This window comes from Antedon bifida, chromosome 8, assembly GCF_963402885.1.
Source record: "Antedon bifida chromosome 8, ecAntBifi1.1, whole genome shotgun sequence".
Taxonomy (NCBI): domain Eukaryota; kingdom Metazoa; phylum Echinodermata; class Crinoidea; order Comatulida; family Antedonidae; genus Antedon; species Antedon bifida.
The window spans coordinates 10,765,738-11,019,269 of record NC_136233.1 but is presented as its reverse complement, the minus strand read 5'-3'; the positions used below and the strand labels follow the sequence as shown (position 1 = coordinate 11,019,269).

General features: G+C 33.2%; 12 protein-coding genes and 1 pseudogene across 24 annotated transcripts; 6 read left to right on the top strand and 7 right to left on the bottom strand.

Annotated features, from left to right (window-relative positions):
- Positions 1-3,775: 3,775 nt before the first annotated feature.
- Positions 3,776-10,803, top strand: LOC144851176 (retinoblastoma-binding protein 5-like). The gene is made up of 14 exons (XM_078708745.1): positions 3,776-3,891; positions 4,344-4,369; positions 4,523-4,695; positions 5,094-5,234; positions 5,384-5,471; positions 5,860-5,931; positions 6,445-6,554; positions 6,999-7,171; positions 7,929-8,101; positions 8,480-8,597; positions 8,873-8,942; positions 9,187-9,286; positions 9,821-9,935; positions 10,457-10,803. Exons 1-14 carry the CDS (start codon positions 3,873-3,875, stop codon positions 10,618-10,620), a joined length of 1,542 nt encoding a protein of 513 aa, XP_078564871.1. The 5' UTR covers positions 3,776-3,872; the 3' UTR covers positions 10,621-10,803.
- Positions 10,768-16,752, bottom strand: LOC144851177 (out at first protein-like). Of its 2 annotated transcripts, XR_013614155.1 has the most exons (5): positions 16,535-16,752; positions 15,924-16,058; positions 15,135-15,312; positions 11,248-13,201; positions 10,768-11,176 (listed from the first exon to the last, which is right to left on the bottom strand). XR_013614155.1 is itself a non-coding variant. In XM_078708746.1 (4 exons), the coding sequence occupies exons 1-4, from the start codon at positions 16,730-16,732 to the stop codon at positions 12,921-12,923; spliced, it is 792 nt and encodes a 263-aa protein (XP_078564872.1). In that variant the 5' UTR covers positions 16,733-16,752; the 3' UTR covers positions 10,768-12,920. The 2 variants fall into 2 exon arrangements, 1 of the variants encoding a protein (XP_078564872.1); XM_078708746.1 differs by having other exon boundaries at positions 10,768-13,201.
- Positions 16,753-18,067: 1,315 nt separating this feature from the next.
- Positions 18,068-19,882, bottom strand: LOC144850331 (uncharacterized). The gene is made up of 2 exons (XM_078707591.1): positions 19,143-19,882; positions 18,068-18,915 (listed from the first exon to the last, which is right to left on the bottom strand). Exons 1-2 carry the CDS (start codon positions 19,848-19,850, stop codon positions 18,118-18,120), a joined length of 1,506 nt encoding a protein of 501 aa, XP_078563717.1. The 5' UTR covers positions 19,851-19,882; the 3' UTR covers positions 18,068-18,117.
- A 1,702-nt stretch (positions 19,883-21,584) lies between these two features.
- Positions 21,585-39,979, top strand: LOC144849644 (omega-amidase NIT2-like). 2 transcript variants are annotated; one of them, XM_078706629.1, is made up of 10 exons: positions 21,585-21,676; positions 23,337-23,455; positions 23,891-24,011; positions 28,934-29,022; positions 31,455-31,548; positions 32,518-32,592; positions 35,717-35,795; positions 36,392-36,490; positions 36,933-38,198; positions 39,476-39,979. In XM_078706629.1, exons 1-9 carry the CDS (start codon positions 21,640-21,642, stop codon positions 37,078-37,080), a joined length of 861 nt encoding a protein of 286 aa, XP_078562755.1. In that variant the 5' UTR covers positions 21,585-21,639; the 3' UTR covers positions 37,081-38,198; positions 39,476-39,979. The 2 variants fall into 2 exon arrangements, with proteins under 2 accessions (XP_078562755.1, XP_078562754.1); XM_078706628.1 differs by lacking the exon at positions 21,585-21,676 and adding an exon at positions 21,690-22,647.
- Positions 39,980-40,764: 785 nt separating this feature from the next.
- LOC144849737 (uncharacterized) lies at positions 40,765-45,207 on the top strand. The gene is made up of 9 exons (XM_078706765.1): positions 40,765-40,913; positions 41,686-41,792; positions 42,083-42,253; positions 42,539-42,650; positions 43,054-43,217; positions 43,324-43,462; positions 43,949-44,069; positions 44,499-44,636; positions 44,958-45,207. The coding sequence occupies exons 1-9, from the start codon at positions 40,827-40,829 to the stop codon at positions 45,092-45,094; spliced, it is 1,176 nt and encodes a 391-aa protein (XP_078562891.1). The 5' UTR covers positions 40,765-40,826; the 3' UTR covers positions 45,095-45,207.
- Positions 45,208-54,356: 9,149 nt separating this feature from the next.
- On the bottom strand, positions 54,357-55,229 carry LOC144850967 (uncharacterized). Its single transcript, XM_078708488.1, has one exon. It carries the CDS (start codon positions 55,227-55,229, stop codon positions 54,357-54,359), a length of 873 nt encoding a protein of 290 aa, XP_078564614.1.
- Positions 55,230-58,897: 3,668 nt separating this feature from the next.
- LOC144850421 (uncharacterized) lies at positions 58,898-59,771 on the bottom strand (annotated as a pseudogene).
- Positions 59,772-64,414: 4,643 nt separating this feature from the next.
- Positions 64,415-88,962, bottom strand: LOC144850420 (uncharacterized). The gene is made up of 16 exons (XM_078707696.1): positions 87,870-88,962; positions 75,337-75,499; positions 73,078-73,202; positions 72,688-72,885; positions 72,143-72,294; positions 70,575-70,643; positions 70,141-70,255; positions 68,930-69,605; positions 68,281-68,470; positions 67,720-67,921; positions 67,179-67,390; positions 66,529-66,751; positions 65,940-66,125; positions 65,429-65,581; positions 64,841-65,044; positions 64,415-64,603 (listed from the first exon to the last, which is right to left on the bottom strand). Exons 1-16 carry the CDS (start codon positions 88,960-88,962, stop codon positions 64,545-64,547), a joined length of 4,020 nt encoding a protein of 1,339 aa, XP_078563822.1. The 3' UTR covers positions 64,415-64,544.
- A 12,574-nt stretch (positions 88,963-101,536) lies between these two features.
- Positions 101,537-102,926, bottom strand: LOC144850419 (uncharacterized). Its single transcript, XM_078707695.1, has 3 exons — positions 102,467-102,926; positions 101,825-101,929; positions 101,537-101,667 (listed from the first exon to the last, which is right to left on the bottom strand). Exons 1-3 carry the CDS (start codon positions 102,924-102,926, stop codon positions 101,633-101,635), a joined length of 600 nt encoding a protein of 199 aa, XP_078563821.1. The 3' UTR covers positions 101,537-101,632.
- Positions 102,927-117,359: 14,433 nt separating this feature from the next.
- On the top strand, positions 117,360-126,623 carry LOC144850146 (uncharacterized). Of its 2 annotated transcripts, XM_078707360.1 has the most exons (14): positions 117,360-117,491; positions 118,858-119,363; positions 119,658-119,869; positions 120,264-120,435; positions 120,591-120,700; positions 120,842-120,958; positions 121,204-121,482; positions 121,981-122,164; positions 122,479-122,604; positions 122,873-122,979; positions 123,223-123,819; positions 124,310-124,382; positions 124,662-124,733; positions 125,097-126,623. In XM_078707360.1, exons 2-14 carry the CDS (start codon positions 118,874-118,876, stop codon positions 125,321-125,323), a joined length of 2,766 nt encoding a protein of 921 aa, XP_078563486.1. In that variant the 5' UTR covers positions 117,360-117,491; positions 118,858-118,873; the 3' UTR covers positions 125,324-126,623. The 2 variants fall into 2 exon arrangements, with proteins under 2 accessions (XP_078563486.1, XP_078563487.1); XM_078707361.1 differs by lacking the exon at positions 123,223-123,819.
- Positions 126,624-147,768: 21,145 nt separating this feature from the next.
- On the top strand, positions 147,769-234,895 carry LOC144850606 (roundabout homolog 2-like). Of its 2 annotated transcripts, none has more exons than XM_078707931.1 (25): positions 147,769-147,923; positions 179,582-179,703; positions 185,218-185,398; positions 202,475-202,659; positions 203,971-204,061; positions 205,214-205,352; positions 207,632-207,759; positions 209,217-209,341; positions 209,998-210,157; positions 213,567-213,723; positions 220,368-220,495; positions 222,050-222,244; positions 222,703-222,855; positions 223,546-223,673; positions 226,231-226,447; positions 226,838-226,959; positions 227,083-227,305; positions 228,250-228,579; positions 229,114-229,278; positions 229,749-229,880; positions 230,002-230,134; positions 230,588-230,904; positions 231,057-231,683; positions 231,803-231,871; positions 232,226-234,895. In XM_078707931.1, exons 1-25 carry the CDS (start codon positions 147,851-147,853, stop codon positions 232,393-232,395), a joined length of 4,470 nt encoding a protein of 1,489 aa, XP_078564057.1. In that variant the 5' UTR covers positions 147,769-147,850; the 3' UTR covers positions 232,396-234,895. The 2 variants fall into 2 exon arrangements, with proteins under 2 accessions (XP_078564057.1, XP_078564055.1); XM_078707929.1 differs by having other exon boundaries at positions 228,232-228,579.
- Positions 234,896-235,596: 701 nt separating this feature from the next.
- On the bottom strand, positions 235,597-237,564 carry LOC144850609 (small nuclear ribonucleoprotein-associated protein B-like). Its single transcript, XM_078707934.1, has 3 exons — positions 237,431-237,564; positions 236,622-237,057; positions 235,597-236,507 (listed from the first exon to the last, which is right to left on the bottom strand). The coding sequence occupies exons 1-3, from the start codon at positions 237,431-237,433 to the stop codon at positions 236,353-236,355; spliced, it is 594 nt and encodes a 197-aa protein (XP_078564060.1). The 5' UTR covers positions 237,434-237,564; the 3' UTR covers positions 235,597-236,352.
- A 95-nt stretch (positions 237,565-237,659) lies between these two features.
- Positions 237,660-246,652, top strand: LOC144850607 (negative elongation factor D-like). Of its 9 annotated transcripts, none has more exons than XR_013614093.1 (17): positions 237,660-237,785; positions 238,454-238,746; positions 239,386-239,605; positions 240,211-240,318; positions 240,952-241,104; positions 241,485-241,612; positions 242,015-242,138; positions 242,310-242,489; positions 242,949-243,085; positions 243,565-243,775; positions 244,130-244,270; positions 244,382-244,511; positions 244,765-245,032; positions 245,066-245,192; positions 245,421-245,615; positions 245,648-245,812; positions 245,936-246,652. XR_013614093.1 is itself a non-coding variant. In XM_078707933.1 (14 exons), exons 1-13 carry the CDS (start codon positions 237,756-237,758, stop codon positions 244,803-244,805), a joined length of 1,896 nt encoding a protein of 631 aa, XP_078564059.1. In that variant the 5' UTR covers positions 237,660-237,755; the 3' UTR covers positions 244,806-244,853; positions 245,931-246,652. The 9 variants fall into 9 exon arrangements, 2 of the variants coding, with proteins under 2 accessions (XP_078564059.1, XP_078564058.1); XR_013614092.1 differs by having other exon boundaries at positions 245,648-245,845; XR_013614090.1 differs by having other exon boundaries at positions 245,648-246,652.
- The last annotated feature ends 6,880 nt before the right edge of the window (positions 246,653-253,532 follow it).

The following is a 253,532-nucleotide window of genomic DNA, read 5'->3' as shown; positions in this document are numbered from 1 at the left end:
AGTACTACCTATAAATTAAAAACATAATCATTTTATATTAGCTTTGGTCATTAAAAAGAAGTATGACGATATTAGAAGACACATTTTTTCAAACACATGTACAGTATTTTAAAGACCGATTAACGTACATTTCATAGATACTTTGTCAGAATATTGAATTTAAGAACCGTTTGAATTCAATTCAACCTACCTGATGATTATCCTTCGTTGCTGGATACAGACGATCAGATGCCAAACATTGAACATGGTTTTTAAGTTTTCCATCCATTATCTGGATTTCAATTGACATGGATTTTATCCAGTGTTCCGAAGTCTTGAAGTCTTGTTGGTTCAGGTGATTGCTACATATTGATGATTGATCGTAAGAGGTCAGTGAAGTGAGGCCTGGGCTAGACTGACTTGAGCAATATCCATTGGTAGTAAGGATGTTACTGTCCCTTCCATCTGGTGTGTATCCAATTGCCGGTACATTATTGATAACGTCCAGGAAGCACCATTTCCTTATCCAGTTAAGAGCTACCATTGAGTGAGGCTCTCGGTTTCTACGTCCAAAGATGCGTCCATCCAGAATGAGGAGATCTCTTGCAAATCCACTTATTATGCCATTGTCAATGTCAAATGGCAATTCTTGATTTTCATATGCGATAGCTGATGTTTGAGGTAATGTCATGATAGCAATTCCATATATGATTTGAATAATTGTGATTCTTAAGGCAGGTGGAACTTTCATCCAGGCTTGAAACGAAGTATGAGAATCATGTGCCGTATTGTCATCATCGTTCAAATTATGGAAACAGCACATGACATATTTTTTAAAGAAGCCTGAAATGGCTGTCCGACTGAAAACAGATTAAACAAATATTTATTATTTCTTCATTACATTTTGTGGTTGGGGTGTCCTCGGATATTCATTCATTCTTCGTGGTACTTTTTTCTGGTGAAAAAGAAATAACTTACCTGTTCTTAAAACATTTGCTTGGTTTCCATGATTTAAAGAGGGTTTTCCACGACCTTCCAGGCATTTCTGAAACAAAAAGGACACATGGTCATTTTAGTAGGTTCATGTTACCGAGGGACTGGCACGGTCCTCTTTTTATCAGCGTTAGAAGCAAACAAGATGTATTACAATATGCGCCATATACAAATAGATACCCTATAAATAATATATTTTATTTTACATATTACTTACCTCAGGAGGTCTAGGTCTATGTAGAAAAATAATTGTATTCAATCTAAAATAATACAAACAGAAAAAAAAATAGAAATGAGAGAATTTCGTGTTCCTAGCCAGTGTACCGAAGTGTGTTTTACTTTGTAGTAGTAGGTGTCTTAATAAGCTTTAAATTGATTATATCAAATTACAAAACAATTTAAATATACCTAATTTTATTTTTAAGAATTAAAAACTTTAATAATCTAAATAAATAAGCAGAAACTCACTGAGCTTTGTAGATTGTGTGTTCACTATTGGAAATTCATCCAAGTTATGTTTTGTTTAGTTGTCATGCAGTTCCTCTTGTAACTATGTTACCGTGACGCACGCGTCCGTGCGCATGGAAGTGTGCGCGAAGAAACGGAAGTGCGTGGCGTATTTGTATAGCAACAAACGTTGATGGCGTGTGTTAAGCTCTACACATTCTCTATCAAACTTTTATGTGACAACAAAAATATGAAGTGTCCATGGACACGATAATGTATGGACACAATGATGTCATAACATAAATACTATATTTGGGCACATCATACTGTCAATAATGATAGTGTAGACAGAGCTTTAGACAGGCCCAGAGCCATTCTTTTAAATTATGCCTCTCGGACATAGGTTATAATGGGAATAAAATGTATACTGTGTATACTAGAAACTTTTTCTAGTGCAGGCCTAGGTCTTCCTGTTTTTGTTCAGCAATCCTACCAAAAGACACATTATTATCTAAAGTTTTCGTAGTAGGCCCCTATATCGCGCTATAATTATTCGTAAATCTTGAACGGAAAAAAGTTAGTCGGCCTGCTCAGAGCATCGTGTCGTGTTCGTAGCACGCTGACAGTACAGCCAACGATGACATTCATGTTGAATTCTTGAATTTTATTTGTTTTAGATAAAAATGTACTCAATTCATTTCATACGCTTACTCTTCAACAAATTTTATTTTAAATATCTGTATAGAAATACAATTATGTTGATAATATTTATGTATTTTAGATATTTTAGTTTTTAGTCGCGTGCAAACGCGACTCTACAGCTCACTATGTCTGTTGGTTGGTCGGTCGGTCGGTTGGTCGGTCGGTAAACACTAACTCAAATTTGAGCACACTGCATGCAGCCATGTACATGGCCTTGTTCTCTATTGAAATTGGAGAAATTTAATTTAAAAAGTATACATAATAGTAAGAGTAGGCATAGGTAACACATTTTACGGGCCTGTCGCTCACTAGGCATTCTTAAATTTCAAGTTTGTTATTTTTGTGTTGGTTTTTTAATTGTATTGTTCAATGTTTGAATAAATGAATGAACACGGCAGAATTTTTAAGATAGAAGAAATTGAAAACATGAAAGAGTCTGTATCTGTAAAGGTTGCAACTTGTAAAGGAGGTTGAAAATGAATATTACATTTTATCCCAGTCAATAATTTGATCTCATGGCGATTTCAGTTTTTTTATGTTTTTGTATGTGATTTTTTACTATGCGCCAAAATGGGTCCACTGGAGCACAAACTATTAACACACCACCAAAAGGTATTTCTTAGCGACTTTATTTCAATTTAATATCACTGTTCTCCACTCATGCCAATTTGGGTCCACTTGAGCACAATGTTTCACAAATTAAAAATGATTATTATTTCACCTTGAAAAAAAAATGAATAATAAAATAATATTAAACAATATTTCAAGCTAAGTTTTCAATAAATATTCCATGCATACTTAAAAAACGAAAAAATATTAAAATGTATTGACTTTATTTCAATGTTATATCACTGTGCTCCACTGGTGCTAAATTGGGCTACTTGAGTACAGTGTATTAACATACGAAAAGATATTAAAATGTAGTGACTTATTTCTATTTTATATCACTGTGCTCCCCTGGCTCCAAATTGGTTCTACGTGAGCACAGTGTATTAACGTAACATACGAAAAGATATTAAAATGTAGTGACTTTTTTATATTTTATATCACTGTGCTCACTGGCACCGAATTGGTTCCACGTGAGTACAGTGTATTAACATACGAAAAGATAATAAAATTCAGTGACTTTATTTCTATTTTATATCACTGTGCTCACTGGCACCGAATTAGTTCCACTTGAGCACAGTGTATTAACATACGAAAAGATATTAAAATTCGGTGACTTATATTTCCATTTCATTTTACTGTGCTCACTGGTGCCAATTGGGTCCACTTGAGCACAATGTAACGAAAAGATATTAAAATTCAGTTACGGTTTCTATTTTATATCATTGTGCTCCCCTGGTGCCAAATTGGGTCCACTTGAGCACAGTGTATTAACATACGAAAATATATTAAAATTAGTGACTTATTTCTTATATCACTGTGCTACACCGGTGCTAAATTTGGTACACAGGAGCACAGTGTATTAACCTACGAAACTATTTTATAACACTGTGCTACACCGGTGCTAAATTTGGTCCACTTGACCAGTTACCGGTAGTACTATTTCTATTTCGGAAGTAAATAAAAAGGCATACATGGCGCTCCGTAGAAGTAGAGAATGCTCGGTCGTCGCGAAATGACGCTCTGAATATACCACCTCTGTGCGCATGCGCTCTCTCTGTCTTTTGTTTTTGGCGTACCGGCCGCCGTGTGTTTTTGTTTTGAACGTTGTATTTAAATTAAATGTTATTTTACTTACTTAGAAAATGAATTTAGAACTGTTGGGTAAGTACACATTACGTTGACTAACATAAAAATGTGTATAGAATTTTGTTTAAGATTCTAAACTGGTTAGGCCTAGCTAGGCTAGCCTAGGCTAGGCCTAGGCCCTCCTATTGTATAGGCCTATGCCCAACTTTAGTATTTACTGAACTGTCAACTGTTCGCGGACTGGCCGTGCTCCCCCAGCCCAGCAGCAGGCAGTTGTGAGCCGAGGTTCAGTCACATACCTACTATAGAGGCGTAGGACTAGACTTTTTTGTTGCTAAAATGTCAACCATTAGCAACATATTAATACCAACTAATACACTACTAGGCCTAGCCTAGTAAGCCCACGTTTGAATGAACAGTGTTGTTGCTAGGCCCTAGGCTAGCTAGGCCTACCTATTTATTTATGTGTGTCTTATCTTAATTAGGCTAAACATTTATAATAAGATGTTTTGTTTCTTTTGTCATAGAGTCATTTGGTCAAAATTATCCTGAGGTAAGTAGAAAAATGAAGAAAGACTTTTGTTTATAGTTAAAAAATATTGCAACATTCTTTCTTGTTACTGTTTTTAGTGTTAGTGAAAAAAAATTACAATGAAGTACTGTAATTGCACGTTTTTAACCTGCACACTTTTACATGTATTTGTAGGAAAGTGATGGCACCCTGGACTGTATCAGTATTGCACTAACATGTTGCTTCAACAAGAGAGGGAGCCTTCTTGCTGTTGGTTGTAACGATGGCAGGATCGTAATCTGGGATTTTTTGACCAGGGGAATTTGTAAGATCATCAGTGCTCATGTCCATCCTGTATGTTCACTGAGGCAAGTGTCACTACATTGAAAGTATATACCCTTTTTTCACACCTGAAAAAAATAACAACTTGATAACAAGTTGTAACCAGGTTTGTGAAGACAAATTTGTGGAAATTTCAAAGGGCCCTTTGTGAAATCTCGGAAGAAAACACACAGATGAGAAGACTGTTTTTGTTCTGTGTGTGTATTGCCCAGGTATTAAAATGACCAATCATAGGAATCAAATAGTGCTTTCTCCCAAGATTTCTCACAGTTCGCTGTGTTAGTACACTCACAGCCACTGATCATACCTGGGCCCTTTGAGACCAGTCTTTAGGTGACCCAGTATAAATAAATAATAAAAATAATAACAGTGTCCAATATATATATACAAATTGATTACATTTTGTGTTTGTTTATTCTTTCAGTTGGAGTCGAAATGGTCACAAACTGTTGAGTGCATCTACTGACAACATGGTCTCAATATGGGATGTTCTGTCTGGTGACTGTGATTACCGCTTCAGGTTTCCTTCTCCAGTTTTGAAGGTTATGTTTAATCCACGAAAAAGGTACGAAAATTTAACCACTTTCCGTATGACTACGCTAGTAACAAAATAAGTATAATTTATGCAGAATCACATACAGTACATCTATCTGCCAATTATAATTGGGCTAATTTGCATAAAATTAGTGCCACTTTATTTTGTTGTTACTGTAGAGATCAGATGCTTGTTTGTCCTATGAAGCACACCCCAGTGGTGCTTAGCACTGATGGCACACATTCAGATATACAACTAGAAGAAGACGTAAGTTTAACAGAATAAACATTGACAATGGTTTGGCAGTGAAGAGGCTTCTTGGTACAGAAGCACCTGCCCATACTACAAACCTAATCCTTGGCTTAAGTTAATTCATCTTGCCTGCACAACAATTTTACTTGTAACTTTTATATTGTTTTGTTATTCTTTATTTGTATGGTATGGCTCTCTAAATTCCTAAAATAGAAATTATATCCTAAAGCTCTGTCTACACTATCAAAATGTATGTGAAAACAAATGTGATGGGCCCATATACGGACATGATGATGTCATATCACTACCATATTTGATAGTGTAGATAGAACTTGGAAATGTGTTAATTAAAACTATTGATTAATTCATATTTATGTAGTAAACAAATATATTGTCTTTGCAGTCTGATCTAAATATTGTTGCAACATTCGACCGCAGAGGAAGTCATATTTATTCGGGCAACGCCAAAGGAAAGGTAACAAGATTTAACCAGTTATAATAGGTCTCCTTATTGACTTGTTATATACTAACCAGTTATAATAGGTCTCCTTATTACCTGGTTTATATACTAACCAGTTATAATAGGTCTCCTTATTGACTTGTTATATACTAACCAGTTAAAATAGGTCTCCTTATTAACTGGTTTATATACTAACCAGTTATAATAGGTCTCCATATTGACTTGTTATATACTAACCAGTTATAATAGGTCTTCATATTAACTGGTTTATATACTAACCAGTTATAATAGGTCTCCTTATTAACTGGTTTATATACTAACCCGTTATAATAGGTCTCTATATTGACTTGTTATATACTAACCAGTTATAATAGGTCTCCTTATTAACTGGTTTATATACTAACCAGTTATAATAGGTCTCCTTATTACCTGGTTTATGTACATAGTAAGTCTCCTTAGTTATATAGTTATAGTCTCCTAGTTATATACTGAATTTGTAACAATTGTATTTTTATCTTGAAACTAAAGGTCATAGTTGTGAACACAAAAACACTGAAAGTTGATGCAAGTTTCAAAGTTAGTACAGGTTCCAGCAATACAACAGCAATCAAATCTATTGAATTTGCAAGAAGAGGAGAGTAAGTAAACATACAGAAGGCAGTTTGGGAATCCTTTGTATACGTATGAGTAAAACTTACGTACTACACTGTGTAGCTTGACTTCAATACCATACATGATACTCGTTTTTGATGCGTTTTGACGTGCGGATTACAATTTACACGTTTAAGATTTATTCGTTGAAAATTAAGTTGTTAAAGGTGGCACAGATCACATTTTACCAGTAACATTTGGCGTAAAGCTCTGTTTACACTATCACACATTAAGTGACAAACAAATGTGATGTGCCCATATACATAATGATGTCATATCACAACCATATTTGGGCACATTACACTTGCTTGTCAAACTAGTTTGATAGTGTAGACAGATAGGAAACCCATTCATGTTCAAGTGGTTATGTTTTATTTTATATCCGCATTATTAAAAATAAAGTAACTCTATTTTCTTCTCCCTTGTGTCAGTTGTTTCCTAGTAAATACTGCTGACCGTGTGATCCGAGTTTACGAAAGTCGGGAAGTATTAGCATGTGGCAAAGATGGTGAGCCAGAACCAATTCAAAAACTCCAGGATCTGGTAAATAGGACAGCATGGAAGAAATGCTGTTTCTCAGGGGATGGAGAATACATTGTTGCAGGTACAGTATGCAGCAACATATAGGAAGAATAACAGTTTTACATGCTTGGCTGCATATTATAGGTTCAAATTCTGACATAGGCATAGACTAGTACTAGAGTATTTTTAGGGATCGTGTCAAAATCATGTTACTGCAGTAACTCAAGTTTTTACTGCAGCTGCTGTAACCCTGCAGGTCATGGGTTCAAATTCTGACATAAGCATAGACTATTACTAGAGTTCTGTTAGGGATCATGTCAAAGTTATGTTACTGCAGTAACTACATTTTTACTGCAGCTGCTGTAGACCTGCAGGTCATGGGTTCAAATTCTGACATATGCATAGACTAGTACTAGAGTATTGTTAGGCTTCATATCAAAAGTATGTTACTGCAGTAACAAAATGATTTTAGTTTTTGCAATAGATACAATGAAGCAGTTTATGAAGCATTCATGCAATAAACAGTGTGTATACGTTTATCCAAAAAAAGGTTGCTAAATAATTGCATAAACCGGTTTTAAAGTGTAAACAAAATGTAGTACTGTACTGCAGTAACGTCAGTAGAATAATTTTGACATGGTTCCTTAGGCAAATGCTTTCCTGAATTTGTATTGCCATGTATTATTGTCTTTGGTGAGTCCAATGTACATAAATGCACGATTTTACTTTAAAAAGAGTATTTTCTCCCTGCCTGCTGACAATGAATGGAGCTGCATTGTTACTGGAATCCTCAGTAACTGGAGGAATGTTAAATTGACATAAGTCTTATTCATATGAAGGTTCTGCCAGACAGCATGCTCTTTACATATGGGAGAAGAAATATGGTAACTTAGTCAAGATTCTTCATGGCACCAGAGGTGAACTGCTATTGGACGTTGTGTGGCATCCTGTTCGACCAATCATTGCATCTGTTTCTAGTGGCGTTGTGTCACTATGGGCACAGAATCAAGTAGTATGTATTGCTCTTTTACCGATCTCTTTTAGACTGAATTTATATTTAAAAAAACTTTTTTTTTTATAGGCCCGTTTACGTTAGGACAATAACAATGATGAATAGATTATAATTGTATATTTAAATCCAAAGGCAAATTACTGAATAAATGACAATGCTGTGGGTATCATTGACTGGATCTCAATGGAGATACAAATAAAATAAGCAAAGAAAGAATTTGCAGAGCTTTCTGGCAACTCTAACCCTTCCTCAGTGCAATGTATATTTATCTATTTATCATGGGTAGTGTGAACAGGCCTTAATTCGGTAACATCACACACTAGCTTAAAACCTAGTTAGTTAACAGATGCATTTTTATTCAATAACTGTTTTTGCCAGGAAAATTGGAGTGCATATGCTCCCGACTTTAAAGAACTCGATGAGAATGTTGAGTATGAAGAACGTGAGAGTGAGTTTGATATTGAAGATGAAGACAAGTCTGTAGAAGATGCTGTTGGTAAGATGAGGCAACATTCTTTGAAGCTCTGTTTACACTATCAAAGTAGTTGGACAAAAAAAGTGTGAAGTGCCCAAATATGGACATGATAATGTCCTATATCACTACCATATTTGGGCACACTTTTTTTGCCAATCTAGTTTGATAGTGCAGACAGAGCTTTAGAGATACTTACATTTATTTATTATTCATACACAATTTTGAATTTTAGATTGGGTACAGTTGTTCAAATAAAATGCAAATTCTATTTCCACATTTTTGCTTTTTTTTGGTAGATGCTCGTCAACTGGAGGATGAGGAAGTTGATGTTGTTTCTGTGGATGCAATTGCAGCCTTCATGAGCAGGTAAAGTCATCAGGCTATCAGATAGATTTTGTTGTTTTTGATGATTTTTGATGTTACATAAAACCCAGGGGCTCCCCAGAGCATGTGCAGTCCAATGCAACTATCACTTAAAAGTGCTAAACCAGGAGCCTTTGCTCACTGTGTTATGCCACTGCACTCTCTCCTCCCACCCCATCTCGCAATAATAATAAATAACAAATGTATTTATTAATAATTATTGTGCAATGTTAATCAAATATTGTAGTGACGAGGAAGATGAAGATGGTAGTGCATTGCTGTTTTTACCAGTTGCGCCGGAGATAGAAGAACCTGAGGAACCAAGCTGGGCACCGGCAACAGACCCTGTAAGTAAACAATGTATCTTACCATGAGCCCCACCAGAGTAAGGAAGGTGGCTACAAGTTTAATCTTGTACCCCTTCCACATCAACTAGCAAACAGTGCTTTGAAACACTGGGATGTCAACTCAGGATTTGTAGTTGTGAATGGTAAAAATCAAAATCCGGAGTTCAAAACACACACAGCTGAATGTTCTGTGCTGGGTGGAGATACGCCGGAAACTCCAGGATGTTGGGTCAAAGGGTTATCCTCACACGATCAATCATTGCTTTATAGTTCATTTTAAATAAATTTGTACAAAACATATAGTAGTATAAATAAAATAATAGTATAAATAAAATATGACTCCTTATTAAAATAAGTTAAAACAATAAAAATATTATTAATTGAAATGATTCTAATTATCATCGAAATGCAGGTAGGTAGATGGGAATGGCGTTTCCCTGCAGTTTCTTAGGAGTTCCTCCAGAGTATCACTGCAGCGCTTGTTGTGAAAGGGGTATTGTTGTGTATAATTAATTAATAATTATTGAATTTTAGACTGATGAACCCCTGGCTGAAAAGCGTGCAGCTACAGGAGAATCAACAAGTCCATCACCCAAAAAGAAGAAACTCAAAGCTGTTGAAGTAGATTTGAAAAATGCACCATCGGACGGTAAATCAAATACTGTTTTATTTTTTATAAATTTATTCCAAAATATACACAACTATACAACTTAAATAACATAATATCTGGGCTTAAAAACTACTTTGTACTATGCAATATAAAATAGGTTGTCTTATCTTGCATCCACTCACTTCAAACATAATTTACATTGTACAGTATATAAATCAAAATAAAGGATTATTTACATAAAAAAAATGGTACTATTACATTAATTCTGCGATTCAATGATATGTCCTCATCATTACTTATGACTTATTTAACACATTAATTTACAATGTAAAAACAGATAAATATATACATGGTAATTCTGAATCAGAAAGCGCCTAATGTTGTGAAACATCTAAGCGCTGTACCTATTATTACCCCGGTCATTTTTGGATCAAACATGTATGGAAACATACTCCCATAATGCAGCTAGTAATCAACGCAAAGTTGTGTATTGACTGTAACAGGTATATAGCTATATATATTTTCTGATCTTAAACAAAACATTGTAATTTTTTCCCCAGAAATCCACCCTCTTGCACTGAGTAAAGGTGGCGAGGGCAAGATGAAGAAAAAGACTACAAATATTTCAAAGTCAAAAGTGAGTTCTCGATCAAAGGATGGAGTGTCTAAACACAGAAACATAAAACAGTCGTCTAAAAATAGATCATCAGATGCCCAGGATTGAAATGTTAATTTATAATGTTGTTGTGCATAATTTAAAGCTTGATTCCCAGCACAACCCAAGAGGGTTGACCAATCAAAAGCGACAGTGGATGATTCATTTGTAATATGATAATATGCAGGCAAACGTGGCCTCATGTTTATAGCCAGCCAAACCTACCAACTCTGTCAAGTGCTTGTATTGATTTTTTGTTAAAGAATATTTATAAGACAATTTAAAAAATAGTGATATCCTAAGGTAAAATTTGATACTTTCACCATGAGGAAAAATGAATAAGTTTGTAATATAAACTAAAGTGATGGTAGTTCTTTTTAATACAAAACTAAAGTATACTAAAAGAAATGGAGGGAGGAAGGGATGAAGATAGAATACAATGGGGTCTTAGGGTTTGTCTTCATCATCATTTTTAGAATCTTAAAGGCCCATTTATACTAGGACACGTAACTAGATAAATATGTATTTTTCGTATATAAAACAAAAGATATTAGAAAATGTATCATGTTGATATAAAGTTTGCGGTACACCACATGTATTAGTTCTGAAAAGAACTGTTGAGTTTCTCGACGTTTCGATCAATCGAAACGTCGAGAAACTCAACAGTTCTTTTCAGAACTAATACACGTGGTGTACCGCAAACTTTATATCAACATTCGATTTCGCCATGCAAACCTTCAAACAATATAAAATGTATCATCCTAGAACTACAGGATAACCAGTTATGCTGCCTTTGATGAATTAATATTTTCACACGTCCAATCAAATGGAAATCATGATTAGCAGGGTCTTATGCTAATCTTCACCCGGTATTATCAAGAACATGCTAACATAATAATGTTATTGTGATATTTAATTTTACGTTCAAGCATTTTTTAATATAAAATATCAAAATGCTGTTATGTAGTTGTTGACGCGTTGTGACGAATGAAAAATGTAACAATCATTTAACTTATTTTTAACTTGTTTCTGGTAAGAAAAATATAAAGTTAAATTAAGCATCTTAATAACATGTACTTGACATCATTTTATATCATAAATCATTTAGGCGATACCGAGTCCTACCTGGCGATACCGAGCATACTAGGCAAAGATTAGCATGACCGATAGCAAGAGCAGTAATATTGTGATGATACAATTCTATTGTTATTATATTATAACAATAATATTATATTGTCATGTCATTTGATTGACTTTTACAAATACCTTTGTTTTTCCAAAGAGAGCATAAATAGTTATCCTATAGTTTTAGAATTAATAACTTTTCTAATATTGTTGTATTGTGTGTAGCAGTATTACTGCTACAATACACAGTATTTAGTTTAAATGTAGCATATTTTGAATATTAAAACATGTACAGTTGTATCAGTATGTTTTATATTGTCTTGTAGTAATGCACCAACCCTGATAATCCTTTAGAGGCTGTGACTATGGATTTAAAATGTAATCTATATATAACACCTAAATAATAACCTGGATTTATATAGCGCCTAATGAAACCTCTAAGCGCTGAACATTATTACCCCAGTCATTTTTTTGGATCAAACACGTATGGAAACATACTCCCATAATGCAGCTAGTAATCGGTGCAAAGTTTTGTCTTGATGTAAACGGGTTCCCATATACACCTGGGTGGAGAGAGGGAAACATAAGTAAAGTATCTTGCCTAAGGATACAAACAATGTGGCGAGAGTTGGATTCGAACCCCCAACACACTGCGCCACACAGCCGTACTAAAATAGATTCCTGTCATCTGATTGGATGAAAAAATGCCCTATCAATCACTGAACATATTGCGGTGAATTCCAAATCTTTACCGGATGAAACCAGGACAGCGAAAAACCTTAATGACAGCATAACAGCAATGTTGTGCGCATGCTCCAGCACAAGTCCGGTGAATTGCACAACCTCACAATTTTGCTCTGTCATGAGTGACACGAAAATACTTTATGATGCAGACTTAGAAAATACCAAAAACAAATCAAAATATGCAGTCCTATATATAGAGGTAAATACCTTCTTTAGAAAACAACAAATTAGGTATCCTAGCCTATCATTCAATCTGAATGAAATGACTAGAATCAATTTAGATGTTATATAAAACAAATATTGAATGTCTTTATATTTGTGCTATGGTACAAATAATTTCATTCGCTGAAAGATGAAAGTCATATTTTCATTTTTCACCTCTTGAAATTACTTATACCATCGCACTCATAAACATTCATTATTTGTATATTATATTAGCTACTGTATTGGTAATTCACCTCGTATAAAAACAATGTATAAAATAAATTGTGTTATTAGTATTACGATCGGCCGCCCCACAGACAGAAATGCCTGTCTTGAACTTGATATGTAAAATGATGACATTTACTGCATGTCTTGATTCCACACCGATAATTTATAATCTTTCCTGCAGGATCCCTTCCATGGCAGTACTTCAATCCGCACGGATACCAGCCGATGCAAACATCTAATGCACAGGCACACGGCACAGATGATTTGCTTACTTGGGAACATTTTGATATTTTTTCTGTGTTCAGTCTATGTGCAAAATTCATAAGTCCTTGATATGTTACATTGCTTCCTGAAATACAATAACAACTATGTGTAATCATAGCAATAATGGAACACATCAGCAGAGGTCCCAATTATGGAAAAATGAAATATCTAATATAGGATAAGTAAGTAAGTAATCAGCACAAAGTTGTGTCTTGACTTTACCAGGTACCCATTTGTACACCTGGGTGGAGAGGCAAACGTAAGTAAAGTGTCTTGCCTAAGGATACAAAAGCAATGCAACGACCATTGGATTCAAACTCATGATTAGTAGTCCATACAACGTCACCACGCCACACGCTCTTTTGGGGATTTTATAAGCATGAAAACATATCACATATAAACAGTGCTATTATTAAAATATTAGCATCTTTAGCAATGGTTATGTGAAACGTGACATGCTGATGTTCCATAGACGCATTTTTCTCCATCCATAGAAGACCTAGCAGTTAACTTTCCCAATACCAGCTATATTTGGGCTGGCCAAATAAAGTTTGGAATCGGAATGTGTTTTTAATTGTATTAAGGACAACTGGGACCTTTTAGTCCTTGGGAAGGTTTCTATGGCCCTGTTTCTGCTGCCAAGAAAATACCGTATTTTATACGGTATTTTTTGAATACCGTATTTATACCATATTTTGTTGGCAGCAGAAACTGCGCTCATAAAAAAAATACCGTATTTTGTATACCGTATTTTCCCCACAAAATTTGTGGATAAAATACGGTATTTACAAATTTATACCATATTTTTTGTACCCTTTTCTGCTGCCAATAAAAAATACCGTATTTTGTTTGACCTACGACATGAGGTCAACATCGTCTTTTTATTTTCTGTTGCTGTTAGCTGTATAGATATATTCGGCGAAAATGTGGAGTGAAAGACGTCACAGTATTTACTATATAAATCTGTGTGGGGAAGGAGGGTGTGGGGAAGGAGGGGGAGGGGAAGCTAAATGTCCGGCCAACTAAAAGGTAATAAAAGGGACAACCACATTTATAAAGACATTTCTAAAAAAATAAAGCAGGAGTACGGAATAGACTTGTCTCCAAAGCACGTAAACTCAAAGCTAAGAGCCTGCGAAAGCAGTACAACATTGCAAAAGACAATAACTCGGGGAGGAACGAATTTAGTTGTCCCCATTACGATGTTTTCTGTGCTCTCACAACATCTCTATCACTAGGGCTAGCCTGTTGAAAGTGAGTAAAACTTCCTTTATTGCGACTTTTAATTATCGACCAAATTAAAATGAATGGCAATTTGGGTAAAAAGGATGAAATTTAACACGACCACCCAAGAAGTATTGTTAGCAGAAACGGGGTACTAAAAAATACGGTATAAAAAATACCGTATTTTATACCGTATTTTTATACCGTATTTTGAGCAGTTGCAGCAGAAACAGGCCCTATGTATTGGACGATGTGATGAAAATGTGATGTACCCATACATGGACAGGATGATGTCATATCACTATCACATGTGGGCATATCACCACCATTTGGGCACATCACACTTTTTGTCAGTTTGATAGTGTAGACAGAGCTTTAAAGGTAAATTGATGTACTATCTGGATGATTGATTGTATGAGAGAGGGAGATCACTGGAACATAGGGAACTCCTCGTTCATCAGGGACTTGGGAGATCGCTGCATCTGGCCCACCAGTACAGTGAGAGCCAAGGGGTGTGGTATCATCTTCATTCCACTTAAGAGAAATGCCCTTTTAAAAAATGAGAAAAACAACTAAGCTTTGTCTACACTGTCAAACTTTATATGTGATGTGCCCTATATATGGACATGATGATGTCATATCACTACCATATTTGGGAATATCACTACCATGTTTGGGCATATCACCACCATATTTGGGCACATCACATTTTCTTTGTCAAACTAGCTTGACAGTATAGACAGAGCTTTACAGACATTGCCAATATTTTTCTACAACTACAATTTTTCACTAACCTTTTGACCATCCTTTGATGTCTAATACACTAGTAAAAGTAGTAGTTTTTGCTTCAGCGCACATTGTTTCAATATGCTTGCTGAACTGACTCGACTTTTTCGGGTCAATTGCTAAATTCATAGTGTGGTCTTCGATTCCTAAATCTTCTTCTGGTGTTCGAATTGTACCCGGATTTTTCTAAAAAGAAAAAACACATTTGGTAGTCATTGAAAAAAAAGTTTGATAAGGAAACTAATTTTAAAAATCCAATAAATTAGTATAGTTTAAGCCCAAACAACATTTTTCTTCCCTATGCCTTTTTCACGAAATGAAAGACATCCTCGATCGATGACAAACAATGCTGTTAAGGTAAGCGTAACCAACCTACATCACTGTATAATTAAAACAAATTTGAAAAATCGTTTTAATTGCCTAAAATCCAACGAAAAAGATATGTATAAAACACAGTGTATAAGCATAGGCACCGCGATAACAAGTTATGGACAGTGTGCCTATGTTTTAATACTGTGTCTTTTTCTGTTAGATTTAGGCGATGAAAAAAAATTTTCTAATTTGTGTTAATCATTCAGTAATATAAGCCAATCTTTTAAAAACATTTTACAGTAATTTTTTTTTCTTAGGAAATACAATTTTTTAATTAACATGGTGTACTGAAATCCCCTGAAAATGTTTTTATGTTACTGTTATTTCTGTTTCAAGAAGATGTCTTCTGTCATGAAAAAGGCATATTCTTTCTCCATCTAAATATATACAGTATCCAAGAAGTAAACATGTGTAGGCCTACCAACCTGCCGGAGTTTAGACATTGAATCAGATGAGATGAAGTCATTTCTATTGAATTTACTGACAAAGCAAACCACCTGATAGCGTCCTTCATCTCGTTCTTGTTCACCTAATACAATTAAACGCTGTATTTTTGTTTCCTGAAATGCAGTTAATAAAAAAGTACAGTACATTTAGTATGAACTTTTAAATTATTCTTTAAATTTAATACATTTAAATTTACACTGGCTTAAAAGACATTCATAATTGAGCAAACTGTGAAATAATGAAATAACAATAGGCTAGGCCTACTTCGTATTTGTTTAAGATTAAATACCAATAATTATTCGTATGATATTATTATGATGGAAAATGTATTGCTTTTAATTTATTTATGCCTAGGCCTAGGCCCTAGCTAGGCCTAGTTTTTTTAAACATTTATTAATTAAGGCCTAACTAAGTAATATGCATATATTTAATATTTAATAGGCCTAGATAAAATTATTAAATTGTAAAATTCTAACAACTTCAATATAAAGGTACAGTACTGGGTTTTGTCTAGCCTAGCTAGGCCCCTAAATAACAGCCTAGGCAGCCTACATCCTGTTCCTCACAGCGGCAAAAGTGCGTTACCCACCGTCTGAAAATCAATCAGAATCGAAACAAGTGTTCCGTCTAGCCTCTGGAAACTTAATCTCACTACATCATTCGGAATATCTGCTTGAATATTTTCTTGTATTAAATCTCCACCTTTATTTTTAACATTAACAACTAGTTGACTCGTCACAAGTGATGTTAACGATAATATAGAGGCGAAGCGTAAAAACAACGCCATTTTTTGTTTATGTCCTCACTTATTTTTAGATTTTCGCGAAAAGAAAGTGGCTGGCTATCGGCACGTTCGTCATTCGTGTGTGTAATTCATCAATTTCTATCGGCACGGTCAACCGTATTTCCACGGAAATCATGAATTTTGTTTCCAATTAATTCCTCATTATAATGATAATAATAATAATAGTGAAACTCGTGTTTTTTCGTGTTCAGTGTTTGCATGGACCGTCCATGAAAATGAGTTTTTTTTAAATTATTTTAAATGAGTACTCAAAGTGGGCATGAAAGTGGGTGAAAGTTTCAATAAAAAAGTGATCGATGAGAAGAAGACAAAGGAAAAAGAGCGTCCATCGTCTCATAACCTTTAACATCTTTATGACGGTGTGGTGACGATGTACACACATAGGGGCAGCTGATCTTTGATTTTTTTTGTGGGGTGAGTGTGGTGAGGAGGCGAAAATGTGAGAAGGCAGTGAAAAGAAGACAATTACAATAATCGAGCCTTGTTTAAATAACAGCATGAACACAAATCTGAACTTGGGTTGTCAAAAAAATGTATTTCGAAGATAGTATTGAACGATTTTGCTAAATGTTAGTAAAACATATATCAGTGTTGATCTAATATCGGCTCGGTTCGGTTCGGTTAAGTTACGAACTGAGGATGCAGATTGGAGCTTGAGTGATGAAAGCTGCTTTGGAAAAGAATTAAATTTGAAGTGAAAAATTCAAATTAGGCCTACATGACATCCACGATTCAATTTCATGAAAACAGTTTCGAAGTTTATCAGAAACACAAAGTTGATTAGGCTAGATGGATTGATAGGAAGATTGGTTGTCGTCATATCAGCATTATTATAGAATTGGATCATGACTGTGAACGAGTGATATTTGCGACAGGGGAAATATACAAAGAAAATAAGAGAGGCCAGAGAACAGAACCTCACAGAACACACCACAATTTAAGAAATATGGAGTGGAAAATTAATTATTTATATACTGTGTATAAATGATTAGATCAGAAATGTATGATGAAACCCATTTAAGAACATGTGCCAGAAAAACCGAAATTGTTTGAAAGTCGTTCAAGAAGAACATTTTTACCAATCGTATCAAATCGAGGACGAAGGAGTATCAATAAAAAATGAAAATTTAAAAGTTTGTTTAATGTATGTCCAGTTTTGTAGGCAGATTGATAAACTTCAGTAAGATTTGTTGAAGTAGTGATCAGTGATTAGTCATTAATTTGTGAGAATCGTATAGCGTTGTTATCATTACCAAACTATATCAAATAATAATTTATAAACTTTCAGTTAAAATATTATAATGTATTTATTTGTATAAACGTGACTATACACAGCATAATGAATATATTATTATCAATAAACAATATTAATTTTGATTCTTTGTGAAATTAAAAAATTCGTATTCAATGTTATCAATTAAGTCTTCGATGGCTGGTCTTTGGCCTGGTCTGGAATGAAGGCAGGGTCCGCTGATATCCATTAGCGGCATTAATGCTTTGTTGGCGGCAATTCCTTCAATTATGACACCAAAACTGTAGATGTCTGAGGAAAAGGTCGGTGGTGTGTTGATGTTGTACAGCTCTGGTGCATGTTCCGGGTGATCTTGCATTAGGTCGAAGACATCAGCTTTGTCGGTATTGTTTAATTGGAAAAAATCAAACGGTGCTTCTGCGGTGCAAACTGAGCCAAAGTCGACAATTTTTGCGGAGATACGAGGACCCTTGTTGTAAAGGAGAATATTACGGCTTGCCAGGTCATTGTGAATCAAACTATTCTTCTGTAGTATCTCGATTCCTTCTGCGATGTCCAAAATAATGTGAAAACAATCAATCGTGGTCATATGTGGTGAACCACTTGCCAAAGCTTTCATCAGTGATGTTGATTTGAATGATGTTGAGTCGCCAACAAATTCCATAACAATGGCCCATTGTGTGTCTGATGTAACTGCTTCACAAACGCCATAAACCCGTGGAAACACGTCACTCTCCTGAGACAGAACCATCATTATTCTAGCCTCAAATAACACTGTCAGCTTGTCGATGAACCGATTGAATTTGCCCGATTGATTGGTTGTTGTGATAGCCTTAACAGCCACGAGTTCGCCATTAGAAACTTCAAAACGATGAAGTAAAACTTTTCCATATGTACCAGTGCCAAGTACTACCTATATAATGCAAAAATATAACATTATATCAAGGTATAGGCCCGTAATGTCGATATATTACAGTATTTTCTGTGGTATTATGTCCGTCCCAGTCTAAAAAATAGTACCAGTTAACAGTAGGCCTACCAGTCCAACGGCTCGAAAAGATTTCTCCGGACAGTAGGTTATACCATGGATTAATACGGTTATACATTACAATGTCAGACTTTAAATTCAATTCAACCTACCTGATGTTTATCATTCGTTGCTGGATACAGAAGATCAGATTCAAACCATTTAACATTATTCGGAAGCTTTTCATCCATTACCTTGATTTCGATAGTCATGCATTTCATCCAGTGTTCTGAAGCTGATGAAATCTTAAAGTCAGCAGGCTGTACATCGTTGTTATCTTTGTTCGTGCTATTAAATCTTGGTGGTTGATAATAAGAGGTCAGTGGAGAGAGGTTTAGGCTAGAAAGACTCGAGCAATATCCATTGGTAGTAAGGATGTTACTGTCACTTCTATCTGGTGTGTATCCAATTGCCGGTACATTGTTGATAACGTCCAGGAAGCACCATTTTCTGATCCAGTTAAGAGCTATCATTGAGTCAGGCTCGCCGTTTCTACGTCCAAAGATGCGTCCATCCAGAATGAGGAGATCTCTTGCAAAGCCACTTATTATGCCGTTGTCAATGTCAAATGGCAATTCTTGATTTTCATATGCGATGGCCGATGTTTGAGGTAGTGTGATGATGGCAAGTCCATATATAATTCGAATAATTATAATTCGTAGGGCAGGTGAAACATTTAACCAGGCTTTAGATGTTTGATAATCATTATTTTCCGTTTTCTCATCATCGTTGGAATTTTGAAAGCACATGAAATATTTTCTACAGAAGCCTGAAATGGCTGTCCGGCTGAAAATAAATATTATAAACATGTAAAACTTCATTTATTCACTTTCTTCACCTACTGCTTTTTGTATATTATTAGCAACTTTATACTGATAGGCCTACAATGTATAATTACCTATTTTTAAAGCAATTTCTGGTTGCTTTCCAACCTTTTAAAATGTTCTTCCACCTTCTAGGCATTCTGAAGAAATAAGATATAAATATGTGTGAATTCAGATAAGCAACTGAATATTTATTTTAAATATAATAAGTATTATAACGTCTCATGACATTGTGATCATGTATGTTACTCCTCATGGTAAATCAGAATCAAATGATGTGAACTTCATAATAACTATCTATCTTGTATTTTTATAATATTGCCCAACTTGTACAACATTAATAGTGAGACAACCCGTTCATATGTTAGATGTATTTCTTACCTCTCTGCTGCAGAGGTAGTAGAAAAACAATTGTTTTATTATATCCAATGAAAGTATTCAATCTGAAATATAAAACATAACATAGATACATACTATATTAAACAATATTCTCATGATTTACTTTATTAAGTAGGCCTATAACAGAATCCGTGAGTCCGTTTTATGTCAATAGCCTATAATCTACGGGTCATAATCTTCGCCATGCACAAAAATAAATATTCATTTATCCATAAGAGCGCCAACAACATGTCGTGTTTTTCTTAGGGGCCTAAGCAATTTGTAGCAGGGTAGTAATGTGATTTTTTTTCTATAAATTTATAGCTAAACATAATTCATTAACATCAAGTAAAATACCTAATTGTTTAATAATTAATTTTAATGTAAAAGTCCGAATTAAGTATTTCTAACTTATAGAAACTTACTGAGCTTTGTAGATAGCGTGTGAATTCTTCAAAATCTATCCAAGTTTTGTTTTGTTTAGTTGTCGGGGAGCTCCTCTCGTTACCATCGTCTCGTCGTAACACACGCGCGCGTGTGGAAATATGCGCGCAAGAAACGGAAGTGCGTGTTGGATTCATTTAGCAACCAACGTTGATGGCGTAGTTATTTAATTCTTTTTTTATGGCCGGATGATAGACACAATTACCAGTCAATTTTTTTATAGACTACAATAACCTTTACTTGGAGAATGACACTTTTTCAAAGAACAATAAGAAAAACAAAACTTATAAAAACGACAATAAATAATACAAATAATGAAAATGTATTTGAACATACACTTTTGTAAATAAAAAGGAATTAACAATTAATTAAAATGAACTAGGTCAAATTATGTACAGATTAAAAACGAACACAAAACAACAAAAAAATGACATGGCGTCGATATCAATAAAGATTATCTATTTTTCCATAACGTTTTACATAATAATTTACACAATTTTGTTTATTTATGAAACAATAATAATTAATATAATTGATAGTTTTTTAGTATATGTTATGTTAATAATTTGATTAGGGTTTATCTTCCTTTCTTTCCCATTACGTTTCTGTATTAAATCATTTTTTGTTACTTTTGTATTTTATATGTCACTATTTTATCATGGAGGTAAAAAATAAATCTAACCTCCATGATTTTATATTGTTATTTTGAAAGATTCACCTTTGTGTTGTAAGTGTACCACCGATCTAAATGTGTAAATCCAAATAAATAAATACTAATTTCTTATATAGAAGAATATTTCATCCAAAAATCTATTGAAAAAGTTTTTTTTTCATCACAATTTAAATTATTATAATTAGGCCGTTCAAATAAATATTAATGAACTCCGCCTATTTTTGTCAGCCAATGAGCCAATGGCCTCACTTGCAGGACTATTTTGTGACGGTATCGACTTGTGCTTAGGTCATGATGGCTGCAGCTATTGCTTCTTCCCAATCAGCGGGTAAGTGACGAATGACACATTTGTTCATCTATTTAATATGATTATTGACAAATTGAATCAGTTGTTGTGTTGCTGCATCTGATTTAGCCGAAGCTCCGTCAAATAATAAAAGTTGCAGAATGTGTTATCGATGAACTTTTCTCAGGCTTATGAATGATGACTCTGTGTTATTCTTAGCACTGTCCCGCGGTCTTCAGTTGGTGGTGGTAGGCCTACAACAGATGATAAGCCTAAACGATTAGCCTAGCCGGGAAATTTGTTTCAACGCAACTGAAAAACTAAAATAGGTTCACGTTTTTGCAATTTGATGTGTTTTTAATGACCCTGGAATGGATATTACGTTTCCTGTTTATTGATTATTGACAACTTTTTTTTGTTAAAAAGATCAATACTATTGATTTGTATTGATTATTGTATGTATGGTGCAAGTTCATGATTTATTATACTGTATGTTGTTTATAGATAGTAAGGTTTGTATAAACTAAAATTAGAATTTCCAATCTCAGGAGGCCAAACGTTAATACAGTAGGTGCCACATATTTCAGTGTTATTTGGGATGATGTTGCAGATTTTGGACAATATAGTTATTTACATCAAGCTGGCTTGACTACAACTTATTAGAGCATAACAACTTTTAATTTGGATCTTACATTCTCAATATGCTGACATCGGGAAAACTAACAACATAATTTGATCATTTATGTACTTATTATGATAACCGACTATGGAAAATATTTTTTGTGGAAAATCCTAATATTTATTTTTGTTTGAATGTTCAATAATGTTTTGTCTTGACGGAGTCTGCTCCTCCGGGGGAAAGAGTAGCGGCGTGTTAGCAAAAGCTAAAAACTTGAAGTACAATAACATAATGAAGCAAAGTTGGAGTCAGCAAGCGCTGTTAGCAGGTAGATGTCCCCAGAACGAACACTCACAAATGCAAGTTTCAAGGGATAGCCATATACCATGTACATGTACGATATTACAAATTAATTATTTAATGCATTGGTAATCATTCAACAAAACCTCATCTGAATGCTTAGTGTCAGATAAATTTTCACAGTGATACATTGGGGTGGGGTGGTGGGCATATGATGACTAGGGTCACACGCTCACCTTCCCCCTGGCAGCTAAATGCTCTCTTGGTGCTTTCCCTGTACAGGGTGGGTGAAGGAGGTATGTGGGGTCCTCAACCTTTGTTTATCTTTCAATGGGAGAAATGGCTCCATCTGCTTTCTCATACTCTTGGGAAACAAGCAAACCATTTTTTCAGTGTTACAGAACTAGATTGTTGCATGTTTACTGAAAATAACTTATTTGGTGCTAATTTCATATGTTTGCATTTATTCGCTCATGAGTAATGTGGTGGATCTAGAATTCTCACATAGATTTGGATCCACCACTTACGCAACCTAGAATTTGAAGACAAACACCATCTCAACTGTACCCCTGTGTTTATTAATATTATTTCTTGGCCAACCAGTTTACAAACAGCAGTGTGCTCTTCTTAGTGAAAAAAAAATAAATAAATAAACATCTAGTACATTCATTACTTCACTGTAAAGTTAAACAACTTTGAGAATACTGTAACAAATTGTGATAATCATTAACTATTAATTTTTTAAAATACTGTATAATGATTTTTTTAAATTTTCTATTTTAGTGTTCCGACTGGGTCTGATTCAGTTGGCTGTTACGGCAAACAAAGCAGATAATGTTAAGAACGCTGTGTCTCGTATTGCTGATGCTGCAAAAAACGGTGCCAAAATAGTAGCACTACCAGTAAGTTTCCACATCATTGAATTTTAAAATAAATCAATAATTAAACTCTACTTAGGTCAGATACAAAATAAATTTCTGAATAAAATGCAGGGGAAGTTTTTTTATTTTTGTTTTTATTATAAGTACTATATTTTTTTTTAAATACTATTTTTTTAAATAAACTGACACCACTCTATAAAACATAAAGAAATGAGTCATTACATACAATACATTTTCAACTTTAAGTACCTGTTCAGACTCCGAATTTTGAGCGAAGTGAAGTGTATTTTTGCTTTTGACCAAACAACAGTGAGCATGAACGTCCTCGCTTGACACCGGATAACCGAATTCATGCTTGACATGAAAGCTTGCTTAATGCTCGCGAAGAGAGCCAGGACTGAATATAGCTGCGATGTGAAAGTAGCTTGAATGTGTTACGTGTGTTTTTTTTTAAAGGAATGTTTTAATTGCCCATATGGTACCAGCTACTTCGCAGATTATGCTGAGAGAATTCCAGGGGATACTAGCCGAGCACTTGCAAATGCAGCCAAAGAAAACAAAGTATATTTAGTTGGAGGTAAGTGATGATTCATTATTATTATTATTGATATCATCGTCTTATTGACATCATCATTGACATCATCATTATTATTGACATTATCATCATTGACATCATCATCATTGTCATCATCATTGACATCATCATTGACATCATCATTCATTGACATCATCATCATCATTGACATCATCATCATTATTAAAAATATAATCATCATCATTGACATCATCATCATAATGACATCATCATCATTGTCATCATCATCATTATTGACATCATCATTATTGACATCATAATCATCATCATTATCATCACCATCATCATCTTATACAGTTTGCTTTGACTCTGGAAGCTGGAAACTGCCTCTGTTCTTTTGTTTGTGATTTTAAGTTATTTAAGGATAATCTTGAACAAAAGTGGTTTCTTGCTTCTGCGACCCCAAATGTAAACGTATAAAAATAATTAAATGAATAAACACTGCAAATATATCCAAAATACATTGATTAGCCAAATGCAAAACTAACTTTCTACTAGAATATTAAACAACTCTAAATGAGACTTTATAATCAAAATTCTGCATTAGTGTTTAGCTTTTTATTTCTTTTTTAACGCACTGTATTTATTCGATCATTTTACTAATCTCATATTCTAGCTCATAAAAGCTATATACAGTCCAACCTCGCATAACGAAGATAATTAATGAGGTTTTTTCAGTGTGTTCTCAATTCAGAAAGCCTCTTAATTTTCAGAATATCCTATAGAATTTTTTATTTTGTACACCTGGTTTAATGTAATGACAACATGTTATATTTTCATTTAGAAATTTATAAGAAGGAATATTAACTGTCTCCACTCACCAAAACTTAACCAGTGAAACTAAATATGTGAACATTAGGTAAATTATTCATTGCAAAACTAACATTGTTGATGGAACTACATGGTCGATTACCAAATGAAAATATATGCAATCGATTTTATTCCTGATAAATATTTGATACTACAGATATTAGTTTCACTCAATTAGATTTTTAACCTGCGGACTTGATATTATTACGCTTGGTTTGAATGCGGAAACGTTTCAGTAGTTTCTGATAGCACTTATGGGTGCTGACATTCACTGTTATCAGGATCAAGTTAAAATTAATGGAAAAAAATATATTATATGCAAGTCACCATACATAGCACAGCTGAGTAGAACCCTTATTAAAGGGGCACCTTCGGGACCAAAACAATGGTCTTCTTAATAAGGATGCCTATGAATAGGGTTGGTCATAGGCCTATTATTACAGTATAACCCCTTGAATGTTTCAGAGAAAAGTGTAGAGGTTTGAAAAGCTTTTGTCAGTCTGTGGGTGTTCAAACAAATGGATGCAAGCATTTTTAATGAACAATAAACCCATGTTTTATTATAAATTTTTTAAAAACATTGGTAGTTCCATTGTTTGTTTATCCCATCTACAATCCTTTGACAACTACCCTTTAACATTTCTGCCACCCAATGGACCAAGAGGGTAAGTTGTCAGCCATAGCCTGAATTTCAATTCCCAGCAGAGATTGTCATCTTTTATATTTATAATTATATTTAAAGCATCTTTGCCTCGTCTGTTTTTAACCTTTGCTAAGAAGACCTTGCATTGAGGATAGTTGGTTGTCCTTAAAGTAATTATCCTAGAAACATACTACTGTATACTATATTGATCAGCACCGGGATTGTGACACTTGACCTTAATGTTGTAAAGAAATTTAACCACCAAACCCCAGTGCCATACCATACTGTACTTCATTGGCCTATTCAACAGAAGCATCTTGCTCTTTCATCAAATATGATGCATATCACATTTGTAATGAGGCCTCATATTTACAATGCACCATTTTCATATTAAAAATAAATTACCTATTTATCTACTAAACTATATATAATTAAAGCAAAACAAGAACGTTTAATATACATCATTAAAACAGGATTTTAAATCCGTAAATTGTGTTGTTCTATTTGTTGACCCAATTATAATAATTGCAACAAAGTTATATTAAACCTAGTTGCATAAAAAAAAACTAGACCTTTGTGACATAACCTCTTAACAGGTTATGCTAGGTATGTTGCGGATCACCTCTTGCAGAGTACAACACAGGGAGCTTGACATCTTATTAGTAGCATGCTAATGAGATGAGAAATCTAAAAATATTGTTGCCGTTATAAGTGGAAGATATCTTTCAACGTATATACATTTGGGAGAGAATATTTGCTTTCAGCAAGCTGTACACACACACAATAAAAACAAAATTTAATTAGAACGTACTTTACAATACATACATACTGCCTGTACACTGATGATCAATATAGGATTGTTGTTTCCCCTGAGGCTGTTAATTCCCCCTGGACCGTTGTTTCTTATTTTGTTGTTGTTCCTCCTAGAGCTGTTGTTCCTCCTGAAACTGCTGTTCTCTCTGGGCTGTTGTTCCCGTGGGTTGCTGTTCCAGCTGAGTTGCTATTACCCCTGGGGTGCTGTTCTCCCTGAGTTGTTGTCCCCCCCCCACCCTGGGATGTTGTTCCCCATTGAAACGTATCTTTCAACAAGATGGTTTTGAGATGGAATAGCAATCTATCGGAAGTATAGATACACATTATTTAAACAGAAGTTCAACTTTATTTTTGCACTAATAGATTAAGATTGTCCTTCCTTACTCCTTTAAACGTACTTTCAGGTGTTGACAAAAGTAGTACATAATAAACATAAAGTCGGGCCAACTTTATATACATAATTTTAAAGGTTTTCTTCCCTTTAAAATAATTAAATCGTTCAGCTACACTCTGTGTTTAAATCATATTCATTTCCAGTATTTTTAATGTTTTTGTGCTGTAATTTTCTTGTCTATGTTAGATGAACTTAATCTATATTGCTGAAATAATTATCATTTTACAGTTAACCAGCTCTTTTGTAAAAAATATGAGTACAGTATTATTTCGTTTGTTTTCGATTTAGTGTATCTTAATACGTTTCATAGAATCTTTCATAAAATGTCTATTAATGAACAATTTTGAATGTCCAATATATTTAAATTGTTTAAACTAATTGAAAAAATGTTTTTCATCATGTATTTCATTAATTGTATACTGTGAATTTGAGGATACAAACAATCATTTTCAGAATTGTAATAGATAGATTCAATGAATAATTAGAACGGTGTCACATTGATTTTTACAATTTCAACAAAATACATTAATTTCTGATTCAAACTATATTTTTTTGCAGCAATAACAATTCTGCCATATAATTTATTATACAATATTAATTGAAAACACGAAATACAATAAAATATTCACTAAACAAAAATTGAAATATCAATTTTAATTGCAGATGCTTGCTAATTGAGTTAATAGCTATATCAAAGGTTTTTAGAACGGTGTCAAATACATTGACTTTGTCGAATATCAAACGCAATTTAAATCTTAATTCTGGTTATAGTACATAGGCTTTGAACAGCTGGGAGGTAGATGGAGAGATACTGTCAATAAATCCATAAATGTAGGCTTGTATAGCACCATGCATTAGTTGTATACAAATCAATCAACAATTAACGCTGTTTATCATTAATTTCTCAAAAGTAGTGATTTATGACAAATAGAAAAAAAGACTAAATTTACCTTTGATTTTAGAAAGCATGTCAAATGATTTAACAATAAACCAATAAGCAATAATAAGCCTATGTACTCAATATTTGTTTTTATCGACTCACAAAGTAAGGCATACAATAATAGACAGTTTTCCTATTATTATTTCAAGTTTTACACATAAAGGATAGAGCTAACCTGATGTTTAATTACTAATGATGTATTGTCTCCCAAAACATAAAAAATGAAGATTAATATAAAAATTAAACTATGATCAGTCATTGGAAAAAAATGTTTTCACTTATAAAAAGACAAAATAAATGGTTAAAATGAACTAAAAACCCATTGGCAGTCAATTGACTATTTAAAAAATTACAGTTTTCATGTAATACTTTTTTTCCAATTAAATGTTTTGTCAAAGTGATTACTATTACACTATTTGGTATGATCATGGGCAAAAATATATTTAAATGTATACTTTGCTAAAAGAAAATATATAAAATAAAGAAATTTTAATCAAGATAATCATAGCTCTCAAACATTGTCATGGGATTTAAAATAGATTTAGTAATTAAGCTACTACATTATTGCAATATATTAATTCCTAAAAACCTAATAAAAATTCAATCAAAAGATATTGAATTCCTACATAACATGTCAAGAAATCAAACTGCTTATCAAAATAAATAGCTTTTACTGATTAATGCATAAACTTTGCCATTAACTTCCTAAAAAATCATTTCTGTGAAATAAAGTATAGATCACTTGCCACTTTATTAGAAATTATCTACAGTGTAGACTTGAAAAAAAAAATTACTGACTGCATTATTAAAGATATATATTTCCCACTGAAAAAAACAAACTTATTTGTTGAATATGCCATTTCAATAATGTCACATAATTGTTTTTCACTTTGACCAAAATTGAATAAAAAAATTAATTATTCACCTGAAAAAAAAAAAAAAAAATAGCCAATGGGTTTTTGGTTAAATTTAACCATTTATTTTGTAATTTTGTAAGTGTAACATTATTTTTTCGGAGTGTGTTTGTCTGCGAATGTAATGTAAACTTGTTTAAACTATAAAGTCTGATTTTATCATCATTTTTCATGTTTTTGGTGGACAATACATCTTTAATCCTTGCGTTATGTCCTAGTGGGAACCAAGCTATAATGGAGTCTCCCCAATGTTCATACTGTAGTTGTATGAGAGGTGTACTCTTTGGATAGAAAGAGAAATTTATTATTTTATACCCCTGATATTAAAAAGAGATGAGATTTTGTAGTGAATACGCCAACATTTATTACTGACTTTATTATATTATACAGGTTCGATACCAGAAAGAGAAAATGGCAAATTATATAACACATGTACTGTATTTAGTCCAGAAGGTAGCCTAATTGGAAAGTATCGTAAGGTGAGTTTTGACATTGTATATTTTCTAAATTGCAGATAATAGATTTATACATATTTCCTTTCATAGAGGGAATCACACTAGACAAACTTCAGAACAAAATAAAAGTTTTTGCACAAAGTAGGGAAATAATAATACTACCAAATAGTCACTTGAAGGCAAATTTATAGATTAATACAAGGATTTTATGGGATTTTAACCTACACCTTTTTTTGTCTTTTGTGGGATCATCCTATTTTTATTTTCATTAAATCATCCTTTTTTTCAAAAAAATACATTAATTTATATACAAAAAGGTTGTCACAGAAATGACATAATCAAAAAAGTTTCAAAATAAAAATGGTTACTGTAATACACATCTTTTGAATTAGAACTTTTTACAATTTAAACAATAGATATTTCTTTACAAAAAAACGTTGCTCGACTCATTGACAGTTTTAATTATTGTTCTTCCTTCATTAAATGAAGCTTTTATTGATATTCTATTTAATAAATTAAGAAACAGTGATTTATTATCAATCATTTTTCAATCAGTAAACATTTTGAGTAAAATAGCCTGAAATGTTGTTTATAGTTCGTGTAATGTGCATGGGCCATTCAACGGAAAATCTCATGACTAAAGTGCATTATCAGCAGATGCTTTATAGACTCTCCTCTCCGAGACGTGATTTGTGGGGTGCACATGCCCAGTCCGAGTTTACAAATTCCCATTTGTTTCAGCCTTCGTAAGTAATATCCTCCGCGATACTGTTTTTGTGATTATTCCGTCCTCTGGACTATATAACCGCCTAAAGGCACGGTGCGAAAACAATCATAATTTACACAAGAGAAAAATAAAAAGAAAAAAAAAATTTCTTCAAAGACTACCATGTGATAGTTAGAAAATGGGAAGAATAGACAATAAATGATGTGTTTGTAAAATGTTAAAAGATAGTCTTTTAAAACCTACCTATGCAAAATGTTAAAAGATAGTCTGATAATAAAAATGGACAGAGTGTATTTGTGCTGACTGCTGCTGTAAATGCAAATAAACTGTTGCTCCTGAGGAAGATGTGTATGTGAACTACATTGTGAATATAGGCAATGTCATCTTAATAGCTATATACAACTGTGTGAATATTAATGGCTATATTCACACTAATTATTGTTTAATTACAATGAAAGGTGATAACCGCTGCACTTGTGGTTATTGGTTGATATTTGTTCCCTGTGGGTTAAAACGTTAAGAAACCAGAACACACGCAATGTAGAGGTTATTACCGAAGGGAAGTAAGATCCAGCGAGAATAATTGCTTAGAATTAATTTGAATTGACGAGTGGAGGTAAAATAAACCTGTTTCATGCTGGATATAATCTTCCACTATTTTCAAATTATTTGTATTTTTATCTCATTTTTTATTGTGGTGTACTGTAATTATTTTTTCATCATTTTTTTTATTTTGTAGTTTTGTATTTTATTATATCTTTGGACAATTAAGACAAATTTCAAACACTGTTAATAAGTTAAATTGAATAATTTGGGGTTAGTTTAGGCATTAGCCCATCCTTCCTACTCCTATGTCCATAATATCTCTGTCTACACTATCAAACTTTATGTGACTAAAAAAATTGATGTGCCTATATGAACACGATAATGTCATATCACTACCATATTTGGACACATCACACTTTTGGTCAATAGTTTGATAGTGTAGACAGAGCTTTAGAAGAAAGTAAAAATGGTTGTAGAAGAGACTTTAATGTAAAAGGTTTTTACTTGAGCGTTGCACATTATTTTCTTCCTATGCATAGCCACATGCTATTGAATATTTTCTAGGTTTATGTCATGTTAACAGAAGCCTCTGGGGTTTATATACTTATTCCAAAGGTAGTTAATGATTATTATGACAAAGGAAATCAAAGAAATGCAATCTAACATTGTTGTAATCCTATATGAACAATATTGTTTTATTACACTATAAATGCTGCGTATGGAATAAGGGACTCTTGTGTTAAAATTAAGTTTGGCCAAAAATAAAGGGCTATGTTGTTGTAACAGAACAGGCCCAACAATATAGAGTAGGTAGGTAATAAGAAAAAGAATAAAAGAAATATTGAACTGCTGTAATAATTTTTTAATCATTCTTTTCAAGTATGTTAAATGGTCTTTTTTTTATTCTTTTTAATCTAGATTTGTTTTTCTTTAAAATAAATAAAAATGTGTAGGGTATGGCATGTTTTATGAAAAAATGAACCCTTTTGTAAAAATCCTAGCTACGGGCTTGCATAAACTGTTATTTCTTGCATTGACTGACTCAAACTTCTACATAGACACAACCTAATATCATATGTTGTTGTTGCATTCAAAACATATAGTTAACTGCAATAGAATAATTTAGATATGATAGTACATACATTTGATTTATAGTATGTTTCGCGATTTCTGTTTATTTCAGATGCATCTGTTTGACATCAATGTTCCCGGTAGAATAACATTTAAAGAATCTGAGGTACTTTCAGCTGGAAATAACTTTTTAACATTTGATACACGTAAGTTTTACAGGAGTTTTTTTCTGAATTCAAAACAGTTGTTAGTTTTTTTTTTGACCTAACATCATATTCCTTCTTATAGGCTATGTGATATTTAGGTATGCACACAGTGTTAAAACAAATGTATGATTTGTAATAAGAATATATTAATAGATTTTAATAGCTCAGTCATAAACCATTAAATGAATGTTAAAGGCAAAATAAAACATTATAGCGTATTAAAAAATAATCATTAAACTGAGTCAGCACTTTAAAGCTCTTGTGCTTATTGTGTTGTGATATTATTTTGAAAAGCGCTATGCATATGTCTTTATAAACATCTTCAATATTTTAAATTATTTAACAATACTGTATTATTTATATAAATACTGTATTATTTATATAAATAATGAATGTTTATGAGTTGAATGGTGAGAATATTTCAGAAATTTCAGAATGACTGCTATTTAGTTAAATAGAGGATTCAATCTTTCAAGAAATGACTTAATTCCATTCATTCAACCCATTTCCAACAGACTGTTAATCAATTGTATGTTATTTAAAGTCTGGCTGTTGCTAATAGTATAAAGGAATATATTACAAACATTTCAATAGCAAACCATTAAAGATGTTTTTAAACTCACATTCCCTTGTCCTTCGGGTGATACGTTGAGCCTTTTGTCTTGTGGACATAGATGCATAAAAAAAGTAAATTCTTCAATTTCATTGCTTTTCCATAATTCTTATTGGTGGTCCCCCTACTCTTTTCGATAGATGTACTATGTTTTGTTTATGCACACTCAGTTTATTTGAGAAGACTTGTTTTACCATAAGAACTATGGTAGACAAGTGAACAACAGTAATGCTGATATTGACTGTGGGATATGATACCCCTGTCTTCTACTCAGTCAATCAACTTGTTTGACAATAAATAGCAATTTTTTCTTTCCATAATTACTGTATAAAAACATGAATTTTATGTGATTTCAGCTTTTTGCAGGGTTGGTGTTGGTATATGTTATGATATGCGATTTGCAGAGATGGCTCAAATATATTGCAAAGAGGGTAAAGTTTAACATATTTATTAATGCTTTTTAAAACACAATAAACTATTTTAGTTACTGCAGTAACTATATTTCATTACTGAACAAAATATTTTAGCTCAACGTAAAAAAACAGTGGATGTATAAAATGCCAAACTAAATCTTGCTGAATAACAAGTAAACAAAATGTAGTTACTGCAGTAACTAAATGAAGTAGAATAATTTTCATATATTTATAATTTGTCATCTCACCAACAAACACATTACATTTATAATTCCAGAGTACACCTTTAAAACAGGTTTTAGCTCATTTTTATCATTTTTTGTATTTAAGTAGATAAGCAATTGTAGATACTGTAGAAGTAAAATATGCAAAATTAGCAAAGAAAGGTAAACGACCTATAAGCTTTCACTGAACCGCAAACGAAGCACTTACCTATAGGAGCCGCATCCATATCGCAGCGATTCTAGCCTATGGGTAAAACGTTAATGGAATAAACACACACAAGGGTTTAAATATACATACTGCAGGTCTGTGTATACACAGATTGGACTTATATAGATCTTCTATTTTTAACTGTGCCTTGTACAAGGTGTTATAGCATAGTTAAGTGCATTATTTTAGAGTTTTAAGATTTAAATTATTGGTTTTAAATGTATACCGTAATTACAGCTTTAAAATTATGTTACAGTATTCCTGGTGTGGCTTTTTATTATTATTACTATATTTAAATATCTGCCATTTACACAATATATTTCAATAAAATGATGAGACTTTAAAGTTTTTTTTCTTCATTATAAAATATACATTGTTTTACATTTGCAGTAAAGGAAAATCATTATGGCTAATCATTAAATTTTGGTCAGAAGGACTCATGTTTAATTCAAAATAATTTTATCATAATGTCACCTGAAAGAGACAGGAAAAAATGTTATAATTTAAAAAAGAAGTATGGTATTGTAAATTAATTATAATATTCTATTGAAGTATGCATATTGTCCACCATACTGCGTGCGACTACAAATAATGGTTGGCTGAAAATTGGAATAATTCAATAAACATGATTTGTAATTGGAGAAATTTAAATTTGTGAACAGTCTTTTGGTATAAAATGTTCCTGCAGTGAAAACACTGTACAAACACTCCAATAATGTAACTATTATATTTTGTTTCAATGTGGAAGTTTATGAGTTCATTACATAAACTGTGTATATGAATACCAATTTATACAGACGATAGGTAAGCAGTAAACGGAAAACAAAAATATAGAATTTCTTATGACCATTTACACAAAACATGTGGACAGGGGCCGAGCGTATTCGCTCAGGATAGATATTGATTCTACATCGGACAAGCTTGGGTTTTCAGTTTACCGTTACCACTTGTCTGTGTCTAATTAATTAATTAATACGAGTCAACAAAATTTAGTTACTGCAGTAACTGCAGGCAAATCATTTTGACATGGTCCCTTTGCCATACTACTTGTTTAGTTGAGTTGTCGATTTTTCTGTTCACATTATGTTCTGTTCCAATCCTGCATTATGCTGGAATTTTTCTCTTAATGTTTACACCTTGAGACTCATTAGAGTATGTTAAACATGCACTGTAGCTCCTATCAAAATTACTGATATTAAATTTACAAAATTGTGCACTATTTCAATCTTTTTTTATCTTTGGGCCATTCAGCCATGTATTTATTCTCATACAATAATACAATAAATAAGTAATAGGCCTACAGAATTATGCTTGCACTGAGGAAAGAGTGTTATCTGAAAGCTCTGCAATTACTTTCTGGCTCTTTTATACTTTATCATTTTGATTTAGCATTTTATTTTTTTTACCTCCATTGGGATCCAGCCACAACATTGTCATTTGTAATTTGCCTTTATTTTTTTTTTATATTAAAACAAAATTATACGTTACATATACATTTTTGTAACTTTTTAATTTAATTTTAATTAATTGCCTAACAAGCAATGTATAAAATGGATAGGTCTTGAACCAATGCCTTGCACATACATGTCAGATTCCTTACCATTACGCCATATTGCTAGGCACACATTTGTCAGTTTTCTTACATTTACAGTACTCAAGAATACAGACAAGTGTAAACAAAATGCCAAAATGTATGCTTTTATCAAATCTGTCTATCTGAATATCCTAAGGAGGATGTGTGATATTCAACCCTTAATTAATTAAAAGCTTCGGGTCATTAATGTTATTAGACAATTAAACTTAATGAAGCAAGGTAAATTCAATGCATTATATTACTGACTGTTACAAGTAACTTATTTCCCGGGGGTTTGCATCAACTTAAAAGGTCAACATAGTTCATATCCTTCAATGTTTGATAACATTTTAGAATGTGCATAAATATAACAATTAGGCACAATACAATATAGTACAATATAATACAAGTAGTAAGTACAATAATAACCAGCTGAACAACTGTATGTAAATGTGGAAATTAATTAGCATTTAAATGAATAAAATAAGCAGAAAACGTAATCAATCAAATAGCAAGTGTATGAAAGTTTGTTTGTTAAGAGATGAAGGTTTTTCTTTAAGTTTAACTGCAGAATCTGCAGAATCCAGAAGGGTAAAGCATTCGGCACTATCAAGGTCCTTATTATCCATTATTAAGATAAGAACTGTCGGCTGATTACTGTTGTACTGATGATGAGAAATGGTTCTTGAGACAAGTTATTGTTTGGATTCCAATAAAATGCCTTGTTATATTTATGCTTATCCATAAATTTGGTGGTATTATACATGATTTTAGAATGTCTGCTGCACCTTCACTACACTGAACTAAGCCAAACTTAAAATTGGCATTCATTCATTCATTCATAATAACATTTATTTCTTAACTTTAAAAGTAAACAAAATAACAATTTAAATATAAATAATTAAAAGGCAAACCCCAGAAAGTAATAACATTTGGAGGTCTCCCTCCAAAAAAACTTGTGACGGGTAACCAGTTAAGAAGTTGTAGTCATATTGAAGTTTGAACAAACAGAAACAAAATAAGACACACAAATAAGTAAAACAAACAGGAAGAGGCAGAAAAGTAATTGAATTTATTTTATTGAATTTTATGAAAAATCTTTATGCGGATTGATGTTGTGTGTTTGTTTATCTTTAGGCTGTGGTCTACTACTTTTCCCAGGTGCTTTCAACATGACTACGGGTCCAGCTCATTGGGAGCTGTTACAGAAGGCAAGGTAACGTTTAAAACAACTATAAAATATAGAAATGGGACCTTAGTTTTCGGTTTAAACAATGATTCGGCTTGGATTCATTTAAGAAACTATACTTGAGCAGTATTCACTTAAAAAGAAAAAACTATATTTCACTATGAAAAGAAAGTCAAAAGCCGAGATCGCACTGGACTTAATTTTGTCAACAGCTAAATGCTGGCTAAAAAATCCAATCCGAACATGCATGATTTTTAACATCACAGTTAGATTTTGGTAAAAGTGAAATTATCCAAGTGCAAACTTAAATTTTCCGATGACATGGGAAGTTACTATTTTTCAAGTACAGTGCGAACAAGGCTTAATTGTATTTCAGTGTGAGCACAGTAAACCACTCTAAATCTGCCTATTAGCCTGCTATAAAAATATACATATTTTCATTAAAAATCAATTTTTACTAATGGTCATTTTAAAATAAATTGTATATTTAAATTTCACAATACTCATTTAGAACACATGATGCTGTAAATATTGATTGCTTTTTGTAAAAATAAACTGGTTTTCACCATACAAAAGAAAATTATATGAATAAATGTTACCATTCACTTTAATTTTTTAATCAGGGCGCTTGATAACCAGTTGTACGTTTCTGCAATCTCTCCAGCTCGGGATGAGAGTGCTTCCTATGTGGCATGGGGGCACAGTACAATCGTTAATCCTTGGTCAGTATTGGTTATTTTTTAAATTTTGGTTATCGTCAATTGGTTAGAAAATGAATTTTTCAAAGGGTGGAATTTTCGGGTTCCAATTAAAAATACATTTTTTTCTATCACTATCTCTATCTCCCTCTTCTATCTTCTGCTTCTTTTCTTTGGAAAGATACTTTAATTGTACAGTAGATGAAATTACATTACTTTTTTGCAAGATAGCTAAATACAGTAGTAGACGTTCTTACCTTGTTTCCAAATTTTTAAATATGTTCTGGGTTCCTGTGCAGCCTACCTCAAGCTTTTGCTTTCAATGATTTTCCCCCCTTAATTTACTGTTATGTTGAGACATTTTTATTGAGAAAAAGAAAAAAAACTTTAATAAATTTCTTTTCTCTACATTTTCTAATTGCATCCTTAACTTGATTATCAACAATTTGTTTTTCTTTGGTTTTAGGGGTGAGGTAGTTGCCAAAGCTGGACACATGGAAGACATAATTTACGCTGACCTGGATATCCGATATCTGGAAGATGTTCGACAACAAGTACCAGTCCAGTTCCAGAAGCGTACAGACGTTTATAATTTAAGTAGCGCTATTGAATGATTCATCAGCTTGCTACTTAAACATTTTAGTATAATATTGAATTTATATATACCTTAAGCTGCAATTATTGCTGGATGGATTTTTTAATTTGGATGTAAACTTTCAGGATTGATGCTATATATATTATTATGTAAAAAATTACTATCGTCTGCAATTGTGATGTAATAGAGTTGATAGCTTCACTCATCACAAACGCTGAACGTGTTGCGATAGCGCACTTAACAAGACTTCTCCAATCGGAGCAATTATTTTGCCAAAGTGTGCATATACTTATTTTTCTTTTCGATTACCATTACAGAAAATATACATTTTTTATTTCATATTTTTGTTTTTTGCTTCTTCCTACTCTACAGTACAGTAGATTCACTCCATTGGACACTGTCTTCCATTAACAGATTTTGTTTCAAATAAATGTGTATTGAAAGAGTACAAAACATAACGAAGAAGACCTTTAGATATCAATGGTGCTGATTGTAGAATGGCTAACAAAAAATCTACTGTACCTTCATAATGTGTGACAAGTTCTCACCAGGCACCATGTGTGTGAATAAGATATCATTGGTGCTGATATTGTAAAATGGGCAACAAACAATCTGCTGTACCTTCACAGTCTGAGACAAGTTTTCACCAAACACCATGTGTATACGAAGAAGATATCATTGGTGCTGATATTGTAGAATGGCCAACAAACAATCTGCTATACCTTCATAATGTGCGACAAGTTTTCACCAAACACCATGTGTATACGAAGAAGATATCATTGGTGCTGATATTGTAGAATGGCCAACAAATAATCTGCTGTACCTTCACAGTCTTGGACAAGTTCTCACCAAACACCATGTGTATACGAAGAAGATATCATTGGTGCTGATATTGTAGAATGGCCAACAAACAATCTGCTGTACCTTCACAGTCTTGGACAAGTTCTCGCCAAACACACCATGTGTATACGAAGAAGATATCATTGGTGCTGATATTGTAGAATGGCCAACAAACAATCTGCTGTACCTTCACAGTCTTGGACAAGTTCTCACCAAACACCATGTGCATACGAAGAAGATATCATTGGTGATGATATTGTAGAATGGCCAACAAACAATCTGCTGTACCTTGGACAAGTTTTCACCAAAAACCATGTTTGTGAATAAGATATCATTGGTGATGATATTGTAAAATGGGCAACAAACTATCTAATTGGTTATCCGCACTTGGCGGATAACCCCTTGTTATTGTCACGATCTTTTTTTTTTTCTTCTATGTTATTCTTCTTTCTTTCCCGGAATTTTGTTGGCAGCGTATCTCTAATTCTGGTCAACATAAGATTGGATAACTTTGTCATAAGAGTGACCTGTAGCTGTAGATGTGCAAGAAATTTCGTTATTTGACGTTAGAGTCGCGCAGCGTAAGTTACGCGCGAATTTATGAATTTCAATGATTGATCATAGATTATAAACCAAAAGTAATTTTGTATTGTCACTTTGTGAAAATTTAAGTCATATCAAGGGCAAACTTTCTATGGATTAAAAATGGCATGTTTCACAAAAAGTTACGCGCGCACGCGCATTTAAAATTTCAAAATGCGCAAAATTAATTTCTAATCAACTTTCTACGCTGATCATGACATTTTGAGCATGTAAAAAATTCCCACGCGCGCCCGCATTTTTACGTGCGTTGTGCGCACGTAACACTAAAAATATATTTTTTTGCGTGATTTATGTTTTTCCAGCCTTTTCTAGTAATTTTACCAACTTTCTAAACAATTTCGACTTAAAATCACGTCATACGAGCACGTCGAATTGGATAATTTGCGCGCGTTTTTGATGAAAAAGTTTAAAAATTCGTCAAAATTATGCCTTTTTTTAAACAGTCATAGATTCTAAACTACATGATGAACTTTTATTTTTTTTACATATTCTGGAAGTTAATGAGTTGTAGATATCGGATCATGAATCAATGGGTAACCGGACATTGTGACGTCATCGTATGGCCACTCGAATATAAAATATTGGATTTTTGTCTCTTTCGTCATAGCTCATCACATTTAATAGAGCGCATCTCCACTTATACGTATTCCATTTCCCCCCATTTTTTATATTGTCTAGGTCAATCAATTATCTTTAGCATGATTTATCATTTTTAAGATTTTTAAGACGTCATCATGGGCAAAAGCGTCAATAACTTTGGACACTTATTTTCACCTATTCTGCACTGTATGTAGTACGTATACAGTATATAGTATATACTGTATTACTTAGACGTGACACAAAATAGAGAGCGCACTAACAATTTTTCAATGGCATAATAGTTTTTCTGTGCGCAATATTCTAACGTATGGCGTGGCGGATAACCCGAATTCGTCAAAGTGACGAGTTCAAATCTAGTGTTACCTTTGTAGTCTTGGACAAGTTCTCACTAGGCACACGTGTGTGTGTGCATGTGAAGAAGATATTGCTTCAGATTTTACAATGACCAGTTTAATAATATTATATTCAATATTTCAATTTACTTTTGTTTACAGTTGTTAAATATCAATGATGGACAAGATTATGTTATTGCAAAACTCTTTTAAATTGGCAAAGAAATATATTTAATACAGTTTATAAACTATACAGTTTCTCACAAACATAAGCATGTATTTATTTAAACTGTGATTTTGTTTATTTAAAATATTTATTAATAACCAGTAAAATGGTATGATAATGATGGCATGCAAAGTGTCTGGTAGCTAACATATCTAATATGTAGTCTTTAGATTTTTGCTAGCCATGAAATGTTGTCTTGGAAGAATGTGAAGGTAGGCAACTTTGATTCAATACGGTAATTGATCATTTACATTTTGTTTTTTGGGACTATATATATAATAATAATAAAGAGTTGAATTGTCTCAACTGAGTTATTACTGACGTGTAATGTGATATTGTTGTTGCTTTTTCCATAGGTTTGAAAGAAAGTACAGTGTTAAAAACAGTATTGATAGAAGTAAAAATAAGGATTTTTTTCAAGCATACAGAATCCGAACACTTTCCGAAAATTCGGCAACCATGTATTCATAAGGATAATTCCATTCAATCATGTAAAAGTTTGCCCAGCTATGAAGAAGATGGTACGCATTTATACCTGTATGCCATCGACTGCTCATAGTTTAAAATACGATGATCAAGCAGGATATTGAGAAGATGTGTTGCCCCAGTCATGCTTTCTCTAGTCGCATGCAAACTCAACTTTTAATTGAATCATTTTAAATTAAAATGTATGTGGTTTTTACTGTACATCTTAGAGGGATGAAGTCTAGATTGATGCTTTAAGTCTAAATTAATAGATTTTTTTAGGTATTTTATTGTCATTTTATATTATGCATTTTATCAAAACAAAACAACAAAAGGCAGCTGGTTTAATCTGCTTTTGAAACTGATCAATGACAATTATGATTAGCAAGAGGCCTATAACATTTTATGTTTCTCGGAACACAAATGTTTTTACTTAGGCTTTGTAACTTAATTACCTTATTTTCTGAAAGTGTAGAAGGAAAGCACCACGTGGACAATACAACACAAACACTACAGTATTTAAATTATTATACTGTACTGTAATGAAAACATGTGCTTGAAGTTGATTGGTTGTTGCGGTGTCATCGTTAAAAATTTCCAACATCGATGATGTCATATCTATTTATAGCGCAAGACTCGACTAACTCAAAACAACAACACATCTTACTTCCTACACACTTGTTCATATCATCAGCAAAAATGAAGTATAAAACCGTACCTGAGGGCCGCCAAGCTATAGTTATTGACAATTTAGGTAAAGCAGAGCTTGTAGTAGGACCACAAAGGGTTAGTTTACTTTTAATAAAGTTAATTTATGTTTTATTGTAAAATATTCAGAGATTTTCAGACGCCGCTAGAGGCTAGGGCTTCTTCTATCTGGAATCTAGTAGGCCCCTCCCATGTAGCCTAGGCCTAGCTATAGTCTAGCCGGATAGGCTTGATACTTTCACAATGTGGGCCTAGCCTACACTACATCATATCTAACGAGAAAACGTATGGTGCAATAGCCTACTAACTAAGCTAGAGTCTATTGCCCAAAATACTTCAGCAGTGAAGAGGAATACTAAAATAGTAATATTAATATAGGCCTAGTAATTAATATTTTAATTAATGATTCTGTACTGAAGAAATAAGACATGTATGTAATGTAGGCCTATACATTGTTTTGTATATATTTTCCTGACTTTTCAATACATTGCAGTGCCAGCCTTATGTTTACGGAATGTAGAATTCCTTTTTATGAATTGTTAAGAAAATATGGGCTGATGGGTAGACTACTGTAAATAAATGCAAGCGAAAATGTTTTAGTCTCAACGATTATAAGCAACGTCTTGGTTAAGTCGAAGAGGCTCTCCAGGTGGAATGCCATCCTGAGATGAGTAGTAGTAATTTGTCTTGTTTATTTTCTTTCATTTATATGTAATTTTTACTTTCTATGGACCAGAGATTCCGAAATAAAAGATTGAATGAATACAAAATGTATCTCAGGCAGTTTAAATAAAAAATGATATTATTATTATTAAATATTGTTTCATTTTTGTGTCTTTTTTATGAACAGGTTTTTTTGTACAAGAAACGTCTAACTTTTTTGAGACATTACACGGCTACGCAAAAAGAGTATCTGGTGATCCATGACAAAGATGGACTGGTTAAACATAAACCTGGGTAAGCAACATTAAATTCTCATATTTTTGTTGTAATAAAATTGTATGCAATTTACTCATGTATGACTGGTAAACAACTGATTACGCTTTTCACAAGCTAAATTTATTTTTGTTCAAATGTTCAGATTTTTTTTCTATGATGTCTTGTATCTTGTACATTGAATTGAGTCTGCTACTGATGAGCACATTTCTACAATATTTACATTATGTAGTATAATTTACAAGGCTAAAACTATTGACCAATCAGGACATTTTTAGAATAACATCTGCAATTTTTTTTTCTCACAACAGACCCTGTCAAGTATTCTTAAACCCATACCTCCATAATGATATATCTGTGAGAAATGCAGTCATATTGGACGCTACACAGCTGCTTGTTGTATACAAAAAAGCAAAGGACAATGTTGTCACAAGAAGACTGGTGAAAGGCCCCCTAGTGTTCATACCAGAAGCAGAGGAGTGGTAAGTAACTAAACAAAACACAAATATTGAAAAAGCTCTCTGGTCAATGGAGAGGTCACTGGCTAAACATCAAGCCCCAGAGCATAAGCAGCTCCAGAGCATAAGCAGCTCTGATGCAACTAGTGTTGTCTTCTGTGCCACTACAAACATGAACACTTCCCTTCAATACTAACTTATAAGTTGTAATTTATGTGTTCACATCAATGGCCCTGATAATCTGATAACCCAGTGGCCTACATTGATTTCTACCATCTGCTCAACTCTTTGAAATTTCTGAAACTTTAGGCTGCATGAGTTTACCTGGCATGGACCATCAGATACTGACAGGACAAAAATCGTAGCATACCAACGCAAGTTCACTAAACTGACAATCATTCCAGAGAATATGTACTACAATGTACGTAAAAGTAATATATTAAATTATAGTATGTATAGGCAATAAAAAAATTGCCCATTGATAATAAAGAATATACAATAATTGTAATATGAGAAAATAAGAGAGAATAGAACTACTGTAGTAGGCTTGATATATGGAGAACTGGAACTTTTATGGTGGTACTGTAGGTTAAAAGTATGACTGGATCTTTTCACCATCAGTGTAATAGAATGACTATCAGTGTAATAGAATGGATCATCACGAGTGAGATAACTGAATCTTTTCCCAACCACCATAATTTATCTTTTACTTCATTTACTCTACCAAATCTATACTATGTACATGAAATCTTATTTATATTACCGATGATGATCTGTAGTATCTCGAGTATAGTCCCACCGATATAATATATTTTATTTTCTAGGTAACTGATGTGAGGACTAAGGATGACACAACTTTGACCTTGAAGGTCATGATATTTTACGAGTTAAAAGATCCTGTTACCATGCTTACGTTGACCCATGACCCAATCGCAGACATCATCAATGCTTTATGTGCTGACATGGTAGCTTTTGCTTCCAACCTTACGTAAGCATAAAGCAATTTTTCATTTATAAGCAAATTTATTCATGCAAGATGAGCATTCCTCCAGAGCTCATTCGTTGCCCATTTTTTACATTTTTTTTTTCTTCAGTTACACAGCTTTTCTTGGACAGAGCAGTGATTTAAGCTGTCTTAAATGCTACCCACAGCTTGTTCAAAGGGCTGAACGAATTGGCTTTGAAATCAATAAAGTTGTGTACCGAGGGTACCAGGCTAGCTCACAGCTGCAGGTACAGTAATCAAATTTTCAGTACTACTGAACGTCCGTAATTACACTAGAGATTCTGCCTAACTACAGACATATGGGAAAAATATAAATACTACGGAAATTCATACAATTTACGCAAAAGTATGATTTGGCCTAAAAGTATGGTCACCAGCCTGCCTCCACGTTATCTAATATTAGATAAAATACAGTTTAAAAACTATTGTCAACAAAACAAATCTTTTTTTCTTTTACTTGAGAGAATTTGTACAGTACAGTTTTAGTGTATATACAGTTATACACATTTGTGCACGTATCCTTTCAGTAGGCATAGCGTATCAAAATGACCAGAATTGTACTAGAAAGGTTTTCATTGTAAAGCTCTTCTATGGTGGGTAACCACTCTGACCCTAAATGTCCTAGTTAATTATAAACGGATGTTCTAAACTGTTTGAAAACTTCCAACCTGGTGGTAATTTGGCTAAATAGAAATTAATTTCTTGTTCGTTAGAATATGCAAGACAATGCCATCAAATCACGAACACAGCTGAGACTGAGCACAGAGGTTGAGGAACGCGAGCAGAGACTGAATCAGTTCAAACTTCAACGGGATGAATCAAGAACCAAATTAAGTAAGAACTTTAAGAGCATTTAATGCTCAGTAATATTCCAGAGTAAATGAAGATTGTACATTGTTTATTCTTTACCAATGCTACTGTATTAGCCTACATTAGAAAAGTTTATATATACAGTATATTATATAAAATCTCAATTTTGTCTCAAGTACTCACTGATAAAGGCCTAGTGTTGCCCGAAAGCTCTTCTAATTTTTCTGGCTGTTTTACTTTATTGTTTTGATTTAGCATTTGGCTTATTTACCTTCGCCAAGGAACTATATGTAGTCAATCGTGTGTCTGTTTGTCTGTCTGATTTCTCAAAACTGTACTGTAGAACCTGGTATAATAATCAGTTAAATCTGTATATTGTATATACTTTACTATAATCTTTATCCTTTGAAATAATGGCCGTCATTCACCACTATTTTTGTTTTGCCTCTACAGAGCATGAAATGCAGGTATCCAATCACCAACATGCTCAAGCTCTAGACAGAATGACACAAGAACACGACCTGCAACTAGCTAGCCTAGATCATCAGCATAATGTGGAAATTACCCAGCTGGACATGCAAACTCAACTAGGTATTGTAATAATTCATGTCAATATGTTTGTTTCTCATATAGTACCCAGAAAGTGAAGTTACTGTTGTTTTTTTACCATTTTGCACTTGGTTTCAAAAACTGCTTGGGTCTAGTAGTTCCTGGGCCTAGTGTAGGCCTACAGTACCAACCAATTGAATGTGGCCATCTTCCTGGTGTGCAGATTATTGTATGTTCTTGCAGATATATTATCTAAACTCTTCATTACTTATACATATATTTCTTGTAAATTGGGGTATGTACTGAAAATGTTTTAGAAAAAATGTTTTTCTTTTAACTGCATTGTTTACTTCATTGTTTTAGATCTTGAAGAAGCAAGGAACAAAGCGGAAGAAGACTATCTCAGGGAACTCAGTAAAATGAATGTGGACATGACTAAGTATTTGGTGAATATGCATTACTCAGAGGTCAACAAGCAGGTTGAAGTGGTTGGCGTGTAAACACATGCTTAGATGAGAATCGCAATCCGAGGTCATACATAAATGCAATTAGGAACTAGAAAGCCACTCTGGGAGTGCATACCTCCGCCTACTGTAAAATTCTACATAAGATGTCTTCAGGAAAAAATATATATATATATTTGTGTGTTTCTTAATGCTGTTTGTGATTTAGGCTAATTTCACTACAAGCATGTGTATGCGAGTTTGGTGTAATGGTTATGTAACAAGCCTTTCAATTAACAATAGCTTCAGTTGACTAACAATAAAACAGCAACGCGAAAATCAAACGAGTGAATTTGAAAAGAAATAGGTTTTTTAAACTACTCTCATAAAGAAGGTGCACATTAAATCAAATTATGTTTTAAAATTACAAATCACCAATTATAACTCTTGCCTCTTGTACAAAAATGAAGTTTTTTGGGCAAGTTGTTCTCGAGAAAATGCAATTTCAGTTTACTTGTTACTTTAAGACTGCTCGCCGGCTTTTGAAAAATTCTGTCCTATCTTTTAACACTAGCAGGTCTGAAAAGTATACTAAAAAGTGGTTCAGAATTGGGACCATGGTCCCAAATGGTCCCAACATTTAATGGAATGGTCCTTGACCACATATCTATCTGTATATTCATTTTGGTAAAGATCTTGTAATTACTTTTTGAGTAATCCTGCTAACAAACAGACAAACAAATAGACAGACAGACAAACAAACACACGCGATCGATTACATATACCTCCTTGGCGGAGGTAAACGATTACATATACCTCCTTGGCGGAGGTAAATTACATGGTTGTAGGAGTTACAAAATAAACCATAGTCATAGTGTAATCCACAAAGGCTTGTTTATACTACAGACAGATTAAAACCACAGTTAATCGCTGAAAGAAAGATGATAACTGTGTAAACACATGGTTAGCTGACAGAAATAGATAGCAAGGTCAACAAAAAGGCATCTAGTCTATTCATGTTCATACTAAGCAGAAGAGATCTTTAGCTATTCTTACTGTTCTACTCCGCATTCTTTACTTTACACAGTATGTATGTTGAGAATATTACACTTCAAAGTTTAATTCATATACCATTTTGATTATGTATTTTACACGATCACATTTCAGTCTCAAAGATGCCTACTGAATTTAAATGTAAATTTGAAAATCACATTCACATAAAAAAAAGGTACACAAACATTTCAGATGAATATGGCTCAGTAAAAGGCAAACAATGATATAATAAACAAGAGATTGATTTAAATACCATATTTCCTTGCCAACATAAATCATTCTATAAACAAAGAATATATTTTAAATAAAAACTCCCAATTGATTCCAATCAAATACCGGTTTAAAAAAAAAATTTACGTAGAGCAATTTTTAGCTACAACGCAATATTTTTATAAAACCGGTTTCAAAGAAACCCATTATTTTGTGATTTTTTAATAGAAACTGGTCCATAGGCCAGTTCCGTTAGTCCAGTTCCCTATGTCAAACAAGGACATATACATGGCTGCAGTTGTGTGCTCAAATTTGAGTTAGTGTTTACCGACCGACATGGTGAGCTGCAGAGTCGCGTTTTGCACACGACTAAAAAGTGCCCGCGTGTGCTAATATAAAAGGGAAGTGTAAACATTGCGTTTTATGATTTGAAGCATGCTGTATGTTGTCAAATTTCTAAAATTCATCTTTGACCTATGACCTCAATTTTATTATTTCTGTGTATTTGATTTTTATCATTGTGTGACCAGAAATGCATGTGGCACATTTTTTGCCACCCTTTGGAACACCTCAATGAGAACACAAAAAGCGTTTGGGATCCGATTAAATATTGACCTACTACCCAGGGCATGTATGTATCTCCGTAACTACTGGTCGTAGACATTTAAATTAGGTCTTAAATTGTTCGAAAATCAGGGTCAAGGGTTATATGAACAAACACAAATAGGTACTTGTATCAAGTCGATTTTAGTCTCAAAATGTTGAGAAGGCATGCATTCATATTCAGTCTAATGGGACATTTTAGTGAAAAATGATCAGAAATACCATTTCTTACCTTTGACCCATATACCAGGGCCTTTATATCTATGTAAGTACTGGTCGTAGAAACTTAAATTTGGTATTAAATTGTTGGAAATATACATATTTACATTAATTCTAACAGAAAATGTGGTGAAAAGATGATCAGAAATACTATTAATTACTAATGTTTCAAACAAAAAACATACCTCTACACAACTTATTCTTATATAAATGTTATGCAATAACTGATGCTTTAAATGGTTTCATTATAGGAATTACAACAAATCCTTTACTGTTCGTAATTGTACTTTTGCTTATAATATTGCTAGAAAATTTTGTTGACCCCTGAGGACGATCAAACATTGATAGAAACGTCGAACTCAACAGTTCTTTTCAGAATTCTAGAAGTAACTTTTACCTTATTTATCCGAATAAACGCACCGGACATTTATTGTCCAGAGGGGTGTTTAGGGGGAGGGGTGTTAATTCGGTGGAGGCGTTTATTTTTTGTTTTGGTGTAATAAGGTAACATGTATAATCAAATAAATACACCCTAGATATAAAAAAAATACTACACAATTAATATCGTAATAAGAATAACTGGAAGAAACCTCCTTCATCCGGTTGCAAGTACAATCATGATATTGAAAAGGTATCGGAGACAACCATAGACCAATTCATTCTCATCATCCTGTATGACACTGTCAGTGTTGTATAATATGTTTGAATGTCGCCGACAAATTATACATATACACGTCTGTTCCCAGAGTACATAATAAAACAATATATATTTCTGGAGATTTATTATCATTATCAATACCACTAGAAACTTATATTTTTTAGTAAGTACTAAGTGCATTGACAATAAAAGCATCAGAAGTGTATTTTAAAATGTTATAGATCATGATAAAATCATACTACAACACACTAAAGTACACAATGGTGTTTTCAGGAAAGCTGGACATATTGTATAATAGTAATGAAACTATATGTATTGGCATATGCAAAAGACAGTGTTGATTGTTGACAAATTGTAGTCAAACAAACAGATGATAGAATGAAGATTCATAACAATTGTGTAATCGTGTCTCATATAGTGTCTCGGGATAATGATGTGTCATTGTTTTATATCATTATACTGGCACCTGGAGAGTCATTAAATGGAGCCTGTGACAGTGTCACTTTTATTCTAAAGACAGAAACATTTTGTTACAAAGGCATAAAGAGGAAAATGCATCATTAATCAGTGAGAAACGAATTATATATCATTATTAAAATTAGAGTATTTATTCAAATAAACACCCACTTTGAATACGCTCACCCCTCCCTTCGATTTAAACGCCCCGCCACATGCATATACACAACAAGGCCATATATATGGCTGCAGTCGCGTGCTCAAATTTGAGTTAGTGTTTATCGACCGACCAACATAGTGAGCTGTAGAGTTGCGTTGCACGCGACTAAAAATTGTATCACAACACATTTCAATGACTACCATAATCTACAATTTACCAAGCATTTTGTATCACCTTTTGATATTAATTGTGCTGTATTTTTTATATATCTGCTGTAGGTAGTATTTATTTGATTATACATGTTACCATATTACACCAACAAAACAAAAAAATAAATGTTCCCCTAAAAAACCTTCTGAACAATAAATGCCTGGGGCGTTTATTAGGATGAATTCGGTAAGTTACTTCTAGCATTCTAAAAAGAATTCTGTTGGGCTTGACGTTTCTATCAAAAATGTTTGATCGTCCTCAGAGGTCAACAATATTTTCTAGCGTTATTATAAGCAAAAGTACAATTACAAACAGTAAACGATTTGTTTTAAATCCTATAATGAAACAATTTAAAGCATAAGTTATTGCATAACATTACTGTCTAGGGACAAGTTGTAGAGATATGTTTTTTGTTTGAAACAATAACATTAGTAATTAATAGTACTTCTGGTCATCTTTTAACCAAATGTTCTATTAGAATGAAGGTAAATATGTATATTTTGAACTATTTGATACCAAATTTAAGTTTCTACGACCAGTACTTACAGAGATATGAAGATGCCCTGGTATGTGGGTCAGAAAGGGCATTTCTGATCATTTTTGACTAAAATGCCCCATTAGGCTGAACATGAATGCATACCTTCTGAACATTTCGAGACCAACATTGACTTGCTGCGACCAGTGGTTGCCGAGATACAAGTACCTATTTATATTTGTTCATATAACCCTTGACCCTGACCCTTTGAACTGTTGTAACATTTTTCAAAATGTGTAACAAATAACAAAATGTATATTTCGAACAATTTAAGACCAAATTCAAGTGTCTACGACCAGTATTTACGGAGATACATACATGCCCTGGGTTGTGGGTCAAAGGTCAGAAATGGCATTTCCGGTCATTTTTGACTAAAATGTCCCATTAGACTGAATATAAATGTATACCTTCTGAATTTGAGACCAAAATTACCTTTCTGTGACCAGTGGTTGTCAAAGTTGGTGTTTGGTATAATATAGCCTTTCACCCTGACCTTTCGCCACAATTTCAAAATGTGTAACCAAGCCAAAATTGATTGTTTGACCATCCTAAATCAATATCAGAAGTCAAATTTTCTGGACCTCAAAGTGCATACGTACGAAATTTGATCTAGCTACTAGAGTATCTAGGTTATGCCAAGATCTTTGTGAACAGGAACAGTATCAAGGACATGATTAGAAATATGGTACCGGTTTATCGGTATAAGGTATTCCGGCAAATTGACTGATGAAGTATAGATTCAGGATTCTAGCAGATCAGAATCAATAATAAAAGACTTCCATTCGATTCCTGTTTCCTGTAAACTTTCTCGAGTTCCGGAGATCTGAACCCTTTTCTACATGTTATGCTACCATCTTCCAGTCTGTTCATATTGGAATATATATATTTAATAGAAATACATACTTTTTCTGGTCTACGAATTAAAAATACATGCCGATAATAAGGCATATCTAATCGTTTGGTAGGTCTACATGCATAAGGAATATCTTTCACAAAATATAAAAACACTTTTTTTGTCTGGATATTCTGCCTCCAGTATGATCATCTATCTTGTCTAGGCCTATTATAAAATTATTTTTCACACTTCTTATAATCATGTTGTACAGTACCTTACAATTTGTCTCTTTCATTTTATTTGTTATACATTTTTTCCAATTTGAAGGAATTGCATTTATAATTGAAGTAATCGGTATGTCCATTCTGTTGCTTTGAAAGAGGTGGCCAATTAAATTATCTGTGTGTTATTCATATTTATTATTAGTGGTGAAAGGGTCAAGATGGTTAGGTCTATGCCTATAGAGAATACTGTTTGACAATGAGATGCATAGTATGGTTTTGGCTTGGACACATTCACCATCATTTTTTAATAATTATTATAATAAACTGAATAACACACCGTTTAAACGGAAATTGTATTAGAAACATTTTATAAATAAATTTAAAATTCATAAATGTCATTAAAACAAAATGAAGATACCCAAGTTTATTTGAGAATTTTTACGCGATTTAATCCAGTGCGTAGAATACTTCGCTTGAATAAACGTCAATAGTGTAAGAGATTTGTATTTGTAGTTAACCTTTCACAATGTGCAATACAACAATCCTATTATTCCCTATTACTTTTAAATTTAAAAAGCAGTAGATTATAGCTTAAATAAATATTTGTTTAAAGAAGGCATTTTATTTTATCGACGTCTCCCTGTATGTATGAGTGAGCATACTATTCATATTTCATTTGAGGTACAATATGTCTGTTTTGATAGCCCCCGGGTCACTGGTCACTGGTCAACTACATTGTAATTGTATTGCTGATATAAAACAAGCTATCAGCTGCTCTGAAAGTGCATGAATTGTTTAGGGTGAAATAAAAGTAAACAATGACTAAAAGCAAGTGTTTTTCGGGAAAGAGTTGAACTCAGAAATTGTAAATCAAGCGTTGACTATAATTTAGATGGCCGTATTTCAAGGAATGTTTTTCAAAATAAAAAAAAAGACGGTCATCAAGACAGCGTGAAACCTAAAAAGGAACCCTGGTTTAGTACTTTTAAAACGTAGACGAAAATTGGAAATTGTTCTGTGTTTTGCCATTTATTATTATAATGAACGCCGTACGTGTGAAAACCTGGGCATTTTAATCCATGTATTATCTTACCGCTTGCGTAAGCCACATCCCAAAATAGTTTACATACTACCGTCAAAGTACAGTACAGCGGTCATTTTTGTAAGTTGTACCCGAGACAACAATACACACTACACTTGTTTTCAAGCCACGCGTTATTTGACTGAATAGCAATTAAATAGCAAAATACTGTGCTATTTCAATCTGTCCAAAATGACACAAAAGCCTCCTTAAATTGTCCCTTTTCCATTATTTTTTTAATTAACTTAAAATTTGTTTTTCAAATTGTGTGGGCCCTATTATATTTGAATTTTAATCAAATTTTGAATTCTTTAAGTTGTTTTTTTTATATTGTAGATCGTGAAGGGAAGTGTGTAAGGCATTTAATATTAAAACAAGCACCTTTTTCCGCCATGTACGTGCAAACGCTGACTTGCGCGAAACGCCCTGTTGTGACCCTTTTACTCAAAATAGGCCTATGGGGAAAATTCCACCCTTTAATAGGCTAGTATAAGTACCTCAGTTTTCATATTTAAAATATCAATTTTTAATACATTTATTTAACGTGAGAGTGCCATTTCCGACCATCTAGAGGTGTTAAATTTTCAAAATCGCCTCAACTCAGCCCCATCCATGGTGGGGCTGAGTTTGTGTCGAATCTCTACAGTTGCGCCCCCCCCCCCCCTTTCACAAATTCCTGGATCCGCCCCTGTGATGACCCCAAATTGAATGCTTAGGCAAAAACTGATATGTATCACAGGACATCCAAAATGGTACGTCGTGTTGCCAAAGCAATTCACGGTGGGTTGTTTTTCTCAATAGTTGCAGACGAATTCACGGGTGTACGGTATCCAATAAAAAAAAAGCATCTTACAATGAAGATCTGAAACCCTAGGAGGAGTTTCTAGGCTTTTTATGAAAACCCCAATATCAAGGCTAATACAATAACAGCTGATATCAAATAACAGCTGCTTCAAAGACAGACTTACAAGAATGAGCCAGTTTACGAACATTATAGGGGAAATGCTACGACTCGGGTGCCCTAATAGTAGTAGGATATATAAAGGGAGTGGCGGTACATATGGCGTCAGAGCAACCAAATGCACATTTTACTCATTGGTATTAGTCATGCTTTGAGTTTGGCATTGAAAGATTTGACAAAGGGTTCAAACTTATCATCAGATGCCATGGATATACTTAAGAAATCAAATTCTCTCCTAAACGAGAAGGCGGGGGAAATTAAAGCCAACATCAACAATAGAAGCACACGGGATGAGAGTTCTGTGACCAACACGGTGGACAGTTTGCGAAAATAGTTTCAGTAGAATTTTATAATTGTGAAGCACTTTAAGCCCGCATAATTGGAGTCAAATGGAATTGTTCAGCTACGTGTTTGCTCTTTACGTAGGTGAACAGCTGTATGGTCTGAAATATACATTAAGACGCACTTCACATTTTAGAATAGAATTAAGTTATCAAAGATATCTCCAAACAGATAAAAATGCCAATAATATAATTGAAGCTATTGTTAAAAGGCCTGAAAGCTTGAGGGAATTAGAACTGACAGTAATCCCAAACTTCATAGAAAGCGTCATGCACCCAAAACAAAAACATGAAATGAACCTCGTTGTATAGCATACAGAAATATGGAAGGGCTGCTAGTTAAAAGAATTAAAGGCCATATCAGAGCAAATTGCATTCATGGAAGATAATTACTGTTATTCGGATATTAATAAATAACTTCTTAACGTTTTCCGTCTTCCGACATTACGCTTTCCACAATTTGTTTCCATTTTTGTCTGTTTATGACAGGATGGTTTGTTATTGTGTTAGTGTCTACATGTCCGGCTAAAATCACAGATACCTTTTTAAAATAAATTATTCCCAGGGGACTGCTTGTTTCATTTCATTTATTTCGTCAGAAAAGAACAAATACATAAAACAAAAGAAAAGAAAGTTTAAAGTCTAAATGAATGGTTAACCAAAAAGCGAAATGAATTACTGTCAACAAGTGGCTCATCAAAAAATGAAAAGAGGTATACAATTATAATTAAAATACATTAAATTCCTTAACAATTTAAACTCAATGAAATAGTTAAACATCTAAATATATCTTAAGCTATTATAATATATGTTTTATAGAAAACATTAACATCTAGAAATATATAGGCAAATTTATATTTGATGTTACATTTCTTTGTTTTGTTGGGTTTTTCTACAGTATATGATTGTTTTTCATTTTATTGTGAACGCTACCATCAAGCAAAATCAAAGAATTAAACAAAAATTCAAAAGTTCTACATAGAAAATTATACCATATCTTAGAATATACTACTAATTCTGATATCAAGGTAAATCTATGCATTGCCTTCAGTCGTGGCGCCAGCGTAGGAGAGAGATCCCCACCCTATCAACCCGCCCCCCACCCAACCACCACCTCGTCGAGAAGGCTTGATCATGTTTGTCAGGGATGAACTTATGATACTTCTTTTTGAAAAAAAAAAATACTTTACTGAGTGTGCCCAATTAGTGATTTTCATCTTTAAAAGTGACTAAAACTACCCTTAAACTGTATATCATCGGACTTTCTGGAGCCCCAGGTCTCTGTCAGTTAAACCGCCACGACTGATTTTTTACAGCTACGACAAATAAGTTTGCCTAACCTATATACTTTAACAGCCAAGCTAAAAATGCACCGGTCTTTATCTGTTCTTTAATTATTTCTAATATTGTAAAATCATACAAACAACAATGGTAATTGACCATCAAGGTGCTTGACCATCAGCTGAGTAAGAATAAAGAAAAGCTACATATTGATTGATGTGGAAATAGTGGAGACTGGACATAGAGAAAGAGGTTCCTCAATTTTTAGAAGAATACATTTTAATTTGTTACAAAGGGTAATATATCAACATATTAACTTATGTGTCCATCCGAATAGTGGTATATAGGTCCCTTTTATTGACAATATGATTAATTATACTGTATTTTTCAAGTTACTTACTTCTTATTATCTGATTAGCAAATTACTTATCCATCACCCAATTATTTCTTATTCTGTATATGATAATAGTAATATCAATGTGGTAATTCGTCTCAGTTGGTTTTGGCTCGCAGTTCGTACATTTTTCTATAGAAAGGAAGGCTGAAATCTATACATTCTTGTACGTCTTCAGGTATCTCCGATATTAGAGGAACAGGTGCAGGTTTTTGAAAGTGTGTGCTAGAATATGTATTCTTATGCCATCCTCCAAGATCAGCCCACTTTATAATTTCTTCTGAAGATTTCCAGCATTTTCGGACTTGCTTTCCTCCCTCCCACTTTAACAATTGATCAGTATAACTTATGCCGGCAAATTGACAAAACTGACGAAGTATACATTCAGGATTTTCTAGCAGATCATCAGCATCCATAATAAAAGGCTTTGCTTCGATTCCCGTTTTTATCAGATGGTCATACAACAGCAAACTTTCTCGGAATGCGTAAAGATTCGGAAAGCCATCTGACCCGTTTCCGATATTTAGTCTCCCGTCTTCCAGTCTATTCATCTTTACATGTGCATCCTTTATAGAACTGAAAACTCTTTCTGGCCTGCGAATTATAAATGCATGTCGATAGCCCTTTGGTAGCATATCTAGTTGTTTGATAATTGCATGAGACATATCTTTTACAAAAACAACTTTTTTGCCAGGATATTCTGCTTCCAATATGTTTTCTTTAATATATTGATAACAGCAAACTTCGGAATCCCATGTCTCCTCGCAATATGTAGCTAAATCGCTTGTTGTTTCGTTTAAGTTCCTCTGTACTCTTGAGGTAATCGTACGCTCATTATCAGGGCCTACAAGTAAGGCACTGATATAAGGCTGGTTGATAATTTGTACATCTTCTAGATTGCTCATAGAAACAGCAAACGTAGTAGAGACACTACGAGGAACGGCCCAAAGACAAATACGAACTTGAGACATTCTGTTTTACACAACAGATAAAGTAAATCAATAAAAAACGGTAATAAATTTTTTAATGGTTAATTCTATCTTAATAAATAGTCTTCTGTATATAATATCAACACTTGTAATAGTTTTATTCAGAGTAAACTAAACTAAATTCCAACGTATTACCCCGGATGTCATATTCCAGAGGGCACTATTAATTATCGTTACACCGATGCTTGTCCAGTTTCCGCAGTGTAAGAGACCATCATTGCAGCCGGCGCACATTTGTAAAGACTTTCACATTTAATATATGTGACAAGATATCCTCGATAACTTGGAGTGGATAGTGTCATAATCGTATTTCCCATTGGATTTGTGCACAATAGTATTCTGAACATCAATATACTGGTTTGCAATGTTATGATTGTGATGGCTGGGTTATAATTAGTTTTATGTTGTCTCATGCCATCACCATACTTCAGAATTTCTTTGCCTCTTTCCCACTTTAATAGTTGATCAGTATTTACAAAACTGACGTAGTAAGAATCGGAAAGCCGTTTGAGCCGTTTCCGGTTCTAAAGCCTACCGTCTTCCAGTCTAGTCATCCAAGAATGTGAATCCTTCATAGACGTGAATACTTTTTCAGGCCTGCGAATTAAAAATTGGTAGCATATCTAGTTGCTTGGTGATTGCATGAGACATATCTTTTACAAACTCCACTTTGTTGTTTTGGATATTCTGCCTTCAGTATGTTTTCTTTCATGTATTTGTATGAACAGTCTTTGGAGTTCCATCTTCTTTCATAAGTCATGGCTGATTGATAATCTGTACATCTTCTAGATTGCTCATAGAAACCGTTAACGCAGTAGAGACATTAGGGAGGTTTCGCAACCTACGAATACGATTACGAAAACGGATACGTCACGCACACGTATTCGTTTTCGTAAGCCAGTAAAAATCTGTTTCGCATGGCAACGAAATATTGAGAGCGCCGTCTAAAATATGACTGCGGTAAATTTGAGCGAAGCGCGGGTACGTGTTGCCTGGTGCTTGGCTGCCTAGGCCTAGCGTATCATCAAAGCGAGTGAGGACTTTAAAAACTGCTATTTATCAAAATTGACCTAGCATTTTAGTAAATTACTTTAGTAAATTACTTTCAATAAATCTATAATTATATTATAATCATGAATCGTTCCTGATTCAAATGTAAAATGTGCAAAATAGATCATCAAAAACTATACTCGTTTTGTAGTTACGAATATGACTGGTGATATTCGTCAACACGAATACGCTTTACGAATATGAAATGGGGATCAGCTCAAAAGTTTCACAAATGTGTGACGTATCCGTTTTCGTTATCGTATTCGTAAGGTTGCGAAACCTCCCTACTACGTGGAACGGCCCAAAGACAAATACTTGAGACATCGTAGGCCTAAAGGAATAAAAACTTGCGCGTTTCAAGGTCATGCGCGTGAAATCACGCGGTAAAAATTAAAAAAGCTTGAAATTAAGTTTTGATCAATTTAGAGCATGAATTAGGCCATTTGCGCATTTTAAAAAATTACTGCGCAAAAGCACGTTTTTGCACACGCTGTACTTAAAAAGCGTGAAAATACAATTTGTTGTACAAATCGCATTCTACTCACCATCCTTAGTACATTCACCAAATTTGAGTCCGTTCCGACTTAAAATAACGCTATACGAGCAGGTTAAAAATGACAAAATGCGCACATTAATTGCATAAAAGTGCTAAAAATTGTGAAAAATAAGGCATTTTTAAAATGAAAATAATTCTTCAGAATGCACGATGACCCCCAATTTGTTTAACTTATTCTGGAAGCCATTGAGTTGTAGATATGAATTTATGTACACATTTGACGTACAAAATGTTGTGATGTCATCAAATAGCCACTTGAATTTAAAAATTAGGTTTTTTTCTCTTTCGTCATATTTTATCACATTCAATAGAACGCATCTCTGTTATTTTGGGCACGATTTTCGCTCAAATTTTAGTATGTGATTGCTCAATTAATCGACTTTCTCATGAATTGCCACTATTTTTATTTTGATGACGTCATCACGCTTAAAAACTTGAATAACGTAGGTCGTGTAATTTAACCTTCGCCGTAAATTTGAATATCTTACAGCTCTTCAGAATTAATGGTTACCTTGATGATTATAATTTATTATGAAAGCTGATGAAATGTAGATATGAATTCATATAAAAATCAAGCCTATCGGATGTTGTGATGTTAACATATGGCCAGTTGAAGTTAGTTTTTCGTCAAAGTTATACACATTTCAAAGAGCGCGCACAGCGCTTCTACGTGCCAAATTCCCTTCCAATTCTTATATTTATTTGCTCAATTCATTATCTTTCGAAATTGTCATCTTCGAGTTTATTTTGATAATTCCATCATACCAAAAAATTTGAACATGATGTGTGTCCCGTAATTTCACCTATGCTACACTGTATATAGATATACAGTATGTACTGTACATATTGTATATGGCATACAATAGGCACAACTCAGCATTATAAGCGTATAATAGGATGGCATACATACATATTTTCCGATCGTATGTTAACGTACCTGCATGTTTAAAAAAAAATTAATTTCAGTAAAATGATAAAAATAATCACCTATAATTCGTCCAAACATAATAAATCCGTATCTTCAATCTGGTGTTTTTGTGACTACAAACACATCCTTATGTTTTAAAAAATGATATAAAATATATTCAAATAATATTTATAATGATATACTGGTTATATTTAAATAAGATTAATGATAATAAACGCTTTTGCACTTTATACGAAGAGCTGAACACAAATTGCTCCACGATTACGTCGTCTAAAAAGGTTAGATAGTACAGGTATTCAGTTTTAATATAATATCTGTAAACGGATGCTTTATTGATTCAATTGGAAATGTATTATTATTTTTTTTTAGGTAAGGAGAAAGAACAGTACATACTATACAAATAATATAAAAAAACTATTACAAATATAAATATATTCTGAAAAGAATACAAAATTAATAGATAAGTTTTTTTTTAAATTCTTTTACGTAATAGTCATTTTTATAATTGAAACATTACCACTAGAATTCATTCGTTATATCATAGCTTACTTACATCCGTAGTTTTTTAAAGCTACATAATTTCACCAATATTCATTAAAAAAGACAATAACCATTAGTCGTAAAATAAACACACAAAACATAAAATTGTAACTTCATTGAAGGAATGATTTACCTGTCTTATAAATAAGTTAGCAGTATAAGGAATAATTTTAATTTTTCTGAATTCACAAAATGATAATAAGCACTCAGAAACTAAGGGAAGTACTTAACAAAATATTGCCACAGAGGTCGCATATTGATATTTCGGCCCAAGAATGCAAATCTTTCTTTTTAGTCGCGTGCAATCGCGACTCTACAGCTTACTATGTCGGTCGGTCGGTTGGTCGGTTGGTCGGTCGGTCGGTAAACACTCAAATTTGAGCACGCGACTGTAGCCATGTATATGGCCTTGTTTTTATTTGTGAAGTTATTTTCTTGAATTTCATGTTGTGTAAAAAACAAAGCTACTATACTTAGCAAAATTCTATTTTGCCAAGTAATAATCAATTAATCAATTAAGTTATCAGGAAAGTCAAAAACTTGATTTGACCTATTACAACAATGTGATAATTCGTTTCATTTGATTTTAGCCCGCAATTCATACAGTTTTGTATAGAAAGGAAGGCTAAAATCAACACACTGTTGTACATCTTCGGAAATATTCGATTTTGGAGGTAAAGGGGAAGGCGTTTGGAAGTGTGTGCTAGAATATGTATTCGTATGCCATCCTCCAAGATCACTCCACTTTAGAATTTCTACAGAAGACTTCCAGTGTGTTCGTACTTGTTTGCCTCCCTCCCACTCTAATAATTTATCAGTATAATTTATACCGGCAAATTGACAAAACTGACGAAGTATACATTCAGGATTTTCTAGCAGATCATCAGCATCAATAATGAACGGATTCGATTCGATTCCTCTTTTTATCAGATGCTCATACAACAACAAACTTTCTCGAAATGCGTGAAGAGGCGTAAACATATCTGAACTGTTTTCGATATCTAGCCTACCTTCTTCTATGTTCATCCTAGAATGTGCATCTTTCATAGATACGAATACTCTTTCTGGCTTGCGAATTAAAAATGCATGTCGATAGTCTTTTGGTAGCATATCTAATTTTTTAGTAACTGCAAAACAGATATCTTTTACAAAAACCACTTTTTTATCTGGATATTCTGCCTCCAGTATAATTATTTTCTTTAATATAGTTATAAGAACAGACATGTGATTCCCATGTTTCATCACAATTAGTAGATAAATCGCATGTTGTCTCTTCTATGTTCCTTTCCACTCTTGTGACAATCGGCCATTTACTGTCAGGACCTACAAGGAAAGCACTGAGATATGGCTGGTTGATAACTTGTACATCTTCTAGATTGCTCATAGCAACCGCAAAAGCAGTAGATACACTACGTGGAACAGCCCAAAGACAAATACGTACTTGAGACATCGTAGGCCTATAAATACGATCTGAAATGAAGTGTTGTAATCAAATGTCAAATTAAATATTTTAAAACACTCCTTTCAGTTGTAATAAATTGATGAAAAAAAACAATAATAATAGGGAAAACAGAGAAATCAGTTTAAGAATTGTCCAAAACCTCATTTAAGTTTATTACAATTGTATATTGTGACATTGGATCATTCCATGCCAAATTAACTGGTTAACATTAATGATGGTACGGGTTACGAACCGGATTTTGTCATTTTGTAATAAACACCAATAATTGGTTGAATTAACGGAAATATGAATAGGCGCATAATGAAGGTACCGCTACAATAACAAACTTTCTCGGAATGCGTAATAATTCAGAAAGCTATCTGACCCGTTTCTGATATTTAGTCTACCGTCTTCCAGTCTATTCACCCTTACATGTGCATTCTTTATTGAACTGAAAACTCTCTCTGGCCTGCGAATTATAAATGATTGTCGATAGCCCTTTGGTAGCATATCTAGTTGTTTGATAATTGCATGAGACATATTTCTTCTTTAATATATTTAGAGAAACAGGGTTCTGAATCTCATGTCTCCTCACAATATATAGCTAAATCGCCTGTTGTTTCTTTTAAGTTCTTTTATTAATAATAATATCCTGGATTTATAATAGCGCCTAATGTTGTGAAACCTCCAAGCGCTGAACATTATTACCCCAATATTTTTTGGGCGCAAAGTTGTGTCTTGATCTAACCGGGTTCCCATTTATACACATGGGTTGAGAGGCAAACGTAAGTAAAGTATCTTGCCTAAGGATACAAGCAATCCGTTGAGAGTTGGATTCGAACCTCGATCTCACGATCAGTAGTCTAACGTCAAACACACTGCGCCACACTGCGTACGCTCATTAGTAGGGACTATAAGTAAGGTACTGATATACGACTGGTTGATAATTTGTTCTAGATAGCCTATACATATAGTAAATGCTAAAATGGATGGCCCAAAGGCAAATACTTACTTGAGGCATTGTATACGATCTGAACATAAATGAATGAATCTATATAAAATGTAAATTTAAATAAATGCAAACATCACCCGTCAACTTACCTTCAAAATGATGAACTCATAGACTGGGACTGAGATGTGAATGCTGAAATTACTATCTGTGCTATTAGCTTACTGAATGATACTGTGAAATTTGCATTAATGTTAATTAGTAAAGCACAATAATTGGTCGGTGAATGACAGACGTAGATCGGCTATTTTTTTTATTTCACAAACTAATCAAAAAAGATCATTAGGCCTAACATAAATTATATCTTCAATCGGTGTTTGACTGATGATTGCAAACACACATTTCTCTCTTGTTCTCTGAAATATATGATTCCATTTTAATAATGTTTAATTTATTTGTATATTATAGAAAAAGTTATACACAAACTGCTTCACTATTTTCGTACTTTAAATATCTTAAACGGTATTCAGTTTCATTTTCTAAAATATCTGAAACAAGTAAGCCATAATATAAATGATAATTCTTTAAATCGGGTAATGGTATCCATAGAAACAATAGATCAATATTTGTAAGGTATATCAGAATAATATAAAATCAGTTAATGAGTTTAACCCATCTATTGAGTATCAGTAGGTCTACTAACACGTACGAGTGCCAGTTGTGCCTCAGTTAAATAACTCTCCAACAATGGAAAATACATATTAATGTATTTACTTGACGATACCTAAAATGTGTTAGCCCTACCCGCAAAAGTATACACCATTACATTTTAGGATTATACCCAAAGGAACATACAATTATACAATATTTTTATGGACGATGTTTGAATTCAAATTGTTAACGATTGTTAATCATATGTCTTATAAATAAGTGAGCAATATAAGGAATAGTTTTAATTTTTCTGAATTCATGTTAATAGATTTTAGCCATTACATAATAGATAATACAATATTCAATTTTGTAATACATTTTAATTTCATGGAAACCACCATAATCAATACCAATTCATTATAAATTCGTATTGTATGTGCAATATTAATTAGTCCAATTTTTAAATATATATATATATATATATTAAACATCACAGGCAAAGAACATTAATTCCGGTGATATACTGAAATTTAATTAATTAATTTGGAACGATAAAGATGAAGAAATCTGTGAGAATGAGAAAAAGTCGCCCCAACCAAGACTCGAACTCGGACCGTCTGCTTGGTATGCAGCTGTCCTAACCATTAGACCACTGGGCCTTTCATGGTATTGTTCAAACTCGATTGGATAGTGTAAGTGCCAAATCCAAGCTAGGTATACTGTGCTTGTGTTCACTGAAGGGTGTCAAGTGGACAGGTGACCAACCATATGGGTTATGCTAATGAGGGCATAGCTTGCTTGGGCTGTGGCTGGCAGTTGGATAGTTAGGCTTGTTGGGTAAGGAGACCTAGCAAGCACAAAAGGCTTATTTAGAAGCCTAAGCTGGCCTAGCATATAGAAGTGGTAGATGTACCAAGGCTTACTTAGAAGCCTATAGAAGAGGTAGATGTACCAAGGCTTACTTAGAAGCCTAAAGCTTTAATACAGTAGTAATTGATATAGTGTATAGCTGCTGCACATGTTATCCAGGCATATCTTTGGTAAGCAATTGAGACTTATCTTATTATTATTATAGTTGTAATTATTTTAAACCAAGAATTATTTATATTGTATTGTTTTATCTAGGCCTATGACTTATTTAGATACTTATGTAAGGTCTATTATTATTATTATTGTATAGAATTATTTATGTTGTACTGTATGATAGATACCGTATATATTATTTTGTAATCATTATTTATCTGTTATAGTAAATCGGATCAATTCGGAGAACAATTAAATTCCGCATTTGCAAGAAACTTGCATAGATAGCGACTCTTTAACATTCTCGGCGTGGTACGGCGGAACAGCACTAGTCCCTCAATTGTACGCACGCGCACCAGAGATCAAATTGATACGCCCTCATCTATTTAATCACAAAGGGAAGTACTTGACAAAATATTGCCACAGAGGCAGCATATTGATAATTCGGCACAGGTTAAAAGAATGCAAATCTTGACAAAATTCTATTTTGCCAAGTAATAATCAATCAATTAATTTTTAAAGTTTAAAACTTGATTTGGCCTATTACAAGGTAAGACGATAATGTCTGATTCAACAATGTGATAATTCGTTTCATTTGATTTTAGCTCGCAATTCATACACTTTTGTATAGAAAGGAAGGCTAAAATCAACACACTGTTGTGCATCAACACCAGGAAGGCGTTTGAAAGTTTGTGCTAGGAGAAAATGTATTCGTATGCCATCCTCCATGATCACTCCAATTTCGAATTTCTACGGAGGACTTCCATTTTTTTCGTATTTCCTTGCCTCTTTCTCACTTTAACAGTTTATTAGTATAACTTAAGTATAGAATCCGGATTTTCTAGCAAATCATCAGCATCATTGGTCAAATTATTTGCATTGCATTGTACAAACAGAACATGCATATTGATTGTCAGGAAAATCGATATATCGGTGACGTCATAAAAGCTTATTATAATTTTAAGCTCTGTCAACACTATCAAACTAGTTTTACAACAAATTGTGATGTCCCCAAATTATTATAGTAGTGATATGCTCAATCATTTTAGTGATATGAGATCATCATGTCCATATTTGGGCACATCACTTTTTTTGCCACATAAAGTTTGATAGTGTAGGGCGAAAATATGAAATAACACGCCCTCTGTCGCTCTCTCTGCATTTTGCAAAGCAATATTTTTATAACGTTATCTTACATAAACAGCTTCATTTTTTATAGCCATGTCAGTTTTTTGTTAAAGAACACAATATGTACTCACATGACTGTATTATATATATATAATATGAAAATACGCCTACAATTTTCGACAACTTTATTTGAGCGTTAAATTACGTTTACATTGTGATTAAGATACCGTTGAAATAAACAATTTAAGTTACCTAGTTACAGTGGAGTGCATAATCAATAATAATCTTCTTCAATTCAATACACCATTTTACAATTAGCAATAATAAAATATGTATTTAAACACAGTAACTTTTTATGTTTTCGTGAACTCAAATTCGATGATTTAGAAGATGACCTAGGCCGTAGCACGTTAGGTCAAAAAACAAGCGACCGTCCTCCATATGTTTCTAATATGAGAACTACTGTAGTGACCTTACTAAAATATAGGATGTGCACTTTAATAGGCCTGTAGTTTAATCCGCCCAAATGTGTTGTTGACGTTACTCAATAACAGACAAGTTGCAATATTACTATTTTAAATACATTTTTAGGATTTAAAATTCGAATTATTAAATTTCATTATACGTAAGATAAATAACAATAGCTGTACTGTAATTACAGTAATAATAAATATTAGGTATGTACAAAATCTAGCTACAAATATAAATATTCCTAATTGATATAATTCTTATTATTTTTACGTAGCGCCACCTGTGGCCCTGCATTTTGATTTTTCAAGAGCATTAAACAATTATTTACTCATGTGAAAACAAAATTGAATTTTGAATAATTTATCGCAATACTTTCTGATACGCAATGCAAATACCAAACATATTACAATTAAAACAATTAAATATAAATCGAAAATGTAAATTTCAAAGTTACATTTTCGATAGAATTTAAAAACCACAATAAGACGGAAATCTATATTGCATAATATTTGCGAAAGTTGAATAATGACTTTAGAATCGGGCCGCTGAAATGTCATGATTTAGCAGCAGTCTTTTTTCATTTTCAAAACTCCATTATACTTCAGGCCACTGTCATCATCTGTTGAAAAGATAGAAATGTGTTAAATAAGCACAGTAGCATAAAACCTAATCATCATTATCACAAAAATATATTCTTGCTAGTTGATTTGATGATTTCAAACACTGAAGCAAAGACAGGTAGCTCAAATTTGACCAATCACAAGCGACAGTTCAGATGAGGCGTCGCTTGTGATTGGTCAAATTACGTACATGACCATGAGACCTTAGTGGAAGCTAAATAATTATATAAACTCACACAGCCAGTTGTCTTCACTAGTTCCAGCCGTCTTGAAGTCCGGCAAACTTTTTGTCAAAGAGTCCCAGGCGTCTTTACTGATAAACTCCCACGTTGCACCATGATCTTTACTGCGCATGTAACTGCGCATGTCCATGTGAATGCCATAGATAATTCCTGTGAGCTGGTCAGATCCAATGACATTGTGTAGGTTCATTGGTAGAGCTATAGAAACATATTTATATTTGTATACATTATTATAATGATAATAGTAGGGAAGTATTTTTCATTGACATAAGAAAAATATTAATATATGCAATGTTCTGTTTATGTGCCTTTTTTTTAAATCGAAAGTAGGAAAAAATAAAAGGCCGAGCCATTCATTGATAGTTGTCTGCAAATCTAAAAATCTCAGGGAGAAAGTGTCAGTGTTAGGCCTATTAGATTTCGATTTATCAAGTTAGAGATTCCTCTTGCTGTCCATATCGATGTGTATGATGACCCGTGGCAGTTAGGCTCTACGTATGGAAGTTCTAAGTGTTTTGATATATTAGCCAGCCTCAGTGCTATTCTTTAAGGGACATTATGAAACAATCCTCATTGTTTTACCTTTCCAGCGTACATCTGGTGGATTATCTTGTACATAGCAGGACGGAACAACCTTGTCTGATAGACGTCTAACTGAAGGGTTACAAGCAAAAATGACGTCGTTATCCGGATCGTCCAACTTCTTAGTTATGACAAAACCCCGGTCATAATAATCTGTCGAAATCATTAAAATAATTCGATAGTATTGCGTGAAAAATTTCTTAAGTGTTGATTCTTCGACAAATTGCTAAAAGTCACACGGATAAAAACCAAACCATGTTAAATAGGAACGAGTCGTGCTCGGGGATTTTTGGTAAAAGTGCGTCGATAACATTTACTAGTTTCTTTTGAGGTTTTAAGATATATTAGTTTAACTAATTTAGATATGTTTTAACATTAGTCATTACTGAAACATGTATTGTAGATTGAAAAGTATTATAATATATTTAAGCTCTTAGAGTTTTCTAATGATGCGACGGAACTTCTTGTTATATATTAGCAATACCGTCAAGACTCTTTATTTCAAACTTACCTGGAACTGGGCATTTACTAGGATCACTGACACACACAGTATGTTTCCCGTTTTCACACTTATGAGCACCAGCCACGCAACCATCGCACTGTCTAGATCCCCCATCATAATGGCAGACGCCTGTCTGAGATTCGGTCCATTTGCTGTACCTCATCACAGCTTCTTTTGCATATCTTAGTACTGTTTCTGAAGAAAAAAAGTACTATAACAATGGACAACGTTACTTATTTTGCTGAAACCGTCTTCCTAATAGACAATTTGTGCGTCTCTTTATTAAAAAATTGCAGTTGTAACTCATTTTAGAGTGTTATTGTGGCGATCAAGTCTATGATAGTATGTAGTCATTATCGAACAACCAAGTGCCCAATCACAACGCAACCATTTGTCCGTGGTCAAAGTTTAAAACATTATTGCATTTATCCGATAATTATCCGATTTAAATGAGATAATTATCGGTTAATTTTTCTGGAGCGGAATCAGTTAAACGCATGAACTTATATCGGTTAATTATCGGTTAAGTTTATCGGTTAATTTTTGATTGCAGAAACACGGTCTTGTGCAGTACGTAAGAACCATGGATTTAGCGTACCGTATTCAATATCTAACGTATGATACTCGCAGATAGCTGGCAGGATAGCGGTGCAGTCCATTATGTCCCAGTCACCAAGATCAGTACTGACATCCCTTGTATCGTAGATATATACAAAAGCGGCAGCTCCACAGTCTTCAGTCGCACTTGTTCCGGGTCTGTTTGGTAGCCATTTTGTAAAAGACGCTAATGACCCGTTTGTCCACTTGAAAGTATCAGTACCCTAGAACATATACATTATTATAATTGAAAAGTCATAAGAAGTATAATAAACGGCATGATCATGTGATTAATTATAGACTTGCCCTATCGAAGTTACGTCCCCTTTCTCGTTAAGTTCATTCAGTTCATGGTTAGTTCATTAAGGTGATTTGATTTGATTTATTTCGAAATATCCATATATATATATAAATATACAATACAATTTGATAAAACAAGAGACGGCAAGAAAACAAATAAACTTACAAATAGACAAAAGAAATGGATATAACAAGGATAACACAAAAAGTTTAAAATTAATTAAACTTATTTCCATTGTGGTCCTTTGAATAAGTAATCAAGCTACCAAACACACAAAATACATAATAAATATAAAAATAAACATTACATATTTATTTTAGATTGACACGGGGTCTCTGAGCCATACTCACCCCAACATCTTTCAGCCCAATCCAGTATTTGTATGGCGAGAGTGGTGGAACGAAGCCTCGAAGAAATTGCTGTTCAAACGTATCTTCAATCATGACTAATTGCGCATTGTCTGCTTCACAGGCCGCCTTTGCTGCATCCCAAGTTTCTAGCGTGTCGTTGAACACTTTGTAACACGTTTCTTTGTAAGGCGTGTAACCAGACCGACATAAATCTAGAGGTACAGTGTAAGAGTTATAGAATAATTACAATCAGCCCATTTATGTTTGTAAGAATCATAGACACACTCTTTATTTCAACGTAATAATATCGATCACATGTAAACTTGTATCAACGAGTTGGTTTGGTCGAGGAAGTCATCGTTATGATACACATGTGATCCTGTATCTACAACTTCTCTATGTCACAGGACAAATTGTCGATACTTTACCGATATTACAATCATAATAAACATAATTCAGATTTGATAAGAATGCCTAATGTTGTGAAAGAAACATTGTCAATGTTTTGGTCGTCTTATTAAACGCACTATCGTAAACTTACCACCATCAACATCTGGTCTGTCCGAATACTTAAATTGAAACTGTTTTGTGGAACCAAGAACTTTAGCGCTAGTAGCAGTTGAGAACCACAACAAATCAGCCACGCCAACAAAGTGACGAGTGCCCGGAGCAGTTTTTCCGTTTTTGTCGATTCCTAGGCGTACACGGAAAGTTGGTTTTGCGGCAATCTGAATGGTTCCAAGCTGTGAAATACATGAGAAATGTTACTACTATTGTCTTTGATTTCATTTAGAAAACCTCTGTCCACTTATATCATAAGTCATTATCATTAAACAGAGAAAGAGAAACACACAACCCATCAAAATAAAGGCTGTAATAACTGTAAACCTTTTAAATAATAACAAATCTGAGAGTGAAGAGTGAACAATCGCACCCAGCCAAGATCTAATTTGTTATCCTGATGCAGACAGACGTTACACTTTATTAATATAGGTAGACACCTGAAGTACTAAGTAAAAAGTACTCTTCCAAACAATATTAACCAAGCTGACCGTGGGCCCTACACATAATTGAATCTGGTTGATTGTAGAGAATAACTTACATTAAATCGAACAGGAGATGGTCCAGACATGTTTGGGTTTACCGCTGGTGGCTGGAACAGCTCTGTGTATTCTGATTCAAGGTTAACATATCGCACATTTTTCGACGTCATTATTGTGAAAGTTACATCTACTGCTTTTCCCGTTGAATCGTCATCGTGCCAAATACTAATCAGTAGTATTACATCATCACTGGAAATAACAAACAACAAATACTATTATCGAAATAAAATTAGAGTGGTACCACAATCACAATATCCCAATACTTATAGGACGTCACGAGTGATTATGTGACCATAATGTCGCGAACCAAACCTCAAATGCCGCGACCCAAATGTCAAATGCCGCAAACCAAATGTCAAACGCTTAATTTAAAAATCGCAAAACATGAACAATGATTGCCAACGATCAAATTAAATAATGCATATCACAATGGTAGACACCATGGGCGTGCTGAACGCATGCGCAAAATCGGTTCAAAATCTATTACAACCGTTACTGTACTGTGGTATCAATAAGAGGTGTATAATTTCTGATAGTTTTCGCTAGTGTCAACCTGGAACCATTGTAATTTATCTTATTTCATTCATACAATTCTAAAATAATAAGAACAATTATTCTTACATTGCTTGTATCCGATACTAAACTTACCCTTTATAAAAGGAATTAGTTTCGTATGTTATTTTGAACGACATCTTAGGCTTCGGGACTTCATTAATCAGCGTATAAACTGGTACTTCTCCAACCCAAATGTGAGCTCCGTCGCCAATCTGCATTCCTAGTCCTAACCAGTGCTCTGATCCATTGACCACCGCGTCTGTATCGTCTAGGACAATTTCAACTTCTAACGCCAAAATGTTATTGGAAGCATCTGGGTCGTTCACTTCAATAAATCCGTCGAACTGTGTTACCGACCAGTCTTTAAGGATGCCGAAATCATCATCGTTAGCAATGTACTGCGTCTGAGGAGCGTAGTAGCAGAACTCAGTCGAATATGTACAGGATAATGAGTCACTGACATACGAAACGGACACTGAGTTAATGCTCCACTGCTCACTTGTCTTGTTAGTCGTGAAGTTGTATGGTAGTGTGACTTCAATTGTAGGATCAGCGGTACCTTTTGGAAACTCAACAATAAGGTTCATATGTACCTTTTGACCAACCATAACATAAACATTACCATCTGCAGACTGCTCAGTGATGTTCAACACGAAATGCGGTAGTTTACTGAAAACTGCGTCGGTAGTTCCCTCTGCCGTGACTAAACCGGTGTCATTGATTTCAACAATAATAGTTACACGTAAAATAGCTCCAGGTTTGACATTCGCTAAAATAAATTTATTTAGAAAACAAAACGTTAAAAAAACCTCTTCAAAAATATGTAGTTGGTTAATAATAATGAAATTAATGTAATAAGGGAAGTTTAAATAAAACTGAGCGTTTATTTCGTTGCGTTAGCAACAATCTATATTAATGCTATTAAATTGGTCGCGTAAGTTTACGTATCTCATCCGAACCGGACATTTGGCACACTAATGGGTAAAAAGGAACAGGAAGGAATACTTCAAAAAAATCAAATGGCCGTAAACATTTCTGAATGTTATTCTTGACAATTTGTTTTGTTGTTTAAATTATTTGTCAGAGTAACTTTTATCCGAGAAGAGTGCGCTTTTATTATACTTACTCATCCCATGCGAATTAGTATATAACCACACATTAAGGCAGAAAAATACCGTGCGAATCACGGGTTACTGCTAGTGATACGGTAATATCTGCACTTAAATGGTGGCGACACCAATTTTTGAGTAGAGCGTCAACATTTATTTTGGTTTATTGAAGTAAAAAAACGATTTCATTAATACCATTAACAGTAGAAGTGATGGTCCCTTCAAATTGAATGTCAGATAAAAAGTAATCATTATTACTAAAAGACAACGTAATTTCCGATGCGGAGACCCGGATGACCGTGAAGTCGCCCTGAAAAATACAATGAATCCGTAGCAACATCTGATAGAAAATCTCACTTAAAAACAAAACATAGTAGATCGGTCAAATCGAGAAGAAACTCAGCAATCTTAAGCGGTAATGTAAATAGAATCTCTGAGATTAAATTCGGATGTTCTGCTTAATTTTTTATTATATTATATAATTATAGAGTAAAGACCTATATCTATGGTTTCACATACCATTACATTAAGTTATATTTTTACTGCTAAAATCACACGTCAAACTTATTTGGTTTTGATCACAACATTATCAATACCGTATATTAGGAAAATATAAAACAGAACCATACCGTCATGGTTGAGTCGGTGTTTCCGTTTCCTGTTAAAGTCCATATAAAAGAATCTGCAGAAAAGTCGAACTGAAAAAGATGTTACTATAATTACCACCCGATTATCGGTGCTGTATCTATATACTGTACTATGCTGAATCGGGTAATAATTACACTCAACCGGTATTTAGTACATTGTGTTCCGCGTGTGTTATTTCTCGGATAAACTAACGTATACGTATATTTATCCATGTCGACATACGACACATAAATTCGTAGCTTGTTTCAAATGGCCACATTAATTTTACGTCCGTCGGTAGGACAGACATGTAATCCATTGTTCGCAGTAGGCTTACGGTGGATTTTATAATCTGGCCAACATTTGTTTAGGGTCTTTATATTCGTTTTTTTGTTGATGTTTTTAAGAACTCAGTGTCACTGATGAAATATGATATAGAAATGTATTTCCAACAATTGTAATTGTTAATTTCAATTCAAAAATTTCAAAGGTATAGTTAAAGTGTAAAATGCAATCCATACAAAACGCATAGAAAATCCAAATCACGCGCGGAATTACCGTCTCGCTCCTACACGTACACATGTGACGTCGCGAATTTCACCCAGTATGCGACTACGAAGTTTTCCCATTCTACTTATTCTATAATAAACTCTTTATACCCTTGATATGAATTCTCAGCTGAGAATCATCGACGCACAGGTCAACAAATGTGCAAGTTTTGAAACGCTAATAATTGTTATTTCCGATGATGTATACAAGTATTGCATGGATACGGTACCACCAAAAAAACAACGAAGGCAAATGTTAGGCAATTCTGATCGAAATAGGATCGCTTATATTTTTTTATACATATTCACATTTGGGTATTGTGTATGTAATGTATTGAATTATGAAAGTTGTGTATATAGGCCTATGGTGTTTTTTTAAAACTGAAATCAAACTTATTAAAGATGTGTTTACCCCCCAAACAAATGAAAAATGAAGATTTATGCAATTTATAGCCTTCCTGTATTTTTAATGTAGGTTAATCACCAAATTGTTCAGGGGGACAATTTAATACATCTTTAAATATCTTTATTATCTTTATTACCATAAATTGTTTACCATTGTTAAATTACTTAGAACAATGAATTTTTAATTGCAGAATTTGATTTTTATATTTATTTTGTGTGTGTGTTACCACTGCGTCGGTCTTGTTTTTGGTACCATGAAATATGATATAAATAAATAAAAAAAAAACAACAACGAAGTGAAAACATTACGGCCAAATAATCATCCTTGATATAGCGCATTATGCTGAAAGCCTCAATGCGCTTTACATTGACAGACAAATTTAGAAAATTAAACATTCAAAAGGTGGGTTTTGAGGAGAGATTTGAAGACACTGGTGGAAGTTGCCTGATGGCAACACATTCCTAAGAGAAACGGATGTAGAAGAAAAAGAACGACTTAAATTGAGAATAACCAAAAATAGAAAAAAAAAGATTAAATATAGACATTTGATATATAAATTAATGGCATGGTCAGAAACACTGTATATACAAAGTTTAGTATGTATTTTAGTTATTACCTCCATATTCTCAGCTTTAAGAGTGACTTTAAAGCCTGTTTCTGATGTCAACCCAGTAGTTTTCACCAAGAAGTCCGTCTTCACTTCATCTCCAATTCCGTAGTAGATTGTCGAATCTGCTACGTTTGCGCTCGCATCCATGATGGCAGGAGCTGAAAGTATACGTTGCCGGTATCAATAAACAATAAAAATAAAAATAAGAATTATTATACAAATAATTAATGTTTATTCGTTGACTGCACTATTTAACGAGGCACAATTGACCAATAAAGTTGCAAGTATACAATCAGATGTATTATGTATCTATACGATGGTCTGCTATCAGATTATTTAATTATTTGTAATCAATTACATTTTATAGCGTTTTTTAAAAAGTGAAATGGCTCATCTAATATTAATTATTTTGGTTTTTTTTTTTGCTGGAAAGTGTGCCATTTGCATCTATAACTACAATTTGAGTTAGCAATTTCATTTGAATATTAAAAGAGAATATTTACTTTTTAAAATATATAAGCCTCTTGGTTTATTAAGTCGACTATCGTTACTCTGTCGTGATGATACTCCAGTTGTTATATCAAATCGATATATACCACCATGATAACCTGTCCAGTACAGATAGTTTCCATAAATATCAATTTTATACAAGTCATTCAGCCCAGTTATAATCGTTCTTCTGTTAGTTCCGTCAAGGTGAGCTTCCTCAAGTAACTTACTCCTAAAATCACCCCAATACATCTTTCCATCTAGAGAATAGTTAAAAACACATGTAGGTAAAGTAAGCAACGTTAGGTAAAATCATGTTGTTTATAGTAAGCGACTTTATGTTCAGGCATCAATAATCAGCATTAGAAATAGTTACTAATAGTCTACATATAATCACATACGGTACTACTATTATATAACTTACATGCATTCATGGTCATACAGTAACTTACCGGGAACTGCTAAAACAAGTCCGGTTACGCCTGATACACTTGTCACCAAGTCGGTCCTTGTACTCAAGTCATTTAACTTCGCTCGCTCTATCCTATGTTTTTCTTTATCAGTCCAGTACAGGTATCTAAGTATAAGTATAATCTATGTTACTACATTAACGTTCTGTTACAAGTAGTTCACATCCCTTCCACGGAAACAAAAGTATATTGAAAATTACTGAAGCAGATTAGTTATTAATGATTTACGAATATGTGAAAAGAAATGTTAATAAATCTGTATTATTGCCTTTATTGAGTGGTATTAATGCACTATTATTATTACGTTTTTGCTTACCAATCAAAAGGAAGAATCAAAAGAATGGAAATGAGAAGTTCATAGTTGATCCAATGTGAAAAGAGGTTTACTGTGTATAGAAGGTGGCACTACCCGTTAGATATGTACGTTCCATCCAGATTTATTACTAATTTAGATTATGATACAGTACAAGTGGTTCAATAGAGTGTTATATCTGTATCACATGTGACACCTGTATAAGCCTGCCCTAACTTTAACCATAACATAGTACATGCGCCATGTGAAACATGTAACAATGTATTTGTCTATACTGGACAGATTGTACGATACGGTACAGAGAATCGGGTGTAAATGAAAAGTATAGAAACTTACAAAACTGCTTAAGTTGAGAATGAAATTCAATTCATTGAATGTTTTAAACGAAAAGGCAATTATTCTTTTTTTAAACATTCTTATTAATTTTTAACGAATTTAATTGTACTAGAGGGTGAGCTCGCTTCGCTCGCTCCCCCTCTAGGAAGTGTAGACGATGGTTCTCGGAATGATAATGTTCTTCTTTTACGTTTTCTGTCGGTTACCATTATTGAAAATGCTTGACATTCGTAAAACTAAACTATTCTGTTTCACAGTGTCTTAGATGATTAATAACATTTTAAAGTATAGTCTTTATTATTTGGTAGGGCCCTTATAGACTCGAGGGAGGGGCTTATTCGAGGGATATATGTTAAATTGTTTAGTTTTAATAATATGGTAACATTTATAATCAAATGAAATCCTCTATCTAATAGATATGAAAAGTGGTAAACAAGAATAACAAATGCTTGGTAAATTGTAGCTAACAGTGCGATGAATTCTACTACAAATAGTATAATTGTGTTATTATAAATGTGGATGGGATGGACGTTTATTAGATAGTTGGGTTGGCGGGGGAGTGGGGGAGAGGTGGTGATTATTATTCAAAGTGATGTTTTATTGGAGAGGCGTTTATTCAAATAAATATCATCCTAAGTATTAATACATTATTTAATTTAAACATCTTTTGAAACTAACTGCCGTGACAGAGTGGGCCATTTCGGCCCAAGAAAGAAGACATTACGGCTTGCAACATGGGCAGACATCTCGGTCCTAACAGGACACAGATAGCCTACAGTTATTCCTGCCAGCTTACTTAATAAAACTCAGCTATCGGGATTTCACTCGATTAATGTCTTATCATCAAATCTCCCTATGTAATTTTATAATACTATTCCCCACAATATATTCCGATTCTTTATGGCGTATATTTAATTTGATCTTTATTAATTTGCAGTATAATTTTTATTTTTTAACTACTGTACCTTTCACACGCGCGGTCCGTTCCTAAAATAAACAAAAAACTAAAATGGCTATGACTAATGGCCAACTTAAGCTCCAGTCCTACTATAGTATCTGTTTTTTTCTTCCGTCTTCCAAAGGGACACTGTATTGATTGATGGAAAGTGCCTGTTTCCAGTCACCTTTAGGGTCAAATCTATTATTTTAACTGCTCCCTTGTGTATAAAAGAGAGAAAATAGTTGAAACCAAGTTGCTGCAAGGTGAGCTTATCATAAACCCGGAAATAACTTGACCGCCAAGAATTGAAATTGAGTAGAAAATCTACTGTTGAAATCATAAATGTTGTTAAAAAACTCTTTATAATATCTTGCTAAGATAGAAATATGGAAAAATAGCGTCGAACTGCACATTAATGTTATCAAATCTACGTTTCGCGGTACATCTGAGATAGATAAGGTAGGTATCCAAGGCGGAGATTTGTACCGAAGTTTTTGCATTGTGCTCGCCTATGTCAGAATTAACCATAATTTATATATAGATGGTTTAGATGCATTAATAATATACAGAATACCCGAAATGTGATAAAATATTTTATCTCCTTTGGGTGAGTGAAAAAGCAAGATATATGTACGTTAAGAGAGTGACATACCCGTTAGCTGTATCTATCTCAATCGCATGTGGATCGTCTAATCCTGTGTCAAAAAGAATTGTTCTGTTTGTTCCATTCAGATTGATTACTTCAATTCGGTCTTCGCCACCATCTATCCAATAAAGTTTTTTTCCAGCTCCATCAACGGCTAAACCATGCACAGCTTAAAATAATGACAATTAAACAATTACTGCAATCTCAACATAAGAAATTTACTTTACTCGAGCTGTTCAACCGGTTTTTATCTTTAAAAACAATTACCGTAGAATGCGAAGCATCCTCGTATTATTGTGTGATGGTATTTTTCAAGATGGACATCCATTAGACAGTGTATACCACGATCGGAAAACACCTCTATTTGGGGCAAATCGTTGAACCTAAATTCGTTTTAATTGTCAATAACTAATTATCTAACTCAATTTAATGAGTAAACAGGGTTACTGTACATCAGGTGGTTAAAATCAGTACCGAATGTATGAACCAACTTTATATACCATCGAGTAAACATTCTAGAAGTAAGGCGCGATTTACCGAATTTTTCCCTTACGTAAATTTATATATAGATTAAGAATATCTTTTGCAGATTTTGGTAAAAATAAGTTGTAGAGGGATCCCTTAGATATAGTCAGTGGCATTGCCAGAGATAGCTTGGGTTTAACATTGATCTTATTGCAGTCAAGTAGTACTTTCGTGGCAATTTGTTTACAAAAGAATTAGATAATGTCTTTATTTTTACAGAACATGATATATTGATTGTATTGCATGTTGTTTTTAATAGTTACTTTTACTATTTAGTTGTAGGCCTAATTGAATTCGTTGTTACGTTTATTTCTGTAGGTTTTATTATTAATTATGTTCGGTGTTTTGATTTCTAGTGTTTATTGATTGTTTTATTCCCTTTATTATCCCAGGTTTTTTAGTTCTTGTATGCAGAAGAAATGACAAAAGAAAGATTTTTGTTTGCGAAAGCGGGAACTAAAAGATTGGCCTATATAACTTATAAATATGCTGTAAAATGATTTAACTTCAGCTACGCCTTTGGACTATAGGCGCTATCTTTCCTAACCTCAAATCTGTTATCAACGCTTACTGAAATCAGACGAATTGATAAATGGTTGCTTATTTATAACATCACTTTTGCAAATAGAGGTAAAACGTAAATTTCTTAACGACATTATTTTTCTTTAGTATCCTCAAACGTTTATTTATGATGATTAAACAACGTTTAGTTTAACAACGTTTGGTTCAACCTTGAAATAACTCTGAAGAGTTGGTCTATTTGGGCTATGTAAATCTAACGAAATTATAAACTTGCTACCAAATAATTAGGCATATTCTTAAACAATAAATAAACATTAACAAAAAAATACATTTCTTTCGCATACAATTTGATTTAAAAGTATAAAAAATATCATGATGCTTATTTTCCCTAATTTATATAAAAATGAATAGAATATTACTAGAATTTGATCCCAAAGACAAAAACACTTCATGTTGGTTAGTGACAAGTGAAACCCGTTCAATGGTGTCCTTGCTGATATCAGACCAATACAATGTTGATGTGCTGGTATCATAATCGACAGCGCATGGTTTGGTTAATCCGACATTATGAATAACTGGTTCAAAAATTAAACTTATGCTGTCACTGGAACTAATGTTGGTCATATATATTCCAGGAGGATCCAGGTTGACTACAAACATAACATCACCTGTATTATTAAAATATTTAAAAAAATGTTTACTTGTATATAACACCTAAATAAACAATAAGTATAACAAAATTAAACATTAACGCCCTAATTATTATTCTATTTAACATTAATTAATTAATTAAACATTAATTATTGGGATACAATTCTTTACTGATTCATAAATAAACGCATGAACAAATCAAATACAATACCTATGCAAAAAAAACCGATTTTTCAAAGTTCTAGAGGACTAACGCTGCTTCAAAAGGTGACTTACAGGTACGTACTGAAAGGAGTGTTTCCGTCGTTCTTTTAGTTTTTTTGAGACACATTTATATTATGTATTACCAACTGTTTTAAAAGAGTATTTCAATATTAGTTCATCATTAATTCCATAGAATTTAAGTTTTAAAAATATATTCTATCGTATTTGTTTTATATTCAATGTTGTAAAGAGTTAAACAAAGTTAAGTATAATATATGCTTATATTTTAAAAATTAAAGGCCTCTGAATACTACTAGTTGGCTTGAGGATTCAGCTAGAAGGGTTACCCTCTCTAAATAAAGTGGAAATAAGTCAATAAAAAAGACAAAATCAATTATTAAAATTAAAATTATTAAAAGCATTCACTCCACATTTGCAATAACAGGTTTCTTACAAGCATTGTTCAGTCCCACTATCGCAATATTAAAATAATTGTTGCCTTAAAGTGGAGCTCCACCCAGAAAATTGCTATTTTTCATACATTTCAACTATTCTTTAAAAATATCATCCCTCATACTTATATTATATATACATATTTTTTTGAAAATTTTTTCAATGAGTATGATTTTCTTGAAAATCACGCCTTTTTGCGTCTTGGGGGGATACCTTTGTAATTTCCTATTCTTTTACATGCAAAAGGGGGTATATTTGAATATTCCTATAAAAAAAAAAAGTAAAATGTTTTTATATGTAATTTTATGTTATTGCGTATACATTGCGCAATTTCGCGTAAATAGACACTTCCCCCGTTGGGTCCAATTGGGTTTTTTTTATTTTGCTAGGGAGTATGATCACGTGACATTTCTCACGACATTTTTCACACTGCAGCTGGCGATCTGTTATTGTCGCGATGTTATTTTTGACGGGCGAAAAGTATATTAAAACATTCTGGATGTGACCCTATCATGTTTCACAGTGTAATAAGTGATTATGAGATTATTACTAAAATGTCAAATTTAACGAGATTTGATGAGAAAGACGTGGATATATATTCAATAAAGCTAGGCCTAGGCCTACTAGAATCTAGGTATGTAACGATGCTGCTTGGCCTCTAGCTAGGCTGCCTGATAGCCTTACAGCAGTGAAGTTTGTTCTGGCACCCAATCTCGGCCTACCCATGGGCCATGATAGGGTGCCTGAATAGTTGCTTTTCAGTCAGACCTAAGCTTCCACATCCGTTACTATTCTTTACTATTCTGAGCAATACCAGTCTTGTTTTGTAGAGAATTTTGTGTTGCACAATTCTTAATGTGCGAGAAAACCCAGGAACGATAAATGGGACGAAACGACCAAGCATTTTCGAACCCATGACTAACAGTCCTACCTAGACATGAATTCAAGGCTAGCTAGCTAGGCTGAGCAGACGATTTAGCTAGGCCTAGCTTAAAATTAATAAGCAATTTGATTAAGATTATTATGCTGTTGTTGTACAGTGCAAATCATGATGTTACAATACATGTAAATTATGCTGACATTTTTATCGGAAATATTACTTGGGCCTAAACAAATCGTATTAATTGCCTCCCTGGTATAAAATTGATTCATCATTTTCCAACACATAATTTACCAAAGGGGAGACACCGGCGACTAAAACGCGTCAGTCGCTAAGTGTATTGTAAACTAATAACCCCTAAGTTACTGAAAAAGTGTAATGTAGTAAAAAACACTATTTTCTGACCGATTTTTTAGAAATTAGTTTTTGGAAAATATTGCCCTATCTTCCCTGTTTTTTGTATGTAATCACTTTCAATTAAACATACTTAAACATAATATAAGCTGAGAAAGTCTGAGTGTAGCTCCACTTTAAGTGTCTTTCACACCTGAAAGACACTTTTCCAGGTACAGTAGGCCTGGCACCTGTCTACTACTAGCCTATAGCCTAGTTAAGGCCTAGCCTACTTGCCTACTAGCTAGGTCTATAGCCTAGCCTACCTGAAAGCTCTAAATAGGGCTAGCTAGGCCAAATAATAATGTACATCAACATGCAGTTGGTCATCATATTGATGTCATCATCACCATCACCACCACCATCACTGGACCTAGGCTAGGCCTAGCTATCAGGCCTATAGGCCTAATACTATATGCCTAGTAGGTTAGGCCTAGTTAGTAATTGATCGCGTTTGTTTGTTAGCAGGATTACTCAAAAAGTAATTACAAGATCTTTACCAAAATGAAAATACAGATAGATATGTGGTCAAGGACCATTCCAATTCTGGACCACTTTTTAGTATGATTTTCATACCTGCTAGTGTTAAAAGATAGAACAGAATTTTCAAAAGCCGGCGAGTAGTCTTAAAGTAACAAGTATATTGAAATTGAATTTTCTCGATAACTACTTGTCCAAAAAAACTAATTAATTAAATTCACCCGTTTGTTTTTGGCGTTGCTGTTCTATTGTTAGTCAACTGATACTATTGTTAGGCTGGTTACATAACCATTACACCAAATTCGCATACACATGCTTGTAGTGAAATTAGCCTAAATCACACACAGCATTTCCCGGAGAAATCTTATGTAAGAGAATTTTACAGTAGACGGAGGTATGCACTCAGTGCCTTTCTTGTTTACTCATGTAACGCCAGTTACCGACGAACAAAGTTTTTCTCTCAATGATTTTTTTTATTTTTGGGGTTAAATTGAAAAAAATTATATTTTTCTAAGTACAGTACTGCATTTTTAGTGGATGTTTAAGAAAGATTAATTAATTGTGTAAACAAATTGTCTATATAATTAGACTTTTTCTGTTAGAGCAAATAGGGATGTGCATAGTGTGAACTATTTGACCGTTCTGGACCTTTCCTGAAAAAAATCAGCTTGTTACCAGACATTTGCGGGTCAAACTCTAATGCTCTTGGACTATATCCCAAGTCGGGGACAACTGTCGGCGATACAGCGTAGCGATTTAATGGAAACCAGGCTTCGACGTGCCAATATTTTTACTCGATATGCGTACATGTGGTTGATTGTATAATGCTTTAGGAAAAAATAATTAATACCATATCTAGTTACCGATATATTTGATTCATTTACAGTCACCAATGTACGAACGAATAACAAGAACCACAAGGAAAATAGAAATGTTAATGTGTAAATACATTTTGAAAAAATGTTTAGTAATGTTAACAAACTAAATTCCGGAAAATGTTTTTTTAAAATAATAACGAAGTAATTCATATTGAATTCCTAAAATACACAGTAGCTTACTTGAAGAGCATAAACATCCAAGTTTCTTTCTCAATGTAGAAGCAGTTACCTTTACATTGACAGCATTGGTAAATACTAAAATAATATTAATAACATACCTTTACTTAAATGTAGAAAGGTGGAAACAAAAAAACAGAGGAATTTCCAACAGGCCATTTTTTGAAACAATCTAACTTCACTGTCTGTTAATAAACAATATTCAATTACGTCGTCAAAAACGAATATGCTGTATATCAAACGGTCGCAATATTATAACTAACGCTATTGTTATGACGTCATTTGTTTTTCACTTTGCGCATTGCGCGTACGATGGGTAGGCTGAGCAAAATCTATATTTAATGGTATCGTGTGAGATATTATGCAGTTTTTATCATCTATATTGTTATTTTTAACCCTTAGGGTGAGTTTGAATTATAGTCAACAATTATTATGTTGTGCCGGGAGTCTGCGTGTGCGGTCTTTTTGTTATTGCACCTTTTGAATTATATATATTGTTTGTTAAAGCAGTTTCATATCTCTTGGCATCGCTCGTTATCATGCCGTTTGATTCGAGTTGGCGTACGTGGTCTACTTCATTCTACTATTATAGAGTGGGTAGCTAAAAACTGGTTGAACAGCTCGGGTACAGCCTCATAATGTTGAAGAGGCCGATTTTCTTTAAAAAAAATGTTTTGATAGATTTAATATACGTTTATACAAATTTATTGATTTGCGATAAATGGAACATTTCAATCTCTCTTCCACAAGCGTCTATTCCCTCAGGCGTCGTAATAACACAAAGGCAAGTTAAGTACACTCATAACAGAAATTCGATCCATTTTTTTTCAATCTGTGCTGCAGAGGTTGGATATAGATATTTTTGCAGTTAAACCACCACCCACACAACCGTCCTCCCCTCAATGACATGAGTAGCGTTGTAATACCCGTAGTGGTTAGGAATACAGTACGAAGGACCACATGCTCTAAACGCGGAACTTTGGTGGGTAGTAACCAACTTAAGTATGAATTGGCTCTAAGAAACAATTGAAAACCATTAGGTCTACTAATTAAATTGAGTTAAATAATTATTTATTGACGATTAAAGCGAATTTACAATTTGCCTCGAATAGAGGTGTTTTTCACAAATTGTTATGTAAACACATATACAAATAAACTTTATTACTGACAGTTGCTTCTCAACGTTTGTATTAATTAATACTGTAATTACAAAAAAATATAAACGTCGTAGTGGTGTAACGTTTCATGTACACTATTTCAATCGACTATGACGATGACAGTTTTAACAAAGTATTAAATCGCAATGTTTTACTGTATTTAGTGGTATATTATGAAAACACGAAATTAATATTTCATTACTGAATGGATAAATAATATATTTAAAAATTGCACCCATTCTCTTCCCCATCCCTTAACCATAATGTTACATACAAAACACAAATTAAGTTTGTTTAAATTTGACTCAAACAATTGGTCTCATTTTGTGACAAGTTTTTCTTTCGGAAGTAATTCCCAGTGTGCTAATTTTAGTTGAGTACATAAATCAACGTGTCTATTTATTCGTTCCTGTAAACGACATTTGAAATGCTTTTTCATAAATGAGTGAATAAACATATACGTCATATTTATTTTTTCATCCATTGACGAGGTTGTAATACTAACTTCAGTAACTATTACAGTACGTATTTGTTATACGACACAAAACAAGTGTATCTGATAGGTACGTACATTTATTCGAAAAAATAAGTCTAGATAGATCCTCATGACAGAAATTCGATCCAGTTTTGTTCACACACATTTTTCCAGGAATTTTAACACCGCAACCGATGGCTAGCCCTAAATATTTAGCAAACTGTTTGATAATCCCTAGCTTAATAGACTTAGTAGACTACAATTTAATTTGTTACTAAATAAGAGCTAGCGTCTCCGATCGCCGAATGTCTTTCTGTATTTATTTAGTGTGGTTCTTATACTGTATAAATACAATCAACTTTATTACTGCGATTCCATCACCACCACCCCATGCCGCCTAATCTCCGTAGTTAACTTTCCATTTCTCCTCAATTTCTTGAGTCCACATCAATTAACTGTTCTTTATGGTATCCAGTATTCGTTATTACCTTTATTTCCGAATACCCCAATTAAGGGGACACTTCCTTTTTTGTTTAGTGTCCCAAAAATGTCCCCGTGGGTTCTATTGTATTCGAGCTAGATGGTATCACGAGCGAAGCGAGCGTACCATCTAGGGGTCTATTTTCGATAATAATGATAATAATCTAGTTTCTATACACTAATAATTCTATAATCTAATGATCTAAGATCTAGTTTATATAATTTTTCTTGAAATATGAAGAAAATAACGACATGATTTTAACAAAAACACTAATTTACCTCCGCCAAGAAGGTATATAATTATAATCGATCGCGTTTGTCTGTTTGTCTGTTTGTTTGTTAGCAGGATTACTCAAAACATAATTACAAGATATTTACCAAAATACAGATAGATATGTGGTCAAGAACCACTCCATTAAATTTTGGAGGCAATCCGGACCACGGTCCCAATTCTGGACCAGTTTTAAATATTATTTTCAGACCTGCTAGTGTTAAAAGATAGGACAGGATTTTCAAAAAGTCGGCGAGCAGTCTTAAAGTATACTGAAATTGCATTTTCTCGATAACTACTTGTCCACAAGAGCCAAGAGTTACTATTTGTGATTTGTAATTTTAAAACATAATTTGATTTAATTTACAGATTTTTTAATACGAGTAGTTTTAAAAAACCTATTTCTTTAAAATTCACCCGTTTGTTTTTGGCGTTGCTGCTCTATTGTTAGTCAACTAATACTATTGTTAGTTGAAAGGCTGGTTACATAACCATTGCACCAAATTCGCATACACATGCTTCTATATATAAATTATGGTTAATTCTGACATCGGCGAGCACAATGTAAAAACTTCGGTACAAATCTCTGCCTTGGATACCTACCTGATCTACCTCAGATGTACCGTGAAATGTAAATTTGATAAGATTAGTTTTCACTATTACGATATTGTTCCATATTTCTATCTTAGGAAGATATTATAAAGAGTTTTTTAACAAAATTTATGATTTCAACAGTAGATTTTCAACTCAATTTCAATTCTTCGCGGTCAAAGTCATTTCCGGGTTCACCTTGCAACAACCTGGTTTCAACTATTTTCTCTCTTTTATACACAAGAGAGCAGTTAAAATAAATGATAGACCTAAAGGTGACTGGAAACAGGCACTTTCCATCAAACAATACAGTGTCCCTTTGGAAGACAAAAAAACCGAAAGTAGGACTGGAGCTTAAGTTGGCCATTGGTGGCTATATATAGCCATTTCATTTTTTTGTTTATTTTAGGAACGGACCGCGCGTGTGAAGGTACAGTAGTTAAAAAATAAAAATTATACTGCAAATTAATAAAAATTAAATTAAATATACGCCATAAAGAATCTGAATATATTGTATTATAAAATTACATAGGGAGATTTGATGATAAGACATTTTGTTTAAAATCGAGTGAAATCCCGGTAGCCGAGTTTTATTGAGTAAGCTGGCAGGAATAACTGTAGGCTATCTGTGTCCCGTTAGGACCGAGATGTCTGCCCATGTTGCAAGCCGTAATGTCTTCTTTCTTGGGCCGAAACGGCCCACTCTGTCACGGTAGTTAGTTTCAAAAGATGTTTAAATTAAATAATGTTTTAATTATTAGGATGGTATTTATTTGAATAAACGCCTCTCCAATAAAACTTCACTTTGAATAATAATCAAAAAATAATGCTCTTGGACTACTGTATATCCCAAGTCGGAAACAACTGTCGGCGAAACCCTTTACATTGACAGCATTGGTAAATACTAAAATAATATTAATAACATACCTTTACTTAAATGTAGAAAGGTAGAAACAAAAAAACAGACGATTTTTCAACAGGCCATTTTAGGAAACAATCTAACTTCACTGTCTGTTAATAAACAATGTTCAATTACGTCGTCAAAAACGAGTATGCTGTATATCAAACGGTCGCAATATTACAATAGGTGTGGTGAATTTTGTCCAAGATGGGGAAATTTCTGTCCAGAATGGGGAAATATTTTGTCAAGAATAAGGACAAAAGCGATAGGTGGCGCTATAGTCGTGTCCAAGATGGGGAAGCTGTCCAATATAGAGAAATCCGATTTGTCCAAAATGGGGAAATTTCTGTCCAAGATGGGGAAGTGGTGGCGCTATATCGTGTCCAAAATGGGGAAATTTCTGTCCAGGATGGGGAAGTGGTGGCGCTATATCGTGTCCAAAATGGGGAAATTTCTGTCCAGGATGGGGAAGTGGTGGCGCTATATCGTGTCCAAAATGGGGAAATTTCTGTCCAGGATGGGCTTATGCTGTGTTAAAAATTAGGCAAGCTGTCCAATATAGAGAAATCCGATTTGTCCAAAATGGGGAAATTTCTGTCCAGAATGGGGAAATTTCTGTCCAGAATGGGGAAGTGCTGTGTCCAAGATGGGGAAGCTGTCCAATATAGAGAAATCCGATTTGTCCAAAATAAAGAAATTTCTGTCCAGAATGGGGAAATACTGTGTCTAAAATAGGGAAGCTGTACAATATAGAGAAGGCAAAACATTAAAAAAACATAAGAAACTTTTTTTTGTTTTAAAATCTTTAATAAAGTTCAAACTTCTAATCTGAAAACATTACAAAATGTACATAATAATAACATTTATAAATACATTTGAAGTGGAAAAGTGTTCTATTAATTAAATAATTAACACCGTTATCAGCTATTTTTAAGTATAATAAACATTTAGTAAGGGATGTGGTTCCAATTTACTTCTAAAGTAAATTTTCACTGAATCTATACATTTATCTTACGTTAAAAACTACAGTATATTATATTAAATTTCAACCATAAAAACCACAACAGAAAGTAGTACCGGCACCGCCATTATTATACCACATCAAGAAAGAGTACATGATATTTATTAATATAATCAATACAGGTTGTCACTTCTTTTTTTTTTTTTATCATCTTTAATTTCTTTTTCTTTCCTTCTCTATCTCTACCTTTTTATCTTTTTTTAACCTTTTTTTCGACCACAGACCACGAGTATTAATCTATCGTCCCACAGGTAAAATTCAGGCTCAAAATAGGCTCTTATCCCCTTAAAATAATTACGGTACTCAGCCTGGAAATATTTTGTACAGGTTGGTAAATATGTGACACCTTTATCAGCTATTTTTAAGTATAATGAACATTTAGTGAGTGAAATGGTTCCAATTTACCTCTAAAGTAAATTTTCACTGATTCTATACATTTTTATCTAACGTTAAAAACTACAGTATATTATATTAAATTTCAACCATAAAAACCACAACAGAAAGTAGTACCGGCACCGCCATCATTATACCACATCAAGAAAGAGTACAGGATATTTATTAATATAATTAATACAGGTTGTCGCTTCTTTTCCTTCTTTTTATCCTTTTTTTTCTTTTTTTCTTTATTTGTTTTTTTTTTTTTTACCACAGACCGCGGGTATTAATCTACCGTCACATGCAGTAATTCCACATGGAATTTCGACCACATGATGGAATCCTTGAGTTATTATAGTAACTCAATGGTTTAAAATCAAACGTACACGCCGAATCATTAATTTCCAGCTATAAACAAAGTGATATCATTGACAAATCGTGCAATATTTGGCCTAATTTTTCTCATTTTACAATAGTATACGAGTGTTTGCATATTAGTAACATAGTATTAATTAGTGCTTTAATTGCGTTATTTCCTACTCCAAATAGGCATAGTTTAGGGCTAATAATTATGTTGATATTAAAATATGATTACAGCCAGTGCTTCGCATTTTCTGTAAGGTTTATCGTGCTCAATTAGATTTATTTTTTGGTTAAATTTCTCTCAAAAACTTTCTATACAAATGTTATTAGTGAGCAACTATTCTATTAATGTGTATTCCTTTAAATTTACCAGGGAGTGAATTGCTATGCTGATTTATTATGTCTACTTATGTTAATCGTTAAAAACTACAGTATATTATATTAAATTCCAACCATAAAAACCACAAAAGAAAGTAGTACCACATCAAGAAAGAGTAGGCCTACAGGATATTTATTAATATAATTAATACAGATTGTCGCTTCTTTTCCTTTTTTTTATCCTTTTTATTTTTTTTTTTTACCACAGACCGCGGGTATTAATCTACAGTCACATGCAGTAATTCCACATAGAATTTCGACCACATGATGGAATCCTTGAGTTATTATAGTAACTCAATGGTTTAAAATCAAACGTACACACCGAATCATTAATTTACAGCTATAAACAAAGTGATATCATTGACAAATCGTGTGTCTGCATATTAGTAACATAGTATTAATTAGTGCTTTAATTGCGTTATTTCCTACTCCAAATAGGCATAGTTTAGGGCTAATAATTATGTTGATATTAAAATAATTATGATTACAGCCAGTGCTTCGCATTTTCTGTAAGGTTTATCATGCTTAATTAGATTTATTTTTTTGTAGTACCACATCAAGAAAGAGTAGGCCTACAGGATATTTATTAATATAATTAATACAGATTGTTGCTTCTTTTCCTTCTTTTTATCCTTTTTTTTTTCTTTTTTTCTTTATTTGTTTTTTATTTGTTTTTTTTTGTTTTTTTTTTTACCACAGACCGCGGGTATTAATCTACAGTCACATGCAGTAATTCCACATAGAATTTCGACCACATGATGGAATCCTTGAGTTATTATAGTAACTCAATGGTTTAAAATCAAACGTACACGCCGAATCATTAATTTCCAGCTATAAACAAAGTGATATCATTGACAAATCGTGTGTCTGCATATTAGTAACATAGTATTAATTAGTGCTTTAATTGCGTTATTTCGTACTCCAAATAGGCATAGTTTAGGGCTAATAATTATGTTGATATTAAAATATGATTACAGCCAGTGCTTCGCATTTTCTGTAAGGTTTATCATGCTCAATTAGATTTATTTTTTTGGTTAAATTTCTCTCAAAAACGTTGTGTCAATACAAATGTTATTAGTGAGCAACTATTCTGTCAATGTGTATTCCTTTAAATTTACCAGGGAGTGAATTGCTGTGCTGATTTATTATGGCTACTGATGTTCTTCCCATTTTCATGAAAACTTTCCCATGCTGCCGGTCATCTCTAATTCCATCAAGAAAAATTTTCATATGGATCATTTCATGAGCCATAGTATTAAACAATTCACTCGTCGAATCTGCAGCATTTTTACTATTAATATTTATTATTGATGAGGAACCAATTTTATTCTTATGCAATTGAAGTGTTTCTCCGTAAACATTACCTAAAGGTACAAGAAACACATGATCCTCGGCCTTGGGTAACTTTCCCAAGTATACAATAGTATTTATGTAGTTGTAGAGCGAATGTATGTCCTTAACCATCTGTTGGTCTTGCTTGTGGGTCTCTCTTCTTGCTTCGGTTCGTAACCGCTCTTGTTGATCATATATTTTCTTTTTATGAGTACATCTTTCGCACATGGCATTTGTTATGCATTTCTTATGATAAGGCTTGTGGCATGTAGAGCAGTTGATGACTTCTGGAGTGATGGGTGTGTTGCAGCAGTTTGTCAGAGGTATTGCGGACATCCTTGATGCAGGGGCATTGTGGCAGTTATCCTTTTCTAAATATCCACGCAAATCTCCCTTCTCAAATGCTTCAACAAGCTTTCGCCTAACAACCCTCTCGTCTTCTTCAAATCGTAGTGTTGATGGATCTTTTCCTGCACACAGTGCAGCAGCAAATGCAATACAAAAATGGCCACAAGTGTTACTTGCATAAGGTTGTTGCTGTACACCATGTACGTGAAAATTCATGTTAGAAACGCTAGGTTCCATCAACTTGCATGCTACCTGAGTCAATTCTAATGGGTAATTTCTTGGATTCAATGTCTGTAAACTATCGTACACATCGACGTTACTATTGGTAAGTTGTTGGTACCAATGCTTGTCTGATATTGTAATCCAGTGCGAGTTTCTCAGGTTTATAAATTGAACATATTGTGTAGTCTTGACAAAATTGTGCATTTGCTGTTGATAGATGGTGTCTTGTAATCCTCGTGTTTCTGGATAGTTTCTCTTTAGAATTATGTTGGCGGCATTTATAATCCTATCATCTACCTCATTATGTCTCTCTTCTACAAGCTTGTTATGGTGTAACCTTAGTTGGTATTCCTCCAGCCACCAGTCATTGGGTTCATCAGTCGTTTGTACTACAACATTTGACTTAGGCGTTGAAATAATCAGTCTTCCAAGACTATCTTTCGTTGTTTTCAGACCGAACGACTTGTTAATGTACTTAATATGGTTGCCATTTAATTTATTATTTCGACGGTGTACTAAGGATTTTACCATAAATAAATGATTCGCTATTGACATTTCATTTAAAAAATGCTTGGACTTATTTAATTCGGAATAAAATTGTTCTGCAACTTGTTCTTCAATTGTGGTACAAAATTAATCTTCCGCAAAATTTCAGTTTCACTATTTGTGTTAGCTTCATGAAATCGGTCGAAAAGCGCGTACGTGCTGCTTTGTCCAGTTACAGGATGCCCGGTTTCCGACGTCGCACGAAGCCCATTAAGCCATGGCATGTCCATTAATAAAGTATTAGCTTTTGCACACCGAATATTCTCCTCTGTAGAATCAGCTACTCTTCCTTCGAACGGAAAAAACATTGGCTCTGTTTGACCATCATAATGCAAATTGTTACCAAATTTTGCAACAATGTGTGCCATGTCCACAATTATTATATTTGGCTTATGTTTCATCGACATGATTATGTCTGTGTAATCTCGAGGCGATTCTGCTCGTAGGACAAACTTAATTCCGTAGACTACTCCATGGGGACAATGTGATGTTAATATTCCCCCGGAACACCCCCAGATTTTCTTCATTATTTTATTGAAATTATTATGGTTCTTGGCTAAAGCCTCCCTTATACTACAAATAATGTCCAGCTTACTTCCTTTTGATGCAAGATTGATAGTTTTAGCTATTTTCTTGACTTCCTTAACAGTAGATTGGTGGAGCATCTCAAAAAGTCTCTCCTCACTCATATGTCTGCAGTCAGCAGTCAAGTTACCGTCTTCTGAAACTTTCCTGAATTCTGTGTTGTAAATTAAATTGTCTTTTCTTGTATGCTCACCGATAAACGGAGACCATTCGTTCAGACCAGCCGTTATTGGAAAAGGATTTACTGCTGACTGATGCATGAGGCCTCTAGATAGTATATGCAAACTAACTCGTTCATAAAATTCTATGCAATCTACTTTTTCTTTACATTCATGAGGCTTGCCAAGTTCAGACAAAGCTGTCCTAAAATGAACCTTTCTGTTCACATCCATGATCATTATTGTGGGATGGTAACCACATATATTGCAATGCATATCTTCATTGATGTTTGATTGAGCTTCAAATGCTAAATAAGCATTCAACACCAATGTTTGATCAATGTCTATGCCCGATGTTTCGCATATCTGCTTAACAATGCTACCAGTAGCTATGTGATGATCCACGCCTGACCTAAGCCATAGGCAAACATCAAATCCAATACAAAATGAATCATTATAGTTATAAATACCAACTTCATAATCCTTGTAATGGTAAGTCATTGAACATTTTGGGCACTTTTTGTGATACACTAATATATCGTGCAAGCCATTCATTGAAAGGAGCCTTCCAGTTCGATATGCTTTTTGAGGTAGACCTAAATTAACATTGCATTTCTGACATACTTTTTCTGACGGAACGACCTCTGTAGGCCACATTCCGGTTTTTGGAATAAACTCCTTGATCTGCAATGGGATTCGTTTATGGTTGAAAATGTATATAGCTTCGTCTTTAGCCTGATCCGTGACCGTTTTGCTATTATTGTCAGTTTGTTGTGTTTGTTCGGTTTCATTTGATTTTATGATTGCATCTTGTGATAAACGCCAAAGGCACATGCCTTTATGCACACATGGAACTTTGCGTTTGCAGCATTTGCAGTCAATTGCTTTCGTTTTAGCATCATATGTACACACTACCCGTTCAAGCTGTGCATAATAATGACTTTCGCCCTCAAAGACCGACAGATGCTGGTAACGTCCATCACTAAAGTAGGCTACAGGTGGTGTGTAATGGTATTTTGCCAAATCATTTAAGGCCTTACATTTTTCAATTGTACTAGATGACAATGCTTTAAATGACCCTGAAACGGATAAATTTTCCAGAAAAATCTCGTCTAATGGAGTGAACGAACTATATACCGCCCGTGAAGCTTCTTGTAGATGTTGGCATTCAAAAACAGGCAAGCCGCTTGCTCCTGCAACATCCATGATAACACGACAATCTGTTAATTCACAAAAAGAAAACCTTGGATTTGGACCTATATTGGTTTTCTGTACATGACAGGGGTATGCAACACCACCATGTGAGCTCCTTCTAACAAGGAATATTCCTTTATTTACATCTATACAGATTCCTGTAACTTTGTTGGTTTTAGGTTTTTTGTTTTTTCCATATTCCATCTCATGTTTTCGCTTTGAAGAGGGATCTTCACTTGAACCATTGCATGTGTTATTGTCTTCCTTCCCTTCTTGTTCATCAGTAGCTGTTTCATTTATTTTGATGTTACTATCTGCATTTTCTTTGATGTTCGTTTGATTGTTTCCTTTATCAACATTGGTTTCACAGAAATCATGATTTTTACTTTCATTACATTCAAATCTATGAGCATCACGTAGGTGTTTCAGCATCCTGTCTCTTCTACACATTATTTTATTACACTCTGGGCAATGGTAGTGATACCTATCAGTGTCTGTTTGGGGCTCATGTGGAAGTTTACATGCTATTATCATGAGAATGCCATAATTAATTCCATGATTTAAATGTTTTGTTTTTATATGTCTTTTTAACTTTGATTTAAACCTCCAATTGTTTAGCACACAGTAATGGCATGAATGACTATCTGCTATCTCATTAATTATCCTATCTGTATCTATTAACTTTATGGAAAATGCCATGGTGGTTATACAATTAAAATTAACAATAGAGTAGAAATCAATCAATGATTACAGTAGCCTATTCAATACAAACATTACACTACAAAATGTACCGGTACTGACAAGTGTTCCTCTTGCAAAACTTTATCAGTGGCCCTAAGAATAACAAATAACCAATCAAAAGCACCTGTTAATAAAAAAAAAACCAATGAAAATGATGTAGGCTACTTATTCTAATAAAGTTACATAGAATTGTAATAAAATGAAAACATTTTACTAGGATATGGTGATTGTTTTTTTATTTCAAAGTAAAATACTCAAATTCACGTTTCTAGTTCAATAATTAAATTAATAGGTTATAATTTTTTTTTAAATGTCACCAACCAAATATACAGTACACTCATCTTGACCAACTTAATTTACGACCCTTACATATGCAGATCGGAATATTATATCACTCTTAGATATGATAAATAATTACTGTATGTGATTTTAAACAAACTATTCTTGAAAAGACCTAATAATAAACAGTAAACAACATGTAGTTACCATTAGTACTTCGAAAATCTTATTTGGTTAATAATAGCTTTGAAAACAAGTAAAAGCCAACATAAATAACAATCACTATTTGTAGTTGAATGACCGATGACAACAGTGTTCCGTTCTTTTTGCAAAATTGCATCAAAATCACTTCAATGAAAAGCAACCAAACCTAATACAAAAAAAATGATATAAAGTATGGAATTTCCCAAATTGTATTGCAAAAGATAGGACATAGCACTTATTTTCACTACTTTTAGGCCCTGTTCTCCCCATTAAAGAGAAGGGGAATAGCTCCACCCACCCCCTCTATTTCAAAATACTGGAGTCACCACTGGCCTAACTAGGCCCGGTACCTGATGATTAATTAGTTTGCATACTTTCAGTATGTCTGATATGCGGGAGAAAATTGCAGACTTGCTATGATCAAGCCACGTGCATAGTGGAGTAACGACTAGGCCATTAAGGGCCTAGTAATTAGAGCAGCATTTTTCTTTAATTTGTATACATCATACATGATTATTATTATTGATTTATATGGTTCAACATACCTTGATGTGCAGACTCGGTAGTAGGCCTACTCTACCATACGCCTTAAATATTAATTGAATGCTTCCATAACTGAGACATTCCCTATATATTGGATAGTCTCTATATGCGGGACAGATTTTCGACACGATGTAGCGCTATTCTTGACAAAAACTTTCCCCGTTTTGAACATTTCTGAATTTCTCTACATATTTGACAGTTTCTTTTTTATACAATTCGGAAAAATCGAATTTATTAGGCCTTGGATACTGTAGTTTCTCTAATTTGGACACAGCACTTCTCTATTCTGGAAAAATTTGTCAAAATTATATTTTTCTGCTAAAAGTTTCTCTATTTTAGATAACCTTTCCCCACTTTGGACAAATCGGATTTCTATATATTGGACAGTTTCTCTATTTTGGAAACAGCCCTTCTCTATTCTGGACACAATTTCCCCATTTTGGACAAATCGGATTTCTCTATATTGGACAGCTCTATTTTGGACACAGCACTTCCCCATCCTGGACAGAAATTTCCCCATTTTGGACAAATCGGATTTACCTATATTGGACAGCTTCCTTATTTTGGACACAGCACTTCCCCATCCTGGACAGAATTCCCCATTTTGGACAAATCGGATTTCTCTATATTGGACAGCTTCCCTATTTTAGACACAGTATTTCCCCATTCTGGACAGAAATTTCCCCATTTTGGACAAATCGGATTTCTCTATATTGGACAGCTTGCCTAATTTTTAACACAGCATAAGCCCATCCTGGACAGAAATATCCCCATTTTGGACACGATATAGCGCCACCACTTCCCCATCCTGGACAGAAATTTCCCCATTTTGGACACGATATAGCGCCACCACTTCCCCATCCTGGACAGAAATTTCCCCATTTTGGACACGATATAGCGCCACCACTTCCCCATCTTGGACAGAAATTTCCCCATTTTGGACAAATCGGATTTCTCTATATTGGACAGCTTCCCCATATTGGACACGATTATAGCGCCACCTATCGCTTTTGTCCTTATTCTGGACAAAATATTTCCCCATTCTGGACAGAAATTTCCCCATCTTGGACAAAATTCACCAACCCGTCTCCAATATTATAACTAATGCTATTGTTATGACGTCATTTGTTTTTCACTTTGCGGATTGCGCGTACGATGGGCAGGCTGAGCAAAATCTATATTTAATGGTATCGTGTGAGATATTATGCAGTTTTTATCATCTATATTGTTATTTGGAACCCTTAGGGTGAGTTTGAATTATAGTCAACAATTATTATGTTGTGCCGGGAGTCTGCGTGTGCGGTCTTTGTTCAATTACGTCTTAAAAAATGAATATGCTGTATATCAAACGGTCGCAATATTATAACTAACGCTATTGTTATGACGTCATTTGTATTTCACTTTGCGCATTGCGCATACGATGGGCAGGCTGAGCAAAATCTATATTTAATGGTATCGTGTGAGATATTATGCAGTTTTTATCATCTATATTGTTATTTGGAACCCTTAGGGTGAGTTTGAATTATAGTCAACAATTATTATGTAGTGCCGGGAGTCTGCGTGTGCGGTCTTTTTGTTGTTGCACCTTTTGAATTATATATATTGTTTGTTAAAGCAGTTTCATATCTCTAGGCATCGCTCGTTATCATGCCGTTTGATTCGAGTCGGCGTACGTGGTCTACTTCTTTCTACTTTATAGAGGGGTTAGCTAAAAACTGGTTGAACAGCTCGAGTACAGCCTCATAATGTTGAAGATAGGCCGATTTTCTTTTTTAAAAAATACTGTTTTGATAGATTTAATATACGTTTATACAAAGTTTATAACATTCTAATCTCTCTTCCACAAGCGTCTAACACAAAGGCAAGTTAAGTACACTCAAAACAGAAATTCAATTCATTTTTTTTTTCAATCTGTGCTGCAGAGGTTGGATAGAGATATTTTTAAAAACACATAATGGGCTAGCGTTTTCAGTCGCCGAACAGATCAACATACTTGGCCAATTTTCAATTTGGCCAAGTAACAAACACACGCGATCGATTACATATACCTCCTTGGCGGAGGTAAATAAGAGCTAGCGTTTCCGATCGCCGAATGTCTTACTGTATTTATTTAGTGTGGTTCTTATACTGTATAAATACAATCAACTTTATTAGGGGACACTTCTGGTTTTTTTAAGCGTGGTTCCCACTAGCGACGCAACGCAAGGACGTAACGCAACGTAAGTGATTTGACCAATCACAAGCCATGGATTATTCGAAAAGTGGCTTGTCGAGAACTATCAGGGGTCTTGTTTCTATAATTTAATAATCTAGTTTCTATACACTAATAATTCTATAATCTAATGATCTAAGATCTAGTTTCTATAATTTTTCTTAAAATATGAAAAAAATAATGACATGATTTAAACAAAAACACTAATTTACCTCCGCCAAGGAGGTATATGTAATCGATCGCGTTTGTTTACCTCCGCCAAGGAGGTATGTAATTGATCGCGTTTGTCTGTTTGTTTGTTAGCTGGATGACTCAAAAAGTAATTACAAGATCTTTACCAAAATGAAAATACAGATAGATATGTGGTCAAGGACCACTCCATTAGATTTTGGAGGCAATCCAGACCACGGTATCAATTCTGGATCATTTTCAGACCTACTAGTGTTAAAGATAGGAGAGAATTTTCAAAAAGCCAGCGAGCAGTCTTAAAGTAACAAGTAGCCTATACTGAAATTTCATTTTCTCGATAACTACACAAAACATTTTTCTACAAGAGGCAAGAGTTACAATTTGTGATTTGTTATTTTAAAACATAATTATTTGGATTTAATTTACAGGTTTTTTAATACGAGTAGTTTTAAAAAACCTATTTCTTTTAAAATTCACCCGTTTATTTTTGGCATTGCTGTTCTATTGTTAGTCAACTGATAGTATTGTTAGTTGAAAGGCTGGTTACATAAACATTGTAGTGACTATGCGATAACTGTTTGGGGAAATACCTCTGAGCAAAACAAGAATATCTTGAAGCGTCTTCATAGAAGAGCGGCTCGCATTGTTACCCAAAATTTTGATTTTGTTGACGTGAGGGGTGATGAAATAATTCAGGATCTTTCCTGGAAAACATTTGAAGAGAGAAGAGATTTTTATCTAGCTAGTCTAATGTTTAAATGTATCCACGGCCTTGCGCCAACCAGATTGACAAATGAAATTGTACTAATTGGGAATGTACACACCAATTCAACGCGTGGAGTAGACAACTTAAAGACACCTTCCCTACAATTTGTGACGTTTTGTGAAAATAATACATATATATTACTTTAAAAACATTAAGGATACAAATTGGGGAAAACCCGGTATTTTCGCTGAAAAGTTAGAAGTCATTCCATTTGTTTTGGCCTCACGATCGATCGAAAAGTGGGCGAATTACAGAAGAAAAACAGAAATATCAATCCGCGCGCAATGCATTTTGGGGCCGCTATAATTATTAGAATCGACTTATTTTTCACATTTTTAACCATTTAAAGACGAAAAAAGTTATCGCAATAGGACCATATAGTATTGTTTTTAAATTAAATATAGTTTGTGATCTTAAAATAGATCTAAAAAACGTAGGGAAGGTGTCTTTAAATGTCGTTATACCTCATTATACCCGTAGCAAAATGGATTCGTCTTTTAAAGTTGCAGGCGGAAAAATATGGAATGACTTGACAGTAGATATAAAACATTCACCCACGATTATGTCCTTTAAAGCTAGATACAGATCTCACTTCTTTTCATAACATTTAACTTCCAGTTTATATTTTTTGTTGCTATTATTATTAATTGTAATTGTATAAGATATAAAATTGTATCGTTTTTGTTGACAGGACCACAATGCAAAACAAGTTTATTTTTACTTGATTGTGTATTATCCTGTATAAATATGTTGTTAAATAAATAAATAAATAAATAAATAAATAAACCATTACACCAAATTCGCATACACATGCTTGTAGTGAAATTAGCCTAAATCACACACAGCATTTCCCGGAGAAATCTTATGTAGGAGAATGTTACAGTAGACGGAGGTATACATCACGCTCAGAGTGGCTTCCTTGTTTACTTATGTAACGTCAGTTACCGACGAACACAGTTTTTCTCTCAATGAATGTTTTATTTTTGGGGTTAAATTGAAAAAAATTATATTTACAGTACTGCATTTTTAGTGGATGTTTAAGAAAGATTAATTAATTGTGTAAACAAATTGTCTATATAATTAGACTTTTTCTGTTAGAGCAAATAGGGATGTGCATAGTGTGAACTATTTGACCGTTCTGGACCTTTCCTGAAAAAAAATCAGCTTGTTACCAGACATTTGCGGGTCAAACTCTAATGCTCTTGGACTATATCCCAAGTCGGGGACAACTGTCGGCGATACAGTGTAACGATTTAATGGAAACCAGGCTTCGACGTGCCAATATTTTTACTCGATATGCGTACATGTGGTTGATTGTATAATGCTTTAGGAAAAAATAATTAATACTATATCTAGTTACCGATATATTTGATTTATTTACAGTCACCAATGTGTGAACGAATAACAAGAACCACAAGAAAAATAGAAATTTTAATGTGTAAATAAATTACTAAAAATGTTTAGTAATGTTAACAAACTAAATTCCGTTCTGTTATCTAAAATTTACTAAGCATTTGTTATTCTTTTTTACCACTTTTCATATCTATTAGAGGATTTTATTATTTGATTATAAATGTTACCATATTATTAAAACTAAAAAAATTAAACATATCCCTCGATTATGCACCTCCCTCAAATGAACTCCTCATCCCCACCTCTGCCCTACAAAACAACAAACACTATACTTTAAACTGTTATTAATCATCTAAGACACTGTTAAACAGAGTAGGTTTAGTTTTACGAATGTCAAGCATTTTCAATAATGGTAACCGACAGAAAACGTACAAGGAGAAAGTCCTTCTAAAACCTTTTTACCGAGTCATTATCATTCCGAGAACCATCGTGTTTCAAGAGGAGAAAACATTAAAGATATAAAGCAAGTCATCGATGGACCAGAGTTTCTACGATCCCCACCGATATCTTGGCATAAAACTAATTTTCAAGTAGCTCCTGAAGATGGAGAACTGAAGAAATTTCAAAATAAAAGCTATCCCTGAATTTCAAAGAATACTTGACCCCACCAAGTTTTCTAGTTGGCCAAAACTTAATATGGTCACAGTTTTGTCCTTGAAGCAGTTACCAAAGAACCAAGAAGGAAGTTTTGAATCATTGGGGATACCACCATCTCAAAAACAGTTGTACGGCAATGCACTATTTGTAGAAGACACAAAGGGAAGCCAATAGAGCAGAAGATCGCTGACCTAACCGACGTCCGAGTAAATTCATGCTCACCGCCATTTAGTTCCACACTCGTCGACTATCTGGGCCCAGTTAACGTAAAAACAGAACAAAAATACCACCACAAAAGGATATTGTGCAGTTTTTACATGTGCCGTCACTAGAGCTGTACACTTAACCTGTGTCCAAGATCTTACTACCCAAGCGTTTCTACAAGCAATCGAACGATTTATAAGCATCAGAGGACGTCATCTTTGTTGGTGAGTGACATTGGCACATGTTTCGTAGGAGCTGACATTACAATAAATGAGTTGAATCTGAGACTAGAGGAGCCAATGTTAAAATGTCCAGTGGAATTTTTGACCACCCGGTGGAAGTCATCACCGCCAAGGAGCTGTTGAGCGTATGGTTCAGGAGGTAAAGAAAGGCATGAGGCAGTTGGTGAATGGGAGACGGTGTTCTGTCAGATATCTGGTCTTATCAATAGTCGACCTTTGACTGCCAAGTCAGCATCGCCCCTGGATCATCCGCCGTTGACTCCTAATCATTTTCTGATTGGAAAAGGTGATTTATAGTGTCCGGATGTAGCGTGTGAAGAATTCCATGGAAATTTGAGAAAACGGAGAGAAATTTGTAACTCTATGGTGAATGTTTTCTGGCACCGATGGATGGAGTGTGTCCATCAGCTCTCACCAAGACTTAAATGGCAGAAATTAACGGAGAATGTGATATAAGGCGACAAAGTGCTCGTCATTGGTGAGGACAAGAAATGTAGTAGTTGGAAAAGGGCAGAAGTCAGTAAAGTTTATCCAGGGAAAGAAGATGATCTTGTTAGGATTGTTGACATAAGGTTTGCAGATTGTACCAATGCTAAGAAACCAGTTACTAAGTTGATCATGCTAATGAAGAGTGCCGAACGTTCAGACATGTAGTGATATGTGAATCAGATGAAGTTACTTGACCACTGTGATTGCATGTTTTTTGACATTTGATGATTTAGACTTATTGTTACTAGTTCCGTCACTTTTTAAGGGGGCTGAGATGTCATGACGTCATTTGTTGCGTTGCGCGTACGAAAGGGAGGCTGACCGAAAAAAAGCAGCGTGGCAGTGCATGAATGTCATGACTGGAACTAAAAGCAAAAATACAGTGAACTTACCTCGTCAAATCGAAGCGGACATTTTTGTAAATGAACTAAATGAACACTTTGCACGTTTCGAGAAAAATTCTCCACCGACATGTGTTCCAGTTGTACCGGAGGAATTATGATACAGTCACATGATGTAATGAAACAGTTCAGTAAAGTAAAAGTGAACAAAGCTGGCCCTGATAATATCAGTGGTAAAATATTGAAATCATGTGCTCGTGAACTTGCTGAACCTTTTAGCAATTTGTTTCAATTATCACTCGATAGCCATTATGTTCTAAAAAATTGGAAAGCTGCAAATATAACCCCTGTACCGAAATTAACACATGCAAAGGTCCTAAATGATTATCGTCCCGTAGCCCTCACATCATTAGTGATCAAATGTCTGGAAAAGATAGTTTCTAAAATAATCATGTCTCCCCTTATTCTAAATGAGATTGATCCATTCCGATTCGCTTATCAACCGAATACACAGATAGTTTGCGATGTTATGCTCGTGTCACCTCTGCGGATTTTTTATCAGCTTTTAACACTCTTGATACAGCGACTCTTAAGAACAAGCTTCTTAAGTTGGGAGTCAACCCTTTTATAGTCCTTTGGGTTGAAAGTTTTTAAAGGTCCGTACTCAGAGAGTGAATGTATGTGACTATGTTTCAAAAGTAATTACTACCAATACTGGAACCACGTAAGGATGTGTACTTAGCCAGTTGCTTTATATCATGTATACAATTGACTGTAAGTCCAGTACAAATAATGTTTGAAATATGCAGATTATACTGCCATTGTTGGCTTGGTAAAGGATAGAAATTCTGAAATATTTTATCACGAAGAAGTAAATGCTTTCTCTGAATGGTGTAAGGAAAAGCCTAATTTTGAATGAAACGAAAACTAGAGAGATGATATCTGATTTCAGGAAAAATTGTCTACCTATTGAAATCGTAAATAATTACAAATATCTAGGTATTACCATTGACAATGAATTAAATTGGGCTGAACAATGTAAAAATAATATACGGAAAGGAAATATGCGACTGTTCTTTCTTAGGAAACTAAATAAATGTGGAGTGGACAAGTAAATATTAAAATGTTTTTACTCATCAGTGGTTGAAAGTGCCATCGCTTTCTGCTGTGTAGTATGGTATGGAAAATGTAAAGAAGAAGATAAAACTTCTATCCAAAGCATCGTGAAAAAATGTGGACTAATGACAGAAATGAATTATTCGCTGAAGGAAATATGTCATAAATGTATGAAATCTAAAACCACTAATATTCAGAAAGACGCAAAACACCCGTTATATAGTAATTATCATAAAATGTGCTCCGAGAGAAATGATCTGTATAGATCTATTAGATGTATAACCGACAGATATAAAAGATCCTTTGTTCTTGACTCGATCAGGTTGTATAACGCTGAATAATCTTAATTGAAATCAATTAAGCATAGTAAAGTCAGCATTTTTTGCCAGTTTTTTTTTTGCATATTTTAGGTAATTATTGGAACTAGTATAAAGTTTATAGTATTGTTGATGTTCTTATATGTTGCTTTTAAAATATTGTATCCCTGTGTTATTTTATGTCTGTTTTTAAATATTGATTGCTTTAAAATAATATATCTCAAGTATTTTTAGTCGCGTGGACGCGACTCTATAGTTCACTATGTCGGTCGGTCGGTCTGTCGGTCTGTCGGTCTGTCGGTCTGTCGGTCTGTCTGTCGATCCGGTATCACTATGCGTTTAAGCACGCGACTTATGGCTGTTGACTTTATATAGTAATACTTTTATTAACATTTTAGAATTTAATGTTGAAAATGTACTCATACTATTTCCATTATAAATTGGCAAATAAAATTAAATCTAAGAATCTAAGAATTCTATTTTCCTCATGAAATTTAAACTTAAAAATAAAAAAAATCCCCATCCGACCATTTTAATAGTATATTGGTATAGGCCCATACAATTATCTATTTAATTATCAATTATATTTGTTTTCCTATAATTAAGCTAATACATGTAAAAATCCACCATATTAAGATATTACTTTTAGTTATTCATAGGCCTATATATATCTTATTACTCCATGCTTTCATATTAATAGTTAAATAACGGTTTTACTTTTTATCATCCAAAATAAACATTTGCTGTGAAAATCCGGAAATTTTGTGTGACGTCAGCTATTATTAGTCTCATTTCGCCAGACTATATTTTCGTGTATTTGAGAAAATTCCCTAGGCTAGCGTGTAAAAAAAATCGCGTCCTGGTGCATTATAGGCCACCCAATAAAATCTCTATTAATTTACTTAACAGCTAATTATAGAATGCAACATTTCTTTCATTTGCCTAGTGTGGTTTAAAATTTAATTCATGTCTTATGAAGCGCTTTACAATAAAAAAACAAAGTATCAATCCATTTTCCAGTAGAGCATTTTAAATCATATAAATATTAGAATAGACTTAAAATCAAATGGTTTGATTGATGAACTTGAGTTATGGTGACAGAGCACATTCACAGTATCCAACAACTGAAAATAAAACATTGATTATTTCATAAATGAAACTTAATTTATATTAAGCATGGCCATTTACACATAGACGCTAATATAGATTATTATACTACACTTTCAATTAAAGAAGTCAACTAAATTAGCCAGCATGTCAATAACAAAGAATTTTAATTACCTCTCTTACAAGTCGGGCCAAGGAAGCCATGAGGACATTGGCATGCACTAGAGTCGTCTGTATCAACACATGTACCGCCATTTAAGCATCCATAACCGCATCCACCTACAATTTACCGCCGTACAATTTTAATTTTGAAATATCTATAATTGTTAATTTACAATGTATATAAAGTGATAATATGCTAACAATTATTACAGTGAAAATTGCAAAATCACAATTATAATTATATCTCCACAACCGCCGCCTTCGTGAAACAAAATCGAGGGCTCATAAAAGTCATATTTTATCTCGTTTGTTTGATACATTTTTCATAACCACGCATATGACTTACGCTTATAATTGTTTTAAGCGTTTCATAAAATTCCCATGGATGCGCAAATTTTGAGTAGGATGAACGATCGATTGCTTGATGAAATTTTCTCGACAAGTTTCCATGCAAATTGATTAATTAATTAGAAATAAAAAATAAACTCTGGTTAATAAGTTACGATTCTCACTGCTTTCGTTCATTAAACTACTTAAGGAAAACTGATGAAAATGATAAACATCTTCAAATTTTGATTCGAAAGAACGTTAGACAATTATAAGAATACTACAGAAAGTAAGGATTTCATTAAGAATCATTGATGAATCATGTACCTTGTGGACCGATAACATCTGCTTTGATGGAGTATCTTCGGAAATCAGATCTCTCAGTGACAATTACATCACCAACCAAGCCTGTATTGCCAGCAAGCCATCTGACAAGGGTAGATCCTCCTTGACTATATGTTAATACGGGGGGATCTCCATTTGCCCATCCAATCACATCCCCTGCCTCAACTTCAATGCGCTCGTATATAGGTACTGTATAAGTAACTTCTGTTGCAGATGCTGGAGCTGGTATATCATTTACACCAACGATTCTGTATTGCGTATCATCTATCTGTCTGAATACTATAGCTCGAAATCCATTTATATTTCTGCTTCTGTATGTCCAGCTCGTAATCTGACCACTACAGGTAAAAGATGTATCTGGTGATACCATTGTCCAACCATGAAAACTGTCAACATTACTGTAATCAAGTATTGGCCAACCTGTACTGCAATTGGCAGGCATGTTACCTGTAATAATAAATCATAATAATAACAAATGACTGGCTATCATAAGTAATAATCGCGACACGATGATGATATCCTCGATTATTGGGTTTAATAATATTTGGAAAAACACACTCGCAATGACTCGCAATTAACTCTAAATGCCTATCTACACTATCAAACTAGTTTGACAAAAAAAGTGTGATGTGCCCAAATATGGTAGTGATATACCCAAGTATGGTAGTAGTAGTAGTATGGCATCATCATGTCCATATATGGGCACATCACATTTTTTTGTCACATAAAGTTTGATAGTGTAGACAGGGCTTTAGCAAAACAGTGACCCTGTAGACATCTCATCACCTATTCTTCACATTTTAAAGACAAATAACAGCGTAAGTAGTTTCCTCGTGTATTTCAAATCAATTTTCGATATCCAGGTTTGCTCTTTGACATCTATCTGACAAGTAGGTTTGTCTTCAGTTTATAAATGATAACATTTATCATAAATTATTGAAAACATTGTCAAATGGTCAGATCAAGGACAATAATACCAGAATTTGCTTGGATTCTTACACAGTTCAAGATATTGACGAACTTTAATATTAACATAATGTTTTACTAAAAATGCACCACATAAGTAGAGGGGGGATAGCAGTCATACTGACCAAAGTTGGAGCAAATCGGAGTTGTGTACAAACAGTAACGTTTTAAAATGTTGCCAGAAACAAGGAAGACGATTCTTACACGTAATCCTTGAGTTTGAATGCCATACTAAAATTCGTATGAAAACTACAAATAACATTATAGATATTAACTCTGTGTATACAGTGGCTATAATGATTCTTACTTTCTATACCATTGAGTAAAATTCTAGAAGTTATGCAGGAAATTTACCCTTCAGTAAATGTATTATTATAGATTATAAGACACTAGATATTATTGACCAAAACAAAGTGCGATATACTGTATATTACAAAGACCGGCGATTATTACAAACGTGTAGGAAGGAACAAAGTAAGTATATAATCAAATGAAAACAATCCGACAAACTACAAAACATTTCACACAACTGCATTTGATACAATACTCTAAAAAACTATTGCAGACTATCCCCACAATGCAATTAAACCCCGGACGCGACCAGTTCTGCTTTAGTAATAATAATAATTCGCCTAAAATGTAATGTTGTTTTTCTGATTGTCATATACAACATTAATGCTCGGATTGTTTATAGTCGAAACTGATCCTGAAATATGGTATTTTTGTGAATCAAGATATTGTAAAGTATGGGGAGATATGGAGAGAGCGTCATACATTATGAAAGAATTATGAAAGTTGTAAAACAGCTTAATTATTGTTTAAACTATAGATTTAATTAACCACAATAATATATAAAATATATAACATTTATCACTGACTCACCTGGAATAGCAGTAGTCATTAGTAGGCATTTGCAATTTGCCCAAAGGCAGCTGAAAACTAATACAACAAACAATAACTTGTCCATGATGTTTTCAAGTTTATAATTTTATATGCAATGTTTTCGTCGTGTTTGTTGAGGTAATAAAAACCTACTACAAACATGGATAGCTATATAGTTGTAGTTACAAAGTATCCGTAAAGAGAACACTGTTGAAATATATATGATGGACGCCTATGCATCAATTCACATAAACAATTCCTCGATGACCACACAATTTCTCAACGCGTATTCGAGAAACCAAATTTTACTTTAACATGACCCTGTTTTGTATCAAAGTTACAATCCTTGAGTCGGTATTAACCAGACAATGTAGGTTTCAGGTTGAATAAAATTGACAATATATTTAAAAAGTTAGATAACAGCAGTAGCTCGTTCGTCATATACAATCAAAATTCTGAGCTTAAACAACCTGTATGCCAGAATCACTGGATTCAGTTTAAACTTATTTTAAAAGATATGAACACTCTCTTAGAAGATCCTGCTCTTGAATAAAATACTGAAAATGAGGGCGTATCAATGTGATCTCTGGTGCGCGCGCGTGTCCCTCGAATCTCGGTTGGGGCAACTATTTCTCATTCACACAGATTTCCTCATCGTATCGTTTCAAATTAATTAATACATTTTCAGTTTATCACCGGGCGGTTTAGATTTAATGTGTTTGCCTGTTGTGTTTATAGATGAGGGCGTATCAATTTGATCTCTAGTGCGCGTGCGTACAATTGTGGGACTAGTGCTGTTCCGCCGTACCACGCCGAGAATGTTAAAGAGTCGCTATCCAATCGAGTTTGAACTATACCCAGTGGTCTAATGGTTAGGACAACTGCATATCAAGCAGACGGTCCGAGTTCGAGTCTCGTTTGGGGCTTTTTCTCATTCTCACCTCATCTTTATCGTTTCAAATTAATTCATTAAATTTCAGTATATCACCGGGTGGTTTAGAATTAATGTTCTTTGCCCATATATATTATATGGGTTAGGGTTAGGTTATATATAGTAAGAGTAACCAAACTTTCTTTTGTCGCTCTATTTGACATTGTGGTCTATTGCAATAACTCTGAAATTTGCAATCGAGTGACCAGCTAAATTAACATTTTCGGCTACAGGTTAATCAAGCTTTAATGTTTTGGTAGCTGATTTGTGTTGTGTCATTCTAATACAGAGCGTATTAGTTTATTAATTGAATGTCTTATCCGAAAAATGCGGCCAGTTTGGTTACTATTAAATTTTTCAGTAGAGCCAACCAATAAAAAGTTGTGCAATATTTGCCGCAAAGGTGACTGCCAAATTTTGGCTGTCATGAGAGTTAATTTCACTCTTAAATGTGTATCTTACTAATATATCACGAAGGTTGGGAGGTCTACGAAATGCAATAATGGGTGGTTCCGGAAAAACAGTTCTAAGACGTTCTCAATAATATGTTTTTCAATAATAGCTCGTAATGAAGGCAACCGAGGGTGTGACCAATGGCTGAATGATGGTCGAATTTGGCTGACGTGGTTTGTACGTCAGTGTCTGACCACGAGGAATATCTTTTGCTTTCTTTCAGTTTCAATGTATTCCTTCTTGTAATTTCTATTCCGGAGATGTCCGGTTAGTTCTTCTGTACGATTCTGAAAATCTAAATCTGAAGAACAGATACGTCTGATACGTAATGCTTGACTGTACGGTATGTTTTTGGTACAGTGTCGGGGATGTGTCTGTGGGTTTACGGAATAGGTCAGTTTTGAGTGTACCATTTTCTATGGTCAACGCTACTAGTGGATTTAGTAGCTGTAAGTTTGATAGTTGGGTGGACTGAATTAATATTCAGAAGAAATGAATCCAGATTATCTTCACCATGTGTCCAGATCATGAAGATGTCGTCAATGTATCTAAACCAAACAAGTGGTTTATTAGGTTGGAGGGGCATAAAATTGGCCTCAGATTGTCCCATAAATAAATTTGCAAAAGATAGAGCCATTTTTGTGCCCATCGCTGTGCCATGAATTTGGAGGTAATGGCCAATAATAAAATTGTTTTTGGTTAAATCAACATGAACAGTTCTCGTAAATGAGCTCTTAGTAGGCGTTTTTGCTGGAATTTGTTTGTAATTTAAAATGCATGCGTCGGCTCCTTCTTTGTGAGGGATATTAGTATACAACGATGAAACATCTAAGGTAGAACAGAATTATTAGGTAAATATTGAATTTAGTTAATTTTGCGGATAAAGTCCGTGGAGTCCTGAATATATGAAGTCGCATATGGTCTAAGTAAATCATCCACATATCCGCAATTTCCGGGGTGGGATCTGTTGCAAGTTTACGATAATGAAGAGGATTATTTAGCTGTCTTAAGACTCCTCTTCCTAAAATTTGATGTCCATAGAGACAGTGGCAGAACCCTTAGTAGCGGGTTTAATGACGATTTCATTACGCTGACGCAATTTTGCAATGGCCTGCCTCTCTTGTTTCGACAGATTGTTACGTTGATCAAAGATATGCTTTATATCTACTATACTGAAGGCTAAAGTATTCACTCAATTCAACCATACGCTGGATAACTTTATCCTGTACGTTTCCCGAGACAGTAGCCCCAAGTGACCACTCAAAAATGGTGTTATTCATGTCAAGAGCCACACGGCTAATTCCTTTTGCATTGTAACTGTCACACGTTTTAGCCTTGCTATGCCTAGGATTGTTTGGCCGTTTGTTGACATAATTAAAAATACAGTAGGTGCGTTTATAAAATCCATATAAATAATAATATTTAATATCATTATTAAAAACCAAATGTTACTGTTTTAATCAATGTGAATCAAATGTGGGCCTTGATAGGTCTACCTTTTATTTGATTCAAATGACAGGAATCTATTTAGATGTTTTTATAAAACAAATAATGAATGTTTTATATTCGTTTATTGGTACAAAATAATGGCATTAGGTGAATAATGAAAGGTTATACATTAATTATTTGTATACTACAGTATTATATTTAAACTTATTTGATTTAACTTTACAATCAATTATATTAATAATGAATGCATTTTATGTTAAAGGCCAAAACTCGAATAGCGAAAGCTGATTATTTTGGTCGGTCGGTACACACTAAATGTCGGTACACACTAACTCAAATTCATATTTTTTTCATCTTTGGGATATTCGAACATACTGACGACAGCAACTTTATCCTGTAAGTTGCTCCAGACAGTAGCCCAAAAATGTAGTATAAGTTATCAGCATCACATCAAATATAACGTATCCTGGCTCTTATTCTCCTGTCAATAGTTAGTGGTAGCAAAGGCCCTTCGAGGCACATAGTGACCATCCCACATTCAGCGGATGCGGATTCTGAGGATGTGCTCATATGAGGAATAACTAAAGCAAGTCCGTTTAGTAAAAGCACTATCTTTGTTAGGCCTATGCATGTTAAACCTGGGCACTGACTGACTCAAGATCAGTACTTATGAGTAATGATTTTATATCATAATTGGCGTATGCTACGTCGATGAAAATATATTCCAGTATTCTGTGGTATTAAAGTAATAGGTTTAAAGAAAAACGCTATTATACGTTGACCATAAAAAGGATATTTTTGCATGGTAAACAATCGAGCGAGCTCGGAGGTCAGGACGTCCAAAGGCATGGTTTAAATGGGATAAAAATATTAATTTGACATAGAGTATATCATCTAACGGAATACCGGCTTACTATGCGATCCATCATTGCATTTTCGTTATATTTTGCCAAGAAAAGATGTTTACCGTGCCTCATTTAATGCTCCAAATCCTTAAATCTGGTATATTGATATAAAATATCCCTTTAATCGGCTTCTTATATACTGATAGGTATAGTTGAAATAACCAGAACGTATGTTAAAACGAGTGCTTTTGTTCAACAGGATACTCGGCCGTACCCTATGTAACTGAGTTGTTGGTGGGACAATGTTACCTTTTATGACTTCTAATACTCTGTTTGGAAGTATGTACAGAAATTAGTAATCCTTTCGACTAATCGCATTGAGAAACAATGCCGTTTTAAAACACACCAGTTTACAGCTGTAAGTATAGACATGTCAAGGAGAATCCGTATTGTTAAAATCATGAATACTGTAAGGTTAATATAATATAAAGTGTAACTAATTAGAAAATATTACAAAAACATATTTTATTATTATTAGGCCGAATCGCCATTAATAGTATTACACTAGGTCGAGACATTCAAAATACTTAAGAACAATACAAAATTATTTACTCATGTGAAAACAAAATTGAATTTTGAATAATTTATCGCAATACAGTACTTTCTGTTTGTATTCATTGTCTTCATTGCTGCCGGGTCCTATCCTGTACATTTTCCCCGGGGACACCAAATAGCAGGGGTCAAAAAATGGATTTAATCATGTGAAAAGCAACACGGATAAAAGTTGTTGGAAATCGTCCACATATGTGTATACAATGTTAAAACAGCAATGACAACAACTTTATCCTGTAAGTTGCCCGAGACAGTAGCCCCAAGTGATCACTCAAAAATTGGTGTTATTCATGTCAAGAGCCACACGGCTAATTCCTTTGGCATTGTAACTGTCACAAATTGGGGTGCACTGTTGAAGTATGTACTGTATGACGTTACAATGTTCTACATTATTATTATCATTATGTGCAATGTATAGTAAATAAACATTTGAACAGACGAAGATATAAAAGTGGGTCGAACCTATAACATAAGACAAAAAAAAAGGATTGCCATAAGAAAAGAATGCGTCGTGCCATGCACACACTGAATGCCTCTTGACCGAGACTCTGAACTTGTTCAATATATAATATATTTGATATATTAATATGTATGGTTACCTTTCTTATTGTATCATCGAGATACGTGTAGGCCTACACCAAAATTATGGTCTCTGCTAGGCCTATAATGTTCACATATTTTCTGTAAATTTATTTTTTGGTCGGAATCATTTGGTTTCTCATGATTGATCGAAAGATTCCATTTCACTGGATAACGAATTGTTTTGTTAAATCGTTTTTTTCCTTTTAGCTTGTTAAGTGGTATTTTGTTTGTGTTGTCTTTTTGTTGTCTATAATTTACCTTGAAACGCCCTTGCGTGTAAGAAACTTAACTAACCTATAATCTAGATATTGTTCCCGTAATAAATAATTCATTGGGTGATCTTATCCATCCGGGTTATAAAATCAATACCGGTAAATCCTTCATAATTCGAAGCTTGATGTATTTTGCCCAGGATGATATGACTAAGTTATCCGCGTAGTTTATTTACGGCTAATGTACTAATAAATACAATTTAAAGTCTTGCATACTCTAACAGGGCCAAACGATTTGAAATTAGACCAAATGACCCACCGGTAAACTAAAAGTAAAAACGTTGCTAGAACATGATTAGTATTTTATTTTGAAATACGTTTAAGATTAATAACGCATATTATATAACACCTAAATAAATTCATGTCATTTGATCGTTTAATAGTACTTTTTAAACATTTTTGTGTACGAGAAAAAAAACGTTTCGCGGATGAAAAAAAATCTAGTGTACAAATTACTATGAAATACAACAGCGCCACCTGTTGTCTTGCCTGTTTTCCTTGTAACCAATATGCAGCAGCAGATTTTTGTGTACGATTTGGAGATGTGTACTAATTTCATTCAAAAAGGCATTTAAAATAGCTTTAGATCGTTTTTTGATTAATTAATGGGCATCCCGCCTACAAGACGTAGAATTGTTGGACAAACAACATAATTAGCCTATAATAGGTCCAGTTGCCTGTCGAAGTTGTGAAAACAAAATTGAATTTTGAATAATTTATCGCAATACAGTACTTTCTGTAGACTTGCCCCAAGTTTGTATTCATTGTCTTTTTTTTTATTTATTTGTTTTTATTTCGATTTTTGTCTGAAAATATCCAAGCACAAGTAGTATAGGGTTCTGCGGTGTGACGTCACAACGATAGATGGCGCTGTTGATAAACACTATAGATCTGTGTTTCTATCAAATTATGTATCTTAGCTTGATTTTTTTTAAACTTAAACCGTGTTGAAGAATAAATAGATTTTTAAAAACAAATATTTAGTGATCTTTTCAAATTTTAGTTTCTTTTTATTGAAAATTATTAATTTTTAAAATGACTACTTCGTTAAGCCTATTCCAAACCATTGGTGACAATAGAGTCACTCAGGCCTAAAGGGGTCGGGAAACACTTCATTTCATTTCATTTATTCCACATTTGTTTAGTCATCAATTACATCATAATTGCAATACAAATGATAACAAGAATCCTGAATAAAAAAGCCAGTCTGTGGTTCTTTTATGGCCAGCCTGTGGTCCGTGGGCTCTAGACATTTGGCCAGCCTGTGATCCCGAGGGCGATAGCATGAAACACACGGCCAGTCTGTGGTTCTTCTTTTGGCCAGCCTGTGGTCCGAGGGCGCTAGACATATCTGCCAGCCCGTGGTCCCGAGGGCGCTAGAGATATCTTTTCCATGCTTTTCTAAAGTGAAAGCTTACGTTAGAACATTATAATATGTTAATTCGACGTTTATTACAATTGTTTGCCTATATTCTTAATAATTGATTGTTCATTCTTCTAGAGTAAAAGCTAACGTAGAACATTTTATGTCAATTCGATGTTTATTACAATGGTTTGCATATATTCTTATAATTGATTATTCATTCTTCTAGAGTAAAAGCTAACTTTAGAGCATATGTCAATTCAACATTTATTACAATGATTTGCATATATTCTTAGTAATTGATTGTTCATTCTTCTAGAGTAAAAGCTAACTTAAACTACAAAGAAGGAAAATAAAGTTTAAAATGAATTAATAAATTGTGTTTGTGTTCTTGGCTGCTGTATCATATACCACGTTAGATTTACTTCAAAATAATTGCTTGTTTGTAGGTGTTGTTCCGTTTAAACTACAAACTGGCTGCTTACATCTCTAACTAATAACAAAAGATGACGATTCAAATATTACATTTTTAATGATAATTAATATGTAAAAACAAAACGTCAATAAAACTGAACTGAAGTAATTACTAATAAATGTTTATAGGGGATATTTTTATGATTTTAGATTGCTGGTTCTTAACCAAGCCGATTTTAATATATATATGTTTATTAACACAGTTTTATTTCGCCCGGCGATGCCATCCAAAATTGGCATCAGTTTATGGACTGATTATTTTTTATAAATAACTATTAGTATCAATGTTTCAATAACAATTGTCAATCGTAATTAGCTTTTATAGGCCTATAAGAATGATTTTAATGCTATATTTCTAGCGCCCTCGGGACCAAAGGCTGGCCAAAAGTCTAGCGCCCTCGGACCACAGGCTGGCCAAACAATTCATACTCTCTTCCTTACTGTGTTGATATACTATTTTCAAGAAAGTAAAGATGTAGTATGATGCATGTACTGACGAAATTGAGGAAACTTGGCGTTCACACGACGCGCCACGCGTCTTTCATTCAAGTAAAAAGAAAATTCTGCGCACGAGAGTAACATATTAAACTATGAGCTGATAGAAATAAGATATATTTACCACCAGATGGACGCTGGAAAGGTAAAACAATGAGGATTGTTTTCATAATGTCCCTCAAAGAATAGCACTGAACTGAGGCTGGCTGATATATCAAACACTTAGAACTTCCATACTTATCGATATGGACAGCAAGAAGAATCTCTCTCTCTCTCTCTTGATAAATCGATAAGTAATAGGCCTAACACTGACACTTTCTCCCGGAGATTTTTGGATTTGCAGACAACTATCAATGAATGGTTAGGCATAGGGCCTACATTTCTTTTGTGAAAACATCCTTCTTTGAATGCTTAGCGCCCACACAACAATGTCTTTCTCTTTTTCTCACTTTCGATTTTTAAAAAAGAATTTTTTTTAAGGCACATTGCGTAGGCCTATATTAATATTTTTCGTATGTCAAAATGAAAAATATATCCCTATGTTATTATCATTATAATATGTATAAAAATATAAATATTGTTCAATACCTCTACCAAGGAACCTACACAATGTCATTGGATCTGACCAACTCACAGGACTTATCTATGGCATTCACATGGACATGCGCAGTTACATGCGCACTAAGGATCATGGTGCAACGTGGGAGTTTATCAGTAAAGACGTATGGGACTCTTTGACAAAAAGTTTGCCAGACTTCATGACGGCTGGAACTAGTGAAGACAACTGGCTGTATGAGTTTATATCATTATTTAGCTCCCACTAAGGTCTCACGGTCATGTACGTCTAATGCGAGTAATTTGACCAATCACAAGCGACGCCTCATCTGAACTGTCGCTTATGATTGGTCAAACTTGAGCTTCAGTGTTTAAAAACTGAAATAATTACACTACACTACAGTGTATTGTATTTAAGTGCCACAATCTTAAATGTTAACTAGAATTTAATTCGTCACTTTGACGAATTATAGGTGATCATTTTTATCATTTTACTGAAATTAATTTTTTTTTAAACATGCACGTACGTTAACATACGATCGGAAAATGTTGATGTATGCCATCCTATTATATGCTTATAGTGCTGAGTTGTGCCTATATGCCATATACAATATGTACAGTATATACTGTATATCTATATACAGTGTAGCATAGGTGAAATTACGGGACACACATGTTCTAATGTTTTGGCATGATGACGTTATCAAACTAAACTTTAAGATGACAATTTCGAAAGATAATTAATTGAGCAAAAAAATATAAGATTTGGAAAAAAATTTGGCACGTAGAAGCGCTGTGCGCGCTCTTTGAATTGTGTATAACTTTGACGAAAAATATGAAAAAACTACTTTTTCACTTCAACTGGCCATATGTTAACGTCACAACATCCGATAGGCTTAATTTTTATATGAATTAATATCTACATTTCATCAGCTTTCATAATAAATTATAATCATCAAGGTAACCTTCAATTCTGAAGAGCTGTAAGATATTCAAATTTACTGCGAAGGTGAAATTACACGGCCTACGTTATTCAAGTTTTTACGCGTGATGACGCCATTAAAATGAAGATAGTGTCAACTCATGATAAAGATAATTAATTAAGCAAGCACATACTGAAAGTTGTGCGAAATTCGAGCACACATAACCAAGATGCGCTCTGTTGAATGTGATAATCTACACAAAAAGATAACAAATCCTAATTTTTAAATTCAAGTGGCCATTTGATGACGTCAAAACATTTTGTACGTAAAATGTGTACATGAATTCATATCTACAACTCAATGGCTTCCAGAATAAGTTAAAAAAATCGGGGGTCATCTTGCATTCTGAAGAATTATTTTCATTTTAAAAAAGACCTATTTTTCACCATTTTCAGAACTTTTGTAAAATAAATGTGCGCATTTTGTCATTTTTAACGTGCTCGTATAGCGTTATTTTAAGTCGGAACTGACTCAAATTTGGTGAATGTACTAAGGATGGTGAGTAGAATGGGATTTGTAAAAAAAATTCATATTTTTTACGCTTTTTAAGTATCGCGCGCGCAAAAACGCATTTTTGCGCAGTAATTTTTTGAAACACGCAAATGGCCTAATTCATGCTCTAAATTGATCAAAACTTAATTTTGAGGGTTTTAAATTTTTAACGCGCGATATCACGCGCATGAACCTACGTGCGCGTGCGTTTTTATTTGCTAATATTTTTACCCTTGATCTGAAGTTTACGTGTAGTGAATTTCATTAATATGTGATAATGAATTATGGAGATATGATTGATAATGTGATTTCGCAAAATGGCGTATAAATGTCGTCACGGATGAGTGATCACGCTGGAAAGCTTATTAGGATTAAGTTGTATTATTTGAAAGATATTCTGAAATTTTTGTAATCATTGACATTAAACTTTTTTAGATAATTGTTACACAAAATAGTGTACAGAAACAATAAAAAGAAAAAAAATAAAACTAGACATGTAACTCGTCACTTTGACGAGTTTGGTTTTCCGCCGCGCAAGTGGTGCAACATGAACGTGTAACGACGTACCTTACCGTACCGAACATTAAGGGGATAGGTTGAGGACAAAAGGAAGTGTCCACGTTGGCATTATGACCTGAACTGAAGAATATGATATGTTTTTATTGCTGAATTCTATTATTTTGATTCATATATAGTATACACAGTATAATCTGTATCTATATCACATACAGTGTAGAATAGGTGAAATTACGGGACCCGCTATTTATTGCAATTTTTAACATGGCGACGGCATCAAAATGAAATACAAAGATAGCAATTTCGGAAGGATATTATCTCAGCAACAACATATTAACGTGCAAAAGAAATTTGAATACGTGAAATATTGATGCGCGCTCTTTTAAATGCAATGAATTATGACGCAAAAGATGAAAATACGACTTTTTTCATTTAACTGGCCATATGATGACGTCACAACATCCGATTGGCAAAATTTTCACATAGTTTCGTATCTACAATCCAATAGCTTCCAGAAAACGTTGTAATCGTGATTATCAAATTTTATTCTTACGAGCTATAACAGATTAAAATTTACTGTAAAGATGAAATTAATGCCACACGTAATTTAAATTTTTAGGAATGATGACGTCAAAAAAATTAAAATATTTATAATTCATGCGAAAGACAGTTGATTGACCTAGACAATATCAAAATTTGGGTGAAAATGGAAAACGGATAAGTGGAGATGCGCTCTATTCAATGTGGTAAGCTATGACGAAAGATACAAAAATCCTAAATTTTATATTAGCGTGGCCATACGATGACGTCACAATGTCCGGTTAGCCATATTAATACCTGATACGATATCTACAACTCATTAACTTCCAGAAAATGTCATCCACAAAAAGTTGACCGTCTAGTTTAGAAATTACGACTGTTTAAAAAAAGGTATATTTTAAACGAATTTTTTAACCTTTTCATAAAAAACGCGCGCAAATTGTCCAATTCGACGTGCTCGTATGACGTATCTTTAAGTCGAAATTGTTTAAAATTTGGTAAAATTACTAGAAAAGGCTGGAAAAACATAAATCACGCGAAAAAAATACGTTTTCAATGCTACGTGCGCACCGCACACGTAAAAATGTGCGCACGCGTGGGAATTTTTGACATGCTTAAAACGACATGAAACGCGTAGAAAGTTGATTATAAATTAATTTTGCGCATTTTGAAATTTTAAATGCGCGTGCGCGCGTAACTTTGTGTAAAACACGCAATTTTTTTCCCACAGAAATTTAGCGCATAATATAAATTAAACTTTTGCAAAGTTTCAAGTTGAAATGTTATTTGGTTGTCGAGCTATGTTAAATACGAGAAAATCGTTAAATCGCGCGTACGTCACGTTGCGCAATTGTAAGCATCATGAAAAGCTTCGCTTGACGACGTTACATAAATGTCAAAATGTCAACATAGTTAAAAAAATGTTATGTTTGCAAGTTTTAGAGAAAAGCGTTACACAAAAATCATACAGAAAGAAAGAAGATGAAAAAAAAGATGATGTTGATGATGATGATTTCGTACAATCACAAGAGGTTTTCCTGCAACTTCGTTGCGGAAAACCAAAAAATAAAAAAAATAAAAAAAATAATAATAAAGATTTTATACAATAACAATAGGTGATCATTTTATTCTAAATGATCACCTAAAAATTGGCTGACCATTGAATAGAACGAAATAACCAGTTCTACGTCATACGAAATCAACTAATCAAGTGGCAAGAATATACTTTTGTGATAATGATGATTAGGTTTATGCTACTGTGCTTATTAACACATTTCAACATCTTTTCAACAGATGACAGTGGCCTGAAGAATAATGGAGTTTTGAAAATGAAAAAAAGACTGCTGCTAAATCATGACATTTCAGCTACCCAATGCCAGCCAGGTCTTTTTTTCTGTAGCAGCCCCGACGTTTTGATATAGTCATTCAAATATTCTGGAGGGCAGAGCATTCGTTTAGACAATGGCTGCATTTTCAGTTACAACGTGTACCTGTACCGGTTTTTTTTATCATCAGGCCAACTTGAAAGTCATCTGTTGAGCCGTGAAATGCGCAAAAAGTCACATTTGTGCAAACAACCACATTTGTGTAAACATGCCATCCTCAAATATGAATCTTTAAAAATTTATAATAATAATGTGAGTGAGTGGCCGAGCGGTTAAGACAGTGGAACCGTAATCACGTAGCCATAACATCGGCAGGGGTTCGAGGCTCACTCACTCCATGGTTCTGGTGGTAGAACGAGTCTTCTCGGATAAGGACTATAAACCGTAGGTCCAGTGTACACAACTTGCTCGTGTGCACTTTAAAGAACCTAGTACATCTTTCGAGACGAGTAGGGGGTTACCCCGGTGTATTAGTACATCACAGCCACTGTTTCTCTCTCTCTGATTTTATTTCCTTTTTTCCTTCTTTCATTGTTGGCTTTCTGTATATTTTTATATATATATATATATTTATTTTTTTTTATCTTTGTTAATTTTGTGTTTTTGTAGTTTATTTATTTGTTTGTTTGAGGGTCCCTAATGATCAGCTGATGCTGGATGGACCACCCTCATAAAATATTGTTGAAATAAAATAAAATAAAATAAAATCACCAACTGGGCCCTCTGGGAGATCAGTCTTTGACTGAAGAGGTCACCCAGTATAAAGATAAAACAAACAAATCCACTAATGTGACTTTTTGCACATTTCATGGCTCAACATTGTCTATCTCAACATATTAAATCAAATCAATTTTATACTGGCACTTACAACATCTGATGGGTTCTAGCATGAAGGGGTTTCCTCCATTTTTCAAGTAGTAGGCATGCATGCAATCTACCGAGAGTATCATGTTTATTTACCGTGCTACGTCACGCATGTGTGGTTTACGACAAGAATAAGGCTCCAACAATGCGAATAAACAAAAGTCACAGTTCACTACACCCATAGTTTATGAAATGTAAGTGTACCACAACCACCATATTTAACAGGAAAGGAAATGCTTAGCCTATAATATTCCTGCATCTTATGTCGTTAAATTCGTTCAATTGAAGAAAGTATCGAGAACTACAGGAAGTTCCACAGAGCTGATGCCTATCTATCACCTTACTAAAGTAAGTAATAATATTTGCTATAATGTTTGTCTATTAGGCCTATATAAATAATGATTGTTATTATAAATTATGTGTAAAGTTTATCTGAATTCAATTATCTGGTATATTAGGGTTTTTAAAACAGTATGTAAAGGGAAGTGACATGTTTGGATTCTTAGAGCTGAGAGTTTGGCATTTGGAAACGTATATATTAGGATTAAGGAACATTCGTCAAGTTCGTAGTTAAACCAAGGTTACCCTTAGTTAAAAAAGATCAGTAGTTTTAGTTTAACAATATCATAATAGGCCAATCTACTCAACATGATCCGCTCAACAATCGGAAAGTATTTATTAGTATAACAATAGTCGTTTAAAATGTCATTGAGCCATAAACCAACGAGGCCTACGGTTACTCAAATTCATACCAAACTGTCTTTCCCACATTTTACCGTGTGTAAGTGAATAGTGCCAGTGAATCTTGCGATCAGCCTACTCTGAAATTCTGGTCTTTGTTTAGATGCAGCATTTAATTAAATTTAAAACAAGGCCATATACATGGCTGCAGTCGCGTGCTCAAATTTGAGTTAGTGTTTACCGACCGACCGACAGACAGACCGACCGACTAACCGACCGATATAGTGAGCTGTAGAGTTGCGTCTGCACGCGACTAAAAATGTTAAATTATAATAAGTGGCCAAAGAGCGTTCCATTGAATTTTAGAATATGAAATGATAGCTGGTGTACTATTACTGCACCTCCCTATCTTTATGTTATCTGTCATTTGATCATATATTTGACGTCTTCATTCATCATTGTTTATTTATTACCGTTTTTCTTTAGAATATTATTATAATTATTTTAATCTATCTAGCATATATATTTATATACTATACCGTTAAATAAATAAAACAGTCATTGATTATTAAATATCTGAATAATGAGTTCATTTACCTTTGATCTTAAAAGTCGAATGTATAACCATGATGAACTTTACCAGCTGCCCAATAAGGATAACCTATAAACGCTCTACTTAGGATCTAATAAACCACAGGAAGTGCTCATTGTATAATGATGAAGTTCATTATTGTTATCGCGCGGTAAATGCAAATGATCTTTGCCGTCTGGCGTTAATGTATTTGTGAAGTGCATTTTACACAGTAACCAAAGAATGTTTAGCTTCAAAAAAAAGATGTCATAATGAACAGACCGTTATATCCTCCAACGAAGTATAATCAGTTCAGTTAATTCAATTATTTACCATACTGTAGTAACTCTCTTGCATATTTTAAGATTGTTATCTTTTCCTGTATTGGGGTCAACATGCATTTACTGTTGGACAAATACAACGGAATATGAACTACAAATTATGATTTATGTTTTATTTTAGGATTGTCTAATGAAGAATGTTCAACAAGGGAAAGTATGCCTACGATAGAGTTCAATTGGAAGAAGTTAGTTCAGAGGAAGAATACAGACCAGCCTCACCAGTTGTGAGGAGTCCACCTCATCCGTTTCCAGAAAGAAAAAAGCATGCCGTTAGAACACAGCAACCACCGATGCGATGCTGCTGTCTAAATGAACTATGTGTAAAATGTCTTTACTTATTTGTCGTCGGGCTTGTAATGCTGGCTGGATTTCTTATAATATTAAACATAATCAAACATAATTCTTCATCAGGAGGAAACTCAAATGTTGGAAGTCATAGAAAGCCAGTTATTCAAGTTCTAAATGACACCAACTCTGGTATATCATCTGATTTTCCGGTTTGCTCAAAATTAGAGGTACATCAAGTATGGGTTCAGAATTTTCCACAGCTTCTTACAGAAACTGCAGTGCGTTTGGTAGATGTAAACGAAGACGGCATATTAGATGCTATACTTGGTTTTGCAACAGGTGAGATCTCTGACATTAGAAAAAAAATATATGAACGAATCCACGATTCAAATATAAAACAACTATTGTGTCAAAAAATGTTTGATATAAACGTCATGAAGTTCGTTTGAAACGACACTATAAAAATATTCGCAATGCAATTCGAATGGTAAAATATCGAGTATACTGCGTCTCGATGTTTCATTTAATATTAAATTGTACTCGAATGTTACAGGCGTGTTGTCTTGTTCGAGGCTAAGTAACAGTACTATCTTTCTTATTCAGTATAGTATAAATTAACTTATCTTCTCTTAGGTGCCGGTAGTCCGTTTGCTGATCCAGACCTCGTATGTAGAATCTATTTTGACGGGCAAGTACCCTGTTTTGGTGGAGTGCTTGCATTAGATGGTATCACAGGAAATGAGATTTGGCGACACTGGTCTGAGCAAGAGGTATTTGCTCTGAATTGTAACGCTGACATCACTGGAGATGGTGTCTCTGACTGTGTATGTTCAGGTAGAATGGGGGTAAGTGGTTTGAAATTGAGTTCCCTTCTAAAAAGTAGCTAGTGATTGGGAAATGATTCGTGTTTCTATACGCATTTTCACAACAATTTGGCCAAAGTAGTAAAATGGCTTATCACTATTCAAAACATTCCAAGCCAAAATACTTCTTCAGACTTTAGGAGGAATTGGCAATATATAGTTTTATTATGTTGCGATTATGATTAATTAGATTAGGGCTACTTACTGTAGTCTACAAATGTTGAGTGTTTCTATAAAACCATGACAAATAGTATCAACGATACTTATTGGACAAAGAAAGTTGATAGTCAGATTAATTCACGATATTGAATGAATAAACCAAAATATGTGGTACTCAAGCATATTTATACAAAGTGTTTAAATATAAATCTTATAGATGTTTGAATTAATAAGCGGTAGTGACGGAGTGAGATTATGGATTTTCGACAATCATGCATCTAAGGTGTCTATCAGTAACTTCTATACAGCACAGTTCCTCCACGACATCGATGGTGATGATGTTCAAGACATCCTAACAGTGCATGGAGGTGATCCGTTAAGGAAACCAGGTAAAAGGCAGGAATCATGCAAACCAATAATTAGGCCTACTATTGTAGAAGATGTAAACTCTGAAAACCGGATAATTAACACTGGTGTAGTCTCTTAGAAAATGACACGGGAGCATTATATGTATTTTACATATTTGCAACATTTTACATTTTAGGTGCTAATGTCACTTATGCTGGGCGAGTAATGCTGTTTAGTGGTGCGACTGGTCAGCTCATCACGTGGTCTAAGGTTCCTGATGGAATGGAATCGTATTATTCACCTCAGGTGTGTTTGAAATAATGCTTATTATTTGTTTAGGCATATCTATTGTTGTTATTAGTTTTGCTCTTGGCCAAGTAGGCCCTGTTACTTAATTATCACGAATCATTCTAACACGTACGTACTGTTCTTTTTCTAATTTCCCAGGTTTATTACAACAGTCAGGGGGAAGAAGTTATACTCTTTGGGACAGGTGGTGAAACACATGGAGGTTCACTTTGGATAATCAAACTGCAAGACGTTATTAACGGCAAGATACAAGAGGTAGCTGGATTTTTATAGACTGGCTATATTTTATGTGTTAAAAACGACCCACACATTACCTTAGATAGTTAGAGAAAATGAGTGAATATGCAAAGCTGTTTGTAAACGTTACGCCCTAGGATGAATTCACTCTTTTTCAGAGTACAATGGCAGGCAGTGGTACTAAACTAATGAACGTCATGACGAGCCTTATCAATGAGTTTATGTATTTAATATTAACCTAACTGCTGGTTCTTTTCAATTAGGCAAGGTGCTTGTACAAGGATGTCTATAAGGGCGTCATGACTCCGCCTGTCTTGCTTGATATAACAGGTGACAGTGTACTGGATATAGTTATTGCAACTTTTAATTCAACCGTCTTGGCTATAAACGGTGATAATTATGAAATGATATGGAACTTTTCTATGCCAATGTCAGAAACGTATGCAACTCCTGCACCGGCATTCTTCAACGATGACGATGTTCCAGATTTTTTAGTAATATTCAATCATGGGCCAACATTTCCAGTTTACTATTACTCAGAGGTAAGTTCATCTTAATTCATCTAAGTTCAAAATTAGAAATCTATCTATCGTCTTTTTTCATCGTGCGCATTCGTTTAAGTTTGGTTTGTCATTTTTGTCAAAGTCATCAGACGCAATTCCGTCGATTATCGGTTCAGGCAGGGAAGAGTGACTGGTTCAGGTGTTGGGGATGATTAACAATCGTCTCGAGAAAATGTACCGGTAGGGAACAACGACGAAACAATTACGCAAATCGAAATTTGCCTACTTATTCGTTATATCATGGATCTTTAGTACTTTAAAATTTATTGTAATTAAATATATTAATCTTATTGTAGGCCTAATTATATTTGTTCTAGATTACTGAGTTGTATGTCCGGGTTAACCGCCATATCAACCCATTCACCACTGCCTATTCTTTGACATATTGTGATGATAATTACTGTAGATAAACTACAGATAGCTCCATACATTATTATAATGATTGGTATCATTTGTTTTTCTAAATTATTTTTCTAGGTTACTGTGTTGGATGGCAAAACAGGTGAACCTCTAATTCAACCATTTATCCGTCATTCGGGAAGTATTCAGAGTTCTCCACTCACAGTTAGCATTGAAGGAACAGGGCAGGATATGTTTCTATATTTCGCCTCCGATTGCCTCAATCATGAAGGAAAAAGTACTAAATTCTCATTCACTAAATGTAAGTACATTATTGTCTTTAGCCTAAATATAGTATCTCGAAAACTTTATTTTTTTTGTTGTAAAATGGTATGGCGAATTCTGAATATAGGGAAATAAGCAATAAGCTGTTAAGTTATTGTGCCAATCCTTGGAATTCTGTGTGAATTTTAGACTGAAAAGTATTTCATAAATGTCCCTGTTTTAAGATAAGGGAATACGATGTTAGAAGGGGCAGGTTCCTTTCCACCCCGCATCCCAACAAGTACCCTAACCACTCGGCAGCCCAAATCCATATATATTGTATCAGTTACAAGTTCTTTCTTTACACTGTAGCTACGTTCCAGTCATCAAAAAGTAGGGCGGATTTTTGCAAAGTTCGTTTCAACACTAGTTCATATTCACGTCTCTATGCAATGAGCTATTCGACCGGCAGCCCTGGTTCTATCGTGTATAACTCTTGTAAGTTGTATTTGTTTTATAAAATGCAGTAGGCTTTATAAATAGAATTGTTTATTTTGTCACATGAAAATAAGGTCGAAATAGATGACTTTCGTTCGAATGTGCTTTTTATATATTTGATAGATCGCCAACCAACTATAGGTTGTTGTGACCAATCCAGTAAAAGAAATCTCTTGAAAATCACAATTTTACCAAATTAAAACATCACCACCGTATAACAAACAGCAATTAAAAATATATAACAAATCCAACATTTATTTTTTTTTAGTGATTCATACTTCTGATGAGTACACACACAGCGTTAATACAAGTATATTAGCTGATAAGTTTCTCAAAGAGTTTCCTGGTACAGCAGAATATGTGATCAATAGACGGGTAAAATAAAAATAATCATACATTCTTTATAGGCATAGATTAACATGTTATGGTCTTGTCTATGTTTCTACATTTGCATTCGATGTATCATTTTGCTGATGCGTGTCATAACAATCTGTACCTGGTAATCGCGTGTTGCACGCATTAACCGTGTGCCACATGCGATGCAACGGTATGTTATCAATTAACAACAGTAGTAAAGAATATACTCCTAATTTGTATCATTCGTTTATTTTGTGACAGAGACAAGAACACCAAAAGAAACCTACAAAGTATAAAGAGACGAAGAACCATGGGCATAGAGGTCACCAGTTTGTGGACTACATTCCAACTACTACATCACATCTCAGACCCACAGAATCTGGAGTCGGTGACGCGTCATCACTTTCAAAAACAGAGAAAACCCGACATATGTTTGTTGCATACCCCAGTGATGATTCATATCTCGGCAACTTTTTATATAATAAAGAACACGCGTCAGATGGTTTAGATTCTTATAACGAAATTACTCAAAAAGCCAAAGAATTAGACAAACATACACAAATTCAGGAATCAAATAAGCAATCAAAACATTCAAAGAAACACAAATTGTTGCAATTAGTTGAAGAAATGATGCAAGATTCTGGGGTTTCTAACCCTGGCATTGAGAATTTCATAACGCCAGATAACCTCGATGGCAATGATTATGGAAATCGAGGAAAGCGACATGCAGGCCCTCACGATTCTGGTGGTCTTCAACGCTTAATCGCAACAGGTACATTGGTTCCACGCCTTCATCGTGGTAGTGATGGCATTGATTTGATATTTCCAGTTTACTGGTTCTATCCATCAGAAACGGAGGTAGTCTTATGCTTTCGATTAGTAAGGCATTGGGTCGTAGCATACGCTCATTGCATTATGATATAGTTGTTAAATACACATGTTTCCAATAATATAGTTTACAATTTTTATAAATGAAATATTTTTGCACAAAGCAACTTTAAATGATAAAAAAATAAGAGTTCTTTATTTAGAATTGAAAAATTAATTACATACAAAACATAGCTTTTTATTATACATTGTTGATTGTTGATTACGTTTATCTATTTCCAACAACATGTTGTAACATAATAAAGTACATATTTTCTTGTCAACAAAGTGTAGGAAAAGGAGGAAACAAGAAGTTGAAAACTTAGGTCATCTCCCCCTTAAATCATACTGTGTACAATTAAGTTATGACGTTCAAGGCAATATAGATATAATAAAGTTCAGAAAAGAACAATATTTGCCTATGACATAAAGGTACTGATACATTTAACTATAATATTACGTTTGCCTTGGTTTATTTCAGATTCTAACTGAAGACGAACAGAACTGTGTAGATCGCAAAATGGAGGTAGAAGGTGATAGAATGAACATTGATAGTAAGTATTCCTTTTAATGTTAACTCATTCCTGAATCTTTAGTAGTTTTAAATACGGGTACTAAAGATGCATTAAAGATGTATTGTCCCCCTAAAAAAAAATAATTATTAAAAAAAAATTGTTGTTGAATATGCTATTTTAATGTCACATATAATTGTTATCCACTTTGACCAAAAATGTAATCGAAACAAAAGTTTTACCCGAAAAAATGAATTTAAAGCAAAGATGACATTAATCAATTTAGTTTCTCTGAACTGCCTTTCTTCTTTTGTTTTCTAGGTAAATATTATGGGATGGATCACGACGCATATGAGCAAGTTGTAGAAGACGAATGCAAAGGAAATAATTCTGGTAATTATATCAATGCTTTAAAAATAATTTCAATAATGATTTTGTGTGTGAAAATATTTTATATTATCGACATTCTCAAAATGTTAATTTCTGAATGATTTCCAACTTGCTCATGTCTTTTATCAGCTTCCTCCTTCCACAACATTCAGGTTGTCGTCAAATATGAACTGTACTAATCGAGCCGATTGTAAACGAAATATAAAAGAAGTCCCTACCGGGGCACTGTGGTTATAGATTATTTAATGAAAAAAGAAGTATTACTAGGCCACTAATTTCAAGTAGCAGTAGACCGAACTACCAGACACGATACCGCATGGCAATTGGCTGTAAAAAGCTTATTTACCAATGATCTTTTTTTTCTAGATTCTTTGAAAAAGGCAGAGCAGATGTTACTTACAGATCCGCTTAAAATGTACCCATTTAATCTACATATGGGTGAGATGACGGTTTACCGGTTACACCTAACATGTGCATGCGCACAACCACCATGTGCGCGTGTACTTCCATTCAGACAACAAGCATGGCCGTCATATCTCGGGGCACGTGCTAATAGTCTGTACGTTCACAGAAAATGGAGAAAGAAAGTTTGATGAATAAGAATACAAAGAATTCAACATTATGTGATGATGCAAAAGATTAACACTATTAAAGTGTTACATAACCTCGATGAGAGAGATTTTCTAGAGTCGACAGTTTTAGGTTGTTTTTCAGCGGTAATTCATTTAATCTTTTATTTCGGAAACTCTGGTCCATAGAAGGTAAAATTACATATAAATGAATTAAAAACAATACTGTAGGCCTACAAATACTACTACTACTCATCTCAATATGCTTTTGTAGAAATGTATAGACATATTATTTTAAATTGCTAGAACAATGTCACATTTTAGCAAAAAAATCAGTACATATCTGAAGAAAAAATGTCACCGATAAAATATACGCTTATAAATTAAAATTATTTTTCTGATGCATATATATAGTTATATAATGAAAAAAGTCATTATGTAGGCCCACGAAATGAAATAATGGAGTTTTCCCTACTATAAAGAATATGAAAATAATAAAACACCGAAGCAGTTAATAATAAGAAAATAATAGGAAAAGATGATGTTTCAAAAATTGAAATAATGACTTGGTGTTTCATTATGAAACATCACAGTTTAGTACATTTCATATAAATAATGAAATAGGGTTTTGCATTGTTTATTCTCAATCAAAAGCAGCTGGAACAGTCCAATGAGAAGAGACTAGTCATTTTAAATCTTTAAGATTTAACTGTTAGTACTTGTTTTTAACTTATTTTTAGATAAGATATTAAAATAACTTGACAATTCTGTATAATGAAAACAATTCCTTTTATCAAACCAATGGTTTGTTAATACAGGTAGTCATTCTTCTGAAAAAGTTGTTCGTGAAAGGAACAACGAAACCGCCAAGAAAAGAAGGTATTTACCATCTAATCTCGTAATTCGTACCATAGGTTTGATAAAAGAATTTTGTACACATTGTTAATTACAAACCAGATTTTGTTTAATATTTCATCGTCTTATTTATTAACCGTCATCCCGAATCTCTTACTTATTTCAAAGAATGATGTAAAAATTCCCACCCGTTTTGTTAGACTATGTAATTCGCTGCAAGATGAATGTTCTCTTGTTTGCGATGAGTTTAAATTATTTCAGGGAAAACTCAAGAATTTGTTCCATAATAATAATAATTTGTTTTTTCCTTTTAAATGAAACATATAGTATGTTTGTTTTATTTGCTTTGAAAGCTTTTTACTCAGCCTGTAGGCCTTAATGTACTTGTTTGTTTTAGGAAGCTACACGTCCTTCAGGCGACAAGTGGAGTTTTAGCTTTTGTGCGAGCCGGCATGCCAAATGAATGAAATAAAAATAAAATGATTTTTTATAGTTCACCTCCATTTAAACACACTGAAAAAAATGTCCCCTTTTTTCAGATACCACTTAATAATGATCGCGTTGCAACCACTTTAACAACAAAGGAAAAACACCGCATGTTAGGACGAAGTCAACCAGTATGTTATTATTATTTAGTTCTGAAAAATAGAAAACACTGTGCAGGCCTGATATTGAGTTACCTAGGCCTACTTATTATAAAGCAAATATATTTTATGAAAGTTACTTTAGGCTCTACAATACCAGAAAATGTGATGTCATTAATTATACCAAGGGGCCTATGCCTCATCTTATTTATCTATTACCTAAACTCTCCGAAGAACATATTTCAAAATAACATTTTCATGGCTTACTAAATGAAGGTGAGGGTGCAAGTTATGACATAAAGAGAAAGAAAACGATGCAAATAATTATAGAATTGTAGAATTATTTGTATTGCGCCATCTAACGGCTACTACTACCTACTTTTAAAACAACACAATTTAATATATTTAGAAATATCACCATATAGTAAAAGTTATCACAAGAATACTAGTCTTAATATTGTTAGCATTATCAACATAAATACAAATCATTAGTTAAATAGATTATTCATTGTTTACTCATAGTGGGCATAAGACCTAGGCCTACCGTACCACGTAAACTACTTGGCCGGTCGACACAGATTTTCCATGTTTTCTTTACTACTTTCAGATTCTCATCTACCAATAGTGAATGCCTACATTTTGAAGCTTAATATACTTCAGAAATCGAATGAAAATACACCATAATACTGAGCAAGTGTACACATAAGAACTGCCGCCGCCCTCGCTCGCGTTTTTATACAAATTTCCATTTAAGCGAAAGTTTTCTCACGTACTGGTCTCATTAGTTTTGACGTGTTCAGTCTGAACACACGTGACGTTTCACATCAGCAGATCATCAGACTACTTCTTTTTCTAGCAGCAGCAGTGTCACGTGTGTAGGCTGAAGGGAGCATAGTTGTCATTTCTGGCATTATTATGCTTTTTGGCATTATTTAGAGGCCCACTGCATCTGGCATTAAATGCCGCGGCATTATTTATCAGTTTTTAGTATAATCTGGCATAATTTTGTGTTTTTTGAACAACTAGAAAATAATATACCACAGAACAAGAATAAAATTTTGTTTAATCTTGCAATTTCGTACATATTACCTTACACAATATCAGATCGTACAAAACAGGTCTGTCAGGTTTTTTCGTACAATAGTGCATCCATTCTTTTGTTTCTGACTCGATCGACTCTAAGGATAGGAAGGCTGCTCACAAACTACCGTGTGTGCGATAGGCAGCACAACGAAACCGACGAGGCTAGCCGTGATTGACCAATTATGTATTGTATTTTCGAGGGCCCCAATGATCATCTTTGCTCGATGAGCTACCCCCATGAAACATGGTTAAATAAAAACAATATGAAACGAACTTATAAGTCTACAGGACCAGCCCACCATGGTTGGGTGGAGCTAATAATTTAGAAAAATAGAGTTGCCCGGAAATTGGATCTCGAAATATGGAAAGAATATAAGTCTCCAGGACCAGCCCATGCCTAACCTAAATTAACTCATGGAAGAGTTAAATTGTAATTTAACTCCTCCCTGATTAACTTAACTCTCTAAAATACAAAAAAAACATTTTATATTTATTAAAAAAAAAAAATCCGTAGAGATTCGAACCCCAGCTAGTAGTAACCCATTGATTGCTACCCCTATACAAATATTGAACAGTTGGTATGCCGTGCGTTATTATGCAAATGAGTTGGTGCAGGTGTATTGGGGAAGATGGTATTGTTAGTCACTGCGGTCAACACGCCACACTGTTGAATGTTGTTGATCTTTACATTAGAAGATTATTCAAATCTTGTAAAAAAACAATTTCTCCGGGCAGGAACCTAGCAGATCCCCTCATTTAGTTTGAGAGTAATCTCGAAAAGAAGTCCATCTGGAAAAGAAGCCCGCCCAAGAATACTAAAAAATGAAGGAGCACATTTTGCTTCAATTGGCCTTAGTGCTGAAGAGCACACGACATCTTTTATTTTTCTGTGCCTTTCGCCACCCGATTATGTTATGTTATGTTTAGCACAAAAATCAAAATTTAACAGTGTGGCGTGTTGACCGCGAATGACTAACAATACCATCTTTCCCACTACACCTGCACAAACTCATTTGCATAACAACGCCGACATACCAACGAGGAGATATAAATTCTTTTCTAAACACGTAACGAAGAGAGTTATAATTCCTTTTTTTCTTACATTAAATTATTAGTCATTCGCGGCGGTCAACACGCCACACTGTTGAATTTTGATGTTGTTAATCTTTTAAATTACATTATCATAAATTAACTTGACTCTCTTAATATCTCTCTTTCAAAATAAAAAAAAAACATTTTATATATTTTTTTTTTAAATCCGTAGAGGTTCGAACCCCAGCTACTAAAGCTGGGAGAATCATATCCAAACGATAGAGCACTACCCGTTATGCCACAATGTACACGAATAATGAAAGGTGACAATAGTATAGTCTTATACGCGCTTCATATTACGTCATTCTAATCGTTACGTCATAAATTTGCATATTCATGACATACTTTTGAGGAAACGAAACTAGTTTTAACCTTTCTATAAACCAGAGGGCCGGATAGCTCAGTTGGTAGAGCGTCGTGGAACACGATTATCGTGGGTTCAAACCCCATGCCGGTCGGTGGAAAAGAGTTAAAGCTATGCGAGCTTCTGTGTTTGGGGTTCACAGATTTAAACGTCCCCCTTTCCACCACACATCATGAGGCAATAACATCAAAGCATCTGATGTGTGGTACCCCCAAGGCTGTGAGAGAGCCTTACCGTGCTAGAGGCAAGGGAGCACACCATCATTTTTTTTTTTGGCTACCCGCCTCTTTCCGATCTCATAAATTTTATGTTTGGCGCCCTCAATTTTAAGAACACCAAGTTATGTCAGAAAATTAGGAACAAATAAATAGAAATGTGTAAAGATGCCGATGCCTGGCCTGGCTAGTGTATTCTCTCTATTTATTGAAATGCATATGCATTATTGTAATAAATAATTTTCACAATACTACATTTTACTGTGTTTGAGCATAAATAAATGATATTGAATTAAGTGAATAATTAACAATAGCAGCCTGAACAAGCCTGGCCATCCAACCAACCCATTGATTGCTACCCTTATACAAATATTAAACAGTTGGTATGCCGTTCGTTATTATGCAAATGAGTTGGTGCAGGTGTAGTGGGGAAGATGGTATTGTTAGTCATTACGGTCAACACGCCACACTGTTGAATGTTGATGTTGATCTTTACATTAGAAGATTATTCAAATCTTGTAAAAAAACAATTTCTCCGGGCAGGAACCTAGCAGATCCCCTCATTTAGTTTGAAAGTAATCTCGAAAAGAAGTCCATCTGGAAAAGATGCCCACCCAAGAGTATAAAAATTGAAGGAGCACATTTGGCTTCAATTGGCCTTAGTGCTGAGGCAGGGGGAGCACACCATAACATATTTTATTTTTCTGTGGCTTTCGCCACCCGATTTTTGATGTTGTAATGTTATGTTTAGCACAAAAATCAAAATTTAACAGTGTGGTACACCTGCACAAACTCATTTGCATAACAACGCCGATATATTCTTTTCTAAACACGTAACGAAGAGAGTTATGATTCCTTTTTTTCTGACATTAAATTGTTAGTCATTCGCGGCGGTCAACACGCCACTGTTGAATTTGATGTTGTTAATCTTTTACATTTATCATCCTAAATTAACTTGACTCTCTAAATATCTTTCTTTCAAAATAAAAGAAAAACACTTTATTTTATTTTTAAAAATGCATACAAATTCGAACCCCAGCTAGTATATCTGAGAGAATCCAAACGATAGTTACTAGATTAGTCACTTTGATTTGATTGTTCGCATTTTAAAATTTTAAACACGCGTGCGCGCGTAATTTTGCGTGCAAATAAGTGCGGATAACCAACAACATTTTCTCCTAGAGAATTTGTTTTCCATATTTCAAATTCAGTTCCATTTGCATCGTAGCAGCCCTATTTTTAGTCGCGTGCAACGCGACTCTACAGCTCACTATGTCGGTCGGTTGGTCGGTAAACACTAAGTTTAGCACGCGACTGCAGTCACGTATGGCCTTGTTTCAAATGTTCTTACCTCAGCCCCAGTGACCATGGTGGGCCGAGGTCCTAGCCTAGAGACTCTTATTTCCGGCCATCGAGCAGCTCTATTTTTCCAAATTTTCTTACCTTAGCCCCAACCATGGTGGGGCTGAAGTCCTGGAGACACATACATTTTTATTTCCTATTTTAAATTAAGTGCCATTTTCGGAACATGGTGGGCTAAGATCCTGGAGGCACTAATAAATATATTTATTTCATTTGAAATTAAGTGCCATTTCCGGCCATCGGGCATCTCTATTTTCCCCAATTTTCTGGCTGGTGGTGTTTGGTGACATTTGCAATTACCATTTTCGCACCTCAGATATTGGGAATTATATTAATAGTTATTACACACAAAACTAAAAATATAAATTTGTAACGACATGGGATAAAATGTTTGGCCCACTTTGTGTCAGTTGGGGTTTTACAAACGTTTTTAAATTACGGCCACATTTTGGGGATTTGGCATTATTTTTCCCAATCTGGCATTATTTGAGACAGGCTGGGCATAATTTAAATTTTATCGCTGGCAGCACTGGAAGGGAGGAAGAGGAGATTGAAGCAGCACTGCGCAGCAGACAACATGCAGAGATTCAAGAAGGTTCCACTTTCTTGAATTATGTACGTCCCACTGACGTCGTAAAATTACGTGAAAAAAAGACATAGTTACATCCCAGTCGCGATAAATTCACCCTCTGCCCTGCTGCTCCAGCAGGCTGCGCAAGGCCTGGACCTCTATCTAGTCTATTGGCCTAGGCTCTAACTAGCTAGAATAGGCCTAGGCCTATGTTGACCAGAGGTTCAAGCCCTAGATCCTATAGGCCTACAGAGGACTAGCCTAGCATTGGCTTAATTTAAGTCACAACTCACTTACTAGGCCTAGCCTACATTAGGCCTAGGAGACTAGGTAGCGAGAGGTTAAAATAAAAACAGACCCTAGCTAGGCCTACCCTATTATAAAGGTTAGGCCAGGGCATAAAAAGCTAATATAAAACAGGTAGGTAGCTTGGCTTTCCTGATCAAGAAGGAGTAATTGAATGAATTCAATAGGATGTCGTGAAACCATCATCATATTGAATTCGCCATGCAATAAAGTGGCTAGGCCTATCCTTACGACGATCATCAAGAGTTTGTCGCAGCGTATCAATTTCACAAGTCATCAATTAATAATAGGGCAGGCCATTATTAATTACTTTTATAATTATGCCTAGCTAGCCCAACCTAGGTAAGCTTTGCTTTACGCCCACTCGAGGCTCAACTTTTAAATTAAAGAAACCTAGATGAAATTCAACTAAACGGAATCAATTTTCTGATACAAGAGTAATTAACAAGTGGAACTCACTGCCTGAATTGGTTGTCAATAGCATGAGTGTAAACTTATTCAAAAACAAACTTGACAAACACTGTCACATGATAGAAGAGGCACCCTACGAGTTGAAAAAAACCCATTTCCTCTTAATAAAGGTAAGAACTATCTAGGGCCTAGCCTAGGCCTAACTAAAAAATGCTAGTCTAGCCTAGTAGGGCTTAATAGGCAGGCATAGGCTTAATTAATACTATAAGAGCTAGGATTGGCAGGTACTGTATATACCGTAATAATAATAATACTTAATAGAGTGAGTCTAACTAGGCCTAGTTCTATATAAGCACATAAACACTGTTAGGCCTAGGCAAATAAATAGGCAGACAGACCACAACAAAATGCGTCAAATCACGCTCACTGCATTTTGTAGGCCTGGCCTGGTTAAAAAATACAGTGCATCGGCTTACTGTATGTTGTAGGCCTGTAGTTAGCATCTAATTTACTCCATGATCTAACTATGCATGGCTTAGAAAGTAGTAATAGTATGCTAGGCTTAGCCCCAAAACACCACAGACCACAACAAAATGCTTCAAATCATGCTCACTGCATTTTGGCAAATTGCTTCAAATTACAGAAGTCAATATTTTTTTTTTCTCTTTTTTTTAAACAGTGCTATACCTGTGGCAATTTATTTCTTATTGTATAGGTTTCACTTTAAGTAATTTCTACTAAATGTGGTTATCATGTAGGTTAATCATGTACTTTATACTTTAAAACTTACCCTGCAGGAGTCAAAATACATTATACTTGCTTTTAAAAATATCATTCATCCTCCAGCGGCAAGGTAACGTCACAATTTTGAATCGAAAGGTTTCCTAAAACAGAGGTGTTATAATAAATTTTCTTGTATTAAATCAAGACATTGGAATAGAAAATTAGATGCTTTTAAGGTTAAAACCTTCTAAATTACCTAACTATAGTAGAACATCTCCTTTATAACATCCTTATTAAGGGCACACTTTCTTGTGAATTAAAGAACGAGGGACAATATTATGTTTTAACACTATGGCCAACCCCTAATTCAGTGTGTAGCCTTCAGTACACTCCTAATAAGAGGACACTTGGGGCCCTGAAAGCGTCCCTTTAATATAGGTACTGTATCTTGTTTCCTTTGTTTCCCAATTTTCGTCCTCTAACACCTCATGCTTTTCAAATACAGAATATTAAAATGATATTGTGTTTTTGTGATTAGGCAATTAAAAACTCGTATCAGGTCCATTAATGAATGACAAAAATTATGTTTAAATGTTCACAGAATGCAGATTTTGAGAATCTCAATGAACCAACTCATTGCACTCAGGCCAATGTACTGTGTCCTGAATGATTGATGTAATCTTCCAATCATTCCTACGAGGGGATGATGAAGAAGGATCAATGTCCTCATTTTATATGGCGACATAACGCACCTGATTGAAGATTAAATACAAACACTGTGTAATAGGTAAGCTTTGACGAATGAATCTAAATTAATTCATGCCTTGCAATGTAACTGGGGGCGGTCACAGGTTTATTTATTGAATCTTGAAATGAGATGCCAAGAAATTCATACTGAATACTGTAGCATGGTTTTGTTGGTGGTTGAAAACAAGGTGTTGTTGAAAATGTATATCAAACAATATCAAAATTATGTTTTATGTAGACCTATGTAATTGGGGTAATCATATTTACTTTAGAGCCACAAAAAAACTAAAGCCTTAAAAAAAACAACTAAAGCCTACATCAATTCAGGCGCCAGATGCGTTGGCCAACTTTAGGCCTCTGGCCCATAGTTATTGATAAAATTGTACTGTATACATTAATTATGGTCACAAATTAAGTAACATAAAATTGTTGCTGACATGCCCAAAACCAGAAGCCTACAGTAACAATAACATATATTTATGGTAAGTTATAATATAACATCAAACCAAGGTTGTCCGAAAAAAAGTATGGTAACTAAACTGTAACCATAATTCATTCTATCTTTCATTGTCATTGTTGAGATGACCAATATTAATCATTTTATAATTTTGACACATCAGTTATAAAAGAGAAATGATAATTGATTGAATTGACAATGACATTGAAAAAAACTACATTACACATTATACTATAGATTGAGTCGATTCTCAGATCTCAGGTGTGTTACCTGGGCTCGGTCGTAGGCAACATCAAAGAGTTATTGCCGTTAATTATCTTACAATTTACCACGTTGCACAATCATGGCACTCGGTGTAATCACCCTGATCATTCAACCCATAATAAGCTTGACTGACTACACATCTCTGGTCCCAGTGGACGATTCTCTGCGTAAACGATGTGTAATGAATCGCGACTAAGTAGAGGACATGTTACCACATATTGAGCTATACATATTGAAAGAACAAGCATTTTGAACTGGGTTTGACTAAAGTTAAAGAATTGAGCATTAAAATGCAAGCCTACATTACATTGAATTTCCAAAATCTAGTCTTGTGGTCTTTTTTTTTTAATTCAAGATAATTTGCTTAATTGAAAAACTGAGGCTTTTGGAAGATGAAATGTACTTGTATTGTAAAATTGTAGAAATATTTGCTTAAGTTATTTTGTAAACTCTCTTAATTATTGACTTTAAACTCTTTGTCGATGAACCATACGGTACAAATATTAATTTTAGAGAAAAGGGTTTTTTACAAACAGAACATGTCATACCAGATAAAAATTTCAACGAATGAATCAGCGAGCTCATTTTTTATTAACATAAATTACTGTAACATACTCTAATGTACACTTTCAGCGAGTGCACAAGGTGAAAAGTTTTGTGGATTCAAAACCACAGACAGGATGTATATTTCTTAACAAGCATCTAAAAGTAGTCAATTAAAATCTAATAAAAAAAGAACAGAACTAAAGCCAATACAATATCAGAGGTCTAACCTTCCTGTGATATTGAAAGTATGATTTGGTTATTGCAAACGTGAACTGACCAATTGTCTATCTTTTTAGAGTATTAGTGGTTAATGAATGTAAACATGCTGAAATAGTGTTGTTGTGGTCTGTGAAACGTTAATTACTTTAATTGATTGTTTTGTAGTGGTATAGATGGTTTTGAAAAGGTACTATGGTCCTACGTCCAGGGCCTAGCAATGCAATGGTTTTGTAGTAATTATCGGTTAGTCGCTGATTTTTGATATGGTAATGTTGATGATTCTTTCTCACTTTCTCACTTGATTCTTACAAAACCAAGTTATAAATTCAAATTTTCTATAAAATTAAAAATTATTTTTATCAACAATAATTGATAAGAATGAAATGGACAAAAAGAAGCTCTAAAAGAGTTTAAAATGCTAAAAAAATAATTTAAAAGAGCAATAAAGCTAACGTACAAGATAGAATTTAAAAAGTGTATATGTCTGTAAATTTATATCCTCTATAATTAATATTCATATGGTTTTCAATTGTATGGGTTTATGACAAACAGGGTGTCTGTAGACAAATTAAGCTGAATTATGCAAATTATACATTTGCATAATTGATTAATTCAATAATGAGTGCTTCTAGAGATTAATCAATATGAATTGAATCACATCAACTTAATTAACTGGTGAAATGGAAAATTCGAACCAGCATATGAAATAAAAATGTTCACTTTGAAAAAAAATCATTCTATTGATTGAACTATGTTAGATCATTAGGTTCTCCAGTTTACAGTCTATTTCAAACCACTTTTCTGTGTCTCAGAATTTAAGCAAAATTTAGATTCTAATCAAGGAACACATTGGCAAAATATATACTTTGCAAAAGTATAATTTAGAATGAGGAATTTTTGGAGTGTTGTATGATTGATCAATACAGACCATAGAGATACAATAATAAATAGAGGATGAACTAGACCGCATCAAATTTACATTGATAGAAGATGGCCATCAGCTATGGGTAAATGCATGGTGGATGAAATTAGAATTTACATTATTTTATATAAAATAAATAATAAATATACTTCATGCAGAACTACATAAAACATGACAAGCATACAATTTATACTGTATAAGGAAAGAAATATATCATCTAATATAATAGCATGATGGGCTGTATGTCCGAAACATGTCTTGTTATTTTATATAGTTTTAACTTTTGATTTTTACTATAATTTACATTTGACGGTATTAAAGATGTTATAGTTCACTATAATATTTCTTATGTTTGAGACAATTTAAAAATAGCCAATTAGAATTTACATATTTATAACATAATTTCAAATTAAGATTTATTTCCATTTAAAATTAAGGTGACAAATTATTATTCAAATGAACTGGAATTAAATAAAGTAGGCCTAATAGTCTAATGAACTACTAGGTCTACAGTAAACTACTTTATTTCCAGAATTTTCTTTATGGATGTAATTTTTTTCAGATTTTCTGTTAACAGTTTGTTGAATAGTACCAATTTTATGTACAGTATACTATTAGTAAATAATTCCATTTCTTTCCATTTGTAAGCAATGTAAAAATGTGTTTCTGCATTATGGTACCTTTTCCAGATGAAGGAGCTGTAGGCCTTATAAATATGTATAACACAGAAATGACATTGTTGGTTATTACATGGCAAAATGGCAACCCATGATACTTCTATTGTGAATAATATACGGTAGGTTCATTTTTACAATTTCAGATTTTTACCTGCCTGACCTTCGGAAATTTTGTTTAGATATGAAAGTGCATTACTGACAATGATTTGATGAATGCGAGTTTGCATGAGTTTTTGTTTCTTATTTTTCTATTAGACCAACAATAGGCAATAGAGATTAAGATAATGATAGTTAAGTTCTGTAAAGATAACAAAGGCACTTCCTGTAGTTTAGAAACCTAGCAGGAGTGGAAGATATCAATTAAATATACAATAGGTGTCATTGTTTAGAATATTGTGTAATAAAGTGTAATGAACTATTGCATGAACACATTTTATAGAAAACTGTATTTTTATTGTTTTTTAGAAAATAGAATGTAGTAATTTTTGAATCATTAATCAATTTTTGAAGATACATTCCACAAACTTTAAGTATAAGCAACATCTGCACATTATGTTCCCATTTTGAAAGTGTTTATGACTTCTCAGTTTGTCCAAATAAAATTGTACCTGCAAGCTAGGGGCCAACTTCTGGTGCTGGAGGCAGAAATGGGACACATTTCAAGCTACTTGTTAAAGTAGTGGAGCTTGGTTGTTGCTTCCAGGGTTCAATCCTGACCTAACTTACAGTGTATCCATCTTGTAGTTGGCAAGTTTCTCAAATCTCAATATTGGTTGCATATGAAATAAACAAAAAATGTGTGTTTGAACACTAAATGTCATTGATTGATCATTGAGACAACAACCAGCATATTTACCATGTTGGGTAATGTTGATGTTTATAGGTCTTGATTAATTTTTTTTTGTGCGAGGAGAAAAACAACTTACAGAAATGCGATTTGTACATAAATTTAATTTTAATTTAATTCAATAAACTGTTATTCTGGAATGGAGAAGACAATGTTTCTATTACTGGAATGTTGAGTAGTTCATTAATAAAGATTTAAGCATAAATTGATGTTAAACACATTTAATTAAACTCTTGGGTATAATTAGTTGAAATGATTTCATGTAGAATTAACGATATTACTTAAAGCGTTATCACAAACAACGTTATTTTCTTTGTTAATTTGTCTGTGGAAGGAGTTGTCATTAATGTGATAAATTCTCAAACGCAAGTAAAGATCAATTTGAGAGCAGTCTAATTGAATTTTGAGATGTCTGAATGAGTTGAAAAGTTTCATTTATACGATAATTCTATGTACTTGTGGATTGCTAATTTTATTCTTAAGTTCTGTCTACACTATCAAACTTTATATGTCCATATATGGACATGATGATGTCATATCACTACCATATTTAAGCATATCACTACCATATTTGGGCACATCACACTTTTTTGTCAAACTATTTAGATAGTGTAGACAGAGCTTTAGGGATCATGTCAACGTTATTCTACTGCAGTTTTTACTGCAACTCTTACATTTTTTTTACTCCAATCAATAAAGAATGAATTACTGGTAGTTGGTTTCAATGTGGAAATTTATGAGGCAGTCATATTCAGATTTATTGGTCCTTTCGGAACTTCATATCTGCCTTTATCGCTCAAAACAAAAATTAGTTAAAACAACTGCAAGATGAACCTAATGAAGAGTAACAAATAAAAAAAAATAACAATCAACAGTTATTCATTTACAATTTTCAAATGCCGGTGCACAAGCTCAACGAGCGTGAATCCAGAGAAATCTTATGTAGGAGAATTTTACAGTAGGCAGAGGATGCACTCTCGGAGTGGCTTTCTAGTTCTAAAATGTTGCTGTAGTGTAATAGTTAATATTAATAATATACTTTTGTCAATCGAATTGCAAACAAAAAGCTTGCTAAATAATTTAAATAAATTTGTTTGTTTGTAATATTTATTACTATCCATAAATACACAATACAATACATTATAGTTTGAAATTAACAAAATCATACAAAAACTAAATAATTATACGTACAGTTATGGAATAGCAGTGGATAACCCTTTAAGCTGGGAAGCTTGTTTCAGGGCAGAAGGGGTCCAAAATGCATCCATTGACCCCTTTTCCATTATCATGACATAGTTGATTATAGTACCTTCCAGTGGAGCATAGAGAAATAGGCTACTTATTCTTATGAGTAGAGGTTTAAGGGAACCCTACTTGAAAGCGGAATTCAGACAGGAAGGGTACCCTGGTTGGATACTACTGTAGGGCATGTTATGCTGCATAGCAGTGAATAAACCGTTTATTTTGAAATTGAACCCATTGTCATTCTTATCTTGTATCAATTAACTTGTCATATTTCCTAGACAAGCTATCCAAGAGGCACCAATTAGCCTGATTACTTAACAAATTAAGCTGATTATAATTAGGTCAACCAATAGACTATGCTGATAAAACTTATATTAAGCTCTGATTACTTTACCAATGTTACTTCATGCTTTAATGGGTAAATTCACTAATGGATATGGGAGCACTTAAACAACATCAATCAATATTACATGCAAAGATATTTTTATATGTTTGATAGATGGGCTTCCTCTCATCATACATTTGATATATTCCAGAAACAACTCAAAAAGAAAATGTTTAAAAAAACAAGAAAGGAAAAAAGCACATAACTAAAGATATTTACAGCAATGACACAAGCAACCATTTGGAGTTTGATAAAGGTTTATTATATATGAAACTTCAGACATAATAATACCAGCAACTTTTACAAGATAAGCTTTCCTTCCCCACTACCACAAAAAATTAAAAATAAAAACAAGAAAAAAGAATCCTAATTAATTTACCAACCCCATACAGTGTATAATCTGTTATCATTATTGTCATTTCCTTCAATTTGTTCTGTGGTGCCACAAAGTGACACTATCTTGTAGTAGTTTGGTATAGTAGAAACATCAGCATAGTGGTTCATGAAAATGCAGAAGTAGAAAACATTATTAAAGACGTTTTTGTATTTACACGCCTGTAAAGATATAGCCTATTAAATTGTGTTGTTTAATTAATACAAGCGTGTTAATTAACTAATAAGTTGAAGCTAGAGATTGATGTCACATTGTGAAGACACAACATCCATTGCATGCACATCTGATGTCTCACCTTGTGGCAACATCTACAAACGTTTTAGGCATCCTGTAATTAGCGATTTTTTGCTGTTGGATGTGTTGAAATAAAATAAAAATTAAAAAAATAAATTATGTGGACCCCAGGAGACAATTTAGCCTAAACAACGTGTATACAGTACATTTTTAATTTGTATTTTCTTCATGTCTCAATTCAGTCCCATTCCCTACATTTTTCAGATCTAATCTAAGGTCACAAACTACATTTTTGTAAAAATAAATACTATAATGGGCCTATATTGAGATAACTTTTTTCATCTTTAAATGGTTAAAAATGTGAAAAAATAAGGCGATTCTAATAATTTTAGCGGCCCGATATAAATCCGAACATGCATTACGCGAGAATTGATATTTTTTTTCTTCTGTAATTCACCCACTTTTCGATCGATCGTGAGGCCAAAACAAATGGAAGACTCCTAACTTTTCAGCGAAAATACTGGCTTTCCCTCAATTTGTATCAACGGAGTCTGGCAAAAACAGAAAGATAATTAATGCAGCCAGACATAAGATCAAAAGACTGTCACGAGTTCCTATATCTTAGCAAAGGCAAGCTCAGTGTCCTTCTGTTAGATTGCCTTGGTTCCTGAGAATAGAAAAAGCTGATAATTAATCTTGGGACTTCTGAGTTAGTGTTTACCGACCGACAACATAGTGAGCTGTAGAGTCGTGTTTGCACGTGACTAACAATGTGGTCCGCCACCAGTAAGACAGGAATATAAAAAGGTAAGAAAGATTCTAATTTATTCTATTTGCGTTGTTTGTATTTTTCTGAAACCACTTGTGCTATTACTTATCTTAGCATTTTTTACGGCCCAGAGCATGAGCAGCCCAATGCAACAACTCAGTGTTGGAGGGCCCATTAGGAAACCATGCATTACGCCACTGAGCCATCCTTTGAGGGCGTTTGGTGCGCGAGTTTGAATCCAACTATCGCTGCCTTGTTTCCTTAGGCAAGATACTTTACTTGCCTCTCTCCACCCAGGTGTTTAAATGGGTACTAGATTTAAACACACCTTTTATCTGATTACTAACTAGCTGCATTATGAGAAAAAAATGACCGGGGTAATAATGTGGAGAGCTTAGAAGCATTGTGCAATAAGTGCTTTATAACTTGAACAAATATTATTTTTAACTACAGGCAAAATGCTGCATCGACAAGATAATGTTGAGTTTTTCAAGGTCATTTCTTCCTTCTGCAAGGTTAATTATGGCAAATATATTTTTTATGTCAAAAGTTTGTCTTCATAATCATTAAAACCCATAGTTTAAAACAATAAACCAACTTCTCTGTGGAATTAGACAAATGTATAATTTAATGTCAGGAGATATATAATGCAATAAACGTCATTACAGTATCATTTTACGAGTGTATAAAACAACAATTAGTAGATTTCAAGGTTATGTTCTAGTTATTCTTCTGGATTTTGTGCTTGTGCATGAAGCCTCTAAGCTATAAAACTTTCCAACAATTCCCAGTGTTTTAGTACAACTTTCCTGATCCTTGACAATGACAACACTCTATATTTGAATGATTTGTGTGGTCATTTTTAAAGTAACAAGATGATGCATACAAAAATATATTTACAATACGCCTACTTCCTAAATACTGTAAAACAAAAGTTGAAATAACAGTCACTACACACACTATACATAACAAGACGAACTTAAATGACCGAAACAAATGGAGAAATTAAATTTGACTCACTGCCAATAGCGATAATATTATTATGTACGCATAATAGCCCTCACCAAAGGAATAGTTTTATAAAAACTGGGCACTTATTTGTGGCTGTTTTACTTTTAGCATTTAGATTTAGCTTTTTGTTTGTATCTTCATTGAAAATTTGCCTTAGGAATTATTATGTATGTTTGATTTCAAAACATCTTGTTTTTGATAGTCAACAACTGCAGATTATTTATGTATGTAATATTGTAACAGTACACTCAGATGTGAACAGTGCCCTCTAAATCAAGTTTAGTATTACAGTATATCAAAAACATTCATATGTCGAAAAATGCTCATAAAGGTTTTGTATTTAAATTGTCCAGCAGTTATGGAAGCTTCTCTAAAGTTTATGTGTTTCTCTGCTGACACACTGAATAGCGATGATGAAAAAGAATCTGTCAAATACCCCGCTGACAATTTAAAACTAGCTACAAAGAGGTATTGTCGCTTTACTAAAGCATCGGTTAATGGACACTAAGTCTCGTCGCAATTTGAGTGAACATTTTACTACACTCCCACGATGCTGGAATTCAGTGTTTTTTTTTTCCAGAACGTATTATTTACGAGCTACTTCTTGCATCTTTACCGTCCATGCAATGCTTTGGCGTGTACCTGCTTACTCCACAGGCTTTGTTCTCCATGAAGCCTGGCTTTGTGTTTATGATTTACTATCTATCCCAGACATGCTTCAATTATTATGACAGTAAAGTACTATAAATAGAATCAAATTGGAAAGTTTTAAGGCTAGTAATAATTTGTTCTCATACTCTTCTTTAATTGAGGTTCGTTTATCTACATTATGTGACATTTGGAAGTAGTTCAGAAAAAGTTGGATTTTTGTTATCTTTAAAACATACTGTACATTAATTTATTTCACCATATAGCAGGGTATCTTTTTTTTTTGCTCTGATGCGCTTATAATGTAGACGGGAGATGTTACACTTTTAAATAACATGCTCTTCTCCTGGCTCATGGATTAGATGTCATGTCTGTCTTTTATAATCTGTCTAAAAATATTGAGTCTATTAATGATAATTAACAACCATTGTAATGTTCTTTTTATATCTATGTTCTTATTTGCACAGCGCAAAGCTAAATTTCTCCGAATTTCACCACTACTAGAAGATTTTAAAGTACAGTTGTTACTTGTTTTGTTAACCATCCTTATTATTGAGAACATAGGGCCGTCATTGATTGATTTTATCAGCAATTTATTTTCTTCAGTTTTCCATTTTTTATTCTCATTTTACTTTTAATCAGTTCTTGGTTGAAGAGCAACTTATCTCAAAAGGTTTGCTTATTTTTAAACTTAAATTTGATTGATGCTCATATAGTGTCATCCAGAGATATTTCTGTCTACCCCAGTTTATTCCTAAAAGCCCATTTACACTAGAACGATATCGATGGACGATAAATATGCATTTTTTCTACGTAAAACAATAGAAATCTAGAAAGTTTTCATCCCAGAATCCCATCCCATCCCATGTGTGCTGCTTTTGATGAAAATATTATTTTCACATGTCCAATCATTAGTAAGAGCAATAATATCGGTATGATACAACAATTTTATTTTTCTTTATGATTATGACATCAATTGATTGAAAAAACAATTTTATGTTTAAGCAGCATAAATGTATGTTTATCTATGTTGCTCGTTATCGTACTAGTGTAAATGGACCTTTTTTATTCTATGTAGTGCTTCATACAGCTATGCTTTTATAGATACATTTACCTGAATTTTGTTAATGAAAATAGATTTAAGAATTTGTAATGTTAGCATGCTAATAATCAATCGCTAGACACACGAGTGATGATAATTAGATTATATTAGTTAATGCATCGGTCTGTTTGATCCGTTAGGAAAACAAAGGTACGTGATATGTAGTTTTTGTGTTAATTAACAGTAGTCAGGCCAACTACAGGTATCCTTTCTCATTTTTCAGACTCTACAAAAAACAAAAATAATATACTGTATCTCATCTTTAGAATAATACGAAAAAAAAATAAAATAAATAACTCTAAAATCGATTCACTCCTTACACAAGTAAAGGATGAATTGCTATTGGAATTGTGTTCTGTATTAAGTATGAAAATAAATTTAAATTAATAATTAAGCTGACTGTAATGTCCCTGACATCTCCAAAGCCTAATGGTCACAAATTCACCTCATTAGCTTGTTACATAGTCACCGCCATTAACCTACCAATGAGTTAAGACCGCGAGAGTTGAACCGAGTGACATCAATTCTGAGCCTAGAAGCAAAGAGCGTAAGAGCATAATTGAATAACACACTCAAACTCCAACCAATTTTAATTTCTTTCCAATTGGAAAATATTGAATTTCCATCCAGTTGTCATGAAATGCTAGCAAGGTTGTTGGCCTAGCCTCAGATCATATGTAAATTTCTTATCACCATCTATTTCATAACACTATTCAACTTTTTTTAATTCATTATTTCCATAGCCTTTGGCAATTCTTGTTCAATTTTCCAGACTTATACACCACGTAAAAGTTATCAAAAATCATTGTGTAAACATAAACCTGTATTGCATGATCTATTATTAAGTAATAATTAAGATCAAAGATTAGAAAAAGTACATGTTACTGATATGGATAATAATCAGTGAAATATTTATGAATATAACATGTAATTGCATAACCTGAAGGCTGAAGATCTATAAGATAAGTTTTCACTAGGGAAAGATCTACAATGTAAACTATACCCTGAATTCAGAATGAATACCCTTATTGCATTCCCCAGTAAAGGAAACTATCTAATGCATAATGTCTGTTATTTATAAACTTTTATGTAAAATATAACCTTAGGTACGTATACCGCCATTGAAATGTAGATGAGGAGATATAGTGTTTATTCAACCTGACAATGATCAGAAAAATGTGTCAAGTCGTTCTTGTTACAAGATTGTAATATAACTATTATCGATAAATAGAAATACTGTAACAAGAAATTTTTTAGGAGAGGGCTAGTTTTTGGAACATGTCATAATTGTATCATGCATGCCTACTGGAAGTCATCAACAAAAGTTTCAATTTATATAACTGCTTTAGGGGGTAATATTTAAAGTAATCAACAGTACAGTAAATATATAAACTTTTTCACATTATGTTATACATGTATGGGATGCCATAATCACTGGCTATTTAGTCCTGAGTGTATATCATGTATCTGATTGTATAATTATGTATCTTGTGCCATTCAGTATTAGTTCTAATTCACAGTAAGTTCTATTTAATGGTATGGTTCTGTTGCACTGTCAGGTTTTTGTAAATTGATTTATGCTAATATGTTGAATCTGAGGCGGGTTAAAAAATCAACTTGTCTATAAATGTTCTACTCCTCGGCCAAAATCCAAGCGCTGCTTTTTTCTAATGGTCTAGCCTTTGAAATTCATTCAATCATTTCCTTTATTTCGTATAGTACATTCATATACAATCATACAAAACAAAAAAAAGAAAACATTTCACCAGGGAATCAACAATAGTTAAACTTCCATGAAAACAACATAAAATATCAATTTGCACCAATGCTAATGCAGGTTGGATTGTGGAAGTACGTTAACTATGATTTTAATTAGACTATTACAACTGTCATGAATGCTGTTCTTAAAATTATGAATGGAGTTCCTCCAATGTTTAATTGATTGAAGATGGAAGCATCGGATTAATTGAATACAAGTTTTTACATTAAACAGATATTAGTTATAAATGGTGAAAATATTTCCCAAGTGTTGAAAGCTTGATTGTTATGTGCTTAATTGAACTTGACTTAATAAATAGAACAGTCAATCTTTCAACTCATGAAATGTTCTCCCCATTTCAATTGATGACATTCGTTATTAGTATTGTATGAAGAAAGTCTCTGGTAAGATTCGAACCTATAAACTCTAACTGGAAAACCAAACTGATATGACCTCCAGTTAATCTTAGTTAAAATGTAGTAAAATAATTTAAAAAAAAAACCTTTTTACAGCAATACAACTACTTTGGTGGGTTATGTTACATGGTAATGATGTAAATATGAAAAAGATAATTCAGGATCAGATTACTAAGAACTTTACAAACAAATAGAATATCAATTGATTCATTTAATGAAGGAGAACCAAAAAAAAACTGTTATGTCAAAAAGTTGAGCGACATTTTTTGTAAGAAATATTTCTTGTTTAGTCTGTGTATGCATGGAGGTAATGATGTACAGTTTCTAGCAATTTAAATTTTAAATAATTTTCTGATGCCTTATTGTGTTCGAAGAATTAATACAACAAGTGGTACTAAATTTTAATTTATTATGTGGTTGAACTTTTAAGGCTGGGTTTTTAATTTAGCCGATGCTAACTTATTTATTCAGTCTAGCCTACACCAAAAGAATAAGAAAATTGTATACATCAATGTTTCTGAAAGAGTATTGTTGTAATGGAACAAATAGATCGTAATCAGTGAAACTTGTTTAATCGTAAAATGTCTGACAAAACAAACCTGTTACGAGGTTTTTTTGATTAATTTCACATGTATAATATAAAGTCCAGATTCGATAAGCAATCTCAATTGTAAATATAGATTTGATTTCAGATTGTCATAAAAAAGTATTTTGCTGTAATTATGGTATTTAAATTTGAATTATTCCTCCATAAACTGAGGACACTTTGTAATTGTCAGTATTGTAACCTAGTTTGAATATCAGATTCTGGAAAATGATAAAATAGATCAAAACGTTGAATTCTCAGCATAGTTTAAATATCTATCTGAGAATGTTAATTGTTTCAACATAACTATCCTCAATATTTTTGAAATAAAAAATAAATTATATTTATTCTATGTTTAAGAGGGCACCTGAATGACTGTAACAACTCCCTGGTTAAAAGAAAGATACAGAAGTTAGTGACACAGGAAATGTAGCAAACAACCTATTAATGCTAATTAAGTAATTAGCTCCTCCTACTAAATTAGGTAAATAGTCTGGTTTTGATTTGAAAAGAAATTAGAAACATGTAATCAAAAGAAAGGTTGATTCATTTATTTATTTTATTTTGATTATTTCCAATAGAAAAATAATTTAACAGGGGTGTAGAGGAAAAGTCTGAACTCTAGCATCTTGTGATGTATTTAAAGTTAAAAATAAGGCGTTTGTTTGCGAAACTCTATTGACCCAAAAAATACACCCAAACCTTGAGATTTTTATTTACTGAAAAAATTAGTGTTCAATTCAATACTGGAATTTTTTTCTTGAGTAGATCACTGATGTAAAGATTTAAATTATTTCGTCGTAGATAGAACACCGTCTATCGACCGTACAATATTTTACAGACTTGTATTGCCAAAGTAAATTTTCCAAAATAAAGAACCTTTTAAACATACTGAAAATTACTGAATACCCCATCATTTTGGGGCCCGTTACGCCAAGATAACCCTTTTGGCCTAATTTTAGTAATAAATAATAATATAATAATAATAGTATATATTACAAATACTGCATAACATATTACGATAACTATAGCTAAACTTAAAGGCCCTTCTTTGCTTCCTTCCAGACCATTGTCAAAATGGTTATTAAAAAGAACAATTAAAATCTCTTTAATAGCAAATTGATGTGTAAGACAAAGGAAGTTGAATACAAAACACAACTAACAAGTGTTTATGGGATATTCATATTATTACATTAAATGACTCCGAAGGTCACTCCATTGTTCTAAGTATAATAATAGCTATACCCAGGTGAGGACAATTATCAAAAAGTGTTAAGTTATGTTGCTGAAATCCAGGAAAAAATCCATAAAATCTGCTATGCCTCATTTCCTGTTTCCACCCCTTAAACAATAATGTAATCTTCCAACATGAATATTCATGATTTGGAATAGTTCATTTATTGTAAGATCTTTATTTTAATGTATATAATAAATTGTTATAGTTTCTAACTGGTTAGATGGAGGGTTCAATAATTGGTTTATTTTTAAATTTATGAATCAAATTGTTTATTATGTAAATCATTTTTTTAATTGAAGTTTATTAAAGTGCATTATGTTTGTACGTTTATTTTTAAACCACCCCTACTGTAAAAATAAACAGTCCCAACTTTGCTGAGTGCTGTATTCCCATTACCAACTGCCTTAATACTGACATTAGAGCTACAATAATGTGTGAGAGAGGCACTGGAATCACCCTAAAGACAGTCTGATGTAAAAGCTTACATTAATCCTCGTGAAATATATTATAAATTGGCAAAATGAAACTATTATCCATTGTTCCAGATCACATGAGGAATTTTTTTTTAGGATTTACTTTACTACTGATATCTGGTAAGTGTAATAATATAAACAGATCATGGATATAGTCCATTTGAACTTTTAGGGACAGTTTAAAATGTCCGTATGTTATTAAATAAATATTAAATATATTCAAACATTCATGGTAATTAAACATTAACAGTGTATAGCAAGAATGTATTGGTTATTGGTTGTTTTTTACAGTCATAGTGCAGTAAATTGAGTGCAGTATTAAGATTATTGCTAGCCCATTATGAACTTTTACTAATTTTAGAGACAATTTAAATTTACCGTTTTATTAAATTATACTTATTAAATAATTAATAACTATTTAAAGATGTATTGTCCCCCTGAAAAAAAAATTCTTAACAAAATTTTTGTTGAATATTCCATTTTAATGTAACATAATAGTTATCCACTTTGACCAAAAATTGGATCGAAAAAAAATGTATTTACCTGAGAAAAATGTAATTTAAAGCAAAAAATGCCAGCCAGCCAATGGATTTTTGGTTGAATTTAACCATTTATTTTGTCATTTTATAAGTGAAAACATTTTTTTTTTTCATTTTTTTTTCTATGGAAGTGATTAACTTGATTAAAACTACAAAATAACATATTCAAAGTCTGATTTAATTAATCTTTATTTTTCATGTTTTTGGGGGACAATACATCTTTAACGTTAACAATTAGTATTAAGTACAGCATGCTTTGGTTGTTGGTAGTGACATTTACAGTTACTTAAAATAGTCCTAAAATGTATAACTACATGAAACTGCATGAATTTTTATAATTAAATAGGCCTACAACTTTTTGTATTTTATGGTGTTGGGTAACTAATAGAAATAATTATTTTTTATCTCATGCCTTTTTTCTCCATTTTTAAACTTGCCGAATAAATATTACTGTATTATTCATACATCTGTTGACAGTTTGTTAACATGGATTTACCCTGATACTTACTAATTACTAAACTATTTACTTTATAGCTTATTAGAATGTTGAAGGATGTACTTAACCACTTCCTCTCTGATGTAATTGGTTAATTAATTGTCACAGTGCCCATTCTGGCCAGGGATTAAGGAATGATCACCCCATGGTCATGCAGAAGATAAGCTTCTGTCATTATCCCTTCATATGTGCATTTTCTTATTCAAAAACTTTTACTGTATCCGACCTATAAATATAATAAACATTTTTCCATGCATGGTTGTATAAAAAATGTTTTTCTGTAACATAATTTGCATCACTTTTGAAAAAAAGTAAATATTCGTACTGAATTTTATGGTAACCTACTGTAAATTGTTTGCCCAACATTAGTCCAATTGAATGCAACAAAGAAGTAGATGCATTTTAAATTTGTATACTTCTTTGTAAAACATTTTGCAAAAGTATAGTAGCAACAGCCTTGCTAGATTGATAGACAGTAGGAGGAAAATGTACTGTTGTAAAAGGACCCACAGATTTCATATCTTAATTATCTCTACAGAGGATAGTGTATTTAATTTTTTCGTAAAGCATGTTAAATTCTTCTACTTAACATACTATTTGTTGATACTAATCAAATATTTTAAAAACTTAAATAAAAGCCTTTTAGTTTCAGGCACTTTTTTCCCATAAACTGGCACATTTTTCCACAATAGAGGCAAACTAATGTAAAAATATTTTTGATAGTGAGCATTAATTAAAATGTTATGTCATTCAACTATTTTACTTGGCCTTTATATTATGGAATGTACTTTATTTCAATAATATTTTAATATTTCTGTGCCATTTTGATACTTTGCAATGAAACTATTATTAGATTATAATATTTCATGTAAATTTCTAAATCAATAATTGCGTTTCATATGGCAACAGAAGAGAAAGATTGTCAGACTAATTGTCTATGAAGTGGATTAGGTACTCAAGGTTTCAATTAGGGTCATGTTCATTTAGTGCTTTGAATGGAATCAAGTTTGGTGAAGCCCTAGGGTCTGGGACGGACTGGGGCCTGCTGAATGGCGGCCTCATTCAACCTACAGACAATACTCTTCTAGACCTAGGCTAGCCCATTAAGAACTAAGGCTGATAGGAACCTAAGGGTAACTTGGGCCAAAGCTTTAGCAGTTGTTTGTAAAGAGCTATTGTCCAGGTCTAAAAGTGTGTTAAATGAGTGGGCCTCAACATTCAAAATGAGTTCAGTATGATTAATATTAATTGCCATAAATACATGATTGGAATACTGTAGATCAGCGAAGTGAGTGGTATGAATTAAATATGGAATTACAATTTTTATTTCATCACAATTTAAAACAATTTTCTTCGGAAAATTTAAATGTTATGCTTATTTATTTTACTGAATTATTTTTATGTTAAATAACCTAGCTACCATACTATATTTTAAACTATAGAAAAATACTGCATGACAGATATACGTCCTGTAGTATGTGCGTGACGTATTTATCTCTACACATTATAAATAGTAATTGAATTATTTGATTGGAATTAAAGGGATGATAGAAGGGTTTGATGTGCTCTGTCAGAGCAGTTTGAGCCTGCTGTGCGAGGCTTGAATCTCATCGCTAAGCCAATTTATACTCATTAGTCCGACCTGGATTAACATGAGTTGGTGTTATTGGATCTGCCATTATTAACAGAGTCATCAGAATTTAAAATTACTACCAAAAATAACCCATGCAAATTAATAAAAAGTTATCATTTAATATATTTACTGTCATATATCATAAAAGAACATACATTTATGATTTTTAAACTAGATTTATCATGGAGATACAGTGTTCTCCATGGATTTACCAACAAAACATTAACATTTATATTTTCTTTAAATAACTGCAAAATTATGACACTCAATTTTTTTTTGCAATTAATTCAGGCTTTATCTGTCTATAAAAAGAATAGAAATATACTATACAAACAATACAAATATCTTTTAAAGTAAATAATGAAGACATTTAATTTCTCCAATTGGAAAGTGCTGTGCTACTTTCTGTAACCAATATATTTCATTGAATTTATTTATTTCTGTACTATAATTCAGATTTTATATCTAGTATACATTCAATTAATGAAACTGAGTCTGCTAACATGTTATATTGAGCAGATTCCTGAGACAAGACCTTTGAAATAAAAAGACCTACATATGAAGACAAATGCATGTTTGCCTCGGACATTAATATCGCAAAACATCTGAAAATGTCACAGATCAAAAGCCTAAGATGTTTTTAGGCGCAATTATTGTCCTGTTGTTTGCGCAAATAGATGATTGATACAAAACTCCACTGAAACCTAATGCTTTTTAATCTTCTTTTCATTGAGTGTATTTTTCTATTTTTAAACGTGATTGCCGTAAATGTTCTTTCTTGGCATTCTCATTTTTGTATGCTGTTGAAAAACTCTGTTGTTTATCAGCTACTATCAAATTTTCTTTTCAATTTGTTTTTAATTTTTGGTTTTTAAAGAAGTTTAAGGCTCTCAGATTGTAGTGATTTAAATGCCACAAATATGTATCAAAATTAAAAAGTAAATATGTAATTTATTTATTTTTTATGTCTTTAGGCAATGTGGCCAAAGATTGTCAATAGTAAATTAATCACTGTCCTATCAGATAGGTGGTAATCCCCTGATACAGGGGCTATTTTGTGAACCAGTTCACCGGGGTAATCTTCTCAAATAATGAACTTGGTTCTTTAAAGTGCACATTGAATAATAATATATCCAAACAATTGAGATTGTAGATGGTTTTGTAATTGCAGAGCCTTATGTGACATGAGAAAAACTGCATTATTAAAAATAAATAATATCAATATTCTAGTGCTGTTTTACATTTTGTCTACTCTGTTTGCAATTATTTAGCAAACATTTTTGTGGTAATCACACTGTTTATTGCAGTAACTACTGTACCTTATTAAACTTCTACATTGAAACATCTAAAATCATACATTTTATTACTCAGTAATTTTTAGTTTATAATGAAAAACAATTTTTTATAGAAATTCTATCAATTCAACTGATATTATCGCTTTTAAATCAAACTATAAATATAAATAATATATTTAAAAAATTTTGATTTCATAACCATGGATGTATAAATTCATAATGGATATTTTTTTTAGCCACTTAATATTTCTAGAGTTGCGTTGTAAACATCACGTCATTAATGACAGTCGATCTGCCAGTGTCAGCAGATTAATGCGCTAATGCGATAGGAGTATTTGATATTTACAGAAATACAAATTTTCAACGAGGCACTCGTAGCAAACCGGCACATTACATGATCATGTTTTCTTTTTTTTTAAACTCTGCATCTTTCCTCAACTCTCTCATATCGGCTAAATGTGTTTTATAAATTTATGATTAATAGTTAGTATTGTAGCTGTAGAGTAATGCACAGCAACGTTGAAAGCATGGATTTAATAGACGGTAGATATTTTCGGTGATATTATGCTTTAGGCTTGTGCATCAAAATTTCAATAATAACGATTCAAATCGTTATGCGAATTCTAATATTGCAGTTAAAATGTCATCAGTTAGATAAGCTATCAGCGCGATCTGTAAAGTTCTTTTTTGCATTTAAATTTTAAAGTTCTTTTGTCACACTCTCCCTTTTATAATGATTGGATTTGGTGAGATAGAAATCAATAATAATTGATTTATTAGTTCACTTTTTATGATGAACTTTTAATAATATTATTGCATTAAGGTTTGTAAAAGTACAGTTAAATTGGGATATAATTCTTGTTGTCATCACACTTGATAAAGATATGATAACAAAAGGGCTTTAAAACATACAATACATCAATCTTGTTGGTAATGATATGATAACATATGGGTTAACAGAAAAAATCTTTCTGTAATATGACTAAAGGATTATTAAAAACATGATAATAATATGATAACAATGAGTTTATAACAGACAATTCTTTCTTTATATAATATGATTAAAAGATTATTGAAAACCTTGTTAATAATATGATAACAATATTTTGTATTGACATGAAATTATTTTAAATTGTAATACATGATACTGATATAATTTATTGTAGCAAACAGCTAAAGATTAAAAAATTTAAAGATTAGGAATCCTTCCAATTTTCCAGAGAATTAACCTAAAATAGATAGTGTATATTGAATGAATTTTCAAGGTCCACGTTCAGCAGCCATCATGCTAACAATAAGCTACTGTAGCATCTTTTGTATCTTCTTACAGTATCTCCTTAAAAGGAAAATCTAAAGTGACGAGTGAAATCCTCAGTTATTCAAATCATTGTTTCCATTTTCTTCCTTCTCCTACTCCTTCTACTGCATCATATTATCTGAATTACGGGAGTACACTGCCATTAACTTTCGATGATGTGGCCAAAAAACAAAAATAAACACCCATAGAAAAATTCCAAACCCTTAGTCATTACAATACTGTCATAAAGTTAAGACTATTTTTCCTTTTTTAGTCAGATTTTTTAAGCCGATAATTGGTACTGAACTTTGTTTTTAGCATTGCAATATGAAATGATTAATATATAAATGTTAAATGATAGGTAACCTGTCTAAACATATTGTTGATCCAATTTAATGTTGTAGGATTGAAAACCATAATGGAATTATATAATAATGCATCCAAATGCGTTTATTATCGTAGCTATAAATTTCACTTTTAATAGTATGATTCGTTGTTGTTGACGTTTTATTTCAATTTTATCCTGAGTGGATTTAGAAGCAAAAATCCTTGTTGATTGAATAATAATTTAATAAATTAAGCCCTCGGAAAACTGAGTGAAATACTTGCCAAAATAAAGAGAGTATATATTTTGGCCCATATTGAAAGTATAGGTAACTTTTATTTTTATAATTTTTTACCTCACAATTAATGCCCAAAAATTTAACTTAATAATTGTCAAAAAATGAAAAGCAAGTACAGTACAGCACTATAAATACTTGGCAACATATGTTTTTGTCAAGAAGTAATAAAAATATTAATCAAAATCAGACTAAAATGTATTTGTAGTGGCAATGTAGTTTGGTGGTTACCATATTTTACCTTCCAATCTCAGGGCTATAGGGTTTGAACATTAATTCCATGATATCTTTCATGGCAAAACCAGCACTACCAGTTAATCCTCCCAATGAGACTTAATTTAGAAAGTATGGGCTTAGATCAATTCCTGCATTTATCAAGTTTCAACAACACACAATAAGCAATAAATAAACAATATTAACTTTAAATTATTAATAAAACTGTTGACTGGAACTAAACCAATAAATGTATGTGACAAATATTTTAGATTGATTGATTAATATCATGTCACAATTTTATTCAATCTATACTGTACATGTAAATGTTCATTGCAACTAAACCAAGTCAAACTACTAAAGTTTAAATTATTATGTTACATAATCTATATATAAGTTATGGTTAATTCTGACATAGGCCAGCACAATGGAAAAACTTTGGATAATTTAAACTTGCAGGTTTTGCATGTGTTCTGGAATATAATATAACTAGGATTAGTGGTGTTAATTAGTATTACTGAAATTGAAAGTAGACTTTTGGTGTACAGGTATTACTCTGTATTGTGAGTCTATGTATGTTTTTTTGTTTGTTGAACCTCTCGTTGCGAGAGAATTCTGCCATTTTCAAAGGGGAGAACCAATAATATTATTAGCATGTAGATCCATTGTTTCATAAAACACAATTTGTACACAACATTAACAATTTGAAATATTATTCTTAAATTGTTCAACTAAGCCTAAATCAAAAGAACGTGACAACAAATATTTTCGCTTGATGCCGTTTCACCATTTAATCCAACCATTATATAATTGTCTAAGTTAGCAGATTTAACACCAGTTGCTGTTAAATTTCTTGCTACGCTTCACCGCTCCAATCATTAACGCCACTTTGCAATTTGCGTCGTGCTGTCACAAATTTTATCAACACATATTTTTGTGTTTGGATGTAAATAAATGCAGTAAATATAAATACAGTAATATTTAATAATATTTTTGGTAAAGTAGCATAGACAAATTAGTGAGCAATAACATAGTTTTATTAATTTTAATAATTAAATTAGCAATTATAATATCAAGTTCTCTACAAAAAAATTTTAAAAATAAGTTCTTAAAAAAAATTTTAAAAATAAGTATTAAAAAAAAAATGTATATATTGTTATTCTATTAAAATAATGATAGAGTTCACCGTTTTTTTCACAAATTTCATAACTTTGATCTTTAGCTACATATTATTAGGCTAGATATATTTTTGCATTAAACTTCTATACATTTTATAGATATATTAAAAACTATAGTATACACCAATACTTTATGGGTAGTTAATCCTGATGTCTTTTTCACATCCTTTTGTCCCAGTTGTTATTTTTCAATTGTACAAAACCATTATATCAAAATCATCATTTCCTGTTAAACCCGCTAATTCTTCATTTTGAAAGTGATGCTCAACAATGGAACATCCCGAGAGGCGTTCCATTCCTTTTCCATAACAACCGGCCATTTCCTTTTACCACGGCACATCCAATTCCCACTGTTCTACTTTAATGGCAAGAGTTGTACGGATCTGGTTAGAATGACGCATTACTCTCCAAGTCTACACTCCCAATTAGCGGGCAATTCTCTTGGCGGATTGCTCGGTTTTTCACATTTAAAAAAAATAACTTTTGACAAGTTGAAAAATATGTCACAATATTTCTTGCTGAAACAGCAGCGACCTGATAAATTACAGTATGTTTGCAATGCTTACTACAGTATAGTGCCGTGTGTTGAAATTATAATATTCCAAAAATAAAGAATATTATTTATTGTTTAACTTGTTTATTAAATTATATTTTACCAAAATAATTAAAAAAACCATATTTAAAAAAAATGTATTATCATCTTATCTATGAATATGCATAATACATTTTTTTTAAATCAACATTATGTAATAAATGAATACAAATACACATAATTAATTTGGTAAAACATTCTTAGAAAGTTATTATAATTTGTATATAATACAACTTTATATTAGATTACAGCAGTGAACAGAAAACCCTAGAAAAGGACATACAGTGTCTTTAATGTTTAAATTAAAAACCAGAGTGGAAAAAACCAATCAAAACAAAATATTTATTATTAAAACATGCTACACTGCTGTGAGATAAAAAAAATTTAGTATTTACACGTTAGACCCATTTTATGCTGAACTCTCAGGAGAATGGGAACAAATAAAGAAGAGATTGAGGACTAAATAGATTCATGAAAAAAAGTATTTCAATGCCTTTATTTATGCCATTACAGTATTGTTAACAATTAACACACTCCACTCAAACTTCAGAAAATAACAGCAAAAACAAATTATATGAAAAATTGAATTGCACAGAAATTAAATTATTAAAAAATTATTATATACATACAGTAGTATAAAGTCATTTCATTATTCATAAACATACAATCACAGGAGTGAACATACAGAAAAATAAATACAACTCAGGTTACAGTATAGATTAAAGATGTAAAAAACCCCAAAAACATGAAAATGAGAAAATCACATTTTGAATAGGTAATTATTTTGTAGTTTTAATATTTAAAGTTAATCACTTCCATAAAAAACCCCAACAATTACAAAATTAAAAAAGACAAAATATGTGGTGAATTCAACTAAAAATCCAGACAAGAGAGCCATCTACTATTTTTTGCTTTAAATTTCATTTTTTTTAGGTGAAAAATAAATGTTTTTTTTTCGATCGTTAAAAATATTATTTTTTCAGGGGGAAAATATATAATTTGGACAAACAAATAAATAAAATACTCGGAACAGGAAACAATTGCACAATGCCAACCTAAACTTAATTTATTAATAAAAATTAAGTATAAGTTAATTAATTAGGCTTAGTTTTTTCTTTGGTACAAAAGTGTACTAAAGTGCAGTTGCTATATAAAATAGCTGAAGATTAACCAACGGTACTAGGAGCACTACTGCCGTCTACTACTGTAAAACAGTATATTCCAAACGAGACTATTGTCCACTGGTTGACTCTCATCTAAGCTCTGCTTAATCTTTTAAATTTGATATGTTATTTTTATATTTTTCTAAATGGTCTTTACTAGACCTACTTAAACTTATGACATTTTAACAAAAAGTATTGTAATAAGCATGAATACAGCGCGTCAATTTTAATTAAGCCGTAAAATTTGATATGCGTGTGATTACAAATATATTTTAGTTTCTATAACATGATTAAGTCAAACCGAATATAAGCAGATGTCGGCGTTCTTTAAAAGAATATGCGTAGTTGCGTGTGTCCGCACTTAAGAACCCTAATTTTTTTTAATAAAGGCACACGAATTATAGGTTGATACCGGTTGATACTTTGCACTTTATCAATCTACATAATATACTATCATTATTATCGATCTCTTTGTGTGTTTTAAAAATAGTACAGTCAACGTGAATCACAATACTTTTTTGATGAAGTCATCATAGTATTGTACTAATTGGTCATTCATTATTTTTGATTGGAAATTTGTTATTTGTTGATTTAATGACATCATTAGTGTCTATCCTAGTCCTTGGATAATTTATAATACACATTTTCTATACACACCTTCTGGGTGTTAGATTTTATAGATACCCCTATATTATGCATAATGGTAATTTATTGCCATGAGTTAAGGGTTACCGGTAAATTTTGAATTACTGGAAACAGATTTACCAGTATTTTGAAATAATTTTAATTATGAAAAATAGAACAGTTACCTTTAACAATAACAAAGGAAAGAAAGTACATTTGACTGTAGATACATGAGGCAAGTTTTCCAGATTCTCTAATTTATTTAGACTTACTGTATTAGCAAAAGTTTAAAAATTAATGTCTTGATACCATAATTATAACTGCAATCGCTTTGTTTGCGCAATTCTAAAAGAAATTGAAAATAGTTCACATGTTGGGCAACTATAATCTTATGCAGTTTTAATGAATTCTTACAATTTAACTTTGGCAGCAAGAGCTGCGTTTCCTTCGTCTGGTAGTCGGTGTTAGTAATTGCACTTATTTTCCGTTGGCCAAGGAAAAGCCAGACAGCCCAATGTTTGCTAGAAACAACACAATTATTATACAATCTAAATATGTTCCCAAGGTATTTACTTATTGTTAAAATCATGTATTTCTGTAAGTTCTCAATTTCAGCCAGTGTGGGAGTGAAGAAACCTTGAGGCCTAGAAATACACAGTGGGTGATATTATGGTACAAATTAGGCACCCCAAGGGAGTGTAAGAAGTGTGAAAATAAAGAGCTTATAAAACATGACTAGCCTAGGCCAGGTGTCATTGTTAAAGCCATGTTTTAAGGCTACCCTAAGCCTTATGTAGGCCGTTTGTATCCTTTGTTCCGTACCATGTTATGCGGTGTGTATTAATAGTATATTATTATTGTTAGTATATTGCTTGTTGGCAAATAGTCACGCTTAGGTCAATAGCCTCAAGGCTGTTGACGGGACCACATCTTGTGAGATAATTTCAAGCACACGGACTGTTACTAATTTTTTTATGTTTTCACTTAAGTTGCAATTTTATTTATGATTGTACTTAGTGGGTATTAAAAAGAGTATAATGACCGAAGAATAGGAAAAAAATATATATTTACAAAATGCATGTAGGGCCTATCGCTACTATTTGCAAATTTAATTTTAAAGTTTAATACTTAAACAAACTTTTCTAAAAGTTTCTAAGACATTAGAATAGAATTAAATTCTCAATTGTTTAAAGTACAATGTCAGAGTAGGGCAAACATCTGACCAATTACTAAACTCTCTGATGCAAAGCTACTCCACAGATTATTCTATTTCTAAAACAATATAGAATGATTTGCTGAAGTGAAAGCAGTCCCTTGAAATTACAAACAGCAGATTTACCATTGAAAAAATACTAGTAAAATCTTCCTTTTAAACATTCAGTTGCATAGTAAACATTAAGACCTATTACAACATTTAAATATTTATTCCATAGTTTAGAAAATGTTATTTTACCACATTGTATGCTAAAATTTTAATACATAAATGGATAGATTAATTATGCGGATTTTCTTTCTTCTTTCTAACTAAGCATGAAATACTTTAATTGTAAATAATTAATATCAAGATTTGGAAATGGTGTACAGCTTTCAATGCAAATGGTAAACAATATGTTTGCTTCATATATTTCAGTTCTTTCCATTCAAGGATGAGGTATTTACAGTGTTAAATTAGTGATGTCATTTTTTTCCCTAATGTTATAACATGGAGAACTTTCTCCATGGTTATAGTATTAGTAAGTCCAGTTTTCCCTGTGGAATTGACATCTTTCACTAGATGTGTTTATGAGTATCTGATGCTCCGTGCTTGTAGTGTAACGTAGGTGATTTTAGTGTAGAAAGACAAGCGGCTAATTAAGGAATGAAACGGTTGCCGCATACGTCACTTTAATCTGTTAATTCACGTTTGTCGCTGATGTCCACAGATTACCGGTTATAACGACTTGGCCTTAGTGTTGATGGAAAAAAACAAAGCAAAAATTGCTAAACAAAGCAACAAGGATATAATTTTAGATACATAGGAAAATATTCATTTGTTATTTTTGGTTGTTAATGGTATTTGTCTGCGAAGCAGTTACTGCAGTAACTGCATTTAATTCCACTGCATTTTAGTTTGGTTTGTTTAATTATACCTCCATGGTTTAATGTATGTTGAAGCTGAAACAGTTTGATAATTAGTTGCATTTCAGGTTAAAGATACACAATTTTGTTACTGGAGTAACTGCAGTACAATTAATAATTAAGTCCCTTAAAGCCCCCTTCCCTACGTTTTTTAGATCTAATTTAAGATCACAAACTATATTTAATGTAAAAATAATACTATATGGTCCTATTGCGATAACTTTTTTCGTCTTTAAACGGTTAAAAATGTGAAAAATAAGTTGATTCTAATAATTATAGCGGCCCGCTATAAATCCCAAAATGCATTGCGCGCGGATTGATATTTTTGTTTTTCACCTGTAATTCGCCCACTTTTCGATCGATCGTGAGGCCAAAACAAATGGAAGACTCCTAACTTTTCCGCGAAAATACCGGGTTTTCTCCAATTTGTATCAACGGAGTCTGGCAAAAATAGAAAGACAATTAATGCAGCAACTATACAACGTCAGGCTAGGTATATAGCTAGCGTACGATGTTCGTACGTTACCGATGTTTACCAGCTAGGCCTACAAAACTAAGCCTAGCTAGGCTAGGCCTAAGACCGTCCACGAGAGGTCGATCACCGCGAGCTACTTAGGTAGTGCATTGTTTCTCACTTTTTATCATAATTTACCATAAAACGTACATTTAAGACAAGGAATGACATGGTTTAATGTTTATAAAGTGATATATATGTATTATTTTCCAAAAAACGTCCAAAATTGCAGGTAAGGGGTCTTTAATAATTCATCCCTATATTATAGCATTTCATAATTAAAGTGATAATAATGGTTTTAATAATACAAATATGCCTAATTTAGGATTTTTATTTAAAAAAAACGTAAATTTGTTGAACTCTCTTCTCCCCTGAAGCATGTGGTGTTACTGTACAACAATATAAACTTTTTTAAAACTGTATGTAGGTATTTATTATAACAATTAAACAAATGAATTTTATGATATTGAATGATATACACAATAGGTGATCCACTGAATGGCGTGGATTACCTAAAAATATTTCAAAATTTTGTTTGTTAATTTTGTTCATATTTTATTTGACAGTTAGTGTAGTAACTGAGGTCAATGTCATTTCCATCAACAATCAAACATACTATTTTCACTTCATTCTATTGAGTATTGATTTCAACATCACAGGGAACCGAATTGGTATCAAAATATTAGTTTACTATGTCACCTGCATTGACCTTACCTGTTTTACCTGTGTACAGCTAATTTATTTTACCTGTAATCTGACCTTTTCAATTTGCACTTCATTGTTCCTCGGATTTCACTATTAAATAATTAGTCCAAAGAGATTAATATATTATTACCTCAATCGTTTGAAAGAATCATCAGTGACAGCAGGCTTAGGACATGCTTTCACTGTGCTGTATTGTTATGTCGTTCAGTCTAGCGCTAATTTGTTACGTTTGAAATTCAAACCACTGCATTGTGTATCATATCGTATCTTCTGGGATATTATGTGACTGATAGAGTATTTGATATGCTATAGATCAAACGCATGTTTATAGATGAAATATAATTATAATGTTCAGATAAACTAATTAATATACCCAATTACGGTATTATTATTAATGTAGATAATTGTGTTTTTTTATTTCACTTTATAAGTTAAAGAAATTGGAATTACTAAGCAACACAATTTTGGCCATTTTATCGACAATTCAAAGCACAAAAAACTTCTTTTAATTTAGATTTATAATAAATATTAATTAACTATTAATTTCTATTAAAATGTACAATTCAAATTGTCAGTAAATTATTTTAAAGTAGACTTTTTAATTGAAATTCTGTGTTTAAAAAAAATGTTGCTTTAAAAGTTTCTTAGACCACGTTTTGTGTGCCAGACTGCAGTCACGTTTTTCTTTAAGTACCCTTAATTGTTATGTATTTAAATAAATAAAAAATTAATGTAATTTTGATGGACAAGCATTATATCAATCAATCTATTATACACATTCAACACATTGTTTGATATTCAGCTGATTGACCATTAGTCATCAAATTCTACGATTATTCATTTCTTGAGTACATTTTTCGTAATATCGTTTTCTTTTATGGATGTTTCACGTTTTTATAGTTGTTCTCTCTGTGTTTGCATCTGTCAGTCGTATTGTTTAATAGAATGAAATTACAAATAATTTTATGTGTAATGATAATTTTTTTTATTCTTGTATTTGACACTTTGTTTTACAAGAATTTGATTACCAGTATGTCTTCGTTGTCGCTGTATTATGATTCACGTTCTTTTACATTCCTTTGTACGATTTCTATCGTAATTACCTATAACAGCATTGTTGGAGAATTTGTGTGTTTATGTACATACCTTTGGGGCTCATTTACCCTACTACACTCCATATCGAACAAATAAAATCGATGATGATGTAATTGTGAATTGGTGTCCTCATTGGGCAGGTCATTAAAGGTGATATTTGAGATATTAGAGGTTAGATTTTTTAATAATTATGTGTGAATTTCAACCAATCAAAATGTGTTAACAGTCCTTGGAAAATGTCATACTGAATCATAATGATTGATTTTATTAAATAAACATTTGCTGGCCTCCCTCTCGCAGACTTTTAACATTCATAGTTACTGTACCTTTGAATTTTAAAGTTTTTACAGATAGCATATCATGGTCACAAAACGATTATGTTAAAATGTCTTTATAGTGATGTATAGTAGTAAGACTACAGGTGCTAAAAATATTGAAAAGATCACCAGAAAGTTTGTTTAAGAAACAGTACATTTCCTATCTGAACATTCTGAACCTGAATGTTTACGATAAAACGATCACATACACAGATACATTGAAAAATTGTAAACATCTTACAAATTTGTAATTCCGCTATATGTGTTAATCTTTTATTTGCACACATATCTTAAGTGCATAGTGCATGCATAATTTGAAAAATAACAATTTACACTACAATTTGGTAGTAGGCCTACATAATATATGAATAAAAATTAAAAGCTCAACAGTTTTTACCATTATAATTAAAGCTAATTCATAATTCAAAGTCAAATTGTTATAAATTAAATAAACAATAACATTGTAAACCTTTTTTCTTGTGAATTCGCATGTACATGTTTTTCCATCAATTACAAGTGATTATCGTGAATACAAAATATAATCCGGACTCACTGAACCATATTAAACATTAGCTGAACCATTGAATATATTATCGCATATTGACAGATTATCTCCTGCTCCCACCGATTGAGCCCGCATGATAAAAATTATCTTTTGATTGACAGGTGTAAACGGGATTATTGCGCCCGTCTCCGGGAGCAATGACATCACACACTACTTGATTTTCTACCGCATAGAATCCTTTTAATATTTCTTATATTATTTCCGTGTTATTGGTCACAAGTTTTTGTTGATTGAATACACAACATATGAAAACTGTTTGCGTAAATGCGCTATGAGTACTTTTATTATTATTATTAATTATAAATTCCCCGGGGCAAGAAAACAAGGTGTTTGCAGAACAATGAAAAGGAGAAAATTTTCACAGAGAATGTATTGATTATTTAATAGGCTTGTAAGTAAGTATTTTTAAAGTTAACATTGCCATAGAAATTGTGTGATTGTGGTATTGCTAAAGACTCTTGTTCTGTTATATCAACCATATAATCCATGACACAACTTGCGACATAACCTACATTTTGTTGTGCGAATTAAGTATGTTTCATGTCAATCGTAAAACTTTAAGCTGGGTATATGCAGGCAACTTTAAAGTATACGGTAACATGTAAAATGTCTGCATATTATATTAAGCAGAAGATTCCGGGTTTGAATCTCCGTTGATGCGGCTTGTTAATAATAAAAAATAATTAACCCACTATCCTTGTAGAAGTACACCTGCAGTATGTACAAATTGAATTAATTTATGGCTGGAACCGAAAGATGTGCGACTTCTTCGACCAAATCATTTTTATGGTAATTTTACCAAATTTTGTGCAAATTTTTAAAAAGTATGTAAAACTCGTCTAATGAAACTGTCTCTTTAATAGGGGGTTATTACACTTCATACAATCTTGATATTAAATTCCATCTGTGAACCAATTTAAACGACTTACGGAATGAAGTTATTAATACCAGCACTAAAAACGTAACTCACTGGATAAAGATAATTTACCACTGATGTAGAAGCACAGGTGATATGTAAATGATACTTCTGTTCGAATGTTTTGTAGTTCATATGATATAGAAATATTATTCAACTTTGATCGTTAAGGGAGGGCGCTCTTTGTGAAAGGTGAATAGTGCAGGAGTCGCATCGTTAACATTTCTTTCATAATTTAATATTTTATTGTTCCAAATGTTTGGTTTTAAAGTTTATATGATGTGGAGATAGTATACAATGTTGATCGGTAAATGTATATTAATTTGTTTTGCCAGTATACAATTAGATGGTTACTCCGATGAACATCAACACATGCAGCTTACAATATATTCAAGTCTAACCAATTGCATTTTTTATAAGAGTAAGCAATGTGATTTGTCACGTTTCCAATAATGTTATATCTATATTTTACAACATAATATGCATGATGTGGTGATAAAATATGTCGCAAAAGTTTTAAAAAACTAATAATGTAAAAGAATAATGTTGATATGATTTACTGTATTTTATTACAATTTTAAAAACAAAACATTTTATTGTTATCATCAAAACATGTTACAACATGTATTTAAATTCTAATGAGACCCAAGAAATGTGGAAAAATTTTAGTGTATTATAAAAACGGATTTTTATTTGAGTGTTATTTTTTTATTTTTTTAGTTTTAGCAATTCAGTGATTAGTACCAACAGCTGTAGGCTTTGAATGGGTGGCCATTAATATCAGTATCTGCTTACAAGTAGTGTCAACAATAACAATCTTTATTTAAATTCATTATAAGAAATTTTTAATGATACATTTCAATATCACCTTTATATAAATTTGATGTCACCCACATAGGTTAATTTAATTGTGGGTTCAAATTCATAATTAATATCAAATAAGATAAAAAAAAATAAAGAGTAGAAAATATTGTTATGATATTATTGGAGTTGAAGCTTGATAGTTGCCTTCCATCCAGTCCCAAGCATGATCATGTAATTTGTTGGATATGTATGAAATATAAAATACAATTACATTGTACATTTATACAAAAGTCATGAAATAAATTAATGTTTTGTAAAATTACAGCAGATTTTTAAATGTAATTTCAACATCTCTACGTTTTATATTACATTCATGCGTAATGTTGCGACGGAATGATCAATATTATGAAAAAGAATTATATTAACGATATAACCATCATATTTTTGCACCTTTTCCAACACATTTTAAAATCTTTGCCTGGAAATGTAGGTCATGTGACTGCAGTTCCTGGTGATTACCTCATTAAAAGATTATCTAAAGTATACTTTAGGTGCACGCTTGACCGCACACAGAAAGGAAGCAAATAGAAAGTGTAAATTATTGTTGCATTCACACTGTAATTATTATCAAATTTTTGCAGATAATTTTTTAGAAACTGCAAAAATTTCCTTAAAGTAGTTTAATTGCATTTTTACTGTATCTGCATAATCTTTAGTGATAACATAAATAAGCAAAAACAACTTTTCAACTTAAATTTATAACTTAAAAAGTTCACTTAAAAAGTTTAACACGAGTCTAGCCCTTAATTAAAATACCTGTAGCATACAGTACAGTCTACCCTTTCCTTTGGGATAGCTACTCAAGGGACATCCATATTAAAGTGGAAACTTTCTTTTGAAACAAAAATATGAGGAGTATTATTATTTCTCAACACTGCATCTAACGCCTACTGTATTCAGAGGACACCCCTATTGTAAATACACTTTATTTTGGTCCTGATGGGGCCTCCTTAATTGGGGTTCTACTGTGTGTATTGGCTTACCTATTAACTTTAAAATACATAGTACACATATAAATTGTCAAATACTTTCATAGCTTTTTTGCAATGAGAAAAAATGTGATTTTGTCATTCAATAATAACTGTGCAATATAAATGTCAGAAACAGTTAAACTCTGAGGAGCTGTTAAAGAATAATATACAGTAAAACATTTATGAAACAGTTGGTTCATAGAAACAAAATCTCCTTTAAAAATGGAAATGAGTTTACAAAATGTTAATTTGAATTTATTTGTACTGTAATGCTTTCTAGTTTTTAGCATTCATTCTGGACAACATATGATGGTTATTTAATGGTGTTTTAGGCCTATTTGATTACTTTTCCATACACTTTCTTTTAGCCATTTGTAATTTGAATTGGTAAACGGCAACATACTGTAATGTTGCAGATAATCATAATTTGATTTGATTTCCATTTATCAAAATATTGTTTTGACTATTTGATATTTTTTCGTGAGAAAATGTTGTAAAATCTACCAGGCTGTTACGATTAGTATGGTATGGAAAACAAATACCGTACAGCAAGTTTATCCGAATACCGGACAAAAATATCTTTTCTTTTGAAACCTAGTTTTTTTAATGAATTTAAAAAAAAAAGAGTTATACATTATCAAACACTAACATAATGTCAGGATAGATAAATTATATTGTGCTTATTAAAGTCTCATTTTAAAGGAGTGAAGTAAAAACAAATAACCCTGCACAGAGTTAAGATTGAACCCTGAACCTTGGAAGACAACCATGTAAACTACAAAAAAATACAACTAAAAATGATTTTGGACCTCTTAGAACTTTTTGGTTTTCGGTAAATTGACAGAGATGACTGTATCAAGTTTTTGTTCATGACGCTTCCATAAACACTGTAAAGTGATTTTTTAAAGCCAAAACTCTGCATCGAGGTATACCGTAGTTCAAAGTTTACTGTTAGTTGGTCTAACAAAATGGACTAGTTCAGTATTATCTCTATGGTCATAGCAAAATCAACTAGCCCAATTCAGTTATATTAGTTAGAGAAAAACAAACATACAGACCTGTTATGCATGTTGTTTGCTTACTCCATTGGAAAGTAAGTGAATGTTATCTCTTCCTGAACATTGCCCTATCTTAACCAATAAACTTTACTTTAAGAGTGAATCACTGTATGATTAATATATTTGTGAGAGATGTAATCCCCTGATACCCTTAGTTCATCCAAGTTCATTATTTTCACGCCTCATTATGATTCCTGTTATTAATTATCATTAACTCCCTAGATATGTTTACAGGACTCCATTTATAGAAAGATAGATAGATAATTAATGTTTGCTGTGTACTTGTGCTATCACAACTTCCATTCCACTTTGATGTCATCAGCAACGGATCCTATAACTGTGACTCCTAGATTAAGAGATAATAATGTTTTCACTTTTTAATTTATTAAACTGAAAGTTAACCAGCCTAGATCTGTTGGAGCCAGTGGCAGTATTCACCATTGACGGCCTAGAGAACTCTTAGGCCTACCAGTAACATTAGAAATTAGTGGAAGTCTTAATAAAAGTGCACGATTGGTGAATACAACCATGTTAACAATTGCATTGGAAAGGTCTTATTTGTTGCAAATCTAAAAACTATTAGTTTTACTATCGTCATCAGAAATGAAACATACTATTCTAGTATTGCTAGTGTGGTAACTAACAGCAACCTTATTATTAAATTGTTAACAACCTATAAAGAGAAATATATTCTGTTTTATATGTTGAATTGAATATCTTTTTGGCTTATCTACAGTATAGTACAAAACCTGTTACAGTTGCTGTTACAGTAATGGGACACTACTGTATTTGAAAGCCCTACAACTATAGGCCTTAGGAGTCATTGGTTTCAATTCCTATTCATTTCTTACAGTAGTTCACTACAAGCACAATGGTAGAAAGTGTCCCCAAAGAAAACTATACCTTTGTGTACACTTAATTTTCTGTCTTGCATTTCTACAGTGTACCACTATAAAGATATCTAAAACTGCCCCAAGTATGTTTCAATCAGTTAATTAATTGTTGTCTCCAGAGAGAAAATTGTTGTTAGTTCAGTGCAGTTGATAGTATAGTAAACAGTTTTGTAAAATTGTCTTCTATTTTAAACCCATAGGAAAATAAATTTAATAATTTTTTAGCAAAAAGCGACCCCTTCTGCTTGATACACCGACATTATATGCACTGGGGCTTTCATGGTATAGTTTAAATAATATTGGATTGCGACTAGTTCTCAATAGTACGTACTCTCAACAGAGATAAAATTGATACTAATTCAGATTAATTCACACGACAGGTTCTCTGAAAAGATAATGAAAATTAATTTATTCAATGTTAAAGATGAGCAAATCTGTGAGATAACCGTAGATAAATTGCATATTAATAACAGATTGATTTTATCTGTACAGAACTAATGTAATTATATTATATAATTACACTAGTTCTGTACAGATTATTCATATGTTATTATGGTTTTTTAGTATAATTATATTAAGTTAGTTAACAGTTACAGTATATAATATAACTAAATTGAATTATTCATTCATAGTAAATTAGTTTTATGATTTTGCATAGTTTCTTTTGGCCGTGACATTTAGTTTTATTGATTTGAATCAATTGTTTCCTTCACCAATATAAGGCTAATCTGAGCCTTAAGGTTCCATTCTACCTGATTTATTTCATTTAAGGTATTGAGCGAGCCATTAGAAATCAATATGTGTTACTACCATACCACAGAAAACAACTCAAGCTTGAGAGGTCCGTAAACCTGAAGCGAAAACCTCCATTCATCTCAAAAACCTTAATCATAATCTTATTACACGCACCCTCTGTGTTTATTATCTTTGATTGCAATTTGTCCATTCAAAGATAACAGTTAAGCAGAAAGGAAAATATCGGAGCCTTCTTACAGATAATTTACTATACAGCTACAAATATTTAGTTTAGGAGAACAAATGAAGCCTGAAAAGCTAAGTCGATTTAACAGTGAGACAAGTTCAGGACCGTTTACCTGAACAGTACTAACTACATCAGCCTAGAGGTAGAATTAGTTGGTACTACAAGTTTTAAGCATGCTCTATTGAATAGTAGGGTAATCTAGATTAGGTAGTATTTTTACAACTGTGTATATTATTGTTATTATAGCTTTGAAAATGCTTCAAATGCTATCATAAATTAGTTTTTGTATCTGTACAAATGATAAATAATACTTATAGGTGTCAAAATGTCAATCAGTTCTTTTGATCACTATGTTAATGGTGAGTTAATTTCCTGAATGATTGTAAAATTGAAATGGTACCTTGTTACTTGTATGATAAACTGGCATTCCTTCTGTCAACCAGCATCAATTGCATTACTACCATTTGTGAAAGAACATTCATGGGAAGTTTTGATTGGCGTTTTTTGTTTGTTTAGATAGACCTGTAGGCCTACAGAATTTTGTTCTTTCAAATCAAAATTGGAATGCCAATTGGAAACTTTAATATCATCTTAACACATTTACAGTAGGTGGGTCAAAACCAACCATTAAGGAGATATGGAGCTTCAAAATGTTCAATGGCAATCATTTTTAATTTATGCAAATTAACCCACCTCATGATGTCCGGTTTTGGTAAAGTTTGGATAGTTAGATTTTCAGTTGTACCACCATGATTTATCTACCAGATAAAAGAAAAAACAAATTGGTTGTATTTTCTTCTAACTTTATACTTTTAATAGACTAATTTAGGAGACCTATATAATACTGTAAATTATATACAAAAAATATGAAAATTTATAGATTGCAATGCATACTTAATCTAAATTTAGGAAGATGATAGGAAATTAGAAGTGACTAACTAAGTGATGATGAACTTAGAAGTCCACTGGGGAAAAGCATACCGGTGCGCATATGGTTGTCGTAACGCGATGCAACATTTTCATGTCAACTTTTCGATAGCACTGCCAAGCACTGTATGAATTTTACTTATTAAAATAGAGGTGCGGCTGAACTGAAGGAAATTAAAAGTCTCTGCTTTGAATCAAACTATATTATGCAATAATTAATGCCGATTCATTTTAAAGATTATTAGGCTTAGGCCTATAAATCCTACAAAATCAAATGATCCACTGTAGGCCTATATGATGCAGTTCTGGACTACTGTCAGACCATAATTGATTCAAAATATATCTTGTTTTGAGTGAATTTTAAATACCTGTATTGATAAACTTTTGGTATAAATTACCTTTAGACTTGGTATTTATAAACAAATACTGTATCTGTAGTTTTCTTTAATTAACCATGGAGAAATTCAATTACTACCAGTGCTGATTTACAGCTAGGCCTACTTAATATTTGTCTGGAGGCCTGGGTCAGCTGCACTTTAAGCCCAGTACTTGAGAAGTTGGGTAAGCCAGCACAGAAATGAAACAAATAGTGGCTGTTGATTACCATAAGTTGAATTAATTATGCAAATTAAAAGTACTTAACAATTGTATTTTTTGTTCTAGATTACCTGGTTAAGTAGGGTCAAACAAGAATATAAAGCAGTTTAGGAAAAATAAATAGTGGTTGATTACCATATTAAGTTGAATAAATTATGCAAAATAAAACTACTTGAACACTTCTATTGGATTAAGTAGGGTTAAACCAGTTACACAGTAGAATATTTTTACTGGTTTAATACCAACCATATTAAGTTGGGTCAATCAAATACAAAAAAGTAAAAGTACTTGAAAGTTTCAGTTAAGAATACTGTCTATAGGCCAGCTGTACTTTTAGTTTCTGAGTGTTGTACATACACACTTCTATTGGATTACCTTGTTAAGTGGGGTTAAACAAGCAGATAATGAGGCACTTCAAAACTCTTCAAGTTTGATAACACCTCTTTTCATTATTCACAGGTTTGATAGTAATCAGTATATTCACAGAGTTAATACTTTGGTATTGTTTAGTGCAAAGTATTCTTTTTGTGGATATCCTGTAGTTTTTACTGCGGTCAATACCAGCAACACATAGAATGTGGGTGCGCTTATGTCTGGGATTTTATCTTTTATTGATACTAGATTGGTTTATCAGTAGAGTAATCAGTGTGAGTTACTAATGTTTTGTTGTAGATTTATACATGGTGACGAATTGTTATAAACATGCCTTTGTTCAATAATTAAAAGATATATAGCATAAAAGGAAATTATTAATTACTGAAAAAAAATAATGCTTTGAGTATCAGTGGCTGGATCTCAATTAAATAAGAAAAATCTAAACAAAAATGAAAACAGTAAAATGGTTAGAAAAAAAGTTAAATGCTTTCAGAACTTCTTGCCAGCGCTAATGAGAGTAATTAGGAGTTTCAATTTAAGAAATAAGAAGCTGTCCAAGTGGATTGCAATAAAAGAAAAGTAGAACAAAGAGTGGGAAAAATAAGAATACAAAGGCAGTTATTATAAACAATGTGAAAGAAAAACGTTCTGACACATTGATGGACATTTCCCCATGTTTTTACATACCTCTTCTGTTTAAGGGGACACTTTATTTGATCCTAAATGTGGCCCCTTAATAGAGGCTCTACTGTATTTACCACTGCCGCGCTTTTTGTTATGCTTTTTTTCTTTGTAACAAATTAAAATGTATTCTTCTAAAAATTGAGGAACCTCCTTCTCTATGTCCAGTCTCCACTATTTCTACATCAATCAATATGTAGCTTTTCTTTTTTCTTACTCAGGGTGATGGTCAAACACCTTGACCAAAACGTTTAAACACTTTCCTAAATTCTTTTATTACAACTTTATGTTCTGTAATGTAAACATTTGTTTATAAATAATAGTCAATGTTTGTTGTCTTTCTGGCGCCTTTCTTGTGGAATGCAGATTACTTTATTGCTATTAAAAGATAGGTTTTGCTCAAACAATAAATTTGTCTAAAGCCTTGTTCACACTGGATAAGATTATGGGTACTTTTGACCATTGTTCGCACTTGGATTATTCAGATGGTTAGTTTTACCATGGTTTTTAAGGATTTAATAGCACCATTTGAGTTAATAGCATGGTCGAAAATCGTTGATTATAATTGTATCCAGTTTTTTAACATACTTTTTGGATTAATTTAGTCAGCGAATTGGTTTGATTAAATTAAATCCAGTATGATCAAGGCTTAATACTCAACTTTATTATTTATTTGAATCTATTTATGAAGATCTTACAGTTACACAGTATGTAATTTCTGAGAATGTTCTGTTTTGTGTTTTCTAAAAAAACTGGTGTGGACATCTTTTGCATTTCTAATTAACTGCACTTTGTGTCTAAACACAAAGAAGTGTGCATGATTGACCTTATTAAACTTCTTGATATATGTACCTTTATTTGTTGCTTCAATTACTGTTGTATATTGAATAAAGTATAAACAAGTCATAAAATTGTCCTGGCTTGTTTGGTCAGAAATTAAGAATGTTAACTACTGTTTATGAATAGTTGAAAAGCTCTAATAAAGTTATCTCAATAAAATTAACATTTTAATATTTAATCGTATTTATAAAATTGAATGTAAAAATTCCCATTTAAGTAATTATATTATTGACAGTACAAATGTTTGTTTAGGCAGTTTCACAGGTAGATCCAGGATTTTGAAACAGGAGAGCCCTAAAATGCCTTAGTAAAACTGGTTATAGGAAAGTGAAAAGAGCACAATTTCTTTAAAATTTGAATTGTAAATTAAAAATATTTAGAAACAGTTTTGAGCCTCATGACTTGTTTTAACTTTTTTTAATAAAAAAATAGTTTCTGTTTAAAAGTTATGAGAGTGTTATTTAATTTACTATCAAAATTACATGAACCGTATCATTTACGGCCATACTGCGTTGAAACACCGGTTCTCGTCAGATCACTGAAGTTAAGCAACGTTGGGCCCGGTTGTGTTCTGGATGGGAGACCGTCTAGAAATCGCGGCGGGTGCTGTATATATACTGGAGAGTGATGGTGTAATGGTAATATCTGACTAGCATGTGATAGGCATGGGTTCGAGGTTATCTGTACCATACTAAATGCATCCTTAGACAATATGCTTTACTCTCATTGCCTTGTCCTTCGGATGGGATGTAAAGCCGTTGGTCCCATGTACTTAACAGTGCATGTTAAAGTACTTGGTACACTATTCGAAAAGAGTAGGGGATCGTCTCTCGGTGTGCTGATCTGGTAGGCGCTGCACTGCTGGCTGCCGTGGGCCCGTGGAGGGCCTAATCCGAATTTCCTCAGTTTCCAGTTAAGCTTGAGGACAAATATAAATACCTTTTACCTTTAGGCCTACCTTTATTGGTCAAATGATCATTATTTAGAAAAATAGTAGTGAAATATTACAATTTAAAAATAAAAACTAGAGTAAAGCCCCTAATTGAAAAAAACCTGTTGTGATGTATTTGAGGAACATAATTATGTATTTGGTTAATCCAAATTTATTATTTTTTAAAAAAATATACCGTCTTATTAAAATAAATCTACAGTACAGTAAATTATCATCTTCACATCTCTTAGAATATTTGCTTTTGTACACTGAACGTAGTTTCAAAATATCTAATTGCTTTCAGACTGTCTTTCAAATTAAAAAAAGATAAATACTATAAAACGGTTTTTAATTGCTAATAGTATTTTTTTTTTATTCTTCCCAATAGGAAGGTTATGAATCTATATAATAACGGTTTCAATTTGCTATCTGACTGAGCAGTTTCATTAGTTTTAAACTACTTCTTACAGAGGCAATTCCCTTGTGTATCACATCATTACCTTTTTAATTGGAATATAGGAAGTGTAAAATTACATTTAAATTGAGTTGTTGCAGTGATGATAGCCAACTGAATGTTTATGGTACTTTATGGTCACCTGTATTTTTGTATGTAAATACCGAAGTTATTCAGGTTTTGTGAATATTTGGAAGGGGGGCATTGTAAAAACAGATTTTCTTTCATTTTATTTTTCATTTTTGGATTGCATGGTACGCATGTATCAATAAGAAATTGGGGAGGCATTTAGCCCTAGATTTTGGAATACAGTAGAACCCCTCCTTTGGAGGGGAAACACCCATTAAGGGGCATTTAATTTAAGCGAATGAAGATAAATACATGCCTTTTAACAAATTTATAAAGCCAGCCCTATTCAGGGGACACTTCTATTAAGGGTACACTTTCTTGTGGAGTGAAATAGGGCATATTTAAACACTAAGCTAACCCCCATTCAGGGGACGTCCTATTAAGGACACGTGTTGAGTCCTGAAGGTGTCCCCTTAATATGGGATTCTGCTGTATATGGTAGAAATGTTATTCATTCAGTCTGCATTTTTGATGTGCATCCATACCAAATATTACACAAATAGGCCTATACATGCAAAGAAGAAAAAATCATATTAAAGGCAAAGAGGAAACATTATCTTCAACCCTTTACAATAAATGTGTAAAATGTTACAATTAAATAGAGCATTTGATAGTATTGCAAGGTCATTTGACAAAGCAATACTATTAGTATTTCTGTGAAATTATAAATTGTGTATTAAACTTAGTACAGATTGTCATTTCCAAACATTTTAGATCAGTCTAGTATAGAGAATTCTTTATTTCTAACTTATTTCTGAATTAGATTCTTAATGATATTGATACTGACACTAATTAGGGCTTCTCTAATCAAAGACTCATTTAATGAGTGTTGACGTTGATTAGGCCTTTTCTAGATGCCAGGTTGAATATGATTGACCCTTAGCCAATATTCAGTAGGTTTCTTGATAGTGGTTACAGTATTATGTATGTTATGAAATAATGTTACTCTAAAAAAATCAAATAAAAAAAATTAGAATAGGTCCATGGTTCAACAGTAATTACCTGTTGTTCACTATAAAACCTGATTCATTTTCTTTTAAATATTATATATATATATATAATATATATTTTATTCATAGAATTCTATATAAGATTTCATATTAAAGAGCTGGAAATTACAGTAGAAATAATCTGACCACGGTCACAAAGGAATTGTCATTTAAATTGGGTGGACGATCAGAACTACTCTATCAATAACAAATCTGATCAAGAACTAAAATAATGCTTGCAATACTACTTTGCATGCTACTGTACTGTACCTATATGTAGTGCAGTAATGTTGGTAAGAAAAAAGAAAAAAAGTAGAAGGCCTACTTTTGAGGGAGAGGTTAAATTGGGTGAACTAATAAAAAAAAAGGGTAGTTTGAACTAAAATAATAATTGGTCAGATGTTTTGCCCTACTCTGACGTAATTCGTACTTCATACTAAGTACATTTGAGAATACTAAGTAATTTTCATGTGGGACTCGAACCCACGACCTCCAGATCACTAGCCTGGCGTTCATACCTCAACTCCCTGACGCAAAGCTACTCCACAGTAGTTTAATACAATTACAACTAAAATAATACTCGCAATATTATTTTCCATGCTACTGTACCTATTGTACAAAAAAGTATAGGGCCACCTACATTTTTAGGGAGAAATTGCTAAAAGCACAAATGGACAGTAGGCCTACTATGCAGTAAAACCCCTCATGAAGCACACCTATTCAAGGGACACGTTCCTATGAAACAAATGAGGATAAAGATATGTTTTAAAAATACAGTTACCCTATTCTGGGAACACCCCTATTCAGAGAACACCCCTATTCTGGGAACACCCTTATTCAGAGAACACCCCTATTCAGGGAACACCCCTATTCATGGAACAGGGCCCTATTAAGGTCCTGAAGGTCCCTTTAATAGGGTTCTACTGTTATTTTTCTTACATTTTATTTGCAGTATCTTTGTCATTCTATATTAATTTTCCCTTACTATAATTTTGAATGTGAACTCAATCCCACTTCCTGATAAAAATACTGCCCATTTGTTTCCAGATACATTAAATTCTAATCAATGGCGGATGTATGAAGACATGTTAAAATTTAAAGTATTATAAATACAGCCATTTCAGTGTTTTTATGTTGGACAAATGGCAAATGTCACATAAGATTGATATAGATTTTGGAATAAATCGCTCAAACAAATTTAAATCACGTAGTAAAATTTGTATTCATTTTGAATGTACAGTACAGGTAGATAAAGATTTATTCAGATGTAATCCTTCTTCATCTTTTATGTTAAATTTAAAACATCAGTACGTTGTATTTTCACAATACAGTAAAACAAAATATGTATAATTTAATGCATTGATCGAAGACATACTGCTATTGGGAAAATAAAATTGGTACTACAGTACATTTATCGTTTTTGTCAAAACGTTCTTAGGATTTTATAGCTAGTATGGGACGCAAGGCATGGTCTGTTTATGCATTTGTTCGGTCTAGAACCCTTCTTTGTGCAAACATACAAGGCTTGCAGTTTAGTACACCGGCAAGTGGAAAGCTGTAGAGTAGACCACTTCCTTTGAACAATTTCAAACTCCATCAGAGTTTATTATCAACTGTGTGCTTGATGGGGTTAACTCAGTTTGGTCATTATGGCATTTATTGATGACATCATAGGCCATAGGTATCTGTGTTTGAAGTTGTTCATATCCTGACCAGGTGATCATTAGCAAACCATCAATACAAAAAAAACTCAGTAGCTGTGTAGTCTCATGCCAAGCTGTGAAATAAAAAAGTTGCATTTTAGTGTGTCTAAAGGAGGTGGATGGGGTTTGGAGATGGGAATTTGGTTTTCAGTTGAGAGGGGATGTTGATGTTGAATTTATATTTTATTGTTATTTATTGTGAGAGAGCCTCTTTGTTGTAACTTTATTGTGGTAAGTTATTCCAATGATTGTTTATATAGGAAGATCCTTTACTATAAACATTGTGGGCTTTTTTATTGGGTGATGATGTTTTGTTGAAACCTTTTATTGTCTGAATAGAATCATATTTGTCTGTGGACAATTATACTGAGGACAAACATGAACTTATTACTGAGTTCAAAATACAATAGTCTTAGATGGAAGTTATTTTCTAAAAATTACATAATTGTTTTTCATAATTACTTGTCAAATGCAAAGCTATTAAGTATACTTTATTTACAGTTAGCATAATTATCCCCATAAATCTTTTTCTGTTATGTAATGTTTGAAAAGCAAATTTTGTTTTGGAATTCTATTGAAAACATTAAAATAACTGATTTGTATTAAATCCAATGCTAGTGTACTGTAGGCGAAATATTATTCTTTTACACTGTGCAATATGTACATACAGTTATGACAAGGCCAGTACTGATCTATTGAACCACAAATACCATGGCTTAAATGCATAGCTTAAATATATGTCAAACCAGCCTCGCACCTGTGGTGAGGGAGCCTTCTGACTGCCTACATCACCTGCTCAAGATTACAAGTCAGACAGCAGTGGCTTGCCACATTTTGCGATACCATACACAGTCAACATGATATTTCACTATAGCCATCATCTCCCGGCAGATGTCGATGGGAAGTAAGGTGTTACATCATCGCTGAGCAGCATCAGACCGCATCACTTCCTCTCCAGAAAACATTATCGGCCAATTATCCATATATGCGAAGCTTGCATGCTGCATTTTTACACCGATCCTTGCTCACGTACGTTTCTACGTTTTCAGTCTCATCAAACTCACATTATGAAACTATTTGCTAATGTGTTTCAGTATCGCTTGTACTTATAGCAAAATTTTATCATAATACGCTTCTCATCATCAAATTTGTATATCTCTTTAAATGCAACAATTACGCATTTTATTTCCTTTTTTTACCCTAGATAAAAAGTACACATAATTACAATAATTCAAAATACACTACGTACCTTATGACAAAAAAAAAATTTTACGCCTGACTGTATAAAGTATGAAAGCACTAAACCATCCATATATTAATCTGACAATCTTTTTATCAGGTGTAGGCAGAATGAGGATAATTTATCGTAATTTGTCGCAACTAGGTAGTTGGGAAATAAACGCTTGTTACATGATTTTAAATTAGGTTGTGTCCTTGAGTTTCAAGCCAATTGACAGCTATGAACTTTTTTATATGGGTTTTCTAGTAGGCCTAGAGCAAGATAGACACTGTGTTCAGATTGCTAGGTGTTGAAATTTCTTTATATCAAAAGTTGATGGGCTGAAGATGCCAACCTGTAGGGGTTGATACAGATTTATTGGCCATTTATTTAAGTTAAAGTATTCATGTATATAGGCTGGTTAGGTTACATTTTGAGGCTATAAAGTTGATGTCAGGGGTGAATATGCCTTGTTTGTTATTATAGCAAATGGTTGTTTATGGTGAATGTAGTTACTGAATGATTGATAACAATGTTTGTGATATGGTGCATCCTGATCTCTTCTTAATTGTCTTTTTTTCCTATATTTCACTTTTTGCTGGAATTTTCACATCAACTTATTATTATGCTTCCTAAAGTTACCAGTTACACAAGTTTGAGTATACTGTAGGCCTACATCAAATATTAAAAAAACATTGTATTGTGTTGACCACTAATTGAGTGTGAAATACCCATTTTATAAGTTTTAAGGGCTTTTTTGACATTTAAAACTATTAATGCAAGGTATGGGGTACACTAGAATGTTATCATCTTGAAAAAGATAATTAAGGAAATATCAATGTTACCAATTATTTTAGAGTAAGTATTGTCGGTCAGTTACTAATGATCTCTTGATTTTCCCTACGTTTTGTGCCGTTTAGGGTTCAACTTTAACCCTTTAACCTTCTCCGTACAGTAGCTCGTTTATAGGTCTGCACAGCCTGATTTACTTGTGTGTGCATCCAATAAATATTGCTCAGAGATCAACGTAAATATCCTCTAGCTCAGTACAAAACTCTCTTACCATAGTGAATATTTCATCAGGTAATTTCAGTACTGTTATTGATGTTTTTCTAAGCATGATTTAGACATAAATAGTTATACTTTTAAAACCCTGAATAGCTCTTCAAAAGCTATTTCTCATGACTCTTAATACCTGAAATGACACTACTAATAAATATCAGTAGTATATTTACTGCTATGGATCTACTGCTTATTTCCAAGTTAAGTATAAAATGTACTTGCTTACAGTGTAATAATAACCAATCAGTAGTACCTGGACATAAATAGAGCCCTGGAACCAACACTGTTACTTGTTATAGGCCCATCATATTTGTATACGTGCGCCTGTGCACTATTGAAAATGAGTGCCCTGGTAAGTTATTAGCATCACAACAAAAATAAAAATCATTGACTTAATAAGAAAAACAAAATATTTCTGCATTCAAATAGTTTTTTCCACTTTCTACATGTTATAATAATGGGAAGTATGTATAATAGAATAGAAATTAAAAGTTATGAAATGATTTGTTGGATCAAATTTATGTAGTATGTTTTACTTCATCTACTAATATTTAAAATAGTTTAAAATCCATAAATATTAGCCCAATAGATTAGCAGTTTATTGAAAAATTCATTCCTAAACAAAGATCTGATTAAACAAGTACCAAAAAGAAAATAGAAATATAAAGACAGGGGTTACTTTAGGAAAGAGGAAAGCATTTACAGTTGGTTGGAAACAATTATGGATGGATGAGTATATTAAATGAACTCACTCTTGAAACACAACCAATTTTCGGTTTAGTTCGACCTACATTGTTGTGATCGTTTTCAAGTGTTTCATCTATTATCAGATTACCCTTGTGCTTTACCGGTAGAGACGCCAACAATAATCATGTTATCGGTAAAAGTAGCAGGAATTCTAAAGATACGATTTCATTCACAATTCCCTGTTGCCTCTCCATCTTACGATAGATCTGATAATTAGAAGACTCATAGATACAGGTTTTAATTCTCTCGAGAATGAAGTATAAAAGATCTTTACAACCATGCAATTCCTGATTACTGTTGTGTAAATAACATAACAAAGTTAACAATTTATATTTGTGAATCTTATTTGTGGGGTAATGAACCTACATTTTATTTATATGACATTTATCATAGCCAATCAGGATACACTATTCAGTATTATGCATAAAGTAATAATCCGTTATGACAATTTGTTTTTTTGTGTTTTTGTCTTCTAGGTGTCTTATGTCAGGAATATGCCCCACAGATTATTGAGCATCCTCAATCTGTTATTGTGATACGTAACAGGCCAACCACATTAATGTGTAGAGCAGATGGCAACCCAGCACCTACATATAGAGTAAGTAATAAAACAAATAAGTTTTTCAAAACCAATAATTGAACTGCGATTGTGACAATTGCTGGAGTTATAATTTGGTGCATTTGAATAAGTACTTCACTCACATAAATAACAAAGTGAACAGCATATAAGTCGTACCAATGTTAATAAGCACTGTACACAAACAAAGTGTATCAATGTTAAGTAAAGTATTGCCATTAATTTATGATAATGTATTGCACTAAAAGCGTAGCAGTTGAATAAGAACCACACTCAGATAAGTGCCAATTTAATAAGAACCATACACAAATAAGTTCCTCAGACTTATAAGAACCACAAATAAATAAGTGCCTCAGACTTATAAGAACCACACACAAATAAGTGCCTCAGACTGAAAAGAACCACACACAAATAAGTGCCTCAGACTCATAAGAACTACACACAAATAAGTGCCTCAGAGTTAAAAGAACAATCACACAAATAAGTGCCTAATAGTTTTAAGAACAACGTTCAAATAAGTGCCATTTTTATAAGAACCACAAAAAAATTAATGCCTCAGACTTTTAAGAAAAATGCTCAAATAACCACACTCAAGTACATACTGCCAATGTTTTAAGCAAATAAGATGTCGCAGTTGAATTAAAGCAAACTATACTACGAGTGTCAGAATTTATATCCGTACTTGTATGGGTGACAAATGTGAATAACCAAAATATTATATAAGTAAAGTACCAATGGTTTACAAGCAATATGAGTGAAAATATTGTAGATGGTGGAACAAGAAAAATAAATGTTTTTTTCTTGTTCCATCATCTACAACATTTTAAATTCTGACAAACATTATGGACAACCATTGTCATGAGTTCAATAAATCTCTTAATTGTGAAACTGCATTGTTTAACAAATTAAATAGAGTAGTAACAGTAAAAGTTCAGGTGACCTATCAGTGGATAATAATTATCATCTGCTAATGCGTATGAACCTCAGTAAAGACATGCTGTCTCCAGCAAATGAATCGGCCAAGTATAACGCATTTCTCGAAACTCCTTTACAACTTCTAAAGAAGCTCAAGGCCATTCTGGCTGTCAGAATTGTTTTTATTTACTGGGCAACTTCTTTTCTGGCTTTTAATGTCATGTGATAAATCATCATGATTTCATTTTGGAACAAAAATATCTTGCTAATTGGAAACATCAAAATAACAAAGAGGTTTATGAGGGATTCTGAAATTGCTGGAAATTTCAAGTTTTCAATTTTCAACGAAAAGTAAAACATTTTATATTTTAGTTAGGTCAAAAGAAACATATTAGCTGACATTACAGCCATCTGAAACTTTTCTATAAATGAGAGGAAAAATTAATTAGAACATATTTTAGAACTAAACTAAATTGTCTTTGTCAAAAGTTTGTGGCCAGATAAAATAAAACACCTGACTGTCCAGTCATGGTCAATTGTTCCTGACTGAGACAGTAAAACAAGGTTTGACCATTTCGTTAAAATCACATACAAACTCTCACACGCTTGCTGACAAACGCGGTAATTTTGTCAGCGCTAATGGGCCATCCCTTGAGGTCCATCATCGCTCGCAGGGAAAAAACCACATCGTTTTCTTTTCTACGGTAAGTTTTAACATTCTCACTGATAAAAGAATGTCTCCATACATATTATCAAATTCCTGATGCTGTCCGGCGAGACGTAAGGTGATACGAAATGTGGTGTGTAAGCCCAGCTGGTGACTTGCAAGTGGTGAGGCTACTCTTTACGCATCTGCTTTCCCAGTATCAAATCACTGTAAACAAATACTTGATATAAGGTCAAGTTCACGCTGCAAGTTCACATCCAATTATTACACTTTGAAGTAGATCCTATCTCTATCGGTTATGAATACATTTAAAATGTTTCATCATTTCGACATTAAAAGGAATCGTGCAATTCTCCATATGTTGCAATAAAAATAAAAGGGATTTTATATTCTAGCTAGAAATGTAATTTTACAACTATTAGTTACCTTTTGTGGACCTGATATTTATTTGAAGTGTTGTGTACATCTTTCAATTGTGTAAACCCTAAGGTGTATCTTTTGGAAGACTTCGGGTTTACCCCAGTGTTCTGGTTCATCTTGCCACCATTTCATGGACAGAAAATGAGAGCTGTTTTGTGGTACCTAAAAGCCGTGAAGGGATTCTTTTAGGACTGTATGGTTGATTGTGTATGATTGTGCGCACACAGTAGGTTGCAAGTCACAGGTTATACTCAGCACATACACTAACATGGCCAAAGAAAACATTGAGGGTGGCTGTTTAAAGGCCAGGTGCGGGCAAAAAATTTCTATTGATCATACATTCCAATAATTATCGATCTATAGTTTCCCCTATGTTTCATATTTTTTTAGATTTTATTTGTGTTACACGAGCTTGTTGAAAATAAGCACTTTCTTATCAGTGGGGGGATAGTTCAAATTACACAGTAAAATCTCTATTCTTTTGTACACAAGTTTTGTAAATAGAGAGTCATTTTAAAAAGCTATGAAAAATAAACGGTGTGGTAAAAAATGTTATCAGATGACTAAATATAGGTAATATAACTTGAAAATTACATTTCTGGTATTTTTATTCAACTTCAGATTTTTATTTTCATGCTATAGCAAAAATTATCCACCGTATATCCACCATCTTTTTTCACCTTCTAGGGAGTCACCAGACATGTTATTACACTAGGTTAACTACCTAACTACTGAAAAAAAGTCTTCCTGGTTTTTATGGAAGAATTTTGCCAAAGTTTGTATTTGACCATATTAAGGGAAATTCATATTTTTTCGTCTTGATTTCTGTTACAAATATTTGATTTATGTACAATTGACCAAATATTATATTTAAAATTCATGCCTGTACCTGAGCTTTAAACTCCATAAATTTTTAATGTGTTTGTATCTTCAGCACTTTCATTTTCAAAGTTAATAAACTTCAATCACCTTCCCGCAATATTCTCTGTATTACAAGTTGAGGCATGCAATTGGAAAAAAAAAATATGCTTTTTTTTTGTAGCCTATGAAAAATAAGGAGCAACACACATCCTCTTAATACTCCATATTGATATTAATCTAATTAAAATTACAAACAACTAAAATGAACTTTTTTAAAGAAGTTTGTCACTTTTAAGTTTTCAGTTCATATTTTACTTCTCAAATGTAGACAATACTTTAATATTTTTCTTTATTATTTTTTTAATACTTATGCCTCTATTTCAAAAGTGTAGCTTTCAAATAAATTATTAGTTTCATTACAATATAAATGTTCGTATATTCCTGAAATAAACAGTTATTTGGAACAGTGTAGTGTCTTATATGTCTTTGTCAGGCATGTAGAGTATTTGATTGGTTAATTAAAACATTGTCTTTTATCTATTCTCTTCTCTCATTGTATTCATTCTGTCTTATTGTAATCTAATAAAATCAGTTGATTTATTAAAATAAGTGATCCATGAACTGTATACATTTATTTAATAAAGATGTTAATTAATTTTCATCGTAAACAAAGATTTCCAAAGGCTGCATCTACACACATGTTGCTAATCGGTACTCTACTCCTTGTAATAACAACAATATAATCATGATCAAATTACATAAAGATCAACAAAACCATCATGTTGTAATGTAATGCTGCGATAATATTTACTTGTTCATTCTTTCGCCATGCCATTCATTTCTGGTAAATTAATGATGCCTGTTTGGATTGTCAATACAGGATTAATCTTCATTGTACAACTTTCTAGAAAGCAGTTCTTATTAATAATGTTGAAGTTTATCAGCCGAGAATCTGTCGATAGTTGTAGACTAGTATTAGTATCATTAGTTTAATCTGAAATTGCATAATTTTGCAACCAAGAACAAAGTAAATGTGCTTTGCATTGTCATGCCAATTTCGCATTATTGACATCTCTAAATGTGTTTATTGGATCGTTAAGTAAGAGAGAAAAATAAAGCAGCTCAGACAACTTCAAATAGAAAGAAATTGTCAAATGCTATACTGCATGTACAACTGCGTTTTGTTTCTGAAGGCTTGGAGACATTCAGGCATAGAGTTGTTTTGGCAAGGACATATATACACGTTCTAGAAACACCCTAATATAAGACTAATACATTTGAATTTTATTTTTTTCTTTTATTAAAAGTTCATTATTAAAATTAGGGTGTGTATCTGTATTTTTCACGCTACGCATTAAAAAAAATTCTCGTAATGATGATATATGGACCTCAAGTTTTTGAGCACTTAATTATGTTTTATGATAGCTGATTGTGAAGATACGAAGTAAGAGCGTGATTTTAGAAAAATGTCTGTAGATTATGTAACTACTGTGAATGCATAGGCCTACTGCTCCAAAATGGTATAAGATCTATCTATAGTCAAAACTCATATGAAGTTTATTTTTGGTGTATTAAGAAAGTTCTGGTTGTAATTGGTACAGTGAGAATACAGATTTGCGAGCAAGTATATAGCTACCAAGCCATGATACCTTGAATGCTTTCTTAAAATCAACTCTAACTATCACTAATTTATATTTTTCACAAAAATGCTTTACAAATATTATCACTAATGTACAATAAATATTTAATGCTGTTAAGAGATTGTTTACAGTTTAAATTGTTGTCGCCATATTTTTCCATTTACAATTATCGATAATTCACATACAATTCACGCTTTGATTCATTCGACATTAAAAAGCTTTCGTCAGTAATGTTATTATTTTAGTGTTTCATAATTTCAGTTTACGGCCTTGATGGCGTTGAAGAATTATTGATATGAAAATTTAGCAAATCGTCGCCAACGATCAAACATGAAAGTTTTACTGCACATTTCGCAGAGTTACGAATTTGATCTCCCATTATATTTACGTTTTTGAAGAGGCCTATAGGTAATGAGACCTAGATAAGTGTAAAGTTAAAACGGTTTTTGTTAGCGTAGTAAAATGCAATAAATCTTGAATATGTTTGACTGCTGAAAATACCGCTTTAATCTGTCGAGTTACAACATTAAGCTACGCGCTGCATTGTGTAAAAAAATATGAATTTGCCCTACATAACTGAAATGCTAGTCAAGAATATTACTGTACCAACTTCTCAGAAATGCTTACAGTAATGTTATGGACAATATACAATTTATTACTACTGAATTAACTACATCTTATTTATGCAATTATTTTCTAGCAAGTAGTTACTGAAGTAAAATAATTTTGGCATAATTTACTATTACTTATACTAGCAAGTATGCCTGCCCCAGAGTGGGTTTCAAATGTAGTTGAAAACCTACACAGTACAATTCTGATCGTTTTGATACCCTCATTACCCACCAACGCCATTTTCCCTAATACATAATACACCATGGCTTTATGGGTATATTATGCTGACGTGACATAGTGTTAAAAGTGTTCATTCAATCTAATGTAAGAATTCAAATTCTGTATTTTTTTTTAGTGTCAACATCATGCTATATATTGGCGCTATGTTTTAATATGTGACTTTCTTTTTTATCTTCACAGTGGTATAAAGATGGCCGACCGCTTCCGCCTAGTACTCATTATACGGTGTTACCTTCTGGTGCACTGTTCTTGCTGCGAGTAGCTCAAGGTCGCAGTGCACAAGATACGGGTGTGTACGTGTGCGAAGCGACAAATTATCTTGGAAGCGAGATTAGCCAAAATGCCACATTGGAGGTTGCTTGTGAGTATACTTTTGAGTTATGTATGTACCCTCATGGTATGATGGTAGTCTGCTTGCTTTGGTTTCTCTTAATTAAAAAAAATGTGCAATGATAGTTTGAGATCTTTTCGTGCATTGCCTATGGATTAGTTGTTGGCCATTGAATGTATATGTAGATACACAAAGATGAACAGAGGGCAACTGAACTGATTGCTATAGCATTTGGTCTGCTACTGTGGGTCTGTAGAGGGCCTACCATGTTTTAAATTTCCATCACATTTTGACCCAATGATATACTACACAAGTTTGAGATCTGCTCATATTTCTTTATTGTGTGCTCTTTCTGACATTGCCTACGTATTGGATGTTTGGCTGTCACCTTTTGTACGTAAATGTACACAAAGCTTTAACGATGGTCTTGTTGATGAAAATATCTTTGTGATGTTTACAACTGTTTATTCCATGATGTATCAACAAATGTTATTGCTTTTATTTTTAGTTTTTATTCCTGACGTAAATCTGTTGTTATGCTTGCCTTGTTATGAAGGTACTTTTGACCTACATTTAGACACGTATGAAATTAATTTCACATGTACACACTACGTACACGATAGCCAATTCACTTCTTTTAAATTAACGAAACATGAAATTCTGCACTCTCAACATAAAGATTATGAAGAGAAGAATGATTGAATTTCATAGTAGATTTGGGTTTAGTTAAATTGAGTACTTCTAAGGATGACATTCTTAAAAGAATACGTGGAAACATGAGTATGAATAGATTGCCTATTCATAGTATGTCATCAGTGGAGTGATGACATATGAATCTATCAAAGCCTATGTTTATGTGCAACATTCAATGGTACTCAAAATTTTTTTTTTTTTTAAAGGAATTACTGTGTTTATGTGTATACTCAAATGATTTCATAATATTTGTTTAATATGCATATTCAATGGTATTCATTTTTTGTTTAAAGGGACTGTTTTTACTGTACGTGTAACATTTAATGGTAGTCCATAAAATCTGTTTTAAAGGGTGTGTATTTACTATTAACACTCAACTTTCAATGGTATTCCATAATATTTTTGTAAAAAAATGTATGTAATGTATACTGTAATAATAATAATATTGCTTACTAGACTGTGTTGATAGTGTATATCATGGTAAGTCTCATAATATTTTTTAAAGGTACTAAATGTTACAGGGACTGTGCTATAAAGTGTTATGCATTTAATACATAATTTATATATAGATAGTCCCTTTAAAGAACTGTAATGTGTAATGATAGATACTTATTTTAAGAAAGTTATACTCATAGTACTATACAATACAATAATTAGTATTTGGCATGAGTTCATCAAAGATTGTTTGTGTGTAATATCGAATGATATTTCATTAGTTTTTTTGTTAAAGGGACTGTTATAACATTCAATAATTAGTCCTTAAGGGACTGTGTAACATTCAATAATTAGTCCTTAAGGGACTGTGTAACATTCAATAATATTAATGCTTAAATAGATTTTGTTGAACAGTTTCAGCAGTAGAGGCAGTTTTTTCCTAATAATATGTTGATTATTTTTATGAATATTGTTTATCATTGTATATTGGTATGACATGAATAAATCACAAACATAAAATTTAATGTAAAATAATAAAATATATTACCAAATAAATCAATCAAAGATGTAGAAAAAAAATCTATTTTGAACTTTAACGCATTAAAGATGTATTGTCCCCCAAAAACATGAAAAATGAAGATTAATAAAATCAGACTTTGAATATGTTATTTTGTAGTTTTAATCAAGTTAATCACCTACATAGAAAAAAACGAAAAAAAATAATGTTTTCACTTATAAAATGACAAAATAAATGGTTAAATTAAACCAAAAATCCATTGGCTGGCAGCCAATTTGACCATTTTTTGCTTTTAATTACATTTTTTTCAGGTAAATACATTTTTTCCGATCCAATTTTTGGTCAAAGTGGATAACTATTATGTTACATTAAAATGGAATATTCAACCAAATTTTTTTTAAGAATGATTTTTTCTTTAACTTGATAATATTTGATTATTATAATTTGATTTCCCTTTACTTTCTTTAATATCTTATCAACTTGTTATGTAATAAATACTGTAGGTTTAGAAATTGTCACACATATAGATCTTGGAGCCAGCACAAAGACAGTGAAATCTCAAAACCTCCTCAATTTAATCTTATTTGAAAACTACATTTGTGCTGGAGAATTTAATTATGCACACAAGACCAACAGCTTATGTCTTCATCTGAAGGATGCTTGATGAGTATTAAGTGTTTCTTCAAGGTCGCTTGCAGGAATGGCATGTTGAACTTCAGCACTTTGTCACACATATAATATTAGTATTGAAATTAAGGGCAAATTGAGGGCAACCAATTAATTTCTTTCATTACCTTCCACCTGTTTTATGTAATATGTCTTAACAAATTTTAAACATTGCTATGTTGTGCTATGTTTGTAATAAGATTTTACAAAAGGGGCAACTTATAAATTATTATTCAAATATATATTATATATATAATATATAATTTATTTATTAAAATGTCTGCAAGATGTAAAACATACAAGAAGATGAGAGTTATAAAATTGCAGAAAAATAAAATCAAATTAATATGATTTTATTTTAGAAATTTACCAACTGCAAACATTTTCAACAATAAAACAATTTATAATACAAAAAGTTTGAAAATATTAAATAATATTATACGAGTACATTATACTCTTAAAAGAACATATATTTCATCTGTTCCAAGTACAATGTCAAAACACAAATTTTGTTCCAAGTGCGAATAACATTTGAAATGTAAGAATGAAATAATGATATTTAAGATGAACATTTGTAGGTATATAATTGTTGTTGTTGTGATCAAAAGTGTTTATCAAATTGTAAACATCATAAAAAATCCAACGTCATGCTAATTCAAATTTCTAAAAACCTATTTAATTGCGAAATTTGTAAATGTCATCATCGTAATCGTATATTGTTTATAACTGTAGGTCCTTTTTTACAGATTATATTCAAATTATTGGAACTTTATTGACATTTAAAAATATTCATACTTGCAATGTTAAAACACTAAGTTTGAAATTCATGACGTTAGGAAAAATATTGTGACGACTTGATATTATGTCACGAAATAACCACGAACATCTGGTTTCAAAGTAAATGCTTTTTGTGAATATCATTTCTAAAGTTAAATTTTTATACACAGATTATGAAATCGTAACTATTACCTTTAGGTATGTTGTTTCAAAATCATATTAAATTCCAATAATGACACCGATAATGGCATACTTATGAAATGAAAATTCTCTAATATTTATTAAATGTACACTTGAGTTTAAGGCCGAATCATTTTAAAACATATGGCTATTTATTAAAGAAAAAATCTTATCTTTAGCTTGGTTCCCACTAGCAATGCAAGCTACGCAGAACAGCCCATCTTTCAAGTAATGAAAATATTATTCCCATTCAACTCAACTATTTGTATACTATTTTAATAGGTTTATAATTATAAAAAATAAAAGGTTGTTGATGTGTCAAAAACAAATAATGATTGTTAGACTTTTCTCCCAATTCAACTCATAAACATTATCATTATTTCTATGCTATGTTATATAAAGGTTTTTTTTTTACTTAACTTTAGTATAACGTAAAACACTTTTGACATGAACCTTTGCTAATCTGTGCTAACAAGCTTAAGAAAACCGTGATTGCAACAAGACAGTGTTATGTATTAAAAATCATTAGATGTTGAGAATTAGTTCAATTTGATTTAATAAGCGTTTCACCTTCGATTAAATTTATTTTTCTTTTGAACAACTAAGTTCTTCAAAACTTATTTTCAATTAACAACAAAATTTTTTGTTGTAGATAACCATTATTTATCATTGTTTAAATAAAGATGTATTTCCACAAAAGATAAATTAATAAAGATAAAGATGAATTATTAAAAATATAGATGAATGAAATACAACTTTGAATACTGTAGGCCATTTTGTAGTTTTCTAATAAAGTTATTCACTTTTGGCAAAAAAAAAAAAAAATTAGCAAAAAAAATGCTGGAATGATTCCTCTTCTCAAAAATGTAAAAAATAAACCAAACCCATTCACTTCCAGACAATGAGTTTCTGGTTGACTATTTTTAACCTTTTTATCCAATTGATAACTATTATGTGACATTAAAATGGCCTTGCAACAACAATAATGAAATGTTAACATTTATATTAATCTATAGTTGTGTAACTCTGAAAGCTAAATAAAATCAAATTATTAATAAAATACTATTAAATATTAATCAGTTTGACAATTGTTTACAAATTTAATTATTTATTTTGAAATCAATATAAGTTTATTATTTTTACAAACAACCTTGACAAAAAACAATTTTGCTTTGAGCAATTGTCAAGAAAATAGGATGATTAATTTCTTCGTGATTACAATATGTCTTCCGAATAGAGCGTGGCTCAAGGAACATTTATTAAAATGTCAATTCTTTAATGTGCAGAAGAAAGCGATGGGTTTAAATGATAATTATTATGTCACTAATAGTTAGTTTGTATCATTCATCAAATAATATATCAAACAGAATTTATATTAGAAAGAGCTAGTGACATTGGCTAACATAGAATGGAAATAAAAATTATTTATGGCACAGTTTGAAAAACTGTATTGTTTAATATTATTGGTTACTGTCCTTATTTTTGTTATCTGATAAAACATACATTTTTTTTTACATAGATATAAATGTTATGAACAATTTTTTTTCAATTTTCCGACAGACATTACAGACACAGACAATTACTGTAAATTTTTATTTGCACATTACAGAATTAAAATGTTACTGTATTATATTAATTAAGTTCAATAACTATTGAAACTGAAATTTTTAAATACTTTGCAGTCACATTTTATCGCGAAATGTTAATGCTCATTTTTTTGAAAATCGTTATTTGTTTGTAGGTATTTGTTCATGTCTTCATTTTCTTTTTTTCTGATCTGATGGAATTAATAATTAAACTTGGCTTTCAGATTTTATACAGTAGTACCAATCTATACAGTATTTACCATCAATGCCCTAGTTTGAAAAGGGAACTTTACTGTAAATAAAGAAGCAGGTTTATTTAAAACTGGCTACCAAAATGGAAACATCATTGCTCTGAAAAATATTTCCATTTTTATGTGATTATTTTCAACATTCTTTTCTAAATTTTTGGAAGATCTAATTTAATGTATTACAAAAATGATGCAGTAACAAGTGAAATAGATCCAATGGCATTGGTCTTTTATATTTGGCGTCCTTTTTATGAACAAAGATCTTCTTTCGTGGTATGGCGCATTGCAAATGCTCCGTTACATTTTGTTACTATTAAAAAGTCATTTTCTACTTAAGTGCCCTTAATTTAGTTTTTTTATCTATGTATTTTGAATATTTGTTTTCAATGTAAGCATCAAATTCCTCGTTTTTCATGCAATTTGTGGTATTCATAAGTTTTACAAAACGAGTTGGCTAATTTACGCAAGACAGAAAAGATGTTTAGAACATTACGTTTTTCGAATTGTGCTTCACGTCCGTTTGTGATAGTGGTTATTGCATCGTGCTACAAATGTCAATGGTTTATTAATACTCTCATTAAGGGCCTTCTAAATTGCAGATGCTCATTTCAGCTGGCGGCTAGTCTTATTGCAGTGATGTTGTCTACTTTTTGAAACTAAGTTTGGAACATTAAAGAGCATCCGATTTTTGGCAGGTTACACAAATGTCAATTGTAGGCAGTAAATCTTGATGTTTAATTCAATAATTGTTGTACTATACCCTAAGCAGAAATTTCAGAATACCATTTTTGAATAAAACGTTCAAACTGAAAAGATATCAGGTTAGTTGCAGTGATCTTAGCTGCAGTGATTAAAGCTCATCCGATTTTTAGCAGGTTACAGCTGTACCCGAAGAAACTTCCATTCCATTTCTCAATAAAATGTTCAAACCTGCAAAGATATCAGTCTAGTAAATCTAAATATAAATCATAAATACTAAAAATGATTTATATAAATATTTAGTTTGGTGAAAGATGATGATGATTTAAACTCACATCATGTATGATTTGATCATTTGTACATTTAGTCAAATGAATCAATGATGATGATTATTAAATGATGGTTTTTTGGATAGAGGGACTCACTCTATTCTCCCGTCTCATGTCATTTGAAATAAAGTGTGTAAATAAGTGCTAATTTGTTACAATCAATCACACCTGTATAGTACATTTGTTAGCGGTGGGTTACCCAGACTGTAAGCTGAGTTAATTATCACCCAAAGTTTATTTATCAATTAATTCAGGTGGCGACTGAGAAATAAGATAAGCAATGGCCACTTTGTTTAATTATTTTTACACCACACGATAATACACTGCAAACATATGCACACAATGTATATTTGTTTAAATATATCAATCAATAATGTATTGATTATCAAGTTTATCAATAAGTTACATGGTCAATACTTTCAAATTGACCACCAAATAAAATATCCAAAATGCCTCTGAGCATAGTAGAAGTTTACCGAATTGATGTGTGCTGTATATTGTCGCCCTCATGAAAAAGCCTTTCTGATATTTTACAATTGATTTTTGTATTTGTTTAGTACTACTTTTTTGCTCCAGTTGGTTCAAAGACAAGTTATTAAAATAGATAGTCTTGAATTTATTTTATCATGTACTTAATAGACGCAAAATGAAGCACAGCCACGATGAACAATTTATACGTAAATACATTTTACTGAATGAGCGTCAAATTGAAATATATGGCATTTGACAATGTAATGTTGTAGTTTGTCAGTTAAATTTTTATGTACAGATTACGTGCTCTAATTCTGTAGATAAATGTAATCCATAAAATTGACTAATACGATGTGTTCTATACTTCAAACCTATCTATATTAGTCCCAAGGCGTGCGTCTTGCTGGCACCCGCTATATAATAGAGGTATATTGCCAAGTTTCATGGGTTTTCTTTAGCTCTTTCCGTACTCTTAAAATTGTTAAGAATAATCATAAATCTCTATTTTATCCCTGCCATGTAATTATAATTCTGGATGCTAATTGTACAAACTGTAACATTTTAAAGTTAGATTCTAAATATAGATTACTGCAAGTCTGCATAGAAATTTACTAGACACTTGAGGATCCAGGTACATGATTAATTAATTTTTCTTTTCTCCTTTTGGTTCAGTAATCCTTGTCTCCTATAGCATTTTACTAAAAATAATTAAATTATAAGTTAAAAATACAAAACACCACAATTTTTCGCATTGCATATTGCAAATCATCACCATAAACCAAAGGTTTCCAATAATATATTAATACAAAAACAATGAAGTGTTATTTTTCATTTTAGTCTATTTTCATTCGTTGAAAGTTTGACTGTACTATTCAAATTCATTTAACTCATAAACGTTAATTATTTGTCTAAAATTTATTGTAATTAATTTTAATATTAGTAGGTTTTAAAGGTAGCTCTACACACCTTAAATCACCTTCTTTCACCCTTATAATTTGTCTTGTCCAAATATGCTCTCAACATTGAGAAATTGTTCAAGCATTTAGAAAAAAAGAAAAAGGCTTTAGGATCATGCTCAGGTTTAACAATAAAATTATTGTTATATCAGAGTAATTTGTTTTCGTTCACAGTAATTCTTATTCTAAAATAACTTTTAGTAGCATTCAGTCGTCTGTTGTCTAGTGATGCGCAGCGAAATTGCTAATGTTTTAGGAAATCCACATCCATTCCAATCATCTTATCATGAAAATATAACATAAGTTTGACATGGTGTCTGCATATCATATATTCTATACCCAGCTGTAGTTTGTTATAGGGATTCGCAGAAGGAAATGATCGGGAGGCAGAGTTCCGATGAAGGAGATTCTATAACAACTTTTTAAAGTCATAAACCATAATTGAGAACATTTGATATTCCTGTGTGCATCGGTAAATTGTTAGTGATTACATCTGGTAAAAAACGAGGGTATAAAATCTATTTGATATTGAGTGATGGGATTAGATTTCTAAATGAACATGCCGGTAGTAATAAATGGAATCAAAACCCGTCCTAATTCAACTGCTGTCTTGGGCCTGCTTTCTAGGCCTGGTTCTGTCATAACGGCTACTGTAAGACTGATGGATTTCCTACAGAAGTATATATACATATCCTCTAGCATTTTCAGTTTATCTTCTTCTCTGTCGCATGAACAATTTTTTAATCAGTATAAGTAATATATAATTGATTACTTAAGCCCACTTGACCCCTGTGACCTTGTTTTTATTGGTTGATCCTCTGGATTTGCCAGATTTCCTTCTATATCTATTATGGATGATTTTGTAATAGAGGATAAGTCCGCACCCCAGTATATGTAATACTACTGCGGCTTATCCACAATACAAGCACCTGTGTGTGCTGTCAGATCTTGTGGCCAACACCTGCCTAAGGTACTTTATTACTTGTATCTGTCACTGTCATTTTTACCTTTTGCTAATCCTCTTGCAGAGCTCGCAACTATCTGGCATACAGTAGACCTAAAGTTTAAGGAGGCTGTAAATTAAAGAACAGTGTCAAGATTAATCATTGTACTTTCTCCATTTTCTTTGGTAACCTATTTTCATAGCTAGATGCTGTTTATCACAACTGTAGGGAAAATGGTGAACGTTAAACAGAAAGATAAATGAAAAGAAGTGCAAAAATAGTATTAAAGGTAATGCAGAATTATGTGGGAGGGGGACAACCAAAATGGGTCTAAATTTAATTAGTATAAACATAGATGTATTCGGTTGTGTACAATCATGCAATAAGTATATGGAAAAGAATTTCCGCTTTTATTGAGCCAAATTAATGCTGTCAAAGCAGCGCATCATCAAAAAGGAATCAGACACTGAACTTCAGTAAACATAATTACTGCAGTATGTTGACAGGGTTTGGATACAGTAATCTATTTCTCTGTAAATGAATTCATAAACATTTTTATTTTAATTTGAACTTCATACAATAGCAAATAAATGTCCATAACATGATTAAAACATTAAACCATATGCCAAGATATTTAAATTTGATTAAAAAAAGATTCTTTCATTTGATTGATGATTCTAAATTTATAAATCAGTATTTTTTCCTGTACATAACAAAAATATATAAAGTTTGATAACCTCCTTGTACTTAATTTATCAATGTTTAGTTGCCCTTTTCAGTAGTTCAACTACAGTAGTTTACTTACCTTAATTATTTATTGTTAGCTATTTAATATTCATAAACCAGTGATTTATTATTTATTGATTTTATGGTTTGATAAAATTATTTGGGTCTTAATTCAATTAATAATTCCATCAATTAATTATATATTTATACATAATAAGTAAAATAAAAATAATATAGTTAATAATATAGTATAGTGTTGTTTAATCCAATCAAATCATGTTCTAATTTTAAAGTTTAATTTTCAATCTATTAAATAATTAAATGTATTAAATCCGGCTTAATACAGTTCCAGTCAAATATTATTAAATAATGTTGTTTTCTTTTTTTTTAAATAAAGTGTTTATGAGTTAAATTAGGAAATTATTTTCATAAATTTTGCATTGGATGAAAAAGTGCCAAAACTATAAAATAGTATATAAGAAAAGTAGCTTCAACTTATTCCGTCTCGTGCCTAATCACGCATAGTGTGTGGTTTTACTAGAAACCAAGGAAAGAAGGATTTTGAAATTATCTTCACTGTTGGTGGTTAAGCCATGGCACAACCTATAGCTTTTGTTCAGGAAACAATGCGACAAATTACTGTAAATTGAGCTACACTTAAGGTGATATTATGCCGCTTTAATATCCACATAAAGTAACCAAAAAATCCCTTTAATGTTTCCTTCACAGAAGGCTTAAGAAAGATGGACAGAACATATGGTATATGCATGAGGAATTATTTCCTCTATGGTACATGTGCTTGTCTATTTTATTAATATCCTATTTTCAAATAATAATAATAATGCGCTGCTCTCACAGCATTTGTTTGGTCCAATAAAACATATCGGAAATTCGTTTTTTGTACAATATTTAAAGAAATTATGAAATGAAGTAAAAGGAAGACTGATGTAAGTTTAATAAGTCATCCTAGTAAACATGTCATAATGTCTTCAGAATACCAGTAATAGTTAAACCAAGGGACCATGTCCAAATTATGTCTACTGCAGTTACTGCCGTAGCTATATTTTGTTTACTCTTTAATCTGTTTATGCAATTATTTAGGTTTTCTTGGTTTAATAATACGTACACGCTCATGTTTATTGCAGTGACTACCTCATAAACATGAATAACAAATGAAACTAGAATGCATACCTCCGCCTACTGTAATATTTTCCTACATAAGATTTCACCCAAAAAAATGTGTATATATATATATATATATATGATGAAGGGCTAGTGTTGCCCGAAAGCTCTGCTAACTTTTCTGGCTGTTTTACTTTATCATTTTGATTTAGCTTTTCGCTTTTTTTTTTGTATCTCCATTGAGATCCAGCCACTGATACCCACAGCATTGTCATTTTTTCAGTAATTTGCCTTTGGATTTATATACAGTATATATATCTAAAAATGCTGTGTGTGATTAGGCTAATTTCACTACAACCATGTGTATGTGAATTTGGTGTAATGATTATATACCCAGCCTTTCAACTAACAATAGTTTCTGTTGACTAACAATAGGACAGCAATGCCAAAAACAAATATTATTAAATGTGCAACTATGTTTTATCTTGGCAGATCAATTCATTGTATATGTAGAACATTATTAAATGTTCAAATATGTTTTATCTCCATGGAGGACAATTTTCATCTTATTAAATTTGTTATGTACACTTATAATGTGTATAAAGTGTAAGTCATACCAGTAAATATGTCATTCTTCAGATACCAGTAATAATAATATGGTTGTTAAATTTATTATAAATAAAATGAAATTACAGTTTCCAACCATAGTCTTTTAACAATGAAAGAAAGTATAATTCTACTTCAATTTTCTATTTTTTTTCTGTCATATATCATAATAACTATTTATAAATATATGAATTATAATTTTTTTTTACTACAATGATTATTACTACGGCTTTATTTTTACATAATTAATTTTAACTCAATTCTTTGCAGATTTTAAAGACATTCTGAAGTGGTCTACGTGTTTGATAACTTTGTAAAAATCATTTTTTTTTCTAATTTCTATATGGGAATATATGAGGAATTTTAATTGTTTTATGTTACTGTAATTCTAAAAAATACTAATTATAGTGAATATATTTGCAACATTTTATACTGTACTGTATGTTATGAAGTCAATATTTTATAGTTGATGTAATATATTTACTGTAGCATATGCTGGTAATTTACACAAACCAATGATCATTTTATAAGAGCATTTTAGATTATGTCATTTTTTTATGTGGAAATTGCTGTCATTATTGTACATGTTATGTACATTACTGAATCTCATCTAGGTCGTTGTCGGCCTATCATACTCAAAAAGTGATAAGATCAAACATATTGTTTGATACGTGGTCATAAGTTCATATTGATAATTGGTAGATCGTCTGCTTCGGATGGATCACTAGTTATTGCTGGTAATCCTTCGGTTGTTCCTGCGGGCAATCTGCGTGGCTCGTGCATTAAAAGAATGTAACAAATTTGCACTAATCTCTCTTCAGTAACGGGTCATACATCAATGTATCAACTGTGTATTTGGAAGCGGCTAGGCTTTTCCAGTCGTTCAGAACAGCTGTTGTTTCCTTAATGCAACCTGGCCTTGTCGCAGATATACAGTTATTACTATTTCCTTCTAGGAGTTATTAACAATGATTTGTTAAACACGATTGGGTTGTCACGTTTAATGACAATGACAAGGATGTAGGTTACAGAACTAGAAATTCTTTTTAAACTTTCATTAAAACTAACCAATTACCTGTCAATGTATTCATTCTGTAATTATGAATTACTGTGATTTATAATAATTTAATTTGTGTTTAATGCAAATTTGATTTTATTTTACGCAATATGTATATCGCCATACAATTATAATAGAAGCATTTTATTTCCATAGGGGTTGTCTCTAGGCACTCTATTATAAGTGAAGATGATATGTGTGTGACATCACTATTTTTTATTTTTACTTTCTGTTATTTTTAAGTACTTTGATTTATAATAATTTAATTTTTATTGAATGCAGATTCTTAATTTTACTCTATTCAATGAATGTTATGTCCAATTACAATGTAATATTTCCATAGGGGGATGTGTCTTGTAAAACTTACAGTGAATACTGTTTAAGTATATATTATTATAGTGTTTTTTTTCTTCACATTTACTATTGTGATTTTTATGTGATTAATATAATATAGTACATTCTGTGACATTATTAAAGAGAATTCTACAACTCACACTAAAAGACAGAATCAAACGTTCCAAAATAAGGAAAACAACCTAAATTAAAGACATTTTAGATAAACTTGAAAAAAAATAAATGGAGATGGGCAAGACACATAACAAATGGACAAAAAGAGTCAAAGAATGGCAACCAAGAACTTGAAGAATAAGATGACGAAGACAAAAAAGAAGGTGGGGAGATGGCATCAAGTGATGACTGCCAACTGGTTGACAGCTTGAGAGAAGAGGAGTTGAAAAATGCTCGAGGAGGGTTACATCCACCAGTAGGTGACATAACCTATGGTGATGACGATGTTACTTTTGTCACTATTTACTGTAGCAGTTACTCAATACTGTACTTAGTAGCTTCTTTTCTGAATATGCCACTCATAAATATCCAGTATCTATCAACATGTTACAGAAAGTTTTAAAGCAGTATAGTAGATTTCAAATAATTTTTGACCAATCAGAAGAAAAAATATTAATAATAAAATGTATATATATATATAGGGCATCTAAAGTATCTGATAGTTGGAACTACAACAATCTGTCAGTAATTTCCCTTGAACATACAAAACTCATGAATATTAATGAGCTTATTAATTAGTTATGCGGGAGTGAAAGAAACTTTCCCCTGGGTAGTAAACAATTATCATCTGACAATGACCGACTTTCTCAATCCATATTTAGTATTTTTCGATCTATTGGATCAACAAAAAAAGAAAATTCTCTTCTATAATTGGATCCAAATGAATTTGTTTCAAGATCTGCACAATCTATTTGAGATTTGTAGGCTTCTAGCTGGTGACTTCTACTACTAGCCCAACATAAAATGTCAATAAAAATTAATTGGACAGCAATTTTACCTTTGTCCCAGTTGGTTAGTAAACAAACCTACCACCATAACACACTGGTTAATTAAAATTAAAATCTATAAATCTAATCAGGTGATATTAATTATGCATGTAGTTTTGTAATATTCATTTGAACTATAACATTAACCCCAATTTGTTGGACACCTTCAGTACCATAAAAAGTGTCCCCTTTTAGTGTTGTCCCCTGAAGTGTTACATAGGCTATAACTTCCCCATGTTCGTTTCATGGGAAATTGTCCTCTTAATATGGGTTTCCCAGAGGAGAGGTTCCATTTTATCAATATTGCTAATGTAATTATCTTGGTACACCTGCAATTTTTTATGAATAAAACATTTAATAAATTTAATTTCAGTTATCAAAAAGTTATGACATGTGCAAAGGTAACCCTGTTCTATTTGTAAATAATAAATTTTTTACTAGCAGATATTTTTTGCCTGTTTGCCTAGGTAACTATTGTAAATATGTTATAATAACAAACATGATGACCAAGTTAGCAAAGCCTTGTGTAAATCAATCATTTTCTTTCACCTGGCATAATATGCAAATTTAAAAAAAAATTATCTGCCGAGATATTTATGTTTGCCTCCATGTAGCTATCATAATGAACCATATTAAAGATAAAAGCCCTATTATCCCCTTTGATTTGTAAATGCAATATTTTTTTACCTGGCTTAATATGCAAATTACCAGGTAATCATTTGTCTTGTGTGTGATATGTGTTATTATTTGCACAGCTTCTGTAATTGATAATTTTTGTATTGCGTATTGCAGATATTTTTCATTTCATGAGAAGCATTAGAGTGGCAATTGTATTTTTAATAGTACACTGCATTGATATTAAAAGTTTAAGTTGGCTTGGATCACAGTGTGGACTGATCTACTGAGAGTGTATAGTTACTGTATACCCCAGGGTAGACTTATACCATTATCAGTGGTATTTAGAAAGTGTTATAATTGAATGTTTTGATGTGTGAAGTGAAATCCTGATCAACTTTTTTTTTCAATTCAATTCCATTTATAATATAATTTGCATAAATTACATTTAAAAATCATGTTGCTCTGAAAACAAGGCAAAAGCTATGGCACATCTTTCTCTAACATTGAGTGCTTTAATGTCAGTTGGGTAAACACATTATTTTTTTCCCATCTCTTACGTCTAAACAAAGTTTAAATTATCAGGGTTCAAGGGTGAGATAATGTCATTGATGATTGCGTACTTTAAGTCAACCTAGAGGCAACCACCGGTAATTAATATCAACTGTGTTTACCTTACTATTATTATTATATCGCTCAAAATAGCCGTAATTTTTCTCTCAAATTGGTAATAAACGTACAGCTTTTAAAAGCTTTAAAGCCAGAATATATTCCTGTCTACAGTGGGGCTAATTTAAAAAATTGATTATTATTATTATTATTGAAAGTATTGGTAATTTAAATATTTATGCCTTATGGCAGTGCAGAGTTCTCAATTAAGAGAACTATAAAGAATTAATAAGAAAAGTAATTAGCGTCTGGTGCCAGAAAGGTAATAGAAAAGCTCCTAAAATCATTAATTTGTTGCAGTTTGTTCTCAGATTTATTTTTTATAAATGAACTCTGGACATTTACTAGGACACTAGAATAAATTATTGATTAAGTTTAAAATTATAATTTTGAATGGATTTTGAAAAGGTTACATACTTCATGAATAACATTGTAAAGGAATGTGTTCCAAAGAAATTTGTCTGTAGACCCTTTTTTTAAAGTGAAATATGTCATGTAGTGTAAATGGTTTTATTTTATTGGTTTGAGTATATATAGCCATTAGTCTGGTTTGCGCCTAGCTTACCTGGATAAACCAACATAGGCCTTTACTCCTCCTCCCTACATGGGGAGGACAAACTGTAAGAGAATATAACTCAAAGGGATTTTCGACATTTGTGTTACCTTTCGAGTGTCCCTAGGAGGGGAAAAGGCCTAAAGTTGATTTATCCAGGTATGCCGTGCAGAGACAACCAACCACTTTCTTGTGTATTTAAATTATATTAAGTCAAAAAAAATGTATCAATATAATTTCATTATAAAGTAGTAGAATTATAAAAATAAACTAATATAATTAATGGGGGAAAAATGACTAATAGGCCCTAATGATCAAATTAATTTGAAATACATATTGAAAAAACAAAACAAGTTTCTTAGTAGCAGCTCACCAAGACTAATGTATAATTTATTAGATGGATGAGGGAATTATATTAATTTCTGGACTTCTACTTAAAAGATCAAGAAGAAAGTAGATTGGTCTGCATGTTGACTACTTGTGTTTACCATTGGGCTAGTTAATTTATTATTTGTATTCACCCAGGAGCCAAAATGGTACCTGATTGCATTTTTAATCATTCATCATTCAAATTGTATTTATAATAAGCTTTGTTGTGTTATTTTTATTTACCCAGGAGCCCAAATGATGGAATTTTTATAATCATTCGTCACTTAACTTGTATTTATACTAGGCTTCTTGTTCTCTCTTATTTGTATTCACCCAGGAGCCCAAATGATTCCCATTATGCATCATATCATTCTTCATTCAACTTGTATTTCAACAAGCTTTGTCTTTTAGTATGTTCACCGGGGAGCTGAATAAATACCTAAAAATACCTTTAACTAATTTTTGATATAGAATATGTTACTAGGTGAATTTACATAAGTTAATGATATGCTTGGTTGCACACAAATTTCAGACTAGGGAATTATGCTCTTCTGTATCTGTCAATTTAGCACCCTATATAATACTGTATATACTGTATATATATATATATATATATATATATAAAACATTTCACATCTCATACTACATCTTTTATGATGAATTACATAAAATAGATTTCAAAACAATATCTTGTTTTTTTATGGGATGTTCGTAAAGATTATTATCCCTTTCAACTAATGTGCCATGGGACGAAATTCTACAACAAACAAGGATTACTTTTTAAGTGAACTAATGTCATTAGGAGTATTAAAACACCGACAACATTACAGACAGATTCATATAAATCCAGCGTGCTCTCAATTTCACAAAGTTCATCGCAAGTCCTATATTACTTTACATTGTTTTTTTGAAAGGATATGTTTATTTTATTGCCATGTGTAGTGTACAGTGTAAATGTATTTAAGTATGTTGCAGAAGAATCTTGAAATAAACTTTAGGTTCCATTTTTGCAATAAAGCATGAAACTTGTTTTATGGCTTTACAATAAATAGAATGGTGTATAGGTTGATAGTTAGCTGTGACAAATCCAATGAATTTGAGATGATGGTTAAACACTAGCGATCTTTTGTTCTGATGCTGACTATGCATCTGTCTAGTGCAAAAGTCGTGCATGCTCAGAAACATAAGAGTATGTAGAATGACTGTATGTTAGCTGCTGTGTGGCACGCTGTGAAAACTTTACATTTTTAGGATCTGTGCTGCCATTTATCTTTTTTTTAAAGTGAAAATAGTTAAAGCAGTGCTGAAGTTATCTACAATTGACCAGTTTAAAAAATGTACAAAATCCGGTTCATGTTTTCAATTCAATTCTGGTTTATTCAAAATCTTTCATGCGGGGTATAGTTTATGTGAACATATAGTAGGCCTACTGTAGAATGTTTAGAAAGGAAAGTTTTTTTTCTAATGCCTTTAGCAATATCATATAGTATTGTAGATTATAGGTACTGTTGTAATATATATATAAATAGATGGTACTTGATTCTTTTTCTCCAGATATGCGAGATGATTTTCGGAAGGTGTCTGATGATCTTTCTGCCTCTTCTGGTGACCAGTTGGAGTTAGAATGCACACCACCAAGAGCTAATCCAACTCCAAATGTGACCTGGGAAAAAGATGGTCAACCAGTGGTACTGAGTGGTAGAAGGAGACAGCAAGATGGCAATCTCCAGTTTACACAAGTAAGTTGTACATTCTCTTGTATTCTCTCTCTTGAAATCTTGAGATAATACATGAAAGCACAATCAGATGCTTTATTCTGGGACTGAAGACAATCTCAAGAGCCAGTCAAGAAAGATCTGTTAATCTGTAGTCTTCACCAATCACACTTAAGTGAAACATTTTCCTTTAGATACTGAAGGGATTCAATAACATTATGTAAACATTTGCCTTATTTAAATACATTTGTTTAAAAAATGTAGAATGTTACTGCAAATAAAAAGTGTATGATTACCCAAACAAATATTGCTATTACTTGCATAAACAGGCTAAAAAATAAACAAATTGTCATTACTGCAGAACTGCAATAGTATAATGGTCCCTTAATCTTGCATGTTGAAGAAGTTTGTTTTATCAATTAATACAACACAAAGAAAAAAACATTATACATGATGCCTAAACAATCAATTGAATAAAACAAACATTACAGCTTATATAGTAAGAAACTTGGTCATATGTAAACGTGATAAGTACCACTTACAGAATAGTAATTCCAAAATAATTTCTAAGCAGGAGAGTTGACCAAGTGTGGCGCATTCTCTGTGAATCTACTTAGAATTTAGCGCTTCCGATCGTTGAAAGCTCATCAGGACACTAGTGTGCCGTCATGTGTGACAAGACGATTGAGGAATTGATTAATTTTATATAACCACCGACGGCATTTTCCTTTCATGATGCCAATTGCGGCATAACTTTGAATTTGCGTGTAGACTTGGATTAAGTTTTCATTTAACAATGAATGAATGTGCCATAGACATAACTTTATCACATGAATTGCTGTATTAAATGTCTATATTACTGTATGTGGAGTGATTGTTAGAATACACATACAAGAAAACAATTAATATTTTTTCTAAACTAGTTTGACAAAACAAGTGTGATATGCCCAAATATGGTAGTGATATTCTTAAATATGGTTGTGATATCACTTCGTCGGGTCCATATATGGGCACATCACATTTTTGACCAAAAAAATAAAACTTTGATAGTGTAGACAGAGCTTTATTTATAGCTTCCTAAATCAAAAATCAAAATAAACTACAAAATGAAAAAAAACAAAAAAACTTTAATTTATAATACAGTAGAACATTTGATTAAAGGGACATTCCAAAACCAACAAATTGTTCCCTGAAGCCACTAGCTTTAACGGCTACTGTGTGTGGCTTCTCTGGAGATTGTCTCAAAACTGTCATAAAAAAATAAAAAATACTTACTCAGAATAAAAGTCATACTAATTAAGCATTTATTAACAGATTGTTTTTATTTGTCTGTAGGTGAGGGCAGTAGATGAGGGTGAGTACGTCTGCATAGCAACAAACATGGCAGAAACCAAGCGAAGCAGAGCTGTTGTGTTACAAGTTTCTGGTAAGTTAATTCAATTATAAAGCATGTTATCCACTAGTGTAAAGGCAGTAAGTGCTCACTGACTAAACCCTAGGCCCCAGAAGCCCCAGAGCAAGAGCAGCCCTAATGCAACTACCCAGCGTTGGGGCCCCTAAGGAAACCAGTGGCTTCCATCCCTCTCCCCCTCCCCCACCTGTGTTATGCCATTGATTAGGACGAATGACTAATCATTCGGTACATGCTTTTATTTTATTATCTTGCATGCACATAAACCAACGTGCAAAAGAATTTATTTAGATCTGTATTTTTACTGCTACACAGCACACTACTTAGCAGAACTTCACAAATTACGCTCAATTTGAATACCTCGGTTTGGTTGACATGTATATATATCAATTGCTTCCGATTGATATATCTTATAACCTTTAACATAAGGAAAGCTTTTGATACAAGACATCAATTTCATGTATGTTATCTAATTAATTACATTTATAACTTTTCATGTCCCACAAGCAACTATTAAAGATATTTTTTCCAGCTCAATTCTCCTGACTTGAATGTCATTTCATGTTCTTCCCATTAATGGATTAATTTGACAGGCTTGAGTCAAGTCAAATGACATACACACTTTAAACTAGATTAGGATTCTGTGCCCAGTTACAAATAAGATTAAGATTCAGCCTTCAGTTGGCTAACTGATATACCTGAGAGCAGTTAATTAGATGAACGTTGTATATATTCATTTAAACTGTCACGGCAGCCTGATGTTTTTCCAACTTCATTATTTTCAGTAGAACAGTTCTTTAATTCTTCAATTTATTTAGTGTACTGTGACATAATCCTGCCAGAGCACTGTGGGCAAACTTACTTACACAAACAGTAAAATAGGATCAACTAAAGCAAAAGTTATCATATTTTTATAGCAGACTTGCTACTATAAAAATCTGATTTACAAATTTTTAGTTTTCCATTGGATAAGATTTTTGTTGTAAATTCTCCAATGTGTAAATGACCTAAACGACCTAAAGATTATCTTGTGTTTAGTTAATTGATCTTTGAAGATGTACGTTCAAGAATTGTTTGTGCGAGATTTTAAGTAACGGTACCTACTAATTGATATAAGTAATTAGGATAGCTCTGTCTTATTGATCTGTTTTTGTGATTTCCTAACAGAAGGTCCAGACTTCCTGATCGTACCTGAAGATACTGTCGCCACGGTCGGTGAAACGGTCAAGCTAGAATGTCAGGCAGACGGTCAACCCATACCGGCCATTAGTTGGAGTAGACTGGAAAGTCCGATGGCAACCGGCAGGTGGGTTGATATTGAATGATGGAGTAGTTTAATAATCCTCAATGAATGAATATGCTTAATTGAATTTTCATTCATAATTATACAGATGATATTATATTCTATTTAACCTTGATAAAGCACAGGATTCTTCTACTCAGAGCTGTGTGAAAACAAAATGGAAAACGTTAGGACCTTGTTCACACTAACAAATTCATGCATCTAACAAAAGAGGGCCTTGTTCACACTAACAAATTCACGCATCTATCAAAAGAGAATAATTTCACTATCGGGTTGTTTTGGATTGGTTTATTCCATGTTGTGGGAGTCTATTTTTAGACACAATGATTTTTTTCTTTAGACAGGATTGCCACTACGATAGTGAATGAAATCACTTTTGGTAATATCCTTGGCAATATGCCTACATTGAGATGTAGAATAAGAATAACATAATTACAAAACATTCTACATCAGTAGCCATCTAGAATTCAGTGGTTCTTAAAGACATCATGGATGTTCTTAGCAAAATGTAATAATTACTTTCTTAATGTATAACAAAAAAAACAGTTGTGAAAATCCTGCAAGTACTCGCTTTTAATCGGCTTATTTTAATAGGACTGTCACCTCCTCTGAAAAAATTGCAATCATTATTACAACGGGTGTTCATGGCGTGTCGATAGATACAGATTTAACTGTCAAAGATGATGAGAAACCATTGAAAGGCTTGAATCTAAGAAATTGCAAAACGCTTGAAAACGAGTACGCTAGGATAATACGGATTTACATCCGTCAAACATTCTCGTGTTTGATGACCGATTGCTCAAGGAATGACTAATGGCATAAAATCATATAGGCTGTAACAATTAAGTAAATAACATATATCCAGTAGGATCTCAGGCGATTTTTACATAACTATAATTATGTGTGATCAGAAGATGACAGCGAATGTATAGATGTTTTATTTCACAAAATCCAATCAACCATAAGAAATAAATTATAGTTATACTTTTATTGACCTTGTAGATTTATGAGGATTTAAAAAAAAATTCTAATAAGAAAATCAAAGAAAACAGAAACTAGTATCCAAATTGAAACTTAAATCCAAGACTTTCAGGTTTAGGACTTCTGTTTTGTAAGAAAACAAATTATTAACTTTAGATAAAGACACTGTTTTTTCTCAAAATATATATATTTTTTTAATTCTTTGTTTTGGTAGGCCTATGTAAAAGAACTTGTTTTGGGGTACTACACTGACAATTACATTACATTACATGGTTTTTTTTTACACTATCAATATTTTATTTTCAGTTGTTTAAGGTAGTTTAAGGTAAAATCAAAATCAGACAAAAAGCATCCCTAAAACCTAAACCTCTCTCAAAAACCAAAAGGTCCAATATTTTGTAGTGTATTATGATAGTCCCATTATTTTGATCTGGATGTATAGGCCTCTCTCTAACCAGTTCAGATAAGTTTTTACAAGAAATGCTTACCGTAACAATCATGTTTTTTCCTAATCAGGGATTCCCAGGGTGTAGTCCCACCCTTCAAAATCAGCCCAATTTCGTATTCTAGGGCTGTGTGGGATTATACCAGAGGATATACGGGAATTTATTTGAACCTATAAATTTCTAATTTATGTATTTAACCTTAATTAATCATTAATTTCATTGTACTGCATGTGTGTTATACCTTCAAATGGTTGTAATGTTTGTTGAAAATTATTATGTGAACTAAAGTGTCGTAGTACGTTCTTAATGAGAAAATTGTAAAAACAACATTTTGTAATAATTACAAATTAATAAAACGTGTCGGGTATATTACATGTATGTATTAACAACTGATATTATTTTGTTAGCAAACATTTTCTAAATAATCCAATTACATACAAGGCCATCTCATCATTGGATCCTCATTTACCTAAGCTCTAATTCCAGCCCTCAATTTCCTGAGGCAAATTAATGAAAGATGATATTGATTAGGGCCCCAGACAGAGTTTCAATTGATATTATATTCTACCATATACAGTTTATTATATGGTTCAGTGATCAGGCTTTGGGTTTTCATTGAGGAGAGCATGGGTTCGAATCTATCAGTCTGAGAGTTTCAATTACATGGTTTCAATGGCCAAGCGTTTTTAAATAATTATAGCTTACATTAGTTTAATGTTCAGTTATCAGGCTTTACTCCTTTTCATCAATATATTTGAATCTATCTAGTTGTATTCAACAGAAGAGAACACTTCATTTGTAGCGGAATTAAAATTTACTTTTAATTTTAATGAAATGTATACTTATGTCTATTAGGGTAGCAGTACTGGAAGACAACTCTCTTCGCATCAGGGATGCAACTATAGCTGATTCTGGCACTTATGTCTGTACTGCACAGAGCCAAGTTGGAAAGAAGTCAAAACAAGCTACTATCAAAATAGTCGGTAAGTCAATTCTTATTAGAAGACCAGGACTGGAATGTGAAATTATTGTTTGTTTGTTTTAACACAAAATGAGTAAGTATTTTACATAATACAGCTGGTGTCTTAATATTTGGTCATTCTTACCAATCAGTATCCATGATATACACATGGAGAGTTCACCAAGATTAAAAATCTGATCATACACAAATTGGAGCATAGTGCAGTTCTACTCATTTAAATAAAACTGTATTCATACGGAATTCAAATTCAGAGAATGTTTATGTATGTCGTCACTGTATTCTTTGTCATTAGCCCATGTTCGTTCTCAGTTTGATTAAGTGTGAATATAGCTTAAGGGTCCATGAAAGGGATGTTTGCAAGCCTCCTATGCTATTAAAAAGCCAACATGATTCATCTTTCGGGGTAGCTGTCTAGTCTCTGTAGTGTTTGCTTTAAACAAACTATAATCAAATTAAACCACATAAGCCATGATACTGATGATATGCAAACAATGTTATGACACATGCATTGAATTTAATAACATTGTAATTACATTAGGTAATAGGTAACTCGGTGAATGCCGCATTTCTCTATCATATAAATTAGAAGCACATATTTTTGTCTCTAATACTCAGTTCATATTCTTTAAAACATTCATTAGACATTTAGATTATATTCTGTTTTAAAATTGATTGGTTGTTAATTGATGAGTAGGTGTATTTAGTACATTCACTTGAAGCGATATGGACGATTTTGACAGAGAAGAATTTCTTGTGGAGTTTTTAATTGAGTGTAGAGTGCATGAAATTCTTTATTACACTTTAGGTCATTGCTCCTGAGAGAAACAAGTCAAGCTTTGCTCTGGCTCTCTGGAATTGTCTGAAACTTTCCTATGCAAGATATCTGTACTACATTTCAGAGGCCACCTAAATTCTCCCAAGATTACCCTGTAACCCTTAAATTGTCCTATATTCTTCGATCACCTAAGATTCACTGCTAAGATCTAAGTAGCCCATCTGGTCTGCAAAAGTAATCTCGAAAGAAGCCTATCTTGATCGGCTTCTTTTCAAGACAGTATAGGCTTCTTTTAAAGTAATTTGAATATCAAAAGAACAAGGTGATTTAATGCCAGATAACTTGTGATGCAGATATAATGTATGATCAAGTTTATATATCATATATTTATTTTAGAATATGTTCAATTGTTAAAAAATCCTAATTTAGTAGTAGCAAATTTTACAGCATTCATTTAAAAAAGAAGCCCCTCTTAATTTGCACATGGAATAATTCTACTTCTACTCCATGAAGCCTATCCAAGAATACTAAAAAAGAAGCCCCTCTTAATTGCACATGGAATAATTCTACTTCTACTCCATGAAACCTATCCAAGAATACTAAAAAAGAAGCCCATTCTTTTTGAGGTTCCACAGGATGATATAGTTTAAATGCAAAAGTAATAAAATTATTTGTTCTTTTAGCAAGCATAGACTTTCTGACAGAGCCAGTAGATGTGACTGTAAAGGAGAATGGTGTTACCAGTTTCCAATGTGTTGCTAATGGCAACCCCAAACCAACAGTTTTATGGCAAAAAGATGGAGTTGGTGTATGTATAAATCTTTAATATTCTTTTTATCCTAACCAATAGTCTATTATTTAATATTCTCTTTTATTTCTATTATCATTTATTTATAATTATTATAATATTTTACACTTATAAATAAACAAAATAAACGGATAAATTAAATCAAAACCCATTTGCTGGCATCCAATTTGACTATTTTTTGCTTTAAATTACAAGTGAATAAAAAAAAATGATTATTATTTTTTCAGGGGACAATATATCTTTAATATTATATTTTTATCTTCATAATTCATCTGAGTAGCGGATTCAATTTTACATACATATTTTGTTGAAGCACATCACAGACACCCACATAGATATCAAACTCATAATTGCATGTCTTATTGAATTCCATGTTGGCCTTCTTTTGTAATATCAGACAAATTGCGATAATACGAGAAATAATCTATTATGGAAGGTCACTACGAAATATACTAATGTCTTGACACACATTTAATGAATATGGAAGGTCAAAGATGATTGACCATTGTCATATCAAATAGTATTGGCTGCTCGGGAAATTATAATAAATTTAATTGACAGAAATGTTCACAGTTTAAAATGTAATTACAGTATAGTATAAGATAATGTTAGAAATAATTTTAAAAAATATGTTAAAAAATAATTACTTTTTACAGGACTTGTTTATGTTTCCTGGTCAGAATTACAACCGATATTCTGTATTAGAAGATGGGACATTAACTATCGTTCGTGTGCAGACATCTGACGAAGGGCGTTATGTATGTTCTGCCGTTGGCCAGTCTACCGTCTCCACAAGTGCTTATCTTACAGTTGAAGGTATGTTGAAGGATTATGTGAGTAGAAGGTTTCATCAGTAACATGCATATCAATTCTGGCATGCAAACCCAGGGTTTACTTTATCGTAAGGTGCCATTATGCTCTATCATGGGCCGGTTTAAAGACTCGATCTTAGGATTCTATCCCAGAGGCTTGATTGTGCCATCCTGGTGCTAATCATGGGATTAAGGACTCAATTCTAAGTTTCTATCCTGGAGCTTGATACTTGGATTCTTAGTATTATTGAGAACAATCCTGAACCGTTTGCCAAGGGCCCAATCAAGCATGCTCAAGCAGCAGAACTTTTTAGGGCTCAATCCTAGGGCTCTATCCCACAGTAGTGTTTTCATTGATAATTACTTTCTAATACATTTTAGAGTGCAACTATATGGCTTTCTCTCTCCCTACCTCTATCCCCTTCCTTGATATAGGGATACAGATGTACCGGAAAAAGATTTAGTACGAATTCTGTTGAATACTAACAATTTTATATACCTAAATCAATGCCACCTTAAATTGAAGTCCCCTTCTGAGAGCTAAACTGGAAATATTAACTACTTTGTATTCCTGACTGACTGTTAATACCATAGTGCATCCATTCCCCATTAAAAAACATAATCTTGTATTCAAACAATTCCAATCCAATACAATACTTTTTTAAAACACATTTTTACTTTGTCTTCCGGGGCATAGACATAAATATGTCTACAAACACAATAATTCACAATGTGTTCGATATATCATTATACGTCCTTGGTATCTCAGTGTTAGAACATCTTTGCATTTAGGTAACGATCCGACATTATCGCAGGTGAATTTGGCATGACAGACAGTCGGGCTCTTGTGAACACGCACCTTGAATTGTCCATAACAAGAGCCGTATAATTGATAAATGAAATTACAAAGTTGTTGCTATGGAAATTATCAATAATGTTTGTTTATGCAACATTATGGGGATTTTGTGGATTGCAATAATAATGTTTTACAAATGTAGAGAAGTTAAATTTAGACGATCAAATGAATTATCCCACACTAATTGTTCATAAAGAATATACACATCTGTGAATTCTATTTTTTGCTTACTAAATTATTTTAAACTCAAACTTTAAATCTTTAAACAAATTAATTGCATCATATAAATTAAACCTACTGTCAATTGGTAATATACTTTTATTTATATTGACTAACTCCAAGCAAGAGGTTGTTAATAAACTGAGCGATTTTTCTTTCTGTTTGCATCGATCAAATGTTTTACGATCAGCCTAACGTACTTTAAAAAAAAGTAATTGCATCAAACCATCCATTATGTCATTCTCCAGCTGACCTTTGAAATGTACTTTCACTTTTTGATAAGTGTGTATATAATGGGCTTCATTGCTATTGGTGTTATGTGAAAAATAGTGATATTTTAAACATTTACAAAAATGAACATGTGTGGAAATATTGACACGATGCATATAAAACAGATATATTTATATTTATGGACATTTTTCAATAAGAGAACTGAAATTAATTAGAAGTCAGCATAATATTGTATCATAATATAGATAGATAGATAGAAATCTTTCTTTATTCTGGATATTCATTCAATATTTGTACATTGTTCTTCCTTGAAGTCCAGTTAACACTTACAAATTACAAATATAAACAATAAAAATGGAAAATTATGAAAACGTTTTTAAAGACTACAATATCACAAGAAGCAAGAGAAAAATACAGTTAGATCAAATTTTTAAACGATTGCAAAGTTAATGAATTTATAGAGCTGCGAATATCTGGTGAAAGATTATTCCAGAGTTTGACTGAGCGGTATTGAAATGTTCTTTTACCAGAATCATTATGCCATTTTGGTAAGACTAAAGTGTTTTTCGATTTGCTTCTTGTATTTAAATTGTGATAAATACCCGGGTTATTGGGTTAGGTGTCTTTTTTTACTGTGACAACGCATGTTTTATTCATGCTGCCTCTCCAAGTTAAAGAATGAGTGCCAGCAAAGGTTAATTAAACTCTTTTAAAAAAATTATTTAGTTTTGATAATACAGCCTTAGTCCTCATATTAATTGTTTTTATTAATTTAAGTAGTATTAACAAAAAATGACATCACGTCAAACAGTCACTCTGCGCATACACGCGTGTTTGCGCATAATCACTTGACAGTGCATTGCAGTTACTTACTTGGTGCACCATAAAAACAAAAGGCCACATACTGTGTTTTAATGCTCGTACGGAAGATTGCGGTAAACCCTGGAATCAGGCCTTTTTGTTATGTTGGTTGTTGATTTGTCCATAATTATTGTGTTTTACACACCCATAATTCAAGGCCAAATCAAAATTTTGCTTTATACAGTAGTTTGTATGAATTTCTGTAGGATTTATTTTAATTTCCGTACACACGCATTTTTGGCGTACTTCTGTAGTATACGGACATTCCGATATACTTGAAAGGTCTGTTACAGTCATGTTTTATGAACATTATATATCTATATTCTATTTTTATATCAGAATTTTTTAAATGACAAATCAAGGCCTGGTTTAATTAATAAAGATAACTCCACTGTATCATATAATATATCTACAGTATTGCTTATTGTGTCCTTGGCAAAGTGCATCATCTATATTATCTCTCTCTAACCAGGAGTATGAGTGGGTACCTGGGGGGGTTCAATGTCACTGCCATGGTTACAACAGTAACATTATGAAATATTTCACACAGATGGGGTTGTAATTTATCTCTAGCTTCAAAATGAATTAAGTAGATTTAAAACCTTGGTTGATAAGGTCCTTGTATTGTAATGGTAAATGTTTTATTAGCCACATTTAATGTTAGACCTACGTGCCATGGTCAATAATATTTACGTGAAGAAAGTGGACAGTTAAGTGCTATGGTGCTTAAATTATGTGCTTTCTAACCCAAGAGTTACTATATTTCGAATAAACACTCCACTTTGAATGCCATCCCCACCCCTTGAATAAACCAGATGCCTTCCCCACCCCTTGAATAAACCAGATGCCATCCCCACCCCTTGAATAAACCAGATGCCATCCCCACCCCTTGAATAAACCAGATGCCTTTCCCACCCAATTATAGAACAACATTTTGAATAAACATCCTCTTCGAATTAAAACCCCAGTATTCATTGACTGCCATGATCTACAATGTGCCGAGCATTTTGATCTCTTCTTGATATTAATTTTGTTGTATTTTGTCATACCTACCTCATTTATTTCCTTGATAAATTTGATAAAAGAAAATAAATGCCTAACTTAAATAAACTTAAACAATAAACACACGGAAAAATACTAAAAAAATGAGAAAAGGAGGACAAACAATAACATCAAATATTATAATACAAAAGATAAAATAAATAATATGATTAAATAAAATCTTATTTAATTTTTTTCATTTTAGCTGTAATAGATAGTTACCCACCAGTGATAGATATTGGAGTTGTCAACCAAACATTAACTGTCGGAGAGAATGCAATGCTTCCTTGTCAGGTTGTATCTACAGACCAAACCAACATATTGTGGCTGAAAAATAATGCACCCATCAGTAGGAATGACAGGTAAGTTTTTTTTGAAGAATAAAAACACCAAAAAATAAAATTATTACAGTAGTGTTATTCTGCAATGTTTGAAAAAAAAAAAAAGGCGATTTGGAACTTTCGCGACATGGAACTTTCACGAATAGGTTATATACTGTACAAGATTTCGTCAATCCATCGTGAACACAACCTTCGTACTGTATTACAATGCATGTACTCTGTAATAATAGTAAATAAGTCTCAAGACTATTTGGTTACCAATACATTTATTGAGCAATACTACTGTAGCCAATGAACAAAAGGTGAAGAGACTTTAAATACAATAGATATGCCTATATCAATATACACTCCATACGCTAGTACATAGGTGTCATAATGGCAATTAATTAATATGCATAGGTTATTCTCTACCTCCCCCAGTCTTTAGGTCATCAAAGACTAATTTAATAGTTAATTGTCCTCAAACCCATAGCGCAAAGGAGGTTGTCTTTTGCGATCCGAACGACGTGGAACAACTACTGGCAGGACTGGTACGGTTTCGGTCGGAGGCTTGGTCAGTGTCTTATCTGCAGCCGTCGGGTGGCATTCCGGTAAAGGTACAGTTCCAGCGGATGCTTTTGTTGTCCTATCTGTAGCAGACGGTTGGTTTTCAAGCGGTGCAGGTATAGATTGAGGTGGTGTTATGTCTGTGGGAGAATGGGCTGGCGTAGGAGCTATTAGTGCTGGTGCCTGTTTCACAGGGAGGAAACGAAGGTCTTCAGATATGGTGCGTTTGAGTTCCGGTTGATATACAGGTATGTACTTTCGAAGGAAACGTCTGTTACGCAACGTGATCCTACCAGAACCATCAACCCTTACCATATATTGGTCGAATTGGCGTACTTCGACGACTGTTCCTGTCTTGTCCCATTTAGTTGGATGTGGGCCAGTTTGGTTTTGGACTCGTACCAAATCACCCACAATTAAGGGTGGAAGACGGCGAGTGTGTTGCGTCCAGTACTTTGCAGAATGCATGTGGCGATTCCGAAGTGCCATTTCACGGTCTTCTAAAGTGCTCTGCCATGTCGGATGCGGCAAGTATTTGCTTTCAAGAATTGGTATCAGATCCTTAATCGGACGTCCAAAGACACATATAGCGGGAGATGTTTTGGTTATTGGATCCGGTGTGTTCCTGTACTGAAGAATTGCCTGTTGAAATGCATTAGTGTCCAGTTCACCATGGGGGCCTGTGTTATTGGTTATCAAGCGCTTGGCTGTTTTCACTCCTACCTCTGCTCTACAATTAGAATGCGGGAAAGCAACTGATGATAGGCGGTGATGAATGCCCCACGACTTCAGGAATTCCTGAGTATTCCCTGATGTGAATTCAGGTCCTCCGTCTGAAGATAGTTCATCACAGATGCCGAAGGTCATAAACACTCGACGGAGCGTGGCTATGAGTCCTTGTGCCCCTTCAGATGCTTTTTCGATTATTGGCCAGTTTGAATATCTATCGACGATGACTAGGTAGCTATTCCCCTTGTGGTGAAAAAAATCTGCACACAAGCACTGAAATGGGTACCGTGGATACATTGGCGGATAAGGTGGTGCAGCAGGCTGAGACGGTGTCATCCTGTTGCAGTCATTACATCTCTCTCTATAAGCCTGAATATCCTTAGTAATACCGGGCCAAAAAATTGATGCTTCAGCTCGTGCGATCATTGACGAAACTCCCTGATGTGCAGCATGTAGCGATTTTAGGACATCTTGCCGTAATCGAGGTGGCACAACTATGCGGTCTTTATATAGTATGACACCATCGATGGAACTCAAGTCCTCACGGATTGAAAAGTATTCACGTAGCATACCAGGCAGTTCATGGCGTGAGTGAGGCATACCCAACTCAATTATAGTGAGCAGATTGGCCATGTTGTCGTCGCTATTTGTCTCCAGCTTGACTTTATCCCACGTAATACATTGTAGATCGTCCAACGCCATAGAGCTGAAGGTAAGTAACTGTTGATCGACACTCTCACTGGTTGAGTCAACATCGTCGGTCCGAAGGCAGAATACTGGTGAGGTAGTCTCCATGTTGTTGAGGTTGGTTATATTGGCCTCGTCCGTAAGCACTGGTGTAAGAACATTCTTAAGGCCGCATGGGTGTCGAAAGATTGAGTCAGCAGCTCGGTGACGTGCTCCGGGTATATGAATCATTCGAAATCTGTACCGGAGTGTCTTCTCTTTTAGGTTTCGTAGACGTCCATTTGGAATGTCCTCCAACGATCTGTCACCAAATATTTTTAATAGAGGCTTATGATCAACTGCAATAGTGAGATCATTACAGCCTAGGACAAAATAGCGTGCTTTCTCAAGTGCATATGTGACAGCCAACGCTTCACCTTCAACTGGAGCATATCGTGATTCGGCTGAGCTTGTAAATCGACTACCAACTAGCGTGATCTTCCAACCTGTACTGCAGCAGAATGGTATGGTAGATGGACATTCGCAATGCTTCTGAAGCAACCAGAATCCGATACCCGTCTTGGACCAATCTGTAGCAAGACATGTAGGTCGCATATTGTTGAATATTCTAACACCTTCCTCGATCTCACTGACTATAATGAGTTTGGATTCTTCAAATATATGTTGTAGGTTATTGTTCCATTCAAATGGTGTCCCAGGTTTCAACAGTTGTCGAAACGGTATCATTCGATCAGCTACAGAAAAAGCATAGGCAACTTGATTTACCAAACCAAACCAAGATCGTATGTCAGATATATTCTTCGGTGTAGGAAATTCCATTATCGCATTCAAGTATTTTTTACATGGACGGACAGATGTTGGTGATATCTCAAATCCGGCAAATTCTACTGTATCTTGTCCAAATGTGAACTTGGATGGGTTCAGTGTTATACCGTTTTTACCGCAAACATCTAGCCATTTTGCTGCCTGGAAGAAGCTCTGTTCCAAATTGTCTGACCATAGGATGGCATCATCGACACACTTTGTTTTATCCGGAATGTCAGACACAATTTCATCGTACCTTCGTGTATAACCATCACCTGAAGCTATGTAACCTTGTGGTGCGACGCAGTAGCGATACCTTCCCCATGGAGTGATGAAAGTTGTAAAGTGTCGATCTTCCTGCAGTATGGGGATGCTGTGGTAGCCATTCCATGCGTCAAATACAGTTTTCTTTTTATTTGCAGGCACTAAGCGTGCTTGTTGAAACGGTGACTGTGTATGGTGGGTCTCTCGTGTAGCATGTGCATTCAATGACTGTAAATCAACTGTGCGTCTTGGCTTACCATTCTTCTTAGCGCATATGACCATACGATGACACCAAGTGACTGGTTCACCAACTGGAACAGGTTCAATAACCCCAAGTCGGACGTCTTGATCTATGCCAGCCTTAACCGCTTCTCGCCAGTGGAGAGGAACTGGGACTGGAGTGTGATGTGCCACAGGTTTGGCCTCGGGATCAATCATCAACTTCATAGGCTTAACCTTCATAAGAGGCAGTGGTTGGTGTTCGCAGACATTGAAGGTGCTTGATGCATAATATTCTAACAGAAAGTTTTCAAGCCTTTTTCTATTCCCGTCTGTAGGCTCACAGGGCAGTTTGTTTGGCATAGGTGGTGGTGCTTTTCTGAGTGGACACTTGCACGTGATAGTCTCAAGTTCCTGGGCGGAGAGGGTTGTCGTCATCGGCACCGACCTAGGTGTTTCACCTATCATTGGGAAGGACTTGGAGACTATACCGAGTGCTATACATGCCTCACGACTAAGGAATATTTTTTCTGAGCTTTCGGTGATATACGTAACTTGTCTAGTAGTGACAGTCTTACCAAGTTCATCCACACCACTATATCGAAGGATGGCGGCACCAAGTATCGTGATTCCACCATTATTTGCAGCCCTCATTTTCATCGAGACTGGTAGGAGCTGAGTTACTTTCATCTGCAGCCGACGTAAAATATCAGTACCAGCTAAGCAACTTTGACAACCAGTATCAGCCATGACCAAGGCTTCAATTTTTGGAGTACTTTGTGAGAGGTTATACCCCAGTGCTTGATAGTCCTCTGGTAAGGCTTGTACCATAAGTTTGGTGAATGGATGTGGTCCCGCCTTCTTTCGAATCCAAGTGTCATTCAAGTCATCATATATGTGATGGTCAAGAGCAAGAGGCCGAGCAACGACCATATCTGCATGAAATGTTGTACACAACGCTGTGGTACTGTTAGCATCACCCTTCCTTGACGAAGATCGACAAACTGATTCAATATGATGTTTAATGCCACATTTGGAGCAGGTTTTACCATAGGCAGGGCATACCTGCCTGCGCATCGTTGGTGAACTCTTCGCACCATGTCCCTTATTACCGCAATATGTACAAATTGGGTCAGAGCCAATCTTAGTATGTTGCTTTTGCAGTTGTCGATATGAGCTGCTGGCCGATGCTCCTGTAGTTGTAAGACGAGACGAAGAGCGCTTACCAGCTTCTTTTGCCTCAATATACGAAATGACAGCTTCCAATGTCATATCTTGGTTGCGCTCCCCAAGTAGGTCAAGCTGAATTTCCTGATCTGCCAGGCCACGTATCAAAACATCTTTCACCATCTCATCCGAATAATAGATATCAGTCTGGCAGTCCGTACACTTCACAGTGAATTTGCAAACAGACGACTGTCCACGAACACGTGCAGCAAACGACCGTATAATCTCATCTCGATCTTGACGCATGTCTTGGAGAGTTACACGGGCAACCATGCGATTCTCCTCTCTAACAGCCAACTTTCTCATTCCAGCGAGGATGTCAGCTTCAGGCTTTGTAGTTAATACACCTGTGGTTGATCGCATCAGGTCCCTTCTTAGCTGATCATCGCAGCATTCCAGCAGCTGAACGTTTCTTTCCTTTCCAGTGATTTTGGTAGCTTCAGCATACTCATTCCACCTTGACAGGAAGTAGTCCCACTCCTCGCTGGTGCCTGCTGATGATATCGATGGCCGTTTAACCCGTTCAACCTTAGTCTGGTTCGAAGCAGAGTGTGAGCTGGCATGTGCAGTGAGCAGTGCAGCAACTATGGCATCTCCCAGGTTATCCGGTGTGGTGTATAGACATCCATCTATCGGGCAGGTCACGGCTGGCATCGTTGTTACTTCGTTTTGTTCATAAATAAGTCTCAAGACTATTTGGTTACCAATACATTTATTGAGCAATACTACTGTAGCCAATGAACAAAAGGTGAAGAGACTTTAAATACAATAGATATGCCTATATCAATATACACTCCATACGCTAGTACATAGGTGTCATAATGGCAATTAATTAATATGCATAGGTTATTCTCTAAATAGTAATACAGTAACACATTGTAGTAAACAAGATCGCATCGACCATCCTATTCACAACCTTGGTGTTAATACTTCTTGAAAAGCATTCGCGGCATGACACTTTCATTCTTGTTTAATAGTATTCATTTTGGGATTGAGGGAGTAACTTCTCTGCGCTGGGTATCTTTGCTAGTATCCCAACGATATTATAATTATCACATTATAAAATTATTAAAACTTTACAAGTTAATCCATGGACCCCTGTCAGGCGCTATTTGGTGGCAGCTCTCAACAATTTTGTTAAAATCAGACTTTCAAAAATGTTCAAACAACTATGACTTTTAGCCATAGAATATGATATTGTTTTTAATGATGCCTGCAGCAATACAAGGTTTTTTTTATTTTCAAAACGAACATTCAAATGATAATTATGATATTATAGATGCCAAGAGTTCATGGATTGCTATTACGTGCGTCAATGTGCACTTATCAACGTGATCCAGCAATCCAAACTCGATTTCCATACTAAATCTCCATAATCTTTAAAATCCTTCCCTCCTATATGTATTCTCTTACTGCAGTATATTCATATGTTGGATTGACATCATACATGTCTGACATATGCTTAAAATTATTCTGTTCACCTTATCAAACTGGAATGTGCAAATTAACAAAACGCACATTTTTTTCTTCATAAATTTAATGTCCAGTTTATTCTGTTTCTGTATATAAATATTTATTATTGTTTCAAGAGGTACCCATTTCTGTGTTGTGCCATTGGCCCATGGTTACTTCTCTGGCTATTTGCCGAATGTTTAATAAAATTACATAAATCAAGTTTTTTTACAAATAAAATGTTTTAATCTATTCTGGTTTATAAATAAACAAAGACATTGCATTACAAACTGAACTGCTTTTACTTTTTCAAAAAATAGAAAATACCCAAAACTATATAAAATTTAAAGAACAAAAAAAACCCATTCAATTTAAATGTACAAATCTAGATTAAAATGTGCACATAAAAATATTAAATAAAAAAATATTATCACAAAATTATGAATCAAAATTTTAAGTGCAAAAATAATATATATTTATATATATAGATAATACATTAAATACATTTAGCACACAATATATACAACCTTGAGACTGTACTGTACTTTTTTATGATTGATTTAATTTAAGTTTTTTTATATAGTAGTTTTATTATTAATTTTGTCTTCTAACCTTTCTACAACCTGAAGAAATTAAATATTCTGTCGCACAACTATACATACTTCTATAAGAAATGAAATAAAAATAAAGCGTAAGTTTAGATATGTTCTAACTCAATTTTTTCTTCTTTTTTAAAGAATAACACAACTAGATTCTGGAACTCTGCAGATCTCGGCTCTCCACTCCACCGATTCAGCTTTATACACATGCGTCGCAACTAGAAGTAGCTATCAAACTAAGTGGAATGCCACACTGCTTGTTATAGGTGATTATATTATTCTGCTGCAGTTACTGCAGTATTTCTGCTGTAGTGTGTTAGCAATAGAGTAAAATAGAAATATTGTTATTTTATGTTGATATAGATTAATAGAATAGTTCATTTTTTATTCTAATTGTAAATAGTATATTTTTTCATTCATCGGTAGATAATCTAGAGTGTTGGGAACGAGGGATTGCAAATTGGGGTATGGAATTTTTCCTACGTCCTTTTCAACGTTAAGAGATTGCTTTCCAATTAAACCACGCCATTAGTTCAAAGAATTTATTCCATCATCTTAAACGCTAATCGTCGTTAGACATTGCGAATCTCACTTGTGTTCGCCACTCAGTATGTTTTTGAGCAAGCATTCGAGATGTAGAAGTTATGTTTCCTTTTTTATGTTTGCCATGTTGTTTTTGTTCTTCCTTTTGGTCTTTTGGTCTTTCTCTGAGCCTCTCCGAGTGCAATCTTAGCTGGTGTGTTTTCATTTAAACAGAGCAGGTGACCATACCATGTCAGCCTTCTTTTCTTTACATTCTTACTCCACTCAATTTGTCCTGGTCTTTTGTACAAATCTTCAATTTTTATTTTCTCCGGCCACCTTATACCTATTATTCTCTTTAGGGATTTTCTTTAAAAGACATCGATTTCGCTTTTTAGTGATAGTCATTGTCCACAGTTCACAATTATACAAAAGATGCTTGTGATGTATATGTTAAAGACTCTCATTTTTAGGTTTATTCTTATTTTTCTATTTTGAAGTATGTGATTTATCCTGCTGAAAGCTGCTTAATTCGAGACATTTTCTGTTATTTACATTGTCTCTGGTTCCCAACTTACTTCCAAGGAATTTGCAGTTTCGCCAGTCTTCATTTCCTTTCCTTTTTATTTTAAAATCTTCTTTTTTTGACGGGTTAACTTTTATATTATAGTCTTGTAGATACCGTGGAATGTCTGCATTTATTTCATTTATGTATCTTTGTGAGGTAGATACAAAAGATATGTCATCTGCATTGTTCAATGTGAATTCGGGTGTATATTGTTTTTGTTGTTGCTCTTGTTCATATTTTTGTAGGATATGTGCTAGATAGGTAGTGAAAAGGATGGGACTAAGACAGTCTCCCTGTGGTTCTCCTATGTTTGAGTTAATTGAGTCGCCAAGAATTTATTACTGACTACCAAATGCTAGTCCCTGGAAAATGATCTTTCATATCCCACTTTTATTGTCTTTTAAAAATTAGATATAGTAAATATATATCCAATCTGCAGACAGTACTGTTTTGGTCTTATTAGGTCTCGTCAGTGCAACTTATATTTTTCATTTTCATAATCTCCTTAAATAATAATTTTCAATATTTTATATCTTTAAATCTCTCCACGTGTTGTAGTGGAATTTTAAATTGAAATTCTTTTTAGAAAATGTTAAATGAGGCTGAACCCGACATAATTTAGCCAGACTAATAAAACACATGTTACAGAGTCTTTTGAAATGAGCTATTATTCTAAAGTAAAATTTGTATTCAACTTCATTAAGAGTATTGTTAATCATTTTATTATCAGGTGCAGATGAGATTGAGAAAATTGGAATACGAAAAATGCCACCTGAAAAGGATTTACCTTCATCGCCACGGCAACTGATTGTTAATAATATCACAGGAAGCTCTGCATTATTGTCATGGCAACAGCCAGTAAACAGTGGAGGAAGCATCATTAGCCATTACCGTTTAGAGTATTCTATAGATGAAGGTTTACAAGGTGAAATATTTTTAATTATTTACTACTGTACTAGCAAACTAGCAGGTTAGAACAGGTCTTTTTAATAAAAGTACCTTAAACTTGAGGTCCAGCATAGAGATCTGATTCGTATGCAGTGCAGTGCATCTTTCAGAAGAGGAGGTTGCCCTGGTGTACTCAGGTCCACCAGGGTGGGCAGCCCCTGCCGTTGTGGACAGAAAAATGAGTGATAGGCCTATGGTTGCAGCTCAATGAGATATATAAATGTATAATCCTTGCTTTACAATACATTGCTACTGTCACATAATTTAATATCTATGTTAATTATTTTTTATTAGAAAAGATCGAAATGTAAAATATGGCTTCTCTCCCATTTTGTGTATTTGATTTATTTGCATCTCATTTAAAACAATTTTATGATACAAGATATATCATGACAATTTCTCAAATTTAATAATAATGTAATTTTGTATTTCTAGCTGGATGGATGGTATTACTTGACCGTATCCCAGCATCCCCAGTTTATGTTTACAATCTTAGACACCTGACAAGCTACAGGTTCATTGTACGGGCAGCGAACGTTCAAGGGTTCGGTAAGCCCAGTGAAGTATCTCAACCTATTGCGACATTAGGTACGTAGATCGTTATTTATTCATTTTTATTCTAATCATCCAGCATAGAAGAAAATTGTATTGGATTTTGTTAAACCATTTAAGATGTTAGTGTACTTGACACAAGTCAAGCTACTGAAATTTTTACATAATAATATTATAAGTTTAATTTTAACTGCAAGAAATACTGAAGTATAGTCTCAGAAATAACATGTTAAATATTATAATTATGATGATGAATCCATATAAAAATATCAGATACAGTAGAACCCCTATCATTATCAAGGGAACACCTTCGAGGACAAAGAAATTGTCCCCTGAATAAGGGTTAGTCACAGTGTTCTAACATATAATTATTTCCATCATTTGTTTCACATGAAAATGTCCCCTTAATAAGGATGTCCATTATATAGGCATGTACAGAAGGTGTTCTACTGTATATAACAAATAAAAAATTAGAATGAAAATTCATCTGTTGATACAAAGTTACACCACATATATTAGTTCTGAAAAGAACTGTTGAGTTTCTTGATGTTTCGATCAATATGCTTTCAAGAGTGGGAATTGATCGAAACGTCGAGAAACTCGACAGTTCCTTTCAGAACTAATATGTGGTGTACCGCAAACGCCGTGCAAACCTTCAAATAAAATTCATCTGCATTGGTAATGTACCTATTTAAACTTATATTTAAATTATTTTTGTGTCTCCAGATTCACATGTCACTCCTCAACCAAGAGTTACCCTTCCTATTAGCCCTCAAATGAAGTTAAACATGGCTGGAGTGAGCATAGTAGAAGTACAAGTCCTTAGTTCAACAGCTGTAAAGCTGATTTGGCAGGTAAAGAAAAGTTCATTTCATCATCTTGAATGCTTTTAAAATTAAAAAAAAAGAACTTTGATTCACACCACTGTAACTCATAACTATATTTTCCAAATGCACAGTCCTCATTATCAATACTCAGTTGTCATAATACATCAGAGCCACACACACATAATTGGCGGTGCATTCATATAGTACGAGAAAGAGGATATATCATTGGGATATTCCTTTAAACAATAATATAATACTTTGGTATATATAAAGAAAGAGGCTATAAAATGAAGTTTGGGATGCAATTTTCCAGTTTCTCCAACCCAAGTTCAAGTTGAAATTTCTTCCAATTAAAATTATAAACAGAAATGATTTATTAAAGTTAGTGCTTCTGTCATCTATAGTTGGTAGTTCAATAGTATTCACAATCAATAAATACACATATTACTTAAATATGACAACAATTATAAACTGATTCTATAATAACGCTCCTGTTTATCAACACAATCAATATACAAACTACATTGGACAAGAACGACAATTAATTAATGAAACTTAATACAAATTATAATTAAACTATTAGAGTTAAGTCAATAATAACACAATAGGGTATGCTTAAATAATACTGAAATTTGTATTGTTTGTTTTCACCTAGTCCTATTCAGTTTATCTACACAATCAATACACAAAGTGTAAATATTGGACCAGACCTCGGTTATTTAATTCACACTTATGACAAATTTAAATTAAACTATTAGAGATGTACTAAAATGAATCTGTTGTTTATTTAATAACACTACTCGTATTCAGTTATCAACACAATCGTTACAAAGTTAATATTAAACAAGAACTCAATTAAATCACTACTTACGACAAATTTAAATTAAAACATTTTGTCAATATAATATACCTTAATGATCTTAAACAAGATTAATACTGTAATTCATTTGTACTAATGATAAATAATGGTTGTAGTCAATATAATAATGGTTCATTAATTTATGTTGATCAAGGACTTTGTTTTTGTTGATGACTTGATTGGCATGTTATGATAAATATTGATAGAAATGTCAAGAACCATTGGCCTTTTTAGCAATGCTACACTGTTGTTTTTTGTCATTTTTTATAAATTAAATATTTTAAATGTTAATGAAAATATCAATAAAAAGACATAATAAATAAATATATATAATTAATTTAAAATTATATCCCAACAAAAAATGTATAAGATAGAAAAATAAAACCAGACCAAAAAGGTGGCCTAGAGTGCATGATTTTTTCGTTTTTGCATATGAAAAAGACATTGCAAAACACCATTGATTAAAGTATGATTTTTCATAGTTTTATTATTGTCAGCAATGTGGGTTTTCCATTTGCCGACTGGCTATTCGATACACCATTTACATAGCCAGTCGGCAAATTGGGAGTCGGAAAACTGGAGTCGGCAAACTGGGAGTCGGCAAACTGGCCAGATACCGATAGTACCTGAAGATATGAAGATATCTTTTAAGCTCTGTCTACACTACCAACAAACTTGATGTGACAAAAAAATGTGATATGGCCAAATAATATGGACATGATGATGTCATATCACCACCGTATTTGGGCACATCACACTTTTTTTTGTCAAACTAGTTTGATAGTGTAGACAGAGCTTTAGAGTTACTGTATTGTTTTTTATACAAATTCTGACAAAAACAAGGGGTCCCCCCCCCCCTTCCCCTCAGTCTTTCTCTCCATACCATTGTTAAATTTCACCCAAATGTCAAGTCAAAACGTTGACTTTTCATGTAAAATTTATTTTCATTTAATAAATCTTTTGTTTAAAACCACTGTACTCATACATCACCTTGCCGTCGTCTTTAAAATGAAAATTGTTATTTTATTTCTGCAAGGCAGGTGGTAAAACAGTTTCAATCTTATCTAAACACATTTATCCGCTAATAAAACAATAATTGCATTGTAAGCTTTTGTCTTGAATGTAATTAGCCGAATTCTGACGGCTTTATCCCTAATCCATGTTTATCTTTGATATCTATTTTTACTCCTCTTGGGAACTGTATTCATAACAAATTTTTGTGTGTAAAAAAACAGCATTGGTTATAATAATAATGGTTGTCCTATAGCATATAATACAAATGTTTCTAAGGTCAATGTGGGCCGGCACTGGATGAGAGAAGCCCTTGATCAATAAAAGGACCAACTAAGGTGCTTAAAACTGTCCTAGCTTAGTTTCATAGACTAATGGCATTGTCATTTGCGACAGATGTCGGCCATACATAAAATAAATAAATACACAAACAAAACATCCATGAAATACCCTACAAATAAAAAATGGCAATGAAGATGATGCAAAAGAACAATTTTCATTTCCCCATTCTTAACCACCTTAAATCTTTCAAACAAGAGCTATAGCGAGATGATGAATACAAACTTTTTATTCTGGTAGAAAATAGTTCTGTTCCTAGAGCGTATGATTTAATCAGGAATCCATACATTTTGATTAGATTATTAGGCAAGTTTTTTTTCTTTAAATTATTTGCCTCATATAATAATTGCCAACAAATCTATTTTGACTTTACAGGTGGAACGATACCAAGAATACATAGAGGGATTTTATATCAGTTATCGTAAAGTTGGTGTTCTGGAGCAGCAGGTTGTTGAAACAGTGCGTGACGTCAGCATGTTACTTATAACTGAACTTACACCAGCTACTCATTATACTTTTACAATCAAGCCATTTCACCAGCAAGAAATTGGAATTGAAACTCCCCCTTTTACTGTCAGTACTTTAAAACATGGTACGTTAATATTAATTGAAGTTTATGTGTTAAACACAGCTTCTGCCTGGTTGCAGAAAACTCTTAAAGATGCCTATTGAAAAAAGTTATTTTAAAAAAAGTACCAAAAATGATTCTTAAAATGTTCACTTTTTGAGATAAAAAGTTAAATATTTTCAAAGATTAATCTATTTTCATCCTCAAAGAGTAAAGTATTTGTAAGGTTTTCTTGAAGATGTAGAGTTAGGTCAACTAGTTCTGAATTTATAAAGGCATCTGATGAAATAATGTGCTGCTTCCATGGGTCATTAGAATTTGTTGTTTTAACAGGTAAAATACATAATTAGTACACAATCAGGAATTAAAATGTGTGGTGTCATTGTTACCGTTTGTACACTTATTTATTTATAGGTGATGAATTGCCAAGAGAGATTGGTGGTGACGATGTCCTCCAGGAGAAGTTGAATCAGTGTGAAATCAGGCTTAGGACTGTTGAACCTGTTGGTACAACAAGCTTTAAAGTCTTGTGGAGGGTGAGTTTTTGGAATTTAATCTATGTTACTATATTCACCCTTTTTTCTTGAAGTAGATGAAGGTTAAGTTTTGTTTGTTTTGTTAAAGTTTTATTACATTAATTGTTTTATCTTTCTAAAAAGCTTCAAAATGATGTTTGTAAAGATTACATTGATGGCTATCACATCAAGTACTACAAAGACAATAACAAGAACCCATACTATTTAAAGACGGTGAAGAAGTCAAGAATGGCGACCGTACACAATTTGGATCCAGACTCAACATATCATGTTAGTGTTCTGCCATTTAACGGAAAGCAGCTTGGAAAAGGAAGTGACGTCAAAGAAGTTACTTTTATCAGCCCTGGTATGTTGAATTCTATTTTTTAGTTGTCCATTTCTAAATTGTTTATATCTACCAAGCTATTTTCATTGTTTTGTACTCTTACTCTCTCCACCCTCTATTCACCAGCATTTGCCTCCTTTGTTTTTATTTCTTTTATTCCAGTTCACTCAGGCAGTGCTTGTCTGCTTTATATTCTCAATTATGTCTAAGTACTCTCACTTGCAATGATCAAGGGCTAGTGTTGCACGAAAGCTCTGCAAATTTGCCTGGCTGTGTACTTTATCGTTTTGATTTAGCTTTCTGCTTATTTTATGTTGTATCTCCATTGAAATCTAGCCACTGATACAGCATTGTCGTTTTGTCAGTAATATACCTTTGATACATTATATATATACTGTATATGATATAGCAGAACCCCAAGAACCTGTGTCCCCTGCATGGGTTGGCCATGGTGTTAAAACACATATTTCCGTTTGTTCATTTCACAGGAAATGTTCATAAAGCTAGGTTCACACTAGAAAATAAAATGCTATATATCAATAAATGTTGCATCTCATTCTTGCGAGAAGTTGCGACGTATGCAAAGCAGAAAATAGTGTAGAACGTCTATGGCACCATGCTACTTTATCAGTTACCACCTGTTATGTTCTTACAGCACGTTGTGTTGAGTCTACATCTTTGCGTTGCATCCTAGTGGGAACTAAAAGCTTTAATAAGAATGTCTCCTAATAAGGGCTGTCTCTGAAGAGATGTTCTGCTGTATGCTAAAATCATGTGTTTTTTTCCTTTATACCTATCACCACTTCAATATTGTTACTATATTTAAGGTATTGATCCTCGTCTATGCACTTTTATATGAATGATGCAAATATTTATTGCATGGCTCTAGTCTATTATAATTGAATTCTAGTAAATATATGCATGTATCTTTATATACTTCTCATTAGGTTCCTTTACTTCTACAGTGAATGAAAACACACCAGGCAGTCTGGATGGATTACCAATTGGTGTCCGTGTTCATGTGAAATCATCTGAAACCATCTCTGTTGAATGGAAACCTCCCGTCATCACTCACGACGTCATTGTTGACTACCTCGTCATGTGTTTAGGCAACAACAGCATGTATCATCGTAATATTACAACAAAGAATAATTTGACATTTTATGTAACATTTACTGACTTGGAGCCCGGTATGACATACACAATACTCGTTGCCGCTCGAATGCGTGATCGCAGTGCAGCAACCCGTAACATGGTCAGGATTGGTCCACCAAGCACTGTTACCATACAACTAAGTAAGGACCCTCTTTAACTACTACAGCACTGTTAAGTTATGAACATTTACTGTTTGTGTTCTGTATATATATATATACAGTATTGCATGCATGTTGTAACTAGCGAAGAATTACTTAAATAGATTTTTGAGATCATACATATTAATACAGATATATCTGTGTCTGTCATGATGTTATGATGACATTAAATAAAGCCATGTATCTATAATCGCATATATTTATTTTGCATTACCAGATGCAAAGATGATTTAATGTGGATTATTATAGGGATTATCTAGGATTTATAAAGATTACTTTAGATTTGTTTTATTTTACTATCAGATTGTTTTGTATTATAGTACGGTTTAGTTGTTGATATTTTGTGTTGTGTACTGTTATTAAAGGAAATATTACATGTACATTATTATCGTACTTGAATACAAGTATTCATAAAAACCCACTTTAAGACTGCCACTTTCCATCTTATCATTTCAAGTTTCTTGTTACTCATTTTTAAACATCTTTGATTACAATTATTTTCTTTTTCATTTTTAGGTCAAGATCCAGTAATTTTAAATAACAAAAGTGATGAGAGTCTGGTGACCTCACCTCTGTTCATTGGAATACTTGGAGGTGTCATTAGCATTTTGGCTATTGTTATTTTAACTTTCTGGTTTTTAAAACAAAAGAGGAAAAAGAAACAAGGAATGAATTCAAAAGGTAAATAAAATTATGGTTTTAAAATTACACAATTTCAGATCTAAATTACGATTTTAAAATTATAATTAAAAAATTACAATTTGTCCAATTATCAGCCTGTGTCAATGTATGAGGTCACAAAAGGGCAAAGTTGAATCTTTTAACAATTGAATGGTTTTATTAACATTAAGCATGTTTGTATATTGCTAATCAAACTGAAGAAAACTTCTGTAATCTGTATTTCCAAGCAGTAATTCAAAACATATATATTTACTGAGAAATATGATTGATTAAAATATTATTGTCAGTTGTTTTACGTCATGTTGTATCGATCGTAATTGTAAAATCTGAAATAAAAAGTTAGAAAAATATTCATGTTATGTATTGGTGTAAAAATGAATTTGATAAGAATAAAACTAATCTGTCTATATAGTAGATTCAAAACATTAATGTTTACTCAGAAATATGATTGATTAAAATATTATTTTCAGTGGTTTTTACGTCATGCGATGGTGATGGAAATTGCAGCATTTATAAACCAGCCGTAAGTCAAGTTAGTTCAAAAGGTCAAGAAGGTCAATGGAACTCACACTCATGGCAGAGAACACAAGTTGATAATCAGGGTAAGAAAACATAGTTTTATGTAGTTATAACAAATCTAGACAAATTTACAATTTATCAATTTTCTATTAATTTAAAGTTGTTTTATTTCAAATGTACATTTTTAACCATTTTTTTTTGTAGAATATACTGTAAATACATATGGTTTCCACAGCAACTGTGACCACCCAGTCCCACATGATTGTAGCGCATCTAATACATGGTCATCGGCAGGTCATTCGACATTAGAAACGTTTCACCGTCGTATGCAAAAACCGTAAGTGAAATTGAATTGAAATAAATTTACCAAAAGAAGTTATGTATACAGAAATAACATTCTGTACTAGAATTTTTGAGTTCCAATAACATTCATGAGTTGATCATAAATTCATGATCCACTTGCACTGTGCCAGGACATTTGCAGCACTAGAAACAATATTTTTCACTAAAAAATTAAAATGATGCAGCTGATCGAAAATAAATAGAAAGTCTGGTTTATAAGCTACTACATCCAATTTCTAAGAGTCTCTTCTGGTCGATTTAAATAAATAATTGGCCTAATGCAACTGAAATGAAAATCTTGTTTAGGTAATTAGCTGCCACAAAATGCTTGAATTCTCGTAGGTGAACTTACTAAACTAAACTAAGGAAGAGTTCTAGAAGACCTTCTCTTACAAGAGAAACAGAGTTGTCCTTGAATATTTTTAAAAGCTATTTTTTGCTTCCACAGAGCGCTTGGTCCCGAGTATGCTGTTGTAGAGAAATCAGAGAGCCCAAACTGTAGCCTACATGGTATACACGTCCTCATGCCTAGCAACAGCAAAGAAGATCCTTTAAACATTGAGCCATATGCATCTACTTCCCTAATACAAGCAAGATACCTCCACCAGCAGCAACAGGCTCAAAGATTGTCTGAAAACTCTCTAAATAGATCAGGTCCAAAAGCTCCATGGCATGGGGAAGTTATTAATAATGGATACAGTAGCAGTGATGGGTCTGGAGCACTTCCTCCACCCCCTCCTCCACCTCCTGATAGATGTATATTGGGTAAGTATCTTAGATGGCCTGATGATGTTATGGAACAACAGTGTACTTAAGGTCATTGACCATCCAGAATAAATAAACCTAAATATTTGTGTCGGTTTGGTAATGAAAGTGTGGACAAGAAGAATTTATTGATTTCTGTTCTTGTTTTGTAGACGGAATGCAACATGTTCCTGGGGGATTTCCAAAACCAATCGAGAATAATTCCTGTACTCCCTATCAAATGAGGGCATCATCACCTTGTAATACGTGCCAAAAACCAGCCAGGCCTGCCGTTCACATAACAACAAATCCGCTTGCTTCCAGAAACATAACCTTCCATGGTGGCGTACCTCATTTACCGTACACACCGGCAGCTGCGACGACGGATCATTCTCCTACGCCACCCAATCGACAGTGGGCACTATCGTCCGCAGATTCCTGTTCTGATAATAACCCAAGTCCACCTTGCGATCAGTTGAAGGACAGGTTCCAAATGTCAGGATCACCAGATCCCTACAAGAGCCAACTAAATGATCTGTCATCCCTTCAAAGCTACCAGGTGTCTCCTATGCAACAGAGCTTGCCATTACATAAGTACTTAACACAACAACAACAGCAGCAATTACTACTGGAACAAGAGGAACAGCAGATGCTGCAGCAACAGCAACAAAACCATCCTCAACATCAACAGCAACATCAACATCATCCGCATCAACAACATCATCCGCATCAACAACATCATCTGCATCAACAACATCATCAACGACCACAAGAACAGCAACCTACTTACCCACCTCCAGGTAATTCTAGACTATTTACTCTTGTTCAAATTTTTGCAATTAACAGCTTAAAATTTAGTAATAACTTAAAATTAGCACTTTAAAACAAATGATTATGAAATAATCTTTTTTTTTTATAGATCACGAGTGTGAAGATATAGATTTTGAAAAAGTTAATCCAGAGTTAGATTCCATTAGTATGTGTACAGGTAAACTAATTTTCATTCAATTATTTGTTTTCATTGCTTATTTTAACACATTTTAAAAGAAATATTACATATGATTGGATGTTAGATGTTTTATTTGAATAAAGATCGTGTAGGTTCGGTAGATTTTATTCTTCTCCTATTGTTTGTATAATACTCTCCAATGATCTTGTCTCTCTCCTTCATTGTTTTCTCTGTTGTCTTTAGGTTTACTTCTACTATTAGACCTTTACTTTCATTCCTAGGCATGTGATCTTTGACATTTATTTCCGCATTAGAGGCCTCTGGCCCATTTAACTACCTTTGGTCCAGGTTAGTAATATACAATGCTACACTAAACTTTTGTTTTTGTTGCAGATTCTATAGTAACTTCTTGCACCTCTGGCAGCAGTAGCATGCACCACAGTAGAGAAAGCCTAGACTCTGATGGATCATATTTTTCAGATGTACCCAACATAACTTCCATTCCACAAATACTCACCGACCGTTCTCCGTCGATCTCCAAAACATCATCCTCCATCACATAACTGTGGAACAGAAAAAGCAGTCACTTCCACCAAGACAATCTAACAAAAGGACACTGAGCTCGTCTTGCCACCATAGGAACTCGTAACAGTCCTTTGATCTTATGTCTGGCTGCGACAAGTACCAACAGTACTGTACTTGTACATATTCTCTGCAGTGTGCGGTGTCTGTTAAGGGTGTGGAACGGATTGTGTCGCAGCCGCATATATAAACCCTTTGATCTCCGGAGCTCAGCATCCTGTTGTCAGATTAGCTTGCTTCCACCGATAAAAACTAAATTGTGATTAGTTTTGATCAAATCTATTTTATAGATTATTTATGATTGTAAAGAATTATTGTATGAAAAAAAATTGTATTAATATTATATTATATTGTTTATATATGAACATTTTGATTTTATAACAACTGTTATGTTTTTATTAAAGGTACAAACAAATTATTTATTAAATTATCTGGCATTAAGAATGTAAAATTATTTTTTAGAAATTTGATGTCTTTGTAGATTGAGATTAAAAAAAAAAAATATGGACCTTTTTAAAAATGTTTGTAAGATACGTTAAACTGTGGAAAATAAGCCTACAAAATGCTTATCTAAAGGTATTTATATCGTCCTAAAGCTTAACTAGAATCTATGGATTAGACCGTCATTGCAGCCAGCAGTACAGCAAGTTAAACATGCACTCTATTACACAGGACCAACGGCTTTCCGTCCAATCTGAAGGACGAGGCAATGAGACTGTAAAGCATCTTAATTGCCTAAAGTATACAATCAATATAGCACAGATAAGCTCGAACCCATGCCTATCACATGCTAGTCCAATTACTTTATCATTACACCATCACTCTCTGGTATATAGGACCTGATAATCACAGACGGTCTCCTAAGAATTCAACCAGGCCCAAACATTTATAATTGGGTGATCAGATGAGAATCGGTGTTTCAACGCAGTATAGCCGTATAATATAGAAAGAGCATATGGACATATGTTGAAAATATTGTATTTTGAAAAATATGTATGCATGTATTTTTGCGTAGTATAACATAACTATGACATACATATAAATAACACACAGGCACATGGAAAACCTGCAAATTAGCGTTTTACTCTATGTAACGCGGTCAGTACATTTGTACAATAGTAATCAAGCTAAAATTATTATAATCGTAATACCACAGTAATAATTATGGTATAGTATTATAATGGTAATTTTATTTTTGCATCTTTAAGGGCACTAATTGTTAATTGCTGTTTTGTATCTTGGCAACCAGGCACTGTGCTTCTGTACCACATTTTGTGAATCTATGGTAGAAACCAAGTGTTTGTGATTGTAATCAAGTGTCCCAAAGATGATACAGACCCCGTATCACATTTAAAAATGACACATCTCATATTAAAAAATCAAATATATATGTAATAAAGTTGTATTATATCTTCACCTAAGTATGTATACAGCGAAGCATTGACCGTTTATGCATTTAAAGAAAACAAGGGCGCGATAAAAACTAAGCTACATTTTACTGGGAAGCTCAATATTATTGAAATGTTTATTTAAACCAAGTGTACTATTGCAAGAAAGAATGCTATAAAATAATTGAATATTTTATGCTAATGGATCTTATTTGCATAAAAATGTTACAAGGTGTTAAGCAATTTATACCTGCTGCATGATAGATGCTCATACTCCAACTTTAGATTTAGTTCAAGTTCATGATATGAAACTTGTGAAACCGTTTTCTGTCCAAGTTTGTCAACTGGTCTACACTAGCAAACTTTGGAAAATGTCAAAGTTTTCTCAAGTCTGCAAACTAAAGTTTGCTAGTATAGAAACAATTTTAGAGTTGTCAACTTCAAGTTTTAGAACTACCTTGAACTACGACTAAAGTTTGTTTAAAACCTGAATATTGTTGACATTGTATCCACAGCCAAAAATTAACTGATAAAATTCCTGTCGATTGATCGAAACGATTCCACTCAAGAAAAATTAACTGATAATTATCTCATTCAAATCAGATATTTTTTAACCTTTGACCTAAAGGACAAATTGTTGCATTGTGATTTGGCACTTGGTTGTTCGGTAATGTCTGATCATGTGCACTATATTTTTTATTTAATTATCTGATTGGTTAAAAAATTAACTGATAATTTTGTTATGGCTGTGGAAACATACTAAGACTAATACAAGCAGTCAGCTCTTCCAAACTTGACATTATTGTGCTGCCCCAGAAAGTCTGGTTCATTTTGAATACTTAACAAAAAACAATATGTTCTGGTATTAAGAATTTGCTGTTTTAGGAAAGTCGACGGTACAGCATCTAAAGCATATTTTTACAGATGGATGTTTTTGTAATTATTTTGTATGATATTGAAAAGGACAACCAGTAGGGAAACTTGCAATAGATAGTTTAGTGTTTTAAAACCCTGTTCAGTATATATTCTTTCAAATTTATCTGTTTAAATATGTTATTTATGTTAAGTGCAAGATGAAATAAAAATCCTGCTTATTGAATGAAATGTTGACAATTTATTTTCTTTAGTAAAGCTGCTTTCACAGTGCGCCCGGATTCGGTCTGGTGGTGAAAAATGGGTTCAGTAGTAAAGATAGTTCACACCAGATCCGTACCCGATTCGTACCGATGGATTAAGAAGCCATTTGTTGGCTGAAATCATTTGATTTTTTTCTTTTGTCCAATCAGCAATGACCATGATTGACCTCGCTTGACAACGCATAACTCACAATATTTTTCTCAGGGTGCCGATGTGAAAGTAGCTTAATACCGAGTTATTAGTTGTTGTGGCCATTATATCCGCTTTAAATTCTCAAAATACCTTACTGTATTCTCTACTGCAGAGAATATCTTTTAAATACTATTCTACATGGTCTGTCTACTATGTTAGGAGGCTATCGACACAATAAACAGTGCGTAATTGGCTATTGGTATGGAAAATAGTATTCCTATCGGCACAGTTAACCTTGCATCAAGTTCATTTACCCCTATAGTATAGAAATGGTTAATTTCATGAACTAGATCCACAGTTTGTTTGCCGTGCCTATAGAAATTTTACATTTAGATGCAAGCCGATAGAAAGTAATATACACATGCCAATATTGACTTCTCTATTCCGTACAAGTTCTAGTTCAAAGAGATTCATGGACAAATATTTATCTACAGTATAATCAGTGTAAAAGTCGCACAGCAAATATATACTATATCTTACAAATTGTTTATTTCTAACTTTCTCACAAATCTCTCTTTAAAAATACCGTTAAAATCAGAACATTGATACATATATAGAGTGGAACAATAATTAAATTAGTGTATACCTTTTAGTGGTTATGAAATTAACAAAGAACTGATTTTGGAATTCCAGATTGCCAACTGCGATATCAAAGTATATACAGTACCACTAGGTTGAACAGACACCTACGTAAAACAATTAAAATATTTACTAATTAATTGTATGTCTTTACATAGTCTTGACTCGAATAATCAGTGCAGTGCTTTGTATGTCAATGTACTGCAATGACTAAACGAGTACATTACCATTACTCGACTCTGTTTATATTCTGTTGCATACATAGCAAAAAACATTTATTACATTATATGAAGCAACAGATATTTCGATTGATGGTAACTATAGGAATGGCACATTATACTCCCAATTTCTGAGTATTTATATATAAAACTCAGACTGCTACATGTCCAAGAACAAGTCTTTAATACCACCTCAAAATTAGACCCATCGTTTGGTAGTAAGTGTCTAAAGAGATGGGCCAGAATCGGAAGAACACATTGGGATGATATCAATCGTATCAAGAATGCCAACATTCCATTTGCCTCACTTAAAGCTGGCACATAAGTTTAGGGCAAGTGGAATCACATCTTTCCATAGCCTCAATGTATGGTAAGTACACTGTTCATTGTTCATTATTATAAAGTTCAATTGCAAAACATGTCACTATCGCCTCTGTGGAGGTGGTGCACGCATTGGTGGTCGCATTCCCATTGGTGGCATTCCTCTGCCCATAGGTGGTGGCATCCTACCACCAGGCATCATTCCTGGTCCTCCCATTGGTGGTCTCATGGGTGGTCTTCCAACAAATCCTGGGGGACCTATAAAAATGATAAAAGAAAGATTAGTGACCGATTGTCATAATTGAAAAATGTATGCTGGTTTAAAAATCGTCGCGTTTATCCAATAGAAACGTAATAAACAGTTTCTCTTACCCGGTGCCCTCTGTGGTGCCATCATGCTTTGAGCTGGTCCGCCAACGCCTCTAACTGGGCCCGAAAGACCAGCTGGTGCAGCTGAATGATGTGGATGTGTAGGAACTCCTCTACCTGCCGCTCTTCCCATTCCTGGTCCTCTACCGCCTCCTGCAACTGGCACACGTGGCCCTTTATCTTTCACTGGTGGCCCTTCAACAGTCATAGAAACTAAGTGTTCGCCTCGTAGTAATACAAGACCTAGAACCCTCTTCTCTTCCCTGTCAGATGATTTTGCCTTTGCCCGTACTTTCCGGAATTCTTCGCAATCACCAAGGATGACATTCATGTGTTTGTCAAATGCAAGGAATGTACCAATGAAGATGCGGCCATCTTGGAGGACAACACGCATCCTGTAATTAATGTGTTGAATCATCTTGTTACTTTTGCCCTGCACCTGAAAATACAAAAAAGAATAGTATTAGTAAAAATAACATCACTTTAAAATCTAAAAATTAACTAACTAGGCCTAGGCTTGCCACCATATAGATATGCCAGGCCTACCTAGTAAGGGTGGAATATTAAGCTATATAATTATAATAATGTAGGTACAGTAGTACAAATAAACAAACAAGTCGGCATGGCTAACTTAGCCTAGCTAAGCCTGAGGCTTAGCACAGTCCGGTTAAGCTGATCAAACCAGCTCGGTGAAAGTGGCCCAGGTAGCCCTCAGAATCGGATAGAATATTACAGAATAGTTGATAGTTTCATAAAAATAAACCCACTGAAATAGGTTGTAATATATAACAAACAAATTAACACATTATTACCATGTTTGCAGTTTTGATGCCTTCCGATTTTCAAGATATAAAATACAAACTACTTGCTTCTCACACACGACACCACCAACAAACAACAAACACCGGTTTTTCATAAACAACGTAGAGGCAACGCGCTGTACAACATCCAATCAAAAGTTATCTTTTATACCTAGGTGGTTTGTAAAACGTATTCTCATTGGTTGGTAAAGAAATTTCCCACACGCCACTTCTACAAATGTCTGCGGCCGCTAAAAAAATTATTCTTTCAGTTTTATACTGCCTTTGACATGGTTATACAATTTAAGAGTATAAATTGCGTACAAAGCTAATTATAATGGAAGACCAGTTTGAACCTTATGATGCGGTATGTACTTATTTGTTATATAAACTAGAAATAATAAGTAACATTTCCTAGGCCGGTGTCGGTGACTTGTTTTCTAGAATATCATTCATTGATCACCCTGCATGCATCCATATGGACTGTGTGGTGGATGGGCGCGGCTGCTTCTTGCATTGACCGTGCCTAGGTTACACCAAAGAATATATAGAACAAGAATGAGTAATCCGTGGTTTTCCCTGTAACAGTGATTTATATAATAAGTCAAGATGTAGCCTATACAACTTTTTGTGACGGTGACTTGTTTTTTAGAATATCATTAATTTGTCATAATTATAATAATAGTATTAGTAGGCCCACCCAGGGTGATAATAATTTATGATCACCCTCCTGGACCCTGTATGCATCCATATGGAGAGTGTGGTGAGTGTGGGCGCGGCTGCTGCTTGCAATGATTGACTTACACCCACCATACAGCTAATGATTTGTATTTAGTACATTAATGCTAGGCCCCATACGTTTCCAAGTTTGTAATTTTATTATTTATTATTATAAATAAATATATGCATGATGACCTTTAGCCTAGGCCTCCTAGCCTATATGATCTATCTCATTAATTGTATTCATGCATGAATTTGATTAATAACCAAATAGCAAACAAATAAATTATTTAATTAATAATACACTTTACACAGGATGATGCATACAAGCCATATGGAGATGGACAGTACGGTGATGATCCATACGGCGATGGTGCAAACTATGATGATGATCCATATGATGGTCACAATCCTTACGACAATGGTGACACAGGAACAGACAAAGGGATGTACGGATTTGATGATGAAAGGGAGGAGGAAGAGGCAGAAGAGGAGTTATTCGAACAAAAAGTTGAGAAAGATGACGAGACTATTCGCAGTGACTGTCTATCTGTTTTTGCAGCCACTGATTACATAATGGAACCTGGTGTATTTGAAAATCTTCGAAGGTATGCAGAGCTGTAGATTGGTGCTTAACACGCTTGCCTTCGATCCCAAATCCAGGGTTCAAAGAATCCTGACCAGTAATATAAATTGAAAATTCTTTCTACTCCACTCACTAAGCTTCTTAATGAGATTTATTAAGCATGATATACTGTAAAGCCCTAAATGTTTGCAATTTTACTAAATCCAATTATTTCGCGAACTTTTATTTTCACGATTTGATTTTAGTATTCTTTAATTTGTTCAACACCATCCTTTTCGAACAGAACCATCAAACATACTTGGTGATTGTAGGCCAAAGGTGTAAAGAATACACAATTAAAATTTATTGTAATTCTTGTATGCACTTTTCCATGAAATGATACTAAAATACCTTAATAGCATTGACTGGATTAATTTTGTTATCGTAAAAATTGTAGGCTTTACAGTTAGCATCCTGTGTCTTTTAAATGGTGGTGGACCGCTCCCTAAACAAGGATGTAAAGTCGATCTGATACCACAAGAATGAATTTCCTGCACAAAACGAAACCTAACTAATGTACTAATTGGCTCAAGAAAAATGTACTCCAATATTTTTTATAATAATTGTGGTAATGCGCTGTATTTTTGTAGAGCAATACATAAATGTCATTTTTTTTTTATAGATATTTCCAAGCTGGTGGGACACCTGAACAGGTTGTACTCCTCCTATCTGAGCATTACACAGCTGTGGCACAGACAGTCAACCTGTTTGCTGAGTGGCTTATATCAACAGGTGTCAATCCCACTGAAGTACAGCAGATGGTTGAAGATCACCTCAAGAGCCTCATAATAAAACATTTCGACCCAAAGAAAGCTGATAAGATTTTCAGTGATGAAGGAGGTGTAAGTTAACAATAAAAAATGTTGTAACATTTTTTAATTAATGCAAATATTGTTTAAAATGAAGAATCTTTCAAAATTATATCAGAAATATCAAGCAATGAACTTTAGTGATTGTGTCAACTATGTCGATGTATTTATAATTCGTTAAGCCAAGGTAGAATTAAATAATTAATAGCGTAAGCTTAGGCCGCCGAAACTAGACTCGATGTCGATTCGGCCCACGATGTCTCGTCCGGCTAAATAAGGCTGTGTATATATATATGTATGTGTCATCTCCTAGCCTAGGTAGGATTTTAAGGCAGCTCCGATTTTAATTAGTGAACAGTACATTGTTAATTTGCATTGTCCATGCTTTTTCTAATTGCGATGACAATGGTATTTATTAACCCTACGAACCACCCTACGATCGACGCGTTGATGTAATTATAATAACAATACATCGTAGCGTAACAAACCGGCAATGTTTGCAGCACTGTTGCGTCGTCAGTTCCTACTTGTGATTACTAATTTGCGTCAATATGTTTCTGTGTTCTAGGGGAACCAAACTTCGCGCACTCTATTTTTTTATGTATTTTGTAAATATTATTCACATTTTTTGTTGACAGACGCCGTCTTGGCTGGAAGGCATGATTCAGCATCGTACATGGCGTCAGCTCTTCTACAAACTTGCTGGAGAGCATCCTGATTGCCTTATGTTAAACTTCACAATCAAGGTATTTATTTTTTCTGTCTACTGTAAATGTTATTAACAAGCCAGTGCTACAAGTATTTATTGTTTGTTTTGTTATTATCCTCATTTGTATTTTCCTCACACTTTTTTTGTTACTTATTAATACAACTCCACAGCTTCCTATCAAAATCCTGATCCTAACTCTCACTTTATCTCCTCCACACACTAAATAAATAAATGCGTTGAGCAAAGACACATATTGCATCAAACAAGGGTCTTTCACACCTGTTGCGACGTCAATGTTTTTCGTTTTCACCTGTCTACACGCATCAATTTGGTGCATAGCCATGTATAGCGTTGTGAAAATGAAACATTGACGTTTGATTTGCCGGAACAGGTGTGAAAGACACTTTATAGTGGAGCTTTAGCTTTATTGATATGTGCTTTCCCTCCCAAAACAAGGTCTAGCATTCAATCAAAATCAATGAAAAATCAAACTCATAAATAATGTTTCTACTCCCTAAGCCTCAATTGAGACTATGGTTTATCCATCATATAATTGTTGGATGCGTAAAAATACCTTTTTATAAAATGAATAATTTATAATGTAATACAATCATGGATTAAATATTCACCAATTTTATCAGCTATTTTTCTTTATATTGTACTCTTATAGCTTATTACTGATCTTGGATATCAAGGAGAAATCGGCAATGTTTCTACAGCCTGCCATCAGATAGAGGTGTTCTCAAAAGTGCTTCAGACCTCCATTGGTAAACTCCTCGAAGGTGGTGAAGAGGCTCTTCATATTCATCTTCCAGAATTTAGTGTAAGTGTCGACAGTGAGTGCTTAACTCTCCAGGATGGGAACCAGTAGTATATTCATAAAATTGTCCTAATAAAAATAACACTAGTAATACATATTATGAAAAACATTTAGCATTCATGGAAAACATTTTTACTGTAACAGGATAGGATATTTAGTGGATTAGGTGAGTGCATAATATGTATACATAAGAAGCCCCTATAAATTTGTGTGTGAAAATTTCAATTCAATCAAAATTGAACCCAACTTGGGAAAAGGCATACATGCGACCGACCTTCAATTCCATTAAATTTGTTTTTTTATTTCTATTCAGATTTGTTGCCCAAACAACTAATGTTCAATCTAAATATGTATTCATTGATACTCCTGTTTATTTCCTCTAGAAAATGGTGTGCCATGGAGAACACACATACCTGTACGCTCAAGCCATGATGCACTTGCTGTCATCGGAGAGGGATGGGTCAGTTATTAGGAGAGTTTGTCAAGAAGTGCAAAAGAGTGCCATGAAAAGGTTTGTAACAGATAATAATTTACTTAGAATTTTAAAACTCATATTTTATTGAAAAGATCTGTGAAAAGTTTATTTAAAATTGGATTCATTTCTCTTTGTTGCGGGAAGCATAGAAAATTGACATGAACACCTTTTTTCAATATTGGACAATTTTTTTTAATGGCATCAAATTGCAATAGAACACTATAAGGAGGCACATTTGGCAACCCCACAAAGTGTACCCTTAATATGTGGTGTCCCTGAGTCATGGTTGGCCATAAAGTTACATTTATTGTCCCTTGTTCGTTTCTTCAAAACGTGTTCCTTGTAACACAATTCGAGAACAATTTCTAGACTTAAATTGCAAAATTCTTCTGAATCTGCTCCTAAGTTCATCAAATAATAAAATATTGTGTTTTACAGTCGTGGTAACGGAGTAGTGCAAATTGGAGTTGCTTTAAGTAGTGCTGCCAAATATCCAAGAGCTTGCCAGGCACTTGCTTCAATGTTGGCTAGAAACGCCCTCAACCCTGCAGATGTTCATGTGGTGAGTAAATAAAAACAAGTGGATCCTTTGCTATAATATTATTGTAGACAAATTTCTGAAAGTTATGATTTGTCAAAGTAATCCACAGGTTTTCAGTCAAATACTTTGACATTTATATGTATTAACAATTAATGATAGAACAATTGGTATTATGTTTTGTTTGTATTCTAGCTATATGAAATGTACACTAAGGAAGACCCACCACCAGTTGACCTTCTACGAATGCCACAATTGCTGGAGCTATTCATGCACACGCTATTCAGACCAAAAGCTAACATCAAACCTGAACATCGTGGTAATTACATCTACCTACTTGCTCACTCGGCATGTGTGCATGAGACGTGGAAGACGGTAAGTTTAAAGCTTTGTCTACACTATCAAACTTTATGTATGTGATGTGCCCATATATGGAAACGATGACATCATATCACTACCATATTTGGGCACATCACATTTTTTTTGTCAAACTAGTTTGATAGTGTAGACAGGACTTGAATCTTTTTTCTCCCCATTGACCAACGTTTTGACTACCCTAAAAAATCTAATTTAGAAATAACCTATTTTGATATTTTTGGCATTTGAATATAAATTTTTTTAAATCAAGTTTTGCACACATAGATCAATATTGTATACAATTCTTATTTTTGACGTCAAATACCCTTATTAATTATTTGGATTCAAGCCACAATATTTAGTGAAACATTCATTAAACCGCACACCATGTTTCTGATATCTAATATTAATACTAATCTTGTTTTTTCAATGTAAGTATGGACAAACTTAACCTAACCATCTTTTTCTGATTTACAGGGAGACCGTGTCAACATAAGCAAGGATGAGTTAAAACAAACATCACAGGCAATAGAAAAAATACACACTATATGCAGTAGTGATAAACCTGCTTCAGAGCTTATAGCGGAACTTACTGCTATATACCAGTGTATTAGGTAGGTTAGCAACTAGCTCCAAACAAACCATAAACCTTCTTTAGAACGAGTTCCTGCTCCTAACAAAACAAAATAATCTGCTTTAAGAGCTTATAGAGGTTAGAGCAGAACTTTCCATCTACCTTTATATGTAGTAAGTTGGCATCTAGTACCAGCCACAACCCTTGCCCCCTCAAATGCAGTGAGATTTCTTGCCATTGTGCAATATCTTGCAGAACATATTCTTATAATATTAGAGTATTTAATGTGTACACAGTCACCACAAACAATAGCCATTAATTTAGCACTTCATATTTCTGGTGGTAGTCTTCTCAAATAAAGACTTAAAACCGGAGGGCTGGTGTAAACATCTGGCTTGTGTGTACTTTAGCGAACTATTTGCATCTTTCTAAAGTGTAGGGCTTACTTCTAGTCGTCTCAGAAAGACATCTTTTGTTTTTATGTGCTTGGTAATAATATTTTACATTTTCTATTTGTAGGTATCCTGTAGTTTCTATGGGTATTCTCTACTGGGTAGACAAGACAGTTTCAGATCCAAGCTACTTTGAACGCATGACTGACCACACTCCTTTACACTTGATTCTACTGGACGAAATTATTAATTTGCATAATTTAATTCACGATGCTGCATTGAAATTACTCATACGTCTGCTTGAAGATCCTTATCCTCAGCTTGATGTCCTTGTGCAGGTAATATGGAGCTGTTGATTTGAAATAACCTACGACCTTCATATATTATATTGTTGGTTGCCAATTAATTCTAGCAAAAATTTTTTAGCCAGCTTTTTTTAAATAGATAGATACATGTATTATGTTTACTTTAGGAGATCGCTGACATTGAATTTGCCATTTTTGGTAATGCCAACTACGAGTAGTTGTATGTTAAAGCAAGCCTAACTATTGTTTCAGATTCGCACATTTCTTTATGGAACCCCTATCCAACAAATCTATTGTTTTCCCCAGTTGGCCAAAATCCATATATTCTCTATGTATATTACAACATAAAAGAGATACTTATCTTATATTTTATTGTTATATTAACAGATGGAACTGAAAAAGACAGTATTGGACAGGATGGTGCATTTGCTAAGCAAGGGCTGTGTAGTGCCGGTTGTTAACCATATCAAGAAATGTGTTGATAAACAGAACTTAGATATGTCTCTTATTCGGCATTTTGTTACTGAGGTATGAATGCTTAAATTACTGAAAGTCAGAAATTAATATTGGACTGAATATTCTACTGATTGTTAATGACTTATGGAGGAGTAATATAGAAGTTCAAATTATCTTTGTTAGGTTCTGGATATGATAGCTCCCCCTTACACCTCAGAGTTTGTCCAAATCTTTCTACCAATCATAGAAAACAACGACATTACTGGAACATTACGGAGTGAAGATGGGAAAGATCCTGTCTCTGATTTTATAGGTAGGTAGCTAAATATTCAAATGTATGTATGTGTAAACAATTTTAAGAAGTAAATATCAAATCTATAGGCGACATATTTCATAGCAACTAGCTTACATACAGGCATGCTTAGGAGTATATTGCCAGAACTTGCCACTGAGAGAAGGGCCTTACTTTATGCTGGTTACATGTTCTTATTTTTTATGCAAGTTTGATATATTCTACCATGTTAATGAAACAGAATTTTAGTATATTACCATTTTTTCTCTTTTAGTATATTGTAAAACTAATTATTCAAATGCAGCAACAACGTGAGAACAACTATGTCCAGTTATAGGAAATGATATTTTATATCTCGCTAAGGTTAGTCCAACTATCATTTATTCAGCTGAGATGGTTGATCAAACTATGTTGACTTAGCTGAGCTTAATATAAGCATCATTAATCCAGCTGAGGTGGTCGATGTAGCTACCATTAATCCAGCTGAGGTGGTCGATCTAACTGCCACTATGATTGGTCTAGCTACCATTAATCCATCTGAGGTGATTGGTCTAGCTACCATTAATCCAGCTGAGGTGATTGGTCTAGCTACCATTAATCCACAGCGGTGACTAAACTGTCATTAATCTAGTTGAGGTTGTTGATCCAACTATCATTAATCCATTTGAGGTGGTTGATCCAACTATCATTAATCCAGTTGAGGTGGTTGATCCAACTATCATTAATCCACCTTAGATTATTGATCCAACTACATTAATTCAGCTTAGCTGGCTGGTCCAAACTATCATTAATCCAGCTTAGGTGGCTGGTCCAACTACATTAATCCAGTTGAGGTGGCTGGTCCAACTACATTAATCAAACTTAGGTTGTTGATCCAACTATCATTAATCCAGCTTAGGTGGCTGGTCCAACTACATTAATCAAGCATAGGTTGTTGATCCAGCTATCATTAATCCAGCTTAGGTGGCTGGTCCAACTACATTAATCAAGCTTAGGTTGTTGATCCAGCTATCATTAATCCAGCTTAGGTGGCTGGTCCAACTACATTAATCCAGCTTAGGTGGCTGGTCCAACTACATTAATCAAGCTTAGGTTGTTGATCCAACTATCATTAATCCAGCTTAGGTGGGTGGTCCAACTACATTAATCAAGCTTAGGTTGTTGATCCAACTATCATTAATCCAGCTTAGGTGGCTGGTCCAACTATCATTAATCTATTTGAGGTTGTTGATCCAACTATCATTAATCCAACTTAAGTGTCTGGTACAACTATCATTTATCCAGCTTAGGTTGTTGATCAAAATATCATTAATCAAGCTTAGGTTGTTGATCAAACTATCGTTAATCAAGCTTAGGTTGATCCAACTATCATTAATCAAGCTTAGGTTGATCAAAATATCATTAATCAAGCTTAGGTTGATCAAACTATCATTAATCCAGCTTAGGTTGATCTATCCCAGCCAACTGTCATTAACCTTGCTGTCGTAGGTGATCTCCCATCTGAATCCAGCTGAGGTTGATCCACATATTGTTAATCTACCTAAGGTTGGTCCTACTATCATTAACTATTGTAACCCAGATGAGGTTAATCCAGTTATTAATCCAAAGGAAAGTTAATTTTGATTCAATGTAGGATGCAGACTACAAGCCAATATAGACTATACATATATAAAACTAAGTGGGTCGGTGTGCCTGTTAGTTCATTCCAGTCAGTTTGATGCAATCAAATACAAGGATTCAGCTCTATTCATTGTGGCTACTTTCACAAAGGTTCAGGTATAAGTGAATACCGAAGTTTCTTCAACCTGATTATACATTCATAGTACTGTGAAAGAGTTGCAAACAAAATATTGTTTTAAAAGGTCATAGGTAATTGTGTGGATAACGAAACTGAAGAATATAGGAGGGTATAATGTAAACATAAACTAAAAAAAACAACTTTATTTTAGATTAGCATTAAATGATTGTAAACACCTGATATTGGTTTTTAATGTATATTAGTGCCTATTACAAAAACAAGATAGGATTTTTATTTATACATACTTTACAATATGTAAGATAATTAAACCTCTGTAATATGTTTTTGTTGTAATTAATTTTAATTGTGCGCTAAATATTGCTATGTATTGTAATTATGGGTTATATAACACACTGATTTATCAAATGAATGAATTTACATGATTTTTTTGAAGAATTCATATATTCACTGTACAAGGAACTCAACAGAAAATGTAATGACTGGTGATTGTTAAAGATGTATTGTCCCTTGAAACACAAAAAAATGAAGGTCAAAATATTCTAAATTTAAATTGGCCATATCAAAGTAATATTAAAGTTATTCACTTTAAGTCGAAAATTCGAGCCAAAAGCAACAAGTTTACGTAATTAACAGGTAAATTAGTTTGATTACATTTCGTCTGGAAAATCGTCGCGGGTGAAAGTAAACAAAGATTTCAAACCACGAGTACGCATTATGCATATGCTAATTAGGATTGTTTACAACTCGTCACGGTAGTTAATAACTATTATGATACTTCAAACTGACCTTTTTTCGAAATCTGTTATTTTTTGTTTTTTTGGAATTAGTCAAAGGGACAATACATCTTTAACTTTATGCATTGTGAAAAAGTTGTCAACAAAATGACCACACTTTGCTATGATTACAACCAAATGGAAACTAGTGACAAAAAGCATATAAAGTTAGTCAACAAAAGATAACAATATGCTACAAACATCCACCATCACCACCCAGTGATCTCAACATCATTACAAAAATGCTGTGAAGGTGTAATCATACCACATTTTACAACCAGTATTATTATTTGCTATGACAACACATTCATCTAGGCTAGTGTAGTCACGACTGGGCTTCGATAATGTTTCTTGTAAACAGTTGATATTCCATGCCAGACATTTAAAATCACAAATACTGTACTTTGAATTGATTTCGTTGACATAGCCGTACCCTTATTTCTTCAGTTTTACAAATTATATTATATATATATATATTATAGGTAGCGATGCATTCTTTATCATAACTAAGTTTACATTGCTTCCCAGCTTTCTTTTTATTTCGCCGATACCTATTTGGCTTGGCAAGTTTTCATCCATTCCTTTTCATCTTCAAAGGAATTGTTCAGTAATTCTAATCTTCGGTTAACTACTTCTACTTGGTCAAACGCTTCTTCCGGTTTTTGCCGGAAAGCGCGTTTACGCTTGTTCAACATCCGCTTTCTCTTCTTTTATAAGGAGTTTAACAGGTTCAAATTGTGTTTATCACCACTTTTATTCCGGTGATGAGTCTTTAAACCGCAAACCGTCCAGTACACAATGTCTGTCGGGATGATTGTTTAGGTACGAAGCTAATTTATCTACCATAACAGTGGTCGAATATTCGATTCTTGTATTTGCAAACAGCAGTTCCTTGTCTGGTTTTGACCGTTTTTTACTCGGAGCATTGAAATTGTGAATGCTCCTGATGGCAATATGCATCTGTACAACTTCTATCTCCATTGATATTGTTACAAATGTCTTTGCTTTTAACTCTGTTTGACCTCTTCTGTGCGAATCAACACCGCTCATGCGCTCCGTTTGATTTGTTGGATTTCTTTGTGACATTAGTCCTATCCAAAGTCCAGATTGATGGCCTGTGCTTAAAAATGCTTTAACAATCTGCACCATATAAAACAAATAAATTCTCTCCAGGAGGTTTAAGTAGAAAAACAATTCTAAGAGAAAGTATTCAATCTAAAATACAAAACAGAAACATGTTTTAAACAATATCAACTCAAGTTGATTCTTTAAAAATTAAAATATACCAGGAGCAGCAACCATGTGAATCGTCCTTGGCTGGATCCCTCTCGGTGGTAATCTCCTCTGCCGCCCCGGCTGGTGTTGTCGTTTGCCCGGTTGCCTGGATCTCCGAGGAGCGGTGTCACGTGATGACGGATCGGTTGCCTTTGATTCTTTCACCCGTCAGTCAGTCAGTCGCTCCAAAAACCGAATCTTTTGTCGACAGAGGGGCCGCCGAGGTCCGGGCCGTCCAGTTTGCATGTGATCCTATCAGAGCCGACAGTCTGGGTCACTCGTCCTGCCACGACCCTCCTGATCAAATCCTGAGCAAAGAGACGGCCGGTGCAGTCCAGCTGGCTCCGTCCAGCTAGACCTACTCTTGGGGATTTAATCCCTCGATGGTAATGTGGGCGCCAAATTCCGTTCCGTCTATTCGTCTGACTGTGGCGTCAAAGTAGCCTCTGTCCGTGACGCGACCAATACTTTTCACATGAACCTGCTGCCCAACACTGATCCTTGGTTCAGTGTTGGTCCACAGCAGGAGTGGCGATGCTGGTCTTTCGCAGAGCCATATATATATGGCTCTGGTCTTTCGGGCGATGTACTGCCCTCTTTCGGTCTCGTCCCACCTAGCTAATCTCAAATACAAAACAGAGATATGTTTTAAACAATATCAACTCAAGTTGATTCTTTAAAAATTAAAATATACCAGGAGCAGCAACCATGTGAAACGTGTTCATAAGTAGTGTGCCTAAAAACAGACAGGTTTTTTATTCTTTATTTAGTAGTAGGGTAAAGAGACTATTTATGTTACTTTCTACCTAGGGGACTATTCGGTATTGTTTTACACATTCATCGTGTACTCACCAGGGATACTAGTCCTGTCAGGGTTGTACTTGATAAATCTGTATTAATATTCGTGTGTCTTTCTTCGTGTCTTCTTTCAATCAATTTATTTTGCCATATCTCGACCAATGCCTAAGATAAAAAAAACTTGTTTTCATGGTCAAGGATCAGTGTGTGTAATTGTATGCAAATTAGTGCCGCCATTATACAAAAATCAACTTTTTGCTACACGTGACAAATACTAAAGATAGCTTAACAAAAAAGTGTCTAGACCCATGTTTTCATGGTAGAGGATCATTTTAACACCGTTTATGGAGTGGTTACATGTGGCAATAGCAATCTGTATCAGTTGTAGTGTCATAATTATACCAAATCAACAAATTAGTATATAAAAACAACGTAACTGCTGATAAAATGAATGTAAACTCACTGAATCTAGCTTCGCCGCGGTAAAATCGGTTACATTCTCGTTCAACTTTTTGAGATTTCCCGAGACAAATGGCATCGATCGTCTCAGCATTCTCTATTACTCTTCTTGCTCTTAATAAACGATAATTAAATAGCGTTTGTTCCGTGCTTATCCTAGTTCCTGGGTACAGGTATGTAGTGTTGTTGTGGTTACATCATAATCGATAGCGTAGGGTCTCCTAAATTCTACATTCTGAAAAGCTGCAGTAAAACTTAAACCTGTTTTGCCACTTGAACTATAGCGTTGATGTTGTGACATCATAATCGAGAGCGTAGGGTCTAAATTCAACATTCTGCATTGATACAGTAAAACTTAAAGTTGTCCTGCCACTTGAACTAATATTTGCCATGTAAATTCCTGGTGGATAATCGTTGGCTACAAAAATAATATCTTCGATATCTTCCAATTATATAATATGGCATCAGTTTATTTGCAACGATCGACGGTGCTGGGAGTAATTGCTCATCTAGAGCATAAGTAGTTTTCTAGTTTGTCCCAATGCTTATTGAAGCGTTTGCTTTCTTAGTGAGGTCACAGCTATCTACTATAGAGAATATGTATATAAAAGTATTTACTCTTTCCTTACTAGGTACATAATAGATTGTGATTCGAAAAATGGCCAAATATCGACTGTATAAAAAAGTGTCGAGGTAACATGCGCAGACCACATTATTTGATTCTGTCTATGTCATTTTATTTAAAAAATAAAAGGAACGAAATTTCACAATTTTTTTGACAATTTTCCTGTACTATGCCATTTTTATTTCATACGCATCCAACACCGCAATCTCGCCGCAAATTATACATTCGTAGTTGTGTGCATTTTCTCTATTTTTCCGTTTTTGTAAGACGAAACATTTTTATCATACAGACATCTGTATGTCTGGATGCAATCCATTAGATCAGCCTCTGTTGATGAAGGTATCTTTCTTGAAGTAGCATCATCCCACCCTGTTTCGTTTACTTTTTCCAATCAAAAACTGTAGAAATTTAGGAATTTTTAATTACTTTGTTACTGCTGCTTCTATCAGAAAACAGTTTATAATCTTCTATAACATTGGGAATTTAACTCCTTTTTTTTTGCAATCTTCTAATTTACTCTTTGTTTTGCCGTCATTTTTTTAGTAAGGTAAAACTTCAAAAAGATGTATCTCTATATTGACGCGGCATGCTTCAAAGGAATTGTATGAAAAGAAATATTAAAAAAACTTTTCCTCCATGTTCAGACCGTCGTCTCAGATTAGTATGCACTAAATGTTATTCACATTATTGATATTATTTTTTCTTACTTCAAAAATATCTTTGCTGTCTATTTTTTCGTTAGTTTTATTATTGTTATATTTTAATTTAAGTACCACGGTAGGTCTACCCAATGCACACACTATGTCAATGCAATAAAGAAAGTATTCCTGCGAGCGAGAATGTTAATGTAGTATAAAATTATAATAGGCCTACTCGTTATTCCTTTTAAGTTAGGCTTACCTAATATTGATTTTTTTGTAAAGGAAGGTTGTAAGCAAAAAAAAATGTGTTTCTTTGCTTATCCTAGTACCTGGTACAGCTTCATCAGGTTCAATGTAGTGTTAGTGTGGTTACATCATAATCAATAACCTAGGGTCTCCTAAATTCTACATTCTGAATAGCTGCAGTAAAACTTAAACCTGTGTTACCACTTGTTGATCTTGTAACATCATAATCGAGAGCGTAGGGTCTAAATTCAACATTGATACAGTAAAACGTAAAGTTGTCCTGCCACTTGAACTTTTGATATTTGACATGTAAATTCCAGGAGGATAATCGTTGACTACAAAAATAATATCTTCGATATCTTCCAATTGTATAATATGGCATCAGTTTATTTGCAACGATCGACGGTGCTGGGAGTAATTGCTCATCTAGAGCATAAGTAGTAAGCCAAATATCGACTGTATAAAAAAGTGTCGAAATTTCGCAATTTTCCGAAAATGTCCCTGTACTATGGTATAGTATACTGTATAGTATCTACTATAGACAATATGTATATAAAAATCCTTACTCTTTTCCAACCAGGTACATAACAGATTGTGATTCGAAAAATTGCCAAATATCGATAACATTGCGCAGACCACATTATGTGATTCTGCGCATGCCAATTTTATTTTAAAATGTTATTTCATACGCATCCAACACCAATTAACTCGCCAGTTACAGGATTTTATAATGTATTGTGTTTATAAGTATTAAGGCCTAGGGAGTGGAGTTGAAAGAGTACCAGATATACTCTGTACACATAAGCACATAGTTTCATTCGTTCCTTCCAACAATTATGTACAAAAAAAGGAAAAAACATTGGTCGCCCATGACCGGTCAGCACCTCCGGTGGGACATTCCCCTGTGGGGATACGGAGAAAATTACCCTCTACTTTAATAGTGACCACCATCATTCAAAGTGACCACCACAAGTGAGGTATAAAAGGACAAAAAACAAGATGAAACCTGTTTGTTTCCCGGAAGCACTATGCCGATCGTGAAGTTGTTTGATTTAGAGTTATTATTTAGAGATTTCTTTCAGTCCTGATGTAAATTGCCAACAATATTGTGAAGGCGTCAGGCCGGCTCACATTAAACGCGCGACGTGGCGAATTTCCTGGGCGTCCGATGTGAACATACAATAGCGAACACTGTTGATTCTAGCTTCGACGCGGTAAAATCGATTAATTCTCGTGCGTTTCGCTTCCAATTGACCAATCATGATAGGCATATGGCATCGATCGTCTCGGCATTCTCTATTGCTCTTCTTCCTCTTAAATGATAATTAAATAGCGTTTGTTCCGTGCTTATCAGGTCCAATGTAGTGTTAATGTGGTTACATCATAATCGAGAGCGTAGGGTCTCCTTAATTCGACATTCTGAATAGCTGCAGTAAAACTTAAATCTGTGTTGCCACTTGAACTTATATTAGACATGCAAATTCTGGTCTAATGTAGTGTTGATGTTGTGATATCGTAATCGAGAGCGTAGGGTTTCGTAAATTAAACATTCTGCATTGCTGCAGTAAATCTTAAATCTGTGTCACTGTTGGCACTTGAACTTATATTAGACATGTAAATTCAGGTCTAATGTAGTGTTGATGTTGTAACATCGTAATCGAGAGCGTAGGGTGTCGTGAATTCAATATTCTGCATTGCTGCAGTAAATCTTAAACCTGTGCTGCCACTTGAACTTATATTAGACATGTAAATTCAGGTCTAATATAGTGTTGATGTTGTAACATCGTAATCGAGAGCGCAGGGTCTCGTGACATTCAACATTCTGCCTTGCTGCAGTAAATCTTAAATCTGTGTCACTGTTGGCACTTGAACTTATATTAGACATGTAAATTCAGGTCTAATGTAGTGTTGATGTTGTAACATCGTAATCGAGAGCGTAGGGTTTCGTAATTTAAACATTCTGCCTTGCTGCAGTAAATCTTAAATCTGTGTCACTGTTGGCACTTGAACTTATATTAGACATGTAAATTCAGGTCTAATATAGTGTTGATGTTGTAACATCGTAATCGAGAGCGTAGGGTCTCGTGACATTCAACATTCTGTATTGCTGCAGTAAATCTTAAATTTGTGCCACTGGAGGATAAAAGTTGGCCGATGGGAAGGTGTAATCTCCAATTGTATAATATGGCATCAGTTTATCGTAGGTTCTGGGAGTAATTGCTCATCTAATTCTAGAACATTGAATAAGTAGTTTTCTAGTTTGTCCCAATGCTTATTCAAGCGTTTATCTTAGGTCATGAGGTTATTGTAAATAGATGCCATCATTCATATAATCAGAGTTTATCTAGTACTCGCACATTGCTTCCTTCCAGATGGCAATTCATTATGTGTTTATCCATCAGAAATGTATAGGGCCTACATAGTTAAGACAATAAAGAAAAATGATTGGGATAAAAAAAAAAGCTC

Coding starts and splice junctions, on each gene's coding strand:
- LOC144849644 (XM_078706628.1), top strand. CDS start 22,458: ATGTTTTGTCTTGACGGAGTCTGCTCCTCCGGGGGAAAGAGTAGCGGC. Junction 35,796..36,391: donor GAGCTGTTACAGAAGGCAAG/GTAACGTTTAAA, acceptor TTTTTTAATCAG/GGCGCTTGATAACCAGTTGT. Junction 36,491..36,932: donor AGTACAATCGTTAATCCTTG/GTCAGTATTGGT, acceptor CTTTGGTTTTAG/GGGTGAGGTAGTTGCCAAAG.
- LOC144851177 (XM_078708746.1), bottom strand. CDS start 16,732: ATGGCGTTGTTTTTACGCTTCGCCTCTATATTATCGTTAACATCACTT. Junction 16,059..16,534: donor TTCTGATTGATTTTCAGACG/GTGGGTAACGCA, acceptor ACTGCATTTCAG/GAAACAAAAATACAGCGTTT. Junction 15,313..15,923: donor CAATGTCTAAACTCCGGCAG/GTTGGTAGGCCT, acceptor TTTTCTTTTTAG/AAAAATCCGGGTACAATTCG.
- LOC144850607 (XM_078707933.1), top strand. CDS start 237,756: ATGGAAGACCAGTTTGAACCTTATGATGCG. Junction 241,105..241,484: donor TTCATCTTCCAGAATTTAGT/GTAAGTGTCGAC, acceptor TATTTCCTCTAG/AAAATGGTGTGCCATGGAGA. Junction 241,613..242,014: donor CAAAAGAGTGCCATGAAAAG/GTTTGTAACAGA, acceptor TGTGTTTTACAG/TCGTGGTAACGGAGTAGTGC.
- LOC144849737 (XM_078706765.1), top strand. CDS start 40,827: ATGAAGTATAAAACCGTACCTGAGGGCCGCCAAGCTATAGTTATTGAC. Junction 41,793..42,082: donor CTGGTTAAACATAAACCTGG/GTAAGCAACATT, acceptor TTCTCACAACAG/ACCCTGTCAAGTATTCTTAA. Junction 43,218..43,323: donor GCTTTTGCTTCCAACCTTAC/GTAAGCATAAAG, acceptor TTTTTTCTTCAG/TTACACAGCTTTTCTTGGAC.
- LOC144850606 (XM_078707929.1), top strand. CDS start 147,851: ATGAAACTATTATCCATTGTTCCAGATCACATGAGGAATTTTTTTTTA. Junction 147,924..179,581: donor TACTTTACTACTGATATCTG/GTAAGTGTAATA, acceptor TTTGTCTTCTAG/GTGTCTTATGTCAGGAATAT. Junction 207,760..209,216: donor AGCTACTATCAAAATAGTCG/GTAAGTCAATTC, acceptor TTGTTCTTTTAG/CAAGCATAGACTTTCTGACA.
- LOC144850967 (XM_078708488.1), bottom strand. CDS start 55,229: ATGTCTCAAGTTCGTATTTGTCTTTGGGCCGTTCCTCGTAGTGTCTCT.
- LOC144850146 (XM_078707360.1), top strand. CDS start 118,874: ATGTTCAACAAGGGAAAGTATGCCTACGATAGAGTTCAATTGGAAGAA. Junction 120,436..120,590: donor TGATCCGTTAAGGAAACCAG/GTAAAAGGCAGG, acceptor TTTACATTTTAG/GTGCTAATGTCACTTATGCT. Junction 123,820..124,309: donor TCTATCCATCAGAAACGGAG/GTAGTCTTATGC, acceptor GGTTTATTTCAG/ATTCTAACTGAAGACGAACA.
- LOC144850609 (XM_078707934.1), bottom strand. Junction 236,508..236,621: donor GGCACCACAGAGGGCACCGG/GTAAGAGAAACT, acceptor TCATTTTTATAG/GTCCCCCAGGATTTGTTGGA.
- LOC144850331 (XM_078707591.1), bottom strand. CDS start 19,850: ATGAAGTTTTACATGTTTATAATATTTATTTTCAGCCGGACAGCCATT. Junction 18,916..19,142: donor CAACGAATGATAAACATCAG/GTAGGTTGAATT, acceptor TGCATTATATAG/GTAGTACTTGGCACTGGTAC.
- LOC144851176 (XM_078708745.1), top strand. Junction 7,172..7,928: donor TGGAGAATACATTGTTGCAG/GTACAGTATGCA, acceptor ATTCATATGAAG/GTTCTGCCAGACAGCATGCT. Junction 8,598..8,872: donor GTCTGTAGAAGATGCTGTTG/GTAAGATGAGGC, acceptor TTTTTTTGGTAG/ATGCTCGTCAACTGGAGGAT.
- LOC144850419 (XM_078707695.1), bottom strand. CDS start 102,926: ATGCCTGCCAATTGCAGTACAGGTTGGCCAATACTTGATTACAGTAAT. Junction 101,930..102,466: donor AGATGTTATCGGTCCACAAG/GTACATGATTCA, acceptor GGTAAATTGTAG/GTGGATGCGGTTATGGATGC. Junction 101,668..101,824: donor TGGCCCGACTTGTAAGAGAG/GTAATTAAAATT, acceptor TTTTATTTTCAG/TTGTTGGATACTGTGAATGT.
- LOC144850420 (XM_078707696.1), bottom strand. CDS start 88,962: ATGTCAATAGCGAATCATTTATTTATGGTAAAATCCTTAGTACACCGT. Junction 70,256..70,574: donor ACACCGACTCAACCATGACG/GTATGGTTCTGT, acceptor TGTATTTTTCAG/GGCGACTTCACGGTCATCCG. Junction 68,471..68,929: donor ACTAATTCCTTTTATAAAGG/GTAAGTTTAGTA, acceptor TGTTATTTCCAG/TGATGATGTAATACTACTGA.